Source organism: Mus caroli, unplaced genomic scaffold, assembly GCF_978045245.1.
Source record: "Mus caroli unplaced genomic scaffold, Mus_caroli_1 scaffold_16, whole genome shotgun sequence".
In the NCBI taxonomy this organism is placed as follows: domain Eukaryota; kingdom Metazoa; phylum Chordata; class Mammalia; order Rodentia; family Muridae; genus Mus; species Mus caroli.
In genome coordinates, this window is record NW_028227271.1 from 59,567,773 (window position 1) to 59,848,705 (window position 280,933).

General features: G+C 39.4%; 2 protein-coding genes and 1 pseudogene across 17 annotated transcripts; 1 reads left to right on the top strand and 2 right to left on the bottom strand.

The window, feature by feature from the left end:
• Positions 1-3,695: 3,695 nt before the first annotated feature.
• On the bottom strand, positions 3,696-135,956 carry LOC110310532 (nonsense-mediated mRNA decay factor SMG5 pseudogene; annotated as a pseudogene). 7 transcript variants are annotated; one of them, XR_003834980.2, is made up of 5 exons: positions 135,796-135,956; positions 48,866-48,908; positions 36,275-36,423; positions 23,952-24,078; positions 3,696-7,093 (listed from the first exon to the last, which is right to left on the bottom strand). The product of XR_003834980.2 is annotated as a nonsense-mediated mRNA decay factor SMG5 pseudogene, transcript variant X3 (transcript). The 7 variants fall into 7 exon arrangements; XR_003834979.2 differs by having other exon boundaries at positions 36,275-36,427; XR_003834981.2 differs by lacking the exon at positions 48,866-48,908 and having other exon boundaries at positions 36,275-36,427; positions 135,808-135,956.
• Positions 102,116-225,150, top strand: Sybu (syntabulin). Of its 5 annotated transcripts, none has more exons than XM_085831789.1 (8): positions 102,116-102,575; positions 139,755-139,850; positions 141,715-141,928; positions 170,263-170,460; positions 213,748-213,850; positions 219,282-219,485; positions 221,482-221,631; positions 223,363-225,150. In XM_085831789.1, exons 1-8 carry the CDS (start codon positions 102,258-102,260, stop codon positions 224,462-224,464), a joined length of 2,385 nt encoding a protein of 794 aa, XP_085687915.1. In that variant the 5' UTR covers positions 102,116-102,257; the 3' UTR covers positions 224,465-225,150. The 5 variants fall into 5 exon arrangements, with proteins under 5 accessions (XP_085687915.1, XP_021039227.1, XP_021039228.1 ...); XM_021183568.3 differs by having other exon boundaries at positions 102,117-102,575; positions 141,712-141,928; XM_021183569.2 differs by lacking the exon at positions 102,116-102,575 and adding an exon at positions 135,951-136,076 and having other exon boundaries at positions 141,712-141,928.
• Positions 225,151-239,836: 14,686 nt separating this feature from the next.
• On the bottom strand, positions 239,837-265,590 carry Ebag9 (estrogen receptor binding site associated antigen 9). 5 transcript variants are annotated; one of them, XM_085831792.1, is made up of 7 exons: positions 265,380-265,590; positions 260,315-260,412; positions 257,333-257,414; positions 256,446-256,604; positions 254,769-254,876; positions 246,306-246,397; positions 239,837-242,875 (listed from the first exon to the last, which is right to left on the bottom strand). In XM_085831792.1, the coding sequence occupies exons 2-7, from the start codon at positions 260,395-260,397 to the stop codon at positions 242,755-242,757; spliced, it is 645 nt and encodes a 214-aa protein (XP_085687918.1). In that variant the 5' UTR covers positions 260,398-260,412; positions 265,380-265,590; the 3' UTR covers positions 239,837-242,754. The 5 variants fall into 5 exon arrangements, with proteins under 5 accessions (XP_085687918.1, XP_021038999.1, XP_085687919.1 ...); XM_021183340.3 differs by having other exon boundaries at positions 257,336-257,414; positions 265,380-265,471; XM_085831793.1 differs by lacking the exon at positions 265,380-265,590 and adding an exon at positions 264,842-265,359.
• Between the last annotated feature and the right edge of the window lie 15,343 nt (positions 265,591-280,933).

A 280,933-nucleotide genomic window follows, 5' to 3' on the forward strand; every position in this document is an offset into this window, starting at 1 on the left:
TTGTAGAAGTTGAAAAAATGTCTAAGAAGACAGTGGAGCAAGTAGGTGTGGTTTACTGGATTAACATTTGTTTGAGAGACAGTGATGTTAAGAAAGATACAAGTCTAAGAAGGGGCACAAAACACCCATGGAAGGAGTTACAGAGACAAAGTTTGGAGCTGTGACGAAAGGATGGACCATCTAGAGACTGCAATATCCGGGGATCCATCCCATAATCAGCTTCCAAACGCTGACATCATTGCATACACTAGCAAGATTTTGCTGAAAGGACCCAGATATAGCTGTCTCTTGTGAGACTGTGCCGGGGCCTAGCAAACACAGAAGTGGATGCTCACAGTCAGCTATTGGATGGATCACAGGGCCCCCAATGGAGGAGCTAGAGAAAGTACCCAAGGAGCTAAAGGGATCTGCAACCCTATAGGTGGAACAACATTATGAACTAACCAATACCCCGGAGTTCTTGACTCTAGCTGCATATGTATCAAAAGATGGCCTGGTCGGCCATCACTGGAAAGAGAGGCCCATTGGACTTGCAAACTTTATATCCCCAGTACAGGGGAACGCCAGGGCCAAAAAGTGGAAGTGGGTGGGTAGGGGAGTGGGGGGGGAGGGTATGGGGGACTTTTGGGATAGCATTGGAAATGTAAATGAGGAAAATACCTAATTAAAAAAAAGAAAAAGAAAAAAGAAAGAAAAATAAACCTAGAACACTCTTTAAAAAAAAAAAGGTACAAGTGCAATGAAAAGGTGTGTATGGGTGTTTGAAATGTTAAAAACTCACTAAGATACCACAGGCTTGAGCATAATAGTAGTTTAGAAAGCCGTTTTTCTTGATATCTAAAAGCAATCATAACATGTAAAATAGGACAGAAAAAAAATAAAGTACAGACATCTATAGTTCATATTGTGAAGAAAGGAAAGAAAATATAACTTACCAAAAGGAGAGATGCCTGTAATCCCAGCCCTTTGGAGGCTGAGACAGAAGGATTAGAAGTTTGAGGTCAGCCTGGCTTATGTTGTGGGGATTAGAGGAAGCCCTGAGTGAATGTGTATTGTTGGCATGGGAACATCCAAGTTGATGATGCAATGTGTAGATCCTATGAAAGTGCCAAGGATTTGGTCAGGATCAAAATGAAGAAGTCTTTGTTTGGTCCAAGTATAAGTATGTACAAATGATTAAGCACTTTGTGAGGGGTGAAAAACAAAACAAAACAAAACAAAACAAAACGAAACAAACAAAAAAAACTAGCAACTGCAGCTTCCTCTTCCTGGATGTTTACAGCCAAAGAGTGCTCACAAGAACATCCTATGATGACCTGCTAGTCCCTCCCACTGTACCTGAGGTTCCCAGGTGCAGAGGTAGTTAATCTTTCCGTCAAAGTGCACACAGCCCACCCAATCCCAGCTTCTCTATGTATGTGTCTTCATTCCCTTACCACTCCTAGTCATGTCAAGGTGCAAAGCTTTGCATGACACAGCATTATGGAGAAGCCCAGCGTAAACTACAGAGAAAGTGGCTGTATCAACAAAAGTCATATTCAAGGTCATTGTTGTGTGTGTGTGAAATTTATCTGCTTTGTTATTCTAAAGTCTTCTAGTGCCTTGAAGAAGGATGCTATGCTCAGGGCAAACTGGAGAGACAACAGATACAAAATGAACAAATAACTTTCTAATCAGTGTTCACTGATCCATTCATTGAAAAAAAAATGGATATATTCTTCTAGCTGGGCTGTTTTGTCCAGACTCAATGAGAGAGGAAGCGCCTAGACTCACAGAAATTTGAAGTGCCAAGGTGGGGAAACACCCAGGGAGGCCAACCACTCAGAGGAGAAGGGGATGGAGAATGGTAGAAGGATTTCAGGAGGGAGTGACCTAGAGGGGGGTAGTGAGATAGATGTAAAGTGAATAAGTAAAAAAATTAAATTAAAAAAAGAAAGGAAAAGGAAAAGAAAAAGGGTAAATGTGTTAGAAACTGTCCACAAATATAATAGACTTGTTGGAATTACATAGATAGCATATGCTGAAGGAGATGCTTTCAAAACTGGATCTAAGAATTTGAAGTTTGTTGGCTTGGAAGAAAAACTTCTTTCCTCAATATGTGGAGCCCTATATGTTCAATTCCCCTTGCCTGCAATACTATCTCTGAAAATTTATTCTAATGATCAAAAAATATGCATAAATTGTTTATATTACTTATAATGGGACAAAAATTTTTAAAAACAAATGTCAGAAATAGGAGAAATTATGTAAGTATTACATTCCTATAAGGAGGTCATTTTTAATATAAGTAGGAAAATTTTTACAATATCTTGGTAAAATATGTACTATATAATATTTATATAATATATAAAATGTTTTCTCTTTGAAGGTAAACAATTTCTAGACGACACTTAAGATCTTGATACATGTATATGTAAATTATTTTTAAAATTTTTTTGTCTTATTTTGAGGCAAGATCTTGGTATGTACCTCAGACTCTTCTCCAACACCCAATTCCCTGGCTTCTGCCTCCCAAGTGCTGGTACTAAAAGCATACACTATACTTAGCATATGTGTATATTTACTTACTAAAAAATATCTGCCCATTTATCATGAAAATAATTCAACATGTAACAAAAATCTTTATCATATGATTAATAATTTAATACCAAAAAGTTGGAAAAGAAAAACTACTTAAACACTGTTCAAAAACAAATATTCAAGGATAAAAATAATATAAGAATACAAAAGATAACTTGAAGTAGACTGAAAAGATTTTAATATGAGGTTGGAGAGATATTTTGATGGATAAAGTGCTTGATGTGCAATGATGAGGACCAAATATTGGATACCCAGAACCCATTTAATGTTACACACAGCAGTACATGAGATGGAAGGCAGAAACAGGAGAATTTCTGGAAGCTCACAGGCCAGCTAGCCTGGAGTATGCTATGACAAATAACAAAAGACCCTGACTTAAGGTCAAAGGTAAAGACTAACACCAGAGGTTATCCCCTGACACATGTGTATAGGATTTCATACTCTCATACATATGAATATGTACAAACATATAAAAGATTTCCATCCAATATCAATTATATGTATAAAAAAATATGTATTCAGAGGAAGCATAAGAAAATAAAATCAGAAGTGATAAGATTAGGGTGAGACATTTGAGTTTTCTTTTAATTTGCTAAAATTTCCCAATGAATATAGTAAAATACCAAGGCAGTTTAAATCTTCAGATAAGGGTAAAACTGAAAATTTGGTTGAGACACTGAATTACAGAGAAATAATAGGGACCTAGAAGTGAGGAAGAAGGTAAGTGTGGGTTTTCTCTACATATGAGGGAAGCAACTTGGCTGAGGCTGAATTTATGAGGAGGCCCATAGGAAAAAAAGGGCATGAATACCTACATAATGCCTGATGCTGAAAGAATATCCCAGTTGTTTCCTGGATTCCAGGTGGCGCAGATGGAGAACAGCTCCCAAAAAAATACCATGGAGTCAGTACAAAGCAAGGAACAATTCTACAACAATGAAAGCTGAAAATTTTTCTGCAAATGTAGGTTAAAAGGCTAGTAGTATTGTACCATGTGGTGTGTATTCCCAAGTTAACCAAAGCAGGATGGAACCTGTCAATCCTGGGAGCTATTAAAATCACCCTTAAGTAGACACGACCAGAAATATCAATAAAACTCATCACCTGCATCATGAAATTTTAGCTTTATATTTATTGAGTTTAATAGATGGAAGAGGAGTGACATCAATAATAGACATGGCCCCACCATAATAAAACAATATACATAAAAGTTGCATGTCACAAAACAGACTTGATTAAATCACAGAACATTCATGAAGCTGTATTTGGACACAGAAGTGATGTGTGAATTTGGTGCTTTGCCATAAGATCACTAAACAATGAGTTAATGTTGATTTTTTTTTTCCAGAGGAAGCATAATACAGAGCTACGATAAATAAACAGGAAGGCCTCAGAAAGCTCTTACACAACGACTGTACCTATTGGTAGACATAAATACTCATGTACACAATGCCTACCTCAGCATTAGGTGCTCACAAGAGAAAAGCACATTGAACTTGAATGATAAGCACTGGAAAGACAAGGAACAGGAATGTGTGAGCATGTCAACTGATCACCTTCCATTCTTTGTGGAAACTCAGGATGTTCTTGATTTCCACACCTGCTTCAGTTGCCATCCCCAGAACCAGTTGCAACGGGTATGAGAAATTTCTAGGATGTTCCAAACAGATGCCAGTAATGATTGTCACCATGCTGCTGGGATCCAGGGTCCCTGGTCTGGATGAGTCCAGCAGACTTTTGCAGAACTCAAGAATATTGTAGAGATCCCAGGCATCAGAGTCTGGTTTAGTCATCCTGGGCCTCACCAACCTCTTAGACACAAAGGACTGGCAGAGAATGTACTGATTCCTTCTCTTTAACTCATCCTCTAGGAAAGTGATGGCTGCCAAGGCCCTGCGGTCTTCCCATTTTAGGATGTACAGTGTGTCAACCACAATCTTGGGTATGATAAGAAAAAACTTAGCACTAGTGGCTAGTTTCTGTATGACTGAAAGATGCTCACAGAGGGCCCTGGGGTCAGGGAACAGGTAAGGGGTCAACACTGACCGAGTCTGGGGACCTCGAAAAGTCTTTTCTAGCAATGCCACTTCACGTTGTAGCCAGAGCTGGACTATGTCTTTGGAAAGCCTGAATCTTGGAGTTGTTCTTGGAAGCTGGTGAGGTGCACTTTCTGACCTTTCAAGGGTACTACTCACAAAGATACCCATCTTAGAGTCAAATCTCAAGAACTGTCCTGGGAGTCTTGTTGCAAAATGACCAAAGCTTCTGAAGAAACAAATACGCACTATAACTTCCTCCTGGTTGGTGAGTTGAGGTGGATCCTGCCCTAAGTCTGCCCTATCCTGGGACACTTGAGGAGGAGACTGTTGAAACAGGGCAATGTCCTCAGGGAGCTGAAGGTACTTGGGAGTATTTGGCCATTGACAGCTCTGCAGCAAGTCCTGGAGATGGTGAGACAGGCAAAGATCTGGATGCTGAAGGTCTCCCACTGAGGGCAACAGGTTCAGCAACACACAGAGGTGGTCCCACAAGCTACATACACTCCTCCAATGTGACAAGAGGAAGCTGTGATTGCTGCGGAGCCAGCTCAGGATCACCTTGATGGTAGGCAACAGTCCCTCTGCAGAAAGAATGTCCAGTTTCGATTGAGTGGTCTGGAGATTGTTTTGAGTGATTAAGGACCTCTGCTCCCAAGAGGAACCCATGTGGAATTCTGTCTCAGGAAAGCTGCTCATCTCACCTTCAGTGCCCAAGGAAGTGCTGACAGCTGGGCTTGGATCAGTTGGAGGTGTTAGGACATTATAACTGAAGACAGGAGCCAAAGGCGAGGCATGTTTTCCTTGGAGTTTTTGACTCAAAGGAGCTGGCAGGCTAGAAGAAATAGTTGTTTTCAAGAGATCAAGGAGACTGTCAGAAGGTATGTATGCCTTCAGTTTGCTTCTGGAACGAGCACACTTAGGTTTGGATGGACCTCCACTCTTCTGAATTTCGTCTGAATCCAAGGGCCCACTCCCTTCTTCATCCGTTGTATCAGAGTGTGATGTCTCACTGCTTGTGTCTGATTGTGCCTGGGAACTTAAGGATGAGTTTTCATCTTCGTCTGTCTCATCTGATTCACAACAGGAATGAAAACTGGCCTCAGTCTCTCTACAAATGCCAGACCAGTTGTGGCTTTTCAGAGAGTAGCTGTTTTGGAGCCCAGGAGATAGAAAATCTTGATGTTCCTTTCCAAGCTCTTTGTCCCAGCATCCATCTCTTGGAGTAGCCTCTTCTGAAGTCAGCTTCCTTTTCTGCAGCTCAGCCTGGATTCGTGTGTTCACATGTTGGACTAGATAAGAAAAAAGAGTCAGGGTGAAAATGACAGCTGGTTTTTGTTGTTTTGAGCCTGATTTCCTCAGGCTGTGCACATTCATGAGACAAAGAACCACCATGTGGAAGATGAGGAAGTCCGGAAGAAACATATAGCCTTTAGGAGGCTTATCTTCTATGGAAGCCTGGCACAGGCCAGATTGATATGGCCGGTAGGAAAGACAGAGACGGAAGTCATCAAGAACCAGTTGGCACAGGGCTATAAGCCTTGCGGCTTTGAATTTTCTCTTAGGCTGCAGGAGGCTCTGAAGGTAGAGGAAGCTAACCAGAAGCCTTTTGTTGTCCCAACACTGCCTTTGGCTATGAGTCAGTTTCCTTCCCTGGAACCTCTTCAGACAGCTGTACCTCTTTCCGGCATGATCATAGAGCCGTTTGAGGTTCCAAGCTGCTCCTTTAAAAGGCACTTCAGCGTAGAGGCAGCGCTGATAGTAGTATGTGGCTTCTAGATCATAATACTTACTCCCCATGAGAGCACCCAGTTGGTTGAAGGGCATTCCCATATTTGGGGCCACTGACAAGGCTCTGTAGTAACATCTTTCTGCCAAGTTCTTGGTGGCAAGGTCTAGGAACTCATGCTGATACCGGAACAAGTCTCCTAGGTATAGTAGGCAGCGATGACAGGCCATCCGGGCCCAGGAAGCCTCTTCTGCTGACGTGGGTCCCACTTTCTTACAGCCAATCAAGTGGATGGCACTGTGAGGCCAATCGATGTAGCTCTGTAACCTCAGTTCATAGTGGCCTTGAATGAATAGGAAGAGATGCTCATAGAACTTGAGGCCAGCCTTCAGGTGAGCCTGAAGGGGCTCTCCCCAGTGTTGGAAAGTGTCCATTTGTTTCTTGTTGGTCTTCATCAGCAGCATGATAATATCAGAGTATATTTTCCTCCATAAGAGCTCTTCAGCCTTCCTACCATAAACTACGGGATGGAGGAACATGAGTTTAATGCAGGATTGCTGAACCATCTCTCTGAGAGCCAGGACATGTGGCTTAAAAACCTCTTTGTGGGCATTTTCTTTTTGGAGGAAGAGATCCAGTCTCTGAGCTGCCAAGCAGACCTCCTGGTAGAGAAGTGTAGCCCTCGGGACTTCTTCCTGATTTCTCTCCATGAGGCTGATTATTTTTTGAGCAATGCTTACAGTGCTTCCTGGGAAAAGATTAAAACTACCTATTAGTGTTCACCCACAAAGACTGAAAATACTACCAACCAGAACAATGAAGTTGGAGGTATCGGATATGTTTATTCTCTCACTTATAAAAGCATTTAGTATCATGTTATTTACCTACAACCCCTTTTGTAAGTATATTTCCTTGGATGTCATTCCTATCAAAAAACAAACCTAAGGGGTCCCTTCTAAATGTATTTCTAATAAAAGAAAGTCAGAAGTATATGCACTGACATTAGCCTAAACAATCTAAGATGAATGGACTCCTTATGTGCATGTATAGGAGGGGAAAATGGTTTAGAAAATTATAATTATATAGACCTAGATAAATAAGAATTACTTGGAAAATGTGAAATACAAAGTAATATAACTATAGCTTTCAAATCTAAAATATTGATAAGATCCCCCTCCCATAGGAACTGAAACTCCTTAATTTATGTAATTTAAAAAATATAACCTTTGAATGATTGGTATAGAGAAAAAATGGTAATTAAACACATGTTCTAAATCTCAAGTTATGAAAGCTGGGGTGGTGATACATACCTGTGATTTCAGCATCCCTGGAGCCTGGGATATAGGGATAACAATATCAAGGTCAGCTTGGCTACCTTAGCAAGGCCCTGACTCAAAATAACAAGAAACAAAGAGAACTAGGTATATAACTCAGCTCTTACTGTATGCAAGGAACTATGTCCAATCCCTAAAATTAAAAAGAAAAAAGGTAACTAGACAACATTTTAACTGAGTAACTAAATAACCTTGGGTCCCAAGTAAAGCAGACTGATTGAATGCATAATGCATGCACTATACTATCCACACAGAAGGATAGAGCCAAGATAGCACACAAAAGGTCTTTGTGTCTACGACTAAAATGGGAAAAGCTGAGAGGAAGACTTGGACAGAATAATAGGAAACGATTTTGTAGAAAAGCAATAAATAGGCCGGAAATACAACAAGCAGCACCACAGCCTGGCAAACACCCAGAACAACTCAAAAGCTTTCACCAGGTAGAGAAACAAGGGCTAATCAGCTTTGTTCCCATTCTGAGCTGACTAGGGAAGGGGGACAAACCTACAGTATAAATATCTAGAGAAGACAAACCTACAACCTAGAATAGATTGGTATCTCTCCCTCCCCCTACACACACTCTCTCTCCCTTCCCAATTTCTCTACCTTCCTCCTTCTCTCCCCTGACACACAATTAATCTAAAAAAAATTGTGATATCAAACTATAAGAAAAAGAGTTCTAAGACATCTTCAAGATTTTACCTAAATAACTTTCTCAGTTAGAAAAAAGTAAAGAAGCCATAGATAAAATACCAACTCACAAAACAAAAGAAAGATTTCTAAACATAATGGTGCCTTATGTCATTTAGGAAAATTTTACTTCAATATGTCCAGACATGGTAGAAAACTCATCATCTTTAGCCTAATTTTTCAGTTTTAAGAAAGTTGAAATAAGCCCTTCTAGCCTGTGCCTTCTGCTGGGGGAAACTGCCAGCTAGTTTGCTCCCCTGAAGACACCACAGCTTGAAGCATCCCAGGAGTTCCTCTGCACACAAGGCAACTAGGTAACTGACACCACCATCTAAAGATCTCATAGGGGATCCAAGACATGCAGGGCAACTGAATCAACAGTCTGAAAGCCTCCCTGGAGTTCCACTACACATAGGAAAACAGAAACCAAGTCTGTAGACCTCCCCTGGAGAACAGCTTCACACAGGACAATAGCTTGACAGCTCCTCTGAAGACCCAACATTCTGAAGGCCTCTCAGGAGAAACCCTGCCTCGAAAAACCAAAAAAAAAAAAAAAAGGAGATCTACTTCAGACAGGGCAGGAGATCAGCAGCTTCTCTGCTGCTCTGAAGAACCCACAATCAGAAGGCCCCAGAGGAGATCTGCTACAACCAATGCCACAGGCCTACCAGGAGTCCTGAAGCAACCCAGTGACAAAAGAGGCAGGCTCCAGACACAGACACCTAGACCAGCAAACACTAGGGATAACCAGATGTCAAGAGGCAAGCACAAGAAAATAAAAAACAAAAGCCAATATATGGGGGCACCATCAGAACTAAGTTCTCCTACCACAGCAAGCACTGAACACACCAACACAACTAAAAATCAGGAAGCCAACCTAAAATCCTATCTCATAAAGATAATAGAGCCCTTTAAGGAGGATATAAATAACTCACTGAAGGAAATACAGGAAAACACGGGTAAACAGGTAGAAACCCTTAAAGAGGAAACACATAAATCCCTTAAACAAATGGAGGAAAACACAATCAAACAGGCGAAGGACTTGAATAAAGAGGTCCAAGATCTAAAAGTGGATGTAGAAACAGTAAAGAAAACACAAATGGAGGCAACCCTGGAAAAGGAAAACCTAGAAAAGAGTTCAGGAATTACAGATGTAAACATCACTAACAAGAGATAGAAGAGAGAATCTCTGGTGTAGACGATACTATAGAAGAGACTGACACAACTGTCAAAGAAAATTCAAAACATAAAAAACTCCTAACCCAAAATATCCAGAAATCCAGGACACAATGAAAAAAACAAATCTAAGAATAATTGGAATAGAGGAGAATGAAGATTCCCAGCTCAAAGAACCTAAAATTGTCTTCAACAAAATCATTGAAAAAAACTTCCCCAACCTAAAGAAAGAGATGGCCATAAAGGTACAAGAAGCCCATAGAAGACCAAATAAATGAGACCAGAAAAGAAAATCCTCTCATTACATAATAATCAAAACACTAAATGCACAGAACAAAAAATCCAGGATAGCAAAAACTATTCTAAACAATAAAAGAACTTCTGGGAGAGTCGCCTTCCCTAACTTCAAGCTGTACTACAGAGCAATTGTGATTAAAAACTGAATGGTATTGGTAAAGTGACAGGTAGGTAGATTAATGGAATAGAATTGAAGACCCATAAATGAACCCACACACCTATGATCACTTGATCTTTGACAAAGGAGCTAAAACCATTTCAGTGAAAACAAGACAGCATTTCCAGCAAATGATGCTGGTTCAACAGGTGGTCAACAGGTAGAAGAATGCAAATTGATCCATTATAATCTCCCAGTACAAAACTCAAGTCCAAATGGATCAAGGACCTCCACATAAAACCAGATACACTGAATATAATATAAGAGAAAGTGGGGGGAAACACAAACACATGGGGACAAGGGAAATGTTCCTGAACACAACACCAATGGCTTATGCTCTGAGATTAAGAATCAAGAAATGGGACCTCAAAAAATTGCAAAGCTTCTGTAAAGCAAAAGGACACAGTTTATAGGATAAAACAGCAACCAACAGAAGGGGAAAAGGCCTTTACCAATCCTGCATTCAATAGATGACTAATATCCAAAGAACTCAAGAAGATAGACTCCAGAGAATCAAATAACCCTATTAAAAATGGGGTACAGAGCTAAACAAAGAATTCTCAACTGAGTAAGATCAAATGGCAGAGAAGCACTTAAAGAAATGTTCAACATCCTTAGTTATCAGGGAAATGCAAATCAAAACAACCCCTAAGACTCCACCTCACACCAGTCAGAACAGCAGATGTTGTTGAGGATGTGGAGACAGAGAAACACGCCTCCCTTGCTGGTGTGATTGCAAGCTGGTACAACCACTCTGGAAATCAGTCTGGTGGTTCCTCAGAAAATTGGGTATAGCACTACCTGAGCACCCAGCTATACTATTCCTGGGCATATACCCAGAAGATGCTCCAACATGCAATAAGTACACATGCTACACTATGTTTATAACAGCCATATTTATAATAGCCAGAATCTAGAAACAACCCAGATGTCCCTCACAGAGGAATGGATACAGAAAATGTGATACATTTACACAATGGAATACTCAGCCATTAAAAACAATGAGTTCCTGAAAATTGCAAGCAAATGGATAGAACTTGAAAATATCATCCTGAGTTAGGTAACTCAGTCACAAAAGAACACACACATTACGCACTCACTGATAAGTGAATATTATCCTTTCCATATACAGTCACCAAACCTGGACACTATTGTGGATGCTGGGACGTGCTCGCTGACAGGAGCTTGGTGTGGCTGTCTTCTGAGAGGCTCTGCTAGAGCCTGACAAATACAGAGGTGAATGCTCGCAGCCAACCATTGAACTAAGCATGGGGTCCCAGATGAATGAGTTGTAGAAGGCTTTGAAGGAGCTGAGAGGCTTTGCATCCCCATGGGATGAGCAACATTATCAACCAGCCAGGCCCCCCAGAGCTCCTAGGGACCTGACCACCAAGGAAAGAGTACACATGCAGGAACCCATGACTCAGGCCGAATATGTGGCAGAGGATGGCCTTGTTGTACATCAGTAGGAGGAGTGGCCCTTGAGCTTGAGGGTATTTGATGCCCCAGTATAGGTGAATGCCAGGTAGGAAGCTGGGAGTTGGAGGGTGGGTGGAGGAGCACCCTCATAGAGGCAGGGGGAGGAGAATGGGATAGGGGGTTTCTGAAGGGGAGACCTGGAAAAGGGAAAATATTTGAAATGTAAATAAAGAAAATCCGATAAAAAATAAATTAAAAGGAAAAAATAGAAAGTTGAAATAATACTTACAAATACTGCTTTGTCTGCTAAGTTCTGCAAAGAACAGGGAAATGCATTGACTGTGGATCACAGCAACCATTGATTTCCTTTTATTATGCACAAAAAATGCTGCAGCACTCTACGCATTTAGGCATGAATCCATGAAGCTAAACTATAATTTCTCACAAATATTTCCAAGCCCAGTAATTACCAAGGATTGCTCATTTTACCTGAGTGGATGTGAATCAGACCTGGCTCCTGCACCACGTTAGGCACTGTCACACTAAAGGTTACATCTGATTCTTCTGTGCAAAACCTCTATCCTCCTTTGCAAACTTTAGGAAAAGTTTCCCAGCAGGCTTACTAACAGGAGGCGATGGGACAGCGCTGTTCCTACTGAAGTCATAGGCAATGAAAATTCCCCAAACCTGATGTTTCCTGATCTAACGCTCATGAAATCTCAGGGTCTTCATTATAAAATGGATAAAATTAAACCCCTACAATGACATGAGTCTAAATGAGACTCTCATAACCCACCTTTGAACTCACCTGTAAGCTGAACTCCTAAAGTGTATATCTGCTCATTCTTCTGGGTTCCTAGACCTGAATTTCATATAAGGTTACCAATGCCTTCTAAATACAGTACTTAACCTAGGCCCCCATATCAGAACTACAGAAGTGGCATAGGCTGGGTTCACAGGAGGTCTGACTCAGGATGCTTACTTTGGTAGGTAAGGCAGAATCAGAAATGACTCAGATAACAGAAAGCAAAGCAGACTAAAGTTAAGTTAGAAAAGTGTCACAGAGCCAAGCATGGTGGTGCACACCCAGGACTAAGGAAGCTGAGGCAAGAAAACTTAAAGACTGAAGCCAGCCATATCTATATAATGACTTCAAGGCTAACCTGGGCTACATGGTGAGAACTTGTTTGAGAAATTCAATCATACTTCCATAAACTTACAATGAAAAATACAAAAATGAAGGAAGTAAAATGTTCTATTTATACCCAGGATTCTAACTCACATCTGTATTCCTAGTACTTGGAAATAGGTAGGAATATCAGGAGTTTAATGCTAGCTGCAGCTACATCCCTAGTCCAAGGACAACCTGTGTGACCCTGAGAGACTCTGTGTCAAAAGAAACAAAGAAAAAGGAAAGAAAACTAGCCAAATACATCAATTTATAATAAATTATAAAGAAATGAAACAATTATAAAAGAATTAACAAAAATAAATACAAATTTATACCTTAAAAGTTATAAAACTTTGTTGAAATGAATTAAATAATTGAATGGGAAGAAACTCATAATTACAAATCATAAAATTATGAGACAGCAATATTCTCCAGATTATAGAGATTCTATATAAAGAATATAGATTCCATATAATCCTATTAAAATCCTTGCTAATATTCCTTTAAGAATTCTAAACCATATACTATTTTCAATATAAAATGGTATCTATACAAGGTTAGCGATATAGCTCACTCCTAGAGCTTGCCTGGCGTGGTAAAAGCCAGAATTTGATCTCTAGCATCTACTCCCCCCACCTCTGAAGACAATTAAGGGGAGAAGAGAAACTAAGAAATTAGTGGACTTATAATTACTATTTTCAAAGTTGCAACAAAGCTCTAATAATTAATAGAAAAAGAAAAGTGAAGAAATAAAAGCTTATATTTAAAATCCATTTATTTCATCAAGAATGTCAGATAAATCAATGAGGAAATAATCATCGTCTTTTCAACAAATGCTTCTGAAATAACTGGATATCCACTTTCACGAGAATACAGCTGGACCCCATTTCTTAGAACTGACAGGAAACTAATCAGAATGTATCACAGACTATAAGAGATGAAACTTTAAAACTGTGTGAATAAAGTTGAGGAGAAAAGATCTTGTTATATTTAGGCAGAATTTTCTTAGACATGACACCAAGAGATGAGACCATACCCAGCTCTCCCAAGGATACTCCCATTAAACTAAAAAGTAGCTTCACTTTCTGCCCTACAAGAAGAGGATTTATTGTCACCTTAATAGAAAGATTAAGATCAATCATTGTCAGGTGTTCTGAATTTCACGATGGCTGCATGAAGTATGTACCTGACTTAGTGAAATTTAAATGTTCTGAAAACTTCATGGAAGCTATTCTGGTGATATCAAAATACCATTCTCTAGCACTATGGAAAATACTTGGTGCTATAAAATAAGAAAATGTTTTATTTGTTTTTGGGCATTTAAGATAACACAAAAAACAACCTGGAACCAGGCCAGAGAGCTCACTCAGCAGGTGCTTGATACACAAGCTTGAAAGCCCAACTTTGATCCACAGAATGCACTGAAGGTGGATGGAGGGAATGGATGCCACAGAGTTGTCTTCTGATGTGCACATATACGTGGTGCCACATGTGCGCGCGTGCGCGCACACACACACACACACACACACACACACACACTCACATCATACACATACACACAATGAAAATAAATAAAATAAAATTTAAAAGAATACATTTTTTAAACATCTGGAAACCTCATAAATACAATTTATAATACATTGTCATTTCTGTATAGTTTTAAACACTATACAGCAAAGTTTCTTCCACAAATGCCAAGTATTTTGCTTTTTAAAAAGTGAATATGGTAGGGGGATACACTCCCCTTCTCAGAGGACAAGAGGAGGGGGTAGGGGATGAGGGGCTATGTGAGAGAAAACTGGGAGGAGAAGAGGGGGCTGCAATTTGGTATAAAGTGAATAAATAAATTATTTTTAAGTGAATATTTTGATTTAATATTTAGTATTTAAATTTTCTATATATTATACATTTGACATTCCAAACCATTTATAATTGAAGGCAAAGCCTTTTCAAAAGTATTTTAAAAAAAGAAGATATTTTATGCCTTTAGAGTGAAGAAGACATTTTAAATAGTATCAAGTATTCAAATGTGTTGACTGGAAGCAAAAGTTAATGTATTTTATTACACTAAAATCAAGAACCCATTTTACAAAACTATTAAGTAAGAATTCTGTTATTAAAAGACATTTGTAATATTTTAACAATAAACCCCAACATCAAGAATATTAATTAAGGACGAACTAGCGAGATTTCTCAGTGGTGTGAGCACTGGCTGCTCTTAAGAGGACCTGGGTTCAATTCTCAGCATTAAACCATCTTGGAAATGCAGTTCCAGGGGGTGTGATGCCCTCTACTGTCCTTCTTGACCCCTGCATATATGCACACTTGCACAGTGACATACATGCATACAAAACTCCTATATACAAAAAATAAAAATAAATAAATCTGAAAAAATTAAGTCTGAAGCCAGAGGTGGCGATGCACGTCTGTAATACCAGTAGTCGGTGTGTAGAGGCAAAAGAATCAGGTGTTCAAGGTTGGCTTCCAGCTTGAGGCAAGCCTGGGCTACTTAAGACCCTGTCTCAAAAAGAGCAGGAGGAGGAATGGACAGTTGTCAGCAAATAATTGGAAATGTTCACTCTTTAAAAACCAGATTTACAAATTAAAGACACTGTGAAATACAGAACATATCCAGCTATAAAACATGAAACAACTAACAAAACCAACTTTTGCTTTGATAGAGAGTGAGGAGAGCATTTGTGTGCTGTGGATATAATCAGTTTCAAGATGGTTGGGCTTGACTCACTACTACTGAAGACTCACAGACCTTACTAAGCAGCACCTTCAGCTTTGGACTGGCACAGAAGCCTCTTGCATCTGCACACCATTTGACAATAGAAAAAATAGCCCTAGCAACATTGTCTGTAATAGACGAAAGCAAAACAAACAAAAAGTCCAAAAACTAGAAATAATGTAATTGTGTATCAACAATGAATTGAATAAACTATAATATACCCACACATTACATTGTAAACATACATAAGCCAGTAGCACCCACCCATATGGATATATCACCCAGAGATAATGTTTCGCAAACACCATCATCCATAGAACATTAGAAAACACAAGTCTGAACCTAAGGCCCTAATTGGCAAAACTGAAAAATGTATTCCTAATGGATACATACTTGACAAAAGCAAAAACGTAGGGAGCTATAGTATCCACTGTAGGAAATATGAAAGGAAAGTGTATATGTTTGTACATTTTGAGTGTAAATCTGATCACTTAAAATCCAAAGTTTATAGAAAAAGGCCAAATGCCAACTATTTGACGTGTGTGTGCATGTGTGTGTGTGTGTGCGTGTGAGTGTGTGTGCACTCATGCATCCTGACATTCTGCCCTACAAGTAGCACTAAGATTGCAAGCACTTACTCTATAGGTCCAGCTTTACATCAGTAGTGGGAATTTAAATTCAACTCATCCTGCATATTCAACAATCATTTTTACTCACTGAGCCATCTCTGTAGCCCTATGGCTCCTTACACTTGTAACTTCAGAGGATTGCCACACTGACTCTAGATAACTTGAATAATAAATACAATTAATACTAAGTAATTGTTTTCAATTAAAAAGAGAAAATGTTTACTAAAAATGATCAAAATTATCAAAACATTTTTCTATATAGAAATAGAACTAGACGGAATAAAAAATTTAAAGTTGGGTAAGATTTCAAATAATCTTTAGAATTACAGATGCAGTCAAACAGCTGTATATAAAGGAGCTATAACAAACATCAGGCTAAATGCTGCCTTTTGTTCTATGTACAATATATTGAAAATATTTTTCTAATTTATTTTTCTCTCAATTTCATTCATAACATTCATGATTCAATCATGAATTCACTCTTGTGTGAATAAGATTCTGTCTACTTTTACAAACTATATTCCTATAGAAGACACATAACTTATAACAAAATCTAATAAAATTACCAGTTTAAATGTAACTCTTATAAATGATGGCACAATATTTCAGCAAATGACCTCTAAAATAAGACTTTTAAAATAGATGTGTCTAATTTTATCACAGAGACACCTGATACAATCGTATACTTTGACTCCCAAAGAAGCAAAAAAATTAGGTATGAAATCAAGAAAAGATAAAAACAGGTTTTCTTCTTAGACATAGCCTTGTGTATAGGCAATCATGGTTCTTCTGCCTCCTGCATGCAGGAATTACAGATCCAGTAAAATATTTTATTATAAGTCTATAAGAATAAATGAGATCTCTGGCGAAATAAAGACCTTCCAGCTATGGAAGTTCAAACAGAAATTATTCTCCATTGCACATCATAAATGAATGTTGCTTGTGGATGGGAGACTGACTTAAATGAATGCTAATATCCTTTCTGTCATTTGATTGTTTTTATTCATAGAGATTGTTTTTTAATTGTTTTATTTACTTACATTTTAAATGTTGCCCCCTTCCCTGTGCCCCTCCAAGAGTTCTTCACCTAATTCTCTTCCCTTTGCCTCCCAACCCCCACCCACTTCCCCCACACTCATCTCCCACTCCCCTCATCCACCCACCAGGACATAAAGTCTCTACACAAATAGGTGTATCCTTTCCCACTCAGACCAGACAAGGCAGTCCTCTGCTACATATGTGCTGGGGGCCTGGAGCAGTTCATGTATGTTCTCTGGTTGGTGGCTTAGACTCTGGGAGCTCACAGGGGTCCAAGTTGGTTGACATTATTGGTCTTCCTATGGGGTTGCAATCCCCTTCAGCTGCTTTGTTCCTTCCCCTGACTCTTCCATAAGAGTCCCCTACCTCAGTCCAAGGTTTGGCTATGACCATCTGCATCTGTCTCAGTTAGATGCTGGTAGAGCCTTGCAGAGGACAGCCATGCTAGGCTCCTGTTTATAAGAACCCAGTCTTACATAACCATGAGTTCCCGTGAGACAGTGCTCTTTAAGATTCTTGTTTCTACAACTTTTATTTGTTCCTAAATTTATCACTTGGCAGAGTAAACAGTTGGGAAGCACAACTGGACTTAAAGCAGAGAGAGAAAGGAAAATCTGAAACCATACCATATGCAAAGACACGCAGGAACAGATATGCAAACTGTAACACACTTCTTCCACTTCCTCCAGTGTGGTGGATGCCTGACCTATAGGGAAAAGCTGGTATCCTTCAACAGCCAGTGTCTTCCCATTTGAAATGTAAATAAAGAAAATATCCAAGAAAAAAGAAAGAAAAATGTTTTTAAAAAAATCAAACCTTTCCTTCCTCCCATGATGACTCATTAACCTATTCTCAGATGTTCCTTACCAAATTGCTATCAGTGTATCTAAAACTAAAATTGCCTCATCTGTACAGTCATTTTGGTCAGATAATAAGGCAAATGTTTTCCCTTTCTTGCATCGTGTCTGTTGCACTGGATGATAAAACAATTGCTGTCAATCCTGGACAGGATGGATCTGAAGCACCTGTGCCATCTGAATAAAATCTGTCATTGTGTAAGACAGCCTGGATGAAGCAAAGAAATTGCCAGTTCAATCCAAAGCAGGAATGGCACCATCAAGCATCAGCATGTTGACGGAGGACCATATATAATCATCGTCTGAGGGCTAAGCTTCAGTCACAGAAAGCTGCAAGGACAGACTTCTTCTGTGCAGCATGAGACGAGTCTGAACTTTCCTGTCAGTGACAAGGTTAGAACAGCACACCTCCCACACACAAAATGAATCAGACACAAGGAGCCTGGTTCTCCCAGAACTTAAAGCACTTCCAGAAACCACTTTAACTCTTTCAAGTACTGAGGGAAATGTTAAAAGGAAGAAGACTGAGGAAGTAGTAGCTAATAATATATTCACAGCAGTTTAACAAATGAACAAACGATGTACTTAATAATGCTATTGGTAATGTTGGAACAATGTCAAGAGCTTCAAATGTCTAAGAGGAGGGAAAATTTGAGTTCTTTATAGTTTATGTCAGAAATATTGACATATTCTGCAACTGTTATGCCTGGCATGAATCAAAATTTCCAACTGTAAGATGTGCTGACAGGTATGAAGCAAATATAACAAACTGAAAAACCGAAGTGAGCATTGATAACAAACACTGAAACTGAAAACTCTTTTAGGGGCAGGGCATGATGCCAGACTCCTGGGAGATGCTAGCAAGTGCCCGTGCACCTGACATCATCCTCACAAGGCAAAGAATAGCTGCTTCATAGAATGAAACTGTCAAAGCTCAGAGGAAACAGTTGATTAGGGCCAAGCCAAGTAAGTGTAGAAGAATACATGATCTGGGAGAACTTTATTTTTATTATAGCTCACCTGCTTCTAAATTACAACCCACATTTACCAACTTTGGAAAGTATATGGACTGGTCAGGGTCACTGAGTTAACCTTTGACTTCAGGGTATGATCTGAGTAAGGGCAAACCCAGCAACCAATAGAAGGCACCAAAAACAATAGGTGCAGGTAAGTGGGATGCACACTGATTACTTTCTCACCTTTGCTCACATTGTAAAACTCAGCAGCTCTCCATCATCATCATCATCAACCTCATCACATCAATTAATCTACAACAGCAGTGGCAGGAGCAAGCACAGCAGCAGCTGCAGGAGGTTATAAATATTTTTCTCCTCTCAAAATTAATGTATCAAGAACTTGAACAGGTGTGAAGTAGTTGTCCAACCCTCTGCACTTTACCAAGCAGAGTGCACACGCACACATACACACACACACACACACACACACACACGATAAATATAACTTTAAATTTGTTTTAGTTAGAAAGGAGTGCAAAAACTAAGCGTGGAGTGAATGAGATCTGTATAATATCATTTCTACAAATGAAAACCAATGATTAATGAAACAGTACTGCATCTTCCCAAGATGTTTGTGTGCCTATACCTTGGTGAGCATAACTTAAATAATAATAACAAATGGAGCTAGGGAAGTGAGTATAGCAGAAGATACAAAAATAAAGGCCTAGCAGAGAACTTTGATGTGCTCTGCTGTGAAAGCAAGCATCATAAACTCAATTCTCTGCCTCAGAGGGCCAAAATCAAGTTTTGGAAAAATTCTATTTAAAAGAACTGCAAAGAAGGAACTATACAAAATAATATTAACTGTGTTTGTGCCAGATCCATTTTGGTATGTTTTTCCACAATTTTAGAATTTGCTGTAAATTTTTATTTATAACACTCAAGTAAGAATAAATGCCAAGGCATTCATTTTTTACTCAAGTGTTATATAAATACAAATTTAATATCATTCAGTCAGTCTAGCTTAAACAGCAAGGTCCAGGATCACTGAGGGAATCTGTCTCCAAAAGACAAAAAGGCTGAGAATCATAGAGAAAGACATATAATGTCACAACATGAACTGTGGCCTGCATACGCATATTTAAAGACACGGGCTCCCTAAGTATACATATGCATAATGCAACATGCACAGATTTAAAAGTATAATAAAATAAAATAATAAAAAATGAATGCCTCACACCTGAAAGCAGTGAACATACTGATATAACCTGACATTAATCCTTTCTTCATTTACAGTATTAGACAGATTTTTCCTAGCTATGAGTTAGATAAAAGGCAGTACATTTGACATGGTGCCAGTTGAAGTCATTAATCCTGAAGATAACAATACAGGCCTGCCAGTCAGCAAGCGTCATCAAGAAAAAAAGAAAAAAGGTTGTCTTCATTGAAATTATCTACATGTCTAGACTTTGATATGTCCATTGATGAATTAACTTATGAGCAATACCTAAAAAAATTCCCTTTGTTGTTTCAGTTGGGTTAATGATGACTTGTTTTGATTGCTGAATCAAGTTCCCTGCTATTTCTTACTACACATGCATGAAAATTAGAATAGCCCCGATCTGTATGTTTGATAAATGCAAAACTGTTAGATATTATATTAAATTTAGAATTATCACATCAATATTTTGTGACTAGAGACAAAAATCACTTAAAAATAAATTACCTTCATGCAAAGTATGTTTGGATAGCAGTTAGTAATTCAAATAAGTCCACAAACGTCATCTTCAAAGAGATCTCCTTCCCATTAAAAAACATACCCTGAGTCCCTCTCCTCAGCTCCTAGCAATTGCTAAGCTTTTTTCTGTCTCCATAGATTTGCATACTCAGTATATTTCAAAATATACAGTCATATAATACATTTTCTTTGCCTTTTTTTCCTTTATCCTTCCAAGGAAAGCCATTTTAATTGAATGAGTTGTTAACTGCTGATTGGAACAAGCTCAATAATTCCAACCCAAGTTGCCTTTGGAATAATTGTCATTGTCCCTATCAGTAAATCACCACTTGATGTGATGAACGATGTTGAGCGCTGGGGTAAATCCAAGCCAAATCCAGCCTTATCCACTCATTGCCTTCCCTAATCTTGCTGCTCTCTATCTTGGGTGCTTGGCAATAGCTTGAATAAAATGCATACATCCACCTACTCATCTTTTTCTGTCCTTATATATACTCATCCCTAGAAGGCATTTTTACTTTTTGATCACCCTAATGTAATCTGGTTTTGGTTCCACATGCCTGCAATTCCAGCCTTTGAGAGCCACAGGCAGGAGGATTGCAAAACCAGCCTGGATTATATAAGACCCTGTCTTGAAATTCAAAATATAAGAAAGAAAACAAGTTAAAACATCACCCTGCATTTAAAAGCTCCCATATGAAACTTCCTCTGGCATGCTTTCTATGCACACACTCTTTCTCCACCTGGTACCTCTGCTGTTGGACTTACTATGGACGACACTATTAAATGTTTATGAATAAGTACTCCAGTAGATATTGGAAATTCTTATCTCTAATGTTCATCCCAATGCCTATTACTAAGAAACCAATAAATTGTTGAATACATAAAAATTGGAAAATGGACAAAATGCCCACAAATAGTCTGTGGAGCACATTTAGATAAATTTGGACAACAGTGGAGCCCAAAGCAGTATTAGCACCAGCCTAGGCAACCTCAACACTCGATCAAAATGTGAGTTCTTAGCCTCAACTCAAAACCTACTGAGTCATATATAGAGAGGGGGTCCCAGCAATCCATTGTTAACAAGACCCCCTGGCTACTGATATGCACAGTTTATACACATTCCTGAAAACAGAGAAGACAGGAACAACTGTCTTAACACAGTCTCTTGAAAACCACGCATGGGTACCTGAGAGGTTCAAAAGGTAAAACCACTCACCACCAAGACCCACAACCTGAATTGAATGCCTGAGACTCACAGAATAGAAGGCAGAACAGGCTCCTGAACATTGTCTTCTAACCTGCAATTAGATGCTGTGGCATACATCACCACCCCCACCTATACATACTACTGTAATAAAATTAAGTTCAAAGGCCAATGCTTTTTCCAGAAGCCATGCTTTCCAGTTTTCTGTGTTCAGAGGTTGCTCATTGGTAGCAGTCTGAAAGACTCCTTTTTCTGCTTCTCCACCTTCCATGCTGAAGTCTCTGGGATCATGCTTCTAGTTGCAAACCTCTATTCATTCTTGCCATGAATATTGTTTGTATAATAGCAACCATTTATTTCTCCAGTACCAACCTATCTAAACGCACCTTGTGTGAATGTGCCTTCTCAGTGCCCCTACTTAAATCCTTATTATAATAGCACTTATCTTTACCACTCAAATCACAACTTTGTATTTTCACTGTCTGGATCACTTACTTAACATTATCCTCAAATTCAGTAGTTTTAAGTTGCATGCATTTATTATCTCACACCTTTGTGGACCAGACAGGCATCTGATATAAGCAGGACTCAACTGGGAAAGAATTAACTCCAAAACTCATTGAGGTATCCATACTTTGTCTTCACAGCTGTTGGGTTGAGGGTCTAAGTTCATTACTGTGTGAACCTATCGCCATTGACTGATATTGTCACTAAAACCAGCAAGAGACTCACAGGTCTGGCATCTCCTCACTTTTCCCATAAACTAAACATTGGAAGTGAACCCCTTAGGGGATGTCACAGTAAAGAAGAAAGTTGATTACACAAGCTTCTGGATTCAAGAAATTGGAATCACAGAACACATTTCACAACCCTACCTCCTACTTTCTTACGCATGTTTCATGTGGGTAAACACAGGGCTATGAAAGAATTATTTTTCTAACTTTAAGACAAGCCTGCTAGAAATGGTGAAGCTTATAAGTTTTGTCAAATTCACCTAACTAGTCAGAGACTCATTAGGATTTGAACTTACTGGCTCCACACTATTCTTCCTGTGATCTTTGCATCTCTATGGTTGGATTCTTGTGTTGAATATATAATTCATCCCCTTAATCTTCACTTTTTCTTGTTAATGCTTACCCTTTTGTGACTAAACCCATCCTGTGTTATCATCTTTAAATGTCTAATAACATCAATGATTTCAGAAGCAATGGACCTAGATATTTGCAAACTATGGTTACTCAGTTTTCACACAGCAGTATCTCAATGTTAATTACTGTCACTGTTTATGTGGTAAAATGATACTGGAGTAAATTAACAAACATCTGCTTTTGTCCCAGATCCTAGCTCCTCTGGGTCTCATTGTGTTCATCTGTTAAATAAGATCATTGAAGTAGAGCCTTTATAAGGCTCTTCAGTTTATATAGCACAGCGAGATGCTGAGAGTGTGAAACACACAGCAAGTTCCACTAAGTCCCCTTGCACCTCACACTCCTTCTTCTGGTGAGTTAGCCTGCACACTGAGACACTTCCACCCCCAGGATTTCTGAAATTATTTACTGAATCAACAGAATTTCAGGCAGATGGTTTCTATATCCTTATGTCCTTAAAAAAAATTCTGGCATGTGAACTGAACAGGGAGATTAAAATCTAGCTCTTCCTTGTATTGTTTCCAGTTTTCCCTTTCATCTCTTCTCTCTGCCTTTCCATTTACCAGTGCTGTGAACTGAGAGAGCATCAGAACTCCGACCTGTCTTTATCACCACTGTGAAGTATTCTCTGAAATACATATAAGTCAGTAGAATGAATTATGATATGAAAGAATTTCTATGGCATATATCCCTTAATAGTTGTTCTATTTAAACTTTTAGATTATTTTCTCACAATCCTTACATGTTAATCAACCCAAGGTGGCCATTTGTAATTAAAATAAAGATCGGTTTTAATAGACTGAACTCAGCCTCACTTAACGGATATGAGTTTCTGATTTGCCAAGCTGATTTACGGCTTTTTTGAATTTTATCAACTATTAAACAGCTCATTTTTGGAAAGATTTATTAATGAAACATATACTTAGGTAACCAGAATATTGCAATATAAATCAATATAAATCTGAAAGTGATATTCACACAAGACTGTTCCATTCATCTCAACATTATGCAACATCACACAAACAGAGGCTTCTTATGCTTGAGTTGTTACCCACCCAGGCAGTCCAGGAGAAAAAATATCAAAGCACTGTCTAACTAGGGCTGTGTGAACATCCAAATGAAGTCCAAGGCCAATAATTACAGGTTTCTTCATATAGCAGGTACTCAATGATCACTGAATATCTGAAAAACAAAAGATGAGAAAAACCAAACATCAAGGAATTTAGGATCTAGAGAACTGAGTCTATTCTGTTGTATTTCTCGATGTTTTTCTAGAGTGGCTTCACAGCTAGATATGAGAAACAAAGGGACTGAGGCTTTTCATTGAAGGATATTAGCTATATGCTGTGCCATGTGAAATGCAATAGAAGTTTGTAACAGAGATCATTCCTTGTGAACTCATATGCCACTGGATCTTGGTGTTAGAAGTAAGGGGCAGTGAGTAAAGGTAGTTCCTACAAACCAAAAGACTTGAGCTAAATCATCAGGACTTCTGAAAGATTTCTTCTGATCTCCCCTGTAGTACACACACACACACACACACACACACACAAATATAAAATAAATAATTAAAATTATGGTAAGCTGAAAAAGGGAAACAGAATCTACAAACACGGAATCTTAGTGGCAAAGTCACAGGGTAGTGATTGACTATAAACAAGGTAAAGGAATAAGCAAGTGAGACATAAGAAACCCAAATAAACATGATATAAGGGATAAAAGTCTTTACTAAAGTCCATCTACATGTTTGCAGTGGCTTTTCCCCTACCTGTGGGATGTACAAAATGTTCCCTTGAATAAAAAACAATCAAGGAACGGTCTCCATTCTGGGCAATTCTGACAAAAAAATACAAACACTAGTGTTCTGGGTAATATTTGCTTTCCAGGGCTGCAATAATAAAGAGTCTCAGACTCATGACTTTCTCAACAGAAACATATTTCCCTCCCTTCTATTGGATGGAGATCTAAAAATAGAAGGGCTGGTTTCTTTTCTCTTCCTGGTGCCCCCTGGACCATGTCCTCCCTGCATCTTCACATACTCTTCCTTCAAGAAGTCCTAACCTCTTTTTATACCTGACACCTGTGATTCTGGACTAAGCCTATAATAATTTTTCTCAATATTGTAAAAGAGTCTGTCCTAAAATGTAATCATTTTCTGAGACAACACAGGTCAGAACGTCAGCATGTGAATTGGGGAGGAAAAGACAATGTAGAACACACAGATATGCTCACATGGAGTTAAGAGCAGAACAATGTAATTATACAACAAGAGGGTGGGCAAAGGGCCACAGGAAAGACTTACAGATGCCACATAATTTCACAAATATAATAACAGAAAAATTTTAAAGGAAAAAAAGGACCTTGTAAAGAAAACCCTGAGATGCAAAATGTAGTGTTAGAAAATATATTCCTGATTTCTCTGTGTTCTTCGCTCAGGTAACTATAAATTCTCATACACTACACTTGGGGTCTGTTATACATACTTACACAATGGTATATCCCCTACTATAGGGAGGAGAAGAGCTCATAAGGCCTGGGAATCTCACAAAACTTAGAAAATTAGGGGAGCTCAGAAAATTGTGAGAGTCATGAGGCCTTTCTTCCAACCCCAGGTTATAAAAACATTAAACAATCTTTGGCGGGAGGCGGGGTGGGTGGAGAGACCCTCTTCAGTGCAGCTGCCTGCAAATTGTGCAATGATATTCTAGGATGCAACTTCTGGTCGTCCATGGGGAGATGAGGTTAGGTGATGTAGCTACCCAAGGGACACCTAGGCTTCCATAAGGAGCCTGAGTCAACTCACCGACTCACCAAGCTAGATGTGAGTAGTTTTTTGATTTTTTGGTTTTTTTCTATCATAACTGCCCTATCTGAGATGGATAGATATGGGCTTATATTTTCTCAGGAAAAGTCACAGATGGAAACCTTAGACACCCCGTATTTCACTAGGGAAAGCAAGTGTCTTCTCCAAGGACAACTTTGATAATTGGTGACAAAACCTGATTCACACTCAATGTTCTTTCCACCACTACATAGTGCCTGAAAAAAATAAAAAAAGCAACACCATTCCAGTGATCATGGATTTTTTTTGTTGGTTTATTGGTTGGTTGGTTGTTGTTTTTTTTTTTTTAAGGATAAAAACTAATTTTTGCAAAGGACTTTGAAATCTGTATTGCCTTGATATACAGGTGAAATGTGACTGTACTATCAAGGTCTGTGCTGAAAGATATAGGATCTACTAGCCACATATCCCTAAATAAATTGAAGCCACTAAGTTTTTTTTTAATTTTTAATATTTTTTATTACGTATTTTCCTCAATTACATTTCCAATGCTATCCCAAAGGTCCCCCATACCTCCCCCCACTTCTCTACCCACCCATTCCCAGTTTTTTGGCCCTGGCTTTCCCCTGTACTGGGGCATATAAAGATTGTGTGTCCAATGGGCCTCTCTTTCCAGAGATGGCCGACTAGGCCATCTTTTGATACATATGCAGCTAGAGTCAAGAGCTCTAGTTAGTTTGTAATGTTGTTCCACCTATAGGGTTGCAGATCCCTTTAGCTCCTTGGGTACTTTCTCTAGCTCCTCCATTGGGGGCCCTGTGATCCATCCAATAGCTGACTGTGAGCATCCACTTCTGTGTTTGCTAGGCCCCGGCATAGTCTCACAAGAGACAGCTATATCTGGGTCCTTTCAGCAAAATCTTGCTAGTGTATGCAATGGTGTCAGCGTTTGGAAGCTGATTATGGGGTGGATCCCTGGATATGGCAGTCTCTAGATGGTCCATCCTTCCATCACAGCTCCAAACTTTGTCTCTGTAACTCCTTCCATGGGTGTTTTGTTCCCAATTCTAAGGAGGGGCACAGTGTCCACACTTTGGTATTCATTCTTCTTGAGTTTCATGCGTTTAGCAAATTGTATCTTATATCTTGGGTATCCTAAGTTTTGGGCTAATATCCACTTATCAGTGAGTACATATTGTGTGAGTTCCTTTGTGATTGTGTTACCTCACTCAGGATGATGCCCTCCAGGTCCATCCATTTGGCTAGGAATTTCATAAATTCATTCTTTTTAATAGCTGAGTAGTACTCCATTGTGTAAATGTACCACATTTTCTGTATCCAGTCCTCTGTTGAGGGGCATCTGGGTTCTTTCCAGCTTCTGGCTATTATAAATAAGGCTGCTATGAACATAGTGGAGCATGTGTCCTTCTTACCAGTTGGGACATCTTCTGGATATATGCCCAGGAGAGGTATTGCTGGATCCTCCGGTAGTACTATGTTCAATTTTCTAAGGAACCACCAGACTGACTTCCAGAGTGGTTGTACAAGATTGCAATCCCACCAACAATGGAGGAGTGTTCCTCTTTCTCCACATCCTCGCCAGTATCTGCTGTCACCTGAATTTTTGATCTTAGTCATTCTGACTGATGTGAGGTGGAATCTCAGGGTTGTTTTGATTTGCATTTCCCTGATGATTAAGGATGTTGAACATTTTCTCAGGTGCTTCTCTGCCTTTCAGTATTCCTCAGGTGAGAATTCTTTGTTCAGTTCTGAGCCCCATTTTTAATGGGGTTATTTGATTTTCTGGAGTCCACCTTTTTGAGTTCTTTATATATATTGGATATTAGTCCCCTATCTGATTTAGGATAGGTAAAGATCCCTTCCCAATCTGTTGGTGGTCTTTTTGTCTTATTGATGGTGTCTTTTGACTGGCAGAAGCTTTGCAGTTTCATGAGGTCCCATTTGTCAATTCTCGATCTTACCATGCAAGCCATTGCTGTTCTATTCAGGATTTTTTCCCCTGGAAGCCACTAAGTTTTAACAAACTCAAAGTCTAGTTCTGTTTTCCTGGCTATATTCCAAGTACTTGCGTGCCTATATGTGTTTGGAAACTACCATAGCAGACAGCACAGATATACAGAAGATTTTAATTCAGCAAGTACCCCTGGGACATACCAGTCCAGCATATTAGAGACAGCATGGACACATTTTTTTCCAGAAAGTCTTATGACGCTTAACGGTGAAATACATGTGTTCACAGCACAAAGAAGTCTCTCACAAAAACCTCTCTTGTAAATTTCAACTTCACATTGGCATTTATTTAAACAAAGCTCAACTTTTCTGGAAGTCTACAGATATAAAGATACATTGCTGATACTCCCTAATATAAATTATGTTGGATAATCTCAAATCACCAAATATAAATCAAGATTATTCCAAAAACTCTCCCTTCCTGAAGAAAGCCTGGATTTTTGTTTCACATATAAATTGCTATGGATATGCCTGAATGATATTTTATTACAATCTTTAAACACTAGTGAAGAATTCCTCTGCCCATATGTAAATTTTAAGAATTTATAACTAAAGCTTTTCTTAAGTTCACAAAAATGCATTATAATAAAAAACTACAAAAATACAACCTTTATATTTCAACAATGACAAATTTTGTGAGGTTATAGTTGTAGAGATGTGAATGAATATTCTGAGAAGTATGAGTGACATAGCAGAAGACATCTGAGTGGAATTTGCCTTAAGGACAGGCTCAAAATCCCAGATAGAGTACATCTCAAAGGATAGTACTTCTCAGCGGTACCCCCACAAGCCACAGAAAAGATTTTTCTAAACTACAAGAGCTCATAACTTCTCCACAAACCTACTAAGTTGGAATCTCTGCTGGCAGAATATTGGCCTTCCCATCTTTATAAGCTCCTTGGATAATTCTTCTTCTACTAAAATTTAAGGCAAACATGAATTATGAAATAAAATGGAAAACCCATATGCTTGATATATGATTCTGTAGGGAGGGATTATTAGTCATCCTGGCTATAACAGTTCCATACAAGGTGGAGAAGAACATCATTTATAAAGCAGATAGCATTAAATGTTTTGTGGCTGTTTTCTTATTCTGAAACCGGAATACTGACAGTATTTTCAATTATAATTAGAAAGGCAGAAAATGCCTCACTCCTCCAAACAGTTACCTAACCTGCATACACAATTATATGGTCTTCCTGAACATGTAGGAGAGAGAAAAACAACTTCTGACAGTCATTTTTAAGTTTTCTGATTTTAGAGCCTTTCTTTTATTAGCTTGCAATTTTTTCACTGTAAAAATCAGATGTGCCCTAAATGTATGTCTAATCAACTGAAGCTGCACGTGAAATACTAACAATTAGTAAAAGACACCAGAATGTGAAAGCATTAGTCAATTCTTTTAAAAAGGAAAACAAGGCAGACGTTGTGGCTCGCTCCAATTATCCCAGCATTTAGGAAGACGAGACAGGAAGATTACCATGAATTCAAGGCCCTCTTGGGATATATAGTAATTTCCAGGCGAGCCTATGCTACATAGCGAAACTCTACATAAAAGGAAAAATAGTAACACCATAATAATAATCATTTTAAAGATTTACATTTTAAAAATAGAAAGGAAAACCATACCAAGATGTACCACTTGAGTTAACACCCAATGATCCAAATCAAATCAATCCGTTGATTTTATTTAATATTTTGACAAAGAGTAGAAAGGAAAAGAACAATTTATTTAATTAATAAAATTGATCTTGCCTGATGACTGTAATGTACATAATGCCTGGGAATTTAGTGGGAAATTATATATATAAAGACACACACACACACAAAGAGAGAGAGAGTCTATCCCTGAACAGTTTATACTGAATGCTATTAAGTACAGCCCTACAGAAAACCATGTGGATGACCAGAAAAAATATATATCACCATGAGGGAGAAAATAATATCTTCTCCAAGAGAGAAATTCCATATATCTTCAAGAGTTGAGAGAACAATAGATGAACTTAAAGGGATATGAATGAATACAAGCAGGACTTTCCATAAGGCTAACTGAACAGCTACTGTGTACTTAGCACTCATCCGTGCTCGTTTTACGCATTTCAGCACTTCATAAACCTAGTCATGGCAAACCTGAGCTTCCATAGTACCAATGAGTCAACTCAAAAGAAAACCCCAGAGAGTCTCTTTCACATCCTGAGATATTGCTGGTATCTGAGTCACCGTCAGGGAGGGATGCAAAGTGTACTGATAAATTACTTCCCAACCTGCTAGATCATTTTGCTTGGCAAGTGTCCACAGTGTTGCTGACACAACCTGGAGACTTGTGTGTGCTAAAGCAGCATGTTTTGTTCCTCCTTTTTAGGAAGCAGGAGCACTCTTCATCAGCCTATTACTGTCTAAATAAAGTGAGATGGTGACAGGTGTAGGCTATGGGACTCAATCCACTCTTTTTTTATCCTGGCAAGAGGATCTATCACCCATCCGAAAAGACATTCAGTCCCTGAAAACACGATTTTAACGCTTCATCAAAGCTCGAGGAAGCCTGAAGATGTTTTGGAAGTTAGCCAATTAGGTGTATCTGCAGGGCATCTGCTCTCTCTTTCACTCAGCTAGCCTTCACTCTCTGGGTTCTTTCATCCTTTGCTAAACAGGAGCAGATGAGCCCCAGGCAGCAAATAGGATCTAAAAAGAATAGGCTTTGCATCCTCTGAAAGGCAAGTGCTTTACAGAGATGGCACATCAGAGAGTCTATCCCACGCCGGACAGTTTATACTGAATGCTATTAAGCACAGCGCTACAAAAAAACAATGTGGATGACCAGAAAAAATATATATCACCATGAGGGAGAAAATAATATCTTCTCCAAGTGAGAAATTCCATATCTCTTTCCTTGAAAATAGGTTATTTTATCAAACCATATATCCTGACGACGGATATAATTTAAAAGGATACAAATGAATACAAGCAGGACTTTCCATAAGGCTAACTGAACACCTACTGTGTACTTAGCACTCATCTGTGCTCGTTTTACGCATTTCAGCACTTCATAAACCTAGTTATTGTAAACCTGAGCTTCCATAGTACCAATGAGTCAATTCAAAAGAAAACCTCAGAGAGTCTCTTTTACACCCACTCTTCTCTATTTCTCCTAGTTTCTTCTCACCCCCCTTCCCATCCAGATCCACTCCCTTTCTATGTCTCATTAGAAAGCAAACCAGCTTCTAATAAATAACAAAATACCATAAGATTAAAACAATACCCATCTCATTGTAGTTGGACAAGAAAATGAGAAGAGCCCAAAAGAAGACATAAGAACCAGAGGCCCATTTGTTCACACACTTAGGAATACCATAAAAACACTGCACTAAGACATACCATATATACACAATGGACCTGGTGCAGACCTGTGCGGCCCTGTGAATGATGACTCCATCTCTGTGAGTTCATCTGAACCTTGCTTATGTTGATTTGGAGGGCCTTATTTTCTCAGTGTCCTCCTTCCCCTCTTGTTCTTACATTCTTTCACGGCTCTCTGAGCCCTGAGCAGAGGGATTTATATGTTCTCTATTCAATAAGTGCACTAACCATTGAGTTATTCTTTCTGTCTCCCCTATTAGACCATGAGCCCTTAGAGGGTTCATGTGCACTTACTCATCTCTCAACCTTGGTAGATATCTAGCCTAGCACATGGTAAACGTTTATAAATTTCAATGCATAAATTAGAGGGAATCAATGCTCTGCACATTTTCTTCATATCCTCATTTGGGTTCACTTTGTTTGATTTTAATAATGTCAGCGTCCCTTCCTGTTTATATTGCAGAAACCATCCTTTATTAATATGTCCAGAGTTGTCTCTCTTCAGTACCATTGCCTGGCTCTTGTAGTATTATATTCTCTCTTTAATCCCCTGCAAAGAAAATCATTGCATACATAACTTCTCACTCACTGGCAAATGAATTCATCCGTGAATTAATTCATCTATCCAACTCAAACTTTGGTCTGACCCTCCTGTCTGTTTTTAAGCAGTGAAGCATTCTAAGTACATAAACAGACTCTGGATCACTCAGTCCACAAATGTGCTGCTATATCTACCCTTCCTTATTTTCCTTTCCTACTCTCTGCCTACTTTCTCTTCATTGAAGTACTGGCTCAAGAATCAGCCACTCATAAATCTCTCCACTCATAAACCAGACTGCATTTGTAACTTCTTCACAGTGTTTGTGCCATACGCTGCTAAACCGAATCACTGAGAATTACTGCCTAAAGCAAAATGGAAAAAGACTGGGTCGATCTCTCTAGCACCCTTAAGTAAATGTCCATGAGGGGTTTGAACAGGAATGACCCATATTGCTTGTATAGTTGAGTGTTTAGTCACCAGTGAGTGGAACAATTTGAAAAGATTATTAAGATTAGGTAGGCATGGCTTTGTCGCGGAGATGGTGTGGCTTTGTTGGAGGAAATGTGTCACTGGGATTTGCTTTGAAGTTTCCTATAGCTCACTCTCTTCCTGTTGCCTAGGAATCAAGATGTAGAACTCTGCTTCTCCAGTACCATTCCTTCTATACCTGCTGCCATGCTTCCTGCCATGATGCTAATGAACTAAACCTTTAAAACTATAAGCAAGGTCCCAGTTAAATGCTTTCTTTTATAAGACTTGCTTTCTCCATGGTGACTTTTCACCACAATAGAACAGTGACTAAGATAATGTCCTACTATGACATCATACACACACACAAACACACACACACACACACACACACACACACTTACCCCAACTGTTTTAGATGAATGAATAAATACATAAAAAGAATTTTACAGAAAAATGTGGTACATTTATACAATAGAGTACTACACAGGTATTTAAGAAATGAAGTTATGAAATTCTTAGACAAATGGATGGATCTGGAGGATATCATCTTGAGTGAAGTAACCCAATAACAAAAGAACACACATGATATGTACTCACTGATAAGTGGATATTAGCTCAGAAGCTCAGAATCTTTTTTAGAAGGGGGAGCAAAATACCCATAGAAGGAGTTATAGAGACAAAATTTGGAGCAGAGTAGACAAAATTTGGAACGACCATCCAGAGACTGCCGCACTTGGGGATCCATTCCATAAACAACCACCAAACCCAGACACTAGGCAGATGTCAACAAGAGCCTGCTGACAGGAGCCTGATATAGCTGTCTCCTGTGAGGCTCTGCCAGTGCCTGACAAATACAGAAGTGGATGCTCACAGTCATCCAGTGGACAGAGCACAAGGTCCCCAATGAAGGAGCTAGAGAAAGTACCCAGGGAGCTGAAGGGGTCCGAAGCCCCATAGGAGGAACATCAATATGAACTAACCAGTACCCCCAGAGCTCCTTGGAACTATACCACCAATCAAAGAAAACACATGCTGGAACTTGTGACTCTAGCTGTATGTATATGTAGCAGAGGATGGCCTAGTTGGTCATCAATGGGAGGAGTGACACTTAGTTCTGTGAAGGCTTTATACCCCAGTATAGGAGAATGCCAGGACCAGGAATGGAAGTGGGTGGTTTAGGGAGCAAGGGGAGGGGGGAGGGGATCGTGGATTTTCAGAGGGGAAAGTAGGAAATGGAATGACATTTCAAATGTAAATAAAGAAAATATCTAATAAAAAAATAATTTTTCAGAAGTTGAAAATACTACACTACCTACCTTTCCTGTCATCCAACAGTGGATGCTATACAGATATTGATTTTTAAACATAGGTTAAAACTGAAAGGAAGAAATAAATACTGAGATTGAGGAATGAATACTAAGACTCAAAACTGAAGAAAATTATACTTATATTCTCAATCAAAAAATACAATTTTAAGATGACTGCTGACTGGTAAGGACTTTTTTTTTTTTTACTTCTTCAATAGTTTTTATTGTAGGTAACTAGACACAAGAAACAATTCTAAGTTCTAGTTTCAGTCAAGTCACATTTTTCCCTTGACATACTACACTAAACAATTAGATGTAAAATATAATAATGTTTTGTAATTATTTGTTTTTACTTATTATAGTTTTTACTTTTATAACATATAAAAGCATACAATTGTTGAAAGGATTTTTTTTTAATTTCCTATATTAGTAAAATTCTCAGCTATTTGGACAGTTCTTTACTAAAAGAAAAATTTGGGGGCTAAACATCGTGACACACACCTTTAATCCCAGCACTTGGGAGGTAGTGTCAGAGGGATTTCTGGGAGTTCAAGGGCAGCCTGCCTACTCGGGCAGTTCCAGGATAGTCAGATCTACATAATTGAGAGCTTTGCCTCAAAAAGGAAAGGAAAGGGAAGGGAAGGGAAGGGAAGGGAAGGGAAGGGAAGGGAAGGGAAGGGAAGGGAAGGGAAGGGAAGGGAAGGGAAGGGAAGGGAAGGGAAGGGAAGGGAAGGGAAGGGAAGGGAAGGGAAGGGAAGGGAAGGGAAGGGAAGGGAAGGGAAGGGAAGGGAAGGGAAGGGAAGGGAAGGGAAGGGAAGGAGAAGGGAAAGTCTTTTGAAATAACTGTTTTTGCTTTAAGAACAGATCCATGTGGGATAATGTGGATTTGCATCAGACTACTATTAAAAAAATCAGTTAAAGTATTCAAGATCACAAGGTCTAAAACCTACACAAAGAAATACAAGCAACTGAGGAATTCTGAGAGTGGGAGAATTAGTCTTTCCCAAGGAAGAGTACTTCAATTGGTTATCCAATGCTGAATGATCAGCCCTAAAAACATACGTATAGGTAATACATTGATATGTATATACACATACATACAAACCTGTAACAATAATCAACGAAAAAAGAGTCCATGAATTGGAAAGAGAGCAAGGAGGAAGTGGTGTAATTATATTACAGTCTCAAAAGTAAATGAAATCACTTTTAAAAATAAAAAACAAAAACCATTTAGCCCTTCATTTTGAATGGCAGAAGCAAAAAAAGATGCTAGGCATACATATCAGAGAAGCCTCTGAGTGAAGAACTAAAGCAAGTATGATCTTAAGCAAAACAGCAGAGCCTTGTTCAGAATCTGTACACAGTGCTCTAGAGAGTGCATTGACCCCACTGTGGTCAATATTCTTAGAGAAGTCCAATGTGCTATCCACTGTGCCACAGAGCCGAGTCAGTATTCTTCTTAGATCCACCTGCTTCTACTCATTTTAATTGCCCAGATAATAGTGTCTGTGTTGAGCACAAAAGTTTGCTGCAAATTAACATTCTTAGAAACTTCCAAATGAAACTGTCTTCATTAGTAGAATATGATAATAGTCACTAATGCTATCTTATTGTACAGAGTCTACACTGAGTCTCACTATAACTAAAGCTTCTTTCTCAGCTCATCACCCTATGTGTCTGTGTATTTTTCTCTGGTTTCATTTCCTGCTGAATATTTGCTATAGAAAAGGTCTTGTGAGAGAACTTTCATGTGTTCAAGTTGGTAGAAAATTGGAGTGGTTTTCATGCTGGAAATCAGCTGTGAACCAATAAAAATGGAAATCTACAAGAAATAGATAAAATGGTAACCCCAAAGACAAGGGATAGAAGGGAAGTTCCCCAAATATTTTACATCTGAATAGACTATATTAGTTTTCATGGTTTTCAAGACTGAATACCAAATGTAAAATTACAATGTCAGAAATAAAGCCTTTATAATCTGCTTAGCAAGTAAGAGAATTTCTAATATTGACTCACTCAAAATAGTAAATTTTTTTTTTTTTTTTTTTGGTTTTTTGAGACAGGGTTTCTCTGTATAGCCCTGCCTGTCCTGGAACTCACTTTGTAGAACAGGCTGGCCTCTAACTCAGAAATCCACCTGCCTCTGTCTCCCAAGTCCTGGGATTAAAGGCATGCGCCACCACCACCCGGCTCATAATAAATATTATTAAAGGTGAATATAAGATAGATCATATACAAATGAAAAAATAAGTATATCATATTTTTTTAAACTTTTACTTATAGACTTCCTAAAGAGTGAAGTGCAATAAAGGTATGTCTTAAGAATAATTAAGAATTGTATCCTGCAGTTACCCTCCTTGTCAGTAGTAGCAACAGTTACTATTAAGAGAAAATAAGGACAGAAACAACTTGGCTTGACAACAATGTGTAGCTTTTATGGATCTTTGTGACTATTTTAAAATCTCTGCATATATGGATCAATTTGTAAACTATTAACAGTGCTAGCAAGAATTTTTAGAGATTTAATACTGACCTTCTAGATTTTCAAAAGGCTCTAAGAGATGCTCTTCTATGTAAATAATTAAGCAAATATTTGTTTAAAACCAACCATGTGTAGGCATCAGGCTAACATGCAGTTTCCAATTCCAAAGCACTTACACTCACATGTAATAATTACAAGGTGATGAGACAGCACCTGCTCAGGTGTGTGCTTCATCACTCTGGGAATACCTGGGCTTCAGCACTTGGCCAAAGCATTGAAATTTCACTTCTCCAGAGAGACTTGAAACAAAATCTTTTTTTCTTACTGTGTGTAAAAGCTGAGAAAGCCACCTACATCCCTGTCTATTGAGTTTCTTCACTGAGACACACAGAAATAAGGATGCTTACCTTGTTAGGGTTGTTTGAATGAGGTGTGTTTTCCAGATAAAGTAATTGTGCTGTGATTGTCGCTGTTGATGGCAGAAGCAGAGCCAGCACTGCTGTAGGCTACAGTCTAGGAAGGAGCAGGGCACTCTACAGCCTGTATGGGATTCTACCTAGCTAAGGAGAGAAGGGAAACTATGTTAGGTAAGAACAGCAAGTAAAAAGAGCTGTGTAAAGAAACTTATTTTAAAAATATATGGCCTGAATTTTTAATGAGATAATAATTTCATGAGATAATAATTTCATGAGATACTAATACAGGAGCCAGGTGGGAAGGAAAAAAAATAAACGGAGTTTTAGAAATTTAAAGTAGCACACTCTGTCTGCTCAGTGCCAACTGGGACTCCTGTTTGTCAGAGTTAGGAAACATTGTTGCCTGGAAACATTTCCACACTCACACACAGATTAGAGACTTTACTGACATGAGGAAAGCCTGTTACCAAGTATGTTGCTTTAGAGTTGAATAACCTGCTGGCAATGGAAAGTATGTCTTTTGAAATAATAAAAATCTGTTCAGTGTCAATATTAACTTTTTTTTCTTTTTTCTTAGAAATGCTATTTACACAATGGAATATTACTAGCTATTAAAAAGAATAATATTTTGAAATTTACAGGCACCTGGATGGAACTAGGAAAGATCATCCTGAGTAAGGTAATACAGACCCAGAAAAACAAACATAATATCTACTCATTTATAAGTGGATATTAGCCATAAAGTACACGATAACCAGGCTACCATCCACAGACCCAAAAAAGCTAAGTAATAAGGAGGGCCCAAGGGAGAACCCTTGAATCTCACTGAGAAAGGGAAATAAAATAGACATCAGGTGTGGGTGAAGGGAGGAATCTGAGTAGGAGAGGGGGTAGGGAAGGTACAAGGAGGGCTCAAGTGTGGGGAGGATGAGGACAACTACAGGGAAAGAGAACTGGAATCAGTGATCGGGGGCATCTCTGGCATGAGCTAGAAACCTAGCACAATGGAGACTCCCAGGAATTTATGAATGTGGGCCTAGTTAAGACTCCTAGCAATAGATATGGAACCTGAAATGTCTACCTCCTATAACCAGGCAAAGCTAGGGATGGGAGCACCAACACAGCCACAAAAACTTTGACCAGCATTTTTGGTTTTTTTGCCTGCCTACAAGATGTGCAGGGATAAAGAGGGAACTGAAAAAAGGTACTAGCCAACCAATGACTGGCCCAACTTGAGACCCATGCCGAGAGAGAGAGAGAGAGAGAGAGAGAGAGAGAGAGAGAGAGAGAGAGAGAGAGAGAGAGAGAGAGAGAGAGCCCACCCTTGACACGATTAATGATATTCTGCTATGCTTCCAGAAAGGAACCTAGCATAACTGTCATCTGAAAGGCCTCACTCAGCTGCGGAGACCCATGTCCAAACATTAGTTGGAGCTCTGGGAATCTTGTGGAAGATGGGAAGGATGAATTGAAGGAGCCAGAGAGGTGAAGGATACCACAAGAAAACATATACAATCAACTACCTGGGTTCACAGGGGCTCACTGAGAATGAACCACCAATCAGAGAGCATGCACAGGATGGATCTAGGTCCCCTACACAACAGATGTGCAGCTTGGTCTTCATGTAGGACACCTAATAGCAGGAACAAGGGTTGTCTCTGACTCTCATGTCTGACTTTGGATCCCTTTTCCCTAACTTGTCTAATCTTAATAGAAGATGCGCCTAGACCTACTGCAGCTTGATACGGCAAGGTAGGTTGCTATCTATGACAGGCTTCCCCTTCTGTGAGGACAAAGGGAACATGGATGGGGACAAGGGAGGAAAAGGGGAAATCTGATAGGAGAGGAGGGAGGGGAAGCTGAGATCAGGATGTAAAGTAAAACAATAAATTAATAGTAATAAAAAGCAATGCTATCATTGCTGAGAAGAGGTAAAAACATAAACAAGCTCAATTCTGCATGATTGGTGGAGCTGTGCAGACGGATTTGTGCATATTCATTTGTACAATTAATTTCTCAAATAAATCTATAGTTCATTTTAAAAGCACAACTCTGTGTCAATGATCTGAAAAGTGCTAGGGTCAAAATAGACATGGTGAAGCTACCCATTTTCAAAATTGATTTGTCACAATTTAAAGAGGCCAATCATCACAAGGACAAAAGGGTTAAATATATTCAAGATATGAGGACTCTTACCCATGATGAACAAGAAAAGCAAAAGCAAACCAAAACCCCTCTCAGGTGTGAGTTTATCATGGAAGAAAGGAACAGTCCCTTGGAATCTTCACTTAACATCTGACTGAACCTGAACCGGACACACTTCATGTACAGACAATCAGATTACGCTCAACTTCTGGCTGTTTTAAGTGAGTTAAGATAAAGCATCCCAGCTCCTTGGCATTTGTTTCTCTTAAGATTACTTACAACAGAACCATTTATAATGCTCTCCCTCCGGTTTACTGAGCTAAACATCTATAGAGCAGCTACCTTACATGTGAGTTTTATCAACATGTCTTTCAAAATTTACATGAATGGGAAATTTGGAAACCAAAATTTTAAAATCTCATTTTCCTAAAAATTAACTGCTTCAAATTCAAATGGTGAAGGAATCCTTAATGTTATTTTATTGTTTGGTATATGAGAGAAGTGTAGGATATGAGACATAATTCTTGTCCTCAATAAGCATATAGAAGATGAAAACCTGGGAGACAAGATGAGATACAGTATTGATTTCCTGGTATGAACAAGAATGTGCTGAGTTCTTTTGATGTGAACCACGATTGGGAAACATCACAATACCCTTGTAAAATGGATATTTTGAGTTGAGTTTGGTTGAATTAATGGAGGTAAAAATAATTCATTAAGACAGGAGAATTCTGAGAGGTAAGTGATGGACATGGTCTGGGATCAGTTCGCTCACACTCTCCACAGAAGTAATTGTGAGAAGCATGCATTCCCAGGACTCTCACTCTCTGGGGAAGGAGAGAATGCATCACAGCATGTAGAATGTTATTGCAATTTCACGGAAAAGGAAAGAATTTTTGAGAACTCGTACAAGGAAACAGCACCAAAAACAGTAGAAAAATGAACCCAACCAAATTTTCTTTGCATGGAGGGTGGGTATTTCAGCTTACAATACACAAGTTACACTACATTGATAATGGGAGTCAGCTTAGAAACTCAAGGCAGAAACTGAAGCAGAGGCCACAGAAGGATGCTGCTTACTGGCTTGCTCTTTATGGCTTGTTCAGCTGGTTTTCTTATACCATTCAGGACCTCTTGCCCTGGGTTGGTACCTCTCACAGTTGGCTGGGCTTTCCTACATCAATCATTGATTATGAAAGTGCTCTAAAGACTACAAGCCAATCTTATGACAGCATTTTCTCAACTGAGTTTCTCTTTCCAAATGACTTGAGCTTGTGTGCAGACGACATAAAACTAACCAACACAGTTTCCTTTAAAAAGAATTTTTTTTTCTCAACAAACATGCCTTTACTTTGTCAAGTAAAGACAAAAAATTCCAGCGGTTTTATTATGATGCATTTAGAAGCAAGTGTATGTATGTTCGTTTTTGTTATTATTCTTTCAGTAGATTTTCATTTTTTTTAATTTCTTTTTTATTAGGTATTTTCCTCGTTTACATTTTCAATGCTATCCCAAAAGTCCCCCATAACAACCCCCACTTCCCTACCCACCCACTCCCCCTTTTTGGCCCTGGGGTTCCCCTGTACTGGGGCATATAAAGTTTGCAAGTCCAATGGGCCTCTCTTTGCAGTGATGGCCTACTAGGCCATCTTTTGATACATATGCAGCTAGAGTCAAGAGCTCCAGGGTGCTGGTTAGTTCATATTGTTGTTCCACCTATAGGATTGCAGTTCCCTTTAGCTCCTTGGTTAATTTCTCTAGCTCCTCCATTGGGGGCCCTGTGATCCATCCAATAGCTGACTGTGAGCATCCACTTATGTGTTTGCTAGGCCCCGACATAGTCTCACAAGAGACAGCTATATCTGGGTCCTTTCAGCAAAATCTTGCTAGTGTATGCAATGGTGTCAGCGTTTGGAAGCTGATTATGGGATAGATCCCTGCATATGGCAATCACTAGATGGTCCATCCTTTCGTCACAGCTCCAAATTTTGTCTCTGTAAATCCTTCCATGGGTGTTTTGTTCCCATTTCTAAGAAGGGGCAAAGTGTCCACACTTTGGTCTTCGTTCTTCTTGAATTTCACACGTTTAGCAAATTGTATCTTATATCGTGGGTATACTAAGTTTCTGGGCTAATATCCACTTATCAGTGAGTACATATTGTGCAGTTCCTTTGTGATTGGGTTACCTCACTCAGGATGATGCCCTCCAGGTCCATTCATTTGCCTAGGAATTTCATAAATTCATTTTTTTAGTTGCTGAGTAGTACTCCATTGTGTAAATGTACCACATTTTCTGTATCCATTCCTCTGTTGAGGGGCATCTGGGTTCTTTCCAGCTTCTGGCTATTATAAATAAGGCTGCTATGAACATAGTGGAGCATGTGTCCTTCTTACCGGTTGGAACATCTTCTGGATATATGCCCAGGAGAGGTATTGCTGGATTCTCCGGTAGTACTATGTCCAATTTTCTGAGGAACTGCCAGACTGATTTCCAGAGTGGTTGTACAAGCTTATAATCCCATCAGCAATGGAGGAGTGTTCCTCTTTCTCCACATCCTCGCCAGCATCTGCTGTCACCTGAATATTTGATCTTAGCCATTCTGACTGGAGTGAAGTGGAATCTCAGGGTTGTTTTGATTTGCATTTCCCTGATGATTAAGGATGTTGAACATTTTCTCAGGTGCTTCTCAGCCATTCGGTATTCCTCAGGTAAGAATTCTTTGTTCAGCTCTGAGCCCCATTTTTAATGGGGTTATTTCATTTTCTGGAGTCCACCTTCTTGAGTTCTTTATATATATTGGATATTAGTCCGCTATCTGATTTGGGATAGGTAAAGATACTTTCCCAATAAGTTGGTGGCCTTTTTGTCTTATTGATGGTGTCTTTTGCCTTGCAGAAGCTTTGCAATTTTATGAGGTCCCATTTATCGATTCTAGATCTTACAGCACAAGCCATTGCTGTTCTATTCAGGAATTTTTCCCCTGTACCCATATCTTCGAGGCTTTTTCCTACTTTCTCCTCTATAAGTTTCAGTGTCTCTGGCTTTATGTGGAGTTCCTTAATCCACTTAGATTTGACCTTATTACAAGGAGATAGAAATGGATAGATTCGCATATTTCTACATGATAACCACCAGTTGTGCCAGCACCATTTGTTGAAAATGCTGTCTTTCTTCCACTGGATGGTTTTAGCTCCCTTATCAAAGATCAAGTGACCATAGGTGTGTGGCTTCATCTCTAGGTCTTCAATTCTGTTCCATTGGTCTACTTGTCTGTCACTATACCAATACCATGCAGTTTTTATCACAATTGCTCTGTAGTACAGCTTTAGGTCCAGCATGGTGATTCCACCAGAGGTGCTTTTATCCTTGAGAAGAGTTTTTGCTATCCTAGGTTTTTTGGTATTCCAGATGAATCTGCTGATTGCCCTTTCTAATTCATTGAAGAATTGAGTTGGAATTTTGATGGGGATTGTATTGAATCTGTAGATTGCTTTTGGCAAGATAGCCATTTTTACAATGTTGATCCTGCCAATCCCTGAGCATGGGAGATCTTTCCATCTTCTGAGATCTTCTTTAATTTCTTTCTTCAGAGACTTCAAGTTCTTGTCATACAGATCTTTCACTTCCTTAGTTAGAGTCACGCCAAGGTATTTTATATTATTGTGACTATTGAGAAGGGTGTTGTTTCCCTAATTTCTTTCTCAGCCTGTTTATCCTTTGTGTAGAGAAAGGCCATTGACTTGAGTTAATTTTATATCCAGCTAATTCACTGAAGCTGTTTACCAGGCTTAGTTTAGGAGTTCTCTGGTGGAATTTTTAGGGTCACTTATATATACTATCATATCATCTGCAAAAAGGGATATTTTGACTTCTTCCTTTCCAATTTGTATCCCCTTGATCTCCTTTTGTTGTCTAATTGCTCTGACTAGGACTTCAAGTACAATGTTGAATAGGTAGGGCGAGAGTGGACAGCCTTGTCTAGTCCCTGATTTTACAGGGATTGCTTCCAGCTTCTCACCATTTACTTTGATGTTGGCTACTGGTTTGCTGTAGATTGCTTTTATCATGTTTAGGTATGGGCCTTGAATTCCTGATCTTTCCAAGACTTTTATCATGAATGAGTGTTTGATTTTGTCAAATGCTTTCTCAGCATCTAACAAGATGATCTTGTGCAACCATCCTTGCATCCCTGGGATGAAACCTACTTGGTCAGGATGGATGATTGTTTTGATGTGTTCTTGGATTCAGTTAGCGAGAACTTTATTGAGGATTTTTTGCATCGATATTCATAAGGGAAATTGGTCTGAAGTTCTCTATCTTTGTTGGGTCTTTTTGTGGTTTAGGTATCTGAGTAATTGTGGCTTCATAGAATGAGTTGGGTTGAGTACCTTCCGTTTTTTTTTTTTTTTTTTTTTTTTTGTGGAATAGTTTGTGAAGAACTGGAATTAGATCTTCTTTGAAGGTCTGATAGAACTCTGCACTAAACCCATCTGGTCCTGGGCTTTTTTTGGTTGGGAGACTATTAATGACTGCTTCTATTACTTTAGGGGATATAGGACTGTTTAGATCATTAACCTGATCTTGATTTAGCTTTGGTACCTGGTACCTGTCTAGAAACTTGTCCATTTCATCCAGGTTCTCCAGTTATGTTGAGTATAGCCTTTTGTAGAAGGATCTGATGGTGTTTTGGATTTCCTCAGATTCTGTTGTTATGTCTCCCTTTTCATTTCTGATTTTGTTAATTAGGATGCTTTCCCTGTGCCCTCTAGTGAGTCTGGCTAAGGGTTTATCTATCTTGTTGATTTTCTCAAAGAACCAGCTCCTTGATTGGTTGATTTTTTTTTAATCGTTCTTCTTGTTTCCACTTGGTTGATTTCACCCCTGAGTTTGATTATTTCCTGCCTTCTACTCTTATTGGGTGAATTTGCTTTCTTTTGTTCTAGAGCTTTTAGGTGTGTTGTCAAGCTGCTAATGTGTGCTCTCTCTAGATTCTTTTTGGAGGCACTCAGAGCTATGAGTTTTCCTCTTAGGAATGCTTTCATTGTGTCCCATAAGTTTGGGTATGTTGTGGCTTCATTTTCATTAAACTCCAAAAAGTCCTTAATTTCTTTCTTTATTCCTTCCTTGACCAAGTTATCATTGAGAAGAGTGTTGTTCAGTTTCCACTTGAATGTTGGCTTTCTATTATTTATTTTGTTATTGAAGATCAGCCTTAGTCCATGGTGATCTGATAGGATGCATGGGACAATTTCAATATTTTTGTATATGTTGAGGCTTGTTTTGTGACCAATTATGTGGTCAATTTTGGAGAAGGTACCATGGGGTGCTGAGAAGAAGGTATATCCTTTTGTTTTAGGATAAAATGTTCTGTAGATATCTGTTAAGTCCATTTGTTTCATAACTTATGTTAGTTTCACTGTGTCCCTGTTTAGTTTCTGTTTCCATGATCTGTCCATTGGTGAAAGTGGTGTGTTGAAGTCTCCCACTATTATTGTGTGAGGTGCAATGTGTGATTTGAGCTTTACTAAAGTTTCTTTAATTAATGTGGCTGCCCTTGTATTTGGAGCATATATATTCAGAATTGATAGTTCCTCTTGGAGGATTTTACCTTTGATGAGTATGAAGTGCCCCTCCTTGTCTTTTTTGATTATTTTGTGTTGGAAGTCGATTTTGTTAGGTATTATAATGGCTACTCCAGCTTGTTTCTTCATACCATTTGCTTGGAAAATTGTTTTCCAGCCTTTCATTCTGAGGTAGTGTCTGTCTTTTTCCCTGAGATGGGTTTCCTGTAAGCAGCAGAATGTTGGGTCCTCTTTGTGTAGCCAGTCTGTTAGTCTATGTCTTTTTATTGGGGAATTGAGTCCATTGATATTAAGAGATATTAAGGAAAAGTAATTGTTGCTTCCTGTTATTTTTGTTGTTAAAGTTGGCATTCTGTTCTTGTGGCTGTCCTCTTTTAGGTTTGTTGAGGGATTACCTTCTTGTTTTTTCTAGGGCATGGTTCCCGTCCTTGTATTGGTATTTTTCTGTTATTATCCTTTGAAGGGCTGGATTCATGGAAAGATAATGGGTGAATTTGGTTTTGCCGTGGAATACTTTGGTTTCTCCATCTATGGTAATTGAGAGTTTGGTTGGATATAGTAGCCTGGGCTAGAATTTGTGTTCTCTTAGTGTCTGTATAACATCTGTCCAGGCCCTTCTGGCTTTCATAGTCTCTGGTGAAAAATCTGGTGTAATTCTGAAAGGCTTGCCTTTATATGTTACTTGGCCTTTTTCCCTTACTGCTTTTAGTATCCTATCTTTATTTAGTGTATTTGTTGTTCTGATTATTATGTGTCGGGAGGAATTTCTTTTCTGGTCCAGTCTATTTGGTGTTCTGTAGGCTTCTTGTATGTTCATTGGCATCTCTTTCTTTAGATTTGGGAAGTTTTCTTCAATAATTTTTTTGAAGATGTTTGCTGGTCCTTTGAGTTGAAAATCTTCATTCTCATCCACTCCTATTATCCATAGGTTTGGTCTTCTCATTGTGTCCTGGATTTCCTGGATGTTTTGAGTTAGGATCTTTTTGCATTTTCCATTTTTTTTGATTGTTGTGCCGATGTTCTCTATGGAATCTTCTGCACCTGAGATTCTCTCTTCCATCTCTTGTATTCTGTTGCTGAGGCTCGTATCTATGGTTCCAGATTTCTTTCCTAGGGTTTCTATCTCCAGCGTTGCCTCACTTTGGGTTTTCTTTACTGTGTCTACTTCCCTTTTTAGGTCTTGGATGGTTTTATTCAATTCAATCACCTGTTTGGTCTGGTTTTCCTGCAATTCTTTAAGGGATTTTTGTGTTTCCTCTTTAATGTTTTCTACCTGTTTGGTTATGTTTTCCTGCAATTCTTTAAGGGATTTTTGTGTTTCCTCTTTAATGTCTTCTACTTGTTTAGCAGTGTTCTCCTGTGTTTCTTTAAGTGAGTTATTAAGGTCCTTCTTGATGTCCTCTACTATCATCATGAGATATGCTTTTAAATCCAGGTCTAGCTTTTCAGGTGTGTTGGGGTGCCCTGGACTGGGCGAAGTCGGAGTGCTGGGTTCTGATGATGGTGAGTGGTCCTGGTTTCTGTTAGTAAGATTCTTATGTTTACCTTTCGCCATCTGGTAATCTCTGGAGTTAGTTGTTATAGTTGTCTCTGTTTAGAGATTGTTCCTCTGGTGATTTTGTTACCCTCTATGAGCAGACCTGGGAGACTAGCTCTCTCCTCTGAGTTTCAGTGGTCAGGGCAGTCTCTGCAGGCAAGGTCTCCTCTTTCAGGAAGGTGCACTGTTATCTGGTGTTTGGACCTCCTCCTGGCAGAAGATGAAGGCCCAAAACAGGATCTTTCCCAGAAGCTGTGTTGCTTTGGCCTGTCACAGAAGCCGTTGTTTCAGTAGTCCACACTCTCACCTGTGTAGACTACTTTCCGTGGAGTCCCAGAAACAAGGTGGCTCCCGAGGAACCTGAGGCAGAAGCCTCTCAGGCCTGGCGGACACCTGTGCTCTGACCAGGAAGGTGGCTTGTTGTCTGGAGCCGAAAATGGTGCCACCTCAGAGGCTCTGTGGCTCTCACCTGTCCCAGAGACTGCTGGCCTCTGTATTCCACACTCTCAACTGTGCAGACTGCCCTCCGCAGAGTCCCGTAACCAAGCTGGCTCCCGTGGAACCTGAGGCAGAAGCCTCTCAGGCAGGGCGGACACCTGTGCTCTGACCAGGAAAGTGGCCGGTTGTCTGGAGCCGAAAATGGCCTAAAAGGAAATTTTTATGTGCATGTATGTCTCTACACACCTGTGTCCTCCAGTCTTCAATTTCTTATATAATTTGCTATGGATTTGGGGGTTTTATTATTTTAATATTTTGACTTTTCTTAATGATGCTAGTCTTTTCTTTTTTAAGCTTTAATATCTGACAAGAACTTAAAGTCCCTGAAGAAAGAAATTAAAGAGGATATCAGAAGATGAAAAGATCTCCCATGCTCATGGATAATTAGGATTAACACAATGAAAATGACCACCTTACCAAAAGCAATCTACAGATTCAAAGCACCCCTTATCAAAATTTCAACAGAACTTCTTATAGACCTTAAAAGAGCAATTCTCAACTCCATATGGAAAAACAAAAAGCCCAGGATAGCCAAAACTATCCTGAACAATAAAAGAGCTTCTGGGGGAATCACCATACCTGACATCAAGCTGTACTACAGAGCAATAGTGACAAAAACTGTCTGGCATTTATAGAAAGACAGACAGGCTGATCAATAGAATCTAATCGAAGACTCAGAAATAAACCCACATACCTATGAACATTTGATTTTTGACAAAGAAGGCAAAACTATAAATGGAAAAAAAAAGAAAGCATGTTTAACAAAATGGTGCTGGTCTAACTGGCAGTCTGCATGCAGAAGAATCCACATAGATCCATATTTATCATCCTGCATAAAACTCAAGTCCAAGTGGATCAAGGACCTTAACATAAAACCAAATACAACAAATCTCATACAAGAGAATGTGGGAAATAGCCTTGGGCATATTGGTACAGTAGACAATATTCTTGAGCAGAACACCAATGGCTCAGGTTCTAAGATCAATAATTGGTAAATGGGACCTAATGAAACTGAAAATTTTCTGTAAGGCAAAGGACACTGTCAATTGGAAAAACAGCAGCCCACAGATTGAGAAAGGATCTTCACCTACCCTAAATCTGACAGAGAGCTAATATACAACTAATTTTTCTAATTTAACCCCCAAATTAGATAAGAGTTCTATGGTCTGTTACCCATTTGAAGAGGCTTGTGGATCTCTCATCTCCACAAAAGGCAAGTGATGGACCCTTCTGTTGTGGGGTATTCACCAAAGCAAACTGCTCAGACGTGGGTTTATGCCAAGAGGAAGTTTTTATTAGCCATTCGGCAACTTCACTGGGTGTTCTGAATCCCAGTATAGCTCAGACCCTTTCTCAGGGTGAGCTTTAAGCACAAAATCTATGTCTTCAGTTGACATACTTCAGTTAACAAGAACTGTTAGCCAGAAAAGAACTGCAGAAGCCAAAATGCACAGTTAGTACATTGAGAAGCTTTCCCATAATTATGTTCTTTGATAGGTCTTTGTATAGGCTTTGTCTTCATCCTTGCCTTGGCAGGTGGCTTTATAGCTTGCATGGCACTGTCATCATGGAGTCAGCTGTGCTAAGGTCTGGGAACCTACTAGGATCTGGGGCCCAATAAACCTGTTAAACTGGCTATTGACATGAGCTACTAGTCATTACTCTTACCTGTACTGTAGTTCCTGAGTATTCCACAAAAGCTCTCCCACTGCACCAAAACCTTCTTTAAAAAAATAACATGTGTGTATGTGTATGGGGTTGGGAGGGCAGGGGAGGGAATTTATGGTGTTCAAACATCCAACATACTTCAACTCTCTGCCTTCGTGAAAACACAGCCAAGAAAGTTTTTAGAGGCCAAAATCAGGTCTTGCCTTTTCTCTGCTCAAAAAACATCAAATGCCTTTTATTGTATTCAAGTTTAGGTAAAAATCATTGAGATGGCACACAAGGTCCTCATAATCTGTTCACTTATAAATCTTGGTCCCACAATGATACCTTTTCAGCTTGCCATTGCTGTCTCTTCTGCCATGAGTCACCTAGCTACCTTAACATGAGAAGCAAGAGCCTAAGTCAGGCCTTTGCAGCAGCCTTTCATGCTGCACTGCTGAGTGATACTCTATCTGGATCTGAATGTGGTTCACTCTCTCCATTCCTTCGTCTCATGAGGACAGTTCTTCTTTATCCACATCACATAAAAATCACAGCCTGTCCCATCACTGCCTCCTCTCTCATTATGTCCTTCCATAGCAAATTACTGTCTGGCCACCTCCATTTGCACATCTGCAATCTTAGTCTGTCCATGAAAACCAACCTAAGGAATGGCATCTCCTGAGACTCTTTCATTTCTGAAATCCTCCAAATTGACTATGCACCACCTCACTTACATTTGGTAGTGATGCTCACTTTCTGTTAAGTTTAAGCAACAGTGTTTTTAGCTGCTATATTTTTACTTTCCTTTTTGTTGTTTTGTTTCCTTGACAATAAATCTATATACTCCCTGTAGCAAAAATTGCTTTTTATTGGTTTTTTTGGTTGGTTGATTTTTAAGCAGGGACTCGCTTTCTAGTAATGGTTCGCCTAAAATTGTCTCTGTTGACCAGGCTAGTCTTGAAGTCACAGAGAACTAGCAGCTTCTGCCTAGGATTAAAGATATGCCAAACACATTTGGCCCAAAACAATAGTTCTTTTGTATAGTCTTTTATAATTCCAAAGACAAATGTATTTTTATTTCAATAAATAGTATAAGGGGTGAACAGTAATAGTAATTACCACTAGATGTGTAATTAGCAAGGAGCCTGTGGATAGCATAATATCGTCACCTTGTGCAGATGAGATTCAGGTAGCCCACACACGTCCTGAAGCCTGTCTGGGATGGAGAATAAGAATCAAAGCCTTTTAAAGTCCACAGTTCACAATCTATTCCTCTAACACTGTCCCAAATTAATTATTTCCATTTGTTAAGCATCTACTATGGGTCTGGGTATGCCTGGCACTTCACAGGTTAGTTCACACTCAGAAAAACACAGTTGGCAAATAGTATCAGTTTTGCTTTATGAATGAGAAAACCATAGCTCAGGGGGTTCTACCACCTGACTAAGGAAGAACTCTCCAGGAACGGAAGCCATGGATGCTCAACTCAACTGCACAATTGCACTCACTGTGTATGTGCTGCCTGGCAGCTCAAAGACCTGTTTAAATAACATGCTATGCACTGAGGTTGCTGAGCTTTGTCAGAGTTCACAGAGTCCTTCTTCTGTGAGATTATAATCACAAAAGCTGCTTCACCTGGAGGCAGCCCCTCCCTTTAGCCTTCTTTCATGGACTGGTGTTAAACTTCAATATCAAGAGAAAAGAATTGACAGGTGACAAGGAAAGGGGTTTCCCCAACCCCTTTGGTTCTGGCAGGGTTTAGGTTATCTTAGCATGTCTTTTCTTCTCTCATTTGCCTATATTTCTGTGAAAGAAACCAAGATTATGAAAAAGATGGAGAAAGCTAAAGAGGTGACCATTCCTCTATGCCTTAATTACCTATAGATTTAAAAAAAAATGGCAGCCCTTTGCTCCCAGTGTGTCCCTCAGCAGTGTGACTGACCTAACAGAAGCTTTCTAAAGACTGATTTTTTAAAAAATCATTAAGCATTCATTTTAAAATGTCATAATAAATAATAATAATGTTTACATATGTATACATGTATGTTTAATCCTTGAAATTGTCATACATATATATGTATGAATATGATAAAATTCACTTCTCACTCTCACTCCAAATCCCACCAGTACTCCACAACATATTTCCCTCCCAGCTTCAAGTCCTCTTTTTATAATTTTTATTATTTATTTATATTTTCTTGCTGTGTCCAGTCGTTGCTGCCCATATGTGCAAGGGTTTGGGATCCTGCATTGGGGCCACACTCCAAAAGAAAAGTAACCATCTTCACAGATGAGCACTCTCAGCCAATTATTTTCAGCACGTTGAATGATGATACATCTCTGCATTAACCACACCCACTGCCGTAAGAAGTTTCTCTGATCAAGGATGATCAATCACAAATCAATGGGTATAAACATATATATTTATAAGGCAATATGATTATAAGACCACTTAGAAAAAACACCAATAGTTTCTCCCCTAGAGCCTTTAAATCCCCTAGCCAGGGATTTGACAATCTTTAAAGTATATGAATTTCTGTCTATGGAACAGGTCTCAAATTAATTCAAATAAGTAGTTGGTTACTCCTATATGCAGTCTTGCCACTATTGCAGTGGATACATAATGACTGGCAGGTTAGTATTATAACATACAGGGTGCATACCTGGGTGGGACCATTTATGTCTTTTATCCTTTAGCAGCCTGCACAGCAGCCTCCAACCTTTGTATGATAAGAGTAAGGAGAGTTTTCCTGTCAGTTTAAGACTGGTTTCTTTGTGTGCCGTAACTAAAGCATGTGGTGTCTTCAGCAATAGGTGTTATCATTTAGTTATGGTGCACAATCAAGAGCAATGGTAATAAATAGCCTGACATGATCTGGGTGACTCTTGTGCATTTCTAACTCACAGGGAGTTAACATTTACCAGACACTGAGATTTTCATATAATAGACCGTCATGTCTGAAACCAGATTTCTTATTTGTTCACATATATATATATATATATTTCAAACCCCATATGTGTGTGTGTATATATATACATACATATATATATAGAGAGAGAGATAATGATATACATATTATATATATACTATGCATATATATCTATTTCTTTAAATTGGCTTTCATCTAGTAAGGTTTCATAAGGCCTCTCCATAAAGTCTTTTTTTTTTTTTTTTTTTTTTTTTGCGGGGCGGGGGGGAGAGTGGGTTTTTCGAGACAGGGTTTCTCTGTATAGCCCTGGCTGTCCTGGAACTTATGCTTTTGTGTGCCTGTGGCATCCGGGAACAAAATTCAAATTCTACACTTAAGAATCCAGAGTCCAGTCTTCAGAAGAAGACTTTGAAAATAGATAAAATAAACTAATAATAAACGAGGAGGATTTGCTGAGGAGAATAATGACTCCGGGAAGAATCGGGAGCCCGAGCCAAGCTCCCCAGCACAATCCTGAATTGCATGGCTGTCAGTCAAGCCCTTGATTCCCCTGTGCAATAGATCAGCAAAGCCAGCAGCTCCATCTCCAGCATCTGTACTTACACCCTGCTGGGCTTTGCTTGTGCGGTTGCTTTGTTTGCTGGGTCTTTGGGTGGGTGAGTTTGCTCTGCTTTGCTTTATTTCAAAGAAAAACTTCAGTTCTGAACTTTGATCCTTATGCAGCCAATGCTTTGATAATATCAGAGGCCAAATATGTCTTATCAGTGTAGACAAAGCCCTAAGGTTTCTAGCATGTTCTGTCTGCTCCTTCCCACCACCACTCCGCCCAGCCTGCATGTTAAAGACCTGAACTGAGAGCCTAAGTCTTTCTGAGCTTTTCTGTCTTCTGAAGCTTGATCCCCACCTCCAGCACCAAGGAGTTATGAAAAACGTCTTTAATTCAAGAAAATACTTTGTGCAATTTTAGTATCTGCATTATGACTTCTTGTGACCGATTTTCACAGAAAGAAGTAGGGCTTCTCAAAATTACATCTGTAAACACAGGGACAGTGGGGGGTATGGAGGGGAAGACTGAGAAAATGAGCCTATAATAAGTGGAGAAGGGAGGGGCAAGGAGGGAAGGAATAAAACCTGGGGTTTTCTGGTTGTTTTTGTTTCCTGCAGCTGGATGACGGTATATTTTTGTTGTTTACTTCTGCCATCTAGTGGTTACTATAGAGTAATGCCTAAATCAGAGTGGTCTAAATTGAACACCTTTTTCATTATTTTTATTTAAAATTTTTCAGACACGTACACATGTATTTTATCATGTTCAGCCCTCTCTTCCCTCTCTGATATTCCTTGGATCCTCCATTCATGCCATTCTTAACAAAAACCGCTTCTAATTTTATTTTTGTAACGTTTTTAAAACTGATTAAGTCCAACTGGTATTATCCAGTATTTATCTTTGCAACAAGTCCTGCGCCTTGTGAAACTATGCCGGGGCCAAACAAACACAGAAGTGGATGCTCACTGTCAGCTATTGGATGGATCACAGGGCTCCCAATGGAGAAGCTATAGAAAGTACCCAAGGAGCTAAAGGGATCTGCAACCCTATAGTTGGAACAACATGATGAACTAACCAGTACCCCGGAGCTCTTGTCTCTAGCTGCATATGTATCGAAAGATGGCCTAGTCGGCCATCACTGGAAAGAGAGGCCCATTGGACTTGCAAACTTTATATGCCCCAATACAGGGGAATGCCAGGGCCAAAAGAATGGGAATGGGTGGGTAGGGAAGTGGGGGGGGGGTGGTATGGGGGACTTTTGGGATAGCATTGGAAATGTAATTGAGGAAAATACGTAATAAAAAAAAAGAGAGAGAGAAAAAAAAAAAAAAAACAAGTCCTGCGCCATTCTGTCTGTGACTGATCCATGTTTGTCATTGTCAACAGGAAGCCATATCTTGACAACAAAGACGAATTTGGAGAAGTCACAGATTTCTCTCAGCCAGCATCATTCACTGGGTAAAGTATCTCGTATTTAAAATTCTACTGGGTCAACCAATTGCTTTTTCTAAATATTGAATATGCATTTTAACTGCTAATTGTATCCTCAAAGCAAAACAATTGAACAAAGCAATAAAATAGAACTATAGTTTCTGAGTATTTTAGCTAAAAATCAAAAATACATGTACTGCCCTTTTTTAAAAGTTATATATAACATCACACATATGTTATATAGTCATTTGTATCAATTTTTTAAGTTTCACTTTAAATAACTTATTTTAAAATTGAGAAAAAATAAAATAGGAAATATTTTTAGAGAAGGTTACACTTGACACATGGTTGACAATGCAGTAAAGGACAATAGTACACAGGTAGAAGAATTTGTTGACTCAAAGATCTCCAGGCAGACTCAAAAAGTCCTGCTATGTAGCTCAGTCTTGCTAGGAACTTGCAGTTTTCCTGCCTATAGTCCTCTCTGTTTGGGATTGCAGGCATGCACTGCAATGCCTATGTAATTTCAAAACCTTTCCCTGGGGGCGAGGAGGGGGGAATCTCCCCATGATCACCATCTGGTTCTGCTGAAAACTCAGCAATGTAGAGCAGGGTGCAGTGTTTCACAGTGCTGTGCAGCAGGGTGCAGTGTTTCACAGTGCTGTGCAGCAGGGTGCAGTGTTTCACAGTGCTGTGCAGCAGGGTGCTGTGTTTCACAGTGCTGTGCAGCGGGGTGCAGTGTTTCACAGTGCTGTGCAGCAGGGTGCAGTGTTTCACAGTGCTGTGCAGCGGGGTGCAGTGTTTCACAGTGCTGTGCAGCAGGGTGCAGTGTTTCACAGTGCTGTGCAGCAGGGTGCAGTGTTTCACAGTGCTGTGCAGCAGGGTGCAGTGTTTCCACAGTGCTGTGCAGCAGGGTGCAGTGTTTCACAGTGCTGTGCAGCAGGGTGCAGTGTTTCACAGTGCTGTGCAGCGGGGTGCAGTGTTTCACAGTGCTGTGCAGCAGGGTGCAGTGTTTCACAGTGCTGTGAAGCAGGGTGCAGTGTTTCACAGTGCTGTGCAGCGGGGTGCAGTGTTTCCACAGTGCTGTGCAGCAGGGTGCAGTGTTTCACAGTGCTGTGCAGCGGGGTGCAGTGTTTCACAGTGCTGTGCAGCGGGGTGCAGTGTTTCACAGTGCTGTGCAGCAGGGTGCAGTGTTTCACAGTGCTATGCAGCAGGGTGCAGTGTTTCACAGTGCTGTGCAGCAGGGTGCAGTGTTTCACAGTGCTGTGCAGCAGGGTGCAGTGTTTCACAGTGCTGTGCAGCAGGGTGCAGTGTTTCACAGTGCTGTGCAGCAGGGTGCAGTGTTTCACAGTGCTGTGAAGCAGAGTGCAGTGTTTCACAGTGCTGTGAAGCAGGGTGCAGTGTTGCAAGTTGCTGGGTTTCAGAATGCAAGTGCAGGGTGAGTGTTAAAGGGTGAAGTGTTGCAGGATGCAGTGTTACAGGAATCTGTGTTGCAGGGTGCTGTGTTGGAGGATACAGAGTTTCAGGGTGCTGTGCTTCAGGGTGCAGAGTTGCAGGGTGCTGTGTTATAGAGTGCAGTGTTGCAGGACGCTGTGTTTCAGTGTGCAATGTAGCAGCATGCTGTGCTGCAGGGCAATGTGTTCCAGAGTGCTATGTTGCAGGGCACATTATGGCAAGGTAGTGTCTCAGGGTGCTGTTTCAGAGGCCAAGTTTCAGGGTGCTGTGTTGTGAGGTCCAGTCTTGAAAAGTGCTGTGTTCCATGGTGATGTGTTCCATGGTGATGTGTTCCATGGTGATGTGTTGCAGGATGCAGTGTTGCAGGGTGCAGTGTTGCAGGGTGCAGTGTTACAGAGTATTGTGTTATAGGGTGTAGATTTTCAAGGTCCTGTGTTGCAGGATGTTGTGTTCCATGGAACTGTGTTGCAGGGTAATGTGTTGTAGGATGCTGTGTTGCAGAGTGCTGTGTTGCAGGGTGCAGGGTTGTAGGGTGGTGTGTTACAAGGTAATGTGTTACAAGGTGCAGAGTTTCAGGGTGCTGTGTTTCAGGGTGCAGAATGCAGGATGTGGTGTTGTAGGGTGCAGTGTTGCAGGAAGGCATGTTACAGGGTGCCAAGTTACAGGGTGTTTGTTGCAGGGCGTTTAGAGCTGCAAGGTGATGTGTTGTGGGTTATGTGCTTCAGGATGCTGTTTTACAGAGTGCTCTCTTGCAGCATCAAGTGTGTAGGATACAGTGCTGTAGGGTGCTGTGTTGCAAAGGGTCGGGTCACATAGTGTAAGTATTGTAGGTTACAGTAATGCAAAATGCTGTCTTGAAGAGTGCTGTCTTGCAGTGTGCAAGGTTCAGGGTTGCAGCATGTGGTGTTACAGCATGCAGTGTTGCAGTATTTCAGCATGCAGTGTTGAAGTGTGCAGTTTTTCAATGCGCCATGTTGTGGGGTGCAGTGTTCTAGGATGGTGTGTTGAAGGGTGCTATGTTACAGGGTGATGTGTTGCAATGTGCAGAGTTGCAGGGTGCTACATTGCAGGGAGATGTGAAGCAGGGTGTTGTGTTCAAGGTTCATAATGCAGGGTGTGATATTTTAGAGTGCAGTTTTGCAAGGAGGTATGTTACAGGGGCCATGTTACAGGATGCCATGTTACAAGATGCCATGTTACAGGGTGAAGTGCTGTAGTCTGTTTTGTTTCAGGGTGCAGAGGTGCAAGGAGATGTGCTGCAGTGTGATGTGTTGCAGGATGCTGTGTCACTGAGTGCTGCCTTGCAGAGTCCTGTCTGAAAGCATGCAGTGTGCAAGGTGTAGTGTTACAGGGTGCAGTGTTGTAGGGTACTTTCTTGCAAAGAGTCATGTCATATGATGCAATATTGTAGGTTACAGTGTTGCAAAATGCTGTCTTACAGAGTGCTGTCTTGCAGCATGCAACGTGCAGGGTACAGGGTTGCAGCATGTGGTGTTACAGCATGCAGTGTTACAGCAAGCAGTGTTGCAGTGTGCAGTTTTGCTGGGTGCCATGCAGCAGAGTGCAGTTTCACAGAGTGCTGCCTTGAAGGGTGCTGTGTTGCAGGGTGCAGTGTTGGCAGGTTGCTGTGTTGCTGTTTCCAACTTACTGTGAATACCACAGTGCACTGCAGAAGTTGGTAAAGGATCAGGAACAGATCTAACTGTGGATAAGAATTGCACACCTACCTGCAGTGAGAAGTCTGCACTTTAAAATCAGAAATAATGCTTCTTTGTGTTAAAGGAGAAAAGAAAATACAAGGAAAGCTCTGTGTAAGAAGTAATAAGCTACACACATGGCTGGCTTTCTGGAAGAGAAATTTGCAATAGTAATAAAATAGACCCAGGTTTAGACATACAGATGACAAGCCCAAAGTTGAGAAGTGGCAAGCAAAAGCAGAAAAGTTCGGATATGTTTTGAAAAATAGAAAAGTAAGCAGACAAGCGTTGACCTGGATCTTCAAAAATCCCAAGGAAACCTTTTTAATGTAACTCACACATATAGATATATCTGTATTTTCTAGTATAAAAGAAACAGTTATTGACTTCCTGGAGTCCCCAGATAGGTAAGATGGGAAAAGTAGGCTTGTGTAACAAGGTCCTCTGTTCATATTTTCACCACCAACCAGATTTCTCCAAGGACTGCTTCCCAATTCTATGCTGGGCATCATGTCATTTGTCCTTTTCTGCCTTTCTTCCATCCAGTTCCAACTCTCTGAGCTACCTGTGTTCAACCACTACTGCTCCCTCTATACTATTTGTTTTTCCCAAGGACCTTGCAGCCAGCAACTTTTCTACCTGCATACTATTACCCTTTGTTTCATCTCTTTTCAGTTAGCAGTATGAGAGTTACACTAGTCCAAGTTTAATGTGAACCTGAAATGAGAACATTATTCAAGCTCTGTGCTTTTAAACTTGTAGCAATGGAGAGAAGAAAATGTCTACTTATTGCCAGGAATTCCTCACTTCAGTTTCAATGAGCCACATGCACTTAAAACCTATGAACCTTCAGCTGATTGCCCTTTGGTCCAACAGGACCTGGCATATGTTGTTATGCTAGTCACCCTGCAACTGGATGACTTTTCCATGTCCTGGATCCCTGACTGCACGACGACTGCAGGCAAATTTCATTTTAAATGTCTTTACTAGTTTTGTTTTATTGGGCTCGTCCATGGCCATCATCCTTTGAACAGCAGTCATGGTCTCCTGCCATTTCCAAATCTAACGTCATACCTCTCACCCAACATTCTACTTTTGTTCCATCAAATAAAGTATTTTTATAAAGATGATTACACAATTATTTTTGCATGTCTGTTTGTTTATTATCCATGTTCTTTTCCTAGAAGAAAACTAAGGCATAACATTATGTGCTCTGAAAGCATGTTTATTGCCAAAATTAATCAGAGCCACCACCATCCCCAACAGGAAGCACATGAGTAATTATCTGAAGGAAGTTTAATAAGGAATTATTGGTAGAATATGACTATCACTTAGTCTCTGCCTAGTGAGGGATAGTACCAGGAAGTACTCTTTTCAATCTGAGACCTGAAGGTTGGGAAGAAAACACAACTAGAAACGAGAGAGCAGGGGACCTAAGTGAAGAGGCCCCAGGTAACAAGAGCAGGGACCTGCAGTAGAGGTGCGCTAGCCTTTGGACACTTTGTGTGAAAATCATTGCTTCCACTTCTCTCTCTCTTCCATAAACAAAATTCCCTAACTGAGGCTGCCTGAGGCCAAACCCCCAAAGAAAGCAAACAGATCAGCCTCCCGGCCACAGAGCATGGTAACAAGTAGATCTGCAAGAATGATGAGAACACATCCAGAAGGTGATCATACCCAGTACTGCGAGAGGGTCTGACCTGGAACAGATCCTAGCAATGCATGTGTCGTCTACAAATAGTATCTTGCCTGGGAATGCAAACATGAACAAATCTCCTGTTTAAAAGCTGGAGGCTAGACTCAGCCTCTGTTAAGAGCACTTAGTGCTCTTATAGAGGACCCAGATTTTTCAGTACCACGCATGGTGGCTTACAATCATCTGTAACTCCAGTTCCGGGTGATCTGGCACCCTCTTCTGGCCTTTTCTTTACACTGCATGCGTGTACATACAGGTAAACCAATTTGATTTCCCTGTAGACCAATTTTCACCCAGCAGGAGACTAAAGATACCTGCTTCCAGAATGGCACAAATGAGCAAGACTCACGGCTGTGAAGGACAAGTGTCTGGTTGTGCAGTGTATTAAAAACACAATTATAACCTTACAGAGAGCTAAGACTAGGACTGAAATTAGAAGGGAGGGTTTGTACACTAGAGCGCAGTATCGGCCGTTCATCTTTGTTTGAAAGCCTTTGTAGAAACGTTTGAGGAGCATCCTATATACCCTGGAATTCAAGTCTCAGCATCTCACAGCACATAGTAAAGAATTCCTCACTTCCTCAGGCAAATTCATTTGGGCCAAAACACGTGTTTTATTCAAGGTCATAAAGCTTTCAGGACTGGACACATTCAGTTATGGAGAAATGAAAAAGAAGCCTGCAAGGAAAAGGGAATCCATTAAAAATTAATGCACTGAGCAGTGAGGATTGGGGCTAAGTTGATCATGATGCTTTGGGAGTGGCTATTCTGCTATGACAGCCTTCGACTTTCATGGAAGTCTTTGAACTATCTGAATTAGTGAGGTAAATAAAAATGAAATAAACACAGACGCCATGAAAAAGGGAATGTCAAAATCTATGTAATCCGTCTGAATAATTCAAAACCTAAGAAGATGACACCTAAATAATAATAATAATAATAATGCCTTCAAAATGATCGCTTTCCTTCCTGCACCTAAATCATGGCCCTGGAATTCGAAGTAAGATACAAAAATATGCATTTCCATGTGACAACAATCCTTATGAAATACTGAGAAGTAGGCTTTTATGACTCAAATATTAAATCTGTCCAGATAGTAGAGGTCTGAACTCTCAGGGGCAAACCATGAAACAAGAAAGGGATCTTTAACTCTTTGTATTCAATCATGCACACTAACCTGCAATCAATTTAATCTGTCTCCATAACATGGACCCTAACATTAGAATGCCACAGTAACGTTTGTTGTAGAGCCTAAGATATTCTTTGTTCCACCCTTCCTACTTCTCCATAGATGTGTTAGACCCTGGACACAGGCTGCTCTGGAAAATCTCAATGAGACACGAACAAAGATGCAACTGCAGGACTGAGATGACTTAGCCTGTAAAGGGACCAAGCCTGATGGCATAAGTTCAAACCTGGTCTACGTGGTAGAGAGAACTGACCCTACTGAACTGTGTTCTTACCCCTACACACACGTGTCCTGGCACACATCCACGCACACACATAAATAAATAAATAAATAAATAAATAAATAAATAAATAAATAAATAAATAAATAAGGAAAGAGAGAGAAGGAAAGAGAGAAGAGGAAAGAAAGGAAAGAAGGAAGGAAGGAGGGAAGGAGGAAAGGAAGGAAGGAAGGAAGGAAGGAGGGAGGGAGGGAGGGAGGGAGGGAGGGAGGGAGGGAGGGAAGGAAGGAAGGAAGGAAGGAAGGAAGGAAGGAAGGAAGGAAGGAAGGAAAAAAGGAAAAAGAGAGAGAAAAAGAGAAAAGAAACTTTACTGAAGTTTTGTTGCTCCTGGAGATACGTCAAAAACTAGCTAACATTGATCTGTGTCCTCTGCCACAGTTTAAACATGCTCTTCAGAGAAGCCACAATCATCCCAGACATGATGCATTAGCATCCATAGCTACATTCAAATTAGCACACCAGGCATGACTGCCTAAGACTCTTGAAGACTGCCCACCAATAAAAACCCTTCATGTGAATAATATGTAATAAATAGATACTTATAGAATAAAACAAACATCATCTTTTAAAAACATCTAGATGTATATATCCTCAAGATCTATACATGGATAAGAGTCCTCTCGGGTGACATAGACACTGATTTGCATTACCCAACAAACTTGACTGCCATTAATCTAAAATCCTCGCTCCTTTCCTTTCTATTTAAGCTGAACAGCATGGAACAAAACAACTGGAAAATGAGCCTTCCTGCTTGATTATTCACAAGCTGTGTTCCACAGCTGCCACTCATAGACAAGTTTGTTCTGAGACCACAGGCAATTAAGTGGACAGAAAGTTAATTCTACAGTCTCTGCAACAGAAGTAAATATTCGGAAAGTTCATATTATAGCTGATTATGTCTTTTAGAATACAGGTTGAACCTTTTGTTGCTCAGTTATCCTGTTTACAGAAAGAAAGTTATTACAGTATTCAATAGTAGGACTCCCTGGAATTAGCAGGAGTCAGATATATTGACACATGCTTTTTGAAAATGGACACTAAAAATGAATAAATAAACAGATTAAATACTCTTATAGGGTGACTCAATTATCTGTTTGGGTGCTGTAAAAATGGAGTTTGTATTTAAGTTAGATTGGGGTGTAGCTTTAAAGACTACTCATTGTTCCCTGACTTCAGTTTCTTCATCTGTGAAGGAGAATAGCTGTACATAGTTGTGTGGATGGCTAAATGACAGAAAGAGGGACTATGTGTAGCCTGCATGATTCCCAGCCCCTTGGGACATGAAAGCCACATGTATCTCCCATCCCATTTGAGTCAGAAGCAAAGCTCTCTTCTCCTAAGCTGGACTTCTCCAGCACACAGCGAGCATGCCCAGAATTCTCCTTACACAGCTTGGCCCCTTTCCTCTGTACTCTGATCCCTTTGCCCCAAATCATCTCTCATATCCTATTACCGCCTCAGGGCTGGGGGTGCCAGGGTGACCTTCACATCTGCGGAGCTCACCTTCTGATACCCCAGCATCCTCTGAAGCTCTGCAGAGATGAAGGAGGAGGCAAGTAAAAATCCAATAACCTGAGGTGAGGACAGGGAAGAAATCTGAGCTCTATCACAGAAACATAGAAATCACCAAGCCTGATAGAGTGACAGGCTGTTTATTTCCTGCAGCATCCCTTGACTGTCCTTCAAACACCTAGCATTGCTTTGTCCCTTCGACTGTGTCGACTGGACATGAGTGTTCCTTTTAATTTATTTTTGTCCTTCCACTGTCATTAAATCATAAATATTTGGTAAGCTGATATACAGTATGACTCCCTGAAAAAAAAACTACAACAATTAATATTTCTGTTATGATCTGCCAAATGAACCCTCACACCCACCTTAGACGACTCACCACCTTTTCTATTTATTGCATGCTTCTCCCACAGTTTCCAGTCACCTGCTCCTAGCACAGCTAAACTTTACCATTCCTTAGGTAACTCTGACTGTACCTTCTCTCTCTCCTTTATCTACAACTAAGTCATACCAGCCACTTGAAAATCTGATTCCTTGGACTGATCTCTCTCTCTCTCTCTCTCTCTCTCTCTCTCTCTCTCTCTCTCTCTCTCTCTCTCTCTCTCTCTCTCTCTCTCCTTCCCTCCCTCCCTCTCTCCCTCTCTCCCTCTCTCCCTCTCTTCATCCCTCCCTCCATCTTTTCCCCCTCCCCTCTCCTCTCTCTCCCGCTCCATTTCCTTTCTTCCCCAACACATGAAAGTTTAGGAGATGACACCACAGAGAATAAATCGATTGCAAATTAAAAGTGGGACTTGGAGCTCCCCAGATTCATCTGCCATTCCCAGTTTCCACAGAGGATTCCCAGCAGGCCCTGTTCCTGTGATCTCTCTCACAACACCACTTCACTACTACCTACTTCTTTATGTATGTGCTTCCCACTTCCTAGTTTACATTCAGGATATTAGTGTAGCTGTCATTCACCTATCTCAAGTGTCTTCATAGGCACAGAATTATTTACTTCTGATCAAAACACTGTCTACTTATTTGCACATTTAACTATTTAGATACCCAACAGGACAACCTAAATTTCAGGATATGTCAATTATCCAGCCTCGCTGTCTGGGTGGTATTTTCCCTCCTTCCCTACTTTAGTTTTAAGTTTTCTACTTGCCTCCAAAACCCACCTACACACATTCTCTTACTGAGGACACAGTCAATGATCCTTAGAGAATACATGTCTGGCCACAGGAACTGCCTGTATTCCAGACAGAATGAATCTGGTTTGTACATGTATACAGAACTGACCACTTAAGATTGAACATGCTATGTAGAAACAAGTCCCCAGATACAACTGTTCCCCCTCTCTCAAAAACCACTGGGCATCTGTAACTCTTTATCTAGGGGTGAGGTGATATGGAATTTCCCGGTCCATGTTAAATGAATATACAATGCTTATGTTTGATTCCCCACCCCTCCCTGCACCCAAAAGAAAAGGCATCTTTTTTGTTTGTTTGTTTGTTTGTTTTCCATTTCCTAAACTATATAGATAGAGACTGGTGTTCATTTTATAATTTTTCTGTAAATTATACAAGCACTTTTCTTTTTTATTTAAAAAATTTTTATACAATATCTTTTGATCATGGTTGCCCTTCCCCAGATCCTCCTGACCGACCTACCCACCCACTTGATCTCTCTCTCTCTCTCTCTCTCTCTCTCTCTCTCTCTCTCTCTCTCAAAAAGGCACAAAAGAAGAGGTAGAGAGATTGTAAGAGCCAGAGGTAGTGGATGGTTCCATTAACAAAAAGCGGGATACATATTTGACCTCACATAAGCTATGGTGATCTATAAAGACTTGACAGATTCAAGCTAGACAAAATCCCAGCACTGACAAGAGGAAGTAGACACAAAGTCTCATCACAAACCAAGCAGCAATTTTCAGTTGCTACCTGCTAGGAAAGGAAAAGTCCGATTTCTCCAAGGGAATGTCATTGTGTATGCCAGCCACACATCAGGGCAGGCCAACACAAATGAATGCCATGGGGGTTTGCTTGCTTGCTTGCTTGCTTGCTTGCTTGCTTGCTTGCTTGCTCTTTAGTGGGCTCTATGCTTTGTTTTGACTTTTTTTTTTTGTCTCATTGTTTTGGTTTTTTTAAAACAAGTTTAACATTCTTCAATGCTCTTTTTATTCTAATTTATGTTTTCTAAGGTTTTTTTGTTTCTTACAAGCAAAAATACATTTTATTTGATTATGTGATTTTGTAAGCTAAAAACTGCCAAAATAATGACTTTGCATTAATAAACACAACTAATATTTCAAAGCATGATGCTGCCAATGAAGAAAATACATGTGAGGTTGTTATAAAATGTCTTTTTATTTAATCTTTTATTAAATGAATATTTTATTGGAATGTAGCATATGTACAGAACATCAGAATATCATACTTTCTGAGCCATGATTTCACTTTTGCTTTTAAAAGACAGTCTGGATGGATCTTTCCTAAAGTTTTGAAAGGCTGTGTAGCACAATCATCAAAATCCAACTGAGATGTTACTCAGACCTCCACAACCTGATGAGACAGCAATGGAACAGGGAAATCCATTCATCTTCATGAGCTCTCTCACCTACTAGCTACTTAGGTTATTATTTAGGCTAACGCATGCATGCACATAAAGCCTAGGTCAGGAAAAAACTGTATCTGCTATGATTATTGCCTGGACTTTCTTGAAATACTCTGCTTACATCTTCACCTCATCTTAGGCTACTTCCCTTCATTTCACCCTATGTCACAGCCAGATCTCTAGGTGCAAGGCTTACAGGGTACATGACCTGGTGCCTAGCCCATTCCCTCTGAAAGTCTGACCCACTTCAGTTCACTCCATTTCTGTTCTCAGTTTCCAAATTCCATCTTAAGACAAGACATAGCAGACCCTCTAAGCCCAGAACACACAGCACTCATTGTGAACACGCGTATTTGCACTACATAGCTTACTTTCTGTGTTTTTCTTTGTTGTACCATTCTGTAAACCCGTTGGAAGCAGGGAGCTTCTCTCCTTCAGGTCCCTACTTGCAGTATCAGGCACAGTGCTAATATTTGATACATCACAAATGCCTCTTCAGTAAATATCAAAAGCCAAGAAAGTAGGCAAAACCAAGACACATTTTGCCATTCACACACCTTTTTAATACTGAACATAAATGCTTATAAAATTCTAGTCTACCCCTTGTTGCTTTAAGTGGTAGCACCTCAAAGTGGGTCTGTAAGACCTTCTTTAGCCCCGATCATACAGCAAGCTTGATGACAAGAATGCAAACAGAAGTAAGTCATTGCAGATGAGCAGGTCCTCTGCTCTTTCTCAACCTGTGCTATATACCGACCTGGCTGAGCCAGCCCTTTTGGCTGTCAGACAGGGAAAAGAATTATGGGTGTTTGTTTGCTTGTTTGTTTTTGTGAATGTCACATCATGTAGATATTTATGTACTTCTATGACAGTGATAAAGAGACCACTGAAGACTATCAAAACTGTCCTCTCGGATGTGTTCCTCTCTTCTACCCACTTCCTTACCAAGTGCTACCGAGACCATCTCCTTAACATCCAGTAAGCCTACTTTCTTTTCTGCATCACCTTAAATGTATTCAAATCTATCTCCATTCAGTACTAGACAGTCTACGTGTAGCCACAATCTCAACAATGCGCCTTTACAGTCCATTTCTTAAAGCAGTGGCTCTCAGCCTTCCTAATGGTGTAAGCATATAATACAGTTCCTCCCGTTACAGTGACCTCCAATCATAAAAAAAGTTTTCGTTGCTATTTCAAGACTATAATTGTGTTCTTGTGACTTGTAGAATAGATATCTGTGTTTTCTGATGGTCTTAGACAGCCCTTGTGAAAGGGTTGTTCAAACCCTTCAAAGGGGTTGCAACCACAGATTGGAAACCACTCCCTTAAAGTGTATAGCAAGACACACACACACACACACACACACCAAGTGAAGCCATTTACTAATCCTTGAGTGCCCTAAAGGAAAAGGAAATAACCATCCCCCTATTCAAAAGAACTTTCTACCTTCTTCTCACCAGCCACACCTCATGTTACCCCCACACTCCTACATTAGCCTGTCTTTAAAAGCCCTCCCATTTCAACTGCTCCTTATAATTCTTTGTATATTTGTCTTCAACTTTTAGCTCTCATATGAGTGACTAAGAAAACCTTATTCAGATTTTTCATATAAAGATGAATTTCCCAAGGATAATCCCTACATTCTGATACTTTATAAGAAAGAAAACAACTACCTTTCCCATCAAATAATATTAATTTCCTCCTTAAGTACCATGAGCTCTCTGGTTCATCAGGATAAGCTTAGTCCTTGCAGTAAAAAAGGTTTTCAGCAGTATTCATTGCCTTTGAAAACAAAACAAGTCTTGATGTCATCGTCCCTCTACTATTGAGAAAATAGAACACAGTTCTTACCATGACTCTCCACGAATCTTCCCAAACAAAATCCAAGTTGTTCTTCTGATATTAACTAACTCACATTGATAAGTATAGATAATAGCAAGATTACATTTTATAATTAGTCTAAAAAGATCTAGGTTTCCTCTGCTTCCTAACACATGACAGAATTGCCTAATCCGGAAGACAGAGTGTGTTGTGTAGTATCCACAAACTGGACAATTTTGTGTAAGTGGTCAGTTGGCCTGAGCATTGGTGAAGCCATGAAGCTAGTCTAGTGAGGCAGTAAAGCTCGTGTAATGGAACCAGGCTATGCAGGTCAGGCTCTGGGGCATCCTCTTATGTCTATGTGATCAAATCAAGCTTCTCTGGCCCTCCACTTCATGTCTGTCAATGTAATTATAAATGGGGATCCTTCACAAGGTTGTAGAAAGGAGGTGAAGGGTAAACCTATGCAGAGCACTGCAAATGATTTGTGATCAACCCTGCAGCCATGCATGTGCAGGGGTACTCAGCCAGGCTGTTGTTGTTGTTGTTGTTGTTGTTGTTGTTGTTTCAGCTCGAAGGCATTAAGGCTGAATCTTCTTCTTAGTCCTTTTTGAGGTGACCATCTCATGTGATTTTTAAGCGGATTATAGGACCCTTACAATAGCTCATGTGATTTTTTTTCCACTATCTCTAGTTTGCAGATGAAAAGACTGGCACTTGAGTGACTTCCCTAAGACCACACACAGAACCAAGCCCTAAGCCCACAGATTTTGGCTACAAATCAGACCTGTGGACTCAAGTCTCTCTGCCATCACACCTAAGAAGTCTGCTTCCCTATGCTCGCACTATTTCTCAAAGGGCTTCCTGCATCTCATCCTGTTTAGTGCTGGCCACAGTTCTTGAAGAGACTCATAAAAAAAGAGGTCTCTCATGAAGTTGGATGACCAAAGAAAGAGTGAGCTGGGCATTTATAGGTTCTATATGGGTTTATTGGCTCTTTTCTCATGAAAACCAGTTAAATACCCTAGTCTAGTTATCTGTATTTGGAACATAATTAAACTAGGAGATCTATATTGGTTTTCTGGGTCTACCAGAGAGAAGAGGGAGAGAGGAAGGAAGGGAGGAAGAAGATGAAGATGATGATGAAGAAGAAGAAGAGGAGGAGGAGGAGGAGGAAGAGGAAGAGGAAGAGGAAGAGGAAGAGGAAGAGGAAGAAGAAGAAGAAGAAGAAGAAGAAGAAGAAGAAGAAGAAGAAGAAGAAGAGGAAATAGGAGGAGGGGAGAAGGAGGAGGAGGAGGAGGAGGAGGAAGAAGAAGAAGAAGAAGAAGAAGAAGAAGAAGAAGAAGAAGAAGAAGAAGAAGAAGAAGAAGAAGAAGAAGAAGAAGAAGAAACAGGAGAAGGTGAGAAGGAGGAGGAGGAGGAGAAGGAAGGGGGAGGAGGAGGAGAAGAAGAAAGGGCGAGGAGGAGGAGAAGAAGCCCTCATTCTCAAATACATCCTTTCACTCTTTTAAAGTATTTAACTCCATCTGCTCTCCACCCAAAAACAGTGTATTCTTAAAGTAAAACCACAAATCCCTTAATACACTATACAAAAGTTTACCTCATGTTACATGGACCTATTCTAAGATTAATTTACAGTTAATATTTTAGTTTATACATCCAAATCATACCTGAATTTTTTTTCAATACCAGCATTTGAAAACAAAGTGCCAATAACAACAGCATTATACTAGTCTCACAACATCTAAAATGCATAAAGTCATCCCACTTTGGATACACACACACACACAAAAAAAAAAAACAACAACAAAAAAAAAACCCACACACAATTTGTTAATGTATAGTAAGATACCAAGAAAGAAAATACAAAATGAATCCTTGGAAAAGATCTGTCCTGAAATTCTAAACTTAACCACAAGAGGGCAGGCTTGACTCAGTTCTGGAGTTCATAGCTTTCAAAGTGCTTGGAGGAATACACAGATGCATGACAGATGGGAGTATAAATTAGTAAAAAAAAAAAAGAAAAGAAAAAATAGGATAGGTTCGTTTACAGAAATAATAAGAATGCTCACCACACTTTGACTTGTTTTCAACCAAATAAAATGCTTTGTAAAGCATGAGCCTTAAACTCATAAAAGATGCACAAGAAATAGTCCTACAACACTTGAAAATACCTTATAAAAGTGAGAATAACCAAAAATTTTAAATAAGTAAATTGACTATACAGCAATCAGGATAGTTTGGTAGCAGTTAACTTAAACATGACATAGTAAACAGAAAATGAAAAGGATGTGATATTTGATTTATTCTGGATTGAAAGCATGAACAAATCGAATCCAGAAAGAAGTATACAAAATGAAAACAGGCTTTTAGGAAGGTAGAATTTTCAATGATTTCTTATTTTCAGTATCATTATAGAGCCTTATTTACACCATGTATTTTAATCTCTTTGTCTAGAATAAAATGTGCATTAAATATTATATATACATGACCTTCATCAGTAAACTTGGCTGCATCTTTAATGCTATAAACCAATCTGAGCATAACCCACACAGGCTGCTTAGCACTGGGCAAAAGCACAGAAGCCAAGGGCATGCACTCTCTGATCAGCTCACAGAGAGGGTGAGGATGTCATGAATACAGCAGGTTGCAGGGACTGAGATTCAAATACAGGTAAAACCCAGAGCTTGTCTCTGGACAGTTTATGGTCCACCAGCACCACTGCCATAGGAAAATGTGACACAGCCATATAATTTACTTCTTTGATTCAGGAATTTCAAAAGGACCTTTGTGTTTACCAACTTTCCTTTATTATAACAAATAAATAGCTGGGCTGAATCACTTACATAGAGTAGGGGTGTTGGGAATAAAATTTTTCTCTTATATAGAATGAGATGGTTTGGGAACAAAATTTAGGAAAGTTGATTCTACCCATTGGTTTAATCTTGCTGCAAAGCACCATGATGGCAGGAGTATTCGGCAGAACAAATCCCATCTACATCATAGGTAGGAGGAGGAGGAGGACAGACTAGAAAGGACATACAGTCCCCTTTAATGGCATGTCCCCTATGACTAAAGACTTCCAATTAGGCTATATTAATCCTTCCTAGATTTTGGCCCCTCCTCCCACTGCCCAGAATTTGACTATGATATTTTATGTGTGTTGTGGAATGAACGTGATGTTTTCCCCCACAGGATTATAGGTTTAAATACTTAATCTCTGATTGGTGAACTGTGTGGGAATCTCATGGGCACATTAGGAGATGCAGCCTAACAAGAATGTAAATAAACTTGGGGAGTAGGACTGGAGATGATGCCCATCTCTGGTTTCCATCCTGGATCTCAGCCCCATAAAGCTTCGAGGCTTGAATATGTCCAGTTTACACTCCCAGCATGCCATGCTTTCCTTGACATAATAGGCTATGGCCTCTGAATTGTGAGCCAAGTAAGTCCTTCCTCCACTAAGTGTTTCTGCTAGGTATTTGGTCAAAGCCCTTAGAAAGGTAACTCAGTGTGCTCGCCTGATCTCTGAACTCACAAGACTGAGTTATTCTTTGTGCTTTTCTGCCAGCCTTCCGGAAGAGCTTGTGGAGTGAGGAGAGGAGCCTCAAGAAGACTGGGGACGAGTCTTTGACTTAGTATGGGAAGAAAAGTCATGAAGCTAATTGTATTCAAAGCACTGAGATTCTTATTCAGTTTTTAGTTCAGTACACATTAGTTGATATCTACTGAAGGCCATAAATGAAATGAAGGCGATACAGGAAATGAAAGACAGCTCTTGTTCTGTGGAGAGCAAAGGCTTGTGCTTGCTACAGTCAAGTGACTATCCAGGGGGAACATGCAAGAGTAACAAGGAAGCTTTTAGATTAAACATTTGAGAATGACCAGCAATGCAGATCCTGTATTATTCTGGGAAAGAAGAAGAATGAATTTTTTTTAATGAGCCATGTGAAAAACTTTGGATACTTAACTATATCTAAGAACAAGTAATAGCAGAGACAAATTTGACAGTAGAAACCAAGGTCAATAAAATACTATGACAATTTGCCTAGATGGTCCTAAATGTCCTCATGATGATCAAATGACATTGATACATGTCAAGTATGGAAATAATGTAATCAAAGTGCTCTTCTAAAGTGACTGCTCAAATCTTATTTTGAAGAATGGATTGAAATTGTATTCCATTGCATTAACATTTACACTGAGATACATGGTATCTCATGGTAACCTGCAGGATGCATAAGAAAGACTTTCATTGCATGAGCCTGAGATAATATGTATGAAGAGAATAAACTAACATATTGCAGGTAGGAAGGCAGCCATGCAATAACAGTAGGAGTATATAAACCTTATTTTATGTCATCAGTATATCAATTATGCAGAGTATTTACTGGAACTGTCTTATAGAAGAAAAATGAGAGTATGAAAGTTACGTAATTTATTAAAGACTCATAGCTAGCAAGTAACAGAATCTAAAATCAGAGTTAAATTGCTCTGAATTTTAAATCAGGGAACCCTGAACTCCTACTCTATGTAGCCCTTTGTCTCTGGGCTATTTATTTGGTATCTGAGTTCCTACTTAGCAAAGATGCAGACAAAATACAGAGACGTGAATACAAGTACCATCTAAACGTTCAATTCTCTAACTCCACAGCTTTTCAGTCATTGGGCAGCATATAGGACCAGAGTTAATCCAGCAGGACTGACAGCAGGAGGCAAAAGAAGTCATGTGGCCCTGCAGGTCTCTGAGATTACTTGATTTCCATTCCTATTAACTGGCAGTCTGAGCCACATTATTTGGAATAATTAACTATATGTCTCTAAGGAATATGTCCATTCCTCCTCTCTTGCCTTTCTGATAGAAGAATGAGTCTAGGAGAAAGGACAAAATATCTCCATGGAAATGAACCTTCTGTCTCATTTCCAACAATGAGGCCATCTTTAATTTTTCCTGCTCATCCTCCTCCACCTTGATAATGTCATCGTTTTTATACCATTTCTGAGGATAAGCAGCTCTGAGGCACCTGTATTAAGCAATTATCCTAGGGATCAGCAAGCACAAGCCCGTGATATTTACTTAAAATTCTCAATTTGGTGGATATGTCAAGGTCTTTATAAACAATACTGACTTTTTCCACGTTAGCAAATTAGTACCGTGTCCAGAATAATCATTCCCACAAGGAGAATGACATGTCCTTATATCCTATCTTCTTCATGGGTGACAAGTGCCATTTCAAGCAATTTGTGAAATAAATTTTTAAGATTGCATGGGAATAATGCCTAAGTTGCGAAACAGAAAAAATGATTGAGTGAAGCTAAAAGAGAAAACGGGGTCTATCCTGAGGGTAGGCAGTACAAAGCTATCTTAGTCTTTGACAGATTTTTGACTTACAAAAAGCATTTTACAAGACAGTAACATGCAAAAAGCACTTTTGAAAGCTTCGTGATCACACAGACGGCTCATGTGGAGTCCTATCAAATAAGATGCAGACAATAAAATCAAGGAACCAAGAATTTGAGTATGCATATTATAAGAGTTTTTCTTAATAAACAAAAGATAACAATGTAACATTTTAATCTAATAGAAAGAGGACTTTCCCAGAAATTCCATTCTTAGTTTTATTTTGTTTTATATCCAGAATAGTTAAAAGCAGCAATTTAAACAGCAATATTAAACCAATATTTACAATAACATTATTCACAATAGCTACAATAGTAAAAGCAACCGACTACCTATCTCTAGATAAAAACATAGAAATATCCTATAAAATGCAATGGCTTAGCACACAGACATAAAAAGGAAAACAACTTTCTTTCACATACAACAATATACATAAACCTTGAAAATAGTATAACACTGAAATAAATCAAACACAGAGCAAATGCTGTGTGTTTCCACTAGAAGAGGCAAGTCCACAGAGAGACAGTAGAGCAGATGCTAAGCTGGGGCAGGAGAAAGAATCACTAGTTATTGGGTTCGGAATTTTTACTGGGGATGATGAAAATTTGACATATAGATAATAATGGTGCTTACACACAGTTCTGGTTGTATCTAAAACCACTCAAGTGTACAGTTTCAAGTGGTTACAACATACTTTATCATAGTATCCTCTAGAAAGAAGTCTATCTATTCTTAAACTAAAAATGCTTAGAGTCTGTGGTGACAGAGAGTCCAGGACTCTGAACCACAATAAAACATCATTTTCAAACTTCTTCTAATGAGTGGTATCCTGATGAATTTTCAAGAAATGATGAACCTCTTTCTGGTGAAAGCACTATGAAGAAAACATAAAAACACTGTTGTGGGAAATTTGGGAGCAAATTTTATGATATCCAGAAGCCCCTCACTGAGTTTGATTTGGAGATCAGCCATGTTGCAAAGACACCAGATGTGAGGAGTTCTAGTCATCTGCTCCTGCCGCTGAGAATTTCCCCACCAGAATAGGCACACACCATCCCAAACCAGGAGCCAAAATAAAGCTGCTGCCTTTGTGTTATTCCTATTAGATGCTTTATCACAGAGGCAAGAAAAGTAACAATAGAGCAACAGCCAAAGGAAGAGGATTCTCACTGACATGCGATGTTTGAGTGTATCTGATGTCCTCAAGAAACAAACAAACAAACAAACAAACAAAAAATAAAATCACAGAAGAAAGGGACACCCCTCCCAAAGTGCATGCATGAGGTCTGAGCTTTGCTATGCTGAGTCTTGCAGCCCACATCAGGCATGGGGAAGGATAATAAAGTCAGTGTAAATGATAAGGCATCAAACACTGTGGCTCATCTCATTGCAATACAGTCTGTTTAATAAGCTATTGCATTCATTTTTAGGGCTATTTTGAGACTTCCCTGCACACAGCTGTCTTCTCCCTGCCCCCCAAGGAAAACTTAATGATATGCTTTCTGTGTGAAAAGAGGTTGTTGTTTTTTTTTTTTTAAAATCCGGTTATAATTTGAAAAGGAACAACTAAAATTACACATGTTGAAATAATAAAGGAAACGCACTCCCCTTTATTACTGGTTACAAAGTTCTATTTTTATACTACTATCTAGTGTATAGTATTTTCTGTGGGTTTCTAAGATTGGTAGCATTTTTACAGTTTGTACAAATTGGTGCTTGTTAACCCTGGTTTTAAAAATTCATTAAATTTGTAATATTTTAAATAATAACTTCTTCTTCTCTAGCTTCCAACATATAAGAATATCCAGCGTACATGTTAGTGTGTTCTTAGCAAATCAAATAGTGAAGACATTCAAACACACACTATGTCTACTGCACCTCTACTAAGTATACTAATAGCGAATACAAATGTTTACAACAGAGGCTATTAGGAAGTATTTTGAACTGTATATTTGAACTTTTCCAATAAAGGTCCTCTTAAGAGTTTTCTAACTCTAAGTACCACAAAGCCAAGTGGCATATACATGTAAGTCCAGTCTGGCAGCCGCACTTGAGCATTCCCAACCGTTAATATGGTCTTGTGTTTTATTCTGAGTTCATGTACATTCTACCCCATAATCTATCACATCTAGCCTGATAGTAGAATTTTCCATGACAACATCTGCCTCTGAGGGGCAACATTCCACTTCCACTGCTCTGCTGATGCCATTGTCATTTCTGTGTTTGATGTTTCCCTTTCTGAGTTAAGACAAACACTGCAGGGCTGATGGCTAAGGAGCACGTTTATCTGTTTATAAACATTATAATGCAACCACTGCAGAACTAACCTGATCCTCTGGCACAGTATTAAGACTGACACGATTCATTCAAACTAAATGTAACACCAAAAGACATATCCAATCTTTCAAAAAAATTTACCCTTCCATAATTACAATTATATAATGGCCTGGAAATATTTGCCAGAACTTCTCTCTGTAACTTGGATTTTCAATGATGCAATCAACAGTGCATGTGGGTGGTATTGTAAGAGCACCAATATGCCAGTGTTGCTATGCAAGATGATGTTAAAAAATGTTGGGTGCAGACAGATTGTTATAGCATTTTTTTTTATTTTGATGGGTTTCTCATATCTATTGCAAGTCACACTGAGTTTCCATTTAATGCAGAAATACAAATGTTCTTTTAAAAGCAGTATTATTTAAGTTAATAATCATCTATATGTTAGTGAATGTTATTAAGAAAAGAAAATATATTTAGTTTGCTATAACAAACATTAGGAAAATAATGTAAAGAAAAGTATATACTCTATGACTTTCTAATGAAAGAATAAGTGACTGTATTTGAATCTAGAAAGATAAGCAAGAATTTCTAAGAAGACAAGGAAAACAGAAATTCATCCCAGACAGATAGCCAGGATGAGCACTCTGAAATTAACACAAAATATTAGAGAGTACTAGACAGCTGAATAAGAGAAAACAAGGAACCAGATCACAAACAACTTTACTAAGCTAAAATCATATCAATAATGAAAGAGCATGAGAAGCTATCAGAATGTTACAAGCCAGAATCAACAGGGCTGACTGAGAAGGGGGACAGGGGGAGTGGCGGGGAGGCACTTGAGAAAGGGCAAGGAGACTGTAAGGTTAATTATGAAGATGTAAAAGGAAAGACCAGGAGGTGTTACCTCATTTAAATAAAAAATTGAATTGTTAAAAAATAACACCATGAAGCAGCTTTAATTTAATACATATATTTAAGTGAATTATGTTTATGGTGATTCATGAGAATGATGGGTAGTTCATATCTTAAGTGGCTAAGAACACAAAAATATTTTTTCATGACATAGCACAATTTGCTGATGTTCAGAAAGTGGTACATTAAAACAATAAGGTATAGCCATTTGAGCCTTAGACTGTTGAAAGTAGGTGATAAAACAGTATGAATAAAGTTTCTCTATGACGACAGTGAGAGAAACACATCATCTTATTGATGATGTGAAGAACATGTGGTCATTAGGGAAAAACTGCTACCAGTGAGGGTGGAGTTTGTCTTTGAACTTGAACTAATACATTTCAACATATTTTACTGACAAACAGTTTATAAGGAAATGGGAAACAGAGCTATGTGTTCAGTGGTTAACTCTGCTTAATGAAACATATCTGTCAAATAAGTCACTCATTTCCCTGTTCTTTCAACTTCCATCCTCTATAAACCAGTAACTCAACTGACACCCTGAGTAAACACAAGTGGCTATAAAAAACAGAGGAGCAAGCTGATATATGTGTGCATCATTAAGTACCTATACATATTTATTAAATATATTTATCTAATAATATGTGTACATATACATCCTATGATACAATCGGTACAGGATAAAATACAGTCACTTTTTGAAATTTCCCAAGAGTGTGTAGCATGAATAAAAAAGACCCACCAAGGAAAAGCTTTCGGAACACCAACATGTTAATTTGAAAAAGGAGGGAGAACCCACACCAAGGAGGACCTCCTGGACCACATCTAGACTTAGACAAAGAGCACTGTCCTTCCCTCATCCAGCTGGTCTGGGAACCCACATGTGGTACTATCACAGCTGGGGCCAGGTGAGAGTCTTTCTTAGTCTGTGCTAACATGACACTCACCATTACTGGACAAAAGTGTGAGTGTAGGTGAGCCAACACATCTTCTTTGTCTGTATCAGAAAGGGTACCCTCATTTACAAAGAGGCACCACACATACAAAAAAAAAAAAAAAAAAAAAAAAAAAGTAAGTCTTAGTGGCCATATGGGTTCTAAGCCCAGAAATCTTGCTCTCCAGATCCAAGCAAAGAAATTATCAGGAGGCCTCGTCTCTTTTCTCATGTATTATTGAAGAGCCTACACCATTCTGCATACACACAAAAATAATCATATTAGTCCAATTGGATTAGTTCAATGCATATCATTTGTAAAGCCCTTGGGGGGAAATGGCGAATACTTTCCTTTGTTTTGAGAAAATCTGATTGAAGCAGATCATACATATGTTTGCAAAGGATAAAGAACCAGATTAATTTAAATAGGGAAAGCTACAGGGAGCATTAGTCATAGGCATTATTTTGCTAACAAAGGCTACCAGAAAAAAAATTTAAATAAAAATCACTGATGGGTAGCTATGATGCATTAAAATATAACCTAATTGACAGTTCTTACATAATAAATCCTAAAGTAAATTTATTTACAAAATCAGATTCTATTCTAACATTTACTAATACTGAATCCCATGGTAAATTTGGTTATAAAATGAAGCTCTAATGTGAGAAAAATATAAAGCAGAATAAAATATAGGATAAAATTAGTACAATGAATTATACAAAATATGCAGACTATTCTGACATGTCTTTTGTTTGCAATTTTTTAAATTAAATCTTAAATTGTGTATTTGTTGTTAAGTTAACCTCTAAAAATAAAATATTGTTATCAGAGCTGTGCAAGAACTATAGAATATTCATTTGCTGAGTCATGGTCCAAGCCTGACCACTCATACTACATAGAAATGTTTGTTATAGTGCTTTTATTATAATTGCATTCACACACACTTCAAATCTTCATGAAAAAAAAAGTATTCTTTATTAAAGTTCCATGTCCCATTTTAAGTCATTTTCCCAGGAACACAGATAAAGAATATTTTTCACCCTATTTAACCAGGAAACAAAATATTGCTCAGTCTCAAGATGGGAAGACAATGGATTTCCATCTATACTGAATGACATTTTTAAAATCTCTGTTCCCTATGCCTTCCAAATAAACATTGCTCACCACATGAAAGAAAGGGATCAGAAAGAAATAAAGGATTGAAGGGAGAAATTTGAGGCAGGATGACAGGCTCATTAAAATGTGCAGAAAGCATCTCCAACTCCCTGGAGAATGCTGCCATCATGAAATAATCGCAGATGAATGTGGAAACAGTGGACTCTGGCAGGCGCCTTATATTGCACCCAAGAAGTTGGTGATTATATCCTGGAAATGTGACCCTATGAAAGGCCAGCTTCTTTGTTGCTTAATAGAGTTCACAGAAAATGCTTGTCTCTAAAATGAGATTTCTCCCATATTCACTGTGCAGCATGGACGTCTTGACAGGATGAGTAGGGGGCTGTTTCTCCTAATCAAGGGGGGCACATGAACCCCTGGGGGTGGAAGATTGCAAGCAATCAAGATCAACAGTTACAGCAAAAGCCATTGCCTTCTGCTCCATTGTCAAGTGGGCATAAAGCAAGGGTGAGAGAGGCTGCTGGAACTTGGTAGAATGAGGGATAATGGATCAGATGGAGCCATTTGTCTTGGTAATCATCCCATTTCAGTCACCAAGGGTCTGGGAAGTATTCCCTCGCTGCCTGGGTAGCCTATTTATGTAGCATGTTTATCCCTTAATTAAAATCCCCATTTGCTCATCCAGTTAGTTCAAAAATATGAATATTTTATTATGAAAACACAAGGATACCTAAATTGTATGGAATACGGTGTCTTGCCTCTTGGTGCAGCTGAAAAACAGCAAAGGCAGTGCAGGTGAAACTAGCCAGGTCAAGGCTGTACCGTAAGAGGTCTTTGGAAAAATGTCTCTCATTCAGTTTCCAAGATGGAGATATATTCCCAAGCCTCATGGTCTCTGATTTAAATATTGTTTGCTTATATTTTTAAATAAAACTAAAATAGTAGGAAATCAGACTTTGTAATTTCTTTAATTTTTGGTAAATTACATATTTAAATGTGTATGTATAAGCACACACACACACTCCAAATAACAAAGTATTATTATTGCATTTATGAGGCCCTAAGTTAATTCCAAGCGTGTGTGTGGGGTGTGTGTGTGTGTGTGTTTAATACATGCATATGTGTATTCACTTATTACTATCTTTAAATTTTATACACACACACATATATATGTGTATGTATGTATATATATATATATATATATATATATATATAATACAATGATTAGAAAAGTAGTTCAGTATTAATACTGGCTACATTTATAACAGGGTCAGTAAGTGTAGAATTAGGAACACTTCTAAATAATCAAGTATTTATCTTGCATTTATGAAGCCCTAAGTTCAATTCCAAGTATGTAGTGTGGTATATATGTGTGTGAATAATACATACATATGTGCATTCACTTAGTATTCAGATAAGCTAATCATTAAAATATGTTTTAACCACCGGGCAGGTGGCACACGCCTTTAATCCCAGCACTCGGGAGGCAGAGGCAGTCGGATTTCTGAGTTTGAGGCTAGCCTGGTCTACAAAGTGAGTTCTAGGACAGCCAGGGCTATACAGAGAAACCCTGTCTCGAAAAACCAAAATATATATATATATATATATATATATATATATATATATATATATATGTTTTAACCATGGTTATTCTGAAGCTGGACTTGCCTACAGCTGTAGAATACAGCTAAATCTCAAATAAGGTAACTAAAGAGGAATTGCAAAAATGAAGCTTTACCAGTGACGGTTCTACCATATCCAAAGGTTCTCTGAAGCTAGGTTTAGAATGCTGAAAGACTGGGATGGAGAGACATCCCTATGTTGTAGTTTGCATGTGAAAGTTCATGTGATAAAGGCTCAGTCTCTAGCTTGGCAGCAGTATCTGAGAAGTGATGGAAATCTTTAAGAAGTGAAGCCCAGGTGCCCCTCTCTTTCTCAAGGATCACGCATCTTTCTTTCTTTTGATGTGGCTTACTTTCTTTCAATAACTTTTTTCTTCTAGTCTTCACACTGAAGCCTATATTAAAATAAATTTACTAATATTTCCAGTATATCTTCACCAAAAAAGAGAAGTCCTCTCCTGTGGGAGATCTTAGCTCATTAGTACATGACCTCAAAAATAATTACGTGATGAGGACCCTGTTCATCCTCCTTTCCTATGTTTCCCAGCCACAATAAAGTGAGCCTTATCCTGGCCTCCTGCTGTGATGTGCCACTTTATCAGAGGTACAAGGCAGTAGGACCAGCTTGACAAGAACTTAAGTTTCCAAACCATAAGCTAAAACAACCCTTTTTGTTATCGCTCAGGTGTTTCATTACAGTAATACAAAACAGACTAGCACACTTTTGTCTCACGAAGTATTTCTTAGGCTAAATTTAAAAGTAGTCTCCAAGTGGTCCTTAACTCTGTTTATAATATGCCAGTCTTATCAAGCTGTGGAAATCAGGACCCAATCTTGTCATAATGATATGTCCATAATCAGTGTGGTTTCTCTCAAAAAGATCCCCTATTTATAAGATTTAAGGGGAAAATGCTATGTTTCTTAAAGTAAACTTTCCACAATCATAGCTACTAAGATATAATGCTAGAGAGCTCAGAATGTAAGAACTGAGGCATAATTCACTTCCCAATCACCATATTAGCTACTTCTATGTATAGAAACCCCTGACAAAAAGCAATTTAGAGGCAAAGGGATTCATTTGACTTAAGAGTTTCAGACAGGACGTAGGGCCACAAGCGGCTTCCTGTCAGAAAAGCACCTGGGTGGCTAGGGCGCAGGGTCGGCTGTCACTCGCCAGCTACCCACAACACCCGCCACAGGATCTTAAGACTTCTGGTGAGTGGAACACAGCTTCTGCTCCAATCCAATTGCGCGCGGGACCTGAGACTGCATTAGTTAGGGAAGCAGAAACCGGCCTGAGTAGGGCCACAGGCCTCATCCGGCCGGAACAGCACCGGGGTAGCTAGAGCGCAGGGTCGGCTGACACCCGCCAGCTACCCACGACCCCCGCCACAGGATTTTGAGACTGCTGGTGAGTGGAACACAGCTTCTGCTCCAGTCCAATCACGCGGGACCTTAGACTGCTTTGGTTGGGGAGGCAGAAATCCAGCCTACATAGGGCCACAAGCAGCTTCTGGTCAGAAAAGCACCAGGTAGCTAGGGCGAAAGGTCGGCTGACACTCGCCAGCTACCCACAACACCAGCCACAGGATCTTAAGATTTCTGGTGAGTGGAACACAGCTTCTGCTCCAAACCAATTGCACGCATGAACTGAGACTGCATTAGTTAGGGAAGCAGAAAACCGGCCTGAGTAGGACCACAGGCCTCTTCCAGCATACCGCCAGCTACCCACGACCCCCGCCACAGGATTTTGAGACTGCTGGTGAGTGGAACACAGCTTCTGCTCCAATCTTTAAACAGTGACAACGACAACAACTAACCCCAGAGATTACCAGATGGCAAAAGGTAAACGTAATAATCTTACTAACAGAAACCAAGACCACTCACCATCATCAGAACCCAGCACTCCCACTTCGCCCAGTCCAGGGCACCCCAACACACCGGAAAAGCTAGACACGGATCTAAAAGCATATCTCCTGATGATGGTAGAGGACTTCAAGAAGGACTTTAATAACACACTTAAAGAAATACAAAGGAACACTGGTAAACAGGTAGAAGACAGTAAAGAGGAAGCACAAAAATCCCTTAAAGAATTGCAGGAGAACACTGCTAAAGAGTTACAAATCCTTAAAGAAAAACAGGATAACCTAATCAAACAGGTAGAAGTCCTTAATGAAAAACAGGAAAACACATCCAAACAGATGATGGAAATGAACAAAACCATACTAGACCTAAAAAGGGAAGTAGACACAACAAAGAAAACCCAAAATGAGGCAACACTGGATATAGAAACCCTAGGAAAGAAATCTGGAACCATAGATACCAGCATCAGCAACAGAATACAAGAGATGGAAGAGAGAATCTCAGGTGAAGAAGATTCCATAGAGAACATCGGCACAACAATCAAGGAAAATGTAAAATGCAAAAAGATCCTAACTCAAAACATCCAAGAAATACAGGACACAATGAGAAGACCAAACCTACGGATAATAGGAGTGGATGAGAATGAAGATTTTCAACTCAAAGGACCAGCAAACATCTTCAACAAAATTATAGAAGAAAACTTCCCAAATCTAAAGAAAGAGATGCCCATGAACATAGAAGAAGCCTACAGAACTCCAAATAGACTGGACCAGAAAAGAAATACCTCCCGACACATAATAATCAGAACAACAAATGCTCTAAATAAAGATAGAATACTAAAAGCAGTAAGAGAAAAAGGCCAACTAACATATAAAGGCAAGCCTATCAGAATTACACCAGATTTTTCAACAGAGACTATGAAAGCCAGAAGATCCTGGACGGATGTTATACAGACACTAAAAGAACACAAATTCCAGCCCAGGCTACTATACCCAGCCAAACTCTCAATTAACATAGATGGAGAAACCAAAGTATTCCACAACAAAACCAAATTCACACATTATCTCTCCACGAATCCAGCCCTTCAAAGGATAATAACAGAAAAAAACCAATACAAGGACAGGAACCACGCCCTAGAAACAACAAGAAGGTAATCCCTCAACAAACCTAAAAGAAGACAGCCACAAGAACAGAATGCCAACTTTAACAACAAAAATAACAGGAAACAACAATTACTTTTCCTTAATATCTCTTAATATCAATGGACTCAACTCCCCGATAAAAAGACATAGACTAACAAACTGGCTACACAAACAAGACCCAACATTTTGCTGCTTACAGGAAACTCATCTCAGAGAAAAAGATAGACACTACCTCAGAATGAAAGGCTGGAAAACAATTTTCCAAGCAAATGGCATGAAGAAACAAGCTGGAGTAGCCATTCTAATATCTGATAAGATTGACTTCCAACCCAAAGTCATTAAAAAAGACAGGGAGGGACACTTCATACTCATCAAAGGTAAAATCCTCCAAGAGGAACTATCAATCCTGAATATCTATGCTCCAAATACAAAGGCAGCCACATTCATTAAAGAAACTTTAGTAAATCTCAAAGCACACATTGCACCTCATACAATAATAGTGGGAGACTTCAACACACCACTTTCACCAATGGACAGATCATGGAAACAGAAACTAAACAGGGACACAGAGAAACTAAGAGAAATTATGAATCAAATGGATCTGGCAGATATCTACAGAACATTCTATCCTAAAACAAAAGGATATACCTTCTTCTCAGCACCTCATGGTACCTTCTCCAAAATTGACCACATAATTGGTCACAAAACAGGCCTCAACAGATACAAAAATATTGAAATTGTCCCATGCATCCTATCAGATCACCATGGACTAAAGCTGATCTTCAATAACAAAATAAATAATAGAAAGCCAACATTCACGTGGAAACTGAACAACACTCTTCTCAATGATACCTTGGTCAAGGAAGGAATAAAGAAAGAAATTAAGGACTTTTTAGAGTTCAATGAAAATGAAGCCACAACATACCCAAACTTATGGGACGCAATGAAAGCATTTCTAAGAGGAAAACTCATAGCTCTGAGTGCCTCCAAAAGGAAACTAGAGAGAGCACACATTAGCAGCTTGACAACATACCTAAAAGCACTAGAACAAAAGGAAGCAAATTCACCCAAGAGAAGTAGACGGCACGAAATAATCAAACTCAGGGGCGAAATCAACCAAGTGGAAACAAGAAAAACTATTCAAAGAATCAACCAATCAAGGAGCTGGTTCTTTGAGAAAATAAACAAGATAGATAAACCCTTAGCCAGACTCACGAGAGGGCACAGGGAAAGCATCCTAATTAACAAAATCAGAAATGAAAAAGGAAACATAACAACAGATCCTGAAGACATCCAAAACACCATCAGATCCTTCTATCAAAGGCTATACTCAACAAAACTGGAGAACCTGGATGAAATGGAGAAGTTCCTAGACAGATACCAGGTACCAAAGTTGAATCAAGATCAGGTTAATGATCTAAACAGCCCTATATCCCCCAGAGAAATAGAAGCAGTCATTAATAGTCTCCCAACTAAAAAAGCCCAGGACCAGATGGGTTTAGTGCAGAGTTCTATCAGACCTTCAAAGAAGATCTAATCCCAGTTCTTCACAAACTATTCCACAAAATAGAAACAGAAGGTACTCTACCCAACTCATTCTATGAAGCCACAATTACTCTGATACCTAAACCACAAAAAGACCCAACAAAGATAGAAAACTTCAGACCAATATCACTTATGAATATTGATGCAAAAATACTCAATAAAGTTCTTGCTAACCGAATTAAAGAACACATCAAAACAATCATCCATCCTGACCAAGTAGGTTTCATCCCAGGGATGCAGGAATGGTTCAATATATGGAAATCCATCAACGTTATCCAGTATATAAACAAACTCAAAGACAAAAACCACATGGTCATCTCGTTAAATGCGGAAAAAGCATTTGACAAGATCCAACACCCATTCATGATAAAAGTCTTGGAAAGATCAGGAATTCAAGGCCCATACCTAAACATGATAAAAGCAATCTACAGCAAACCAGTAGCCAACATCAAAGTAAATGGTGAGAAGCTTGAAGCAATCCCTCTAAAATCAGGGACTAGACAAGGCTGTCCACTTTCTCCATACCTATTCGACATTGTACTTGAAGTCCTAGCCAGAGCAATTCGACAACAAAAGGAGATCAAAGGGATACAAATTGGAAAAGATGAAGTCAAAATATCACTTTTTGCAGATGATATGATAGTATATATAAGTGACCCTAAAAATTCCACCAGAGAACTCCTAAGCCTGATAAACAGCTTCGGTGAAGTAGCTGGATATAAAATTAACTCAAACAAATCAATGGCCTTTCTCTACACAAAGAATAAACAGGCTGAGAAAGAAATTAGGGAAACAACACCCTTCTCAATAGTCACAAATAATATAAAATATCTTGGCGTGACTCTAACTAAGGAAGTGAAAGATCTGTATAATAAAAACTTCAAGTCTCTGAAGAAAGAAATTATAGAAGATCTCAGAAGATGGAAAGATCTCCCATGCTCATGGATTGGCAGGATCAACATTGTAAAAATGGCTATCTTGCCAAAAGCAATCTACAGATTCAATGCAATCCCCATCAAAATTCCAACTCAATTCTTCAACGAATTAGAAAGTGCAATTTGCAAATTCATCTGGAATAACAAAAAACCTAGGATAGAAAAAACTCTTCTCAAGGATAAAAGAACCTCTGGTGGAATCACCATGCCGGACCTAAAGCTCTACTACAGAGTAATTGTGATAAAAACTGCATGGTACTGGTATAGTGACAGACAAATAGACCAATGGAATAGAATTGAAGACCCAGAAATGAACCCACACACCTACGGTCACTTGATCTTCGACAAGGGAGCTAAAACCATCCAGTGGAAGAAAGACAGCATTTTCAACAAATGGTGCTGGCACAACTGGTTGTTAACATGTAGAAGAATGCGAATCGATCCATTCCTATCTCCTTGTACTAAGGTCAAGTCTAAGTGGATCAAGGAACTTCACATAAAACCAGAGACACTGAAACTTATAGAGGAGAAAGTGGGGAAAAGCCTTGAAGATATGGGCACAGGGGAAAAATTCCTGAATAGAACAGTAATGGCTTGTGCTGTAAGATCGAGAATTGACAAGTGGGACCTCATGAAACTGCAAAGCTTCTGCAAGGCTAAAGACACCATCAATAAGACAAAAAAACCACCAACAGATTGGTAAAGGACCTTCACCTATCCTAAATCAGATAAGGGACTAATATCCAATATATATAAAGAACTCAAGAAGGTGGACTCCAGAAAGTCAAATAACCCCATTAAAAAATGGGGCTCAGAACTGAACAAAGAATTCTCACCTGAGGAATACCGAATGGCAGAGAAGCACCTGAAAAAATGTTCAACATCCTTAATCATCAGGGAATTGCAAATGAAAACAACCCTGAGATTCCACCTCACACCAGTCAGAATGGCTAAGATCAAAAATTCAGGTGACAGCAGATGCTGGCGAGGATGTGGAGAAAGAGGAATACTCCTCCATTGTTGGTGGGATTGCAAGTATGTACAACCACTCTGGAAATCAGTCTGGCGGTTCCTCAGAAAATTGGACATAGTACTACCGGAGGATCCAGCAATACCTCTCCTGGGCATATATCCAGAAGATGTCCCAACCGGTAAAAAGGACACATGCTCCACTATGTTCATAGCAGCCCTATTTATAATAGCCAGAAGCTGGAAAGAACCCAGATGTCCCTCAACAGAGGAATGGATACAGAAATTATGGTACATTTACACAATGGAGTACTACTCAGCTATTAAAAAGAATGAATTTATGAAATTCCTAGCCAAATGGATGGACCTGGAGGGCATCATCTTGAGTGAAGTAACACAATCACAAAAGAACTCACACAATATGTATTCACTGGTAAGTGGATATAGCCCAAAACTTAGGATACCCAAGATATAAGATACAATTTGCTAAACGCATGAAACTCAAGAAGAATGAAGACCAAAGTGTGGACACTGTGCCCCTTCTTAGAATTGGGAACAAAACACCCAGGGAAGGAGTTACAGAGACAAAGTTCGTAGCTGTGATGAAAGGATGGACCATTTAGAGACTGCCGTATCCAGGGATCCATCCCATAATCAGCTTCTAAACGCTGACACCATTGCATACACTAGCAAGATTTTGCTTAAAGGACCCAAATTTAGCTGTCTCTTGTGAGACGATGCCGGGGCCTAGCAAACACAGGAGTGGATGTTCAAAGTCAGCTATTGGATGTATCACAGGGCTCCCAATGGAGAAGCTAGAGAAAGTACCCAAGGAGCTAAAGGGATCTGCAACCCTATTGTTGGAACAACATGATGTACTAACCAGAACCCCGGAGCTCTTGTCTCTAGCTGCATATGTATCGAAAGATGGCCTAGTCAGCCATCACTGGAAAGAGAGGCCCATTGGACTTGCAAACTTTATATGCCCCAATATAGGGGAATGCCAGGGCCAAAAGAATGGGAATGGGTGGGTAGGGAAGTGGGGGGCGCTATGGGGGACTTTTGGGTTAGCATTGGAAATGTAATTGAGGAAAATATGTAATAAAAATATTAAAAATTTAAAAAAAAAAAGAAAAAAAAGATATATGTGAAAAAAAAAAAAAGAGTTTCAGACAGGATACAGTTCCTCCTGGTTAGCAGGCACACAAGGATGGCCTATCAGCCAGGAAGCTCGCTGATCATATTTTATTGGCACACAAGAGGCAGAAAATGAAGAGAAAGTAGAGCCAATGTTTCCCACCTCCTAAAGGTTCAGTTAATTATCCAAATAGCACTTTCAATTTGAGACCAAACTTCAAATACGTAACCCCTTAAAGAACAATCCTCATTCCAATTATAATATTAATGTAAGACTAAGGCATTCCCAGCAAAACTCATACAACACTTGCAGAAAACGCTAAGACACTAAGCAGAACTATTCTTGATTATGGTTTTGTTTTGGTTATTGTTGTTTGTTTGTTTTTCCATCTGACAATAATTCTGGACTTCATGAATCATCAGGTCAGTAATTTTCTGCAGGAAGCAGTCATTGGCTAAAGGTAGGGCTTCCCTACTTATCTCGGGTATTTCTCTTATTTCTCAACTTATTCCTTGGGTATTAGCCCTTAAGTCAAGAATACTGTGAGTAGTGAATGGGTCAGAAAGTATTATAAACTAAAGCCAGCTATCCAGGCATTGATATTGTATAAACTAAAGCCAGGAATCATGGCATTGATACTGTATCAACTAGAGCCAGGTATCCAGGCATTGATACTGTATAAACTAAAGCCAGGTATCCAGGCATTGATACTGTATAAACTAAAGCCAGGTATCCAGGCATTGATATTGTCCTCTCTCTAATTTCAAGAATCAAGTTGGTCCAAATCACCATATACTGCTTCTAAAGAAGGCTAAATTGCCCCAAATGTCTAAAAAAAAATCCTTTTAAGGGAATCCATTATACTAATATCTGACAATTAGGAACTGAGTCTCATTTAACATGCTTGATGCCCTCACTTAAAGGCAATAATTACTAAAAGGAGTGAGTTGTATAAACCTGTGTCCCAGCATCTAGGTTGATACGACACCCCACTGGTTCTAATGCAACCATCAGGCAGAGCTTTTTATATTTAATGTTGAACAAATTATCCTTTGTAAAAGGCAGATTGAGGACTCCGGCTGTCAATCTTCTTTCCCAAACTGCTATATTTCCATTTCCTAGGACATCCTGAAAATCCATGCTGAAGGAGGCAAGGATCCCTAAAATCATACAGCAAGAATAAATCCAAATAGAAAGGGAAGCTCCACACTGAGCCAGTGGCAGGAAAGTGTCCTGTAAGTCAATGTTCCCTTAAAGATTGACATCCAAATCCCAAAGGAGGAACTGTCTGTGCCCAGGGCAAGAATCTCAAGAGAATTAAGGTTAGGAGGGTTTCACACAAACAAGGAGAGAACGGTGCCTGCAATATATGAAATGTTTTACCTTGCAAGGCAGAATGGAATTAAAGGTAGGAGATAGTTCAAGAGGTTATATCTGGTGACCCCCACCATGGAAATTTCCATCCAGATGGAAATTCCAGCTCCATGTGATTATCTTTAATATTGGGCCAGGCAGCCTTCTGAAGCAGGGCTTATGTTTGTCAGCTCTCTCCCCATATCTTCCCAATAATGAACTACAACCTAGAGTCTTTTAATTTCACCAAATTTGACCCTCAGGGCAATATATTCCAATTGATTGTGAACCATAAACTTGCTTCATGAAAACATAGAATTTCATAATCTGCTTTACAATGTTACAATCACTTTAGGAAGAATAACAAAGTAATAATCTCTTCATTTTACATGAAACTAGTATTAAACATTCTATCGGAAAGTAGGTTTCTTTAAATATTTTTCGCTTATTTTATTTTTTATTTTCTATTTTCTTAAGAGACATAATCTCATATAAGCTGCATTAAACATGATATGTATCTGAGGATGCCCTGGAACATCTGACTCTCTTGCTGTCTCCTCCCAAGGGTGGGGAATCACATGCTATACCACTGAGCTTAGTTTATGCAGAGATGGGGTCAACCCCTGAGCTTTTTGCATTAAACACTCAACTGAGCTAAACATTTGGCCTCCAAATAAGGTTTACTCTAATTAAAAATATACAGCAAATCTATAGAAGGCTTTTAAAGATTTTTTTTATGTCTGTGACTACTCTAGCTGCATGTACAACTGCATGCCAGAAGAAGGCATTAGATCACATTATAGATGATTGTGAGCCTCCATGAGGTTGCTGGAAATAAAACTCAGAACCACTGGAAGAGCAGCCAGTGCCCTTATCTGCTGAGCCATCTTTTCAAACCCCTGAAAACAAGTGTTTATTTCTCCCCACTTATTAGTTTTTACTAATGTTTTTGGTCATGCAATAAAATGCTTTATATTTACATTTTATATAATTTTGTGAAAAAACGAGTTTTGAAAAATAAAAAAATCTGTTCCAAAATTAAAAAAATAGACTTACAAGACACTGAGGATAAAAATAAATAACATCTATAGTGAGTTTCCACCTCCAGTTCAGCTAATTAGAAGTGAAATTCTAGCATGGGATTCTATCATACACCAGACCTGTACCACTAGTAACAGGCCCATGTGGTTTAACCTTCAGACTTCTCTGGTTAAAACTGCTGACAAAGACAAATTTTATACTGCCTCTACCTGACAAAGGGCCTGTATCAGAACATATGTAGAACTGCTACAGAATACAGACACAGACATACACATATTCAGCATAAACTGTCAACAGGAACTCCACAAGAACACATAACCAAATAGTAAAATAGGTCCTCACTATTATTAGTCATGACATGAATGCAAGCAACAGTATTCTATTATTTCACAACACAGGCCATAGAATGTCCAAAATGAAACCAAATGTCTCCAATAAAGATGAGCTGAACTTTAGGCTGCTGCAAATGGGGGTGCAGCTATGAATGTTGCAGAAGACTGATGGCAGTATCTGCTAACCTTATGTATTTGAGCTTTTCTGGAACCCCAATTCCTAGGCATTGGTGCATATAATCTCCAAATGACAGGTGAAAATTATCTATTGTACTACTATTAATGCCCACAGATTAAAATAAATAAGCCTTAATGTTCCTCTAGAGTAGAAAGGGTAAATTATAGTATATTTGTATGAAGGAATCCTACTAGCAATATCTATGGATAAATAACAGCTACATCCTTTCACATGAATTGATTCTACATGTTTCATATGGCAGTAGTGAGCTACAAAGAATGAACCTTTGACAGTTCCATTTCATGAAATGGAGAAACAAATGTCCAAAGTTATAATTTGAGACAGTATTTAATTTTGAAGAAAACTTACAGGGAAAAGGCAAACAGAAAGCTCTGGCTGCTGGTAAGAATTTTACTTGGGAGTTGGCTGTATGAGTTCTACATCTTATAAATCTTAAGCTTTTCTAAATGCAGTTGTACTTCAAAAATAGCCAACACCCATCATAATAAAATAACCCCTTTCACCAGAATGGGTTTTTATAATTAAAAGCTGTTTTCATATATGTTACCCTGTCACTGTTGTGTGAGTCACCAGCTTGGCTACTCATTAGTCAGAGATTAAAGTGTCTCATCTATATAAGGGACTATCCCAGATACTGTAAGACACAAAGACCAAAATACCTAAACACTAAGTAGCCACACAGCTGTGGCCACAACACCAGTTCATTCTCTGTTGTGTAGCAAGCATGGTAGCTTACCACACTATCATACTCTTACATCAAGAGAAGAAGGATCCTCATATCATGCTTATTCTCCTCTTAGCACATTATTATATAAAGGAAAATATAATGACATGTGTGGAGGGGAAAAATACATTTCTGTTCCTAATTCTGAACATGACAGGGAAGATTGTGAAGGAAGTATAACAACCTAATTCCCAGTGATGTCCTTGGCTACTTCAAGAATTAGATAAATTGACAAGTGAAAAAAGATAAACATGCCAATTCTAAACCAAATTGTATTTTGATTTCATTATTTCATATACTAATACCTAATAGGAACTATGTGATTATCTAAAATTATTCCTAAAGCTCAAGAAATTTTAACTTTTAAAATAAGGTATCAGTCTGAGAAACTCTGGAAGAATCTATACAATAACTATGAAGGTTAAATTATGTGTTTCTGAAAAAAAAAGTTATACTTCCATTTATTAAAATATTGGTTTTATAAATGTATTATTTTCCTTTGAGCTAATGCCTTCTAATATATGTGACCATTTACATTAGTGGTTCAGCCTTTAATATAAGTGACATTTTCAAAAGCTTATGAATATATTTTGTAAGACTACTTCCTCTATAGCCCACAGGATTTTTGCTGATAACAAATGCAGTAATTTTTGTTTGACATTTAGGTTTTTCTTTCGAGTCGTCCTATGGTGACCTTGCATTGATTTTTCCAGGCTGGTCCTATTCTTACCATATATGAATCTTCTACTGTCCACTTCAGAGGAACACTCTTCCGGCTCCTGAGGGAAACACACACACTGAGCTTTACAATTTGCAAGATGGCTCAGTGGGTAAGAGCACTTACTGCTCTTCTGAAGGTCCCGAGTTCAAATCCCAGCAACCACATGGTGCCTCACAATGACCTGTAATGAGATCAGACATCCTCTTCTGGTGTCTCTGAGGACAGCTACTGTGTATTTATTTCAAATAATAAATCTTTGGGCCTGAGTGAGCAAAGTTGATGGGGGCCTTTGACCAGAGCAAGCAGGCTGAGTGAGGTTGACCGTCAAGCTGGTGGTGAAATCAAAGAAGTGTAAAGGCAGGATTCTTTAATACTTGTCCCCTCCTCCCCACAGACTGCCAGCTCTCAGGATCTGGAACATCTCAGAAGCAGCTGCAGCCTGTGCTCACTTGCCACTGTCTGCACTCTCATAAAATCTGAGTTCCAGGGCACAGGGACCCATGAGCACACATTCTTTCAGATGGTAAACTCACAGTCACAGACACTTGATCCAAGCTTATCTATGGATCCATGTCTTGCATGAGTCTTCTTCAGTTGATAGAGTCTGGGAAGAAGACATAGTGTGGTCCACCAATGAACTTCAAATGGTAATGCAAAGACTACATGCCATTGTTTCAGCTTGCTGCCTGGGGTGGTTTGAATAAGAATACCCCCCTTCCCCAATAGGCTCATACATTTGAATGCTTAGTCCCAAAGGAGTTATACTATTTGAAAGTAGGATTAGGAGGTGTGGCCTTATTGGAAGACGTATTCCAATGTTGGAGATAGTGTGTCACTAGGGTTGAGCTTTGAGCTTTCAAAAGCCCAAGCCAGGTCCAGTGTCCCCACTCCACATTCTCCTCTCTTCCATACCCCTAGCCTGGGAACCAAGATAATGGGATGAAGCTATCAGCTAAGGTTCGAGTGACATGCGCACTGCCGTGCTTCCTGACATGATAAAGGAATAGGCCTCTGAAACTGTAAGTGAGCCCCACACCCAACTAAATACTTTCTTTCATTTGTGTCTCTTCACAGCAATAGAATAGTGACCAAGACATTGACTCACAAAAATGATGGAAAAATTAGAATGATGGTAGAGAAGGGAGGGGAAAGATGGAGGGAGGGAGGGAGGGAGGGAGGGAGGACGGGAGGGAGAGGGAGAGGGAGAGGGAGAGAGAGAGAGAGAGAGAGAGAACTGGAATGGCAGCTGGAAGACAATTTTAAGAGTTATTTTATATTGTCACAAGGAAAATTCACTTTATCTTTTAGGCAATAATGAAACTGTAAGAACCCTCAATTGGGACTGGGGTAATTAGATGATTAGACTGTATTAACTCTGTTCATAAAATTATATGTTGATAGTTACAATACATTGTGTGTTTTGATATATGAGTATTGGGATATTGATGTGTCCTACTTGAGTATAAAAATGATTTAGATTTAAATTCCTATTGGGCAATGATCTATCACTATGAGTTGGCAATTTGACCTCTTTCTAATTAAATGGCATTTATTCTCTGTATGCAGAGTATACAGCTGGCATTGACTCGAAGGTTAATTAAGTAAGAATCTAAATGTAAAGAACTTACCATTTGGTACACAGATAGCAATGGCTAGTATTATTTTTAGTGCGATTCATTGTTGTTATAATACACAATATTTTAGATAATCACTGGATTAACAGTGCTCAATTGCAGCCCAAGCTTTATTTCAAGAAGCATCAATTTTTTTTAAATACATATACTAAGATACCATCTAAATATTCTAATTCAGTGTCTCTGCAGCAAGTCTCTGTATTTACTTCAGGTTCCAGGATAACTTGGACACATAGTCACAATCAAGAGTACTTTATTAAATGCTACTGTTAGATTCATTCAGATAAACCTTGCTTAAAAATCAGCTGAACTGGATTTGGTCATTTCTTCACTTCAGTTTTTACCATCCTAAGGGAGTAGGAATAGTGTCCTTGTGTAAAAGAAATGATTATACAAGGCCTGGCTCACAATCAAAGAGAATAATATGCAAAGCAAATTCGGATGAAGGGAAACCAGATGAAGAGATCAAAAGTAACTATATTACATAGCTCACATTTCAACCACACAAAGGAGTCAAAGGTCATGATGTTGCCATCAGTTAAAGACCAAGACACAAGGAAAAAAATATATCAGTGACTATGTGGGCGATCAGAGCAAACAGCTGGTGGATGAGAAGGAAGGCAGAGATGAACTGGAGGCTCCCAGAGCTGGAAGGCAAGGCAGGTGGTCAAAAGCTGAGGCAGGGCAGCAGGAGCCAGGTGATCTGTAAGTAAGATGAGCAGAACAGGTACCAGGTACCAGCATAAGGGAGAGCTTGATTCCAAGGCAATCTTCAGTCCCTGACAGGAAGCTTCTTACAGACTTCCCGCGGTAGCAGGAACCAGTCTAGGCCTGTAGGTGGAAGCAAGAAAATGCATGAAAATGGAGAAGGCAAGGCTAATGTAATGAGAGCAGGAATAGTATAAGATCTCTGTCAAAATGTAGGCACCCACACCAAGACTCAAAGTCACAATGAAATCCTAGTTATTACTGAAACAAGCAAGAAATTATGACACATGCCTAAAGTATGTTACCATAATGTACACTTTAGAAGAAACGTGGAATCGTAATTCCACAAATTCATCTGCTCATTCTGATGAAATGGAAATGACTGAATTCTTTTGATAGTCAAGCCCCAGGCAGAGTCCTTAATGACAACCATATTTTCTAGTAGAGGCAACAAGGATAAGATTCATCCCAATATGATGCAGGACTCTTAAGATATAGTTGATACTAGGTTACCAGGGAGACTCTCTCTGAAAGTAAAACATTCAATAGCTCACCATAGATAACAAGGACATAATATGATCCACTTTGGATAAATAGCATGCATAAAGACACAATGGTGGGGTCAGAATAGAATGTTTGTGGAGAAACCATTAAGTAGTGCTTCCATATGTGTTGCATAGTAGATAAGAATGGAAAGTTCAGACTATAGACAAAAAGAACATACATGGCAGGCCTTGATAAAATTCACAGTAATAAAGAAAAAGAAGGGACATGAAGTCAGATAGAAAAGTGGCAGGAAGGAGCCTGGAGTGAGTAAGCAGGAGAAGGGGGTGATTATGATCAAAATCCAGTGTATACAATATATTAAATTGTCAAGGAATAAATAAATTTCTACAATGAGAAGTAAAGAATTAAATATATATGGATTCTAAATAGCACATATAAATTCAAACATACACATAGCATGCAAAGTGGAGTGACATTTGTGGTTAAAAACAAACTGGTTTAAGCACTTAACAGCATAAAATATAGACAATGAGTTTCTGAGTAGAGCCTATTTCTGAGTGAAATCTATTTCACAGGCAATAGGCCCAAGATTGACAAATGGAATTACATTAAATTATAAAGCTTAAGAGCAGTAAAAGACAGAAAGCATCAACAGAATAAAAAGAATGAGAGAAATATTTGTCTGCTATATTTCAGGCAGGAGGTTAACATTTACACTTTACAAAGAACAGCAAAAATGAAACACCAAACAAAACTTCCAATCAATAAAAGGGCCATTTTCAGAACAGATAGTTCTCAAAAGACAAACTACAAATAGCAAGTAAGCACTTTCAAAGGTGTCTAACAATGCTAACCATGAAACAAATGCAAATTAAAACTATTTTAAGATTTTATCACATCCCCGCCAAAATGGCCACCACCAAGAAAATAGCAGCAAAGGATGTTGAGGATACAGGAAGCAAAGAACTCACCCATAATCACTGTGGGTGGATGTGTAAACTTTGCAGCCATGGTGCAACTCAAAGTGGAGGGTTCTCTAAAATCTAATAACAGAACTACCGAATGATAGAGCATTATCACTCCTGGGCATACACCCCAAGGGCACTATGTCCTACCACAGAGATACTTGTATAAGCATGTTTGTTGCTATTCTTTCAAAGTAGCAAGGAAATAAAATCAGTCTAGATGCCTACCAAAGAAAAAGTTAATGAAACTGTGGTACATAAATACAATGGAATTTATTTAACCATAAAGAAAAAAGAAATTTTGATGAAAGTAAATACAACTGGAAAATATTGTATTGATTAATGTAACCAGGGCCCAGAAAGACAATTATTGTATTTTCCCATTGTATTAATTAATATAGCCAGAGCCCAGAAAGATAAATATCGTATTTTCCCGCATATATATGGACCATAGCCCCATACTGTTAAATGTGTATATCCAGGTGAATACAGACATGGGCAAGGGCTGGGAATGTATAAAGGGACCCAAGTGACTGATGACAAATGAAGCTTCAACGAAGGAAGAGGAGATGGCAACCTAATAAGGCAAAAGGAGGACACTGGGGTAAAAGAACACAATGAGAAAAGAAAGGCTAGGAAATAAAGGGGAGCTGGGGAGGGATTAAGCAAAATGAAATACACATGGAAACCCATTACTTTGTAAGCTAATTTAAAAATAAGAATACTCAAGGAAGTTAGTCGCCACATGCTGCTTGATGCTTATTCTAGTGAACAAGTCTAGTCTTGGTTAACCCCTCCTATGATGAGTCTAGTCTTGGCTAACCCCTCCCATTATTGCATTTGTTAAATTTTAGTGGAGGCAGTCTGTCCTGGGAAAAAGATTTCTACTTAGTCTTAGTGTGTTATTTGCTAATCTGAAATAAGTATTTTTGGTAGTGCATGAATGAGTTCTAGTTACAATTTCTCTTATCTAAAAATAAACCAAGTCTCTTAAATGTAAATAATAATAATAATAAGTTGGTTTAGACCAGTGTTGAAAATACAAGGGAGTCCTTTTCTGTCATTACTTACACCACAGCCTGCTCTGAGTCCAATTCGTCACCATCACATCTGCTACCTTCATCACCTCTGTCTCACCCCACCTGAGGACCAGCACCACTCCCAGCATGTTTGAAATCTCCACCATCACTTCTTTACTTCCTCCACCAATGTTGACACCACCATTACATGTAGTGGAGGAATTGGAGTCAGTCCAAGGCAAAATGACAACCTAAGGTATAGTGATCGTCAGGATGAATGTGATGGCTCTGGTGGCAATAGCAACAATGAAAGGACTCGTTTTAAATATAGGACACGTGATCAGGTTTACCTACTAAGGAGAGAGATAAGAAAGATAAAAAAGGATAACTCTATGGGTCCTAGATTATAATGGACAAGAATATTAGAATATCAGTAGAAGAATAAACAGGCATACTGCTTTCTACAACTATAATTTCCATACCATGCCTATCTGCAGTTCCCTACATGTATTGTGTAGTTCTGTGCTTGCCTCTGTGCTTTTATTTAGCAATACACTCCCAGTCAACAGGACCTTCTCTCTCTCTAATCCCAAACGTATGACCTCTCACTTTTCTGTAAAACAGGCCTCAGAATCTGCTTCTTCCTGGAAACCTTTTCTAGCCCCTTCTTCTTCTAAGAGAACCATGATATTCTCTGGTTCTAGAATCACTGCCCGTGACCCATCCCAGCACTTTTTCTATAGTCTATTTTAGTTATTTCATCTTCAAAAATAGCCAGAGTTCCCAGACTGCATAATGCTTTCACTTATGCACTCAAAAATAATAATAAAAAACAACTAAAATATCACTACTACTACTAACATTTTTTTAAACTACCAAAGCTAGGTTTATAATCCTAGTTTGAATACAACCAAGTAAGAAGATTATGAGTTCCAGATTAATCTGAGCCACACAGGGAAACTATGTCTCAAAATCAACAAAACCAAAAATATTTTATTGAACATTTTCATGTCAACAAAGGTTTAACCTACTGTTATGTTTGGTAAATGGAAATGTTTCGAACACAGGCACATGTAATTGCTTTCATATTACCTATTGCATCTATCACATTTCAATCAAAACCTTAGCATCTGTGGCAGAAACTGATTGGCCCACAGGTCCTAAAATGTCTGTTTATCCCACCTCTTTACAGAAAAGATTTGCAAATCCCAACTTTACCCAACAGATGCAGAAATGGTGATTCAATCCTACCCAACAGGGCTCTGCTTCAGTAGGATATAGTAATAGTTAAAGCACACAAATTCTCAAGGTGAGATTTTTAAACCCTGTGAGAGCAGGTAGAAGTACTTGATGAAAACTTTGAGACTTTAGGGGTTTCTGGATGTCGCACCCATCACTCTCTAGGATATTTATGGTTGTTCTACATATGAGCCATCTTGTTGAGAAGGCAGAATTCATCTAGTACATGAAAGACTTGAGGGAAATTCTGATGCATATGTTTGGGCCACCATTCCAAAGCACTAGAGAGATCTCCGTCTGTAGGATCTAAATTAAGATTCCACCTAGTTAGAATGGCCAGTTTATTGTAAAGTTAATATGTCCAAATAGCGCAGGCTATTATCCAGTTCTAAGATATACGATTCCAAGTTGGAACTCTCTATAATAAAGTAGCAACTCTGAGACTGGGGATTGACCAGAGAGGCTAGCTTTTAGCATTGCCTACAACTGGGAAGTCTATATAATACACATTTCTCTTTGAAGTCTTTTCAGAATTTATTGTCAATTTTAATAACAAAGCCAGGCCTAAAAATATGATGTTAATAACTCCCTTGGTTTTTCTTTTATCTCATATACATAGATACATACATATCGACACACATAGCAACACATGGGGACACACAACCTGAAAACAAATACATGTGCCCATATAAATACATAGCCTACATATGCATATGTCTTTGATAAATATGTAATTAAATCTAATGCATGTATGCTTACAAATTTGTCATTATTGAAGATGGCCAGTAGGATCTCCTAAAGTGTTGATTCAGTTCGTCAGAGGGACTGCCCATGAACTCAGTCAAGGAAGCAAGAACATGAGGCCATCTTTGAGCTCATAAAGAATAGCATTAATAGTTTCTTGCTTCTCTGGCAGTATCTTATTTGGATAGAGGGGATGGAGTTAATATATTTGCTATTCTGCCCTCATAAGCTCCTTATGCTGACAGATTTTTAAGTATACTCAAAATCCCATAGGTAATGGGGTAGTGATTGGCTCTCCCAAGAACTGAAGCACACATCTGCAAATGAAAAATGAGTTTTCTCCAAGGGAGTCTCACTGGAGAAACAAACCACTCTGAAGGGTAGGCTCCTTGCCCAGCAATAGATGAACAACACAAAATGAACTCCATCATGAGGTTCTTTGTCTCATAACGCTGAGCCAGGGCATTTTTCTTTTCTCACCTTGCAGGTCCTCTGTGTTTCATATCATGGCTTTTAGTTTTTGTGTTTTTAAGAAATTCCTGTGTGTAAATATATGTGTCTCTGCATCTATATGTGTCTCTTGTACCTTTTCCTGTTTGTTTTGGTAGTCTGATTTTTTTTCTTTTAGCTTATTGTATTTTATTATTATTGCTTAGGTGCTGGTTTGTTTTCCAAGGAGAAAAAAAAAGGGTATGAATTCAGAAGCTAGGGGATACAGGGAGGAACTTGGAGAGGGAGGGAAAATCATGAGAATATATTGTATCAAAAAATCTATTTTCTATAATAAAAATCCATTATTCTATGTCTAGATTTTATATTTAAAAAAAAACTATTTTTCTATAATAAAAACAACTAAGATAGATAGAAAAGTTCTTGATGCAGACGAACTGGATGGAAAACAGAAGAGTAATATCTTAAATCTGCAAAGCCCTGAAGTGATTTCAGTCTTCATGGGTTTCATCTTCCCGACATCCATAACTCCCTTTAAGTCTCAGCTACTCTACCCTGGTCATGTATAATTTTCCAGAAATTACCACTCTTCTAGCTTCAGGAACAGGTACCTTCCCAGGAATTTCAGGCAGTCCTCTGCTCTTAGATAACATATCACATTTTAAGACACATTGAGGGAATGAGTTTTCATTAAGTATCTATTGTTTTCAAGAGAAAAATAACAAGAGTATATTAGGATTGTCTGAATAACATGATATAATTGGAAAAACATAATGCAAGGATTTACTGCATTAAAGTGTCAGATAGATAATGTGACACAAACAGCCATTACTTTCTGTCCCAGGCACTGTGCAAAGTAGCAGAGACAGACACAAATAAGAAGAAATGCCTAGTGGTAAGAACTCCCAAATATTTTTTTAAGTTTCTCAATTCTTATTCTCTCTAGAAATTGCACATCTAAATTGTTCCAAGAGAAGTGTGTTAAATTTCTAAATATGCTATCAGGCAGTGGGCCACTGGAGAGGCTGAGGCAGGTGGATCTCTGTCAGTTCAAGGACAGGATGACAACCAGGACTACACACAGAGAAACCCAGTCTCAAGGAACTTAAAAAAAATTGGATATTTTATTTATCTAGATTTCAAATGTTATCCCCTCTGGAATCCCCTATCTCCTCCTCCCTCTCCCTGCTTATGTGAGGGTACTACACACACACACACACACACACACACACCGCCTCCCATCCTGGCAATTTTAAACGTTAAATTTGCATACTTTGAAGCCATGGCACTAGCTGAGCCTTGTTTACCACAGTTTACTTTGAGAATCTCAAGACACAGGTCCTTGCCTGGGTCTCACTCATTTTTTGGCGTCTGTATCACCTGTAGTGGCTTTTACATCTACGCCTCCATAATAGTCACGATGAAAAAGGTTCTAGTTGTCTAGCAACATGCAGCCCTTTCTGAACAACTTTTATAACTCTGGCTAACCTGCACTTGAGCATGACTCAGCATTGCAGCATCACCATGGCCATCACCCTCATCTCTTGTGTCTACAATGCAGAAACTTGCCACTGTGCTGTTTTCTCCCTCATCGGTCACCTCAGTACATTATTAGCTTGCCACACCCCACATAAAATTATTAAAGACATTAATTCCAACTTGAAGAGTCTGTTTCTCCTTTACATGAACCTCCTGCACTGTCTGCACACATCTTTTTGCCCAAAACGTCCTAGGATGGCCAAATATGATAACAGGAAACTGTTACAATTACACAGCAGAATCAACAGTCAATAACACAGTTCTCAAGTATTGATTCCCAATCTGGCTCAGTCTCCTCTGAGCTCCAGATTCAAGCTCTAAATTCCTTTGTCTGGCTTGATTATTATTTGAAATGTTGTATAAACAAAGAAAACCTAGTCATTTCTCCTAACCCTATCCCAACCATAGCTACAATCCTGTCTCATCTAAGGAAGCTGTCTACTTAATTGTTCAGTCATTCAAGCCAAATAGTCTGGCATTCTTGACTCTTTCTCATGCAAACCACTGGTAACTCCTGTCAACCTGACATCTAGCCAGTCTGAAATATTCTCATGCCTTATCCCTGTTAGCCTTGGAGCTCCTAACTACATCTCCAATTCTAAGAACTTTAAGATAATTACTGGCTAAGATGACTGTTTGCTCTTTCCATTAGGGTTTCAGATTTTAGAAGTCAGGAATCATAATTGTTTTGTGCTTTGCTGCATTTCTGGCAATGAGCTGCCATATAATAGCTACTCAACAAACACTGACTCTGCCACTTTCCATGGAACAACCTTTCTGACAGATTTTTTGATATTATAATTTAATTACAATATATCTCTCTTCCTTACTCTTCCTCCAAACCCTCCCAAATATCTCTTTCCAGTCTTTCTTCAAATCTGTGGCCACCTTTTTCATTGGAGGAACCACCTTTTTTGTTATAAAAATTTCAACAGTATTCTTAGGTGTGGGAACATCACTGAAGACTATTTATGGATATTTGCTTCTTCACATACAAAATGAGACAAATTAAATAGTGTATAAATTCCCAATTCATGCAAAAAATCTATAACTGCGAGTACATGTGGATCTGACTAAAACTATAGAACATTCCTTTTCTACTCATTCCACTCTTTGAGGTCCCCTTGGCTTCCCTTTACTGTTATGTCTGATGATATGCATGCTGTGTAGTTCACTTTTGTTTCTGTTGCCTCCTTTGGCATTGACTCGAAACTGCCAGGACATCATATCATTTCTACCTCATGGGTGAAGGTCTACAGACTCCGAAGTTATGAGATTGTTTTCAAATTCTTACATATATCTCATTTCAGTTAACAAATCTACTATGTATAACGCACATTACCTAGTACTTGAAGTTTTTATAATCATGATGTGCACCAGAAACTGTTCAAAATGTTATTTAACTCATACTAATTGCTACATATGTGGCGCTAACCCAATACACCTTTACGAGAGTAAGTGCTGTGATGGCTAACTTTCAGGGTGAATTTGAATGGACTTAGAACCATCTAGGAAACAGACACGTGCCCATGTCCCTGAGGGAGTTTCCAGAGACATTTAACTAAGGGGAACTCACCCTGAATATGAACAGCACCTTTTCATGGGCTGGGATTCAAAGACAAATAAAAAGGAGAAAGCAATCTGATAACAATTGCTCATGTCTCTGCTTGCTAGCTGCAGTCACAGTGTCACCAGCCACCTCATGTGCCTACCAATGTGTACTCTCTGTTATGCTGGTATCTTCTCAAAATGTGGGCCAGAATATATCTTCTCTCCTCCGAGCTTTCTTCTTGGGTATTTTATCATAGCAATGAGTCCTGAATAAACCCACAAGACCAAAACTACCCCCTTTTCACTACAAGAGCACTGACTACCTATCCTACTTGTATATTAGCTTGAATAAATGATTACCTCCAGAAAGCTGCAAGAAAGGAGTAGAGAATAATTTTAAAGGTGTAACTACCTGTTAGCATCCCCATACAGACAGGGGGAATTCCACATATTTCCACTTCTAGGTAGAATGCTACAGGAATTCAATGGCTGCTGAGAGAAAATCAGTTTTCCCCACAGATGACCTCCCACATAGATTCTCCAATCTCAGACCTAGACATATATATGCATAAAAAAAAACAAATTGACTTAGTAGGGTATATGTATATATATACATATATATATGTGTGTACATATATACATGTGTGTATATGTGCATATATGTACACATACATATATATCAACAATAACATCATCATCATCATAATGAGATCATGAATTTGGGAGAGAGAGAAAGGACAGGAGAGGTCAGCTACTGTACTCATATATGAAATGCTCAAAACTTAAAGTTAAATAAAGATTTAGCTTCGGGGGCTAGAGAGATGGCTCAGCGATTCAGAGCACTGATTGCTCTTCAAGAGGTTCTGAGTTGGATTCCCAGCAATCACATGGTGACTCAGAACCATCTGTATTGAGATCTGATGCCCTCTTCTGGTGTGTGTGAAGACAGCTACAGTGTACTTATATATAATAAATAAATCTTTAAAAAAATGATTTAGCTTCAAGTCAGGCAACAGGTATGTTATATCCTCAATTTCAAAAGACCTTTTAATATCTATGTACTATGCTGCCAAGGAATGATAAACGAAACTCCTGTTGGGAAGCAATCCATCCTGGTTCTACAGTGTGATCAGTCCTGTGCCCACTTTGCTGAAAAGCATTCCGTCCACAATTTCCCTTCTCATCCTTCCATATTTAATCTAGATGGTCTGGTCTGGAGCTACTCATGAGCACATGCACACCTTCCCACTCCTTGCCCCTGCCACTTGCATTCAAACTCTCACACCCAATGTACCACACTCAGTGTTCTTAATGCCCAGTGTACCTGTTTCAGTCTTCTGTATAAGAATATAGTGATGTTCCCTTCCAAACAGGTAGAACCTATGTTGTAAGGGCCAAACTGGTTCATTTGAAACTAATCATCTGAATTTCTATTGTACTTTTCTTCTAGCTCCACAGTGATCTTTGAAGGACTCACATGGAGTTCAAAGGACACAAGCTCTGACACAGATGCTCTGGAAGCCTGGGATGTAGAAAGAGGAAACCAAATCCCAAGGGCACAGTACAAAGAGAACCTAAACCAAGCTAATGAAGAATATACAGGAAAACCAGCAATATTAACCAAAAGCCACACTGGGAGTTTGCACCTATCTGTTAAAATTTGAAGGTTAAATTCAAAGGTCGGTACCTGGACAGAAGTGGAGGGGGTGGGGCAAAGTGCATCTATTAATGTCAAGATGTAAAGGGAAAGAGAGATGGAGGCAGGACAGGGCAAGGAAGTGGGAGGGGGTTACTTAAAACTATCTGTGAGCAAAACAATAGGGAAAATGGTGTTATCCAGAGAGTTGGGGAGATGAGATAGAACAAGAACAGCCTTTCTTGCAGAATATGTCCTGCAGGGACACAAACACAGAGTACATGTAAAATCAGAAAGAAATTCACTTGCAAGTATTTAGCCAACTATGCCCTTGCACCCCTTAGCTTATGGGAGGAGGAGCAATCACACTCATTCTGAATAGTTCTAGAGGACCTGAATTTTCTGATGAACTACCTGGAACTGCATTTTTGATGAAAGCAAACATCCTCCTACTGGTTTCTTCAGAATCTTACCTTTCCAGAAGAGCAGATAGAGAAGTTAATGCTTAGTTTTGTAGTTGTGCTAACAAATTAAAACACGATTTCTCTCCAGCCTCTTGAGGCTTTTCAGCTTCTTCTAAAACCAGCACAAATACTCTCTCCATTTCACTAGCTGTTCAAGAATTTGTTATTGTTGTCAATCCTATTATCTTCTAATAGCTAGAAAGTAAATGGCCGTGTATGTCTTCAGATCAGAAATCAGAACAGTTAGATAACTTGTTTGGAGGAGGTGGGAAAGGTAATTGGTGAACTTGGGAAAAGGGCTTACAGATGCATAAATGTTTTTCCCTAGTTGGGAATGTTGTCTCCTTTTGTGAACCCAAGCAGCCTTTGATGACGGAATTTTTCCAAAGTCAGGATGTTTCAAAGGCCCCCTTAGGTTCCTGCTGCGGTTTCCTGGGTTTTAGATCTCCTGCTCAGAGATCAGAATACCCCTGCCTCAGGCCCACAACCGCCCCCAGGGCTTCCGAGTAGCCCTGCAATACAGACAAACCATCTCCCGCCCTAGATGGGGCTCCCCCAACTGGCGGGAAACGGAGGCACTGCAGTGCGACATCCTGCCGGGAGCTGAATCTGAAGCCCGAGCTTGTGAGCCACACAGGCCCTGGTGACAGCGGTCTGACCTTGGGTTTGTGAGCCCCAGAGCAGGACCCTAGGGGTATCGGTCCTCTGGTCGCTAGCGTCTATGCGCCCCCACCTACCCGTACAGAGTCTCCGGCCTCCGGCGACTGTCCCCACGTGTTCTGAAGCTCCAGGTGCCACCGCGCTGGCTCCAGAAGCCAAGAGGCCGAGGGAACCGGAGCGCGCTGGCGGCTGCCGGACCACGTGTGCTAACCGGGCTGGTGGCGCGAGCGGAGCGGGCCGGGGCTGGCTCCTCCAGCCCCAGCGCAAACCCGTTGCCACGCGCTGTGTCGCCGGCCGGCGGTCCAGTCCAGCACAAGTCTCTAGGGCATTTGGGGACACTGTCTGGACAGCGCAATGGACACGGTCTGCAAAGGAAACGGTAAGATGCACGCTTTGGTGTCAATGTCTGAGAGCACCGCAACCAATGCCTTGGGTTCAGTGAAGGCAGAGTGGACTGCTGACTCCAGAACTTTCCCTTCCATTGAAGAAGGCACCCAGGGGACTCTGGACAAACTCAAGGAGGTCATGGGAAATTGGGCACAGAGGGACACCAAGGCGAAAGTGTCCCTGTCTGATTGGTTATTGAAAGGATATAACTGGACTCTGCAACAATCAGGTTGGCTAGACCAGCATCTAGACCAGGTTGGCAATCAGTGTTGCATGTCCCTTGCTTAGTGTTTCTCAGAAGCCAGGCTTGGAAATGGCGCCTTTAGAAAGCGAGGTGTCTCCAAAAGGCCTCTGGGGGATGGATGGTTCTCAAGTCTGCAGTCTTCATGTTTGTGTTTCCTAGGCGATTTTTCATAAAGATTATCCGAGGTGAAAAGATTAATCTGGATTTCATTACTATGTGATTGAAGAGGTTGAACATCTCATAATGGGTGGTGTCAACAGCTTACAGTATATAGTGGGAGTGAGCTGTAGAACCAACCAAACGAAGGAATATGGAAACTTAAATTGGTGTGAGGGGAGACACCTACGCCTTCAAATGGGGGAACACCTTTTTCCCTGATGTTTTTATCTTCTCCAGTGCAGTGGAACCAAGTGAGAGACTTTTCTGCTGATTCTCGGGGTCCTTTCTAGGTGTCTTGCTTCATGATCACAAAGCATGGCAATTCAACTCCTGAATGTCTTTTTCCAGAAAAGAGCCAAACTTGAACCCACCACAGTTCAGAATCTGCATTTTAGTCTCTGCTGTAGCAATGCCAGCTCGGTGTTTCATGAGGTATATTTGGGAGATGGTGTCTTTTCTATCCTCAAAGGAAACCCTTGGAGCAAAAGAAACCAAGCAGGCTTTCTGTGCCAAAATTTCTCCATGTAGCATTTGAGGGAATAGTCCATTTGTTACTTTGAAAGCAGCATATTACTATAATGCATATTTCAGTTGCACTGTTTAAGTGAAAATCCATGGAAAGCACACTGTTCAATCTATTTTAAGTTATATTTCATTAACTTAATGTGGGCTTTATAGCCACACTACTTACTCCTATGTTTCAACTGGTCTTGCAAACAGCCTGGTTGTAACTAGAGGAGTTCTGTTCTAGCAATAGAAAAAAGTCAGGATCTTTCTACTAAAATTAGCTAAGAATTCTCACAATCACAGTATATCTCCTGCACCCAGTAAGAAATTCTCAGTAATAATCTCGTGTGAATCTTTCCAGATGCCTTGCTGAAGTACACACTTCCCACATGTCCCAAGATGACAGTCTATGGACCAGCTTCATTTCCCAAATGTGTTTACTTCACTTAAAAATCTTTAAAAATCAAAGAGAATTTGCTCTGAGAAATCCAAATTTCTAGCTTCATCAGGCCTGGCAAATCCTAGTGAGGGCACAGACTTTTCTAAAGAGGGTGTCCACTGTTTTTCTGTTGATGGTACACTACCGGCTCATGTATAATGACTGCCTTTAAAAAGTGTCTAAGCTTTGTGACTTGTGCTCTAAACCACCTTCCAAATATGCTAGTCCCATTCCATCTATAGATATATGAGTAAAAATAAAGTGAGTTACTTATGGCTCAGACATTCCATTAAACAAAAGCTGATCTCTAAGCACCAATGTTTTCTTCACTAAGTGTTCAGAATGCACTGCTTAAATTGTCAGATGAAATATTAAATGTTTAGAATATTTAAATACCACAGATAAATATTTAAATTAAAATGTAAATAAGATTAAATATGTAAAATAATTGAATATTACAATTATAAACAAATGTAAGTCTCTACAGTTTTAGAGGCTCTTCCTTCTATAGTATTTGAAACAGAAAAATTAGATGTTTCCTTTCTACATCTGATTTTGTGAGGGTGCAGGGGGTGTCTTTTCTCTTCTCCAGGGTTCTGTAGATGTTCACAGTAGTGCCATGATTCTGTTCTATTGGTAAAAGTTGCCACTATAAAGCCTGACCACACTATTTGGCTGTCAAATGAACCAAGTGCTTTCATGTAGCACCCAATCTAAGGGTTACTTCCCATTTGTAAGCACTGTTCTGCAGTTTTTACTCTTGAAATTATTTTTGTTTCCTTCAAATATAATTAAAACGAACAGGTTTTTTTTGTTTGTTTCTTAATATTTCTGCAAGATGTAGTCAGAATTCATTTCTAATCTTCTTGACACTCTTAAATTAAGTGTCATTGTATCACATGTTTCTGAAATTAAAATTCCAGATTTTTTTGACTATTCACAGTTATATTAGTAGTTATAACTTTCATTATCATAATGTTGAGCTAAAATATTTAACCAGCTAAACATTGTTATTTGAGTGAAATAGATAATGTAAAATAATAACATCTTGAATGGTCCTCTATACTGAAACAGGGAAAGAAAAAACAATAATAAGTAATCTATTTCTCAAAAAATATAAATATATAAAATATAAATTCAATATCAAAAGAGAACATTCTATCTTATTTCCCTAAGAAAATGATGAACCTTTGATGACCCAGCCAAAGACAATTTCTTGAGTTAAAACCATAAAAATCATGTTAGGTTCAATCTACTAACAGTGCATTTTCTTTCCCTGGGGCAGAGTGACATAATTCTGTAGTGTGAATGAAGAGTCGGATAGAGGGTAACATTAACCAGTCATCTCCCTACTTTCTTGGTTAGACTTGTGCCCAGGGAAACCCAATTTGTAATTTCATCAATTTCACACCATTAATACACATTAAACTAACTTTAAAAGATACAGAATAATGGTCTGAGTGAGTAGGTGCTATTAAATCTAATGACACTTTAATGTATTTATTAAAATGATGCATGCCTTTGAAAGGACCATTATGTTTCCATAAGATAGCAAGGGGTAGACTTGTAAACTTTATATCATCTAGATGAACATCCTTCCATATTCATTTGGTTCTTGGCATGATAAAAAGAAAGGTGACTACTCTAAGGTTATTTCTTTTTTGTAATTATTTCTATAATATATTTTGAGATTACAATATAATTACATCATTTATCTTTCCCCTTCCTCTCCCCCCCCAAGCAATCCTGTGTGCCCCTTCTTGTTGTCTTTCAAATTCATGGCCTCAATTCTCACTAGTTGTTACATACATATATGTATATACATATATACTCTTAAATACATAAATACAACCTGCTCAGTCTGTATAATTTTACTTGTATGTATGTTTCAAGACTGATTATTCATTATTGGATAATAAAATAGTGTGATCTTCCGTGGGAAGAGCTTTCTGTTTTCCTTAGTTGCTTATAGTTCTTCATGTTAGTTTGAATACTAGCATGCTTATTGATGTTGTCCTATTCAGCTCAAGACTGGGCAGTCATGTTGATGAGACTTTACATGTGTAGCTTCTAACATTCCTAAGAGGCAAACTCACACCAAACTCTGATTCTCTGACTCAAATAATCTTTCCACCCCCTCCTCTGCAATGGTACTTGAAATTCTCTCATCTGGGAAAACAATGCTCCTTCAAAAAGCCAAAGACCACTAACAAAAACCACATTACCAGTCATGAGAAGCTCTCTTTTGAATTGTTGGTAAGGTTTGTTCAAGAAAGCTTTAAAAACATTGTAAGCTATTGTTAATTCCCTTGGTTTCCTCACCCTTTTGGGGCAGGGAATATAAGTTTCTATTGATGAAGACACCATGTACTTCAGATATAGAACCCAGAGGCCCTTGAGCTAAAACTGAACTTCATGCCCCTACCTGAGGAATAGTTTTCATGGTGCCAGAGAGCATCAGGTAAGTTTCCAAAGTGGAGAATCAACCAACTGTTCTGCACAACTATGATGCTTATGAACCACAGCAACCACATCATGGTATGATAACCTGAAAAAAGTGCACAGTAGTGACACACGTATCCTGGAAGTAACCAACAGCTCTCTAATTGGATTCAGCACTCACTCAACAAGAAGAAAACCACTCCTTGTCCTGGAAAACCTAGCAAGGCTAATAAAGTCCTGGATCTTTATGGAGTACCCACAAATGCCACTTTACTAAACCAACACAATCATTAACTATATTCTAAACATTTGTTCTTATATCCACAAATAACTGTAGTATCCAACTAACATTAAAAAGATTACTTTTTGCAATAAACACAGACTATTAGAGAAGGCCATAACCAATCAAAATGCAGAGTTGTGGAATCCAGCCCAAACTGATATATCTACAAAATAGCTCACACCTAGGACTATTTCTGTTCTTATTACTGAAAATATTTTGATTGCACAATATATTCTTATCATGGCTTCTTCCCACTGCTCATCCCAAATCATCCCTACCTCCTCCCCTATCCAAGTCCTTTGTGTTTAATGGGTTTTGTTTTGTGTTTGTGTGGGGTTTATGTGTGTATGTGCTTTTATTGTTGTTGTTTATCTGTTTGTCACTCTGGTTTCTTTCTTTGTTTTTATTTGGCTATTTGTTTTCTAAGTTTATTTCTTACATCTAACCCAAGGAAATGGTTCTTAGTAGCTCTTGTATTGTCTTGAGTGATCTATCCATGGTGCTGAATTACTTTCTTTGATTGAGACGCCTCCCACCCTGACTACAAAAGTAAACAATGAAGAAGGGAAGACTGATGTTTCTCTTGCTCAACAATTTAAAAATAATAATAATATAAGGCTGGAAAATGGTGCTGTGTACCTTTAATTCCAGCACTCAGGAGGCAGAGGCAGGCTGAACTCTGAGTTTGAAGACAACCTAGTCTACAGAGTGTGTTTCAGTACCACCAGACCTACACACACACACACACACACACACACACACACACCTGTCTAGAGTAAAACAAGAGCTATAATTGAAATTTAGAAATTCACATATTGTACAATTTTGTACTTAGCATAGAAGATATGAAAACATTATTGATTCGTGTATTTGAGGAATTTGAAGGGGGAACAGAAAGCATTCGTTTGTAGCCTAATGTTCCAACTAGGCATTTCCACCTTCTCACTCTTACTATTCCTTTATTTACAAAACTGCAATGTGATAGTCATAGTCTCTGACTTGTGCTCATTTACCAGAAACTTCAGTTTATGTTTTGAGAGGCCAATACTTTGAGCATTCTTCATGTAATTTCAGGCAAGGCAAAGTCATACCGTTTCTAATAGTGAACCATAATTTGCAATCCTCTTTATATACTTACATAATACCTATGATCAGTTTCAGATTAATTTGGTGAGAAATATAGCCCTGAAGATTACAAATGATTTTAACACATGGTGCTTGCCACAGGAAGCCAAAAGTTAATAACGATTGCACATATATTGAAAATAAAATGATACCATAAACCAATACATATCATTAAAACAACATCAGGGAGGAACTGAGTCAGTTTGGTATTTTCACTATCTTATTATTGCTATTTCCTAACTCAGTTATTAACACATAGTAAGTACGACCTATTACTTGTATGAATTAAAATCTGAATGTAAGAATACATACGGAAGTAAAAGAGATGCTAACACTGATCACATGGCACAAGCTCACAGGTATCAATTAGCAAGTTAGACACTTGGTATCAGTTATTCCCAATGCATTAAAATATTTAGAGCAAAGTAAGTGTGTCTGCTTTAGTGTATATTAAATGATACATATGTGGTGTGCTTTCTCTATACTATTCCTTTAATATTTACATAATTAATTGTCTTTTTTTATTCAAATATGGGAAGTTAAGTGACTTGCTTAAAACCAAGCAACTAAATAAGAATTAAATGTTTTTATATGCCTAATTTTGAGTTTTTAAAAAACTTTAACATTTAAGTGCCTTCTTAATTTTCATATGACCATCTAAATTAAAGCTCTTCAAAAATCTATTTCTTGAAATCACCATGCCTGACATTAAACTGTACTACAGAGCAATTGTGATAAAAATGCATGGTAGTGGTACAGTGACCGACAGGTAGATCAATGAAATAGAGTTGAAGACCCAGAAATGAATCCACACACCTATGGTAACTTGATCTTTGACAAGGGAATTAAAACCATCCAGTAGAAAAAAAGACAGCATTTTCAACAAATAGTGCTGGCCCACCTGGCTGTTATCATGTAGAAGAATGCTAATTGATCCATTCTTATCTCCTTGTACAAAGCTCAAGTCTAAGTGGAACAAAGAACTCCACATAAAACCAGAGACACTGAAACTTATAGAGGAGAAAGTGGGGAGAAGCCTCGAAGATATGGGCACAGGGGGAAAATTCCTAAACAGAACAGCAATGGCTTGTGCTGTAAGATCAAGAATTGACAAATGGGACCTCATAAAATTGCAAAGCTTCTTTAAGGCAAAAGACACTGTCAAAAAGACAAAAAGGCCACCAACAGATTGGGAAAGGATTTTTACCAAGCCTAAATCTGATAGGGGACTAATATCCAACATATACAAAGAGCTCAAGAAGCTGGACTCCAGAAATTCAAATAACCCCATTAAAAAAATGGAGTACAGAGGTAAACAAAGAATTCTCAACTGAGGAATACCGAATGGCTGAGAAGCACCTGAAAAAATGTTCAACATCCTTAATCATCAGGGAAATGCAAATCAAAACAACCCTGAGATTCCACCTCACACCAGTCAGAATGGCTAAGATCAAAAATTCAGGTGACAGCAGATGCTGGTAAGGATGTGGAGAAAGAGGAACACTCCTCCATTGCTGGTGGGATTACAAGCTTGTACAACCACTCTGGAAGTCAGTCTGGAGGTTGCTCAGAAAATTGGACATAATACTACCAGAAGATCCAGCAATACCTCTCCTGGGCATATATCCAGAAGAAGTTCCAACTGGTAATAAGAACACATGCTCCACTATGTTTATCACAGCCTTATTTATAATAGCCAGAAGCTGGAAAGAACCCAGATGTCCCTCAACAGAAGAATGAATACAGAAAATGTGGTACATTTACACAATGGAGTACTACTCAGCTATTAAAAACAATGAATTTATGAAATTCTTGGACAAATGGATGTATCTGGAGGATATCATCCTTAGTGAGGTAACCCAATCACAAAAGAAGTCATTAGATTTGCACTCACTGATAAGTGGATATTAGCCCACAAACATAGAACATCCAAGATACAATTTGCAAAACACAAGACAATCAAGAAGAGGGAAGACCAACAGGTGGATACTTCATTCCTTCTTAGAATAGGGAACAAAATACCCATGAAAGGAGTTACAGAGACAAAGTTTGGAGCTAAGATGAAAGGATGGACTATCCAGAGACTACCCCACCCAGGGATCCATCCCATAATCAGCCACCAAATCCCGACACTATTGCATGTGCCAGCAAGATTTTGCTAAAGGGACCCTGGTATAGTTGTCTTGTATGAGGCTATGCCAGTGCCTGGCAAATACAGAAGTGGATGCTCACAGTCATCTATAAGGTGGAACACAGGGCCCCCAATGGAGAAACTAGAGAAAGCACCCAAGGAGCTGAAGGGGACTGCAACACTATAGGTAGAACAACAATATGAACTAACCAGTACCCCCAGAGCTCGTATCTCTAGCTGCATATGTAGCAGAAGATGGCCTAGTCAGCCATCATTGGGAAGAGAGGCCCCTTGGTCTTGCAAACTTTATATGCCCCAGTACAGGGGAATGCCAGGACCAAGAAGTTGGAGTGGGGGGGGAGGGGAGTGGGGGGGGGGGAGGTATGGGGGACTTTGGGGATAGCATTTGAAATGTATATAAAGAAAATATCTAATTAAAAAAAAAAGAGCCGGGTGGTGGTAGAGCATGCCTTTAATCCCAGCACTTGGGAGGCAGAGGCAGGTGGATTTCTGAGTTTGAGGCCAGCCTGGTCTACAAAGTGAGTTCCAGGACAGTCAGGGCTATACAGAGAAACCCTGTCTCAAAAACAAAAACAAACAAACAAATACAAAAAACAGAAAACAAAACAAAAAACAAACAAAAAAAGTTATAACCTTAAAAAAATCTATTTCTTGTGATTAGTTTATGACAAGTTTCTTTTGCCTAGATACATTTCCTTTCCCAGATATCTGGAGTTACCTGGAAAATGGAGAAAAAAATGGAATTATGGGAAATGAATAATACTCAGTGCTTTCAGTTAATAATGTTTACTGACACTCCACTCGAGGAATAATTCTCCAATCATGTAGTCTCTCCTATAGTAAACTAGGCATGGCGTGATGTCCAGTCACAGATTTGAGGAAAGGGTTCTGCAATGGAAATATTTCCTACTTTCCAACAAGTCCTATGTCAAACAACTGAACATGTTAACCAATTCTGACTTACATATTAAACTCATTTATAGAAGTATTATTTAAAAATTCTACAATTTTTTTTATTTTTTAATGTGACTGATACTTTATCTTTATGTTACATTTTTTGAGACAAAAATTTATAAATCTAGCAGAGATTGAGTTTGCTGTTAATCATCACTAAAATGTGTCCAGAAAACTCACCAATCATCTTAAACTAAAGAAAATAACAATTTTTTCATAAAAGAGCACTGGGAGAAAGGAATCTATAAAGAAGTTACATGCTTACCATTCATAAATTAGTCCTCTGACATCCAGCTAAGGAACTCAAAACTGAAAAAAATTCACTAAAGTAAATGCTGATAAAAAAACACTATATACACTAGAAATACCTCATTTTTCTCACTACAAAAGGCAAACAACAATCTTGTTTACTTTGGTGAAATGAGGTTGGACTTCTGTATTAGATGAAGTGGCTGATATGTTATGTATGTACACAGTCATCCTGTATGTGAATAAATATCCATGGAGATTTATAATAGATAGATAGATGACAGACGGACAGACAGACAAATAGAGATAAACAGATACATAAACGATAGAGATGGATGTTGATGATGATAGCTCCATCACTTGCTCTAAAAGGCGTTGTATATTTTGTTGTCTAATTATCACATATAAGAAGAGGAAAATGAACATTAGTCAATGAACACTAAGAAAGGGAAACTACGAAAAGTAATTCAAACCTAAAAATCTGAAATAAGATAACTTGCTTAATGTTTCATGCTAACATATAACTAATGTGGCTAGCTGTTTTGGTTTGGTTACTTTTTTATTATTTCATGGTGTTAACTTTTTCATAGCATTTTTCATCATGTTGTGCTTTCATCTATATTTCACTGTTCTTAGAAACTGATTTCCACACAGCTCTTATACATGTCACTGACAAATTTTGCACACTAGGGAGAAGAAAATGGTTAAGAAAAATTTTCAAAAACCTCTCCTTGGATTTCTTAAGGCACATTTAAAGTAAGCAATAATACAATGTTTATAACATATGCCTCATATAAATAAGACCAATAGCAACATGATAACAAATTTCTAACTGGATTTACACCCATTGTGTGACTGGTTTTGCTGGAGTGCAAGAGAGGACCCAGTCCCTTGGCCTTACTCACCCTATCAGAGTACTTCGGTTGGCAGCTTTGTCAGAGAGCATCATTGTGCCCTGAGCACACAGAAACGCAAACTGCTAATTTAGCATTCGTATTCTACTTGAACAAAGGGGTACCAGAAGGCACCATAAATCAATACAGATTTCTCTGGTTTCCAGTTAGAGAGGAGACAGAGCAACCCAGCTCTTGAATTCTTTAAAGCAAGTCTTCAAACCTTGCCTCAGAACTAAAATTTTTATTCATTTATTTATTTATTTATTTTGACACAGGATCTCACTATGTAGTCTCACCTAGCCTGGAACTTTACTATGTAAAATCTGCTAGACTTGAACTCACATAGATCCACCTGCCCCAGCTTCTCAAGTACTAAAATTAAAGTCATTTGCTACCACTCCTGGCAGATGAAATAGTAATTTTTCTATACAACTTCTCTTTCTTAATAGGTAAGCTTTCTTGTGGTCATGAGTAAGAAACACTTGTTTTAATAGGGGCTATTATCTATCAAAGATTTGTCTGTCATAATGTCATAAGAAGTTTAAAGAAAATAGGTTAACTGGGCATAGTTTTGTGAAATGCTGCTGGCTTTTCAAAGTTTAGTTTTGAAGTTAGGGGTCTGTAGAAAACTTAAATTTTCAAGAGAGCAATTAAACTATGAACAACTTACACTGCCTGACCTTTCTCAAAAGAAAAATTAAAAATGATGGAACTTACAATTTATTTCAAAATTTCATTTGGGTAGAAAGCAGCTTTGTTTCCATCAAACCACACAGAACCACCTTCTGTCATCTTCACTATGACTGTCTTTGAGCTGACTGACAGGAAAGAGCTGCATGTAGTTAGTTCTACACACAGCAGATTGAAAGCAGCTGGTGACTGCGTTCCAGTTAGTGTCTATTCTGAGTTTATTTCAGGTCATATGGTTTTATTTTGCAAGCACTGTTGTAGAAAGTAACTGAGAACTAATTATCAGTTTAAAATCATTTCTCATAAATAAAAATTTTTGTGATAAGTTAGCTGTCTTAAAGTTGAACAAACTGGCTGTTTCTGCAGAATTTAAGAATTTATACATGCTTTCCTAGTTTGGAATCAGCATAGTTTAGAATTCATTTCTGCTCCTAACTGGGACTTCTGTAGCATATTTTATTTTTACTTAATTATCTCTTATTTATATTTTGAAACATACTTAATGTGATTATAATGGTATACTTTAGACCCTATTAGAGACTCCTGAAAACAAAACTGGATTTAAAATGTTTATAGATTCCAGTGCTACTTAGCATCAGGGAGACCCAATGTTAAACTTCAACAAAGGGGAAAAACTTTTGACCAATGAATGACCTCAGGCTACTTTGTAGTAAGGCTTATGTTTTTCAAGACACTCAGAAATCGATTCTAAAGTGATGGAGGTTACTGTTACTAAATTATGACATCACTGACAACAGAGAGTCACTGAATCACTCTGTGTTTCATTCCTCATAACCATCTGGTACCCCGAACTTCATGAGTCACATGTTTGAGTCACAAGAACGTAGTAACAAACAATTGCAGAAAAGTGTTTCTACTGTGAGAAACAACTAAGAGCTGTGTGTGAGAATCAATTAGTCACATAGTACACCCAAGTTATTCTAGTCTTAACCTGGCATAAGCCACTGCCTATGAAAGAACCATCTTTTCCCATAATCTTCAATTCCTTTGGAACTTCTCTTTTTCCTGTACCTAAATCAGGTACAGATAATATAGGTACATGTATATGGCAAAACAGTAAATGGCATTTCAAGACTAATAATTCAAGATGCCATTCTTGCTATATAGTAATGGCGAATAAAATACGTAGGAGTATAAATATATTTGTTTTCCAAAATGTGACACAAAATGCCCTAAGTGTTAATGTATTTGGAGTCAGGTCTTAAAAAGCAAATTTTTTCTTTTCTTTTTTTAAAGGTTTAAGTAGTGTTAAATTGCATTTCTCCAGATCTAAATATTCTGTAGCTAAATATAACAAAAGCATTCAAGTTTTCATATATCTCCTGTCTCTGAGATCCATCTCAGTCCGTAGTTTGGAAGTCATCATATTGAAGACAGTTTCAACACACAGGGGGGAAAATGAGGTTGGACCGTGGCTTCAAGGTTACAAAAAGGATCCAAAAGATGATGCCCATTCAAATTTCTAAAGGTGCCTGACACACAGTGGTTACTCATTTCAAGATGGTCTTAACAGTTTTTCTTTATCTTACCAATTTTAACATTAAAACATCTTCTACCTTTAACAAAGAATATAAAAAATGTTTATGTCCTGTAATTATAATGATTATTTGCTTATCTGTGTTTTCATGTGTGTGATAATGCTTTTGTGGAACTCACAGGACCTATGGGCACTGGCTCCCTTTCTAATGTGTGAGTCCAGGGGTAGAACTGGGTTTGTCAGGCTTGGCAGCAGGAGCCTTTACCTGCTGAGCCATCTCACCAACCCTATTTGTTGTTTTTAAAATGCAGATTCACTCAAACCTTTGCTGGAATATAATGTGTATTTCTTTGTAACAGTTTTCAAAATAATGAATGAATTTGAAGTTACGAAGATAATGCAGGAAATGCAAATGCTTTTTCTACAACATATACTATAAGGCTTAAATGATTTTAGCAGATGACCAATTCCAATATTATCTTCTAAATGCCAGGCTTACATGTTTCTAATTTCATAAGAAATCCATTCCCTCTCAAGTGCTATGACCGGTGTTCAGCTCAATAAAGTGGCTAAAAATAGATTAAGTAAATAAATAAATAAAAATAAAATGGCTAAGTAGTTTTTAATCATCATGCACCTTTTACACATCAGTGGAATGGTGAGTCTCAGCACAGAAAAAAGTCCTTGATGATGTGTTCTCAAATTGGAGTTACACAGATAGTCTTAATACTGGGGCCCAAGATTCCCAGTTGTCCAACCACAGTTTATTAAATGCACAATAGAGTTAAAATTATTCTATTTTATACAATCTTTTCCAACAATGACAGTCTACATGATAAGCACTGGATAACTCTGGAAAGAGTTTTCTTAAGTTGATAAATATGAGTCTAAAACACATGTAGAAGATGGGAGGAGGAGGTCCCTTCAACATTCCACTTTATCTGCTTCATTGCTAAGGTTTGTTTGTTTGTTTGTTTGTTTGTTTGTTTATTCTAGTGTCAGTTCTGGGTGAACCAGGGTGGCCTCTTCCTGTGTTGTGCAACAGTTCTGCCTGATCCTGTTCTGATGGTGTCTCTCACATGTGCAGTGTCTGTGGGAGGAGCTTTAACACATCCCCCCCCACCCCTTTCACAAATTGATCCCACCAGATAGACCAGGCTGGCCTTGAATTCAGAGGGAGATCCAAACATCTCTGCCTCCTGAGTGCTGAGATTAAAGGTGTGCTCCACCATGCCCAGCTCCCACTTCTTGATTCCTTGTTTGTTGTCTCCTCAAGCATTTTCTCAGAGTTAGTCCCAGAGAAAGTGTTTCTGCTTCAAGTGACTACATTCAGGACGAATGTCTATACTGTTCTTTTTTTTTTTTTAAGATTTATTTATTTATTTTATGTAAATGAACACACTGATGCTCTCTTCAACCACACCAGAAGAGGGCATTGGATCCCATTACAGATGGTTGTGAGCCACCATGTAGTTGCTGGAATTGAACTCAGAACCTCTGGAAGAACAATCAGTATTCTTAGCCACTGAGCCATTTCTCCAGTCCATTACTAAGGTCTTACTCATTATCCAAATTGTACACATCATAGAAGCTGGGCAGTGGTGGCACACACCTTTAATCCCAGCACTTTGGAGGCAGAGGCAGGCAGATTTCTGAGTTGAAGGCCAGCCTGGTCTACAGAGTGAGTTCTAGGACAGCCAGGGCTATAGAGAGAAACCTTGTCTTGAAAAAAACAAACAAACAACAACAACAACAACAACAAAAACAAAAACAGCATAATTTAATGAAAGGATATTTGCAACCTTATTCTTAAATTACATGCTGTGCTTTTACACCCACATTATTGGTTTTCTTACAAATGTTATGCAAAAGGAGCTATAGCAATAGTCACTTTTTGTATTTGTAGAGGAGTAAGCTACACTCTTCATTTTTATAAGTGAATAGTGATAAAGTAACCACGAACTTTTCTGTGCGCATCCACTATGTTAAAACCCCAAATCAGCTATACGTTCTTGTAAGAATCATAAATCCCTTTTCACTCAAAATAAAAAAATAAATAAATAAGTGCTGTAAGCCCTCCAGAAACTGACTAGTTTTCAATTTTACTTCCTATTTTTACCCTTTAAAAGTTTATGAGACAGAGGCCCCTTGGGCTAGCAAACCTTATATGCCCCAGTACAGGGGAATGCCAGAGCCAAGAAGTGGGAGTGAGTGGGTAGGGGAGCAAGGCAGGGGGAAGGTAAAGGGGACTTTTGGGATAACATTTGAAATGTAAATGAAGAAAATATCTAATAAAAAATTGTGGGCTACAGATTCAATGCAATCCCCATCAAAATTCCAACTCAATTCTTCAACGAATTAGAAAGAGCAATCTGCAAATTCATCTGGAATAACAAAAAACCTAGGATAGCAAAAACTTTTCTCAAGGATAAAAGAACCTCTGGTGGAATCACCATGCCTGACCTAAAGCTGTAACTACAGAACAATTGTGATAAAAACTGCATGGTACTGGTATAGCGACAGACAAGTAGACCAATGGAATAGGATTGAAGACCCAGAAATGAACCCACACACCTATAGTCACCTGATATTTGACAAGGGAGCTAAAACCATCCAGTGGAAAAAAGACAGCATTTTCAACAAATGGTGCTGGCACAACAGGCAGTTATTATGCAGAAGAATTCGAACTGATCCATTCCTATCTCCTTGTACTAAGGTCAAATCTAAGTGGATCAAGGAACTTCACATAAAACCAGAGACACTGAAACTTATAGAGGAGAAAGAGGGGAAAAGCATCGAAGATATGAGCACAGGGGGAAAATTCCTGAATAGAACAGCAATGGCTTGTGCTGTAAGATCGACAAATGGGACATCATAAAATTGCAAAGCTTCTGTAAGGCAAAAGACACTGTCAATAAGACAAAAAGGCCATCAACAGATTGGGAAAGGATCTTTACCTATCCTAAATCAGATAGGGGAATAATATACAATATATATAAAGAACTCAAGAAGGTGGACTCCAGAAAATCAAATAACCCCATTAAAAAATGGGGCTCAGAGCTAAACAAAGAATTCTCACCTGAGGAATACTGAATAGCTGAGAAGCACCTGAAAAAATGTTCAGCATCCTTAATCATCAGGGAAATGCAAATCAAAACAACCCTGAGATTCCACCTCACACCAGGCAGAATGGCTAAGATCAAAAATTCAGGTGACAGCAGATGCTGGCGAGGATGTGGAGAAAGAGGAACACTCCTCCATTGCTGGTGGGATTGCAAGCTTGTACAACCACTCTGGAAGTCAGTCTGGTGGTTCCTCAGAAAATTGGACATAGTACTACCGGAGGATCCAGCAATACCTCTCCTGGGCATATATCCAGAAGATGTTCCAACTGGTAAGTAGGATACATGCTCCACTATGTTCATAGCAGCCTTATTTATAATAACCAGAAGCTGGAAAGAACCCAGATGCCCCTCAACAGAGGAATGGATACAGAAAATGTGGTACATTTACAAAGTGGAGTACTACTCAGCTATTAAAAAGAATGAATTTATGAAATTCCTAGGCAAATGGATGGATCTGTAGGGCATCATCCTGAGTGAGGTTACCCAATAACAAAAGAACTCACATGATATGTACTCACTGATAAGTGGATATTAGCCCAGAAACTTAGAATACCCAAGATACAAGATGCAATCTGCAAAACACAGGAAACTCAAGAAGAATGAAGACCAAAATGTGGACACTTTGCCCCTTCTTAGAATTGGGAACAAAACACCCATGGAAAGAGTTACAGAGACAAAGTTTGGAACTGAGACAAAAGGATGGACCATCTAGAGACTGTCATACCAGGGGATCCATCCCATAATCAGCCTCCAAACGCTGACAATGTTACATACACTAGCAAGATTTTGCTGAAAGGACCCTGATATAGATGTCTCTTGTGAGGCTATGCCGGGGCCTAGCAAACACAGAAGTGGATGCTCACAGTCAGCTAGTGGATGGATCACAGGGCCCCCAATGGAGGAGCTAGAGAAAATACCCAAGGAGCTACAGGGATCTGCAATCCTATAGGTGGAACAACAATATGAACTAACCAGTACCCCCCGGAGCTCTTGTCTCTAGCTGCATATGTATCAGAAGATGGCCTAGTCAGCCATCACTGGAAAGAGAGGCCCATTGGTCTTGCAAACTTTATATGCCTCAGTACAGGGGAACGCCAGCGCCAAGAAGTGGGAGTGGGTGGGTAGGGGAGTGGTGGTGGGGGAGGTATGGGGGACTTTTGAGATAGCGTTGGAAATGTAAATGAAGAAAATACCTAATAAAAATTAATAATAAAAAAATTGTGGGGAAAAAAAAGTTTATGAGACACATAGAGCAAACTTAGTTTGAAACTTCTCAAAGACAACTATCACTCAAATTATTTTAGGGGGAAGTGCTGTTGGCCTAATGCACAGGATGGGAACTTAAACTCTAGTGGATCTTAGGACCCTCTGGAGCACTACTGCAAGACCTTACCAAGGGAGGCCATCTGCTATCCTCAGTAAGCAACATTTCACCTCATTGAAAAAGCACCTCTAAAGTGGAGGCTGCATATACTGCTCAGACCATGTGTCTCAACGAGTGCCCATGTGCATACATTCCTTCTGTTTCTAATGGCATGCATGAATAATGAATAAGAAGCCTATGAAATATGCACTCAGATAGCCTTCCTCTGATTTTATACTTTAGTTCTCCCATAAGAAAGAAACAAATGTTGCTAAAATATCAGTCTCAGATTTCATATGATTTACATAAAGTATAGTTTACTCCATACAAGTTTAGTCTACTCTGCCAAAAAAGAATTAATCTGAAGACAGAAAACCAGGATCACACATTGAAGTGAGATTTTCATACTTCCTTGCTCTACTGGGAAGAGCAAATAATTTTCACTAGAAAATAGTCTGAGAGATGGTGCTAATCTTTTATAAAGAATATGCCAATTTTTGCACTTGAAACACAAGGAAGAGAAATTATATGCTAAAGTTCCCATCTTATCTTTTCTGTTTTTCTTCTCTTTTTCCCTCCCTGTCCTTTCAAATTATATATCACACACAGAAAGAACAGAGAGTAGAGGTGGGAATGGAGAAAGAGAGAACAAGAGTAACAGAAGGGAATGAATAAGGATATTGGTGAAAACATATTCTGGAATGTTGAAACATGTTCAGTCTCTACTGAAACACCTTATACTTAAATGATGAAGGAAGTTCTGTGATGGAAGTGAAATATCCTTTAGATTTCAATCAGCAGTATTCACAAGATCAAAAAGTAATTTTACAGAATCCTTATACAGTATTAAATATTTTGAGGAAAGCATCATCCTAAGAGGTGAGATAGTATGCATAGGATATTTAAACAAAGGTAATATTAAAGATGTAGTTTTGTGGGATTTAAAAAGAATAAATACTGTAGTCTCATTTTCAAATTTTTTTCTTCAGGTAGAACTTAACCTGTTTGACACACAGTTTTGATGCTGTTACTCATATGTTCTTATACACAAGTGTCAGCCATAGCTTATAACAGAATGATAAAAGAAAAGGCTAGTCTCTACATAAAAAGTGAATTATTTGTGTTCTGCTCATACTTTTATTGCTATTGCTAATCTTTTCTTTGTTTTACCTTCAAATTTAAAATAATCACAATGGTGATGGTGTGTCCATTATTTATTAAGGGTTAAAGCTCATATTGCACACCCACAAATGGGTTTCACAGTTCAAATTCCTAGCTAGGAAAAGGGTCACTCAATACTACTTGCACAAAGACAATGACAAAGATTTGTTTTAGCTAACAAATAAATGTCTAAATAGAAATTCTGAGGTCAATTAATGTATTCTTGCATGCTTAAATAATACCTGCTGGCTGCCTAGCATTTTCCTTGAACAAATAGGAGAAAAAAGCTCTAGAGAGGAGAAAGCCGATAAAAATAATGCATACTATGATGTATGTCTACATTTCTCAACTACAGCCCAGATATTAAAACATACAGCGTTTATGTAAAACTGACATAATATTAAATCAGAAATAATGAGGTGTTTTCCTGTTGTAACCCTATGCTTTGGTAGACATGACACCCTATAAATGCAATCTAGTCAATCAGATTTTTTAGTTTTTTTAATGCCAATGCCAATAAATATTTCCAATATTACAGATCAGTTGTTTTATAGAACTAAACACATCAGGGAAGCGAGTCTGAATTCCCACCCCTAGTGACATTCATGTTCTGTCTCTCATTCTTCTTCATTTGTATACACATAGTGTCAAAGTGTGGATATATTTTAATCCATCTGTACTTAATATTTAATATAGTTGAATTAAATATATAGTTATTATTATTTGCAAAATATCATAACAAAAGTTAAGAGAAATTTCAAACAAAAAGTTTCTAATATTGGGTTACAAGCCCAAATGTTTTTTTTTTTTTCACTATTGATCTTCTGTTGGACTCTAGGTTTGGAAATAAAATATTTACCATTCAGCATGACCTTGCCTCAGTCTGAACTGCATTCATCTTGCAGTCTTATAAAACATATTCATATTTGGCAGGAATGGCCTGAAAGAGAAGGACACTAGTTTGCTATTTTTAAATTATGCCATGAAAATTAGGGGTTTTGCTTTTACTTTTCTTGTTGTAAAATTATAGGTTGACACTCTCCTCAAAACCAACTTTACCCTCTATTTTCCTAGCATGTTTACATACAGGCAAATTGATCGAGTTACATTATTCTGGGTTTAGGTTTTAGATAAATCATGAAAGGACAGTGAAAATATAGTTAAAATATCTTATAAAATTCCTTAAATGGCCCATTAAGTTCACCATAGTCATTTTTCTTTTAAAATTAGAAAAGATAACTTTTCTTTAAATTCTAGATAATATTGGTATAAATTCCTAGAGCCCTAATATTCAAGTCAGGTCTCTAAAGGTTTGAAACACATGGTTACATGGGGTGGGTCAGGACACAACATATACATAATTCCTTACCAGCTTAATCTGGAAAGCCTCCCCTACAAAAACCTCTGGCTTTCTGCTTCTGTTTCCAACTCCACTCCCTCTCCACCACTCTCCACACCTTCTTCCAACTCAAACAACTGTTTAATGTCCTCCTCCTCTTTCTCCTCCTCCTCCTCCTCCTCTCTTCCTCCTCCATCACCACCACCACCAGCAGTCTTTTACTTCTTCCTCATCCTGGTCCTTCTCCTTCAACTTTCTTTCTCTTGGTGAAATTCTGCTGCCTTGCCAAAACAAAAAACAAAAAACCCATTAAGCCTCCATGAAACCAAAGGCCTGTGGAATCAGGGCAGGTCTCACTCAGAGTCGTCTGGAATCTGGAAACCTCCCAGAATGAACTTGAATTTTGGCATTTAAATTGTATAAAGAGAAGTTTCTTTTTACCGGAGTAATCATTTTCTACAAGCAACTTTAACACATGGAGTCTCCTTTTCCTTATCAGATGTGGGTTGTAACCTCACCTCAAGCAACCCTTAAGTGTTAGATGGGTGAGCATTTGTTTAACCTAGCATAGTGTTTATCAACAAATGACAGCTTTAATATCAGCACTCAGAATAATGGCTCTTTAAGGCTTTTGTTAAAGCAAATAACCAAAGTTGAGGAAGTTTACATGAACTGTACACCTTCGAAATACATCTAAGAGAGTTTAAGCAGCATGCTACATCCTCTCAGCCTCTATGATATGAAATAATTAATTTTATACTAAAGATGACATCCTCATACCTATACCAAGTACAGGAAAAAAATCTACTCTAGCCTCTGCTATGTACATTTCCTTTATCAACTTATTTTGCCATTAAAAAATATATACAAGCAAAATTACTAAAATCCACACTATTCCTTATTAATACTATCATTTTTTAACTAACCAAATGTTTCATATAACAGGAAATAGATGTGCTAAAATTCTTTGTCTAGGCTCACTTTAATGGAACAAAGAAAGAATCACAAAGATTGTTTTGTGATTTTGTTCATTCACCATAGTTTATGGAGGTGGAGAGGTTTATAGTATTAAGATGTGAATTCTCAAATTTTCTTCTAGTGCTTCCATGCTTATGGTAGTGGCATAATCTTTGTACTTTATTTGGGGAATGTGGGTCATTATAAATCAATTTCAGTAAACTTGAATATATATCTAAGAGAGTTCAAGGAACTCTCCTTTGTCTTTGATGTATGTGACAATTGATTTACTATGAAAGTTGAGATTCCCGTACATAGACCAATTCCAGATAAAATAAGGTATTTAACATTAAGTTGGAAGACAAAGTAAAAGGTAAAACCCACTGAGATTGAGAAGGCATAGCAGGAGATAAAGAACAACATGTGATCTATTGCATTTCCCAAAGGCTGTAATCAAATTAGTTAACTTGGCCCTGGTATTAAAGAAAATACTATATTTTAAATATCTAATTTTTAGACTTTGAGTAAAGCTTTGGCCCTCAATTGAGATGAGTCTTGTTTCCAGGGGGACATTTAGGGATTTGGAAGTATGTTTAACCTGTCACTCTTTAACTGAGTTGTGTGTGTGGGGGGGGGGGGTGCACTAATGCAGGAAAGCTGGAAATTCTAAATATTCTCCAAAGTGGAGAACAGCCTCACAAACAGGTATTATTCATCTCAATAAGTTTATCCAGCTGAGATTCAGAACCCAGGAATGAAGCCATGGTGTTTCAAAGAACGTGTTGTGTTGCTGGGTTTTCCCACTCCTGATCCCGCTCTGTCCCTGTTGTTGGCACAGTGTGCTGCACTCACAACTATCTTTTATCTTAGAGCAGTTGCTCATGGATCCTATTTACATGGTGTGCTATAGTTACTCGGTTTCTAGTAGGAATTTAACATGTTTTGGAATGTTAGCAAGAAACATGCAAGCTCTCCGTGAGGAGGATTTGTGGAAAAGAAAAGTTGAACAGCAGGCGTCTTATTTCTCCCCCAATTCCAAATGCCTTTAATGAATCCTAAATTAGAAGTGTGAATAAAACTCGTTTGTCTTTTAAATAGATGGATTTGAGGAGAATTGGTTCAGAGCCTTCAGCACATGAAATCTTCACTGCCTCATAGTCGCTTATTTGGAAATGTGATGAAGTGTGAAGAGACTGCACCAGCAGGAGGAATCACTTAGAAATTTTAAAACATGAAAAATAGTTCCACAGACATGTGCGTGGTTACAAGTCAACTGACACAGGCTGAAGACGTTAGCTACTCATCACAAAGCTACTGACTTTTCTTCCCATCTCAGAAGCATCAACAGAGAACTTTCCATTAATTTGTTTGCATTAATTAGATTATTTGGAAGAAAAAATGGAGCTTGTCGCCTTTAACCTAATATGTCTCTTTACCTACTACCTACTACAGTTATTGTTTTGTAATACAGTACCTCTCTCTTTCTAGGCATGATACAAGACTGAATGCCAAGCAATAGAGTTTGGGAAGTAGTATAAGGTGTCATCAAACATCTCTTTTCTTATGGTTAGAGCCATTGTACAAACACTCCATTGACTAAAATTTCAAATTTTTCATTATTGTTGATAGGTACACAATGTGCAGAGGCCAGAAAACACCATCAGCAGCACTGTGCAAAATGATGGATTGCCTAGCTGAATTAGCCTAAGTGCTCATACTACATTTTCATTAGTCTTATTCATAGTTAATATCTAATTGATGATAATAGTGATACTATTTGGATATATGCCACATCTGAATCATTTGGGTTTGATATTATCTAATCCTTTTTTTTTCAATTATGTGTGTGTAAATGTGCTTACACTTGTGTGCTCATGTGTGTGAAGTTCAGAGGAAAACCTTAGGTATCATGCACATCATGTCTAAAATAGCATCTCCCTGTGAAACTATGCCAGGGCCAAACAAACACAGAAGTGGATGCTCACTGTCAGCTATTGGATGGATCACAGGGCTCCCAATGGAGAAGCTAGAGAAAGTACCCAAGGAGCTAAAGGGATCTGCAACCCTATAGTTGGAACAACATGATGAACTAACCAGTACCCCGGAGCTCTTGTCTCTAGCTGCATATGTATCGAAAGATGGCCTAGTCGGCCATCACTGGAAAGAGAGGCCCATTGGACTTGCAAACTTTATATGCCCCAATACAGGGGAATGCCAGGGCCAAAATAATGGGAATGGGTGGGTAGGGAAGTGGGGGGGGGGGGGGGTATGGGGGACTTTTGGGATAGCATTGGAAATGTAATTGAGGAAAATACGTAATAAAAAAAAATAGCATCTCCCATTGGCCCAGAGCTCACCAATTATCTTTGCTTAACTGCCTAGTGAGCCCAAGGAAACATATTCTCATTTGAGACAGAAAATAAACATTGATAGACATTGAAAATGGCTACTGTGAATATTAAGATATTAGATAACAGCTATGGACCTTAATTAGATTACTTGAGATAAGACAATAGTAACACATTTAACTACACAGTTCAGAATCTTTGCTACATACTTAATCTTCTGATATAGATAATCAAGGAAACAAATGCTACCCTGCTTGCCACCTCTCAGCATAGCACTCATACAAACTATTTACTAAAGGTAAAAACGTTTTTTCCAAAATGTCTGTAAAGAATGTCTATTGTAGGTTATTTGGTGGGATGCTTACCTGGCCTACACTAAACTACACTGCATAAACCAGGTTGGACTGAGCATACCTGTGATCCTAGCAGTTGGTAGATAGAGAAGCGGAAGTTCAAGGTCATTCTCAACTACTTATCAAGTTCTTAGACAGCCTGGAGTATTTGAGACACTCTCTGAGAATGTACATCTAACACAATTGTCTTCCAAACCTAACCAAAATGCCTCCTTACTTTCTAACATACAAATAAAAAGTATTAGTTCTGGTTTATTTTGACTTTAGAACCAACCAATGTAGGAAAATAACTATACTTTTTTAATTAAAATAAGCCAATTCAAGTGGGTAATGTCCAAATGTGTCTTGGAATTAGGTATGTATTGCGGTCATTTCAGTGCTATCTGGTTAATTGGCTATTTGATTTAAAACATTAGGATTTCTATAAGCCCCTCTTTGGCCTTCTTTAAGCAACATTTATATTTGTACATGGTGAATATAGTTAGGATTTTTATCACTAGCCATTTTAAAAAACAGATTTGAGAGATCATTTTAAAGATTTAAAATGTGTTTTAAATCAAATTAATAATTGTAAATATGCATTCGTAGCTTTTGCATGCTCACAATCCAACAGATTGCTCCTATTAACAATACAAAAGAGCAATAAGATTTGGAAAGGGAAAAAAGAAAACTTAAGTGAAAACCACAAGTAGAAGAGCTGAATGGCTGCTAGTATGTAGAGAGTTAGAGCAGCAAGCAGGACTAAAGAGCTCCTGCGGATCTGGTGGTTGGCTTGTGATGGGCAGAAGAAGAATGCAAATTGGACCAGTGTGAGATACAGAGCTTCCTTTGCCAAAGCATCCTGGACTCCTTGCTGGAAAAGAACAAAATAAATAAGCACAGGCAGTGAAAAGCAACAAAAGCTGCAAGCTATGAAAAACCCTTGCTCACATGGAGAACATGAACTGCCTAATGTCAAAAAGAATTCTCACAGATACTTATACAATCAAGGGTAGCAGGTTGTCAAGATGTTTGCCATTGCCTACATGGCTAACAGGGAAAATAGCATTTTTTTTTCTGTTGTCAAACTTCAAGCCTATCATAGAGCAGATTTAAGGGGCACTACATTTCAGAAAGTAAACATAGGTTCATTTGCACCATTGAAAGAATCAGATCTAATGGTCACTATTGAGTGAAGCGCATTTCTTTTCCATTTACTAGAAACATAAGACTATAAAACACAAGTGCTTTTGGTTTGACTCTGAGGTTACTAAAATGCTCTGTGTCAGAGAGGTTGCTTTACCAAATGTTAAAGTATTAGGTTGAAAAGAGACCAAGTGGATGAGTGAAAAAGATTATGCTGGGAATTGAACCTAAAGCCTTGAGTATTGAGCCTTACAAATGCAAGGTAAGTGGTTTACCACTGGACTATAACTTGACCACTGTGGTTCTTAAGAAAGTACCCTATATATGCAGTCACATAAGCCTAATCCCCAGCTACATACAAGGTGACACAGGAAGACCAGGACTTCAGGCCCAGGCAACATCATAAGATTTTTTGCATCATATTTAAAGCATAAAATAAGTATACACTATAGTGTATACAAGTAAATACACTGTTTTAATGTGTAATGACATCATTCTTTTGTAATGATTTATTATTTATGTTTATTTTATTTTCATTTGTGTTTTGTCTGTGTGAAGGTGTTGGATCCCATGGAACTAGAGTTATAGAGCGCACCATGTGGGCTCTGGGAATTGAACCCAGAGGGAAGAGCCTCAGCACTGATTCTAATTTTCAATCATTTGTTGTAGTTATTAAAAGAGTTGCTACTTATGAATACATGTGTTTGTTTGTTTGTTTGTTTGTTTGTTCATTTGTTTTTCTGAACTGGGCCCTCATATAACCCAGGCAGGCCTGGAAATCTAAACAGGTGATGTATGCATTTCCTGGTGTAGTGCTTTAACTTAAAAGTAAGATGAAATAAGTCCTTTCCTACCCAAGTTGGTTTCCATCACAATGTTTACCACAATATAAAGCAAGGTAACACTGAACTTGGTGACCAGAGTAGAGGGCTACTCTAGGCTGGTGACAAACGTGACCATGTTGTTTAGGGGGGAGCGTAGTAGAAGGGTTTGGAACTTTTGGGCTGAAAGATAAGGCTGCTTGAGGACATTGTTTCACACAGTCCGCTCATCGTGGAGACATTAGATCTACTCTGCAAACAGCACTAAAGGATAGTGTGATAGGCTACGATCATTTTTGAAAAGTGCTACACTACCTTTAAGAGGGATGAGGAATGGACCTTACATGAAATACCTAGTGAATGAAGAATGAACACTAAGGCAGTTTCTTCCAGTAGTATTAGCCTAAATGGAGGGAAATCCTTGTGATAAAGAAAGAAAGGAAGAAAGAAAGAAAGAAAGAAAGAAAGAAAGAAAGAAAGAAAGAAAGAAAGAAAGAAAGAAAGAAAGAAAGAAAGAAAGAAAGGAAGGGGGAAAAAGGGGAAGACTCCTCATTTAAACTAATACTATTCAAAATTCTTTGCATCACATTTGAGAATCCACATAAAGAAGACACATTGTAGGGTTTAAAATTATTGAGCATAAAATTTTATCAACAAATAAACAAGCCTTAGAAAGATGCAAAGAACTGGAAATGTTTATTAATCTCTTTGAAGGGCTGCTGCAATTCAATCATGTGGATGCCTCCCAGCTGGCAAGAAAACAGGATTGCTCAAAGGTTTCAGATTGAAAAGCCTCACACAGCTCTCTAGGCAAGAAGTTTGGCGGTGGTGCTGGAAAACCACAAAGACAAATTCCCCAATATTTATCATATGATTTGTATTCTGCAGCCATTTCCAGTCTCAGCGATAACAGTAGAAAGGCTGCAGTCAGAGTGCAGGAAGAGAATGCTTGAGCAAGAAGTTCCATACTGAGCACACCACAAAAGATCTGCTGGCAGCCTTTCTTACGAATCATTAAAACAGACAATTTACTTCTGGGCAAAAACACAACCAGAAAACCTTGGTTTTAAAGGATAACCATAATCTTACTGAATTTTTAAAAAATGGCATTTCTGCTTAAAGCTCCTGTGAACTGTTTCCCTTCAATATATGTTTATTTATGGAGAACGGTGTGGTCTGCAGCAAAGAGTACTACTAGAGCCAGTAGCAAAGGAAAGGATGGAGCCTGTTTCCTAATGCTAGTTTTAATATTTATAGAAACAGCAATGCCCTGTGGAAAAGGGACTGAAAAGATTCAGCTAAGAACTTTCTTTAAAGATGTAATTTTCATAGGATTATAACTTTTAACTTGAATCAGTAAACACATTTCAGGTTAATAAATTTTATTTATGTCATATTTTTATGTAAACTCATTCTGGGTCTATCTTAAAATATAGTTTATAGCTGGAAATGGGTCCCTATACTAATATCAAATGGTCATGTGTTCATCCTGTGTTAAAATAATTATAATTTAGTATTCAATTTAAAATCATCAAAAAAAAAAACCCCCCAAAAAACAGAAAATGAGCTACGCACCCCACAGCATGGCTTAGAATTTGAGTAACAGTCACTGTTCCCTCTGCTTTCCATGGCCACAGAGCAATTCAAACATTGCCTGGGTCTCATGCAAGGGAGTCAAATAAAATTAAGAAATTACATTTATTTTCTATTATCATGGCAAATTGACTAAGTTTCTCCCAATATTTACTAGAATTCTTGATAAATAACAAAGACTCAATTCATATTTGTGGAATAAATAAAAATAACATTTACTAAAAGTCCTGGATTCAAGGCATAAGATTTGTATTTAGTAACAGTATCACTGTTAGCCAATTCCTAGATATACTTAGTGATCATTATCGGCTTCATCTTTATTGTATTTTAAAATTGCTTGTTTTTGGACTATATTTTTCAAATGTCCAATTCTGCATAAAAGGCAACAAGCAAACAAACAAAAAACCCAGAAGACCTTTAATTCTGTTTATTTCCTATTTCTTTCATTTCACAATCTGTTTCTGTAAAGGAATTTCTGAAAACAGAGGTTTGCAGATAAGACTGCTAACATGAGAGTAGGCAGAAATAGAAATAGTATTTTAGATGCAAACCTTCCAGGTGTTTACGAAGGGAACCACAAGCACACTGATTTTAGAAAATCCATGAATCTGTATTTAGTATCCCAAGAACTGAGAAGCTGACAGCTCTCAAAGAATATTTACAGTAGACTCATAGCATGAAATTGACTAATAGTCCCTGTCTTAGTAACTAGCTCTTATTTTTCCAAGTTTCAAAGTAGGTCTACTGAAATCATACATATATATATGCACATATATGAAAATACTGCATTTGGCTGAGTTTATTATAACAAAAATGTAGCAATAAGAATATGTGAATATTTAAAAATGTAAATGCTGGAGTTTTAAAAAATAAACTCTTGTCTAGAACTGTTTTCTATTTTAATACTAAAATTCTAATAAGTGATAGAAGAAAAGAGGAGGAAAACCATAACAAGGAATCAGGGGAATAGTTTTTCAAAGCATATTCTTTGAATTCTCACCCGAGAGAATTGAACCCATTAAAAATGAAGCTAAGATTAATATTTTATAATCCATAAGATAAAATATATGTATTTTCTGAGGCAGAAGCTTTTCAAGTTTGCCAATTTGGAAATCATTATTTTCACTTGCTTACTTAAAAATTCTTTTGAATTGCTATTCAAACTCATGTGAGAAGCCCTGAAGCTAGCCTAGCTTCTGATTATCATATCTTGCATGTGGCTTTAGCTTTCTTCTCGGAGTATGCAGAAATAGAGACAGAATTTTTAAACCAAGAAATCATTCTCTCCTATCTTCCTCTCAGGACAAAGACAAGCACCCTGACTGGAGCAAGTGTGACTGTCTAATGACAAGAGAAACTGGATAAGGACTACAGGGGGAGACAGTGGGTCATAAAGACAGTTTGGGGAGAGGGACTTTGTGCTTTCACAAAGGTATGGTGCCAGGGCTAGACCAGGAGGGCATATGCATATACCTTTATCTCCAAGTCACTGGAAAGCACTGAAAGGATTTGGTTAGGCCTATGGAGTCACACAGTGTATTGGAGACTGGGGGTGATCAGATGTGCACCTTAAAGAAACTTTTTGGGTCACTAAGAATCTATTCTAGTGGACAAATCTGGGAGGTCAGGTGAAGATTGGGGAAGAAATAGATGCCGAGAAATGTAGAAATTCAAAGATAACTAGGAAGTAAGAAAGATAGGATAATTCTTTGTAGACGTGTAGAAGACAAAATAGTTAATACAGTCATCAAGATCCCTGGGTTTGCATGGTGAAACCGTTTATTATCTTAGAGAATGCAGCAGTAAGATCCACCTGCAGAGGAAGTGATGGTATACATTCTATTAAAACTGGAGGGCATGTGTGGGCATTTGGGACATATAAGCTGAGATATCCATGTGGATTGCCAAAAATATAATAGATATATGTATTTATAGAATTTATAGATGATCTACCTTCAAATGGTCATTGAAGCAATTGAAAAGAAAAGCATTACCCAGGAAGGAAACGCAAGAGAAACAAATGAAACAGCCATGCCAATGTTTGAAGGATGGGCTAAGCACATGCTGAAAGGTAGGAGAGAATCAGAAGGGGAAGGGTAGATTTGAAAAAAGGAGTAGTGCTTACTCCAAAGGCTGATCATAAGTCAAGATTCTGGTCAAAACTAGCCACTAAAGTAAGGGCACAGAAAAAGTCATTTGGGATTTAGGGCAAGAGCTGCCAGCTAAAAATGGTTAGTACTTGTGGAGGGTCATAGGGCAGGGACAGCCCTGGATAGTATACCCAGCTAATCATTCACCCAAAGCATGCTGATAAGGGAAGGGGAGAAAGCCAGTAGCGCTCAAAATCAGAAAAACAGAGACATATGTTGATGTAACTTTTAAGACAATAATAGCTAATAACATACTTCAGCTCTTTGTTATATTGGCTCTAATGATGCTCATAGAAGCCTGGGCATAATTATTCTACTTTATAGACAACAAAATACAATTCTAGAGAGTTAGAGGGGCTGATTGGATAATTTCCTTTACAAGAAAGACATGAAAGGACGGAAATCGATTTTCATGTATAGGAATGTGCCTTGTAAAGGGGGAACAAAACTAACAGGATGGGGAAACAAAGGTATGGGGAGGAGACTGGCAAAGTTATAGGATTGGAAGTAAGAGATGTCTGTCTATCAAGGAGTAAGAGCATCAGCCTCAGTATGAGGCAGCAATAGTAGGGTGGTATGGTTGAAGTATGGGCAAGGTTTCAATAGGCACTGAGGTGAACAGAAAATAACACTCTAACACTGACTACAGACCACAAAATGATGGCCATATATTCCTCCAGCAGCTGGAGATCAAGAACAAACAGTACTATTCATCAGTGGAACTACAGGGGTCCTTCTGTGCAGATGCAGGTCAGCGCAAAAGTGGCCACATTAAGTCTATCTGAGATAGCTCTGGAAGCTGGGATGTTGACTACATATTAGAGACACAGAAGACGTTGGAACCATCTAAACAGAAGAGAGGATGGGAAGCAGGGAAGATCCATTGTGTTCACACCTATTTTCACCTATTTTCTTCAAAAATAGAGTATGATTCTAGCTAATCAATTAAGCAAATAGGAAATGAATTGCATTCAAACTATTAAAAGAAAAAGATGGCGCTTATTGTGGGTGTTGATGGCTACTTTCTGCACTTCCTACTTAATCTTTCTATGTATGAAACTAAAACAGCTTTATGAAGCATCAGCTTAAAAACATCAAGCCTATTAATTTTATAGAAATAGTAGGCACATGAGAATAGGTAAAATAGGAGCTGTCTTAAGATTGTTTGCCATTATTACTGTAGAAGGAATGAGCTGGCTGATTAGCTAAAGCTGTACCACATAGCTTATCTTCCCCAGGGTTATTATTAATTGGAAAAGCGGAAAAGAAAAGGAGGAAAACAACGGGCCCTTAATTGAATTCCCAACCTGTATATGTTTTTGTGTGTGAAAGAGAATTCAGTCTTTGGGGAAATAAACTTATGAAGGACCACATATGCACTTTACAAATAAAACTACAGACTTAGGAATGCTAACTTGTCTGATACAGCTCAGCAGAGAGCAGAAGACAACAACACCTAATGAGAAAGAACATGTCTTCAGTCTCCTTCAGGATATCTCATTGACTGGCACACAGTTATGTAGCCTTACATTTGAAAGTTGCCTGAAATAATGCCAAGAAGGTTTGAATACACTATGAAGATTTCTTCACAAACCTAGATGTCAAAGTAAAAAATTCATTAATGGATCAATAGGTGGAATTATAGCATGAACCTCTTAAAGTTTTGCTTTTTGTTGTTGTGGTTGTTGTTGTTGGTTTGGTTTGGTTTGGTTTTTCGAGACAGTATTTCTCTGTATAGCCCTGGCTGTCCTGGAACTCACTTTGTAGACCAGGCTGGCCATGAACTCAGAAATCTGCTTGCCTCTGCCTCCCGAGTGCTGGCCTCTTAAAATTTTTAAATGATATTAACAAAAGCTGATTGAGGTGCTACATATTGTACATATTGTACTTGGTGCTGTTTGTACGAAATCAAAACTCTGAGACAAACCCCTTTTTCCCATAAGATTACAGGCAGTGAGTAGTGAGTGCTTCAAGGGCAACCCAAAGCTTCAGTCTGCATCAATCCATTTGAGTAGCAGATGTTTTACAAGTAGGCAAAAACAAGAAGAGAACAAAGGTCAAAAGAGAAGGAATGGAAAGAGGGGTAGAGGGACAGAAGGTGACAGAAAAGAGAGAGAGAAAAGATGGGAGATGAGAAGTAGAGAGAAAAAGGAAGGAGGAGGAGAGCGAGAGAGGTAGGGGAGGAGGAAGAGGAAAATAAGAAAGCAAAGGGAACTCTCAAGAAGCCAGAATCATAATTGAACCTGTTTATTTTCCAAAACTCCCTTCAAAACCTATCCCCAGTTGCCTCAGATCTCAGTCTAACTTAAAATTCTGGCAAGCCCCTTTGGCATCTCTCAAACACAATGCCAACTTCCAGAATGATATGTCACAGCTATGCCCATGCTTCTGTAAGACCCTAAAGAACAGGAGACACTAGCTCAGAGTAGGAAAGTCAATGCCACCGATAAGTGAGAGAATAGGAGGATGATAGGTGCCTGGCCTTTCCTCGTCCCTTCTGTTTAACCAGTTTTAACCTGTCTTTGGTAGGAATGGCTTGTCAACTACTTTTCCAATGTAAATTTCTGTTCCCTTCTTTTTGTGTAGCAATCCATGCAGGCAAAACATTTTCCCCTTTGATAAAAACGAAGGTCTTTAAGATGAGGCAAATGTAAAACAAGCAGACAGGAGACAGCAATGGTAGTTAGAACAGTTGTATCTGAGCAAGAAAAAGATATCTAGGAAACTCTAGCCATATGCCAGGCATAAATACTAGACTTGTCTAATCCTTCTAACAGTATTACGAGCTAATTACTATTATTAAGTCTATTTTATAGGTGTGAAAATGAAGCAGAGAGAACTCAAGTTTTCTCAAAAACATTAACTGGTACAACTGGGTCTTCCTTTTTTCAACCAACCTGCACTTATAGCTGAGTCCTGGGGTGGGGGGTGGGGTCCTTAAACAACTCCAGTGGGTGGCACAGTCAGAATGAGGCAAACAACTCACTTCAGTTCAGGGCTGTGAGATTCAGGCCCTTGTATCTCTCATTTCCTATTCACCACACACCTCTGTGGAGACTAGGAAACTCATTTCTCTCCCCCCATGTCTCTAGAGGAAGCATCACCAGGAGGCCAGCCAGTAGCTGAGCTTAATAGAACAGCAGACACAGGTGTTTTCCTCCCAGCCCCTAATTCAAGGTCATTTTCCCAGTCTTAGTTTCACTTACACTCCACCAGGCACCTCATTCTAAAATTTGATCTACTATAGCTGTCACCAGGGTGGGATGGGTGTGTGTGAGGAGGGAGTCGAGATGGAGCTTTCGGGCTTCTTAGAAGTAGCCCCAGTAGTTTGTCTGCTGTGGTAAAGAGGCTTGGGAGCCCTGTCTCAGATCAAGGCCCAATCAGAGGACAAGAGGAGGTGACTTCTTGGGGAAACAAATGGCATTCCAGTCCATGGTCCATCAAAACAGCCAGGTATAGTGGTACCCACAGATCCTCAAATGCCATAGGTTACTTAGAATTTCATTATCATTTTTGTGCTGTTTTGATGTACAGTAAATAAACCTGAAATACAAGAGAAACAAAGCTAACAGAAAGACCAGGGGGATCATAGCCATCAGGACAATGAAAAATTTTACTCTTTCACTTGCCAAATTTGTTGATGATGTCATCTCAGTATATGTAAAACTAATATGAAAGTTATCTCTTTCAAAGGCAATTTTTCTTTGATTAAATGTCTTTCTAGAAGCAACTAATGAAGACACATGGAGAGATGAGACAACATAGTCTAGACTCCCAGATTCTAGGTTTATTTTCTTACTGATTTTTCTGCAGTCGCCTGTGGGAGGAGATAGGTCACAGCAAAGCTGTGTGTTTACTCACTAGGTCACAAGATGACAGCATTGAAGTAAACTGGTTGATAACAATGGCACAGCAGGCTTCGGAGAATAAAAGCAGCAATCAGGATTGCCCTCAGCTCTACCTCCGTAGAGGTGTTCTTGGCTCTCTGTTCTCTCCGGAAAGCACCTCCGAGCTCCCACCTCCTTCCGTATTCCCCTAGGCCTGCAAACAGCTCCCTAACTCCCCCGGCTCCTGCAACAGCTGTCATTGAAGTTCGCCACTAGGGGCGCTCCGTTCTGTTTTGCCAGAACGCTCTGGTCTTTTGAGTAGAAAATTCAAAATCAGCCCTTCCCCCATCTTCTAACAGAGAAAAAAAAAAGACAGAATTATTTTTAAAGGGGTGTTTACTAGAAAGTGAATGGTGGGAAAAGTACAAAGTCATATACATAAATTATATTATGAAAAACAAATCCGTAATGTAAATCAGATCTAGCTATACATCTGCTTCCTGAAAAGATATTATAAATGCCTTTTCTAAGCCTGGACTAATGTGGGTGCTAAACCAATCCTCAGGGCCCCTAGACGAAGTACCTGACAGATGTGAGAAGTGTCTTGGCCCTCACCCCTCATCTCCTTTCTAGGAAGCTTTGTTGCTGGGTCAGGGGACTCTCCACTGCCCTTCTCAGTGCTTCCCCCTCAGGCCCAGAATTCAACATCTGGATTAAGGCCTTCCGGTGCCTACCTCACAGACGACTTCCTGTGCCCTTTGAGTGCATCTTTGAGGCCCACGGATTGTCTAGTCATCGGAGGCAGTTCATTAGGGAAATGGCCAGACTCGGCCTTCTCCCACCTGGATGCACAGCTTTCCACTCAGCCGTCCCAGGCATCTAATTTTCAGTCATTATAATCCATGTTCCCAATCAGTGTACAGCTGTTTGTCCCACCCTCTGTTGCCACTTTGTTTAATACAGTCACCGTTCCTGTTTTGGCTAGTTTCTTACCCTGTTCTTACAAATGGACAAAAGGCCACAGACGTCAGATACCATGATATGAGAAACTACCTCACATCTGATTCCCCATTAGATAGGCAGAAAAATACATCCTTCACACCTCAAAGTCCCCGGGCCCAAACCTCTGCCCCTGCATCTGGACTTCACTTAATTTCTCTCCCTCAGTTAGAAGCATCTCTAGCTGAAAACTCATTTGCAGATCCAAGATAATTGGCACATTCCAAATCCAATGAATGTTCATGCCACACTGCCTCAGGTTACCCACTCCCCTCTGCCCCAACTACTCTCTGGGCCCCCTCCTCAGGGAGTGATCTTGCGTAATCCTAGCCATCACAGTTTACAGCATCTAAATACCTTAACCATAGCTTAACAATAACACACATACAATAAGAGGAGGGTGGATCACTCACACAAGCTCTTACAGGAAAACAGGCAGCTCTCTCCCTGGTAAGAAAAATATGGGTCTCCACCCCACCACACAAAAAAATCCCAGGATGCCCCAGAATGCAGTTTCTTTTCTTCATGACGTGTTGTAAAGCACGTCAGCTGCTCCTTGTTGCTGTGCAGATCACCCAACATCGGGTCACTGAGAGACGGCAGCGCTTGCTCGCACAGCTGATAGGATTAGGAGCCCGACCCGTGCTTTGTCAGCCCTGACTGAGTCCAAGACAGCCCCGGCAGGCACACGCAGGTGAGACCTGAGGGAAAGGGCATGTGTAGAACTATGATTGTATGCTGCGAATGCTTCTCTTTGACAGTGGATCTGTATTGTCTTTTCTATGAAGTTTCAGTCTGGCGGAGGTGGGGGTCTCTGTCAATAAAACCTGTCCTTTATCATTCATCTGACTTCAGCAGTTGGCCACTTACATATGGCAAAATGTTTTTTGTGGAACTTGTATAAGATTATTATGTGAAAAGGCTCTGGCAATGTAAAGTTCTCTGCATATTAAAAGTATAGATTATTTCATTACAAATTTCACACAAAGACTACCTAGATTTGAGAAGTACCCAGACTTTGCTTTTCTTCCAATCCATTACACCGAATCTCCTATATTTCTTGCCAGGATTAGAGAGCTATATTATTTAAAATCTCTAAGGGTTCAAGCCTTCCAAAGCAATTTATGTTTTCTAAAAATCCAGGAAACATTCTTTTTTTTTTTTTGTCAAGAAAATGCCACAAAATTACAAATCAAGACAATACAAATACTTAAGTATAAAATGAAAGTGCTGCATAATAATAGACAGATGAAAGATGAATCTCTTAAACTATTAGATTATGTCTTTTGGATGCTATAATCCAAGTGTTACATTTCTCCTAATGACACGAGCAACACTTGAATGAATTAAAGACAACATAGATAATGATTATTTGTAAAAACTCGACTTTTAGAACAGCAGGAAAACAGGCTTGGCTTCCAAAAGTACAGAGCTCAGAGGCATCTAAACAGTAAACCATCAGCCTTTCCCTCGGTAAGGTTGCTATGGTGACAGCGAGGCTACCGCGCAGCATCTCAGTGCCTGCCCTTCTGCAGTAAAAAAGCTTTCCCTGAACACATGTTGGATTTTTTGAGACACACATCCCATCATTAAATACAAGGACAGCTTTATCTGAATCATTTGCTAAACAGGACTTGTATCTATGTTTTCATCCTGTACCAGTGGGCCCTATATGGGGTTGTGGAATTCATTTAGCAGTTATGCATTGATGCTACTGTATGGAAAGAATTGTGCCAGGCCATATTTACAATGTACAATGAAGACAAGTGAGGGGGGAGTTATGAAGTAGGATCATAACAGTTTTCCTAGGGCAAGCACAGGTGTCCTGCAGGGATCTGGGAGGTTTCCTGAAAGAAGATGTCTAAAATTAAACTTACTCTCTTTCAGAGTGGAGGAGGATGGGTGGGTAGAGTGTGAGAAATGTAAACAGGGTATCAGCACTGTGCAAAAGTCTAGAGGGAAAAGGGGCAAAGAACATGAGATCTCCAGAGAACTAAAGACTACAATTTGAATAACAGCCATGTGTGGATGGAGAGAGAACAGCGGGCTGAGGGGATGTGGGAAGGGCAGGGGACACCTGTAGGAGCAAACGCACCAGTCAAATCTTGAAAAGGCTAGGTGTCATCTTGAGAGGTTTCAGTACTGCCTGCAGGGAAACAGGGAGTTATTAAGGAGTTTAGTGGAGAAGCATAGTTCCACTTAGCTTTGCTTAACAGAGGTCTGAAGATCACCTCAGTGGTCAAACACTTTCTTGGCAGAGTACTTACTTAACAAGCACAAGACTCCCCCCTCCCCCTTCAATCTCCTGCACTACCACAAACAAAATGACACCAAAACAATATAGGAAAAAAAAAAAACAATCAAACCAAGCAAAATCAGGTGAAACTGTGAGCAATTTGTTTTCTATAAAAAGCTTTTTTGAAAACAAAGCAAACCCCGCCCCCCCCCCCCAAAAAAACTTAATTGGTTAGAAAAGAAGATGGTAAGCCTGGAAACAGAACAACTTCCTTGGCTTGCTTTGGAAATATCTCAGAGCAATCAGACTCCAAATGAAGATACCAAATGAGAACGAGGGCGGACGTGGGACAAGAGGGGTTGTATTTAAGTCCTGTTACCGGGGTAGAATGGAATAAGGTTTGAGTCACTATGAATGGTGCTGTTAGAAAGCAAAAGACTGGTTTGGAGGACAAGACAGAAACTGCCTCTGATCTTAGCAACTCTGTAGACAGTTTCTGCCTCTAAGGTCTCTACCACCAGTTTTCAGTTCTCAGGGAATTCAGAAGGCCACAGGTCATTCCTGTCTTGTAATTTACAACACCGGGCACATAGTTTTAGAAATAGTAAATTGTATCAATCCTCTTAGGCCTACCTTGGTGAGGTCCACAGTTAAGAGAGTTATGGGTTTAGAAAGGTTGAACTAGTCACTTCTGCTCCGGAGAATCTCAAGATTATGTCTCTGTTAAGTAGATCGAAAGGGGATAAGGATTTGTGGAATATAATCTTTTGGGGTTTTAGGAAGCAAACAAGTGGATTCCACTGATCTTTTAACTTTAGGATCTCTCTGAACTCAGTGCATTCCTGGTTTTCGGAGTTGGTATTCAAAGGAAAGCAAGCAGGACAGTGGAATGTGAGCTACATTACCTATAATCACAATCCCCAAACATAAGACCCCGGGTGTCAGAATGAGACTGGTCCCTGCTCACACGGCTACATAGAATACTCTCTACCTGAGTGAAGGCTGTGTAAGACATAAATGTTGAAAGCCAATCACCAAATAGGATTTGAGCATAGCACAGTAAGACTGTCAATCATTCTGTTCTCAGAGACATTTTGAGCGTATTAAACATGAGCTTTTTAAAGCATCACAAATGCCTTTTTCTGCCTGTCCTGTAAAAAAATATCTGCAGATACTGGACCAGCTGGATCTGACCTAGCTGCTCATTGGAAGGTTTTGCTTTGTCAATAGGATAGAGTTGTTTTCTTGTCTTCACTTATCCCTCCCAGCTGTCCTTCAGGTGGGTATTATTACCCCTCCTGTTCACAAGGGCCAAGTTGAAGAAGAGTCGCAGCTTGAAAGAACCTGTGTGTTGTTTCCTCTGCACACAGGAATTCCAGGGTCTCCTTTACTTGTAGTCAGGCAGCAGTTAAGAGAACTGGGAATGAGTCTGCCTGCTGTGTCTCAGGCTCCTGCCTCCTGGTGTCAGCTGTGTTTCCCTGCCACATTAGGCCTTCTAATGCAAACCCCTCCAAGGAGAACCGCAGTCTTGAAGGTCCTGCAACCTAAGTGCTGTATCAAACCGGTAGCATAGGCTTAGCTGGGTTTCAGGAGGACCAGGAGACCCCACCACACAACCACCCTCCGGCGAAGTCATTGTAGAGAATCATATGTTTACTTAAAACCTACAGGTTACAGGGGGACAGCGAGTGGGGAGGGTGACTTTCCCTCTTTCTCCATCTTAGCCGTCTGATGTCGCAGCTTTCTCAGCCTCTCCATTGGATTTTCACCCCCTGCCAATCCTGGACCAGTGGACACCTCTGGGCTGGCAGTGCTGCAAATAAGCCTCCGCCTGCCCGCAGTGGGTCAGGCTAGGCTTGGAAGGGAGGGGCGCTGAAAGTGGGACGTGGCGAGTGACCTGGTGGGTGCTGCGCTCCGAGGTGCTAGGCAGCTGTTCCGGGCCGCAGGTGAAGGCGGCGACCGGGAGGCGCCTCCGGAGCGGCCACGGGAGGTGGCACCACGTGCCCAGCGGGGCGGGGCGGCGGGCGCGCCCTCGGAGCGGAGCGCGACCGCTGGCGGGGACGCGGCGAGCCCGTTGCTGCTGCCGCACGCAGCCTCGGACTCAGTGCTGTCTCCTCCCTTGCTCGGTGCTCACAGGTGCCTCCTCCTGGACGGCGGCGGCGGCGGCAGCGGCAGCGGCGGCGCGGGGAGCCGGCAGGCAGCAGCGAAATGGGGCCCCTCCGAGAGAGCAAGGTAAGGGGACAAGCTCCGTGACAGGGTCAGAGGGTGCTTCAGTAAAAGGCAGGGTGGGCACAGCTTGCCTAGGAGAGGGCCAGGTGAGAGGTGGACGCTGGCGTTCAGGGTCCAAGCAATGAGTGGTGCTAAGTACAGCAGAGAAGCTAGAGGGTATTTCGATGGTGATGGGATGTAGCAGATAGGGAGGTGGCACTACAGGAAGAGATTTGGGGGATTAATATGATTTAAAAGATTGACTTTAGAGGGTTAATCCTAGCTCCTGAAGCTGTGGCTTGAGGTGAAGCTTTTAGCTGGTGTCATGTGTTTGCTTGAGTGTGTAATATGTAAAAGGCATTTGGTGTATTTGTGACTGAGAAATAAAGACTGCAGCGTGACAGTGACCCAGCTCATGAGTCTGCAGTGTGCCAAGCAGAGTGACTGGCGTGAGATACTTGCTGGGTGACTGATGGGCTAGACAGATCCAGAGGCTGGGTGTGGCTTACACCGAGAGGATGGCACAGATGCCTGAGCCAAATTCCAGGCTGCAAAGGGTTTTCCCTGTGGAGGCTTCTCAGAGGTGTTCATTTTGGCCTTGACCCTTCCTGGTAAGCGTAGGAAATAAGTAGGAGGTCATGTTGGGAAATGACATTTGCTATTTTAGCCAAAGCCCTCTTTCAGTTACAGAGGTCGGGAAGGAACTGTGGAATTTTTGCAAAATATAAAAAATAAAAAATAAAAATAAAAAAGCTCTTCTTGGGAATCTGGCTTAACACTGCCAAGTAGTGGTGACCCCAAAAATGCTCTGTCTGAGATTCTCTCTTCTAGATGATGTTTAGCCTTCACGTCTTTGAACCCCAGTTTCTTCATCTGTACAGAAGTACTTCAATAAGTGTTTATTGCAGAATGGGGTGTAAAGATCCATTATATGAGCTAATGGTGGAGACAAAACTTGTTTTTTATAATTGTTATTTACTTGTGTGGGGATGGGTATTGTGGGTGCCATGGCATGTGTGGATGTCAGAGAAAAACTTACAGGAGTCCTCTTCTTCTACCTTGTGTGTCCCAGGGATTGAACTCAGGTGGGCTGGCTCGGCTAGAAGCACCTTTACCTACTGAGCCATTTTTGATGTCAAGGAAAGGGACTTTTACATTGAAAACATTGTCAAAATATGGTTCTTAGGCATTTTTTAAAAACCAAAGTGTGGCAGGGTCTTAAAAATGGATTTCTAAAACGAGAAACTTTTCTTCTCCTGGTTGTCCTTTTGGAAAAGAAAAACCTAGATGTGATGTAAAAGGTGGAGCCATTTTCCTGGGGATTAGATGTGTTTGCTTTTCTGTTGGCAGCAAGTCTTGTGTACCAGGATATTAATGAATAATTAAGAGGCTGTCCGGAAGAGGAGAGATTTTAAAAATAAGTGTGTGTGATCCATTAGAAAAGAATTGTTCTCAGCATACATGTCTAGTGTGTGAGGAGACAGAAAAACAGAGGTGAAATTGTCAGCTAATTCGGGAATAACACACAAGAGTCTAAAGGAAAAGATAAACCAATAAGCATAGGTGCACTGTGAGAGCCTTGGAGCTTGAGCTACAATGCGATAGAAAGATAGAGTGAGGAGGTGAGCCAGGAATGGCTTGGAGATGTGGGATGGCATTTATGGTGATGGGTGGTGTGTGTGTGTGTGTGTGTGTGTGTGTGTGTGTCCTGTAGACTTGCACTGGTGATATTTACAGGCTCAAAAGGGAGCTTAGTTCAAACATAGTCACAGACTGCTGGACTGTTCAGAGAGGGCTCAGTGCTCAGAGATATGACCTCTCAGAAATTGAGGCTTACAAGGGCAGAGAGAAAATGATTGTTTTCTTTTGGCTTTCCAATTTGGAGAAGGAGCAGAGAGTGCAGCATCAGGAGAAGGAGATTTCCAGGAGCCGGATTCCCCGGTTGATTCTGCGGCCCCATCGGCCTCAGCAGCAGCAACAGCAGCAGAACAAGGTTTCCCCAGCCTCCGAGTCTCCCTTTTCGGAGGAAGAAAGTAGAGAGTTCAACCCCAGCAGCTCTGGACGCTCAGCAAGGACGATTAGCAGCAACAGCTTCTGCTCAGGTACACTAAGGCTATGAGCCCCTAGGGCGGGAAAGATGTGGCCTCTCAGCTAGAATTAGGCTTCTCCTATCCCCAAGACACTTGCACTGACCCTTTCTGGCTGTTGTAAGCTACCAATATAGCAGTTTTCTATGGTTCAGCCCAGTTAAATTTCTTACCATTTAGAATGTAAAATTCAACTTCTTTCTATCGTTTTAAAGTTTATTTTACTAAATCTAAAAACTACATTAGTTTTGGTTTTATACTAGCAATATCTATAATTCTAGGTATTCTTGGTTATGAAATACCCTAAATAAACTAACTTCTAACAAATGGAATAAAGATCAAGGACAATTCTACTACAGGTTTGGCCCTGTGGGGAAAAACCAAGGCTTATTACCAGCCAGACCTGATTCTCAGGATGAGCCGGAATCCCAGACCTACACTTAGATTGTATGTGATCTTGATCAGCTTGCTTAATTCTGGTGAACCTCAGTTGTTATAGCCATTAAATGGGACAATAAATACTGGTTGAGGATTCTGTATCTGAAATGCTTGGGAACCAAAATGTTTGCAGTTTTAGTTTTCAAATTTTGAAGTAGCATTGTATATGCATGTGTGTATGTGTATGTATATGTATATATGTATATATATGTGTGTGTCTATATACACCTATGAATATATATGCATACATATACATGAATGTACACATATTCACACACACATACACACACATATATATATATATATGTACACACATATTTTGTGATAAGAGTAAAATCTAAAGAATTCATTAACGTTTCATCTATATACTTCTTAACATATATCCCAAGGTATTTTTTAATTTGCCTATTTTTTGTATGTAATCTGTTACATGGCTTTTGGTGTCATTTTCTTCTACTCATCGACCTTGGGTTTATGTTAGTGCTCAAAGAGTTCCACATATACAGCATTTGGGATTTGGGTTACTAGTATTATGGATGCTTAACTATGCCTCTTTTGTAGAGTTTCTGAAAGATTCATTAGTATCATTTACCTAAGTGTTCCCCTACTACAGAGGTGCAATTTGGAGGTCTTTAAGATCTGATGGTTCTTCTTGTCATGAACTATGGTTGTCTCTTCAGCACATGACTAAGAATTTTCTTTAAGGTCAGAAGCATCGTTTAAGAACACAGATCTCTTCATAGTTCCTCAAATCTTACTGCTACCAATGGGCACCTCTGGTACTGAAGCACAACTTTAAAAAAATGTGGGTTTTTTGTTTGTTTTAAGAAATTTTAGGAATTTTGGTAAAATTTAAAGGACTGACTGACTTATGTTATAAAGGATGTTTTAGAATGTACAAAGTTTTCAAACTGATTAAAAGAACATGTGTGAGATGGGTGAGGGAATGCTGTGACCAATGTTCTAACTTAGCAGTGCACCAAAGTCTACTCCATTCAGAGCAGAAACAAGTGTTTAAAACAAGTGTCATGGTAAATATCGCTTCACACTTACAGCATGCATTCACAACAGTTATATTTTAGATATGTAGGTGCCTACTGTTTAAATGTTTCTCCTCCATGAAGCCTCAAAACTCCAATACATTCTAAAAACAGGTATCACAGTGTTACACTCTGAACTGAATTCCATTCCATTAGAATGAACAAATCTAGTTAAAACTCAATCATAGCTACTTAGCACTCTCCTGAGATGAAGAGCATGACTGGAAGCTAGTGGATGTGTGGCTGTCTACTTTAACACCATTTAACTCCATTGAAGAGTTCTGGGTTCACCCTGAATGAGTGTGCATAGGGCATGACTCCAGTTCTGTGTGTACAACTGGATTCCACACTTATTCCTGATAGCCTTTTCACATACTAACACTCCCTGTGACTGATTTCAAGGTGAGTATTTGTCAGAAGGAGTTCCTTAATAATAATAATAATATATATATATAGCTTTTATATATAGTCAAAACAAGTATATATACAGTTTTATATATAACTGTATACATAGTTGTTTTATATATAAACTTATTTATAGTATATATACAGTACTGCATATATAAATATATGTAAATATATAAATATATAAGTATTTATATGTATATACATATAAATTTATATGTATATGCTTATATACTATGTATATTTATATGTATATGGTTATATATAGTATATATGTATATAAACATATATACACATTTATATACATGTATATTTTATATACATATATACACATTTGTATATGTATATGTTTATATATATATAACTATATATAAATATACATAGTATGTAAACATATACATATATAACATATAACTATATATATAAAACTTTATGTGTGCAGTTATATATTTATATGGTTATATATATAAATATATAGTTATTAATAGCTTTATATAGTTTTATACATAGTTGTTTTGACTATATATAGTTATATATAACTATGTATATAGCACATATATATTATAAAATATAAAGACAAACAAGTAAAACTGTAAATTTTGATTGAGTCAGTCTCTCCTAGACCCATTTCCAGAATCACCCCTTCTTCCCTGAAGACCTGTCTCTCATGAAGACCATAATAGTAGACATGAAAATCGAAAGGGGATATTGATTCTTCTGCCATTAACTAGCTGAGAATTGAGTGGTAGACACATATAATTATGGGTGTCTACAAACCAGCCTTTCAATCCTCGGCCTTGTGCCTCGTCTCCAGACAGGGGTTCCTACCACTCCCTCTTCTCTCTCTAGCTTGCTGTGCTGGCAATTCCCCAAGGTTTGGGTCTGATGCCTTCCTTCCCCATCTTCCTTTCCTTTCCTGCAGAGCACTGATGAGTTCTACGAAGCTGCTGAGTGCTGCTCTGACTAAAATTGACAGCAGCAAGGCCTTTGGGGGATGTTAATGATGCTTTAGGAGGTCAGTCGGCTGGTGGAAAATAAATGGGTTTGGTTCTGTGGGGAACACTAATGCTGCAGGCAGTGAGGTAGAGAATGTAAAACATGTCCAGCCAGCAGGGGGAATCTCTGGTTTTAACTTAGACACTGGAATACTGAGGCCATGTTCTGGCCTCCATAGTCAGAGCTGTTAAACCAGACAACAAAAGACAAATGTTGACATGAGTTTAAAACTGCCATTATCTGTCAAAATGAAACCACCGGAACACATAACAGTGGCTAGTCACCAAAGCTTTCAGCCTGGAATGAACCTCTCTACATTAGTATTTGTTTGTTCAGAGTTCTTATATTCAGTACTGCAAAGGGACCATGGGGAGATAAAAGAAATTCTAATATTAAGAACTGAAAATTTAGAGGAAGGCATTACTTAAAACATCCTTCCTTAGGTTTAATTTGGGAATTATATTTTTCCCTAAATTTGGTATCAAAAAACATTAATTGCAAACATTATTTGTTATAAAATATTCATCTTTTGAAAGATAATTCATGTATAAGGTAATAAATTTATATATTGCTAAAGTTACCTAATATAAAAAGCTACCCCTTATGTTGATAAACTGGCATTCTATTGTTTCTGTAAAACCAAATATTTTCATAATAGATGGTCCCTATTTTCTGATGAAACTATGAGAGTTTTCTTACTGCTTCCTGTACTCCAATTATGTGTTCCTCTGCTAATTTTGTTGATCAGTGAAATTAAAAGTCTTACACCATTTCCAAAGTGACCTGCTCACTTTTACCCAGGGCCTCTTTTTCACCCCTGACTCCAACACATCCCTTCTTTCCTCCCAGGGGAACCTTGGAAAAGGAGCATTTAATGACTGGATAAGATATGATAAGACTGGATATGTTAATCTGTATGTTGTGTATATATCTAATTTTGGAGGGAAAGAGTTACGTATGACATTTCGCCAATCATTTGGGGCGTGTCACCAAAGAGGTTTTCTCTGAGTGGCTGCACCTCTGAGTGGGTGGAGTCTTGGAAGGTGAGCCTGTGCTTCGCATTTCATCAGTATGGGAGTGTTTTCAGACATGAGCATCATCTCAGCTAACCTAGAGTAGACCCTCAAGAACAGTTCTTGGATTTTTAGCTTTATGTAAATAGTGCACAGGAAGGAAGTACAGTTAATATTGTAGTATTAGTATTACAATACCTGCTTTCATGTACCTCTATTCTACCCAGTGTTTGTTTCATTTAGTAGAACATAGTTTTGACAGGGCATCATCATATCTCTGCCCAGGCCATCTTCCTTGTTTCTTTTATTTTAAATTAAGTATTTATTTCATTTACATTTCCAATGCTATCCCAAAAGTCCCTCCCACCCTCCCATACCCACTCCCCCACCCACCCACTCCTATGTCTTGGCCCTGGCATTCCCCTGTACTGAGGCATATAAGGTCTGCACGATGGCCACTGATGGCCAACCAGGCCATCTTCTGATACATATGCAGCTAGAGACACGAGCTCTTGGGGCTACTGGTTAATTCATATTGTTGTTCCACCTATAGGGTTGCAGATCCCCCCAGCTCCCTGGGTTCTTTCTCTAGCTCCTCCAATGGGGCCCTATGATCCCATCTTCCTTGTTTCTAATGTACCTATAAGAAGTGGTAAAGCCCACATTGGCAATTTGTGTTTTGGGTATGCCGTATGCCTACGGAATCTAGGCTTCTATTTATTTTTCTCCTTTTGAGGGTGGTAATGTGTACTTTATTTATTTTAATTCTTTCTTTAAATTCTTTTCTTTTTATTTTTTGTGATTATAACATATGTCACCATTTACCCTTTCCTTTCCTCCCTATAAACCCTCCCATATACCATTCCTTGCTCTTTTTCAAATTTATGACCTCTTTTTTGGGGGGGGAGGGGGTTGGAGGGAGATGAGGCGGTATAGCTGTGGGGTTTTGTTTGATTGGGTTTTGCTGTTGTTATTTTTGGTTATTAATGCCCTGTTTATTATTTTGTTATCACCCTTGTCACCATTAGGAAAGACTGAGGTAAATGTAACAGCTATCAGTCACCTGCTATAGTTAGCAGCCTGCTGTGCATTCCTCCTTGCTTAGTTGAGGCAATAATTACCCCCTTAGAATTGGAAGCAGATGGGCTGTTGAGGTTTAAGCTAGTTCTCCATGGGGTGCCTTGTAAACATGACAGGTGGAACAGATATTGCATATAGGACACTGGTTGTTTCAGGAGAGACTAGTAATTTCTCAGAATTATCTCTGATGTGTACGTGGAGATGAGATGCGTGAGCAAGTTTATGAGTTCTGTTAAAGAAAAAATATACCAAAGAGTCAAAAATCACACAATGCTTACCCTCTAACCTCAAGTGAGGGATTTGCAGAAAGTATTTGAATTTTTACAGTGGCTTGGATGAAATCGTTGACTGGCGCTGACCTCAAGGTAATCATTGTTGCTGTTTGTGGCAGAACAATTAAAGCAAATCATAGCCTGACTAACCCTGCTGAGGTATGACGAAACCTTCAGAAATTTGCCAGGCCTTGCCAAGCAAAAATATTTCTGCTTTGCTTTCATCTGGCTCGAGGAAACTTAGCATCTGGATAGAGTGAACCTTTGAACATGATGATTAGAGCTGAAGTGGACTGCTTCAAGTGACATGAACCACAATACCAAATTATACTAGCATTGAATGACTGCCAACCTGCTGTAAACTGAAAAACAAACACCCTAAGAATTGAAGATCAGTCGAATGGTTCTGAGGCCTAGACATTATAGCATAATATACATTTCAAGGACATACACCACATAAGTATATACCTAGTGGAATAGGTTATAAGTGTTGGGTCTATAAGCAGTATATCTTTGGACATGTTGTTACAGATAGCGAAGGATAAACTTTTTCCACTCAATTTTTTTAAAAACGTTAACAATGGGAACTGATGAATGTAACCATACTGAAGGAGATGAGCCACATCTAAGAGTAAGAGTGTCCCCAACCTGAAGAACCTGTACTTTTTTTTTTTTTTTTTTTTTTTTTGGTCTTTTTGAGACAGGGTTTCTCTGTATAGTGCTGGCTGTCCTGGAACTCACTTTGTAGACCAGGCTGGCCTCGAACTCAGAAATCCACCTGCCTCTGCCTCCCAAGTGCTGGGATTAAAGGCGTGAGCCACCACGCCCGGCTGAACCTGTACATTCTAAAGCTCTCACTGGTATGTTGTTTATCTGCTTTAAAGTCCCCAGTAAAACTTTACTTGTTTAAAATTTAGAGATTTGAGATCCCTCCTAAACCTGTCATCCTGGACTTTGAGAGCCTGAGAATTTTACAGGATTACTGGATTATTCTCTTGTGTGCCAAAGTCTCAGCCTCAAAAATTTATAGTCTGTGTCATGTGGGTAGAATTAGGCACAGGGTGGATGGAGATGCACAAAATCACACTATAAAATACACTAATATCAAAGACTGTCTTTGCCTCAGTATCTCCATTAACTATAGTTTCTGAGTCTGTGTAGACAACCTTCACACCCACAGTCTTATCAATAATACTTATATAATGGATTTAACCTGTGCCAGGTGGTAGAAAAATAATGGCGAGGAGAAAGGATTTTCTTAATTTTTTTTTCTCTGAAAATCTCTGGCTTTACTATCTGTCCCTAAACTTTTTACTCTCTTGTTTTCTTTCTTCAAGATGCGAATGACTTGTAGCAGGCTGAGTGTATGCAACACTCCTAGAACAAAGCCTGGAAACTCCATGGCTACAGTGAAAGAAGTCAAGGCAGAGAAACAGATGGGCTGTGAGTACTAGGAAACCCATCGTTTTACATGTTTCTGGCAACTCAGACTTATCCAGTAGGCATTTATTAGATGCTTGCTACAGAGGAGGAGGTGTGCTAAGACAACAAGAATGAATGGGGCACAACAGGGTTTAGAAAGACCATTCATTTTATTGCCTTAACTAGGATGCCTAAACAATAGGATAACAAACCTTTGGATGGGATCCCACACTGCTCCTTTACTTGCCCATTTAATGTCCCTGTCCCTTTTACCCATATCCGTACACCCTGCTGGCCTGAATTTGAGCTTGTTCCCTCACTTATTGTCAACATTGGCCTCTAACATTGCCTAAGTCTAACGTTTCAAAGAAGTATCATTGGTTAGCATGGTGTACTGGATAAACATAAACTTTGGCATCAGCAGAACTCACTAAAAGCATGAGATGAGATAGGAAGCAGTTTCGACTAGATTGGGAATAGCTTGCGTGCCATGCAAAAGTTTGATGTGTGAGATTAATTGTTCATACAAGAGCCAGATCAACGAATGACATAAACGGACAAAAGATACTGAAGGAGACTTTAAAACTAGATGATATGTGTGATACATCTTGGAAAAGATATACGTAGGCTGGAGTAGGAAGTCATGAAATGCAATGCAGAGCCTAGGTTATTTGTCAGTGTTCCACTTCTATATTATTGGGTGACTCCCTAGCATCCTCTATGCAGAAGCTGAATAGACCTCTATACTGTGCCCAATCCATAAGCAGTTTATCATCTGAGAACAGGAGGAGGGAAGAATTACCACCAAGTTGAGAAGATCTGTTGAGAAGAGGATACAATTGTAGTCATCCTTGAAGTAACACTCAGTGTCCACACTAATGCTTTGCCAACTTAAGCCACCATTCCTGTATTGGGGAGTGTAGTGTCTCCAAACACTAATGGAAATAAACTCCATAAAGAAGTCACACTCACTGCTCTGGGTAGCTGGTAGAGAGAGAAATTCAGAAAATACTTCTCTCAAAAGTTGGCATGTAAAGGCTTAGATGCTATTTAAGAGTTTGAGAAGCAGATAGTGGCATGACAAAAAGGGAAATCAGTGTATGTAAATGCCCTTACATGTATGTATGTATGTATGTATGTATGTAGAAGTCTTTAAAGTGCTCAACATATGGAGGGAACTGTGAAGAAGAGTAATTTCCCTAATCCTTCCTGCTCAGTCTGCACAACCCTGTGCAAAGCCAGCCAGCAGCTCAGAGTACAAGCCTGAAGTTGTTCAGCTGAGTTGTATTTCTCAGGCTGATTTGACATCCACTACCTCCATACTTTACCTTCAGGTGCTTTTATTCTGAGAAATTCCATCTCCAAGCTGCCAAATTGGAGACATGGGGAAGATCAAGTAAACAGAGCTACTAGGCATGCTTCTGTGTATGCTGACTTTCCTGACTTTCAAGCAAACTAGTTGCTTCAAAGCTCCTTTGCTATTCTACTTACCTGTGTCCTATTTTGAAGGTTCAACCCAGCCTTCCCTACATGAGAAAAAAGCCTCTGACTGAGTAGTGCAAAAGCACTGATAGATCAGCAACCTGGCTTGGGAGTCTCTTTGGGGTGGTTGCCTTGGCTCCTAGAGGAGGCCAGTGGTTTATCTTTGCAGAGAATCCAAACCACTTGGCAGTGTATGCCTGAACTCAATCTGCGACCCGGGCTGTATTCACCCCATCCCGGCAGGGCCTACCTTCTTCCCTTTGGCCTGATCCTGTGGATTTCTCTGGGCTCTTTTTCTTCAATAACTGACTGAGTTATCATCCTTCTGTCTTCTTTGTGGTTGCCTGTGTGGCTGGGATTCCCATGAAACACTAGCCTGACTCTCAGAATTCTAGAAGGCCTGTGATTCTTCAAGATTTAGGGGGAGAGATTCTAAAGTTCATTTTAAAAAGTATTCTAATTTAATTGAAAATTGATGAAAAACATTCCTTATTAAATGTGGAAGGGCATCTATCAGAGTAGATATGGTTTCATTTCTACAATTGATTTTGTTTTGCTTCTTGCGAGGCTGTGCTCATTTGTTGGGTAACTATGTACAGAGCATGTGCTATAGGAGAGGCACTGTTCTAATTGCTGAGCTGGAGCAATAACAATGCTAGTGGGGCCCTGACAGGTGCATGCTACCCAACACACGCATCTGCCATTCCTTGTCAACATGGAGAAATCCCTTTGCACAATACTCTAAGGACCATCTTTTATTGAAATCTTTCTTCTGTAGACACACATTTTGTATATGAATGTAACTTCCAAAATTTTAAGTTTTGCTTTATGACTGTCAGGAATTAGACTACTTAGGACCATGTTTCTTCCCTCATTCTCCTTTATCTTTTTCCTCTTTTTAAAAAATGTGAGCTTGTTGTGTTGTTGTTGTTCAGATTCTTCAGTACTAGAGAATCTGAGCAAAGCCTACCTTTTATCCCCAATCTCTAGCAATGGTTAAGAGCACTCGCTGCTCTTCTGGAGGCTCCAACGTGGATTCCCAGCAATCACATCTATAACTCTAGCTCCAGCCCACATGCAGACACATACACGTAATTAAAAATAAAATAATCTTTAACAAAAGTAAATATGATATACATATATCATATTACCTAAAACCATTACTTTTCCCAAATATTTGAAGTCTCAATGTTTCAAATGATGACCTACACAAAGAACAGTCCAGTGTTCCTTCTTTTCTGCTGTTTTATACCTTGCATTATTTTGACCACCACTGTCTTCGGATCTTTGGTATGAGAAGAACTAGAGAGCAGAGGGAAGGCCAGTATGTTGTTACAGCATGGTTTACTGTGATGCAGGCAGCCCCAGAAAGGTTTAGAGCTTCTTAAATATTGAGTTCTAGAGACTGAGAACTGGCTTCCTGGTCTGTCTCTGTCTCTCTTCTCTTCCTATTCATATATGTATTATGTGTATAGATATACACATAATACATATATATCTATACACATAATACATATATGAGTGTGAGTATAGATATATACACACACACACATATATATACACATGTATATGTATATACGTGTATATATATATATGTTTATATATACATATATACATGCATATATATGCATATCTATTTCTTAAGGAAAAAAAAAACCCTGAGACTTGAACAAGCCATGAGCCAGAAACAGTAAATAAAATGACATTGTTACAGAGAAATTCAGAGAGATCTGTTACTACCTAAAGCAATGGTTCTCTACCTTTCACAGGATTCTCCTAAGACTACTGGAAAACATAGAGATATACATCACAATTCACAACAGTGATTTTATGGCTGGAGGGGAGTGGGGTCATCACAAAATGAGGAGCTGCATTAAAGGGTTGAGAATTCGAAAGGTTGAGAAACCCTGTCCCTAAAGCCTCAGGGACAGCTGGACTCAGCATTTCTCCTACCAAGCTTACCTGTATCTCCAGTTTTGTAATTCAAACCCCCTCTCTCCCAGAACAGCTAGGCAAAAGTGTTCCCCTTATTAGTTTTGCCTTGATATTTTCCCTCCAGACTCCTTTCCCAGGGACAAGTTAAGCAACTTGAGTCTTGTGAGGGAAACCAAGTCACAGGCCTATGTTTCATACAATGGCCCCAGTCCTCCAGCTGAGAAAATGAACAGACTTTTTTCCATTCAGGTCCCTGTCCTGCCCCGTACTTCACCCATGGACTTTTAAGGGAGCACTCAGGGCTCCAAACTAGACCAGAAATCCTGGGAATGTTCATTTGTGAGATGATTATTTTTGTCTCCAAGAAACAGGGGAAGCATCCATTAAATAATTATTCCAATCTCCACTTGTTCTGGGAAACTCTGGTTCCATGACTGAGGGTGAGGTGCTCATCTGAGTAACTCAGACAAGCCATGTCTATCACCATTCAGAGAAAACAGTCTCTCTAGCCCCATTTTCCTGCAGCTATTATCCATTTGCTCTGTGTTTCTTCACAGCAATGTATCACCAGAACTTTTATCTCAACAATTTGCATCAACTAGTGTGTGTGTGGCCATGCTGGCAAGTCTTATTTCTCTGGTCTGCCACGTTTCCCTTGGCCTCCCAGCAATGCTCCACAGGTTGTCTTTCTCCTGTACTTTTGTGCCCCTCCCTCCCCAGTGGACATCCTGCCTGTTAGGTTATTCCATAGGCACTCTATCTCTACCTGACGTACATACCCCAGGGAATTTATGTAGTCTGTCTTTATGTTCCTGTCCTGTGAAGTGTGGTCATATTGAGTCCTTTCTTGCACTTCTTGCTCAATCTCACATGTATCTGTTCCACATCTCAAAGCCATGTTGAATCCATTCCTCAATGTTGCCACAGCAAAATCAAAATTTTTGTTTCACTGTTGACATACTCAGAAACTTGTTTTTCTTCATCCAGTAATGAACTGCCATATTACAACTTCAGGGAAAAATATGGAATATAACTTTGTTTCTTTGACATAAGTAAGTGTTTTCCATTCTTTTTCTAAATGTATCTTGAATACATTTACTTTTCTCATTTTTTCTAAACATTACCATCCCAATGAAGACATTGTTGTTCCTCGTTTATACAGCAGTCATGGCCTTTAGATGGGTATTTGCCTCTGACCTTTCATTCCTAAAGCAGGCCTGCAGCATACTGTTAGAGGAGACTCTGGCCTTGCCTATCCGGATTTAGACCACAGCTTTACCCACTCACTAATTACAAGCTTGGGACGGTGCCTCTATTGTACATGCCCAGGAATCCTGCTGATAATAGTGACTCTCTGAGGGGGACATTGGATTAAATTAGTAAAGATCTGTGTTAAGTGCTTAAAACAGTATTTAATGCTTACTATCAAGATGTGTTATCACCAACTAAGCCTGTTCCTCATTAGCACCAACCAGATTTTTGTCACTCCATGCCTAATGTGTTGAGATACTTGAGATGAGCTTAACTACTACAGCCTTGCACATGCCTTGGCTTCAACCTTCCTTCAATCACAGCAGCATTCATTGTCCCCATCACCTTCCTGTCACTGTCCTTAAGGGGCCATTTTATCATCTCAGAAGGGGTTTTAATACTCTTGTTTGCTTTTCTTGGAGGTATTTTACCTATTTTTCTCTAATAAGTTTTATTTTGTTCCTACCTCTTCCTCCATCCATCCTTCCTTCCTTCCTTCCTTCCTTCCTTCCTTCCTTCCTTTCTCTTCCCCGCCCCCACCCCACCCTGACCTCAATTCAAATGATCTCTTTAGGATCTTTCCATGACAAGCTATCTAATGAGGCTCATCCCCATTAGATAATGCCATGCAATGTGGTTCATTAATAGTACATTACACTCCTAAGTACCCTCTTTACATATTTTCCCACTTGCTTGTGTAATGTCTCTCCTCACTACCACAGTGTGAACTCTGTAAGGGAAAGCTCTGAGTGCTGGTTCTCATGGTGGCTTATAGAATACCTGGCACACTAGGAAATCAGAGGTTGTTATCAGAGAGGATGGATGGATAGATAGCATTATTATTTCTCAACACTGAACACAAGATAATAATTGTGCTTTGTGTTATTCTGAAGCAAAATTGGTATAGAGTATTCTATATGTGTGAGTTCTTACTATGAAAAGATGCTAATGTTGGGAGAATTAATAAAAGGTCTAGTAAAACATAGACTGCCAAAGTACGCTTTCTGCATAAATCACTTCATGGGTGGAGGAAGGAACCCTGCATTCACAAAAATATGGAAGCATTGCTTGCCTCAAATTTTCATGGTCTGTTTATTATGGGATGACTGCCTTCTGATAGATTTCTCTGTCTGTTTTTAATATGAACATTCTGAGAACTGCTGATGTTTCCTCTAAGGAAAGGAAAGGAAGTATTTTATTTTATTATTATTATTTTTCTGATTGACTCCTCCGGCTTTTCTTTTTTCTTTTTTTTTTCTCCTTTTCTTTTTTTTTTTTAATTGTTAATATTTTTTATTACATATTTTCCTCAATTACATTTCCAATGCTATCCCAAAAGTCCCCCATAGCGCCCCCCACTTCCCTACCCACCCATTCCCATTCTTTTGGCCCTGGCATTCCCCTATATTGGGGCATATAAAGTTTGCAAGTCCAATGGGCCTCTCTTTCCAGTGATAGCACCCAAGATATAAGATACAATTTGCTAAACGCATGAAACTCAAGAAGAATGAAGACCAAAGTGTGGACACTGTGCCCCTTCTTAGAATTGGGAACAAAACACCCAGGGAAGGAGTTACAGAGACAAAGCTCGTAGCTGTGATGAAAGGATGGACCATTTAGAGACTGCTGTATCCAGGGATCCGTCCCATAATCAGCTTCTAAACGCTGACACCATTGCATACACTAGCAAGATTTTACTGAAAGGACCCAAATATAGCTGTCTCTTGTGAGACGATGCCGGGGCCTAGCAAACACAGGAGTGGATGTTCACAGTCAGCTATTGGATGTATCACAGGGCTCCCAATGGAGAAGCTAGAGAAAGTACCCAAGGAGCTAAAGGGATCTGCAACCCTATTGTTGGAACAACATGATGTACTAACCAGAACCCTGGAGCTCTTGTCTCTAGCTGCATATGTATCGAAAGATGGCCTAGTCGGCCATCACTGGAAAGAGAGGCCCATTGGACTTGCAAACTTTATATGCCCCAATATAGGGGAATGCCAGGGCCAAAAGAATGGGAATGGGTGGGTAGGGAAGTGGGGGGCGCTATGGGGGACTTTTGGGATAGTATTGGAAATGTAATTGAGGAAAATATGTAATAAAAATATTAAAAAAAGAAAAGAAAAGCTCTTGTGCCCTCTCATCTGGGCATCTTAACTTCATGGTTGCATCCTGGCTAACTCTGTTCAGTCTCTTCTCCCATTATCATCATGGTATCCATCAGCATGAAGAGATGCCCAGACCAGCCCTTCACTCCAAAGCTTTGAGAAGTCCCCTTTGTAGGTGGACTTTGCATCGTGCCTCCATCTCATGTGCCCCAAGACAGTGTGTACTCAGAAATTCCACTAGCTGTCTTCTCTACAGGTTTTAAGCTACACTTATTTCTAGGAATATCCCACATGAACAAACAAATATTTCTTTGTTCTTACAAATATACAAATACTACCACACACATGGCACACATACATATTCACATGCACACATGTATCTTGATATGGCTAGCTTCTGTTCATTAAGACTCAGTTCAGGCTCCTCAACACAAAATTGCCCACTAATTCTGTCCATGCTCATCATCTGTGTATCATGTGCACCTCCAACAAAAGTCCCATCATAGAGATAACTATGGTTATGGCTATGGGAATAGAAACAAGCATGAGTGTAAATGTAGGTAATCGCTTTATGACTTTATTGGCTACCCTGAACTGTTTTTGCCTCTGACTTATTTTCCAGTTCATGAGTTCCTATAAGACCAAATTATCTCATATCCATCTGACTTCTACTTGCATGGAATTTGAAACAAAGAATATGACTGATTTTTATTAAGTGATTATTCTGTCTATGTGTGCTGGTTCAGATATGCTTGGCCCAGGGGGTAGCACTATTAGAAGATATGGCCTTGTTGGAGTAGGTGTGGCCTTATTGGAAAAAGAATGTCACTGTGGGCATGGACTTTAAGACCCTCATCCTAGCTACCTGAAAGTCAGTCTTCTCCTGCTCACCTTTGGAACAAGATGTTGAACTCTCAGCTCCTCCTGCACCATATCTGCTTGGATGTCATCATGCTCCCACCTTGATGATAATAAACTGAGTCTCTGAATCTGTAAGCCAGCTCCAATTAAATGTTGTCCTTATAAGAAAAAAAAAAAAAAAAAGAAAGTGGACAGCCTTGTCTAGTCCCTGATTTTAGAGGGATTGCTTCAAGCTTCTCACCATTTACTTTGATGTTGGCTACTGGTTTGCTGTAGATTGCTTTTATCATGTTTAGGTATGGGCCTTGAATTCCTGATCTTTCCAAGACTTTTATCATGAATGGGTGTTGGATCTTGTCAAATGCTTTTTCCGCATCTAACGAGATGATCATGTGGTTTTTGTCTTTGAGTTTGTTTATATACTGGATTATGTTGATGGATTTCCATATATTGAACCATCCCTGCATCCCTGGGATGAAACCTACTTGGTCAGGATGGATGATTGTTTTGATGTGTTCTTGGATTCGGTTAGCAAGAACTTTATTGAGGATTTTTGCATCAATATTCATAAGGGATATTGGTCTGAAGTTTTCTATCTTTGTTGGGTCTTTTTGTGGTTTAGGTATCTGAGTAATTGTGGCTTCATAGAATGAGTTGGGTAGAGTACCTTCTGTTTCAATTTTGTGGAATAGTTTGTGAAGAACTGGGATTAGATCTTCTTTGAAGGTCTGATAGAACTCTGCACTAAACCCATCTGGTCCTGGGCTTTTTTTGGTTGGGAGACTATTAATGACTGCTTCTATTTCTTTGGGGGATATAGGGCTGTTTAGATCATTAACCTGATCTTGGTTCAACTTTGGTACCTGGTACCTGTCTAGGAACTTCTCCATTTCATCCAGGTTCTCCAGTTTTGTTGAGTATAGCCTTTGGAAGAAGGATCTGATGGTGTTTTGGATGTCTTCAGGATCTGTTGTTATGTCTCCTTTTTCATTTCTGATTTTGTTAATTAGAATGCTTTCCCTATGCCCTCTAGTGAGTCTGGCTAAGGGTTTATCTATCTTGTTGATTTTCTCAAAGAACCAGCTCCTTGATTGGTTGATTCTTTGAATATTTCTTCTTGTTTCCACTTGATTGATTTCGCCCCTGAGTTTGATTATTTCCTGCTGTCTACTCCTTTTGGGTGAATTTGCTTCCTTTTGTTCTAGTGCTTTTAGGTGTGTTGTCAAGCTGCTAATGTGTGCTCTTTCTAGTTTCTTTTTGGAGGCAGTCAGAGCTATGAGTTTTCCTCTTAGAAATGCTTTCATTGCGTCCCATAAATTTGGGTATGTTGTGGCTTCATTTTCATTGAACTCTAAAAAGTCCTTAATTTCTTTCTTTATTCCTTCCTTGACCAAGGTATCATTGAGAAGAGTGTTGTTCAGTTTCCACGTGAAGGTTGGCTTTCTATTATTTATTTTGTTATTGAAGATCAGCCTTAGTCCATGGTGATCTGATAGGATGCATGGGACAATTTCAATATTTTTGTATCTGTTGAGGCCTGTTTTGTGCCCAATTACGTGGTCAATTTTGGAGAAGGTACCATGAGGTGCTGAGAAGAAGGTATATCCTTTTGTTTTAGGGTAAAATGTTCTGTAGATATCTGCCAGATCCATTTGATCCATAACTTCTGTTAGTTTCACTGTGTCCCTGTTTAGTTTCTGTTTCCATGAACTGTCCATTGGTGAAAGTGGTGTGTTGAAGTCTCCCACTATTATTGTATGAGGTGCAATGTGTGCTTTGAGATTTACTAAAGTGTCTTTAATGAATGAGGCTGCCTTTGTATTTGGAGCATAGATATTCAGGATTGATAGTTCCTCTTGGAGGATTTTACCTTTGATGAGTATGAAGTGCCCCTCCCTGTCTTTTTTGATGACTTTGGGTTGGAAGTCAATCTTATCAGATATTAGAATGGCTACTCCAGCTTGTTTCTTCATACCATTTGCTTGGAAAATTGTTTTCCAGCCTTTCATTCTGAGGTAGTGTCTATCTTTTTCTCTGAGATGAGTTTCCTGTAAGCAGCAAAATGTTGGGTCTTGTTTGTGTAGCCAGTTTGTTAGTCTATGTCTTTTTATCGGGGAGTTGAGACCATTGATATTAAGAGATATTAAGGAAAAGTAATTGTTGTTTCCTGTTATTTTTGTTGTTAAAGTTGGCATTCTGTTCTTGTGGCTGTCTTCTTTTAGGTTTGTTGAGGGATTACCTTCTTATTGTTTCTAGGGCGTGGTTCCCGTCCTTGTATTGGTTTTTTCCTGTTATTATCCTTTGAAGGGCTGGATTCGTGGAGAGATAATGTGTGAATTTGGTTTTGTCGTGGAATACTTTGGTTTCTCCATCTATGTTAATTGAGAGTTTGGCTGGGTATAGTAGCCTGGGCTGGAATTTGTGTTCTTTTAGTGTCTGTATAACATCCGTCCAGGATCTTCTGGCTTTCATAGTCTCTGGTGAAAAATCTGGTGTAATTCTGATAGGCTTGCCTTTATATGTTACTTGGCCTTTTTCTCTTACTGCTTTTAGTATTCTATCTTTATTTAGTGCATTTGTTGTTCTGATTATTATGTGTCGGGAGGTATTCCTTTTCTGGTCCAGCCTATTTGGAGTTCTGTAGGCTTCTTGTATGTTCATGGGCATCTCTTTCTTTAGATTTGGGAAATTTTCTTCTATAATTTTGTTGAAGATGTTTACTGGTCCTTTGAGTTGAAAATCTTCATTCTCATCCACTCCTATTATCCGTAGGTTTGGTCTTCTCATTGTGTCCTGTATTTCCTGGATGTTTTGAGTTAGGATCTTTTTGCATTTTCCATTTTCCTTGATTGTTGTGACGATGTTCTCTATGCAATCTTCTGCACCTGAGATTCTCTCTTCCATCTCTTGTATTCTGTTGCTGGTGCTCGCATCTATGGTCCCAGATTTCTTTCCTAGGGTTTCTATCTCCAGTGTTGCCTCATTTTGGGTTTTCTTTATTGTGTCTACTTCCCTTTTTAGGTCTAGTATGGTTTTGTTCATTTCCATCATCTGATTGGATGTGTTTTCCTGTTTCTCTTTAAGGACTTCTACCAGTTTGGTTGTGTTTTCCTGTTTTTCTTTAAGGACTTGTAACTCTTTAGCCATGTTCTCCTGTAGTTCTTTAAAGTCCTTCTTGATGTCCTCTATCATCATCATGAGATATGCTTTTAAATCCAGGTCTAGCTTTTCAGGTGTGTTGGGGTGCCCTGGACTGGGCGAAGTGGGAGTGCTGGGTCCTGATGATGGTGAGTGGTCTTGGTTTCTGTTAGTAAGATTCTTACATTTACCTCTCGCCATCTGGTAATCTCTGGAGTTGTTATATTTGTCTCTGTTCAGAGGTTGTTCTTCTGGTGATTCTGAGTATCGTCTGTCAGCAGACCTGGGAGACAGGCTCTCTCCTCTGAGTTTCAGTGGTTAGAGCACTCCCTGCTGACAAGCTTTCCTCTTAAAGGGAAGGTGTACAGATATCTGGCGTTTGGACCTTCTCCTGGCCGAAGAAGAAGGCCGAAAACAGGACCTTTCCCAGATGCTGTGTTGCTTTGGCAGGTCACAGAAGCTGTCAGCTTCTGTGGTGCACACTCTCAGCTGTGCAGACTAAGTTCCTAAGTTCAGAGGAGTCCTGGATCCAAGATGTGCTCCCTGCTCCTGAGGCAGAGGGCTCCTGTGCAGGGCAGAATACAGTCTTCCAGCTGGGAGGGTGCCGGATGTCTGCAGCCCCAAAAGGGTGCTGCCTCAGCGGCTCTGTGGCTCCCGCCTGTCCCAGAAGCTGTCTGCCTCTGTGGTCCTTACTCTCACCTCTGCAGACTAAGTTCGGCGGAGCCCCGGAGCCAAGATGGCGCTCCCTGCAGGGCGGATCACTGTCCTCCGGCTGGGAGGGTGCTGGGTGTCTGCAGCCCCAAAAGGGTGCTGCCTCAGAGACTCTGTGGCTCCCGCCTGTCCCAGAAGCTGTCTGCCTCTGTGGTCCTCACTCTCACCTCTGCAGACTAAGTTCGGCGGAGTCCCGGAGCCAAGATGGCGCTCCCTGCAGGGTGGATCACTGTCCTCCCACTGGGAGGGTGCTGGATGTCTGCAGCCCCAAAAGGGTGCTGCCTCAGCGACTCTGTGGCTCCCGCCTGTCCCAGAAGCTGTCTGCCTCTGTGGTCCTCACTCTCACCTCTGCAGACTAAGTTCGGCGGAGTCCCGGAGCCAAGATGGTGCTCCCTGCAGGAGCCAAGATGGTGCTCCCTGCAGGGCAAGATGGTGCACTGTCCTCCGGCTGGGAGGGTGCGGCTGAAAAGAAGTATTTTAAAGATACATGTTTTTCATATAACTCTAAATCAACTACTTCATCTCTGTAACTAGGAAATTCTCTTCTCAGAGCACCGAGTCCTATACATAATAATTATATCCTATAACTGTTAGAATTATATGGCAGACATGAGCATGCTACTTTATTTCCTCGCCTATGTCCTTCAGTGTATGCTGTGAGGTTAGATTCCACAGGGTTCATATTAACCATGAATTTAAGCTTTGATAATTTATATGCATTTATCAAACTATCTTCAAAAATACACTATTTGGAGCAATTGTATTAACAGCATCTGGTACATAGTAGGTATTCAATAACTGTTTGCTGAAGGAATGTCAATCGATGACTCTTTGTGAGAATAAAGCAAACTCCATATTACTCCAAGTAATGCTTCCTTATAATGGCAGTGATTCTCCTTTAATGTATGCGACTGAAGTCTGAGCAACATTCAAGCATAACTGAATGTCTCAAGACATTTGGATACAAAAACCGTATTTTCTACTGACTGATGTTAATAAATTTAAATGTGTCTTCTGGAATTATTTAGTTCAACATTTTGCAAAGCAAATGAGCTCTGAGATCATCTATATTCAAACAAAGGCCAGGAGGCTTAGAGATATACTTCTTATACTTTGACATATCATTTTATTTATAATGTCTGAGAGTTGGTAGAGGGGTGCAATTGTTGGTTTGGATTGATTTATTTTTGATTTGGTTTGCTTTGTTTTCTTTGAGACAGGTTTTCCCTGTGTAGCACTGGCTGCCCTGGAACTTAATTTGTAGACCAGGCTGGCCTCAAATTTAGAGATTCACTTGCTTCTGCCTCTCAATTGCTGGAATAAAAGGCCTGTGCTACCATACCCACCTCTGAGAGCTGGTGTTTTAATGTTGTAAAATTCTAACAATTCTATGTAATTGGTACTAGGACATTTAAGTAAGGGTTGGCTATCATAGCTGCTATCAAGTGTGTTTGGTGACACTGGTTGCTAGGTATACTTGTTAAATATCAGGAAATTTTATATTACACATCTACACACACATGTAAACATTTTGGTGATATTAAGATTTTAAAAGTATAAATTACCTTGCCAAACTATTTAGTTCTTTCAAATTTCTATGTAAAAGCACTGGAAACCTAATAAAATGACTAATTTCCTAAAAATATAATAAAATAATAGTTACAATCTAACCTTGACAATGAACTTTGTAAAGAATTCCAGATATATTTAATAAAAATGAAAAATGAAACTATAGTAATCTTGGAAATAATGTGGCTCTTTATCTAGTTGATCTTTAAATAGAAAATATTTGAAGCATGTATAAAGATTATTGAAAGATGCTGATAATGGTGGTGCACGCCTTTAATCCCAGCACTTGGGAGGCAGAGGCAGGTGGATCTCTGTAAGTTTGAGGCCAGCCTGGTCTACAAACCAAGTCTGAGAAAGCCAGGGCTCTGTTACACAGGGAAACATGTTCTCAAAAATTATTGAAAGAAAATAAACATTTGTAGAGACTTGGCAAAATATGAAATATTTGAATGTTCAAAAGATTATGAGGGTAAAAGTTAAAATACTGAGTTAATGCAATATATATTAAATGCTGTGTGTGTATTATATATACATACATATATATATATTTTAAGAAACTCTGAATGCGCAAATAGAAAAGACATGAACAAGTCATGTTCTATGTACAGAAGGCAACAATCCAATATATGAAATACATGAAGTTTAATGACAAAAACATGTAAATTACAACATCAAAGCATCATATGTAATTATTAATGTGAGAAATTACAAGCAAAAGAATATTGTCAGGAATTCAGCAAGATATTAGAGAACAGAAATATAAATTATCTCAATGTTTATGGAGACTGTAGTAATTCTATTAGACATACATTCTACATGCTAATCAGACTTGGCTGAAAATATATCTGTAAGATGTAAAAGCAATTTTAACAATAGTGACAAAAATGAAACCTTAAAATAAGCTATAAAATGAAAATGGTCTTTAAAATTCCATATCTTGCCTAATTTGAATAGACTTAAAGATAATAAACTTAATAAAATAGAGCTATAAAATAAAAATAATAAAATGTAATAATACTTTTAAAAATTAAATAGATATGCCTGGTAGCATTTTTTTTTCTTCCCAGCACTAAGGAAGCAGAGGTAGACAGATCTCTGTGAGTTCAAAGCCAGACTAGTCAACATGGAGAGTGTTTGGCCAAGCCGGACTAAGTAGTAAGAACCTGTTCCCCCCAAAATAAAACAAGAAATGAATTACATCAAAACTTTTAAAAGCATACTTAAAATTAGATTAGTATAGCATAATAAGTTCATTGTCAATTTCATCCAGATTAAAATGTGGATGCTAATTTTGTTGTGTCTATTCTGTTACTCATTTTGAAGCAAATCTCTAGAGATTTACTACAAGTCTCTACCTGCCTCAATACCATTTCTGAATGCATGTAAACATTTTATGATGTAAGCACAGAACTATTTAAATCACTAGTAGAATTAACATAATGGTATAGAACATGGAAATATCCCCAATTGTTTCAGAAGAATCTGTGTACTTCCTCATGGTATCAAATTTTGTGAAAAACCAATTAGTGAATATTTTTAACTTTGCTGGGCAGACAGCCTTTGCTGCCGCCCTGCTGTTGTTCCTAGTAAGCCACCCCACTCCATGCAGATGAGCAGGGTGAAAGTGTTTCAATAATACTTTATTTTTATAAGCACTCAGAACTAGATTTGGCCTGCAGGCTGAAGTTGCCACTGATTTAACTGTGTATTGTGGAAGATAAACATTAGCTTTAAAATGTTGATTAGCTGTAGGGACAGGGTTTTTTTTTTTTTTGGGGGGGGTTGCTTTTTTATGTGTGGTAAGAATACTTCATAGGGAGTCCTTTCCTTTGGCTTTGGTTGCAGTGTGGGGGACCCTGTACTTGGCAGACAAGTTACATCCCCAGCCTCCTTGCATCTCGCAGGTCCTCAGAAGATGCATACTGATTGTCAGCACAGTATTGGTGATTCCAAGTGGATACATTTGGGGAATGCCTGTTCTTACTATAAATCTTAGCTCTTTGTCTATGACTTCATTCCTTCATCTTACTGCCTAACTCAATTCTTTCATTACAACTTACATAAAAGTAATTTTCTAGTGTTCTGCCTACTTTCCTTAGCCAAAAGGCTTTTATAAGAAGAAAAAGGACTTTGCAAAGGACTTTCAGATCAGATCCACTGAATGAAATACAGCATATATTGCTTGCTTTTTGCAGTCAATGTATCCGATGATTCTTTTAATGGACAATTTTTGTTTGAGTCAGTATCCATGTAGACCAAGCTGGGCTCAGACTTGCTGTGTAAGCACATATGACCTTAACTTTCTGATCCTCCTGCCCCCAACTTCTGAATGCTAGTATCACAGACTTTCCCCACCAGAGCTGGATGATTGCTGTGCTGTAGATCAAACCCAGAGCTAGATAACCCCTGAGCTGCATCCTAGATCTTAGTGGACAGTTTCCTACAGCATCCCTTCCAGTTATTTCTAGAGCATTCTGCAGAATGAAGAGGGCCTTTCTCTGCTTGTTTTCATTTTGTCTGTGTGAAAATTAACTCACAGATTTTTCTATATGATCGCTATCACTCATTTCCAGTCTTTACTCTTTTCACTGCTCAAGCCTCTCATCCTTGGCCAAAGGAGCCGTATTTTGGTCTTGTTAATATTCCGCAGCTTCTGTCTTGCTAAGCTGTCAGGCTCCAGGTGGAAATGCCCCCTAGCTTTAATATTTAATCTATTAATATTTATTAAAACATTTATAAACAGCAAGCAAGTAAAGCATATTTGTTGTTATGGTTTTTAATCTAATGAATCAAATAGGCCAAATTGTTCTCTTTTTTTCCCTAGGTAACAATTACAATTTTTTTTATTATTTATTTACTTATTTATATGTACTAGTACTAATTTTAAAATTGTTAAGTTCAATTAAAGTTTTTAATATAAATAGAAGATTTTTTTAAATTTCTTTACTTTTATAAATTCCCACAGCAAATTTAAAATAAGATTAAAATTACTTTATAGAATACATAAACATACTTTTTTTTATACTTGTAGGCAGCCATATAACTTTAACTATACTGAATGGTCTCAGAAAACAAAATGGCTCCCCCTACCCAAATAAGCTTTTTAACATCCAGGCAATAGAACTACAATAGCTCTCAGTCTCCCCCAGCTATCTTTACAGACCTTAAGGACTTTTCTCTCAATCAGCTGTGTGGAAACTAGTCTGTGGGTGTGTTTCTTTATTTGTTATCATGCTTTACATAGACAGCAACTTCCAAGGGTTCATGAGACTCTCAGTATTTTTCCCCTGCTCTTAATTCCATATGGACAGATGCTAAACAACTGAACAATCACATTACCACCACCACCACCACCACCACCACCACCACCACCACCACCACCAGCAGCAGCAGCAGCAACAACAACAACAGAAATACCTCTTGTAATCCTCCTGTCTTAGCCTTCTTTTGTTGGGTTTTTGATTGTTTGTTTGTTTGTTTTAGCTTAGTTTGGGCTTTGTTTTTTTAAAAACAAGGTCTCTATAGCTTTGGCTATCCTGGAACTCATTATGTAAACCAGGCTGGCCTTGAATTCAGATATCCACCTGCCTCTACCTCTACTTCCACCATGCCTGGCCCCCAACTTAGCCTCCTAAGTGCCCTAATTTTAGGTATGTGAAACCAAAATTGGAAGACCCATTTCTTAATATATAAATTAAACAAAATTTAAATTATTCAACTTCGTTGTAGGTGGTGATCACTTAGGTATAGTCTTAAGCCAGATTGCTTTTACCTAACTTCTAAAAGTAGCCATCCTGATCCTATCTAGTGGGAATTCAAATTATAGACCCCAGAAGGAAATTACCCCATATTTTAAAATAAATCTCATTGTGTAAAGTAGTCCTGGTTCTTTAAAATATAGGAGCTATGCTTGTTAGTTTTTATTGCCAACGTGACACAACCTAGAGTCATGTGAGAAGAGTGAACCTAAACTGAAGGCTGCCTGCATCACATTGGCCTAGGGATATTTTCTTGATTGGTAATCCATGTAGGAAAACACAGCCAACTATACCATCCCTAAGCAGGCAGTGCCAGGTTCTATAAGACAGCCAGCTGAACATGAGCCATTGAGTGAATCAGGAAGAAGTCTTCTATATCTTCTGCTTGATTTCCTGTGCTGACTTCCTTCAATGACCCACTGACTTGGAAGGGTAAGCTATAGTCAACCCTTCACTCCCCTAAGTTGATTTTGCCTGTGGTTTTTATCAAGTGCTCTAGAACAGGCATACCTACTATAAATGAAAGAAATGTAAACATTCAGTTGCATAATAGTATGTGTGTGTGTGTGTGTGTGTGTGTGTTTTCAATTCCTCTCCCTCCAGTAGACCAACAGTTGTCCACAGCTTCTTCCCAAAGCCTCATCTTGACCTACCAGCAACCTGAATCTGTAAGGATTTCTTCTATTTCCTGCCCAGAAATAGTTCCCTCATTTTTATTATTTAGAAGTGTTTGTCATTAATAATTTCTTCATATTAAAATAAGCAATAAATGTTCCATTTGTAAACACATGATTGTCAATTTATAGATTATACAGACAAGTTTAGAAGTCAGTAACAATGGGAAAAAGAAGGCTCATTCCATTTAATAAGATTTATTTATACATACAGATGTTTTGTGTACATAAATATAGTATATACACATATGTATTGTGTGTGTGCCTGGTATCCACAGAGATTAGAAGAAGGCATCTGGCATCCTCTGGGCCTAGAGTTACAGACTATTGTGAATTGTCATGTGGGTGCTAGGAATAGAACCTGGGTCCTCTCCAAGAGCAGCAAATGCTCTTAACCACTGAACTACCTCTACAGCCCCCAATAACTACATCTCTTTAATGTATACTTAATCATAATGTCAGTTCACAATGGTAGGATTGAATATAAACCCAAAGATCAATAGCTTGACTTTGCTGTTCTTAGAATGTGACTGTAAATGACAACTGAGAGCATTTTATACAGAATTTCGAAAGTGAGTATTATCTTCACCCAAACTGGTGAGAGCAGACAAATAGCCCCAGGAGGACTTGAAAGGATAACCTTTCCTTCAGGGCTACACAGAGGAAATCCCTCAGGTACTATGGGTGACCAGGTGATTCTCTGGCACATGAAGTTCACAGTCTATCCTGATCATAGCAAAAATGATAGATCTGTTCTCTCACAGTTACATTCCTTTGTTAGTGTTGGTTCCAATAGAAAAATCAGGCAGATAGCACCAGCCACTGTGAGCACCTATTGATCTTTTGCATGTTTGCTTGCATTTACTTCTCAGTTGAGACAAAATGTGCAAATGTGGTGATATACACAAGTTCTCTCTGGCTTCTTTGTAAGTTGAATCAGGTTGCAGAGTGGACCCAATAACTGTGAGCCCCTTCAGTGCCAAAATTTGGCACGTATTTGTTAAGAAAACTCTTCCTATGGCTATTGTTTCCCCAACCACAGTATGGTATGACAAATATGACAGATCTTGTTGGGTGCCAGATGCTGCCTGTGCCCTGGACTATTCACTGCCTGACCCTACTACCTGCCCTTGGAGGTTGGAGGTGAGGTGGCTCCAGGTGAGAAATACTGCAGCAAGCTCATCTGAATGCTGCTGCAAGCTCCTTTAATACCCTCCATCCCTGTAGGTTCCAGGAAAACATCTCTTCTAAACAACAGTTCCTGATTGACGGACATTGTCTGCCTTAATCCTTGCTTTGTCAGACAGTCTTCAATTAGGTCCTCCTCTAGGAGATGTCTTTGTAGCTATGCAGCCTCTGGTGTTTCTCCTATACATAGTGATAAAGTGCTTTTAGGAGGTACCCAGAGTCCAAGGTTGATTTATGTATTTATCTTCTCAATTCTTCTCCTGGATATAAGGCTGTAAATACTGATGGCAAGTGGACCACGGACTCCAGGTGAACAATTGCTACTGCCTCTCCCATAGTGACCCAAGTGTCACATCCTAAATTTTACCTAAACTGTATATAGCACTTAATTCCAGCAGCTGGTGAAGTCACTACTGGAAAAAAAAAGATGCTCTGTTATGCATTTTTTACTCTAGAAGAAAGTCACAGAACCAAGCAAAATATGTTTGATTCCTATTTATTTAAAACATAATTTCAAAAGCTTTTCTAGACACTCATTTCCCAACTAGAAATCACTTAATTTTATCCCTCTGATTCTTTGTACTTTCAAGAAGAAAGAAAGACATTCTAAACCATAAATGTTTATTTATCTGAATACAGTATCTTTTTAAAAATAATTGGTGGGTCTGATTCACAAATAAATCATTGCAAAGGCAGTAGGCAATTTTGAGTGCTCTGACCACATTCACTTTGAATTCATCTCCTTTAGAATGGGAAAAGTTTCTCTTAGGCAGTATACAGGCATATGTATTAATTGCTAGAATCTGACCTAGTAAGCAAATTTGCACCCTGAGAGAGGAGCTCTGATTTTTATTTTCACTGAAACAAAGGCATGCAAATGGAGGGGAAGGCACAGATAGCATGTGATGGGATAGCTGGACAGTCTCAGCCAATAGAGGGGCCCACCTCTGGGTCACAGGGCCAAAAGTTACTGGTAACTAAGGAAGGATATAGCACATTTGCAGACACAGTGTGCTAACTACCATTCATTTCTAGAAACAAATTGTGGATGTTCCCATGCAAAGTAATATGTCCAAAAGTTAAAAAAAAAGCAATAAATAATACATTGTCTTGACATGCCAAGTTCATTTTGTTCCAGGAACTGGGATATTTCATAATTATAATCAAGTAGAAGCCAGAAATGAGGCAATGGTGATGCCTTTTTAGAGAAAGCCTAGGCATGACTCATGAAGTCCTTAGATTTCATTCAGCCCCACTTCTATGCCATTCTTATTCCAGCTGTGGAGACCCGGGATAGCCTGTGTACATGGCACATCACTCTTGGTATTCTAACACTCATAAAAACTCAATAATTCTAAGATTATTAGTGGTATGTATCATCTTACAAACTTTCATTAAATTGGTAAAATAATTCTGAAATTGAAATCAAAATAATTTTCTTTTGTAACAAGGAGTCGAGTAATAAAAATTTAAAATTTTACTGAGTATGTGTATGTTAAAGTAGCATTAATTTGGTCCTAAATTCTCATGTAATTCTCACTAGAGTTTAAATTAACGAATCTGCCATCCTAAATACTTTAATAATAAGGAAAGCATTTATAAGAGACAACAATGTGAGTTTTCTGTTTCTTTCTTTTTTTTGGGGGGGGGGGGTTCGAGACAGGGTTTCTCTGTGTAGCCCTGGCTGTCCTGGAACTCACTTTGTAGACCAGGCTGGCCTTGAACTCAGAAATCCGCCTGCCTTTGCCTCCCGAGTGCTGGGATTAAAGGCATGCGCCACCACGCCCAGCTGAGTTTTCTGTTTCTTAATAGGCACCTGTACTGGTCACCCTATAATGTATCCATTAGCTTAATACAATGAATGACCTGAGTTATATTTAGCTATAATGAAACAGTATTTATTTTTCCCATTTACTACAAGTAGGAGTAGATCTGTTTGGACTATTTTTGGTTGGATATATGTGCTTATAATATAATGACTTTCTGCTTCTTTGAACTTTTAAACTCAGAGGCTCACAGGAAATTCTACTAACCAGCTGATGAGCCATCTGATCAAAAAGCTTAAGCAATGTCAGTAATATTCAAGTCATTTTATTTTCCTAACAAAAACAATTCTGAGAAGTGCATGCTAATTACCTTGAGTTTTTCTTCTGAATTTTAAATTACTTACCCAATCCAAGCACCTGTGGTCAACAAGGCCTGATGGCACACACTTCCCAGTGCTTGGGAGGAAGGGAAAGATGGATTTCTGTGAGTTCCAGGCCAGCCAGGGACTTAGTGAGACTTTGTCTCAACAACAAAAACAAAAAACAAAAACAAACAAGCAAAGCCCAAAACTAAAATCTGTGGACAAATATGAACCAAAATTATACTATATAAAATATTCAAGTAGACACATGCTTTGAGTAAGAAATGTATATTTCAGAAGTCTTTATGATGAAAAGGCTTATAAGGTATGACTGGCTGGTTTTTGTGTCAACTTGATACAAGCTAGTGTCATCAGAGAGGAAAAAGCCTCTGTAGAGAAAATGCTTCCATGAGATCCAGCTGTGAAGCATTTTCTCAGTGATGACCTGCGGAGAGTCCACCCCATTGTGGGTGGCTGATAGTCCTGAGTTCTATAGGAAAGCAGGCTGCCATGGCTCCTGCATCAGCTCCTACCACCAGGATCCTGTTTGAGCTCTTGTCCGGATGTCCTTTCATAATGAAAAGCAATATGGAAGTGTTAGCCAACTAAACCCTTTTGTCCCCAACTTGCTCTTTGGCCATGGTGTTTTGTCACAGCAATAGAAACTCTAACTAAGATAGTATATCTTTAAGTATTTCCTTAAAATAGTATTTTCGTTGCCAATGTGAGCGGCCAAAGTATGGAAAAAACAAAAGAAGGATCCTAATAGCCATGCCCAGTTTACTTGGGCCCTACAAGCCACTCATTCATGCGCATGTGCAGACTGCATAGCTGGCTTCCCTGTGCCATGACTCAAAACTCATGGATTTCTGTCTCCTAGATGACACAGGTTGTCCCAGCAGCCAGTCGGTATCGCCTGTGAAGACTCCCTCAGACACGGGGCACAGTCCCATTGGCTTATGCCCTGGAAGTGATGAAGACTTTACCAGGAAGAAATGCAGGATTGGAATGGTTGGTGAGGGAAGTATTCAGTCAGCTCGTCATAAAAAAGAACCCAAGGGAGGCATCATAAAGCCAGGTAAGTACCCTTACCATTCATATTTAAAAATCTATTTCTTTTTTTTTTTTAGATTAATGTAATTATATGAGATTATATATGTATATTTATATAATTAAATTGTATATATTTTATATATAATTAAGTTACATTATTATATAATTAAATATGAGATTATAATATAATTAAATTCCCACTTCCCTTTCCTTGTCCTAAACCCTCTCATATATCTCTTTGCTCCTTTTCAAACTAATGGCCTCTTTTTATTACATTAATTGTTTTTACATACATATATGTATCTATGTACATATATCTAAATACATCTGCCTGGTCTGTATTATATTATATGTGTGTATGTTTTCAGGGATGACCATTTGGCATTAGATAATGAATTGGTGTGTGCTTCCTTTAAGGAGATATAGTACAGTAAGAGATTTCCATCCAAAACCTGTCTATCAAGTCAGAAATGATTCATGTACACAGGACCCAGAAACCTTTTTAAAGGATGTAGCATGTAGAATATTTAATGCAATAGTTGCTAGTAATTAAGTATAGCGTGTAACCATCATAGACATGTTTGTGTGTGTGTGTGTGTGTGTGTTTGTGCCTTAGGATCTGATTTATTAAGATGTATGAATACTGATTTAATGACTCTTAGCCAAAAGTATCCCTGGAGACAAACCTTCTGATTTCATTGCTCATAGGCACGAATACCATCTAAGAAAATCTTTTGTTGATCTTTTCACTTGTATTTTCTCAGTCAACTACTGTTTCAAACATTGTCATTGTGAGAATCCCCACTGCTTTTGAATGGAGCCCAATTCTGTACAGCAACTTCCTTGTATGGGAAAAGTTGCCTACACTGTCTCTGAACTTTGGGCTGAGTAAACCTGTCCCTCTCATAAATATAAAGAGAGGAAATCCAGGAACCAAGGCCCTCAGATGACTCTTACAATTAATAAAATGCAGAGACATAGGCTGTTAAAGTTCAGGAACATCCTGCTCTTGGGTTAAAATAAAGTCTTCTGTTACCCACAGCCCCACCATACCCTTAGCCAAATCTGACCTTCAGTTCTAGATGTATGTTCTACTTTTTTTTTAAAGGCAACTCATTAAAACCAATACCAGTTTATTAAAATAGCAAGCAATTAGTGGCTATCACTTTGGGGATCAGGGACTCTTTATTTTAGGTCCATTGCTCTAGATTTTGGAACAGTGCTGTCCCTACGTCAGCAAGTAGTTCCTGAAATGCCCCTGAGGTCAGTAGCATAAAGAACAAATAATGGCCACTGGGATTGTGACGTAATCCAGTAGAGAAACCTGCCAGGGAATGCAGGAAGGGCTTGGAAAGGTGAATAACAAGCAAGCAAGCAAGCCTGCTCTTTGCCAACAGAGCCCTGTGGTGCCCTGGGCAGGAAAAGCCTTCCTGTCAAGCAGAAACTCCTACTAGAAACTTCTGAGAGGCCATCTGTCATGTGGGCTTCTGTTGTTTCCTAACTATGCAGATTTAATTAAAAGTTGCATCAAAGAGTGAAGCAAAGCATTGCTACAGTACTGTTGGATGGAGAATCTGCTTTCCTGCTTTGCTTTTCCCCCCACTTTTGCAAAACATGGAAGGATGCATCTGTGTTTGTCATGAGCTAAGTGTCCAGTCGAAACTTCAGTGGGAAATGGACTGTGTTCTTTGTACAATGAGTTCAATCGGAGGGCAGTGTGAAGGTGAGGATCACGTGTGACCCCATTTTGAGGGAGTTTGTAATTCAAGGCCGTGCACAGTATGATAAATCTGAGTGATAGCACAGATCAAAAGGAAAAGAGTGGACGTCTTCTTCCCTGGTGGCTTTCTGAAGAATCAGGTGTTTACACCCACCACCATCACTCACCCCCTCACACATACACTATACCTGTTTGTGGTTGCTCTCAGGATTGAACACTATTTTACCCAGAAGTTTCAACCATAACTGGTTTGCTGCAAGTCCATTAAAATATTCCAGTCACTTGTTGTTGCTGATTCACTACTTGGGGAATATCTTAACCGTGGGAAGAAAATAATTCACTGACACTATTTTACAAATTAAAGTATTAAAACCTTTGTCCACAGATTGGCTAGAAAAGTGGGGAGCAGGCAAAAATACACAACTTAAACAAATAGGGATAATACGAAGAAAAAAACCACTAGAGGCAGTTGAAGGGATTAGAGTAGTAAGCTCCAAGAAATCTACCCAGAAGCTGAAATGTTAAAATCTGCATTTGAAAGATGCCGTGGTATCTCCTTAGCTTAGGCATCAGATATCACCAGCTACTGAAATTAGAGACCTGGTTGGCTGAACTATAATAACCTCAAAACAATGGCCCAGGATTGGTTACGTCTAGAAAAAAAAAAATCCCCACATCCAAGAGGCATTTGCTAGAAAACCCAGAAGGTATCAACTACTCTAGTGATTAGTCAGCCCTGGTTCCCTTAATAGAGAGCCCTTTTACATGGTGAAGCCCAGATGTGTTCCTGATCCTTTCTACTTTGGGATTAGTTTAGTGAAGTGAAACAACTACTTGGCCACTTACCTGAATCCATTCTTACAACTTCTGCTGCCAGAACACCAGTGCAGGCCTGAACGTTAGCATACCAGGTACAGCTCCAGGTGTAGCTCCAGGTACAGTTCCAGGTGTACCTCCAAGTTGTAGCTCCAGGTACAGCTCCAGGTACAGCTCCGGGTACAGCTCCGGGTGTAGCTCCAGGTGCAGCTCCAGGTGTAGCTCCAGGTGCAGCTCTTCCAGTTGTCTCTTTGGAATTTGAATTCCTTTTCAGTATGCAGGTGGGTCTTGACTCACAGCAATCCTTTTGCCTTAGCCTCCCAAGTGCTGAGATTCCAAGCATTACCCAACACATTATAACTGCCATTTGGTTTTGTTGTTTTTGTTTGTTTGTTTTGAAAGCGGGATGATTATATAGTTTTCTCTCCCCCAATGCCTCCCAGATCTTCTTCACCTGCTCCTGCATTCAAATCCACACTCTTTCTTTCTCTCTCTCATTAAAAAACAAACAGGCATCAAAAAAACAATAATAAAATAAATAAAAACAAACAAACCAGAATAGTACAAAATGAACAAACAAAACAGAAGAAAACCAGTTAAAGAAAGTGCACAAGGAAGAAATATAGATGCAGAGACACACACATTTGCACACACAGAAATCCCATAAAAAGCCAAACCAACTAAACACCAAAATATATACACAAGAGATCCTTCAAAATTCTACTGAGTTGTTTTTGTGTTGACCATCAACTGCTGGACATGGAGCCTGACATTAAGAGTAGTTTGTATCCCCAGTGACTGTTGTAGAAAACTAATTTTTCCTTTGTGAGATTATCAATTATAGATAACTTCTGGGTTAAGTATTGGGGCATGTATCTAGTTCCCTTCTCAGTACTGAGAGCTCATTTGGCTTAGACCTGTGCAGGCTCTTGCTGCCACAGTCTCTGAACGTTTACATGTGTTTGTGGCCTGTGGTCTGTAGAAGTGTTTGTTTCCTTGGTGTCTTCCATCCCTTCAGGGTCTGAGTGGAGTGGGCGGGGTTTGATGAAAATACTGTTAAGTGTTACAGATCTGAGGGGAAGCAAACATTCCATTTAGGACTGAGTATTACAAAGTCTTTCACTCTCTACACATCGTTCTATTGTAGGTCTTTGTATTTATTCCATCTAGTGCAGGCAGGAGCTTTTCTGATGATGGCTGAGAGAGAAAATGGTCTATGAATATAGCAGAATGTTATTAGGAATCATTTCACTGCCACATTCATTCTTTATCAGAATAGAAGTATTAGGTTTTTTCCTAAGGAGTGTGGGGGATGGCTTCCATCTCATGGAGTGGGCCTTAAACCCAATCAGATGGTGGTTGGTTACTCCCACAGTGTGGTGCCACCATTGCACCAGCTTATTTGCTGACAGGTCACCATTGTAGATTGAAAGGTTTGTATCTGGGTTGCTGTTTACCTTTCTCCTCAGTGGTCTGCAGAATGCCTTCCAGTACCACAAACACTAGTCATCATGGATGAAGGCTCTACATAGACACTTGCTTGACTTTCTATTCTTTGTGTTCTTTGACATGGAGTTAAATTCTTCACATCTTGGCAGCCATGAGCAAAAGACTGCAGCAGCAAAGTATAGCCTCAAGCATAGACTAAGATCTGTTTCTGACATTAAAATAGATAAGTGGAAATATTTGAAATTAAATTTACTTTGAGGATTGGCTAGCATTCTGAAATATGCCTGATTACCAGTAATACCAACAGGAAGAAAAGCTGAGAGTTTTACTAAGTACTCACTGTCCTTGGCAAAATTCCAAGCTCTTAACTCAATTAATTTTAACATCTGTACAAAAAAGTTGATGTCATTATTCTATATTTTTCAGTTCTGAACAATAAAATACAAAGATGTTTAGTAACTCTTCCCAGATCACATTAGAGCTTATAAATCAATTCTAAATAGGGCAACTACACTCCTTACTTTTAACCATTATAGAAGTTGTAAGATCTGCCTCGAAAAATGTAATTTTAAATAGACTGGAGCACTGTGACAATCTAAAAAGATGTACTGGTATAAGTAATAAATATATATGTATATACATACATTTAAACACATATATTATTTATAAATATCTAAAATTTCTTATTATTTTACATTATCCAATATAGCCGTGGGTACATGGCGATAACTATAGCTGATGACAATGTAATATCAGTTACTTTCAGAAGGCTGAACATAAGCTGTTTTGAAGCAAACCAGTAAAATAAATCATGAAGACAAGATGTAAACATTAAAGGAATGTCACGGTCCTTCGTTACTTTCATTTAATCATAAGTGAAGCCACTCTCTACAAAGTTTGTAGAGTACCAGTAATACCAATAGAAAGAAATCTTAGAGTTTTACTGAATACCCACTGTTTTACTTTCATTTAATCATAAGTGAAGCCACTCTCTACAAAGTTTGTAGAGTACCAGTAATACCAATAGAAAGAAATCTGAGAGTTTTACTGAATACCCACTGTCCTTGGCAAAAATCCAAGCTCTTAACTCACTTAATTTTAACACTACACACACACACACAAGTATAGAGAAACAGAAACACACAGAATATAAAGACCACTATCTGTTTTTACACACACACATACACACACAGAGCAAGGGGAGGGAGAGTGAGAGGGACAGAATGTATATGAATATGAGAATGTTTGGTGATAGAATTCAGTCTACCATTTTCTTGATGTCCTGGTTGGTTTATACTGCCAACTTAACATGACCTAAAGTCACCTGGGAAAAAGGTAGCTTCTGTGAGTTTACCTTTATTCATGACTGATATGGGAGGGAGGACTTAGCCCACTCTGGGCAATGATATCCATAGGCTGGTGGAACTGGGATACATAAGAAAGCTGGCTCAGCATGAGCTAGAGAGCAAGCCAGTAAGCAGCAGTCCTTTGTGGCTTCTGCTCCAGGGTCCTGACATGACTTCCCTGAATGCTGGACTGGTACCTAGCATTAAAAGCACAGCAAACCTTTCTTTCCCCTTAAGTTGCTTTTTGGTCAAACATTTTATCACAGCAAAAGAAAAAAGTTGGAACATTAGTTAAGAACTCCATCTAACTTCTTAGATTCTTTTTTTTTTTTTTTTTTTTTTTTTTTTTTTTTTTTTTTTTTTTTTGGTTTTTCGAGACAGGGTTTCTCTGTGTAGTCCTGGCTGTCCTGGAACTCACTTTGTAGACCAGGCTGGCCTCGAACTCAGAAATCCGCCTGCCTCTGCCTCCCGAGTGCTGGGATTAAAGGCATGCGCCACCACGCCCGGCACTTCTTAGATTCTTAAAGGAAGATCATTACTTTGGCTAAAAGAGCATTTCAAGTTATTGTAAAATGGGACTCTGAAGTTCTCTTGCTGAGAGAAAATATTCACAAGGAGTACATCAGATAATGTTTTGTAGTAGACCATTTCATACTATCCCAGCAGGACCAAAACAGCAGGATCAAACACGGATGTAATGAGCGTACTTCAGTGTTTATCTCTATGGTTGGTTTACATATTTACTCTCATGCCTTTCTCCCATCTGTGCCTTTGATGACGTACTCAATCAAAATAATGGTGCCAAATGGACCTTAGTGGGCTTCCCCTAAGAATTAGTGAATCATAATCCTCTCGATGGCAACTGCTGTCCAAATCCCAGTCTCCTAGGATTTATTGTTTGGCCAGTGTTTGCAGCCACTGAGTTGGGGGACTGCCAGATGCTCACTGCTTACTCTAATGTATTAAGGAAGCCACACAGGTCTCTCATACTGAGGAAGATACAGCCGACTACTCTTACCAGTGAACTTCTTTATCAGTCCTCAGTGTGACAGACAAAAAACCTGGAAACATCTTTTATATGCAAACTTGTAAACCAAGAGCTATAAATCCTGCATATATGTGTTTTAGGTTGGACTTTTTATTTCCTCCATATCAGAGAAACACTTATTAAAGAGTGTCTGCAAAAGAATGGGAATACTTGAGGAGTTCCAGTACTTACCTGCTTGGTAAAAATACATGGTTATAATAGCTTGCAGCCAGTCCCACATCCTGTGGTAACAAGAGACTGTGATATCATTCAGGGTTCTCTAAAGGAACACCCTGATACAATGAACTGATTTACAACTATATGTGTGTATATATGTGTGTTCATATGTAGGTTTATATATGTTCATATATATGTATATTTTAGAATGGTTTTATAGGCTGTGACCTGAGTAGTTGAGCAATAGCTGTCTCCTGATGAAAAAAGCCAATGATCTGGTAGTTGTTCTGTCCACAAGACTAGATGTCTCAGTAATCCTAGTCTGGTGCTGAAATACCAAGGAACTCCTAGAGAGTTGCCAGTTTAGGAGTCACAGAGACAAAGTTCAGAGCTGAGACAGAAGAAAGGACCAACCAGAGACTGCCCCACCTGGGGATCCATCCCATATACAACCACCAAACCCAGACACTATTGCATATGCCAGAAAGATTTTGCCAACAGGATCCTGATATATCTATCTCTTGTGAGGCTATGCCAGTGCCTGGCAATACAGAAGGGGATGCTCACAGTCATCTATTGGATAGAACACAGGGCCCCTAAAGAAGGAGCTAGAGAAAGCACCCAAGGAGCTAAAGGGGTCTGCAACCCTATAGGAGGATCAACAATATGAATTAACCAGTACCCCCCAAAGCTTGTGTCTCTAGTTGCAAATGTAGCAGAGGATTTCCTACTCAGCCATCAATGGGAGGAGAGGCCCCTTGGTCTTGTGCAGATCACATGCCCCAGTACAGGGGAATGCCAGGGCCAGGAAGAGGGAGTGGGTGGTTTGGGGAGCAGGGCGGGGGAGGATATAGGGGACTTTTGGGATAGCATTTGAAATGTAAATGAAGAAAATATCTAATAAAAAATGAAATTAAAAAAAAGAGAGAAGTAGGTTTTAATACAAGCAAAGGAATGCTTCAGGATTGATGAACTTGTCAGTGAGAGTGAGGCCAAGTAGGCAAGAGGCAAAGGCTTTCTTCTGTTGTTATGGTGGCCCAGAATGGATCTCACCAATAATGATCCAGGTTGAAGATAGGTGTTCCACCTCACAGGTGTGCCCAGGTACTTGGGTTTCAGTTAATTCCAGATGTAGTCAAGTTGGCAGCTGAGACTAGCTATCACTGGTCATGTTTTCCAAAATCCAGAGAGGAAGGTTGGAGGTTCCTTGTGAAGATATTGTAGACTTAGATAGAGGTACCAGTGACCTGAGTTTATTGTTTCCTCCACAACTGCATTTGTAGTATAGCATTTGATTGTTCTTGTACAGTGGTTTTCCTTGGGTAAATCAGGTAGTAAAATTCTTCTACCACATAGCCTGGATCAGGGCATCGCTAATAGGCATCCATAAATAGGCTCTATGGCCCCAACCAGAGGTTAGCTTCGAAACATGGTTATAATATATTTGACAGGATACTTGTAGCATTGCATAATGGTGATTACCCTGCATGAGAGTTTAAAGGAAGGGGACCCTCAGTTCATCATGTAATTAAGAGGTTTCTGCTAGACCTAGGTTTGCCTCCTGGGTATGCATTCACTGCCTTATCTGTTTACTTATCTATGAACTATTTTCAAGATACTGACAGCATTCTCATTAAGTGAATAGAGAAGAGGAGAGCATGATGTGGTGTCTACACTCATGTCACCCAGTTTAAATGTGAGGATGTAACTGGAACATAGGGGCATACTGAGATAAGTTTCAGTTGTGAGAATAAAGCAAGGTCGTAGGCTAGTTGCCAGGAAAGGCAGGAGATGTCTTGAGATGAAGAACTGAGGCTATCTTTTCCAGCTTGGGACTTAGGTGGGTAACTAACAGGATGGTGAATGAAGAAGGGAAAGATGAAGTCTCTGTTGTCAGAGTGATGGGAGGCCATGTCAGGGCTTCAAGAGAGGAGATACAGTTCAGTCTATGTGTTTGAGATTTCTCATGTAACTCGTAGAGCTTGAATTCCCTAGTGCAACTGAACAGGGTATAAAATCTAGATGGCTAAGTGCAGGATGGAGATAGAGGAAGCAGACAAGCACAGCATAGATGACTTAGCACAAAGTTCCCATTCTCTTAATAGCATTGGATTTGCCAACTCTGGGGAGTTTGGGATATATGAAGTCAGAAGTTATAGTGATTCTGAATGTATTTCTTTTAATTAAAAGTATTGATGCTGTCTTATTCATTTAAACATAGGACTTTATATAGTGTGTGTGTGTGTTTGTGTGTGTGTGTGTGTGTGTGTGTTAGACAGGGTTTTACTATGTAGCGCTGGCTGACCTGGGACTTTGTATATAGACTAGGCTAGTCTTGGTCTCACAAAGGTCAGCTTACCTCTGACTCACAGGTCCTTATAAGTGTGCCCCACCACTCCAACTACTTATACTTTATTCAAAAGTTTTCCTCAGTCATTTTCATCTCTCAAGCTACTTTTTTACTTTTTCGGATCAAACCATCTTTGTTTTGGCCTACTTGCTTTTAAGTTAAAGCAGTGTCAAGTCCATGTCTTATACTCACTCCCATAGGTTGTATATATAAGCCTACATTTATCACGAGGGTATAGGTTTTTATTAACCCCAAATACACTGATTAAACTTATATTTCTTTGTCCCTTGTAGAATATCACTTAAGTATTTGGGTGGTTCAAGCTGAAAGGGCAGTTAAACTGCTGCAAAAGTTATCTCCTCCTTGAGTGGCCATAATGCATGTCGTGTACCAGGTAGAGGGGAGGGGCAAGGGGAGCATGAGAAGCATTTGGTCATCTTTAGGATAGAATGAAGGGGACCCCATGCTATTTCTAATTATAACCCAGGACAACCTAGTCACATGGACACCTGTTATCATAGAAGGATGGACTGTAGAAATAGGCATTAGTAAATAACTAAGTTGTCATAGTGGTCCCTGCATAGCAGAAGGATAGCTGGCTATTCTCTGATCCAGTTTGTATCTGAGTGTTCCTTCACTACTAAGAGCTATCCAGTCCCTGAGATCACATATCAAGAGGTGTAGGGTTTCATGATCTCTACAACCAGTCACTTGCTGCATTGCTTATAAGGGATCCTTAAAATGTGCAGGATATTATTCCTTAGGAATAATTAGAAAATGAGTTTCTTGCCTAAGCATGAGCTGAGCAAGGACAGCAGTAGCACGCCAAAGTGAAAGGAGAAAGACCACAAAGCGTCAACCCTGCACAAGGAAATATAGGCAACTCAGGAATGCTAGAGAAAGGGGGGGGGGGCGGGGAGGGAAGGAAGGAAGGAGAGATACATAATCTTCCCCAGGGAAGTGCACACAAACTGGTCATCTAAATCGTCATCTCAAAAAAAAATACAAAGAAGTAATATTAAACAGACCAAGCAGGTTGTATTTAGAAATATATGTGAACACACACACACACATGCATGCATGCACCACCACACCACCACCATCAACAGCAATGAATGGAAAATATGCCACGGATTTGAAAGAGAGCAAAGAGGGGTGTATGGGAGGATTTGGAAAGAGGAAAGGAAGAGAGAAATGATGTGATTACATTATAACCTCAACAATGAAACAAAAGAAAGGTTTTAAAATATTTAACATCTATGATTCTCATTTTATTTTAAAAAAAAAATCCCATCAGATGAGCTCTGAGAATGGCCAGAGCCATCACAGACATGGGCCACTTCAGACTGACCTGTGGTTTTCAAATGGCACTTTCTGTTCAAAGAAGGTAATTATGAGAACTCTACAATAAGCAGCTTGGGGAAGGCTCAGTATACAAAGATTCCTGCTTCTTTGAGAGGTAATTGTGGAAGGAGGTACTATACTCTACTTATATTTAGACATGAAAGTAGGGTGATCTAGCTCAGACTGGAGCAGGTCAGGGAGAGCTAGCAGAAGGGAGAATATGTCAAGAGATGTTCTCTCTTGTTCTCAGTTGAATATAGAAATAATGAATACTTAGCTTTTCCTCCATGCTATGGGGGTCATAAATGATGTGAGGCATGTAGCAAAGCACACACAGGAACCTAAGTTCCACATGGCACTAGCAGGCAAATATACATAGCCTTCATCTTTGCAATGGTCAATGTCAGCATTGGACAGAATGCCGTGTTACAGTGGAAACCCTTTGCCTGACAAACAGTATTTACTCAACGGATGATCACCTTCATTGTAATCTAAAAAATGTGGGAGGAGTTTACAAATTATACAACTTCCAAGCATTTGAATACTCCCTCCCCTTGGGCTTCTATTGTCTGTAGTGCCTTGGTAAGAATCATCCTGATGTCCGGAAGTACTCTGTTGGAAGTGTCTATTTCTAGAAAGCTCCTGTTTGGAAAGCATTCCTACAGTTGTCCCAGAGAGCCCCAGATTCCATTTTCTCCTTCTCAGAACACCAGAGCTCCCCTGCTCTTCTCTGCCTGGCAGCGTGGTGAAGTGACCTGCATACTTAAATAGCTGTAATTCATGCAGTGCCCAAGCTTGTCCCTCAAAATGTCACATGCTTGCCATTGGATTTAGAGCACTGTCAGTGTTTGGTGTCATTTCTGGCTTATTCACTTGGGCATTATAATCAAAATGTGGAATACGGCTGCATGCTCTGTACTAGTATTGCCAAAGGATTAGCTATGACTGGTGTGCAAGTGTTTGCTTCCATTTGACAATTTGGTATTTCTGCAAATGCTTTGTGTCCATTCACAAGGGCAATGCTTTCATTTGAAATGCTTCAGTCACCAGGGAAAAGGCTCAGTGCTCTTCCCTGATAGGCCAGCTCTCCCTCTGCCTCCTGTTGCTATGGTGCCCAGCAGAGTAACTTCCTTGCCCTACACATGTAGGAGGCTCCGTCTCCATGGATACCCCACTCTGAGATTGTACTCTACTGAGAGATGAGCTGCACACACTGTATTTCTGCAAAAGGCATACCCCAGCCTGTGGTGGGAGGCTGCTTTCAAAGGCAGTGTTTGCCATGAAAGTCTATGGAGCTTACTCTCTTAGTAAGTACTGTTAGTCACAGTAAGTAAATGGTTATATGGGATCACAGTGGATATGCTCTGTGTGTGTGTGTGTGTGTGTGTGTGCACGCGTGCGTGTGAGTATGTATATGTGTATGTGTAAAGATAATTGTAATAGGCTGCAAATATATAATAAAAACAAATTTTAATTCTGCCATTTAGGTATTCTGAATCCAGGGTCAATAACTAAAGTTTTTTTTTTCTTTAATGCCTACATATGTTGTTTCAATTTCTTCATCTTCTGTGAGTTTTTGTATGTGGATTAATACCAAAAGTTAAGTTTAAAATGACTCTGGATGATTATGTTTTAACATGTTCTCTTTACTCTGAGCATTGCATAGAGCATTTGTAAATAGTGAATGTGGCATTCTGAGAGTCTGAGCTAGGGGAATAGACAAGCACGGCCACAATTAACGCTAATTGGCACCTCCCACAGTTTGCAGTGGGCCTCTGTGTAGGCTGAGATGTGATGTGTTTATTATCAAGAGAGAGCGTCAGCTTCTGTGATTAGTGAAAGATGCCCATGTCTGCTGTTTAACTATGAAAAATATTCAGGGCACGTCTGTCTGACCTACTTTAATTTACTTTTCTTCCATGGCATCCAGTAGAAATTTGGAAATTCTTCATGTCTATGGGTTGCAATATGGAAGTTTTTTTTTATTTGTGTGCTCTGAGTTGTTGGAATATTTTCTCTTTACTGTACATTCCAACAGTGTAAAGGTTGAATTATCACTGTTGTAAACACAAGAGTCATCTTAAAGTGCCTTTCATCTGCAAGGCAAATGATTAATGTTTGTGCTGTTAAAATTATTAGCTGAAACATTTGAATGGCTATGCATATGTTACTCTGACTCTAGTTAAACAGTCTTAAAACTGTAACATTAAGGTTTTTAGAATGTCTTCAATAGATGTGCAGCATATACAAATGACTGCAAATACAAAAGAAAAATGAGCCATGAAGTATATGATGCTGATATTTAGTGGGGGGCATGGGGAGAGTGACAGAGAGCACAGAGCATTGTGCTAGATTGTAAAGTTATTTTGCTTTCCATAATTCATGGCCATTCAAGCAGAGGACAAACAATTTGGTATCATGTTTTCCAACAGTTACTCATAAAGTGTGGTTGGCCCAAATGGCAGAAGGTTCCACCCCCGAGAGCATGAATGTACCGATGACTGTTATGTTTCCAACTTGTCACATGGGTCAAGTTTTAGGTCAGTAGTTGGATACTTTATTTTATAACCATCATTTCTATGAGTTGATACAGCAATGTGCAAATATGTATATCTGTATGATGATATAGATTTCTCTTTCTTGTTTGTCTTTGAAAGTAAGGTGTGTGTGTGTGTGTGTTGTGTTTTGTGTGTGAGGGTGTGTATGGTATGTATATGGTGTATATATGAGTTTGTGTATGGTGTATGTGTGTGTGTATTGTGTGTACAGTGTGTAGTTTATGTGTATGTGTGTGTTTGATTTGACTTAAAAATGTCTTTGTCTTTTACCTAAAATATGCAGAAAAAAACATTGCCAGTCAACTAAGGTTCTTCTGACAATTTGATGTCATATGGCATCCTGTAAATATTAGGTGGTATTATAGTAAGATTACTATAAGTGTAGTCATCATAGTGATACCACAGAGCAGTGAAGGGAAGTTTCAGATAACAGCTTGAGCAGTCTTTTTCAGCCTATTAATTGTACTAGGAATCTACATGCACTTGACATTTTGAAGGGAGTTGTGAGTTTTAGTGTACAAGAGAATGTAACTATCCCAAAGTACAACATTTTGACTTTTTGTCCACTTCAGATAGGTTGCTTTGTGTTTTGTAAAATAGTTACACGTGCATAACAGAATGCTTTCCAATTAACTGTGTTGCTGGTAAAAGTGGCTATTGAAGCTTTTACAGTGTGGAAGCCTGGTGGAGGAAGCTAAGTCATAGCACAATTCTAGTTCAGATTTAGGCAATGAATTGAATATGTAACAATTAAAACCTAGGCTTGAGGTTTTTAATCTCACTTCCTGAAAATATTTGCATTCATGGTTACTGGAGTGGATAAAGTATTTTAAAGAAAGAGTAATTGCATTAAGTTGAAAGAACAGGGAATAGTGGGGGAGGAATTGATGGGAAATGACTGATTAGTATGTATAGAAACAGGCCCCATGCTGGGAGTTTTCCTTTTGCACTAATTCTGTATGACATTAAATCAAAATTAAATAAATAAATACATAAATGGAATGAAAAATAGAAATCGGTGGTGCCATATGCACAGAGCCTGCTGGTGCTTATTTTAAAGCACAAGAAGAGTTGACCTAGATTATACTTCGCAACTTTATTTTCATTTTGTCATTTTGTTTCTGCTTTTCTCTCTAGCATATTCTATTTCTTCCATCTGTTTGCCCTGGGAAGAATATGGTGTGTGTAAAATGGACTATATTACTAACCCACATGAATAAAAAAAATGGGTTGGGGTGGGGGCTCTAGAGATTAAGAGCTCAGAGGCTTTGTAGATACACACACCCTACCTTTTGCTGAGCAAACTTTCACATGTACATCACTCAGATGATCTAGTAAGCCTCTTTACTACTGTTCCAAGACAATTAAATCTTTAATGTCATCCCTACTAACAAAGTAGCTTTCAGTTTTATGTACTGCTCTTAAAAAAAGAAAGAAAAGAAAGAAGAAAAAGCCCTTATTTTTCCAATTGATGTTAGTCATGCATGTATATGCTTGGGCAGCTTGTCACAGTTTGTATGTTAAGTGTTTGGGTTGCTGTCATATCATTTGTTGACCCCTGGAAGCATTATGCAGTGTTGGTTAACCATGGAGCTTGTGTCTGTTCACGTGGAGGGGTGTTCCCTTGGCTGATGCAGTGGTGACATTGTTCATGGAAACCAGATAGTCCTGAGTCTGGTTTCTCGTGCTCACTTCAGCTACTGAGATAAGCAGCTCCACAGGTCTCTTCCAGGAAGATCTGATTTCTGCCAAAGACGAGGAGCAGGCCTGACTGTTCTTGAGCCATGGGTGCTATGCCAAAACCTGATACTGGTTTACAGCCTGACATCCAATGCTTTTCTTCCTGAGCAGCAGGAGCAGTGAGAGATCCCAGCCATAAGTTTAGAAGAGAGTTAGTTTATAAAGAGAGGTGGTTTGGGATCTACAGAGTACATGTACCACTGTTTTCATGCTGCCAAGCCCAAGGCTGCAGCCCTTACAGGGGTTTTGCTTGTACCTTGAGAGTTGGCTAGGGCTCTGCAGCATAACATTCCTACCATCAGTCTCTGCCACCATTCAACAGAGCTGAGTCCTGCTTCACACTAATGTTGCCCACTAAAATATGATTTTATTATGGTATCTGGGTTAGGTTTAATTGGTATTTCTAAATCATTCTTTATTGAGATATAAACTTCTCTAGAACAGGAACTATTTTTTCTTCTTCATCCTGCCTTCCACCTGGCCACCTTCTTTCTCTGTGTTACTCTGTCAATCATTTCCATGTATTTTGCTCTTTTTCTTAGTCACTTCATTATATTTTGTTTTGTTAGACTTTGCCACTTCCCTTCTTCCTTAAGCATTGCACATGATGTGTACCTTGAGAAGAGCATTTGTGATGGGTGTGAACTAAAGAGCATAACAGCGACCTGTTTCCATTTGAAGAACTGCTGTCATGAAAACCTGCCTTCTCTTCCCATATTCTACCCTCTGTTTCACAGCAGTACTGACCATTATACCATGGTGTGTGTGTGTGTGTGTGTGTGTGTGTGTGTGTGTGTTTATTTCCTTACACTTAAAGATGTTGCCACCTTAAACACATATTCTTGAAAAATATGATGAAATTCAAAGGCACATGTCTTTTAAAACCCTAAAGCAATGTTTTCTCTACCTTTCCATTCTCCTTCTTTGCCCAATACCTTGTACTTGGTAGGTGTTCAGGGGATGCTTGTGAACAGGCACGATTGAGCCTAGTAGGTGTTGTACCTCTAGATGGCAAGGTAGTATTGACTGATTCCAGTTAGCTTGGTCCTTTAGACCCTTGTTTTATCTCTTCAGGTGCTTGTAAATGTAAGGCACATGAATGTCACATCAGATCTGATTGCTTCGGGGCATTTTCCTACTGGCATTTCCAGACCCTGCTTACTTTGTTTTTGCAATCCTTGCCAACATTGTTCAGTGACCATAAAGAAAGTAGCTTTCATTGTTCATAAGTCTCTGCTTTGCTGTTCTCTTTTTTTTTTTTCTTCATAAAACACCATGCATGGGGTGGAGAAGGAAGGAGCAGAGAGAGCAGAGAACATTGAGTACACTTGAATTTAAGTTAGCTTGTATAGGGGGTGGGACAGATTAGCTAGGCAGGCAAAGGCCTGGCCTGAGAATGTGTGCTCTGTGCCAGCTGTCACTGAGAGTGAGGTCCTGGGGAAGGTTTCATTAAAACAGTCCATATACATGCAGAGCTAATCTTTGGGCAGAGCCTCATCTAATTGTGAGTACCCTTCATTATCTTTAAAAGCTATACATATCATTAGAATAAGCAAAAAGCCCTTTCAGAGGAAAGGAACGGGCAAAGGGAGTGCCCAGATGCTTGAGACTTGTAGGAGCTTGAGAGTAGGAATGGTGTGCAGTTGATAGACAGTGATGAGGGGGTACAGGACTAGAGCCCACTGCTGGAGATAGACTGCCTTCCCTTCTTTGCCTGCACCCAAACTTCAGAAGGGGAGCAGGAGTAAACCACAGTATCACAGTCCCTGAAGAACTGCAGTTTCTTCTCTGGTTCTCCTGGAGGCAGAAAGAAGAAAGGAAACAGAACATTTGAATTGCTGACCAAGGAGGCTCTGAGCATATCATGGCTCAAAACATTATTTCCATTATTCATTGTGCCTGATATCACCCTCACCCACCCAGACACAGTGTAATCTTTAGCACTGCAACAGTACCATACTGTAACCAGGTGTCACAGAGTGGGAGAGAGGGCCCACTCCACCTGCCCTGTACCTGTTTTCCTTTGAGCCCTGTGCATAATCTAAAAGCTCTCTGATGGTGGCCAGGCCCTCCCCTTGAAATATTTCTACATGACTTCTTTATCCAACCTCTCCTCTTCTCCATTTAAAGTTCCTTAAACAGGTGTCACAATTAAAGCAACCACTCTGTGAACTTGCATTTCTTCATCTGTATTTGTTCCCATACTTGTTATTTGTTTTATTTTTATTGGAGTGTACAGGGATAAATCCAGCATTGATCTTTGACTATCTCAAGCCATTCAGATTGTATTATTCCGTTTTTTGTCTTTTAGTACTTCCTCAGGCTGTATGCCACATAGATTTTTCATTTGCTGACTGAAATAATTTCCATTTTGTTTTTGATTGAGTGGGTATATATATATATATATATATATATATATATATATCCTTCTGGCTGTTCCTTTATGTAGGCTGCAGTGCAGGCAGGTGTGCAGTACAAAACAAAATTATTATTAACATTTAACTTTTCCTGTTAAATCCTTTTGTTCGCCTAGAATTTTACATGACTTTTGCACTAGGAAGTTAATTTTGTAAACTTACAAGCTCTAAGAGAAAAGGTGCTATACACTCATCTCCTTCTCCTTTATCATGCTCTCTAACTTCTACCTGTAACCATTGCCCTTATTTCTGCCCAGCCCCCAGCCCCCACCCCAAACCATGTTGTCATGGTCTGGATAAGGCATAACTTGGTTCATATCATGACCTCATTCACAGATGACCTTCAGTATGACCTGCAGCCCTCTTTCCAAAGCATGGCTTTCCTAGTTTTCATGTCTCGATATAATACTCCCTTTTGTTTGTTTGTTTTTGTTTTTATTTTTTTGAGACAGGGTTTCTCTGTATAGCCCTGGCTGTCCTGGAACTCACTTTGTAGACCAGGCTGACCTCGAACTCAGAAATCTGCCTGCCTCTGCCTCCCGAGTGCTAGGATTAAAGGCGTGCGCCACCATGCCCGGCCAATACTCTCATTTTGACTGCAGTTTTTTTTTTTCATCTGATTACTGTATTCCACTCAAATAAAGGATTTAATGGCCTGCACACCTGACCTGCTTCCTTTCTTCCACAGTTCAGTTTGCTCTGTTCCTGTTCCTTGAACTCAGGTTCCTTCCCTTATTGCTTTCTGCTTCATGCTCCATGCTCATCTCAGGTAGCACTTGTCCCTACTGCAGAGCCTGCTACTGCACTGATGCCCTCCTTCTCACCAAGGATGTCTTCCTCTCCTGTGTACTTTGCGCTATGTGCGTGCGTGCGTGTGTGTGTGTGTGTGTGTGTGTGTGTGTGTGTGTATGTATGTGTGTGTGTGTGTGTGTGTGTGTGTCTTAGTCAGAGTTTCTATTGGCTGTGATGAAACACCATGACCAAAAAGCAAGTTGGGGAGCTTTGGCTTACATTTCCACATCACTGTTCATCACCAAAGTCAGAACAGGAACTCAACCAAGTCAGGAACCTGGAAGCAGGAGCTGATGTAGAAGCCATGAAGGGGTATGGCTTACTGGCTAGCTTCCCATGGCTTGCCCGGTCTGACTACCATTCTAGGGATGACACCACCCACCAACAGTAGGCTGCCCCCTCCCCACTGATCAATAATTGAGAAAATACCTTACTGCTGAATCTCATGGAAGAATTTCCTCAACTGGGCTCCTTCCTCTTTGATGACACCAGCTTGTGTCAAGCTGACCCACAAAACCAGTCAGTACAGTGTGCTATGTTCATCATGCAGCCTAGCTGCTTGACTGTAAGCTCTGCCAATTCTCTGAAATGCTGAGTGCTGGAACTAAGTTCTTCATGTTGCTGCCACACACAGAGCCCTAGAGTATACAAGTCACAGCATGTACTTGAAATAAGCTGAGTTAAATATCATCACCCTGGAATCCAGCTGTTAGATCTTTGTGTCTTGTAATGATCAGCTCCCAAACTGGGAGGAATTCAGACTCAGTAGAGTTGGCACAGACATGAGGACGCTCGTCATCTCTCAGAAGTTTAGGTCTCTCATCCTTTCTCTTTCTAGGAATAGAAGGATGTAAGGGAACAGCAGAGATGAGGTTCTTGAGCAAGAAGGCTCTGAGGACATACAGGATTGTTATCCAACACTGGCATGTGTTGTTGCTTATCCCTTCCAGGCCTGTGGAGCTATAGTCTGCTGTCAGTACTGTGCCTTCCACTTTTCTGTTCATGTCATCAATTAAGTACATGAAATGGGATAAGGACAAGGATAGAGCAGGGTGACATGCTGTCAGAGATTTCCCCAGAGGTTGTTGGACAGTTCATTAGTCAGGCCTCTCTGGGTACTGAAGCACGCTATCACCCAGTGCACGTGGTAGCTTTGTTTGTCAGAGTATCTTAAATGTTTATATCAAATGTCTACTAAATTCCAGACATGTGCTTTATATCACAATCTTAACCCTGTCAAAAAAGAGGAGTGTTTTTCATATGTGGCTCTCAGGAAATGGAGAACTACTGCTGGCTCCTTTTTGCATTGATATGGACTTTTTCTATAATTCTACAATTGGTGATCAATACCAATGTCAAGAGGGGTTAATTTTTTTTCACAATTTGTCCCTTCATCTGAAACTTACATACTTCTCCCCTCCCCATTTCCAACCTGCCACCACTGGAAGTATTGCTGAATGAACCATTTCTTGAGTCTACTGCAATCCAGGCACCACCCTTGCCTCTGGGAAAGCAGTAAAGAATAAGACATGGGCCTTCCCAGCCACAGGCTAGTACTCTTAACTGAATTTTAAGAGAGTTGGGTAAGATGGATGGAGGTAAAATGAAGGGAGTATTGATTTATTATAAATAACATCAGTCTATCAACTCAACGCAAGGGAACATGGGAAAAGGAAGTAGCTTGGTCACAACTCCTTCCAGGAGACATCACTAAATTCTAACAGTGAAGGAATTTTTAGTGCTGTGAAAATTGTCAGGGTAACTGCACTTCCTGGAACCTTGTTCTCTTGGAAGTGATGGTGAGTAGGCTCACGGACAAGTGTGTTTAAAGCATGTCTACACTAACCAGGCCATGTGATGAAAGCTTGTTAGCTTAAGACTATAAAGGAGGGCCATCCACTCTCTTTTAGAAGCAGATAAAGGTCAAAGGTCAACTGGGACCTGAAGAACAGGTAGTAGTTAGACAAGCCTGGAGGGAAAGAAAATAATTCTAGCAGAAGGAACAGCATTTGTGACAACGTGGCATCATAGACATCATAGGACACTCTAAGGATACGTAGCCTCACCTGAGTGAACTTTGTCTCACTTGTGTCTTCCATGACACAGTGACCGGGAAGAGCTTAAGGAGGGAATTATCTAAGAAGATTTATGCTCTGCAATAGTATGCAGGACAAAGTATCTGAGGCCACATCCAATGGTTGGGCTTAGCCTGGAAATTGCAAGTAAAAAGTGGTGGTTTCAATCAAACAGTAGTCAGGCTTGAGAAATCCTGCTGTAGAGCAGGGAGGAAGGATTTTAGGAGCCAGAGGGTCATGAACACCACAAGAAAACCCACACAATCAGCAAACCTGGACCCACTGGGCTTACTGAAACTGAACTGAAAATCAAGGATCTGGCTTAGGCCTTCTGCATATATGTTGCGTTAGTGTAGCTTGGTTTACTTGTGGGACTCCTAACAGAAGCAGCAAGGCTTTTTCTGACACTTTTGCCTGCTTTTGGGATGCTTCTCCGGCTGGATTAACTGGTACAGTCTTTTTTTTTTTTTTTAATATTTTTTATTAGGTATTTTCCTCATTTACATTTCCAATGCTATCCCAACAGTCCCCCACTCCCCTACCCACCCAATCCCACTTTCTGGCCCTGGCTTTCCCCTGTACTGAGGCATATAAAGTTTGCACGACCAATGGGCCTCTCTTTCCACTGATGGCCGACTAGGCCATTTTTAATACATATGAAGCTAGAGACAAAAGCTCTGGGGTACTGGTTAGTTCATATTGTTGTTCCACCTATAGGGGTGTAGATCCCTTTAGCTCCTTGGGTACTTTCTCTAGCTTCTCCATTGGGAGCCCTGTGATCCATCCACTAGCTGACTGTGAGCATCCACTTATGTGTTTGCTAGGCCCCAGCATAGTCTCGCAAGAGACATCGATATCAGGGTCCTTTCAGCAAAATCTTGCTAGTGTATGCAACGGTGTCAGCGTTTGGAGGCTGATTATGGGATGGATCCCTGGATATGGCAGTCTCTAGATGGTCCATCCATTTGTCTCAGCTCCAAATTTTGTCTCTGGAACTCCTTCCATGGGTGTTGTGTTCCCAATTCTAAGAAGGGGCAAAATGTCCACACTTTGGTCTTCGTTCTTCTTGAGTTTCATGTGTTTCGTAATTGTATCTTGTATCTTGGGTATTCTAAGGTTCTGGGCTAATATCCACTTATCAATGAGTATGTATCATGTGAGTCCTTTTGTGATTGGGTTACCTCACTCAGGATGATGCCCTCCAGGTCCATCCATTTGCCTAGTAATTTCATAAATTCATTCTTTTTAATAGCTGAGTAGTACTCCCTTGTGTATATGTAACACATTTTTAGTATCCATTCCTCTGTTGAGGAGGCATATGGGTTCTTTCCAGCTTCTGGCTATTATAAGTAAGGCTGCTATGAACGTAGTGGAGCATGTGTCTTTCTTACTAGTTGGAACATCTTCTGGATATATGCCCAGGAGAGGTATTGAGGGATCCTCTGGTAGTACTATGTCCAATTTTCTGAGGAACCGCCAGACTGATTTCCAGAGTAGTTGTACAAGCTTGCAATCCCACCAACAATGGAGGAGTGTTCCTCTTTCTCCATATCCTCACCAGCATCTGCTGCCACCTGAATTTTTCATCTTAGCCATTCTGACAGGTGTGAGGTAGAATCTCGGAGTTGTTTTGATTTGTATTTCTCTGATGATTAAGGATGTTGAACATTTTTTTCAGGTGCTCATCAGCCATTTATTATTCCTCAGCTGAGACTTCTTTGTTTAGCTCTGAGCTCCATTTTGTTAATGGGGTTATTTGATTTTCTGGAGTCCACCTTCTTAAGTTCTTTATATATATTGGATATTAGTCCCCAATCTGATTTAGGATAGGTAAAGATCCTTTCCCAATCTGTTGGTGGCCTTTTGGTCTAATTGACAGTGTCTTTTGCCTAACAGAAGCTTTGCAATTTTATGAGGTCCCAATTGTCAATTCTTGATCTTACAGCACAAGCCATTGCTGTTCTATTCAGGATTTTTCCCCTGTGCCCATATCTTCGAGGCTTTACCCCATTTTCTCCTCTATAAGTTTCACTGTCTCTGGTGTTATGTGGAGTTCCTTGATCCACTTAGATTTGACCTTAGTACAAGGAGATAGGAATGGATCAATTCATATTCTTCTCCAAGATAACCACCAGTTGTGCCAACACCATTTGTTGAAAATGCTGTCTTTTTTCCACTGGATGATTTTAGCTCCCTTGTCAAAGATCAAGTGACCATAGGTGTGTGGGTTCGTTTCTGGGTCTTCAATTCTATTCCATTGGTCTACTTGTCTGTCGCTATACCAGTACCATGCAGTTTTTATCACACTTGCCCTGTAGTACAGATTTAGGTACAGATTTAGATTCCTGCAGAGGTTCTTTTATCCTTGAGAAGAGTTTTTGCTATCCTAGGTTTTTTGTTGTTCCAGATGAATTTGCAGATTGCTCTTTCAAATTCATTGAAGAATTGAGTTGGAATTTTGATGGGGATTGCATTGAATCTGTAGATTGCTTTTGGTAAGATAGCCATTTTTACTATATTGACCCTGCCAATCCATGAGCATGGGAGATCTTTCCATCTTCTGAGATTTTCTTTAATTTCTTTCTTCAGAGACTTGAAGTTCTTATCATACAGATCTTTCACTTCCCTAGTTAGAGTCACGCCAAGGTATTTTATATTATTTGTGACTATTGAGAAGGGTGTTGTTTCCCTAATTTCTTTCTCAGCCTGTTTATCCTTTGTGTAGAGAAAGGCCATTGACTTGTTTGAATTAATTTCATATCCAGGTACTTCATTGAAGCTGTTTATTAGGTTTAGGAGTTCTCTGGTGGAACTATATGTATATATACTATCCTATCATCTGCAAAAAGTGATATTTTGACTTCTTCCTTTCCAATTTGTATCCCCTTGATCTCTTTTTGTTGTCCAATTGCTCTGGCTAGGACTTCAAGTACAATGTTGAATAGGTAGGGAGAAACTGGGCAGTAGGGAGAAAGTGGGCAGCCTTGTCTAGTCCCTGTTTTTAGTGGGATTGCTTCCAGCTTCTCACCATTTACTTTAATATTGGCTACTGGTTTGCTGTAGATTGCTTTTATCATGTTTAGGTATGGGCCTTAAATTCCTGATCTTTCCAAGACTTTTATCATGAATGGGTGTTGGATTTTGTCCAATGCTTTCTCCGCATCTAAGGAGATGTTCATATGGTTTTTGTCTATGATTTTGTTTATATACTGGATTACAATGATGGATTTCCATATATTAAACCATCCTTGCATCCCTGGAATAAAACCTACTTGGTCAGGATGGATAATTGCTTTAATGTGTTCTTGGATTCAGTTAGCGAGAATTTTATTGAGGATTTTTGCATCTATATTCATAAGGGAAATTGGTCTGAAGTTCTCTATCTTTGTTGGATCTTTCTGTGGTTTAGGTATCAGAGTAATTGTGACTACATAGAATGAGTTGGTTAGAGTACCTTCTACTTCTATTTTGTGGAACAGTTTGTGCAGAACTGGAATTAGATCTTCTGTGAAGGTCAGATAGAACTCTGCACTAAACCCATCTATGCGTTTCCCTCTTAGAAATACTGCTCCTGAGCTTTTTTTCGCTGGGAGACTATTAATGACTGATTCTATTTCTTTAGGGGATATGGGACTGTTTAGATTGTTAACTTGATCCTGATTTAACTTTGGTAACTGGCATCTGTCTAGAAACTTGTCCATTTCATCCAGGTTCTCCAGTTTTGTCGAGCATAGCCTTTTGTAGAAGGATCTGATGATGTTTTGGATTTCTTCAGGGTCTGTTGTTATGTCTCCCTTTTCATTTCTGATTTTGTTAATTAGAATACTTTCCCTATGCCCTCTACTGAGTCTGGCTAAGGGTTTATCTATCTTGTTGATTTTCTCAAAGAACCAGCTCCTCATTTGGTTGATTCTTTGAATAGTTCTTCTTGTTTCCACTTGGTTGATTTCACCCCTGAGTTTGATTATTTCCTGCTGTCTACTTCTCTTCGGTGGATTTGCTTCCTTTTTTTCTAGAGCTTTTAGGTGTGTTGTCAAGCTGCTGGTGTGTGCTCTCTCTAGTTTCTTTTTGGAGGCACTCAGAGCTATGCGTTTCCCTCTTAGAAATACTTTCATTGCGTCCCATAAGTTTGGGTATGTTGTGGCTTCATTTTCATTAAACTCTAAAACTCTTTAATTTCTTTCTTTATTCCTTCCTTGACCAAGGTATCATTGAGAAGAGTGTTGTTCAGTTTCCACGTGAATGTTGGCTTTCCATTATTTATGATGTTATTGAAGATCAGCCTTAGTCCATGGTGGTCTGATAGGATCCATGGGACAATTTCAATATTTCTGTATCTTTTGAGGCCTGTTTTTTGACAAATTATATGGTAAATTTTGTTAAGGTACCATGAGATCCTGAGAAGAAGGTATATCCTTTTGTTTTAGGATAAAATGTTCTGTAGATATCTGTTCAGTCCATTTGTTTCATAGCTTCTGTTAGTTTCACTGTGTCCCTGTTTAGTTTCTGTTTCCACGATCTGTCTATTGTTAAAAGTGGTGTGTTGAAGTCTCCCACTATTATTGTATGAGGTGCAATGTGTGCTTTGAGCTTTACTAAAATTTCTTTAACGAATGTGGCTGCCCTTGCATTTGGAGCATAGATACTCAGAATTGAGAGTTCCTCTTGGAGGATTTTACCTTTGATGAGTATGAAGTGTCCCTCCTTGTCTTTTTTGATCACTTTGGGTTGGAAGTCGATTTTTTTCGATATTAGAATGGCTACTCCAGTGTCTTAGTCAGGGTTTCTATTCCTGCACAAACATCATGACCAAGAAGCAAGTTGGGGAGGAAAGGGTTTATTCGGCTTACACTTCCATACTGCTGTTCATCACCAAAGGAAGTCAGGACTGGAACTCAAGCAGGTCAGAAAGCAGGAGCTGGTGCAGAGGCCATGGAGGGATGTTCTTTACTGGCTTGCCTCTCCTGGCTTGCTCAGCCTACTCTCTTATAGAACCCAAGACTACCAGCCCAGGGATGGTCCCACCCACAAGGGGCCTTTCCCCCTTGATCACTAATTGAGAAAATGCCTTACAGTTGGATCTCATGGAGGCATTTCCTCAACTGAAGCTCCTTTCTCTGTGATAACTCCAGCTGTGTCAAGTTGACACAAAAATAGCCAGTACAATTGACCCCTTGTCAACTTGACACACAAACACATCACTAGTAAGCCTCAACCCTTACATTCTTATTCATCCCCAAGATCTAAATAACTTTAAAAGTCCCACAGTCTTTACATATTCTTAAAATTTCAATCTCTTTAAAATATCGATCTCTTTTAAAATCCAAAGTCTTTTTACAATTAAAAGTCTCTTAACTGTGGGCTCCACTAAAACAGTTTCTTCCTTCAAGAGGGAAAATATCGGGGCACAGTCACAATCAAAGCAAAAATCAATCTCCAACTGTCCAACGTCTGGGATCCAACTCACGATCTTCTGGGCTCCTCCAAGGGCTTGGGTCACTTCTCCAGCCATGCCCTTTGTAGCACACACGTCGTCCTCTGGGCTCCAGATGCCTGTACTCCACTGCTGCTGCTGCTCTTGGTGGTCATCTCATGGTACTGGCATCTCCAAAACACTGCATGACCCCTTCAGTCCTGGGCCCCCAACTGCAACTGAGGCTGCACCTTCACCAATGGCCTTCCATGGCCTCTCACAGTGCTTAGCCTCAGCTGCTCTGCATGACCCCTTCATGCCTTCAAAACCAGTACCACCTGGGTGACCCTTACACATTACCAAGTCCCGCTGCAGAAGGAGTACAACCTTGCTTATCTCTGGAACACAGCCTCTTTGTGCTTTCAGAAAACACTTCCCAGAAGATGTTACCTTAACGATGCTGGTCTCTTCTTAATCACCGCTAATTTTTTAGCTCCAGCTAACCAGCATCAATAGTCCCAGTAATGCAAAGTTTTTGCTTTAGTAGTTCTGGTATCTTGTTAATCACAGCTGATTCTTCAGCCCCAGCTAACCAGAACTACAAAATCTTCACAATAAAAACAGCAATGGCCCTGAAGAGAGTCTTTAATTTTCCCCCTGAAATTTCACAAACCAGGCCTCCATCTTCTGCACTGTTCTCAGCATTATCTTCCAAGCTCCTACACAACATCTGACAGATCTCTTAACAACGAATGGATCTTCAAGCCCAAAGTTCCAAAGTCCTTCCACAGTCCTCCCCAAAACATGGTCAGGTTGTCACAGGAATACCCCACTTCTGGTACCAATTTGTCTTAGTCAGGGTTTCTATTCCTGCACAAACATCATGACCAAGAAGCAAGTTGGGGAGGAAAGGGTTTATTCGGCTTACACTTCCATACTGCTGTTCATCACCAAAGGAAGTCAGGACTGGAACTCAAGCAGGTCAGAAAGCAGGAGCTGGTGCAGAGGCCATGGAGGGATGTTCTTTACTGGCTTGCCTCTCCTGGCTTGCTCAGCCTACTCTCTTATAGAACCCAAGACTACCAGCCCAGGGATGGTCCCACCCACAAGGGGCCTTTCCCCCTTGATCACTAATTGAGAAAATGCCTTACAGTTGGATCTCATGGAGGCATTTCCTCAACTGAAGCTCCTTTCTCTGTGATAACTCCAGCTGTGTCAAGTTGACACAAAAATAGCCAGTACATCCAGCTTGTTTCTTCATACCATTTGCTTGGAAAATTGTTTTCCAGCCTTTCACTCTGAGGTAGTGTCTGTCTTTTTCCCTGAGATGGGTTTCCTACAAGCAGCAAAATGTTGGGTCCTGTTTGTGTAGCCAATCTGTTAGTCTATGTCTTTTTATTGGGGAATTGAGTCCATTGATATTAAGAGATATTAAGGTAAATAATTGTTGCTTCCTATTATTTTTGTTGTTAGAGTTGGCATTCTGTACTTGTGGCTGTCTTCTTTTTGTTTATTGAAGGATTACCTTCTTGCTTTTTCTAGGGCATGGTTTTCGTCCTTGTATTGGTTTTTTTTTCTGTTATTATCCTTTGAAGGGCTGGATTCGTGGAAATATAATGTGGAATTTTGTTTTGTTGTGGAATACTTTGGTTTCTCCATCTATGGCAATTGAAAGTTTGGCTGGGTATAGTAGCCTGGGCTGGCATTTGTGTTCTTTTAGTGTCTGTATAACATCTGTCCAGGATCTTCTGGCTTTCATAGTCTCTGGTGAAAAGTCTGGTGGAATTCTGATAGGCCTGCCTTTATATGTTACTTGACCTTTTTCCCTTACTGCTTTTAATAATCTCTCTTTATTTAGTGCATTTGTTGTTCTGATTATTATGTGTCAGGAGGAATTTCTTTTCTGGTCCAGTCTATTTGGAGTTCTGTAGGCTTCTTGTATGTTCATGGGCATGTCTTTCTTTAGGTTAATGAAGTTTTCTTCTATAATTTTATTGAAGATATTTGCTGGCCCTTTAAGTTGAAAATCTTCATTCTCATCTACTCCTATTATCCGTAGGTTTGGTCTTCTCATTGTGTCCTGGATTTCCTGGATGTTTTGAGTTAGGATCTTTTTGCATTTTGTATTTTCTTTGATTGTTGTGTTGATCTTCTCTATGGAATCTTCTGCACCTGAGATTCTCTCTTCCATCTCTTGTATTCTGTTGCTGATGCTTGCATCTATGCGATTCCAGATTTCTTTCCTAGGGTTGCTATCTCCAGTGTTGCCTCACTTTGGGTTTTCTTTATTGTGTCTAATTCCCTTTTTAGGTCTTGGATGGTTTTATTCAATTCCATCACCTGTTTGGTCATGTTTTCCTGCAACTCTTTAAGGGATTTTTGTGCTTCCTCTTTAAGGTCTTCTACCTGTTTAGCAGTGTTCTTCTGTATTTCTTTAAGTGAGTTATTAAAGTCCTTCTTGATGTCCTCTACCATCATCATGAGATATGCTTTTAAATCCAGGTCTATCTTTTCGGGTATTTTGGGGTGACCAGGACTGGGTGGGGTCGGAGTGCTGGATTCTGATGATGGTGAGTGGTCTTGATTTCTGTTAGTCGGATTCTTACATTTGCCTTTTGCCATCTGGTAATCTCTGGAGTTAGTTGTTATAGTTGTCTCTGGTTAGAGCTTGTTCCTCAGGTGATTCTGTTAGCCTCTATCAGTAGACCTGGGAGACTAGCTCTCTCCTGAGTTTCAGTGGTCAGAGTACTCTCTGCAGGCAATCTCTCCTCTTGCAGAGAAGGTGACCAGATATCTGGCGTTCGAACCTGCCTCCTGGCAGAAGTTGTGTTCCACTCACCGGAGGTCCTATGATCCCATGGAGAGTCCTGTGGGGACCTTGGGGGTGTCCTCAGACTCCATGCCCAAGGTGCCCTGGTGCCTGTGCCAACTGGAAGGGACTTGTGACCCTGGTCAGGCTGAGTTTTCTGCTTCCCTAATTAATGCAGTCTCAGGTCCCACATGATTGGATTGGAGTAGAAGTTGTGTTCCACTCATCAGAGGTCCTAAGATCCTGTGGGGAGTCCTTTGGGGACCTTGGGCGTGTCTGTAGACTCCACGCCCAAGGTGCCTGGTGCTGGTGCCGACCAGAAGGGCTGGTCCAATCTTAATTTGAGGGGAGGTGCCTAGTCTTATTACAACATGATTTGCAATGTTTGGTTAATATTCCTGGTCTGCCCTTTTCTGAAGGGAAATGCAGGAAGAGTAGATAGGAAAGGGAGGCATTGGGGGTGGGAGGAACTGTGGTCGCGATGTGATATATGAGAGAATAAGTATATAAAAGAAAAAAAAATGGAAGTTCAGGTAAAGCACACAGGATGAGAAGTAGAAGGCAGATCAGCATCCAGGGTTGAGTAGCTGACGACACAGTATGTAGTGACACATTGAAAACAAGATCCTATCAGGGTCCTGTCAGCAAAATCTTGCTGGTATATGCAGTAGTGTTTGGGTTTGGTGGCTGACAGGACCCTGATATAGCTGTCTCTTATGAGGCTATGCCAGTGCCTGGCAAATACAGAGGTGGATGCTCACAGTCATCTATTGGATGGAATACATGGCCCCCAATGGAGGAGCTAGAGAAAGTACCCAAGGAGCTGAAGGGGTCTGCAACCCTATAGGAAAACAACAATATGAACTAACCAGCACCCCCAGAGCTCATGTCTCTAGCTGCATATGTAGAAGAAGATGGCCTAGTCAGCCATCATTGGGAGGAGAGGCCCTTGGTCTTTCAAAGATTAGATGCCCCAGTACAGGGGAATGCCAGGGCCAGAAAGCAGGAGTGGATGGGTTGGAGAGCAAGCTGGGGGGATGGTATACGGACTTTTGGAATAGCATTAGAAATATAAATGAAGAAAATAATAAAAAATGTTTTTGGAAAAATAAAATAAAGAAAACAAGACTCTGGTTTTTGTATCAGCTCACCATAAGCAGTCACCCAGGCCACTTGTAAAAGAAGAAAAAAAAGTGGATGATGTCATGATGGCATCTTCAGAGGGAAATTTTCATCAGCAGATGAGGAGGATGAGAACTTCAGATCAAAGATGGAAATGCTACAGTTGACACTGTTTCAGGGGCTCTTCTTGCCACACTAGTAAAAACTCTTATCTAATCAGTATTCTGGTACTGATAATTCATTTAAAAACATATTTATAATATGTTATCCTGCCTAATAATGCAGATTCACTCCTGTTATGCAAGAATTCCTAGGGAAGCTCTTTTTTTGTTGTTGGATATTTTTTTTATTTACATTTCAAATGTTATCCCCTTTCCCAGCCCCCCCAAGACCCCATTATATCCCCCCTCCCTCTGCTTCAGTGAGAATCTTCACCCACCCACCCACTCCTGCCTCCCTGCCCTGGCATTCTGCTATACTGGGGCATTGAGCCTTCACAGAACCAAGGGCCTCTCCTCCCATTAATGTCTGACAAGGCCGTCCTCTACAACATATGCAGCTGGAGCCATGGGTCCCTCCATGAGTACTCTTTGGTCGATAGCTTAGTCCCTGGAAGCTCTGGGGTGGTCTGGTTGGTTGATATTTTTGTTCTTCCTATGGGGTTGCAAACTCCTTCAGCTCCTTCTGTCCTTTCTCTAACTCCTTCATTGTGGAACCACTGTTCAGTCCAATGGTTGGCTGCAAGCATCCACCTCTCTATTTGTCAATCTCTGGCAGAGCCTCTCAGCAGACAACTATACCAGGCTCCTATCAGCAAGCACTTCTTGGCATTCACAATTGTGTCTGGATTTGGTGACTATATATGGGATGGAACCCCAGGTGGGTGTGGTCTCTGGATGGCCTTTATTTTAGTCTCTGTTCCATACTTTCTCTCCCTATTTCCTCCCATTAGCATTTTGTTCCCCCTTCTAAGAAGGACTGAAGCATCCACACTTTGATCTTCCTTCTCCTTCAGCTTCGCGTGGTCTGTGAATTGTATCTAGGGAAGCTCTTCAGCAGCAGACATATTAAGCATGGCTGCACGTGGATCAACAGCCTGATGATAATGATAAAGAATTCTTATTGTGCAATTAAGGAAAACATCATGATGTTTAATGCCCACATTATTACCAAGCAAAAGGAATTCTTTAATTACTTCATTGGAATACTTCATTGAGGTTTAGTGAGGTTAAGCAATTGCCTGAGGTGACACTGTCCTTAAATGGGAGAATAGAAAGGTGACTCCCGAACCTACTGGCTAGAACTCACTCAAGCAGAGTGGGTTGACAGTTGCATGGAACACAGGCAGTATGAGTCACTACTCTGCCAAGTAAAATTAATTAAAATTTCACATTTTGGATGTAAAATGTGTAAAAAAACAACTCCTAAAATATATACTATAGTGTATAACTATATTTGAAATAACAGTCAAACCTTCTGTCCCATTCTGTCAGAGGCAGCCTCTGAGAAAACTGCCTCGTGAGTCATCTCAGGCAAGGAGTGCCTGAGAGCAGTGTCTCTGGGGTTTCTGTACCTGGAGGGCTCAGTAGTACAGAGCCCTGTCCCACCTATGAGTTACTTAAGTTCTAAATTCATAAAGACCATTCTCAGTGAGTCAGAAACATGCTTCCAAGTGATGTCAATGCATCCTCCAAGAACCACACAGTAATTAGAAGGATGATCACAGGTGACTTTTAGGACAAAGACTAGTCTAAAATAGGTCCTATCACTGCCTGACCTGCTCTGCAAGTAGTTATGTAACTCCCAAAAGGCATGTTGGCACAGCATCAGCTTTAGCTTAGGGATGCTTACATGACAATATCTTAACTTTGCTTTTAACTACTCCAAACCAGGTTGAGTGTTTTCTAATAGAGACCTTTAAATGGTGGCTTTCTCTTCTCAAAACATAAAACCAAAGAAACAAAGCCTTCATTTAAAATTCAGACACTTCCTTCACTTTTAGCTCAAAGCTAGTGCATGGTCTGAAAAGGAGAGTCAAGCTCTGAGCTGTCATGGTCAGTGTCACACACACACACACACACACACACACACACACACCCGTTTCCTCTGTTCACCTCCCTGTGACCAGGGTTGTCACCTTCAGAGAGATTGTGTGCAAAATCCAGTAACTTAGTTACCTTTTCTCATCTACTGACTTGTCTCCTTGTCAAAGCAAGAGGCAGAGTTGTAGAAACACTGAAAAGGCCACCAGGGCATGAAGAACCTCTTGATGTTTCCGGAGCAAGCTGAGGAGGAAGCATCATAAAGGGCAGCGTGACCACAGCCACGTTGGACCTGAAAATTGGGGTGGAATAGAACATAGCTTCTACATGGTGGTGGTGTTCTGCTTTGTTTTGTTTTGTTTTCTGAACTCTTTGGCCTCTGTAATGAGTTGGAAGTGAGTAAAAACCAGGTGCTTGTAGAACATTTCTTTTCACCTATGAATCTGGCATATGTATGGATTTGTTCTAGACTATTTTGGGAAGGAGTTGCATTCCTGGAGATGAAATAAATATCGGATTGAAAAATCTAGGAGTTGGGGTGTATCTAAATTGATAGAATGCTTACTCAGCATGAATAGAGCACTAGGTTTACTCCTCAGAACCACATAAAGCAGGGCATGGTGGAGCACACCTATAATCATCCTCCATTACATACTGAGTTTAAGGTCAACCTGAGCTACATGAGACTCTGTCTCAAAAAACAAAACAAAACAATAAACACTAGATAATAAATCCATTTCATTTTCTCATCAATAAGAGACTGAAGTAATAATGATTTATATGGATTGTATAATAAAATACTACATAGGAATAAAATGAATCCAGTAAAATTATTTGGAGAATTTTTATATTGTCCCCAAAGATTATGTTTAAACCAATCTGTGTCTCTGTGATTCATAATAAAGAAATTAAGAAATAGGTTTTAGGATACAGACAGAATAATAAAATGTTACTCTTCTATAGAGAAATGACATGTTTGTTGTACACACAGCAGTGTGACCTAATCCTTTGCCTCTCTATTTCCCATCTTGCCTGTCAGTTGTTTGCTTTATGCACAATGACCACTAAGGTAGTATATCAGAAGACTATTAGAGGCTATAATATAGGGAAATCAGAGCCATCTTTTGTTTGGTATCCATCCATCTGACAACAGTGTTCACATGTTTCCTCTGAGAAGAGACTAAGAGGGAACTATGTCAAGTAAGAGCAACTTCTGATGTTATCAGTCACAGACTTGGGGTCCCACAACTCAGGAGGATTTTTAAGCTCACCTGTCTCCGAGTAACCTTTGTGGCTTTGTGAATATCATCTCTTCTTCTTCTCATGTCATTTCCATTCTTGGCTCCTTTTCCTCATGACTGCTCCTCTGCTCTAGGCACTATGTTCTCCAGTAGTCATGATAGTTTCAAAGGCTGGCTAGTTCTGTGTTCCTCCTGTCTGATGCCCTTGTCCTTTAGCCAGAAGTAGACTGTATAGCTCTCTTTGGGAAAAGTATGTCCTTACTGTGATCTTTGACTTTTCCTGAAATGAAGACCACGCATCCACCTGGTATTTGTTAGGCAGGAAAAGAACTGTAGGGCATAAAAATGTGAACTAATAATGTCTCTGCGTTCTTGAACTCTTGGTTTCCAGCAGGTGCTCATGGACCACAGACTCCTCCAGAAGGCTTTGCTAAGTGAGTCTGCATTGTTTAGTTTCTCACAGCAGTGACAAGTTATTTCTCAGGCTAAAGGCAAAAGGAGGGGTCACTACTGTTCATTGCCAGATTGTCTACTGTTTATTTCTTTGTATGTCTGTTCTGAATTCTCCTTTTCCACTCATATACCCATGACTGCTTCACCCCTCCTGAGTTCCTGCTCCACATCCTTCCCCCACTTCTGCTTCCATTCAGATTGGGATCCAAATGTGATTCAGAGAGGGTGAATCTAAGAAGAGAATTAAGATACTAGCAATCCTGTAACATAGACACTATTTTGTTTACTTACACAGCTTACATAGCCCCTAGAACTCAGCATGACACATCCTATGGTAATCTTCTCTTCAGGGATGAATGCAAGGCATACAGAAGTTATGAACTTTTCTCAAAGCCACATAGCTAGTGCATGTGGCTATTCATAAAAAGCAAAAAACAGCTTCACAAGGATGAACATACAAGTGATTAAAACCAAAAAGTAATTCATGAGCCAGGATGAAAGAACATGAGGAGGTGGGAACCGTAGCCTGGCTGAATGCAGTGTTCTAACACCGGTATGTTCAATAGTATGAGGGTAGAAAGTGATGCTCTAGGGATGTGAAGGGTATAAGCCAGAGTGAAACTCCCCATTTGATGGGCTATTGAGTGGAATGCGCTCATTTCTCCTGTGAAGGATGAGTAGAAGGCTGACTGTGCCGAGTAGACCGAGTTGCACCCTGAACGTTAATGACCAGTAGAGACAAAGACGAGGGGAGAGACATTTAAGGCTGTTAGATTTCAGAGTTGGTTTGTAAATGAACTTAAGTATGGAAATGAGAAGCTATTTCAGAATCCTGGTGGATGCTTTGGTAGTGGGTTGTAAATTTTATGCTGTCTTATTTCCAGCAAGTGGGAGTTTTTCATTCATTGAGATTTGGCAATAAAAACTGATAATACTACTGTCTTCACAAGAAAAGAGTGGATGAAGAGGTTGAAAAGAGGAAAAAATATGTCCTTTTTTTTTTCCTTTTTTTCTTTTCTTTTTTTTTTTGGTCTTGTATTCTGGACTTAAAGTCACAGCCCTGCCCTGAATTTCACTATTGCCAGCATCTCATCCACATTCTGCTCCCCCACTCCTTCCTCACCTTCCTCCATTCCTGCCCCCAACCAGGCATTCTGCTTCCACTCATCACTGCCACCTTTGTGTTTCTCTTCCCCGATTTAGATTTTCGTGCCAGACGTGCAGAGCAGCCATCTCATTTTGGTAAACACTAGATGAACACTTCTTAAATAGAAGCAACATCCTTTCCAGCTAGCTTTGTTAAAGGGGCAGAGACCATTCAGCCCATCAAACTGATGGATTAAAAAAAAAATAATAATAATAATAAGTAACATGTGAGTTAGAAAAATACTTCAGGAAAGATGTGCCATCATTATCAGTTCCTCAAGATAATAATTAGAATGAAACTCACTATTGACCACTAAGTGTGGAACTCTTCCAAAAGCAGCAGGTGAGGGGGACGCAACTCCTGGAGCCCACCTGCCATCAAGCCTGTTCCCAATGCTGAACCTACACAAGAGGCAATAGAACCCTATTTGAGGGTCCTGACTTTTCTGTTCAGTATCTGCCATAGATGGGCTACATCAAAGGAAAGATTGGCTAACAAACCAGTCCAAATCTATGACCCTTCTTTTAAAATGGATCATGAGGGCCTTAAACCATGGGTCAACTGCAAAGTGTCATAATAACTTTGCTTCCCAAGTTTCTTTATGAATTTGCCTGGAACTGGCACACCTTTGAAGAACTTGTGTGTGTGTGTGTTTTCTCTGTGGAATCTTGAACATCTACCCCTTTTCTACCTTAGTTTACCTATCAAATGAGGTTGAATACATGAATACAATTATTAAATTGTGGAAATTCATGTGAAATTTACTAAGAAATGACAACAATACTGTGTATACAGCAAACACTCAATAAATTTTAATATTTCAGTAAAACCACAATTACTGTATAAGGATCGAAAGACATTACAGACAATATCATGCCTGCCCCTGAGAAAGATTCGCAATAAGTACTGTACTAAACGCATACATTTTTTTATAATCACTTGATAGCAAAGGTAGTTTCCCCTGGAAAAGTTCAATTACAAACTCCTAAAACAAAGCAAAACTGTGTAGTATGTATATGTGTTCATACAGTTTCTAAAGACGGAAAATTCTAAAGCAGAGTGCCCACAGACTGCTGCTCCAAGAAGCTGTAGAACTGCCATTAGGTCTAAGTCTTGCTTTCAGAAAAATCCATGGAAAGTGTTAGCAGAGAACAATCCAGGGGAAGTTACTGTAGCATTCAGAAACCTGGCCAGGTGGCTTTCAAGGTCTGCGAATGTGAGGGAGGAGGTATCCAAAAGTAGTCTCTAAAAGAGCCACAGGTCATGGGCAGCTCCACCCAGTTGATCCCCTTATCTTTACTGGCTCAGCTACATGTCCTTGGCAGATATTCAGGCAGTGCACCTGTTGAACAAGAGTGAATGAGAGAACTTTAAACAAGGCAAAAAGAAAGCTTAGCAACAGAGGGGAAAGTGAGTACTTTCTAACCAAAGGCACTGCCTCTAACTAGATTTTTTAGTTTGGGTTAAAAAATTTAAATCTCTCTTAAGCTTTAGGTGGATGTTCTCTCTCTCTCTCTCTCTCTCTCTCTCTCTCTCTCTCTCTCTCTCTCTCTCTCTCTCTCTCTCTCACTCTCTCTCTCTCAGAGGTTAATATATTATTTACTTAGCAAATGTTTGTTGACCATTTATCCTGCCACAAGTCAGGATCTGCTATAGGAAAGAAGATAACAAGATAACAATTCCAACCTTGTATGACTGTTGTAAAGAGAACATGAGTTTGTACATAGAACATGCTTGATACAATCATTAGTACCCATACCATCGGCTACAATCATTGAGACAATCATTATTACCATCGGCTAGTTAATGATTATTATACTTTAGCCTGCATGACTCTCACCATAGAGCTTAACAATTATGGATTTTCCTGGAGTAACACCCATAGATATTCCAGTTCTGAAGGTATAAAAGAAAGTGACATAGGAATAACTGACTGTGTGGTCCATGAAATGGAACTTCAAGAGAAGTGGACTTTTTCTTCATGTTCTTCCCAATTTCCAAATGAAGATTCAGAGCCTGGATTCAAAGGTCTCTTGACTCCAATGGCCTCTCAATGCTACATTTAATGTCTCGATTATTTATAAAGTAAACCTTTACATATGTCACCACACTTATATTTTTGTGATAAGAACAATGTGCATATGACCAGGAATGATAGTAAGGTAAAAATGTGTTTGTATTTGCCCATTCCCAAGTTACTTTATGATACCTAAAGGAGGCCATGATTGACAGATCATTATTATCCCTTGAGTAAATGTTCTAGCATAGAATAAATTGCATGTGACTTTAAGATTTGCTTACACAAAAGCAGATACCCTACATCTATAATCCTGTATCTTGTTTTATTCTAATAACAGTCTTCAAGTGCTTCTCAATTCAACTCACCTATGTTACTCTTCCCCTGATTGCAGTGTTCCTGATGGCTGTTATCTTTCCTGATTTAGTCACTTCCTCTTAATAGACACTAAGATTATCTTTCAGATGCTCCTGAGAGACAAAAAAAAAAAAAATTGAAGAGTCCAACTTTCTTTTTGTATATGTAGTATCAACACATACTCTTACTCTGTTTGTTTTCACACACTAATAGAACACATACTATCAGACATTTTTCCAGTTAGATAAATGCAAATTGTCTTGTTTTTACCTATACTCTCAATGTTTTGAGTGAAAGTGTGTAGTTTGCCATGTATATTGCCATGTTATTATTTTCCTGTCATATCTTCTTATGTCATTTACTCATTTCTTTTATTGGTTTGTTTTCTTTTCCTAATTTATATAAGTTTTCAGTGATATAAGGAAATTAGCCTCTCATCCTATTCTCTCTATTTTTTCTCAGCTTGATATTTATCTTTGACTTTTATTTTTGCCCACTAGAAGTTTTATTTTAATTCATATTACAACTAAACACTTTAAATTTGGACTTTTTTTTTCTTGCTTCTGAGTGCTATTATTTATATATTTAAGTATATGGGTGCTCCAACTCTGGAGTGTCAATCAAAATAGAAGGAAATCAGTTTTGAACTAATAATAATAAAAATGAAAATTATATTTCTAGCTTTTAAAGAACATTACTGTTTCAAAATATAAGTAAGCCTTTGCCTTCGACGGATTTATCACAAGTTCCTTTTCTGAACAGCACTTGTAGCTTGTAGCAGCCTTAGATGGCTAAAGAGTCAGAAGATTCTGTTTGACTGTTGAATGTTTACTTCTCAGATGCTCTCTGTGGCTGAGCCCCAAAGTCATCCCAGCTAAGAGTCAGCCTTGCCCAATGAGCACTAGGGCCTTCTATAGTGTCTGGAGTAACTGTGTGTGCACTGTTCCAGCTGTTGCATGATGCTGGGCTTGACTGCAGTGAAAGCGACTCATCTATCCTACCTAGAGTCAGTTAAAGAGAATACCTGTGTATTTGTGGGGGTGAAGGAGATGAGAATGGGAGCAGAAATCAGCCTTGATTTGAACTGAGGATATAGAAAACTAACCTGAGTTAATTAGATAATTGTAATGACAAAGGATAGCAGAAGACGTGCAGATACTGGCATGGGTGGTTTAGAAGGACTTATCAATGCTTACTAGATGGTAGGATTGCCATGTGCTCAAATGTTTAAGAACCCTACAATGTCCCAAAAGGAGGCCTAAAAGTAGTGTCCTCAAGACTCAAACACAAGCATTGATTTAAAAGTAAGTTTAGTTTTCAGCTTGGTCTGAAATTTGTTTCTTTTTCTCTTCTTTAGTCCATGGCCTTGAAACCTCTGCACCAAGTGCTTTTAACTCTAGCAGCACAAGGAAGAACAAAACTTCTCTATAGAACATAGCAATGGTACCAAATGAAGAGGCATACAAAATACTCACCAGAACTTTTGGATATAGATTTTTGTTGCCTGAAAATTGGTTTGCATTCCTGGCTCTTAGTCTCCAGGAATTTGTGGTCATAAAGGTCACCACAGCCATCCCCCTTGTTGTTGCCCATGGCCACCAATGCAGGTAGCCAATAATGAGTCTAGTCAGGGACAAAAGGTCTGCAGATGGGAGTGACACAAGTCTCTTAGTTCCCATCACCCTTCCAGTCCCAACTTTCAATAAGCAAATCCTTTCTAGTGCTTTGTCAGAGTATCTCCAGTGACTTTCCAAGTGGGTGTATACACACAACAGATGACGAGGCAAATATTCTCTTGGGCACAAAACTGCTACAGGCCAGTGGCATTTCCAAATCCCTATGGAAATGGAGTAGGTGTTAAGTCTTCCAGTTAAATATGTCCTTTGTCTCAAAATTCTTCTAGGAATTTAATGAGATCAGCCAGTGAAACAAGTATATCAATTCCTATGATAAAGTGTATTCATTGAATATTACCTATATTTCTGAGCAGGATCACTAGGATCAGATGACCTTGAGCCTTGGCTTCAGTCTTGACATTAGTTGTGTCAACCTATGTACCTCAAGCAACTTCATGGTACCTGTCTCTACTTCATAGGGTCTGTGTTATTATGATAAATAAAGTATTGCATAAAGGTGTGTGGAATAGACCCTGGTACAGAACATTTGCTTCTAATAATAGAAAACACGTGTAAGTAGAATATTATTTATTCATTTTATTAAGATATGCTATATTTCTGGATCACAGGGCCCCCCAATGGAGGAGCTAGAGAAAGTACCCAAGGAGCTGGGGGGATCTGCAACCCTATAGTTGGAACAACATTATGAACTAACCAGTACACCCCGGAGCTCGTGTCTCTAGCTGCATATGTATCAGAAGATGGCCTAGTCGGTCATCAGTGGAAAGAGAGGCCCATTGGTCGTGCAAACTTTATATGCCTCAGTACAGGGGAACTCCAGGGCCAAGAAGTGGGAGTGGGTGGGTGGGGGAGTGGGTGGGGGAGCATGTGGGGGACTTTTGGGATAGCATTGGAAATGTAAATGAAATAAATACCTAATTAAAAAAATAAATAAATATATTTCAAAGATTTTTACTATATACAGAGAAAACAGTAGTCTACATGATAGTGTGTTAAGTGTGAATGCTGAAGAGTATATTGCAAAATGTTATATTTCAGAAGGAATTTTAATCCTAACAGAATGAAAAGTGTTTGATACTTATTTAGAGTTTATGCTATGTTTGCCAAGCATATTTCTTTTTTTTATGTTTATAACATCTTTATTCATAGTAGCCAGAAACTGGAAACAACATTGCTATCCCTTGAATAAAGATTGGATAAAGAAGATATCGTACATTTACACAATGGAATATGGCTGTCCTTGGCTACTTTCTGGGTTCTTCTTTCTTTCACCTTCCTCCACTTTCTTCTTCTACCTTTCCAACCCCCTCCTACTATATAAGAAAACAAAAAGTATAGAGAAGAATAAAAAGAAATTCCTGAATAAAGGCAGGGTTTGAAAGGGAGCAACATCATTAGACTACTTTCTGCTGACTGGCAGCTTCAAGTTCTTTGAGGCAAGTTTGATATTTCACATCAGGATATCTAATTTCCTTGGTTTCTTGCTTCTTCTTTGCATATGATTACTTAACAAACCATAACCAACAACAACTACCAACCACCAGGAGCAACCAACATCCCATCCTGTCTCTCAGGACCCTAGCATTTATATGCCCTCTGAAAAATTCCCAGAGTTCTAAATATCACACAATTGCAAAAACTATCTATAGCTGGCAAAACCATGTCTCTACTAGAGCACTAGGTAAATCATAGTCACCTGCTGTGGACAATCTGAACTAGCCCCAAGTCCCACACCTTGGATTAAAATGAAAACATGTTATAATATTTCTAAGTTTTGTTTTGTTTTATTTTTGAGAGGAAAGAGTTTATTTTGTCTTATATCTTACAGTACATTATGAATGGTAGTCAGGACAGGTAATCAAATGTACTTGGAGGCAGGCACTGAAGAAGAGATCATGAAGGAATAGAATTACTACTATCTTCTGCAGACTGATTTCTTATTCCAGCTGTTCAGGGATGGCACTTGCTACAATAAATCATTGGTCAAGAAAATACTCGCTGATCTTTTGCCTACTAGACAATATGATGGAGACATTTTCTCAACTGAAGTTTCCTTTTTTAGATTGACTCCTGTTAGACTATACTTGATACAAGCTGCCAACCTAGATTGGACAAATTTTTTTATATTATTCTATTCCTTCTATGATAGTCACAGCTACCTGTGGCTATTTAAAGCCATGTGGGTCAGGTTTGTCCTCTCCTTCTTCCATCTTCTCTGTCCTCCTGTGTCTCTCTGTTCCTATCTGTCCAAGTGGCCAAGCATATTTCTAAGCGTCGTGTTAGGTATATATTGATGGCTTCCAGTAAGCCTGTGATGCTACTGTGAGGAAACTGAGGCATGGAGGGGGAAGTAATTCTCCTAAGGTTCCCATGGAGACTGCAGAGGCAGCCTGTGTCGTGGCATTTCCGTTCTGTGGTTCAGATGAGCTACTCTGTGGAAACACCAGGCAGCTGCCATGAACTACTGCATCTGCAGCAATGCCCAGTGGCACATGCCAAAGAAGACAGTTGGGTGCTTCTTCATCAGAATTTTGCTGCCAACTAACAAGTGAATGGCAAGTCAAGCTCTCTAGTCTTCTCTTTATTATTTTGTTTATAGAATTAGCTTACTCAGCTGGGCACAGTAGCCCAAGTCTGTAGTCCCAGGATGCACTGAGATGGGAGAATCAACAGAGTTCAGGAGTTCAAGGCTACTCTAGACAACACAGTAAGACCCATTCTAAAATTAAACTAAAACCTCAATAAAAGTTCATTGATCTTATAGCATGTTCACTAAATTGTAATTTTTGTAAATGTAGTGTGTGTGTTGTATTATGTGTGTGTGTACATGTATGGCTGTCAGAGGACAACTGTGTAGAGTTGATTCCCTCCACTTCTACTTGGGATCAAGGATTCAAGCACAGGTTACCAGTCTTGTAGACCAAGTACCTTTATCCATTGAGCTATCCGTGAGGCCCTAAATTATAAGTATTAAAAAAAAAATCATTAGCTGAGGTATGGGGGAAGTAGCATATGCATAATTTCACTAATTTTTTTGAGTACAGCTGCAGCTCTGGGCCACCCTGAAAGTGGCTTCTAATCTTTTGCAGATGTGCAGAAGACAAGACAGAATGTACTAGAACAGAGACCGTAGACTCTGAAACTATGTAAGAGTCAATATATTGAGTTCCAGTAGCAATAAAATGTTAAACCAAGGTAACCCTTTAGCTTGAAGACCTAACAACAAGGGATCAAAGACATCCTAGATATTTAGTAAAAATTCTGGATTTTTAGTAATGGTCTGTTTCTGTTCAAGAATTTCTGTTTTTATGCAGGCAGTTATTAAATCGCATGACTTTTTGCATGTCTTTGACAAAATGAAAACCGGGTGTTTCCAAGTAATAACTTCACTATGAAAATAATACCTTAGCCTGGAGACTATAACCACATGATATATTTCTGAAAATTGCCCATCTTTGTCGCTTAGTAACCAACCTGATGATCTGCTAGCAAACAAAGCTGGGGAAACAGGATGTCAGGAATAGTGTGTTGCCAGGTCACACAACCAATCACTCGTCTTTGAGCTTGCCACATGCTAAGGGTATTAAGCAGAAACAACAATTAAGTTGTTAAGAGTTAAGAGTTAAGTTGTTAAGAGTTTCTAGCATGCATAAGGAATTGCTGTCTGGGTCTCAGTAAAATGTTACTCTAATCTGTCAGGAACTGGGAAGGAAAGTTATTGCTCTACTAGCAGGTCATTCATGACTCTTTCCAAAGAAAGCTGGCACCTTAAGGGGCTCTGGAAGCTTGAGAAGAATTTTTTCTCTGTCCTGGTATGATCCACTATTCCACTGATGGAACTAAGCAAACCTAACAAAATCTACACAGCTGGGACCCAACTCTGGCTGCTCCTTGTACCAGGCTTTTCTTGTGGATTTCTAGTTGATACCGGAATGTCTGTTGATCCCCTTGCTTCCTTCTTTGCTCTCCCAGGAATGAAGTGCAGTATCACAGGTGTGTTTTGAAGACTTGATCCTACCCTTGATCAACCTCCCATGAGCCTAGAGCCAATCTACTTCCATTTCTTCCATAATGCAACAATGAAATTAATGTCTGTCTTACCTTATAAATTGCCAAGATTGAATGACAAAAAGTACCTCATAGCTAGCTGATGACTAGTCATTGTGGTGATAATAATTGTTCACTCACTGATTGTGGGAAATGAAAGGATTTAGATCATTCTTAGTTCTCTCAGTTAAGAAATGAAGCTGGCTCTGGATTCTAGGCCAATATGACATACAAATTATGTTAAAAGAACGGAGTAAGAAAGTCAAACAGAATGTACATAGACTCAGTTTCTAAAGCCATGCTCAATTTCATATGTTTTGAAACATCCTATTTTATTGCTTCTATTGCTCTCTGTTGCCTCTGCCCCTCCCCTTCACTTCCCTAGAAAACCAATGGAAATAATTCCATTGTTGATAAGAGACAACTATGCCCTTTTTTATTAGAATGGGTTTACATGATTCCAACTCTTAGAATGCTATTCCAGTCTCACACCCAACTGTCACTTCTTCCCACAGAGTCATTTACCTTGTAAACTAACAATCCTACCTCAAAGTTCAAGTCCCAAGTTTCTGTCTCATATGTCACATTATTGTCACGCTCCTTGGAAACCTGAATTTTCTGTTTTGGTTCAGATTTGGTCCCTAAATAAATACACATACATTTAAACTGCTGTCATAGAAAGTCATGTCTGTAATCAGACAGTGTTGCTTCAAGCTACTCTTGAAGCCAGTTCCTCTCTTGACTGCTTCTGACTGGCTGACTCCAAGCCAAGGGTGCCAAGTTCAACTATCAGGAGCTGACTGCAACAGCTCCAAGATAAATTCTGAGAAACTACTTTTGCCCCCTCAGTACTCTTTCATTTACTTACACTTTGGGTGCTGTGAGCCTGTTGGTGAGAGCCACCCAGGGGACTTGGAATCTCTTCCCCTGCTTGGGCCACTGTTTATAGTCTGCCGGAGATTGGCTCTTTGAGTAACCATCTGCCTGTCCTTCTGTTGTAGTGTGTTTATGAAATGGTGTCTTGTGCTTGTGCTTTCTCTTCTCTGCCCGAGGAAAGCACAAAGCTTTTGGAAGCTCTGGAATCTTGGCACTTGCAGAGTTAGCGCATGCAGCTCGGGGAGCTGGGACCTGGGAGGCAGGGCGCTGGCCGCCTGCTCTTGGCTCTCCTTCCCTTCATGCTTCTCTCTCTCTCTCCCTCTCTCCTGTTGTTTTTCAGGCAGTGAAGCAGATTTTAGCTCCTCGAGCAGCACAGGCAGCATCTCGGCTCCTGAGGTCCACATGTCCACGACAGGAAACAAGAGAGCCTCTTTCTCACGCAAGTAGGCACTGACTCCTGCTCTGTAATTACGAAGCTATGCAGGTGACTTTCTGTCCATAAGATTCTGTGGAACCACCTGGATTCTGAGTTTGTTATTAGGAGTGAGGTTTATTGTTAAGTATTCCACAGTGATTTGCAACTGGCCATTTCCTTACTTCACCCCACCCCCAACAACCCTGAAACCCCTGTCCTCCTATGCCTGAGCCTGCTCTTCCTGCTGCTGATTATCTGTCGTCCAGACCTCAGCTCTGAGCCCTCTTCCCTCCATTCCATGCTCCATCCCTTACTCACCTGTGTCTGCTCTGGGAATTTAAGCTTTGCACCGAGCCTGCCCCTTATGACCCTATCATTTTCTAGCCATCGGCAAAGCCGCTAAAGTCCTTTCTATAAAGCAAACATTTACTTGGGAAGAAATGATTAAAAAAAAATTTGTAAAGTTCATAGATGTGGGCACCCCAGTGCTGAAGGCAACACAGAACAGCTGGATGTGTGATTTCTGAAGTCAGGCTATCTTGGCCTTACACTGGCAAGGCCCTCCAGAGGCTGCATGACCCCGAACAAAGGGCGTCATTTCTCTATATGTCCACCGCTCATCTGCAAAATAGAGTTATCATGATACCTACCTTAGAGGGTTTCTGGCTAGGGCAGTGCTTGTAGTAAGCATTATAAACTGTTCACTATTAATATTAGTTGAATTGGGGGCAGAGAATTATGGGAAAATCCATGCCAATATTCACACTTACTGGTGGAATTCCAAGCTCAGGATTTTCTAACCATTAATAGTGCCATTATTCTTCAATATGTAGCCACTATGTAGTCACTGAGCATCAACTGCAAGAATTCACTGAAAAAGCCATAATCATTCCAGTAATGCACAAAAATAATTCAAGGGTAAATTTTATATATATATAAATGTTTTATGTATATATATATATATATATATATATATATATATATATACACACACACATATATGTGTGTGTGTGTGTGTTGTGTGTGTGTGTAAATCACTGTGGAATACTTAATATGTATATATTATATATATGCACACACGAGGCATGGGGGCCATAGAGAGAGTGCAATGGGGCATGGCGGCTCTGTTGGGCTAGTTCCCAAACACCTCAGTGATGATGTGAGCTCCATCAGAGACTGAAGAGGCATGGTAGAGATATCTCGTCACCAACTAGAGAACATCTTCTGACTCTACTAAGTCATATTATTATCCTGGGTCATTGCATGCAAAACTTATCTTGAGGATTAATAGTATATGTTTTTCAAGATCCTTCCAATTTCCACAAGGTTAAAGCTCTGGAATAGTGTGCAAATATTTCCAATTTTCCTGGTGCCTGTTGTTTATAAAGGGAACTAAGTTAGCTCCAGTGCACAGTTTCATGTTAGAAGTAAATCATCTAGACAAAGCTGTGAGAACAGAGTGGGGTCCACAGTAAATAAGCACAATTGCTTTATCAGTCCCTCTATGCTTTGGGTGTAAGTGTCTCCTGCACCACAGGGGAGGGTCATAAACATTCTTAGTAGACATGAGTCTTCCCCCAAGAAGTAAGCATAGCCTCATGGTGAAAGGTGCCAAGAAAAATGAGCCTCACAGGTAATTTTATTAAGCAATTCAAAAGGACTTGGGTTTGCAATTAGATGTCAAGATGTCAGTAACAAAGAGAAAACATTCTAGGCTGAAAATCAGCATATTTTTTGAAGAGTAATCAAAAATTGATGTAGTAAACATAAAATAATTTGTGCAAGTCAGATATTGAAGAATTGTTTTTATTGTTTAATTTCTATGTATATATTTGTGCTCAATGATTCATGTACACCATGTGGGTGCTGCAGGTGCCCATGCCCTAAACCTCAAGTGACCAGCAATTGAGTCACTTCATATGGGTGCTGTAAGCTGAACCCAGGCCATCTGCAAGAGCAGGAATATTCAATGAAAGGGGTGCAATTTGAGGGAAGGGTGGATTTGTTGAAAAGATTTTTGACAGGTGGTTTTCTTAAAAAATAAACAAAAACCCCAAAGTTGTAGAGACTAACTAACTCAAATTAACTAACTCATTATCCAGTTCTGATGTATCTGAAGAAGTCTCTCTCTTTTTAACTACTAAAGCATTAATCAGTCTAGAAAATATAGAAGAAAGAATGGGGTGTGGGTTTTTTGGAATTGGCATCAAATATAACCATTGTTTATGAGGTAAACACTCTACATCTAGTTCCTATTCAGGAAAACAGAAATAGAGGTAATATCACTAAGTTTAAGTCAGCTGATATTGGTAACTATATCACAAGTGTCCAGAATTTGGTTGAAAAACAGGAGAGGTGTATTTTTAAAGAAAACAGATATGCTGCTTCTACTACTGAACTGCAGTGCAATGAGCCCCAGTGCGGCTGGCCTGAACAACAGACAACAACTCACTTGCTATTTTAGGGGCTTTCAGATCAAAGTTTGGTAGGATCGATGTCATTTGAGACTCACTGCTTGGCTTCAAGATGTCTGGCCTCCCTGTATCCTTACATCATCATCTCTCTGTACACATCTGTGTCCAAATTTTACCCCTTATTATAATATCGGGCTGAATAAGGCCCCAGCATAATACTCTAATTTAATCTTAATTACCTCCTTAAAGGTCTTGTCTCCAGATTTAGTCATATCTGAAGTCTGGAGGATTAAGGCCTCGACATGAAATTGGAATAGTGACAGTGACACAATCAAATTCAAAACAATGACAGCAATGGAAGATGGAGGAGGAGGAGAAGGAGGAAGAGGAGGATTGGGGGAGGAAGAAGAGGAAGAGGAAGAAACAGCAGTGAATGGTGGTGGGGACACTAGCTAAAGTCAAGAGCCAGTGGCTAGGGATTATAGATTCCTTGGACTCTGGTTTAGATTTGTTCTTTTATATTACTCTGTTCAGGGGTTTAGAGGTGCGGGATGAGCAGAATTTTCTCTTTTCTATGAACTACATTATTCTTCCTGCTAGACCAAAGAATTTAGGGTGTATAAACAAGCAAGCATTGGGCTTGCTTCTCTGTGATCATGACAAACATGGAAATTTAGCTTCTCCTTTGAAAATGATGACATTTATTAACATTTAAAATAGGGTAAATAAAAGGAGAAACAGTAACAATTTAAACATGAAAATATTTTAATTAGGATTTTTTTTGTTGTTGTTGTTGTTTGTTTTTTTGTTTTTTTGTTTGTTTGTTTGTTTTTGTTTTTCAAGACAGGGTTTCTCTGTGTAGCCCTGGCTGTCCTGGAACAAACTCTGTAGACAAGGCTGGCCTCAAACTCAGAAATTCGCCTGCCTCTGCCTCCCAAGTGCTGGGATTAAAGGCGTGCACCACCATGCCCAGCTTTTTTAAATTAGTTTTTAAGGTACTATGATATTCATGTCCTGAAACACACATGAAGACTTGATTTTGTGTTTTACAAGACAAGCAATGTTTTATAGCTTGAGGAGTCTTTGCTCTCTCCCATCTATCAGATAAGGTCTCAGGAAATCACCTAATTTAATGCTTGTCATGATCACGTACCTCAGCACTTTGTTGCAAGGTAGATGGGGGAAATGCCCAGGTGGATTGTCCAGAGAACAACTATATCCAAAGGACAACCTGAAAAACTTGTTTACAGGACCAAAGTAATTTATATCCCATTTCTATAAAGCGGGAAACGTCGCTGTTAAGAAGTTTTAAACGTCCATGACCTTACATTCCAGCTCAGCTACACATTCTTGTATTTCTCTTCCCCAAGCCTCAGTGATCCATGGGTAAATGGGAAGCAGTGCTCGCACCATTCTGACAGGTCAAAGCCAAGTGCTCACAAAGTGTCTGGAACAGTACCAGTACCACAGAAGCCAGAAAGGATGGTTAACAGAATAAAATTTCCCAGGTCAAAGTTATGGATAGTTCTCTATAGTCTCTCATCTCTTGCAAGGGTTAACCATCCACATTTTCTTGTAGTCACATTGGGAAATACAATTGTCAGTGCCAGGCTTGGAAGTGAAGCATAGAAAAGAAAATCCAAGCCAGAGTACATGTTCCTTTGAGCTACGCATGAAGTTCTTCCCACCCTTGGGGCTGCTGAAGTTGGTTTGTCACCAAGCCATCAGCCCATCTGTTCCATATAAAATGTCTCCTTCCCTGTGAAAGGGGGACTAAGTCTATTTGAATGATTTCAAGAGGAAAGAACTTGTAAGTTTAGAATTTGATGGGCTTGTTAGTGTGCAGTGCCCTTGGTTGACAGCAGTAGAGATTGCATTTGAATTTAAATTAGTGATTGCAGGCACTGAGCCCACAGGCTGGAGCACTCACACACATTTCTCATCGACCTGCATCAGAGAGCAGAGGTGCTCAGACAGCCATGCTGCTGCATGGGAATCTTCATTTTAACTTCCTTGTAATAGCCAGCCATACTCCTGACAGAACATGCTAGCCCGCTTAAGTAGTTTCAACATTCTCTGGATGTTTTTCAACTCTACTGGATATCAAATCCCTGGAACCAGATTAACAGGGAAAACCTAAACAAGCTGATCCTGTAACACCAGTCTAGAGCACACAGAAGTTGCACAAAGTTTCTGGAATAAACCTGTATACTTTTCCAATTTAATCTTTTTAAAACAAACAAACTAAAAACCAAAGACAAGTCTCATGCAATGCAGATTGGCCCTTCAACTTGTTATATAGTCAAAGATGAGTCTAAACTACCTTCTTCCCCCCCCAAGTTCTAGTGCTACATTTAGGAATGTACCACATCAGGCTAGTTTTCCAACCAACTCTGCAAGGAAGGCAGGAAGTTTGTATTCATGGTGTGAGTGTGATGTATGGTATGTGTCTATGTGAGAGAAAATATGTCTGGTGTATGTATGGTGTGTGTGTGTGCATAAAGTGGCCTTCCTAAATCTCTAGTAAATGGCAGTGTCAAGACACACACCCTGTTAACTCATTTCAGCAGTCATGCTAGACAACAAAAATTATAAGCTCAAAAGTCTAAAGATGAAAGCAAGTACACATCCCCCAGGAAGCTAAATCATTTGGAATATTGGTGTATTTAGGAAGATAGGTCGAGAGAAATGATGAATTGGACCTGTGCAGCAGCATCTTAAGGAGTTTAGCCTTTTTTCAGGAGACAGTGGGAAACCCTTGATGGTCTTGGAGGAAGACAATAGTATTCCAACTCCTCACTAGAAAGGCATCAGCATCCTGCAGGAGGGAGCAACACCAAAGGGAAACTGTTTGAAACAACAGCAGAGGGAGTGGTCTCTTGTGCTCATGATACAAGGAGAGCAAATATCAGTGGCCATATGCCCCAGTCAAGTCTAGAAGTCTGATTTTCTTAGCAATAACCAGCTTTAGGAAGAAGCAAAGGAACAATACCTTGGCATCTCCAGTCACAAGGACTCTAATTAGCACCTGTAATACTCTTTCAGCCGAGGCCCTCATGGGCGAAACAATGGAGCATCATCCCACAAGTCTGGCAGCAGCCCACCATCCCCAAGGGAAAAAGACCTTGTGTCTATGCTGTGCAGGAATCCACTGAGCCCCAGTAACATCCACCCTAGTTACGCCCCTTCTTCTCCAAGTAGCAGCAACTCCGGCTCCTACAAAGGAAGTGATTGTAGTCCAGTCATGAGGTAAGTCCCCATTTGCCTCCTAATTGCATGCTTCTTAATTTGTCCAGTTTGGGACTTTTCTCTAAAGGTGGGAAAAACTATTTAGCTCTTGATTCTCTATCTTAATCTTTAATAAGATACTTCTCTTCTTTGTCGCAGTTAGCTAATTCTTTAAGGGTTGGTGCAGAAAGAACACAGACCACCACAAGCTAACACAATACCTGACAGTCCAAACAGTTACTGGATGGGGAGGGGAAATGCCACAGTGGCAAGGGCTGTTCTCATTTCTTAGGCACAGGGAGGAATTGTGTGTGCAGTGTTCATTTGTTCATTAAATGCTTATTCAGTAATAGGGTCTGTGTGCCATACTGAGAATAGTGTGGTGAACAGAAATGGTCCTCAGGCTCACTGCCAAAGAAGGATTCTATCAAATAACAAATCTAGATTATTCTGCAACTATCTGTTGCTATATGAATATGAACATGTAAAATATGGGGCAGGGGTCCAGTTCATGATGGAGTGGTCAGAGTGGCCACACTAACAAAATAAAACTGAAGTGATATCCAAAAGGTGAGTAGGGAGTTAATAGTAGGTTGAGGCAGGGTGGGAAGGGATGAGATATCCAGAGGAGGGCTTGGAGGGTTGGGAACTGAACAAGGACCATACTGAGCACAGCATAGGCATGGGGGTCAAGCAGCATGGGGGCTAGAATTGAGTCCAAAGTTAGAGGAAAACCTGGCAGCCCTCCACAGCCTATTCTCATTAGTCAGCGCTCTGGATGCCCAGGCTTAGGCAGGCCTGAGAAGGGCCAAGATTCCAGCTGAGCTGTGTTTGTAGAATATTGAGTGCTTCTCCACAAAACACACTGGGAAGAGTGGAGTGGCCTTGTTCCCTCTGAACAAGGAACTTTCCATTCCCATCCAGTCAGCACAGGAATACTGACATTGACTGCAGAACAGTTTAAATTCAACTGATAATAAGCAAGATTTTTAGGCAGGGGCAAATTGTGAGGAAAATTAGGTCACTTTGCTCTCTCCATCCCTCCTGATCTCCCTTCCCTACCACACACTGTTCTTTAATATAACAGCTGCATGTTTATCTGAGCTGATAACCCACACCTAACAGACAACCATGAACTACCTCATATAAAACAGTTCCTAAGCCTTAGAATGCAGAAACATCCTTCCACAAACACACATATACCTCAGTCTTCCATGTAACAAACAGCCCTAAGATTGGTCAGTCCATCGTCTGACACATCGTCTCATCTGTTCTGAGACTGCAGTGCCAGCACACTGCTGTCATTCTTCTCTAGTTGTCAGTTGTGTGTCTATTTGGACTGCTAGAGCAGAGCAGCTTAGACTGGGTGACAAACACTAGTGAGGCGTCTATTCACTTCTGAAGAATGAGCCTGGAACAGAGTCAACACGGTCAAGTTCTGGGGAGGACTCGCGTATGTGTTGGAGATTCCTCTTTAGTGAATCTTTACAAAGAAGAAAGTGATCTAGAGAACTCTCTAGAGCTCTTTATAACATTTGTATTGGCATATATTAATGGTATAAAATAATGTTTCCATTGAGACTTTATACATGTATATAATACACTCAGATCATATTTACTCTTCATTTCCTTCATCTTCCGGCAGTTATGATCTCTGATAAGAACATTAATCCCATCAGAAAAGCTCAATGCTCATTATGTCTTAATTACCTAAGGGGTGTGTACACAGACTTCTAGTATATTATCATCCTTTTATTTCCATAGAAAAGGAAACTGGCAGAGCTGGAGACATGGCTCAGTGGTTAAGAGCACTGTTTTCTCTTCCAGAGGGCTTAGGGTTCAATTCCCAGCACCCACATGGCAGCTCACAAATGTTTGTAGCTCCAATTCCAGGGGATCTGACACCCTCATACAGATATACATGCAAACAAAACACGCCAGTGCACATAAAGTAAATATTTTTAAAAAGAAAAGGAAACAGGCAAAAAGTAACATGTCATTGCTTGAATTATCTCAGAAGGTCTGGAAGATACATGTCTTGTGGCGAAAATCATGGTGTCAAACCCCCAAATCCAGAACAGTATTTGACTCCTCTGCAGCAGAAGGAGGTCACAGTGAGGCACCTGAGGACCAAGCTGAAGGAGTCTGAGCGCCGACTCCATGAGAGGTAAATCTGGTTTCCCCACACCAGGAGGCTTAGCATAGTTTCTTCTTCACAGAAAGTGACACAGGAACCAAGACTATACTGAAGAATAAAAAGCAAAACTATTTTTATTAAACTTTTAAGTCTTCACATTCATTTCATAATTGTTTTTGCCTTTGCTGTTGCAAGAGCTCATGGGAGCTAGTAGGATAGAGGAGATCCTTTCTCCTGGGTGTGGTCAGTTTTGCCATACGGAATTGGGTGTGTACATGACTATTTTTAAATGGCAGAAACACTTATAGGAACAATCTACTTCCAGCAGAGCAGGTCACAGTGGCCTAGTCAAGCCAGCCCCGATAATCTCTGGAGAGAACGGATAGCTTTCTGACTCCTGCCAGCTATATCTATACTGAAGGAAGAGCTTTGTTATTCTTGGACTATTGGTAAGATGTAAGGGAAAAACTAAACTAAGCAATAAAACAGTGTCATCTAGATGTTATCACAGATAAAATGCAAAAGAAGAAAAAAAAGAAAAACAAAAAAGCCCCAAACTTTTGATATGTTAAGAGCAAGCCAGATCTTTTGCTTCATGGTTTTCTCTTGGGACAGTACTGTTAGACATACTAGCTGTAATGACAGAGCTGCACTCTTAGTGGGTCCATGCAGTACTTGCATTCTCTAGGAAGTGACAGTCTCCATCCTGTGTTGCCACAGACGGGATACTGTGAAGAATCCGTTACCTTGACTGGTAAATCTGGACAGACAGTACAGGCAGGGAGTTTTCTTCTTCCTATTTAATTCGACTTACACCTGACTGAAAGAGACATGAACTTTGTGGACTACGGTGATTTATGAAAAGTCCCGGGGAAGTTTTGAGCCCTTGCAAGAGGAGGCATAAGAAAGCAGGAAAACTTGATAAAACTGGCAAACCTAAACTTAAAGAAGCAACACTATGTGCTCTTAGATGCATGAAGATGTGGATTGATTGATCATTATATTCACAAGTAACCGGAGAATATATATTTACACTGACTTTGAAGAAATTATATATAAGAATTTCTTGGTAAAGTTTTTATAATAGGTTATTGTGAATACTAAGACATCTCATAGTCATCTCAGCATATTGCAGGTTGATTATTCTCTTCTCTGAGATGAGAAAGAATAAGAAACTTTTTACAAAGCTCTTCTTGAACATATAACATTTCACTGTTTAAAAAGGATCACTGGAATGTAATGACTATATACAAGACTATACAAGGCTATAACTGATTCTTTTTAGCTTCTCTTTAATCAGTAATTAAAAGTAAAATGAGCTTTCTTTCACAACTGTTCACACATATATTATATATATACATTATATATGCATATATGTATATATGGAGTAAACTACAGAGTTAGAAGTAGGCTAAGAAATCAATAGTAAAATACAAAATAAGTTTGGCGTAGAGGATAATGCTAATGAAGTACTTGGAACATGCCCTGCTCTACAGTGAGTATTCAAAAAGGAAACAATGGCAGCTATTTTGATTCTGGTTCTGGTTACTATTATTAACTTAGCTGTTTTGCAGAGGGGGAAGTTCCCTGGCTAATACTTGCCAAAAAAAGAAAAAAAAAAAAAAAAAAAAAAAAGAACACACACACACACACACAACACATCTGAAACTGAGACTTAGAAGACCCTGTGCTGTGGCTGCTGTCGACTCTTAGCTATTTCAAAGTTGACCTTGCTTGTAACTGTGCCTACCTTCTCTACAGGGAATCTGAAATCATGGAGCTCAAGTCTCAGCTGGCTCGAATGAGGGAGGACTGGATTGAGGAAGAGTGCCACAGAGTGGAGGCTCAGTTGGCACTCAAAGAAGCCAGAAAAGAGATTAAACAGCTCAAACAGGTCATCGAGACTATGAGGAGCAGCTTGGCTGATAAAGATAAAGGCATTCAGAAGTACTTTGTGGACATAAACATCCAAAACAAGAAACTGGAGTCTCTGCTTCAAAGCATGGAGATGGCACACAATAGTTCCCTGAGGGATGAACTGTGTCTTGACTTTTCCTTTGATTCCCCAGAGAAAAGTTTACCCCTGAGCAGCACATTTGACAAGTTGGCAGATGGGTTATCTCTGGAAGAACAGATAACAGAGGAAGGTGCTGACAGTGAGCTTCTGGTGGGAGACAGCATGGCTGAGGGCCCAGATCTGTTAGATGAGATGGTGACTGCCACCACCACAGAATCCAGTGACCTGGAGTTTGTTCATTCCACTCCAGGGCCACAAGCCCTCAAGGCTCTCCCCTTGGTGAGCCAGGAAGAGGGCATTGCGGTGATGGAGCAAGCCGTGCAGACCGACGTGGTGCCGTTCAGCCCTGCCATCTCAGAGCTCATTCAGAGTGCGCTAAAGCTGCAGGACTACTGTCCCACAAGCTCAGCATCTCCAGATGAATCTGGAGCTGACTCGATGGAAAGCTTCTCAGAATCTATCTCTGCCTTAATGCTTGATTTAACTCCAAGAAGTCCCAACTCGGCCATCCTTCTGTCTCCTGTGGAGATCCCATTCAGCAAGGCGGCTATGGAAGCCCATGCAAATCGCCTCATGAGAGAGCTAGATTTTGCAGCCTACACAGAAGAAAGATTGGACAGCGTTCTCTCGCTGTCCCAGGGCAGTGTTGTGAGGCAGTACTGGAGCAGCAGTTTCTTGGTGGATCTACTGGCTGTGGCTGCCCCTGTCGTACCCACTGTTCTGTGGGCATTCAGTACTCAGAGAGGGGGTACAGATCCTGTCTACAACATCGGAGCTTTGCTCCGAGGTTGCTGTGTGGTGGCCCTACACTCACTACGCCGCACTGCTTTCCACATGAAAACCTAATTAGTTGTTACTGTGTGCCAATGTATCTGTGTGGCCTGATGCCAGGTAGAGCAACAGCAGGTGATCAGTGGAAGTCTCTATTCTGTCAGTTTTGCTTCTCGCTATTTGATTTGCACTATAGTCAGTTGAAGCCTGTTCACTGTTTAAACCAGAGGTATTTTCCAAGGCATGGAAACCTGGTTCCGGTAGCTGTCCCACCAGAGTGGTGTAGAAAGCATGCTTATGCCCCTGCCGTGTTGTCTGAGGTGCCCGTTCTTACACTAATGGTTCAGGAAGAGAAAATGCAGTTTGCACTTTCACCACAGCCTTTCTAAGGCTGGCATGTTATCTCCTTGCTTTGCTTTGTGCCGTTTGAAAATGTGTAATTGTTCCAGCATTCCAATGCTCTTGTGCATAGCAGGGGACTGTAACCAAAAATAAAAATGTACTTGTGTAATTGGTTCAAAGATTTGAATAGCTCTTTATCGTCTTGAGGTTGATAAAGTTTGAGTGTTTGGATTTTTTTTAACTTAATGTAGCTCCAAAGTCTTAAAAGACTCATTTGCTCTTAAACCTGTCAGTTGGTGAAACTATGTAAATTTACAATGTACTAACTTATTTTTTGCTTATTATATATAGTGTTTTTTGGAAATTGTTTGTACCCACATACTTCAGCATGAAAATAAAGGTTAGTGGTTCCATTTAAATGTTTGTCTCCTATAATTGTGAATTTACTACTATATAAGTCAAATAAATAGATCATTCTTTATCAAAAAGATTCTATAAAAATGAAGCTAAGCAGAAACGAGAAAAAAAAATTACTAAAACCAAAATGAAGGCCTGGAGCGATGCTCTGTGGTTAAGAGCAGAAGTTAACTACTCTGGTGGAGAGCCTGAATTCTACTACCAGCACCCATGTGGCTCACAACACCTTCTGACCAAATACTGTGGCATATACTCACAAAGACCCTCTCCCTTCCCTCCCCTCCCCTCCCCTTTCTTCCCCTCTCTTTCTCTTCCTTCCCCTCCCTTTCCTTCCTTTCTCCCTTCCCTTCCTCTCTCCCTCTGTCTCACACACACTTAAAAATAAAAATTCTATAAAAAGGTAAATACGCCTGACCTTGAAGAGTATTATATAGAAAATAAGGGTAGCCCTGTTTATTTAAATAAGGCATGCAGCTGCTTGCACACACAATCAGCATGTTTGAACTCATTCCAGGAAAGGTGGGCGGCTTATTAAGCTTGCTAGATTCTCAGGAGAGGGAAATTCCAAGAGTAGCATCTATTCTCCATCCTCCTTCTCTCTCAATGAAAGGATTGGGGCGGATGGAGGAGGGAATCTGTAGTAATTATCGATTCTTAGTAGCCTTGAGAAGTAGGTGTTCTACTTTATAAACAGGGAGCTGAAAAGCCACAGACAGCAAAACTGCTCAAGATCTCTAAGTTCATTTTCAGAGCCAAGAGTTAATGTATGAGCAATGAAAATGCCTCTTCTACCTTACTGTAGAAATGCAGGTGATCTGGAAAGTAGCTTCGCCTCTCAAACCTTTTCCTCATTAGCACTTTAAGTATGTGCTGACATTGTTGATTTGTACCTTGAATATCTTATTACCCATATTTCCTATTGATATGCTAGCTCTGTGAACAGGGCAAGGATATGTGTTCTGTCTTATGCGTGCATGTCAAGAACTTAAAAGAACCTGCCACATAGATCTGAAAATCAGTGTAGAATTCATCCAACAGCCACTAGCTGAGATCTCACAAGCCAGTTAGCTACTTTACTGGGTTGGTCACTAATAGGTAGGGAGGGTGCTTCCATGCTTTGTCTGCCAAGAGTCCAGTGCTTTCTAAAATAATTTTAGGCTGAGGTATGTACTTTGACCCAAGAGAGACAAAGAGCTAAAGCTAAGGAGAATACCTCTGAGTAACATCAATAGTGAATCATAAGAAACAGTAAAATGTTATACAGAGAGAGAGAGAGAGAGAGAGAGAGAGAGAGAGAGAGAGAGAGAGAGAGAGAGAGAGAGAGAGAGAGAGAACAAATGTTAAGAGCCACAAGGTAAAAAAAAAAAGATTTCAACCTATATATTTTAGCATGGTGGAGTAGACAGGAAGCTGGCTGGTTCATATGGGGACATGTAGATAAAGTTGTTAAGTTGAATAGATCAAGATAGAAATAATAGGTGAGAGGGAAGGAAGCCTGAAAGAAAAAGGGCTACATTAAGTATAACTCAAAGGTTTTCATCTTGAGCAACTACATCAATGAGTATCATTTGCTGAAAATGAAAAGCTCAAGAGAATCAAATTTGGCTGAAAAAAAAAAAACTAAAACCCTGTGATATCTACTAAAATAGCTATGTGAAGATGCCAAGCAAATGACTGCATATGTACATATGGAGAGCCCAGGAACTGCCAAGCCTAGCTATAAATTTGGGGCTCCTTCATTCTGCATAGTATTTAAAACACAGAACAGATGGAATCATCCAAGAAATGAGAAAGAAGGCCAAATACTAAGTCCTGTCTTACTCCCACATTTAGACACAAGCGAGGAATGAACAAAGTCAGAGAAGAAGCTGCCCCAAAGATAAGGAAAACTGACAGAATTGGGTAAAGAGGAGAAACAGTGACTGAAGTGGAGCATTAAAACTCTGTGAAGAAGATGCATAATGTGAAAGACAGTGTGCTCACTGGCTTTGACAACAGTGAGTGTCAGTTCAAGGGATGAGCCAGACTAGACCAGCTTAAAGAGTGAATGGAAGCCCAGAACTTAGCCTATTCATGTCAAGACCACACTTCCAGGCTAATACCAGATGTACACCTAGTCCACTCACCTTGCCTCCAAAATTCCCCCAAACCTCCTCCACTTGTACCAATCCCACAGTCTCAGGTATGCTTTCAATCACTCGGCCCCCTCACTGTCCTTGTTTAATGAGTTCCCCCACATTTCCTGTCCTAGATCTAGTCACACAGCTCCTGCAGCAGAGACAGGCTAGACTCTCACATGAGACATACAACCAATGAAAGTAGTGCATAAGCACCAGGTCACATCACAAAAACACAAAGTAAAAAGTCAAACAGGCTCCCCAAACCCACTATAGGAATATAGAAGTGTTTGCCAATGAGAATTATATAGATTATTTAGACAGATAATTTAAAAGAATAGTCACAAACATGAAAGAATTTGTGATGTTAAGATATAAACAAATATCTCCATGAACTAAAAAAGGGATAAGAATAAATTCCTGAATGATGTTCATGAAAACACAAACATACAGCTGACTGAAATGATGAACATAATTCAAGATTTAAAAACTGAATGCATTAAAAATATATGAGTAGTGAAAAGAACTCTTTGAAGTTGGAATGAAAAAAAAAACCTTCAATAATGCGATTAGAAAACAAGGCATACAAGAAGACTTGACACATATGTACAAAGGGCTTGATGTCCTCCTCCAGAGTCACTGCTGCTCTATTCATAACAGCTAGAAAATAGAAGCAACCTAAATGCTCTTCAACTGAGAAATAATAAAGGAGTGGGACACAGACAAAATCTATTCAGTTGTAGAGATTACATCATGTTACTTTCAGGCAAATGAATGAAACTAGAATATATTCTTAATGAGGTAGCCAACACCCCTGTTTTCTCTTATTTATGGATCCTAGCTCTGCATCTTCAGAGATGACAACTACAGAAGACAAAACAGTAAAAAAGGTCCATGAGGTGGTAATGAGGACTTCTAGAGGGGGGCTACTAGGACACAGGTGCTATGAAAGGGAAATGGGGAAAATGAGGAGGGACTGTTACTAGGGAGGTAGAAGGAATAATACCACTCTTTGAAAAAAGCCATAGGGAACCATGTTTATATGCGTGTGTGTGTTTGTATCATTACATACACATGTATGTAATCATTACATGTGTTTACATACATATGTACAGTTTAAATGGAGTTATGTCACATGGGGTAAAAATGTTCTCCTAAGAGAACTATAGATTACCTAACAAAAATCTCAGTGCCAGGCTTGGAAACCTCTCTTCAACTTGTTAGGATGCATGTGCATGTGCACACACACACACACGCACACACACATATATCCTACTGGCATATGTGTGTGGGTGTACATGTAATAAATAAGAGCTCATGAATTTGATGAGTAGTGGAAGTCAGAAGACATGGAGAGGGAGAGGGGTGGAAATTATGTAACTGCAGCTCCTCATGTAAGAAATTCTCAACAACAACAAAAAAGGTGAATGAAAGGAAGTGGAAGGCAGAGTGTGTGGCCAATTTGCTGTTGTTTGCTTTAAGTTTTACTTTGAAGGAAGGACAATGTGCAATGGCAACGAGGAGATACCAGGTCCTGAGTTTGATTATGAGTGAATCACTGAATGGAAAGACACTGATGACAGACAAAGAAAAGGTTAATTGAAGAAACGAAGTCTAGGGAGGATCTTGTCAGGATACACGGTGAAGAGGGTTCTCTCTGAGAAACCTGTCTACTGAAATGTACAGTTGGGAGGCACGCATATATGTTCTTACCCAGCAACTTATCTTACAGTTCTAGTCAGCAGTACAGGGATTTGGCTGAAATGGAAGGGAAAGCTATTCAGGGATATGACTATTCAGGGATATGAATATTCGGAAGTGTTCCAAAATAATGAGCCATACTAACTCAGGTCCTTTCCTGTGGTCCAGCACTGACTAAGAACCTGGAACTGGCTGCTTCCTTGAAGCCCCTCCTTTTGTTTATTTTTAGTCATTGCTAAATTAAGGCATTTTAACTTTAAGAAATTATAAACCTGTTTGTGCTATCTGCTCCGTGTTGTCCTCAGAGACTAGAATTCTACCTTGCTATCAATTCCAGATGGATCTAGAACAAGAACCACCATGAGAAAAGATCTTCACATACCACACAGTCGTTAGCAAATTGGAGGCAGATGATCACCAGCAGCAAATTGCTTCCTTGCATCTTTCCCAGAATTTAAAAGCTTCAATTATAGTTTATTTGTGACCCTAACTGCTGCATATCCTATGCATAATAAAACTGTCAGAAAGGTGAACAGGGATCCTGCCACACCTATTTATTTTCCTTCTTTGCCTCTTCCCCATCCTCCTCCCTCTGCTTTAGAATGTTGCCATGTATAATCTGTGGAAAATTACTGCTATGATTCAGACCAGTCTCTCAAATGACTTCCTTCAAACAAACAACAACCAAAAAAAAAAAAAAATGTATGGAGTATGCTCAGTTTTTGGAAGCCCAAGGCATTGCCTGGTTTTCTGAACAAGAGGATCTGATCTGGCAGACAGAAGTGCCTCTGAGTTGCTTTCAGTAATCTGGGTGCCTGTGGTGTACAAAACAGACAGGAAAACAGAAACAAAAAGAACAATCCCACACTCTATTGCACAAATGGCTACCACATCAAAGCAAATGTTAAACATTTCCTAAGGTTAGGTGAGCAAACATTTCAATTTATAAGAAAAGATTTCTCCCAAAGGGCTATGCTGACCTTTTGGAGTGGGGATGGGGCGTATGCACAATGCACTTGGATGCCAAGCGTGCTGACATTTGTGGTAGAAGGAAGCCTGCAATCTGCATTTGTCATAGGCCCCACCCATGCAGTTGGCTCTGCGTTTCTCCCTTGACGATTTTTCTTTTTAAAAGGTTTGGAATATTTTCTTTACTTCCTTTTTGGGTCAGTGAGTCCTTACAAAATGCCTGTATTCCTAATCCTGCCAGGTGAAATATGTAGCAATTTAGGAAAAAAACATTTATAGCAAACAAATCTTAAGATGATGTTCACAAACTCATGACTTCAAAATGAAAAAAAAGGATAGTAAGTCCAAATAAAATGAAATCAGGTTTCTATCAGTTCATTATTTTTAAACCAAACAACATGGGGGCACACACTTTTAATCTCAGTAATTGGGAGGCAGAGGCAGGCAGATCTCCTAGTTCCAGGCCAGCCTGGCCCACAGAGTGAGTTCCAGGGCAGTCAGCAATACACAAAGAAACCTTGTCTTAATAAAAACCAGTAATAATAATAATAACAATAATAATATCATCATTTTTAAACTACTAAAAATGTACTCTATTACAACCACCAACTTTGCCTGTCATGACTTTAACAATGACACGAACAAAAATTCCAAGTAATTTTGAAATCCAAATAATATTCAGAATTTTGTTTTAAGACTGAAGTATTTCCATGTAATCCAAGTTTGTTAAAGGCACATCCATTAAAAAGCATTTTGAACAGGAAAATCCAATTTATAAAACATATTCACAAGCACAAAGTTTTTGCAATGACAGTAAGCCTGGGACCTTCCTTGGCATCCATCCACCTCCATCCATCTCCTACCACAATGAGGGCATAGCATCTGGAATAGTTTGAAAACCACTTTACTGTGTACCATGTTCTTTGAAAACTGTCAGCTTATGAAAGACTTCATATGGAACCTCTCAGTTAACTGGAATAGTACTCCTGTTAGTACTATTCCTACAAATGTGTTTGCCAGTGTCATGTTAGTTCAACTGTGAAGAGGACTCATTGCCTCCCACTCAGAGAACAGAGGCCATGGAAGGGAGCAGCTGTGGCCACAGTGACATAGACTGATGTAAAAGTCAATATACAGCTGTAACCTGCAGATATTAGAGTAGGCACCACAGCTTCTTTAGGATGTCCATCCATCCTTTGACTCAAAATAGCTCAGTGTTTGAAATGCTTTGCCACTTTCTCTTCCTACACTAGACAATAAGTCTTCACAACCTTCAACTGATCTTTCCTTTTTCTATGCCAGCACAACATTCCAGGCTTATGTGTTGTGTAGAGAAAATGAAAACAGTTTTAACAGTTTTCCTATGCCCCACCCCAGAAAGCAGTATATGAGGTATATGGGTATGGGAGTGGAGCTTTCAAAATATCAGCCATTATTGCTTTGATCCATAAGGGCTCTATCCAATCAGGACGGATTAGGCAATTATCAGATTCAGGCAAATAACAGAGCTTTATAAAATAAAGAACTTGTATTCCTATGTGTGTTAAACTTAAATATGGCAGATTAAATATGCCTATATGTGCACCACACTTAGCACTACAATAAAACGCTGATTCAAAATAAAGGCAATAGTCATTTTTTGTATACTGAGACATGGTCTCTCTCTGTAGTTCAAGCTGGCCTTGAATGTGTGGTCTTCTCACCTTACACTCCCCTAAGTGTTGAGACCATAAGCATTCACTACCCAAATCAGCTTCAATCATGTTTTGAAACATGCATTTTTCAATTTCCAAACATGGTGACACATGCCTTTAATCTTGGCACTTGGGAGGTGAAGTTCAAGACCACCTGATATATAATGTCGAATTCTATACCAATGAGACCCTATCACAAAAGAGAAAATAGATGACTTATTTACCTACCTGTGTTTTATTCTGTTACAAAATAAGCACAGTTTCATTCAACAAAAATCAACAAGTTTAGAAACAGCAACTGTTGAGTTAAGAATTCAAGCTATAGAACAGGTAAGAGCCCCACCTACCCTCAGAACCCTCCTATGCCTTCCTTTCAGATCGCAAAGACCTGCCCTCTTGACATCCCTTCTCACCCCATCACCCAAGCCTGTTGCTCTGCCCCCTGCTGCTTTGCCCTTGCTCCTATATGGGCTGATATCCCCTGCTCAAATGCAGGCGATACCAGCCAGAACAGGTGTAGGCCATGCCAGTCATGGCCCTGTTGGACAAAAGGCCATGCTAGCTGCTACAAGTCCAGCACCCAATTCTGTCAAAGACTCCCTGCTGGACCAGAAGTCACACCAGGCCCCATAAATCCAGACCACAAAGACCAGAAGAATAAAGGAAAAACAGAAACCAAGGAAAAAACACTATCCAACAGAAACTCAGCACCTAGACCTATATTCATTCCAAACCCAGGTGCTTAGAAAGAAGGGTAGGAATACAATCAACAACAGCCAAGGCAAGCTGGCACCACCAGACCCCAGCTATCTACTACAGAAACCCATCAATATTCCAGTGTGGGGCTGCTGGGTATAGGGGAAGAGGGAGGAGGGAGAGAGCCCACGTCCCACCAGAGTTCCTGTGCTCTGGGTAGGCAGATGTGGGAGGACTGCTGGACGCTTTCCACTCAGCCCTGGGTGTGCATTTGGCTGTGTGAAACCACTGGACCCCACTTGATGGGGGTGGGGTCGGGTGGACAAGGGACAGCCCCTGATACCAGGGGCCCGGGGGCAACACTCTTGGCCCTGGAGATACGGGAGAGAGGGCAGAGGAAGAGAGGTTCCTAGGAAGACAAGAGTCGTTAGTCCAGTACATGGCTGGAGTGTAGGAAGGCCTTCTGATGGTAGATTAGGCACAGCTCATTAGGAGAAACATCCCATCATCAAGGCACAGTGGGCCTTGATGAACAGAGACAGACTATGGTTTTAGAGCTTTATTGTAGAAAGGCAGGGAGAAAGGAGAGAAGGTGGAAAGAGAGAGAGAGAGACCAGCCATGGCCAAGAGGAGGAAAAGGGGAAAGAGAGAGAAAGAGAAAAGGCTAGAGAGTAAAAGATTAGAAAGAGAGCGAGGAGAGAGCGAGGTGAGGCCAAGCAGCCACTCTTATTATCTTGTTGTTGCTAGGTAACTGGGAGGAGTTTAGCCTGAAAGTCAGAAGCTTGGGACATTGTCTACGTGACTAATAGCCATGCTTCTGCTGTGGGGAGTGTGGGGGTGGTAACTTCGACAGGAGCCAGGGGTCCAGGAGACATGAGGGAACACCTTCCTCCCATGTAGATGAATTATCACCACCATTGGGTTTCACAGGGGTTTACAACCTCAGCTCAACTGGAGACTAGGCCATCTGTACATAGCCCATTGCCCCACATTCCACAGAAAACAACATAAAACCAACTTTATGAAGATGGTAGAGGTCCTTAAAAGAAAATAAATAAATCTTTCAAAGAAATCCAGGAAAACACAAACATGAATCCATCAAAGAAAGCTAAGAAAACACAAACAAACAATGGGAGAAAATGAATAAATCCTTAAAGAAAGATTCCTAAACAGGTGAAGGAAATGAATAAAATGTTCAAGACCTAAAAATGGATATAGAAGCAATAAAGAAAATACAAATTGAAGGAATCATGAAGATGGAAAATCTAGGTAAGCCAACAAGAATTAAAGATGCAAATGTCAGCAGAATACAAGAGATGGAAGAGAGATTCTCAGGCATTGAAAATGCTAGCCACATATGTGGCAGAGGATGGCCTTGTTGGATATCAGTGGGAGGAGATGCCCTTGGGCCTGTGGGTGTTGGATGCCCCAGTGTAGGGAAATGCCAGGGCAGGAGAACAGGAGTAGGTGGGTGGGGGAGCACCCTCATAGAAGTAGGGGATAGGGGATGGAATGGGGGTTTCTGAAGGAGAGACCTGGAAAGGGGAAAACATTTGAAATGTAAATAAAGAAAATATCCAATCAAAAAGAAAAAAAATTTAAAAAAGAAAGAAATAGATAAATGTATTAGTCACAGAAAATAATAAATCTAAAAATTTCCTGACACAAAACATCCAAGAAATCAATGACACTATGAAAAGACCAAACCTAAGAATAATAGGAACAGAATTCCAGCTCAAATGCCCAGAAAATATTTTTCATTAATTTATTTATTCACTTTATATCCCAATCAAAGACTGAAGACACCTCCTTCCTCTCCTCCCAGTTCCACCCTCATGCCTTTCTCCCCTTACTCCCCTCCCTTTTTCATCAGAGAAGGATAGGGTCTTCAATCAGTATCAATCTTCCCTGGCACAAGTCACAGTAGGAGTAGGCACATCCACTCCCACTGAGGCCAGACAAGGGAGCCCAGTTAAGAGAAAGGGATCCAAGGCAAGTAACAGAGTCAGAAACAGCCCCTGCTCCAATTGGTAGGAGACCCACATGAAGATCTAGCTGCACATCTGCACTATGGATTGGGGGCCTAGGTCTAGACCATGCATGTTCTTTGGTTGGTGGTTTAGTCCCTGCAACCCCTATCACCCACCTGTGAGCCCAGGTTAGTTGACTCTGTAGGTCTTCTGTAGGACTCTGTGGGTTTCTTTCAACTGCTGAATGAATCCCCCCAGAAGTCAGTTATGCTAGGTTCCTATCTTCAAGCATAGTGTCATTAATAGTATCCAGGGTTGGCTTTCTCAAATAAGATGGGTCTCAAGTTGGGCCAGTCATTGGTGGGCCATTCCCTCAATCTCTGCTTCATCTTTATCCCTGCACATCTCCTTGGCAGACAAAAGCAAACAATGAAAAAATGAAGCCATCTTCAACAAATGATACTGGTCTAACTGTATGTTTACATGTAGAAGAAAGCAAATCGATGAATATTTATCACCCATACAAAATTCAAGTCCAAGTGGATCAAAAGCCTCAAGATAAACCTAGATATACTAAATCTGATAGATGAGAAAGTGAAAAATAGCATTGAATGCATCGGTACAGGAGGAAATCTCCTGAACATAACACAAACAGCTTGGGCACCAGGCACTAAGAGCAAAAAGTAATAAATGGGACTTCATGGAACTGAAAAGATTCTCTAAAACAAAGGACACTGTCACTAAGGACAAAATGGCAGCCTACCGAATAGGAGATCTTCATCAACCCTACATCTAACAGAGGGTTAATATCCAAAATATATAAAGAACTTAAGAAATTAAACATCAGCAAATCAAATAACCCAATTAAAAATTGGGGTGCAGAGCTCAACAGAGGAATTTTCAACAGAGGAATTTCTAATGCCTAAGAAGAACTTAAAGAAGTGGGAGTGAGTGGGTAGGGGAGCAGGGTGGGGGGAGGGTATAGGGGAAACCCAAACTACACAAAAATTTAATAGAGACATTTCAGACCAACTTCCCTCATAAATATTGATCCAAAAATACTCAAAAATCAAATCCAAGAGCACATCAAAAAGATCATCCATGATTATCAAGTAGGCGCCATCCCAGAGATGCAAGGATGTTCAACCTATGAAATCTGTCAATATAATTTATCATATAAACACATTTAAAAGAAGAAGAAGAAAAAAAAAACCATGATCACCTGATGCTGGGAAAGACTGACAAAATCCAACACCCCTGCTATGGTTTATATATGCTCAGCCCAGGGAGTGGCATTATTAGAAGGTGTGGCCCTGTTGGAGTAGTTGTGTCACTGTCAGTGTGGGCTTTAAGACCCTCATCCTAGCTGCCTGGAAGCCAGTATTCTGCTAGCAACCTTCAGATGAAGATGTAGAACTCTCAGCTCCTCCTGCACCAGGCCTGCCTGGACACTGCCATGCTCCTGCCTTGATGATAATGGACTGAACCTGTGAACCTGTAAGCCAGTCCCAATTAAATGTTTTTATAAGACTTGCCTTGGTCCTGGTGTCTGTTCACAGCAGTAAAACCCTAACTAAGACAACCACTTCATAATAAACATCTTTGAGCAATAAGGGGTACAAGAGACATGCCTAAACATAATAAAGGCAAATTACACTAAACCTGTCACCAACATTAAATCAAATGGAGAGAAACTCAAAACAATTCTCCTAAAATCATAAGCAAGACAAGGATATCCACACTGTCTTGTATCTATTCAATATAGTACTTGAACTTTTAGCTAGAGCCTTAAGATAATTAAAGGAGATCTAGGAAATACACATTGGAAATTATGAAGTCAAAGAATCTATTCACAGATGATATGACAGTGTATATAAATGGCTGTAAAACTTCTAGCAGGGGATTCCTACAGCTGACACCTTCAGTAACGGTATCAGATTAGTACAAAAACAAAAACAAAACAAACTAATAGGCCTCCTATAGTTACAAAACAAATGGGCTGAGAAAGAAATCAGAGAAACAATATCCTTCACAATAGCTACAAATAATATAAAATATCTTGCAGTAACTCTAACAAGGCAAGTGCAAGTCCTTTATGACAATAACTTCTCCCACGCTCATGGATTGGTAAGATTAACATAATAAAAATGGCCATCTGTAGAGCAATCTACAAATCCATCACAATTCCCATCAAAATCCCAACATGATTCTTTACAGACCTTGAAAAAACAATATTTCACTTCATATAAAAAGATTTTTAAAAAAGAATAGCTAAAACAATCCTATACATTAAGAGAAATTCTAAAGGTATCACCATCCCTGACTTCAAGCTGTACTGAAGAGATGTAGTAGTAAAAACTACATGGTACTGGCATCAAAATAGACAGGCAGATCAACAGAATTGAATGAAAGACCCAGATTTAAATCCACATATGTATATACATCTGAATTTTGACAAAGAAGACAGAATTATACAATGAAAAATAAAAAAAAAAAAAGGACAGCATCTTCAACAAATGGTGCTGTTGAAATTGAATGTCTGCTTGTAAAAAATGCAAATAGATCCATATTTATTTCCTTGCACAAAACTCAAGCCCAAGAGGATCAAAGACCTCAACATGGAAGCTCATGGAAGGGGAGCTCAGGGAATCCTGCAGAAGATAGGGAGGGAGGATTGTAGGATCCAGAGGGGTCAAAGACACCACAAGAAAAGGGCTCATCAACTAATCTGGGCTCATAAGGGCTCACAGAATAAACAATCAGGGATCCTATACAGGTCTGACCTAGGCTCTCTGCATATGAAATGGTTGTGTAGCTTGGTGTGAATGTAGAACTCCTAAAATTGAATGCAGGGCTATCTAATTCTTTTTAGCCTGCATTTTTTGGTTCCTTTTCTTCTTCCTGGAATATGAGGGGATGTGTTTAGTCTTACTGCAATTTGATATCCCTGGGAGGCCTGCTCTTTCCTGAAGGAGAATAGAGGAGTGGATCTGCAGGAGAGAGGAGATGAGTGGGGGAGACTAGAGAAGAGGGAGGAGAAAAACTCTGGTTGAGATGTAATATATGGGAGAGAAGAATAAATTTAAAATTAAAACTAAAATAAAGAATCCAAGCGCCGGGCGTGGTGGCGCAGACCTTTAATCCCAGCACTGGGGAGGCAGAGGCAGGTGGATTTCTGAGTCCAAGGCCAGCCTGGTCTATAAAGTGAGTTCCAGGACAGCCAGGGCTACACAGAGAAACCCTGTCTCGAAAAAAAAAAAAAAAAAAAAGAATCCAAGCTATAGTTTAAATATTTTAACCAATTAAACTACAGGGTGATAGTTAATAATTTATAAGGAGCCAAACTGACAGAAAAAATATATATATAACATTGACCAACTGTATCCTTTTAAATTTTCTATATGAAAAGCTGAATTGCTTTCTCTTGTCATTCTGCCTCTCAACCAAATCCTAAAGATGATTTGTATGGTCTACAGCACCAAGGTCTCTAAGAATGAGACCTTGTACATGTATGAGGCCTGTCATCTAGGCCTTACAAGAATTATGACCCCAACAAATGAGCTACTGGACCTTACTTTACAAATGTGAAATCATGTTAATTCATTCTACATTGTCCATATCAGAACCAAATAAACTCTGACCATCTGATGACATAACATTGTCACTCAGTTACAGTCATTCATCAATTACCAAAATTACAACTAATTTTATTAAATGATTTGATTCATTAGATAGGTGTCTCATCCCATACCCCTAGGTTTTACTATGTAGACCTGACAGGCTTGGAACTCACCATGTAGACACAGCTATCTTTGAGCTCAGAGTTCCACCTGCCCCTGCCTCTTGAGTGCTGGGATTAAAGACATGTTGTAACATGCCCATTTTAAAGTAAGCTTTTAGAAAACACAAACAGGCATTATTTACTATCACTTATTAATACCATCTTTATTGAGTTAGAACTGGGGAAAACTATCTAAGCCCTGTATTTTGGGCAGTTCATAGTTCATCCAGTTTGAATTTTATATTAGTCATAATCTACTAGGAATTCTGACTAATCACTTAAATACCATGCTCTGAAGCTACCATTTATGTCTTACTGACTGAACAATGCAGTTGACTTCCTAAGGTTTATCCTCTGTGTGTGAAACGATGATAGCATTTACTTACAGGAATACCAGGCTGCTTGCATAGAGTTGTTCAGACACAGTGCTTTAAGTTTCCATTGCTGTGACAAAATATCGAGACAAACGAATGGAGGAAAATTTACTTTGGCTTGCAGTTTCAGAGGTTTTAATCCATGGTGTCCTGGTCCCATTGGTTTTAGGACTGTGTACATCATGGAAAATACAGTGGAGGAAATGGTCTCACCTGTAGAAACTGAAAAGTGAAAGACAGAAAAAAAGGAGTGGACCATGTTCCCAACATGCCTTTCAATAGTACACACCTGTGACCACAGACTGGCAACCAAGCCTTCACATAGCAGCCAGCGGGGATGGAAGATTGTGCTCTACATCACAACGTAACTGTTGACTTGGGAAATCTGGGCTTCAGTGGACAAACTATTACCAAGTCTAACTAGCCAGCTTCCCCTAACTTCTGCAGTGCCCAACAATGGCGCTGTAGAGACATGCCAGAAATTTATCTGAAGGACCTCATAAAGAAACGTATGCAGGGCCCAATGCCCATTTCCTTTTCATGTTTTAGAAGAGGCCTGGGTTATGTAGCCCAAACTGGCCATTAATTTGAGGCAATTCTCCCACAACCTTCTAAGTCTTGAAATTATGAACCTGCCTAGCTTAAAAATTCCTATTCGATTTTGCATCCATCGTCACCACTTAATAATCTCATTTAATCCCTAAAAAATCATTGCCATTAAAAACAAGGAAGTAAAAAAAAAAAAGCAAAAACCCTTACAAACTCAAGACAAATGGCTTAATTTGGTACCATCTCTTTCACGCCATCAAGTTTTCAAAACTGCTGTGACCAGATCAATGGGTAAAGAAAACAGCTGCAGAATAGCCATGGAAATCTGAAAGAGAAGGCTCGGGTTAATTGGGGTTGACAACATTTGCAGTTTCTCTGCAAAAGTCACTGCTTAGAATTGACATTGGAAGCAGGTATGTAAGGACAGAAACAACTCTTCAACATGAGGCTGGGAAGGATTTAGGATGTTCCTAAAAAGCAGTGTCTCTTTATAGTCCTACAAGACTGAACAGAACCTCTGGTAAAACTTGCCTCAACACCTCTCAAAACCTCCCCAGCTACTAAACACACCCAACAGCTATAACTAAGGGACACTGAAGAGTAAAAGGTAGGGAAAAAGTAATCTGAGCTCTAGGCAGAGGATGACAAGTTAGAATTCCAGTTAGCCTGGACCACAAAGTTCCAGACCTTGGGGGGCGGGGGGGGGAGGGTGGGGAGAAAGGGGAAAAACCAAGAAGAGATGCAGTAGGAAAAAATGGGAATCCTTGGTTGTAGTTGCTCCTGTGACCTTGGAACAAACTGTGAATATTCTAAGAAAAAAAGGAACACACACACACATAATCACACAGGGTTTTTTTGACCATATAGCAACTCAAAAACAAAGAGCTAAGTCAGAGGTAGCAGCATCAAGTTGAAGTTACCAATGAATCAAATGTGCTCTTCATGGATCTGCCATCCTTCCCAACCCTCTAATTTCCTTCTGCAAAGGCATACCCACCTTTCCTAAGACAACCAAGTTCACGCCTCATTCTGCACTTGGCTTCCACTAGAACCATTCACCTTGCACATTTAAAAAAGAATTTTCTTTGAACAAAGGAATGGTGTGAGTAACCGCAATTAGTAGATTACAGCAAATATAAATATAATATCATACAGATACTATCGATAAGATAAACATATCAGTTGTATCTGACTCAACCCTTCCTTTCACACCGGTCATCATCATCGTCTTAGGGTTTTGAACCTTGGTTATGGTTAGGTTTATAACTGGTGACAGACTGGTCCTCTTAGTGTCAACAACCAATCTTCTTCCCAAATCCGTCACTGTTGTGGCCAGAAGTTAGTACACACCAAAACTGAGGAAGCCACATGAAAATGTTTTCAAATCATCAGTTTAAAATATCTAGTCAAATATCACAAAGGGCCAAGAAAGATATTTTAGCTAAACTTACTAAGAAATGGTTGGAAGTTAAACATTTCTATTAAACATGTGAATTAAGCTTTACATTGTCTTTGTTTACCTCAAACATAGGATCAGAATATGCGTAAAACTTCACAAACTCTTTAGATGTACCATGGTTCCTCTGTTTTAGTAATAAGCATCTAAAACACATTATGCCATGCCAGAAGGCAAGCAGATCTCTGAGTCTGAGGCCAGGCTGGTCTACAGAGTGTGTTTCAGAACAGTCAGGGCTCTATATAGAAACCCTATCTTGAAAAAACAAATATAAAACCAATTAATAATGCCTTATAAAATTATAAGAACTAAAAAAGAACTTCTCAAACTAAATTTAGAAGCTAAAGAGAAGCTTGCTACCATGAAGTATTATATGTATTTGACTCCATGAATTTTGTGAGCTCACATATCACCAATTTAACATAGAAATGTAGGTAAAAGTATTTCAAAGTTGTTAAAGAAAAAAATCTATTTCTTCCTAATCTTATACGCTATAATTTCTAATTGGTTTTTATTTCTCAAAAGCTAAAAAGACAAACATAAAAAATACCTCTCATACTCAAAAAGCATGACGAAAGCAGCCCTCAGTACTTAACCTATTGCAAGCAGTAAACTGACCTCACTGAAGAAAACGACTCTTTATGAATCCTACAGCCATACACATCATATAATATCCTCATAATAAGTAAAATAAGTAATTGGGAGAGAATAATTATTAAAACTCTAAAGAATTCCACTCAATTTAGAGTAGTGAAGATATAATGAACACGGTAACTGAGGCCGAAGGAAAGACTTGGAGATTAAGAGCACTGGCTGCTCTTCTAGAAGTCCTGAGTTCAATTTGCAGCACCCACATGATGGCTATAATGAGATCCTGTACCCTTTTCTGGCCTGAAGGTGTACATGCAGGGAAAACATTGTATACATAATAAACAAATAATAAATACAGTAACTGACAATGTGGTCTGGAACTCAAAAACTCCAACCACAGTTAAATTCAACTTAGTGTGAAAGCAGAAGCTAAATTTTTAAAAGTATCAATGCAAAGTTATTGATTTTGCTATGAAGTATTGCCTTAATTCAAATATATTATATATGGCCTATACACTGTCTATGGCATTTTAAAGCCTCACAAAATGTTAATCCTAGGCAATAACTGTGAAGAAAATAAAAAATATTCAAAAATTCCAAAGCCACAGAAAATCAGTTATATTTCAATGGTGGAAAAAATTTAATGTATTTTAAACTGTGAGATGTGCTTTGTTTTCTATAAAACACAATACGCAATTATTTCTTTAAATCAACCAATATCACAAACAAAAATATTTATGTCTTGGTTTGTAATGAAATCAGTAATGTTATCTAGCTGAAAGAATAGGTACCCTGCATTATATTATGTAAGATTAAAAACAAAACAAACCCAAAACAAAATAGAGAACTCTTCAAGAATCAGTTAAAAAAAAAAAAATCAATGAAAACTGAAGGCTTTCCACATCTGAAAATGGCTTTTAAGGATGGACACTGTTAATATCCTGACATCTGTAATGAAAGAGAAAAGCTACTAATCCTAGTTCTTGTCACACGAAGTTGTCATTGCAGCTGATTTCCAACATTTATACATGCAATATATAAATTACAGCTCTGTATAACATTATAATACTGTTTAAAAGAAAATAAGGATATACAAAATATTTGATAAATAAAATTATTGCATTTAATGTTATTTTCTTAAAAACCCAAATTATCATATTCCTTAATGTTGTACCAAACAATGCCAGTTCAAATTATAGAAAATGTATGTCAACAGTACCTGAAAACAAAATTAAGAAGGGTATAAAGCCCTACCTACAGTTTGCCTAATTTACATCAAGTGATCATGGAAACAAAAGATTATTAAAATTATTTTATAATTATGCACGATGAACAAAAGCATAATAGATAGCAGAGTAGTTTCCCACCATACAATTATTTACAGCCATTCATTCAGCTAGAAACACTAGCTTGAGAGGTACTTGTCAGGTATATTCCTCCTGAAATAACTTCTCTACAGCAAACAATTGTCTTATATTTGGAACACATTGAAGAAAATAATTGTCTCATTATTTTTGTGTTTTGAGTCTTGATTACTAATAGTTCAAGGTATTATGGGAGAATCCTGGTGTCCTGAATAGCTCAATAAACACATTAAGATCAAGCAGAGTATTTGTATTCTGAAAATACTGTCCAGTCCATACAAATGCTTGTGTGTAGGCTGTGGGCCCAGACTTCTCCTACTGGCACGGTCACAGCAAAGCCTGTGTTAGGAAAGCTTCACACCGATTTTGTTTTGCTCCTTCTTCATCAGGCGTTGCGCTTCCTTCTCCATTTTCTTCCTTTGTTGTTCTGCTGCTCTCTTCTCTCTGTCTGCAATTTTCTGCTGCCTAAAAAGAAAGATATTTATATCTTTACTTTTATAAAATACTACAGATAAATTATAGGAAAGGTGCCTTCTTAAAATTCAAGGAATAAATGTTTAATGTCTTAATTTTCTCATTTCCCTAAAAACTTCAAGGATTTCTCAAAAGGAGTATTTCTTTGTATCCTTAGAAGATAGATGACTTTATAAAGCAGAAATATTATCTTTATTGTACAAATGGGCAAAATGAGGAATGAAGCTAAGAGATTTGTCTGGCTATAGTATTAATATGGACAGGAAGTAGGAATACACATCTTTTCTTCACACAAAACTCTCTACTTCAACCTCAGCATTTGTGTATGTAAGGGGGAAATTATCCAAAAAGTTTGATATTAGAATTAATTACCTCGTTATTATAATAGATTTTTTTTTAATCAGCTAAAGGATATTAAGAACCTACTCCAAATAAATGGAATTTCAGACATATCTTCTACTCAGAGCCAAGAAATTTAAAGAGTAACATTTGAGCAGCTCCTTAAGGCATACTAGTAGGTATTTATCAATTTCACACTATAACCGTGCCTGGTTCTTAGCCTAACATAACTCCACAGACTAGAAATAAGAAAAGCACTCTATACTAACCAATTGGCTTGCTAGGGAGACTGGGCCTAGGATGATGACAGGAGAGAGGAGAGAGTACCAAATTAAGGGTGAAAAAGTAACTCAAAGAAATAGGTTAGGTTAAGGGGAAGCATGGTTAGCACTGAGCATGCAACAGACAACATCTACATCTATACAGAACAAGCCAGGCTGGGGCACCGAAATGAGCATATGTTCAACTTAAAGTTCATGAAAGTGATAAGTTAATGCATATTATATACACAAATATGCATATACATGTATATACAACTGGTTTTCAGTAATAGTTACGAATGCAAGGACATAGAGTTGCAAATGACCAAAATCCCACAAAGGAGAAGTTTCTTTGTGGCAACACTCCAACTTTCACCATTAATTAACCAAATTTAAAAAATGAAAGAAAACTTACTTTATACTAGGTATGCTCAAAGTATAAGAAGATCTGAAAATTTTTACTAAAAATGAAACCTGAGACATTTAAATTGTAGGAAAAAATAATTATAAAGTAATGAATAGCTTATAAAAAGATAAACTTTGACCTGGTTCCTATCTGAAATGAAAATAGCAGCAATGAATGTTCCAGGCATAAGAAACAATTTGGAGATTATTGAAGACAAAAAAATGTATTTTTCAGCCAGGCAGTGGTGGCGCATGCCTTTAATCCCAGCACTTGAGAGGCAGAGACAGATGGATTTCTGAGTTTGAGCCCAGCCTGGTCTACAGAGTGAGTTCCAAGACAGCCAGGGGTATACAGAGAAACCCTGTCTTGAAAAACCAAAAACCAAAAACCAAAAACCAAAAACCAAAAAAAACCAAAAACCAAAAAACAAAGTATTTTTCCCATTCAGATCCAAGTCTGGAATTGCTTCAGTACTAGAATCATACTCTTCTGACTGATCACAAAACTAGAGTATAGAAAAACTTCTAGACTTGGAGAATTTGGAACACAGATGCACTTTTCCAGTGCTCAGTGTCTTCCTAGAGACACCATGACACAAGCCTCCATGTCCCATTGACTATGCTTGTGCAGTACACAGCATGAAGCTTGTCTATTATTAACTAATAATCTCATTTAATTAAGCTGTCATAAAGCACTGCTTTTATTTTTGTTTTATTGAGATAGGATGGAAAAAGGAAGGCTTTAGAGTAGCATTAAGATGCTCTGCTCATAGCTAAAAATTCCATAATACTATCATTAAGATTATTAGATTCCAATGAACAGCTCTTTCCTTTACCCTTGTGCTTCATAAAATTAATAATTACAATCCTCCAAATTTTCTAAAACAGTCTAATTGTTGGACCAATTATTTATTTTTAAAAATCAGAATAAAAATGTCATTTTCTGGTGATCCTTGGAACTGTGTTATTTAGTTCACAGTTTTAAAAGTATCCTTTATTAAAGACACAGTTACATTGACTAAAGGGAAGCTAAATATGAAAACATCTTACAACTTCATTTTAAAACTGTGATCCCCTCCTGTTAAAAAGAAAAAAAAAAAGATGCTAAAAAACAAAATCTAAAAGAAAAAGACAAAAGTTCTATGTATTTAACTGCACCCTCTGCTGGTTTTTCAAGGTTACTATAAATTTGCCATCAAAGACAAGAAAAATAAAAATAAAAATCAGTTCAATTGTTAAGATAGCTAAGAAAAGGTAATTCATTTTCTATCCATAGGGCAAAACCAGTAACAATATCAAATCAAATTTCTATCACTGTATTTTGCTAGTTTTTTACATTTTATTTTATGTATGTGCGCCTCCATATGCATTATGTGTATCATGTGTGTACAAGTACCCACAGGGATCAGAAGAGGACACTGGATCCCCTGAAGCTGATATGGCTCCTGGGAACAGAACCAGGGTCTTCTAGAAGGGAACTGCTCTTACCCACCAGGCCACCTCCCAGCCCCTTGCTATATGACCTAGATGTCTAAAGAGGCTAGACAGATTTACATATGAGCTTGCATAAGAGCTAAGTCCCACTTCTGCTTGCTATTCATTCTTCCTTTCCTTTTTTGACCAAACATAGAAGTGCAAGAACTAAGTTTTCTACTCATATAAACATAGAATGAACATCCAACAAACATGAACTTTAAAACTACAGAATAATATTTACTTTTCTGTATAATGGGTGATTATTTCTGTTTTATGGGACTTTCATAGACACTAAAATTAAGATACATGTAGAGATTAAGGGTGTTTTATTAGCTACTTTCATTCAGATGTGAAGTTCTGACACTATTTTAAATTGTGAAACAATAAAAACAAAATTACAACTTCTAATCTAGAATAGGATATGATAATGGCTCACATTTCACAATAGGATATTATGATACCATGTGGCATGTGTATGCAAAGAAGTTTTGCCATTAAGATTAATAACCTTGGGCTGGAGAGATGGCTCAGCAGTTAAGGGCACTGACTATTCTTCCAGAGATTCTGAGGTCAATTCCCAGCAACCATATGGTGGCTCACAACCACCTGTAATGGGATACCATCAATACCATCTTCTGGTGTGTCTGAAGAGAGTGACAATGTACTCATATACATAAATAAATAAACAAACAAACAAATCTTTTTTAAAAAGATTATTATCCTTTGATTCAAACAATACTTTAAATTCATAGTATTTATAACAAGATATAAAATCTGAAATTCCGAGCAAGTTTAATAAGAAAAGAGTTTAATAAGGTCAGTATGGGTATATAGAGACAGACAGAACATTTGGCAGAGTAGATTTTCTTGACCTTAAATAAAACAAGGAAGAAATCTAAGTTTTCTACACAAGGTGTAATATGATAAAGTCATTCAAGTACCTCAGAACTTCTTCTGCTTGCCAGGCTGCATCTTCTTCCTCTTCCCACGCATTGGTATTTTCTTGCCATGTATCTAAGTCACCTAATTCTGACTATATTGAAAAACAAAGAAAAATTAAGATAGTAAAGAGCCATCATTTCTCTAAATAGCAGTTCAAACCCAAAACGAACCAAAAAACAAGGAACTTTAAATAGCTAACTCGGAAATACCTGTTCCTCTCCTCTAGTCCCTAACTTCCATACTGATCCCTACATATGCCACAAAGGCTCTAGCCTCTTGTTTGCCTAGAACTGCAAGTTTCAACAATGCTATGATGTGTGACTTTCCCAAGGGATAAAAATGTTCTGTGTAACGTGCAATAGTGGCATGCCTTATGTGCTAACCAACTGCTGACTGGACTTGAGGTTGACTTCACAACAGGAAATGCATGCCTGGTACAGTAAACCTGATCAAATGTCCATGGCTAAGGAGGTCATAGTCACTAGTAGGGAACAGTTACTGCTGCTGTTCTCCTAAATAGACATGCTCTGTTCATTAAATTGCCTTTTAAAGATTTATGGTTATGCCTATAATTTGGAGCTGCTGTCAGCTTTGGTCAGAGAAGCTGTTTTCCAACTGGCTGTGGTTATTGTAGACTTCTAAGTGGTCAAAATGACCAGAATCGATGACTGCTGAACTGATTCTGCCTAACACTAAGATGATATCCTTTTCAGTACTTCCTGCCTCCACCACTAAGGCTCAGAAAACACCTTGGATGGAACAAAAACTGAGGGAAGGACCAAGTATTATGGAATGCAGTCTTCCCAGAGTGGCACAACAACTGCCCTCAAGAACTCACAGCTGCTATGATTCGCTGCACAGGCATGATTTGCACATGAATAATAGTACCCCCAACATTGAAAGTCGCTTATGTGGCCTCTTCAACCCTTATGGACCTACAGGCAGTTAATGATAGCCAGGTGGGAGTGGGGCAGAAAGACATTTTTTTCAATGCTGCAGGCACTGGGCAAATTACCCATGCTCCTATAAGCAATCCCAACTAAAATTCATTAACACACACACACAACCACAAACAGACACGGGGTGGGAGGAAGAGAAGAGAGGGAGAGGAAGAAGAAATGGGAGAGGGGAAAAAAGAGGGAGAGGGGAGAGAGAGAAAGAATCAGACAGACCAAGACAGAGAGACAGAGAGAGGTGGGAAGGAAGAAAGAGAGAGAGACTGTATGTGTTGAGGAAGACCACCTTTCTTCACATCATATGTTTTACAGAATGCTGTTTCCTATTTAATTTTGGGTTTCACTTACTTAGTTGGTCCTAAACAAGAATAAATCCTTTCTTATTTGTTTGTCTCTGTCTCTTTTCAGTATGATGAATAGGAGCAGAAAGAGGAGGGACTGATCCCAGATTTAATGTCAACATCTGACTGGAGTAGTCTATGCTGGACTAAGTTGAAAAGTAGCACAGCACACTCCAGTTAAGCACATGAAATTTGAGTGTATTCTCGATAGCACTTTCTGTTTTCATCCTACACAGATATAATAAACCAAACTCATGAAAATGGTACTGTATTTTTAACTGAATTTGTAAAAAAGAAAAAAAAATACACTAGATATTGTTAGGCTCTATGTTTCTTGTTAGTAATCTTCAACTGATAATACTTGCCCAATTCCCTACTAAAGTTTGACATAAGACATTAGAAATTTAAGATTATATATACAGGTGTGTGTGTGTGTGTGTGTGGCCTGACAGAGATTACATATACATGTATACATTTTTTCACAATACAAATACACAAACACACACACACCATTAAATACAGTAATTTCTTTAGTAAAAAATGGCCTTCTAAGGATAAAAGAACAACAAACCAAAAATAAGATAGGTAGGCATGCATACATTAAAAACTAACTACATCTGCAACTGGGGAAGTAGCTTCAGTAGGTAAAGTGCTTGCTGTGCCTGAGTTAGGAACTTCAATGTCCAAGTACAATACTGGGCATGGCAGCACAGGCCTGTAATCCCAATGGCTACCAAGTGAGACAGGAACATAGATGGGAGCACTGGTCAGCCAGTCTAACCAACTGTTGAGTTCTAGGTTCAGAGATAGACTCATTCTCAAAAATAAAGTGGAAAGTCACAGAGAAAATGCTCAGCATTGATTTCATCTCTACATACATGCATTTATATCACACATGTGTGCGAGCATACACACATGTGCGTGCGCATACACACACACACACACACACCCTAAATACATCAAAAACATCCAAACCAAGCCAACAACAAAGTGAAAAAGTATAAAAGATGACACACACACAAAAAATAAAATCTGTAGTATAAAGAATTTTCACAATACAAATAATGAACTTCAGGATAAAAGTAGAATATTCAATTTGAAAAACAATCTACTTTGAAAACCTATAGGCAGAGGTTAACAGTTACTGGGGGAGAGTGTAGCAGGCTGATTCAGACCTATGCTGCACTGTGAATGAGGCTGGGGTATGGGGTGGAGTCTTCCGTTCTATTGCTCTGTCACCTACACTGCTCTGCTCTTCTCCAAAACGCTGCTACTCTCTGAGAAGCTGAACCTGTCTTCCTGAGATATTCCTGGGAGAGCTGACAACCTGTGGAATTGGCGACCTAATGCTAACACCTCTAGCAGACTAAGTGCTAACAACTTGGCAACAAAGCATCAAGAAGCCTGGCATGGCAGGGGATGGGCCTCCCCTCTTTATAAGCATAGACTCTTAGTAAACATTGGGCCTTGATAGGAATCTGTCTTGATCTCATTTCTTCTCTCACCGTTTCCTCCCTTACAGCTCCAGCCTCCCACTCAGGAACACAGTTCGTGTAGCCACTCATGGCTACAGGTGGTGTCCGGACAGGGACCTGAGTACAGGATGACAAACTGAGAGAACACTGTCTTGGTAGAGCTCTACGAGAAGATTAAGAAGATGTATCCAGCACAGTAAGCAACATTTTGTATTCATGCTTGGGCTGGCTTTATTCATCTTTTCAAAATTGTTGCTGTAGGTGCAAAAGAATACAGGCTAGATTGGTCAGCGTTGGCCCAGCGCTGATATCAGCTAGGGGTTGACAGTGAAAAATGGGAGTAAAAAAGAAAAATTTTAAACAGGCATTTTTCCGCAGTAAAGAACTGTATCAGGCAAAAGGAGTAAAGCTTAAAATAATAAAATAAAATAAAATAAAATAAAAAGAGTTTAAAAAAAAAAGTAGGGAGATATACAAATGACATGAGAGAGAGATCAAGAGAGAAGGAAAATGGATTTCGGAACTCTCCCAGGGACAGAGGGAAATCCGGAGACGTCCGGTCTTTTCTCTGCCCCTACAGGAGACACTCTTAGTTCTGGTTACATCAAGTTCTCTACGTTCTCTTTATTGTCTATGTTTGGTACACAAATATGTCCATGTGTCAATTCATGTCTGGTTTTGTTTCACTGACTGTTGTTCTATGTTTCATGTTGAAAAGAAAAAAAAAAATGGTTAAAACTTTATCTGCTGGCTATCCATCTCTTGAATCAGTCTTAGTTTACACAGCGGAGGCTGATTTAATTTGTCCTGCAGCTTAGCCAGGAGTAACGTGCAGCAGGATAGCTCCTGCTGAAAAAAAAAGAAGTCTGCAATTTCTTAGTTCTAAGGCAAGAAAGCTGATAGATGTTTTTTCCTAGAAAATTCTCTGCAACTGTGATTACTGGGTTCAGCAAATGGCAAAGTGCTTTTTATCTTAAAATTATAGCTAGAAAAGGTAAAATTCTTTGATTGGTCTAAATTTATAAGATTTGTGTAGCCACTTCATTTGGTTTTTGATTGGTCTTAAAGGCATAAATACAAAGCAAAGGCAGACTTATCTAGATATATTCGTCTTTGTGCAGAAATTTGCTCTCATACAATCAATTTGGCTATGGTTGCTGCCTTGCAGGGGATTAAGGTGCAAGCAACTTTTTCACAATACTAGGAATATAAGGAATGTTTTAAGTATAATCATCTTAAGAAAGACTGTCCAAAATTGGAGTAATAGACATACAGTCAAATTGTTCCTCATTACAGGGCCAGGACTCTGGCAGTATGCTCAGATTAAGAAATATTCACATTTGAGTTAAGGCAAAGCACTGAGCAGCCTCAGAGCAGCAAAGGCTTGTGTGGCCTTTTTGTGTTTGTTTCTTTTGTTTTGTAAACCTTGACTAGGGAAGTTCTTGGGACCTCACCTCTCCCTGCCTTCAGGGGAATTTCTTTTTAGCTAAAAGAACATTGTTGCAGATCTATCCAGATGTTGTTCTAAATAAAGTTTAAATTTAAGATATATGAAAGGTCAATGAGGCTGTAGAACTTATAGAGGCATTACAATCTGGCTGGCCTGCTTACTCCATATAAAATTGTTATAGATTTGGAAGTTTGTTTTTTCATTTGCATCCTGATAATTGTAAAGGATTCCCTTCTAGTGGGTTTGTGAGCATTAAAAGGTTTTGCCCCTAGGTATGGGGCAAACATTATGTAAGAAACATTTTCATTGTCTCTGCTTCAGTACAAGAAGCTAAAAGATTGAATCTTTCAGTGTATATTGTTTCTTAAATGAAAGTATTTTATTAGCTAATGCCTCTAAAGGAAAGTTTACTTCAAATCTTTGCTCTCACACAATGAGCTTTAAAGTTCTGGACAGTAGCTGTTGCTCCAGAAAAGATTCATATCTTTTTAATATTTATGGTTTTAGTTATACTAGAAAATTGTGGTACAGAAAATTTAAGAAAGAAGAATTGATTTGCTTCAAATTATTTTCAAAAGCTTCCAGGAGATGTTAATTGGCTAAGACCACACCTTAAAGTCTTAAGGTGACTTAAACCTTTTTTGGATGTTATCATGAGAGATAAAAATTAACTGGTAAAGAACAAAAGGCTTTGCAAAAAATAAAGAAAGCTTTTTTAATTGTTATCAATTATAATAATGGTAATTAAATATTAGCTGCTTATTTTAGTTATGGTTATTAAATGTGCCCACAACAATTCTTTGGCAAAAGAGAACATTAATGTAAAATCATCTTTCTTTATCTCTAAGTAAAGTTTTAACATCCTACTATAAGACTGCTGTGGTGCTAATACAGAATTGTAAGATAAATTCATGTATTTTAGAAAAACTATAACAAAAAATGTGTCTTAAAAACCTGATGAAAGCCGGGCATGGTGGTGCACGCCTTTAATCCCAGCACTTGGAGGCAAAGGCAGGCGAATTTCTGAGTTCGAGGCCAGCCTGGTCTACAGAGTAAGTTCCAGGACAGCCAGGACTACATAGCCTGTCTCAAAAAACTAAAAAAAAAAAAAAAAAAAGAGAGAGAGAGAAAACAAAAAAACAAAAACCCGATGAAGCGTCTGTTCCTTGTTCCAAACAGCAATTAAATTGATTATTGCAGAATATTGATATTTGTCCTATTGCATACCATCATTTTAGATAAAATTGATAATCATTATCCTAAAGATAAGTTTTTAAAAATTGCTTTTATGCATGCTTTTGTATTTTCTATAAATTCATACATGCATGCATCCCATTTGCTGTATTTAAAAAAACAGTCCTTCTATGGGAGAAAAGTATATGTGATTGGATCACGTGTTTATTCTTTTAAGTTTCCTCCTGCTTCAGCACAGATAAATTGTGTGCTGTAGACAATGTTTTAAAATGTTGAATAAACAAGCTTTAATTTGTATGTTAATAGTCAATATATATATGTGTGTGTGTATATATATATATATAGCTCAGAGCTTATAATTGCTTAAAATTGTTCATCTCTTAGATACTATGAATTCTCAAATTTGCAATTGTTTATGCATATACAACTCATAAGAAAAAATGTTCTTTTAACCGCAGGGCGTAGTGGCGCACACCTTTAATCCCAGCGCTCAGGAGGCAGAGGCAGGCGGATTTCTGAGTTCGAGGCCAGCCTGGTCTACAAAGTGAGTTCCAGGACAGCCAGGGCTATACAGAGAAACTCTGTCTTGAAAAACCAAAAAAACAAAAAACAAAAATGTTCTTTTAAGAAGACTGTCTTTGGACATTTAAGAATTTGTTCTAGATTGCCTGAACAAGAACTCTTAAGGCAATGCCACGCTAGATTTATATCTCAGGCAGATTACAGGCCTAAAACAAGAATAATTAGGCATATAATCTCATTATTTACATCATCAAAATAGTAATGGCTTAAGATAACATTTTGGTATTTTTAGAGAATGTGCATGTCAAATTATAAAGAATTGTTCTCAGTTTCTGCCTGTTCCACATAATGATGTTAATTCTTGAGGACTTATACTTAATCAATTATTGCAAATGGATACTCATTTCTGATTAAAAATAAATAAATAAAATATGCACATGTGACTATTGATACCTTTTCAGGCTTTTTAGTTACAAATGCTCTACAAGAGAAACAACTAAAAGTACAATTAGTCATTGCCTATGTTAAATTTTTTTATACTTGGTGTTCCAAATCAGATTAAAACAGATACTGGAACTGGCTATTATAGTCAAGTATTTGAGATGTTTTGTCAACAATTTAATGTTATCCATGTTACTGAGATTTTTTTATAATTCTCAAAGACAAGGTATTGTAAAACTTTAAAAACTATATCTTCTTAAAAAACAAAGGAGGGAAGGAATTATTGGGAATTGGGTCTGATTGGGAATAAGGTGTGCTATGGGGACCGCCAGTTAGTCAAAGATGGGCCACTGAGATTTCTGGATTATTTCAAAATCTAAGACAGAGGTATGTGCCAAGAGGCCATGGTTTATTCATAATAACACCATAGAGCTGTGTTTGTGCAAAATAAACACAAGCAAGCTGCACATTCTTCCATGACGGATAAGAATAGTTCATAGAAAATCTAAGTCCCAAGCCAGACATGGCCGCCAGCCACCATAATTCCCAGGCAGGACCATGGAGCATAAATAAATTTTATGCCCCAGTCCAGCTAATTTTAGGGAGGAATTGTAGCCTCCCCCAGCCTTGAGCAGGCTGATTCAGAGCTATGCTGCCACTGTGAATGAGACCACTTGGGGTATGGGGTGGAGTCTTCTGTCTATTGCTCTGTCACCTACACTGCTCTGCTCTTCTCCAAGATGCTGCTACTCTCTGAGAAGCTTAACCTGTCTTCCTGAGATATTCCTGGGAGAGCTGACAACCTGTGGAATTGGCGACCTAATGCTAACACCTCTAGCAGACTAAGTGCTAACAACTTGGCAACAAAGCATCAAGAAGCCTGGCATGGCAGGGGATGGGCCTCCCCTCTTTATAAGCACAGACTCTTAGTAAAAATGATGCCTTGATCAGAAATCTGTCTTGGCCTCATTTCTTCTTGGTCTTGTTTCCTCCCTTACAGCTCCAGCCTCCCACTCAGGAACCCAGTTCGTGTGGCCGTTGGCGGCTACAGGAGAGACATTTTCTTCAGTAGTATAGCCACTGGTAATTGCCACTATAAATAATCCCTCAGCCAAGCCCTCCATGGAACCTAATAAAATGTACCAGGTCATTTAAAAAAAAAGATATGAAAGTAGAATTTCTATAATGTTATATTTTCATAGCACCATATAAGTGTTATTGTTTCTAATTGTGTTGTAAACATTTAATGCTGCCTAAGCACTATCATCAATCCCTTCCTCTTCCCATACCCTGGGACTGCCACAAGGAAATCCAACCAGCCCGATCGATACATGAGTGCACATTTAAGAAATAAAGATGTCCTGTAAACCTTTCCAGGTGAGCACACCAGTTCTACTGAACCATCAAGTCTGCAGCTGACTAGTCTCTATGTAGCAACTGTTTTCTATAAACTCACTAGAAACCCTGACATAGAATGGTCAACTTCAATCACCCTTGGAGTGTTAGACACAGAAATTCTGTGAGATAGTAAATGTTCATTGCTATCTCAATCAATTTTATTTAGGGTTTATAACTGTTAGCTGGAGTAATCAATTACTCAAAGCACACAGAGGCCTGTGGAGGTATCTGGATAATTGTGGGAATTTTGTTTTCATTTTTGGTTGACCAAGTTTCCTGGCTCATTCTGATATACTCCATCGGTGTTGGGAACCCTAACTTTCTATTCACCACTTTTGCCTTTATAGTTTCACCTAAATCTAACTCATCTTAAATTACATCACACTTTAAATGTAAACCTACTCTTTGATGAAAACAATTCATAAGTCAAAACTTACCTTAATAATTTTGGGGGTAAATCCTCAAAATTCTAATTTCTAAATGTCATCAACTTTTTGTCTCTACTTTGTCTGTGTATAGTGGTACCCTGACTATAAGTATCCAACATAGTTTTTAACCTTAAGATGTTAGGTTGGTAAAGCTATAGATCAACTTCTCATGAAATTTTAAATCTGTTCCTTTATTTTTTTCTTCTTAAAAAAAGGAAAAGATTAAATCTTTCTCTAGATCTCATTAACACACTTACAGATTGATGAATAAAAGGCATGTCTTGTGTAGCTGCCAATCTACTGGAAAAACCCGTGCTACCATCTGGGACACCAAAATTCAATGGTTCTCTCTTCTTAATGACAATCTGAAAGATAAATTACAATAGGATTATAAGGATATTTGACTCAAAACTATATGAAAATAATTGATTGGGGTATCTGGTAATGGCTTAAATTGTGCTTTCTGCCTTAAAATGTAGAATGTAGTTAAGAATTCACCAAAATTCCCATGCAATTATAACATACATCCTCCAAATTCTAATTTCTAAATATCATCATCTCTCTGACTCTGTCTTTTCTGTGTAAAATAGTACATACAAAAAAAAATTTTTTCTTCTTCTGATCTTATAAGGATTCCTAAAATATAATTAGGCACTTTCAGTTATTAAACAAAATAATATAGCATGGATAATATGTCCTATCAGAAGTATATCTTTAGTATAGAAGCATCTTTAACTTATGGGATTTCTCTATAAATGCATAAGTCTTTCTGGCTAATAGTATTAAAATACATTTACTTGATATATTGTAAATTTGGCAAAAAATCATCAATCTAAATTAATGCAATAAGGCACCATATTAAATTCTAGAAATATATTTTCATAATACAACAACTGAGAAACATGAGTTTCCTTCCTTTCCAGTACTGATGTATTTGAACAGCACAGTTTTTAAAAGAATGAAAGTATATATGTAGATGAAACTAAGAAAAAGGTGTCAAGGAAATACATTAGGCATGTGGAATAACATCTCATGTTATATAAAATATGTGTATCTATATAGACATGTATATACAAACATGCATAGAATGTTTTCTGTGTTTGAATAACTAATGTAATGCTCAGTAAAATTTTCAAAAGTAGGAGAGTTAAACAGAATAACATCGCAGTATTAGAAGGATATGAAGCAGAACTAACTCTTCATTTATTATAGTATAATGTGAATGAACATTATATATAAGTGGTATCAAAAAACAGCAATATGTAATATACAAACAAGCCAAAAAAGTCCAAGCAGAAAGTTACGAAATGGCTGCTTCTGGGAAGCAAAATTAGCTAGTGAATGATAAGACATAGTCAGTCATATTTCATTATAAGCCCTTCAATACTCTTTTATCTTAAATACATACGTTATCTTGATAAAAAGACAGAAAAGTAGTCATTGTGCTCTTTCCAATATCTCTAAGTGATCTCATTGTCAACGAAAAGGTAGTGCAGTACAAATGACTAACACACTCACAACAATACTAAAACTCAGAACAGCTTTCCAGTATTTTACCATGGACTGGTTGCACTAGCTGTACATGGTAATATAATGGTAAATTATCCATTTATAGATATCATCAAACTTGGAACATGTTAAACTGTTACTTTATTGGCTTAAGTTTCCCATAGCAGAAACTAACTCTTACTATCTGAAATCCAACAGAATTTTTGCAAATGCTTTATTACATTAGAAAACTTGGGAATATGCCAAGGTATATACTCAGATCTAGGTCTGAATCATATGAATACATAAAATTCTTGTTTAATATGACAGAAAGCAGAAATAATCATAACTAGGCTTTCTAGCAAATACAAATTATACTGCCTAGTTTTAACTACTGGAATCTGAAAAAGTATTTTAATCTCCAAAAGCATAAATCTTCAACCTACTTTCTGAGTTTTCCGTATAGTTGGTGTCATGTCCTTGAAGTAGTCAGGTTCCAATTGTTCCAAAGAGTTCTGCTGAGGAGCCACATTCCCATTCCCTCCTTCGATCTTCACACTGGTGGGTGCATCTTCATCCCACGAAGTCCACTCCTCCACATCTGTCTACATATGATGAGCAAATTGTCAGCCACAAAATGACAACCTAATGCTCACTGCAGTGTTCATTAGAAAAGCAGGCTTTCAAACTTTCAAACTTTTAAACTACAGGCATATATGTGATTTAACTATATACCAAAACATTGCCAAGGAAATGCTTTTAAAAACTAAACTACCATTATATGTACAGCCTACACAGCGTGGACTGGAACTTTCCACTTATACTTAACCAAACTGATTACCTGACTGAAAAAAAAAAAAATGAAAAAAAGAAAAGAAAAAGAAAAAATATCAAAGTTTTCTACAAGACTGAAATAAAAGTCTCAAAACATAATATCTAAATGTCCAAAATACAAGCCAGAATTTTCAATGTATAAGGAATCCATGAATATCAAGTCGTAAGGAAAGTTAATTACAAAATGCTAACCCCAAGATGATATAAATGTAGGACAGAGCTAAAAATTTAAAATATCAAATGTTCCACAAAAGTAATAGCACCCATGAAACCACTGGGGGAAAAATTAGATATTAACAAAGAAATAAAGCAAAATATATTATATTATATTTTATATTATATTATATAGGATCAAAGTACATATATATACATGAATATGATCAAGTAAAAGGTATAGAACAAACAGTAAGAAAAATCAATGAGAATCCTGGCCACCAAATTATTATGATGCAGTCTAGTTTGAAAAGTCATGTTCTGGAGCACATGTTCCATTACAAACTACCTGCTTAGGGACAGACGAATAATCAACTGTAGTGGGCAAAGTTATTTGATCTCCACTTAACTTCCTTCCTCTGCCAGATCTGAAAGAAACAGGATATATTTCAAGAACCACCAAAAACAAGCAAGAGTAAAAAGCATTTAGACAGTTATTTACTCAGAAGATGGAACTTTCTACTTTTATAATTATTGGTTTAAATAATAACTGCTCAGAAAGCTATGATGATAAAGCAGAGCCCAGCAATCTTGTCAAAGTTTCCAAAATCTTGTGCAATGTAGCTGTTTTTTGGTTAGGACTCAGAACAGAACTATAGGACTCAGAACAAACTAAAAGCCGAACACAAAGCAAGCTTATTAGAAGCCCTGTGCTTCACATGTACGTTGGGTTCTGTAGGTAAAGCTTGACATTACTTTAACAAGGACGGGGTGGGGGTTATGTTTTAAGGGTTCCCTGCTAAAATTAACTATTCAACTATTTAAAAGTTTGAAAGTCAATTAGTCAAACTAACTGATTTCAAGGATGTGTAGGGAAATACTAATCAGGGTGTAATATACCTCAGTTGTTAACATGGATTGTGCAATCTATATAACTCTGGTTTTCAAAGTTACTTTACTGAGTCTAGTTAGAATTATCCAGTTCCTTATCTGTACACTGGATATTAACACTTACATTTCTAAGGTTCTCTAAGGATTTAAATAAGAGACATACTTAAAAGAAACAACATTGGCTGCATAGCAAGACATTAAAACTCAGTAGCTGTTAAACCAGCAATCAGAAACTCATTCCCTTAGAGTTGTTTCACGACAAATTTGTAAGTTGTATTTTATTCAGTTAGAGGATAAAGAAAAAAGCATTTGACCTATTACAAAAGTATAGAATTTTACAACACATAATCCAGGTTAGTTTTGACACCTAAGACAAGTTTACCCTAATAAACTTGTTTTCTTTACACGTGTATGTACAGTCTGTCCTAAACAAATTGATACTGTCAACAGAACTCACAGTGACAACAAAGTCCTTCATATGAAATCAAATACCATTCTGTATTCTAAAACACTGACCAGAATTTGAGAAGCTACAAACACATGAAGACACCATACTTCATGAGTGTTAACAATGTCATTCACCACTCTCTGATATTACTACTCACCCTCATTCTACTTTCCCTAGTAAATGTCTCATTTCTTCTTCATTCTAACTTGAGCATTTTTCATCAGTTTTTCTACTCCACTATCCTATCAAGGGTAATTTCAACAGTCAACGACTCTATTTTTCCATGTCTCTTGACTTCTCTACCAGTGATCACTTCTACCCTACTTCACTTCATCAGCATGCTAAGCTCTAGCATATGTAACTTCTAAAGTGACCCACTGAAAGCATAGCTGATTACCATGTACACCCTCATCTTACATCTTACACCTTATCTTAAATGCATCACCAAGTTTTTCTGGGAATATTTAGGTCAAATGAAATACCTAACTTAACAGTCTAATAGTTTCCACTGATTAATAGAAGACTTTCTTTTTTCCTTTTTTCTTTTTGGAGACAGGGTCTCTATATAGTTCTGGATAGATATTTCCCAGAAATTCACCTGCCTTTGTCTTCCAAATGTTCAAATTACAGACATGCACCACTACGGTTTGCTTCACGTCCAATGATCAAGTCGTTAGGCCCAAACAAGTTAGTGGTTATGCATGCATAGGCTGAGTTCTTAGTAGCTAACTGAAAAGCTGAATACACATGTATCTTTTCCCCCTCTAATTTCATTCAGAAAGCTGAGGAAGGAAAACTGCAACTTTGAGGGCAGCCTACACTACACAGGAATACAGAGGTCAGCCTGAGAACCATAGCAATATCGAGTTTCAAAACAGGAAAAAAAAAAAAAAAGCAAAACAACAAATTCAGAAGGCAGAAATTTGGAGTGAAATACAGCTGAAGTATGTGTGCCTTTTGGACACTCCGCAGCTTCTCAACTCTTGAAATCAGACTCAACACCACCACTGTCACTTTCTCTTCAGCATTAATTTTTGTGACATAATTACTTTAAATTATATCCTAAGAACCTAGCTTTGCAAAGATATGCTATTAAAAAAAAAAAAAAAAAAAAAGCTGTAAACCCTACTGCTGCAAATATGAACTCCCTGAAGTAGGATTCCATCAGTGCTCAACAGCTGCTGGCCACTGCAGCTCTGCTGCAAATGGTTACAAGACCATACTTCTCAACACCTCAGCAGGTAAGAAGCCATGTGGTATGGCCATGTGGTAAGACAGAAGGAGTTGCAATCTAAGGATAACCAAATGAAGCTAAATAATTTATTCTGGTCAATGAGCACACACACAAAAGTTAATTTTCCTTACAGTTTCTCTGTTGAAAGTGTTTTAAATACATTTTTATTGTCTGTGTCTGTGTACTTGCCCATGTATGCCCATGCACCATGTGCACACCTGCTACCCCCAGAGGCCAGAAGAGGGAAGTGGATCTCCTGGCAGTGGCAGTTAAAGGGCTATGAGCTGCCATGTGATGCAAGGTGCAGAGCCCAGAGCCCACAATAGCAGCAAGTGCTTTGCAGCACTGAGGTCGCTCCAGCTCCCTCTGTTGGAAGGTTTAGAAATAGCTATAAAAGTACCATTCATATGAAAATATACATAGGATCACCTAGGTTTTGCCTAACCACTTTAAAACATTACAAAAAAGAAAGAATATATAATATCTGTGGTGGTGATAATATTTAACATTAATCTGCTTCTTTCTGAAATCTCATAGGACTAATCATTTAATATATTTAAATGGAAAGTGTAAAAATCTGAAATATTAAAATCACTGACTTCATTTCTAGTTCTGAGAAACTGTTTTCAAACAGCAGAGAGAATATTGAACATTATAAACAGGACAACTAGTTTAAAAAGTTTTCATGTCTTTTGAAGTTAAGAGTCTCAAACCAATGAGACAAATAGGTCAACTAGAACACAGAAATTATTTACCTGCATATTAATCTCTTTAAGAACGAGAACACTGTTGCTAGGCAGGTACAAACTTTAAATAACCGAAACTGAGTGATGGCCATGGTGAAAATGAGAACCTGTGGGAAGAAAGGCACAGGCACACAGAAACAATATGTTAGACACAGTCCTGACACAGTCCTTATGTACTAAGAGAAATATGGCATTTGTACTGCTCTCTAAAACTGTAAGACTAAATTCTAATGCAATGTAAGTCACATGAACTACTTAAAGTAGGTTTTCAAAGTATTTTTAATAGTTGTAAGGAGGAATTTTCTTCATTCTGAGTCTCAGAAAAATGTTTTGTATAAATTAGTACAAATTTAGTTACAATTAAAAAACTCAAAAAGCATAAAGTAGCATGTATTAATCCTTTCTATACTTTTTACTCTTTGATTCACTTCAATATAGCACAACTGAAAATATTTTCTTTATATACTGTATCTATTCCCATTATGTCTGTTTTACACAATTGAAAATATTTTCTTTATATACTGTATATACTTCCATTATGTCTGTTTTACACAACTGAAAATATTTTCTTTATATACTGTATATATTCCCATTATGTCTGTTTTACACAATTGAAAATATTTTCTTTATATACTGTATCTATTCCCATTATGTCTGTTTTACAGACGAAGAAAGTCAACTAAGGAAAATGAGCATGTTCAAAGCATAGCTAGTAAGTTCAAAGAAGTCAGAAACCACATCTCGTTCACATTTGCAAATCTGCTGATCTGCTCAAAGAAATACTGATGCCTGGGCCTACACTGAAGAAGAAGGACAAACTGCCGGCAACAGCAATTTCCCAGTTTTTAAAAACAGGTCATAATGCAGTATTCTCAACTAAATGAAGTAGTTGAAAATTAAACAGTAAAAAGTAGTAATAACCTGTAATGATGGGAGAGGAAGTATAAACACATTAGGAATCCGAGATCTAGTCCTCATCCGAAGTGGTAACAATACTATTTGCTTTGTTTATATATATATATATATATATATATATATATATATATATAGTTTATATATTATATAAAGGTTCAACACACTACCAAGCAGCAAAGAAAAGAGAGATAAGAAAACAAGAAAGTAAAAAACAAAACAAACAAACAAACAACCCCACACTAACTGTCATGGTCCCTGCCCTTGATCATTCTGTAGTCACTAACTGGCAGTTTCTTGTGAAGAAAAGCACACTAGTACTTTCTGTTTCTAGGGTTAATAGTGGAACACAGACTATAAAATTACAATGGCACGCTCCACAAGGTTCCTTAGCAATACTCTTGTATTTTTGTACACATCAAGACTATCTTTCTTTTTTTATTATCTTACTTATTCACTATACATCCGGCTCACTGCCTGTTTCCAGTCAACACTTCCAGAATGCTTCCTCCATCCCCCTCCCTTCTCTGAGCAGGTGGGAGCCTCCCTGGGTATTCCCCCACCCTGGCATGTCAAGCCTCTTCCAGGCTACGCTCATCCTCTCCCACTGAGGCCAGACAAGGCAGCCCAGCTAGAAGAACATATCCACATACAAACAACAGCTTTGGGGTTACACTGCCCTCCAGTTTTTCAGGACCACACAAAGATCAAACTGCATATCTGCTGCTACATATGTGTGAGGCAGAGACTCAACCCAAACCAAACTGAATGATTTACTCAATGTCTAAGGCAGAGGGGGCTCTGAGAAGGTACAAAAAAAAAAAAAAAAAAAAAAGAATCAAAAGCATATTAACAATTTCCTTCTTCAAGTAATATAAATATTTCTGACAAATACATCCCCAAGGTGATTTACTTGATTTCAAAAATGCAACAAAGCTGACTCTCTCAAAGCATGGTAGAGATGCCACATTTCCCAATGTTGCCCAAATTGTTTCCCACTGCCAATGGTGTTGGCAAGGTATGTTATTATTTCTTCTTAAAGGAACAGTTTCTTAATTCCACTGTTTTTCTACTGAGAAGGTTAACATTTTCTATTTTATACTACAGTAATATCTATATACTGTACTTTCCCTAAACAATACTTCTCTAGAGGATTTTTAACCCAGTATGTTCAGTTACCATTTGCAAAGTAAAACTTGAAAGAAATGACTGATTCCTCACTAGAAGTAGAATGAACTGAACAAGTAAAATGATAACTTAAGGCTTCATTTAAAGCTCATTTGTCAACAAAACAAAAAACAGTTTTCCTAAGGAGAGTGTAAATATAGCATCCACGCTTGCTCTCCATGGGAAAATGGATGGAACTGAAGACCACTGTGTTGGACAAAATAAGCTAGAGTCAGAAAGGTAAAGACAGTATTTTTTCCTCATTTGTAAAAGCTAGATTTCTAATACAATACATGAAAATAGGGTACTGTTTGACAAGAAGAAAAGGACCAGAAGGAGAACAAGAAACATTAATGGGAGGAAGGAGGTGAGCTAATTACATTATCTGGGGAAATGAAATATAATGAAAACCAATATTTTGTACAGTATACACAAATATATACTAATAAAAATTCAGCACAAACTGTTAAAAATATAATTAATTTTCAGAAACAAAATATAAAAGGTAGCTAACAGACACATGGCATATAGCACTGGAAAAGAAAATACAGCCAAAGAGATAGTCCAGCAAGATTTTTCGACAAAAAACAAACACATTTAATATTTTGGTACTGTGCAGAGGGTTTAGAGTTAGGCTGAGAATGAAATTTCACACAGAGCCTTGGCGGCTACTGCCATTCCCTTCTCGACTATCCTTCAGTGTCATTACTCAGTCAGTACCTACCACCTTGAATGGCTCCAACAAAAAGGAGAAATAAAATTTCAAGTTTAAGTGGAAAACCAGAAAGCCAGATTATTACTGATAACAGAACAGAATGCCACCATAGATATTAACAATATCTGAATTCTGTGATAAATCTGTTTCTGTAATGAGTGAAACCTAAAATTCCCTGGCCATCTATTATGAACCAAGCACTATCTGAACAGTAGCTAACTGCATCCACAGATATTAACGCCATCCATTCACGTAACAGCAGCAGCGCAAGCACAAGTTCTCAAGCTCCTACAACTGCTTGCATCCAAACCTACATCCATTTCATCTGAGAGCCAAGAATACCTAGTCAGGAACATTCTTAGGAATCAAGGAAGATTTAAATTCTAAGCAGTTTCACTAAATGGGGGAAATCTAAGCAAACTACCAAAGCAGCACTTTGTCTATGACAGGGATTTGTAGACACGTGTAATTCAAGACTTGTGCATATACTACAGCGCAGTAGAAGGAACACAGATTAGCACCATCTATGTAACACGTGTGCACTGACACCAGGAAACACTTCCTGCACTGGGGCACCCACTGATGTTCAACCACTATCTGGAGTTTCTTTCTACATTTGCTTTTATTCAAAGGAAAAAGAGCCTAGAAGGGCAGGACCCCACCAGTGTGGCTTAGGTTGTTTTCTCTATATCTTAGCCAATGACAGCATTTAGGTGGTCCAATATTTCTTGAATTAAAGATTAAAAACTTAACATTCCTTGGGCCCTTAACATGTTCAGAATTTAGCTCAATAGTTTCACCATTCCTATGTAACAGATAAGGCCTATAAATGGTCTGAGTAATTTAAACAGGTTAAATCAGCAGTGGCTAGAGGAAGGGAATCCTAAGGCACTGATTCTGTTTCAAACGATTTCAATTTTATACATATCACTAGTCTGATTTCTAAAATACCTATAGATTCTCAATTAGGAAAACACTTACTTGGGGCTACTTTGCAATTTGGGTATTTTAAAATGCTTTCTAGAGCTGGACAATATTGAAATAACCTACCAAAATACTCAAATTTTAAAAAGTAAAATTCCTTAAAATGACTAGGAAAATGCAGAAACTTTATGCCAGAGAAATAATTTTGAAGAAATGACATCTCCATTTAAGCAATAGGAAGAAGAGCTCTGTTGTGACAACTAAGAAAGATTTCCCTATAAGTGGGAGGAAGGGATAAAGAAAAATAATCCTGCATGGTGTGGTCAATCTGTCCTAGTGCTCAATTTCTTCAGATCCTGGAGTATACATCAATTAAACTATAATTCATTAAGCCAAGCCAGGTGATACTCATTAAAGGAGTCATCAAATGCTGTCCTAATCCTGCATTTCTAAGTCTATACAATTACTTGAAAGTCCCACGACCTACGAAAGCACAGAATATACTCAAATTAGGTCTGTGACTCGCTAAAGTTAAATATCATAAAGCTCCCAAAGAAAAATCTACCTGAACTCAAACATGACAAGGAAGGGTCAACACCAGAGGCATGTAAGCAAAAACAGAAGTGCAGTTTTGGAAAGCTGGTGGTAAAAACCGAACCTTCTGTACCATCAGGCCTTCAAATTTGACACCCCGGGGACTGTTAGTTACCAAGGTGGGTTAAGATCTTCTGAATGACTCAACGGTGAGTCTCATAACTAAAATAATTTTCACTTTCAGATTACCCACCTAGAACTTGCTGGCGGAAAAAAAATCATACCCACTGCACAGATGAGCAAAACAACACACACGCGAGCTTTCTGGTTACGCAATCCCACGCCCGGTGGCGGGCGGCATGTGAGGCGCTCTAAACTGCTGAAGGTGGGAGCCGGGTGGGATGGGGTTTGGATGTTGGGCAGATCGGCCCCGAGAGGTGCGAGGCCCGTAGAGGAGGGCAGGAAGGCGGCACATTGCCCTTGGGAAAGACTGAACGTGGGGCTTTTCCGGGTCGGCAGCTCCCAGGCGGGTCGCCCGTGCGGGACCGCAGCATAGCGAGGGGACAGGGACGAGCCGGTTCCAAGCCACGCTCGGCTCTCCCCACAGGTCACCCTGACCCGGAAACAGTACCCCAGAGTGGTGGCTCGGCGAGTGGGAGGTCGAGGTAGAGGGCCGAAGAGAAAGGCGGGAGGGCAGGAAGTACGGGGCGACCCAGAGGGTGACCGGGAAGCGCGGCCACCAGCCGCAGGCCGGACCGGGTCAGGAGGCGGGTGGGTAGAGAAAAAGCCCCTCGCGGGCGCGCGCAGGCCGCACACACTCACCTGCCCCTCCCCCTCCCCGCCCGCCCGGCGGAGGCTCCGAGCTGCCGCGGGCCACGCGCGCTCACGAGGCGCGCGCGCGCACAGCCGCTGTCTGCCTCGAGCTCGCGCTCAGCCAGCTCAGTCCCAGCTCCGCTCATTCAAAGCCGGGCGCGCGCTCCGTCGCAGCCGCCGTTGCCGCCGCGCAGCCGCCATGGCCGCCCCTTCTCCAAAAACCCGCCCGGACCCCGCCTTAGCTCCGCCCTGACCCCGCCCGTTTCCCCGCCCAGACCCTGTCTCCAGGCTCTGGCTTCCGCACTCTGCCTCTCGTACTTCTGGCCCAATAGAGGCTAGATACGTCATTGACGTGCAAGGCGCAAGCCAATGAGTGCATAGGGGCGTGGTTAGTCGGGACGGTGCAACTGCTTTGGCCTTTTGTTAATAATAGTGTGTTGTTGGTTTTTTGTCCTGGATCCACTGGGCTCCTGCCAAGTTGTTTTCCTTTCCTCCTTTGTAGATGAGTGTCTCGACTGTGACCAAGCCTCCTGTTCCATCCTTAAACCTGTCTGCTAGATGGGGCCAAGGCGAAACTGCATCTGGATTGTGAAACATTGGAGAAGCAAGCCCCTCTGTCTCAGAATGATTTGGGTGTGACTAGGACAGACCCCAATTACTGCTGGACCTGAGACGTTTACACGTCTCTTCCAGAATTTATCTGGCTCTGTTTAAATCTTAGTCCAGTTTTTAACTGAAAGTAAGGCGGGTGTTTCCTCTACGTCCCTCCTTATATCCTGCATTAGGGGCTAGCGTTTTTAACCAGCTCTTGTCTTTTTTGTGGTTCTCTCTTGCAATCGGATATTTTTCTCCTGTTGGATTGACTTTTTGTTTTTACTTTTTTTGTTGTACATGTTACTTTGTTCCATAAAAATACATTCATTTAAGGATACATTGTAACGTGAACAGATGCTTCCTCCTACCCCCCTTTTTTCCTCCCACCTCTGATAGATTCTTGTTCTTCTAGACAGTTTCACTTCTACGTTTATACATACGTATGTATGTATGTATGTATGTATGTACACAAGCATATTCTTTTCATGTTTTTTTTTTCCTATCTTGTGTGCTTGTAAAAATCCGAGTTTATTGTTCTGTTGGACTAAAAATTCTTAAGAAGCTACTATTAGGAAGTGGCTGGCAAGGAAGTGTGTGTGCGTACATATATTTGTGTTTACGATATATCGAAAAGCTGAAAGCAGTTTTTTCAAATTCTTGCTCAACTAGCCTTTCCTTCCTATACCTTTTTAAAGATTCGGCTGCCTTTGTTCTCTCACCACGATTCGTCTATCCATTTAACCTGAAATATTCTACCCCCCACCCTCTTCACTGTAATCTGCTTCATATTTTTATTACTATTTATTGTGCTTTATTTTCTTTGAGAAAGGTTCTTGCAATCCTGAAACTTAAGCCCCTCCTGCCTCAGCTTCTACAGCATTCTGAGATTACTGGTGTGTACCTCTAATCCAAGACAGCAGTTTAGTATGCTTACCCTAACAATGAGGAAAAAGTAAATTTAGGATTATTTCTCTGGTTCTAGGTAAACATGAATCATTTAATCTGGTCTCCTCTTAAGTGAATTTAATACTTGCAATGCTTTCAGTGCAGTCAGGCACATATCAAGCAATCATAGATAATAGCCATTCAACTATCATAAAGCTGCAACATTTTTAGTAACTACACCGCCACACATCAAATAAATAAATGAATAAATAAATCACCTGTAGTCCCCGAAACAGGTATTCTATCTATAATCCAATCTAGTATTATCCAAATTCCAATAATTATAATTTCTGCCATTTTTGATTTCCCAAAATCCTAATATGAGCATTTTTTAATGTGATGACTTACCTCTTTGTTTTAAATTACTTATTATGCCCCATGATAATCTTCATTTTTATGATTATTTTTTTTTTATATAATTCACCATTTCCAAATTGAAAAACCAAAGGAGGCACATGTTTCTACAGAAATCCTGGTGGCTGTGGACTTGTTTCACAACAGAGAACAAAAGGAAAGCAACCATACTGGCTAGTTTTATATCAAAATGTTACAGGCTAGAGTCATCAGAAAAGAAGCCTCAATTTCATTGAGAAAAATGCCCCTATAAGAGAGGGCTGTAGGCAAGCTTGTGAGGCATTCTGTTAGTGACTGATGTGGGAAGGCTCATCCACTTGTGGGTGGGGCTACTTCTGGGCTGGTGGTTCTAGCTTCTATGGAAGCAGGCTGAGCAAGCCACTTGAAGTTTGCCAGTAAGCAGCATTTCTACATGGCCTCTGCATCAGCTCCTGCCTCTAGGTTCCTTCCCGGACTGAGTTCCTCTCCTGACTTCCTTCAGTGATGGACGATGGATATAAAAGCAGAAGCCAGATAAACCCTCTCCTCCTGAACATGCTTTGGTCATATTTCATCACAGCAATGAGAATCCTAAAATGACAACAAAATTGCATATTGCAATCCAAATTCACTTGTAAAATACCTGTAAGAGGAGACTTTAAATCTTGTTGGTGATCTTACATGCCAACACTTCAGGACCCCTCATTGGAGACTGCTTATTGAAATGTGTAACTTTATGTCTTGCCCATTACCCAAATCTTGTGTGGGGGCTGAGGGGAATGACCAAATGTAAAGTAGGAAGAACAAAAAGATCTTAAAATTCACAGTCCATTAAAATTACCATCAGAAAACACTCATAGACAATTATCATTACTGCCAGTAAATGACTTTTTCTGGATTGCCTTTCTCCATGGGGTCTAGCTCATTCTGCCTGTTCTGTGCATAAAATGTTTGCATTTTAAACATAAAAACATTTTAAAGTTTCTGATCTGCCTCCTTTTGATTTTACTCAGGCTCCCTTTAGGACAGTCTTCATTGTTTAAGTTCTTCAGCTGTGGTTGAGCCTGGTGCACTGACCTTGTTCAGAGGTTGGAAGAGTCCTGTACTTCTATATTACCCCACACCAATATCTGAATTTTCACCAAAGGGTGCTTTTATTTTTTATTTTATTTTTTTGTCACACTGATAAAACTTGGACATTAATAGATTTTTATTAATGAGCGGCTGTTCGTGGTTGAATACAGATTATGAATTCACATTTATTTCCTGATGAAGTGAGAGTCTGAGCAGGCATATTTGAAATCACAGATTTTTTTTTTTTGATAATTTTAGTAGATTGTCTTATTGGTCTGTCTACTAGAGAATTTTATTTGATTTTAAAATAATAAATGTCAATATTCTGGAAATTTAAACATTTTTGACCACTGATAATAACTTTAAAATGAGCCAGTTTAAGCCAGATACATATATATGTGTGTATATATATATATATATATATATATATATATATATGCACAGGTTTGTTGGGAAGCTGCTCTTGGAAGAGTGAGTTCATTGCCCTCAAGGAAGAAGAAAGATCAGGGAAGTCCCTATGGAAACGGAGGGAAAAGAGGAAGAGAGAAAACATGTGCACAGAGAGAAGAAAGGGAGTGGGGGAGAGAAAAGGAGAAACTTTTCTTGATTGTATAGCAAAGAGCCTCTGTAGGAAGAACAGCCCAACTAATGACCTGAAAAGTTCAGAGTTGGGGACACGGTATGTCACGTAGGGACTGAGGAATGCTGGGAGAACCTGAAGGGCAGTTCTGTTTTGATATGTAAAATATGCCATTTAGCTCTTTGTTCTGGGATCTAAAACCTAACAACTAATGTTTAGGGTTAATAGTTTAATAAACAAACTGAACAGTTTAAAGCATCTTTTTTAAAGATTTATTTGTTTATTTTATGTGTATGAGTACACTGTAGCTGTACAGTTGTTTGTGAGCCACCATGTGGTTGCTGGGATTTGAACTCAAGACCTTTGGAAGAGCAATCAGTGCTCTTAACCGCTGAGCCATCTCTCCAGCCCTGTTTAAAGAATCTTAAAACAAAACAAAACAAAACAAAACAAAACAAAACAAAACAAAACTTCTTGTGTATGTTCTTTGGTTGGTGGTTCAGAATCTAGGCCTTCCCACTCATACGTAGCTTGGCCTCTATGTGCATCCTGAACAATTGGAACTAGGACTGTCACAAAAGCTTTTATCTGTATTTGGGATATGTTCTATTAGCTGGGCTGCCTTGTCTTGCCTCGGTGGGAAAGGCCACACCTGACCTTACTGAGACTGGAAGTGCCAGAGTTGAGGGCATACCTAGGGGGTCCCTCACCTGCTCAGAGGAGAAGGGGATGATGGGGGATGGGGGATGATTGTTGGAGGGGGGTGTGGCCAGGAGAGAGGCAGTGAGTGGGATGTAAAGTGAATAAGTAAAAAGTTAAATTAAATTAAAAACTTCTGTGTTGTTAAGTGAAAATTAACTTTCTGTGGAGCATTGTATTGTCTCCCCCACTGTATGAGAGAAGCTGCAACAGTAACCGGTTGCCTAATACGGGAAGACATGAGAGCTAAGAGCAACTGCTACAGTCAGCCTGGATAGAAATTTAGAAAAATAACACATTTTGTTCATTTTTTGTTTTTTTCTACTAAAAATAGACTAAAGTGAAAAAAGGATAAGTTCTCACTCTGTGACTAGAATTATGGTTAGGTCCTATAATACCACTTATCCCATCCCACATTTATCTTCTACTTCATGGTTCAATTAACTTTTATCTGTGTATAATATGGAGATCTATGGACTTTTATCATCCCCGAGTGCACATATGTTGATTGCCATACAACAATATAGAATACTAATAAGATCTGTCTTCCATGTGGTTTGCAAACTTGACAATAGTGTGAGCTTACAGTGAAAGACTTCAGCTATATACAGCAAGCTGGGCATGGCAGCTCTGACCGTCAACAATGTTAAGCCTCAGGTTTTTTGGGTTTTTGTTTGTTTTGTTTGTTTGTTTGTTTGTTTGTTTTGGTTTTTCGAAACAGGGTTTCTCTGTGTAGCCCTGGCTGTCCTGGCACTCACTTTGTAGACCAGGCTGGCCTCAAACTCAGAAATCCGCCTGCCTCTGCCTCCCGAGTGCTGGGATTAAAGGTGTGCGCCACCACGCCCGACATTAAGCCTCAGTTTTTATATCTACAATATTATATCAATGAATTTTTCCTCATAGATTTATTTGTAAACTAAGTGTCATGATGTGAGCAGAAATGTGTTGGAACCACATGGTAAAAGTCAGTGAAAGTCTCCAGTCATACAAACTTACCACTGTCACTCTAGTAAAACCTTGATCTCACTACTGGAAATGCTGGTTCCAAGGAAAACAGAGGTGGATTTTTTTTTCTATCATTATCAATGGCCATATTTGCTGGTAGCATATTATTTAAAAAGGAAAAGGAGCAGGATTATGAGGGGTTGAAGCTGTAGCCTGAAATTAACTCTGGCCAGTATCCTCTGCCTTTGGTCTTAAAGACAGAGAAAGTGCAGAGTTCAGAACTGTAACACTGCAGCTCTCCTCTTGTCTCCTCAGACTTAGTTATTACTCATAACATTCTCCATGCCAAAGACAATCCATTCTGCCTGCAGACCATCATTTCCGCACAAGTAAGCATCCTGGGATGTGGTTTTGAGTTTTGTTTGCACCCTGTAAGTCAGCTTCGTACTTTGCTGTATGCTTATTTTAATATGTTTTAGGTGCAGCTTTCTTCATGATTTAAACACTTTTAAAACACATAGATCCAGTTAGCACTGTCAGTTCAAATCTATTTGGGAAGTTTTCTCTTAATAGTTGCTATTTAAAGTCTGAATTATTTCTGACTGTTGTTTTGAACCTCCTCCTGGCCACCTACTTCTGGCCCTTGCAAATATTGTGTTAGCACTCTTGTCAAAGATGTGTGTCTAGGTATTCTATATATTTAATATGGTAGAGCTACTCATCTCACATAATGAATATTATAATTGAAATTAAACCTCTTATCAGTAAGGTTTAAGTTCAAATTGTTATCATACGAGAAATACTAAAAATTTCTGACATATATTTTCTTTTTTCAGGAAGAATTTACATACACAAAGGATCCTAAATATATCAATTGCTCTAAAATACAGTGAAAATGCTCTAGTCATGTAGTCAGATATACTCATAAATATCTTGCTCAAAAGGAATTATTTTCTCAGCTCATAGGCACAGATCTCATTGCCATAGCAACCATAACTAGTTGCTAAGTGAGAATTTTATACAGTGTTATTTGAAACATTAGGACTGTAAATCAAGATGAAGTACAAATTCTGTAATATTTGGAAAGTATGTTTTATCTAAAAAAAAATACAGTTTAGGAAAGTTTTTGTTATTCTGTCTATTAGTGAATTTACTTAGAAAGTTTCTTTTATACTTAAGGATATACTATGTGCCAAATCCTCATGTAACCCTCAACCTGGAGGAACTCCTCTACTAAATTAAGCATTCATAGGCAAATAACATTTGTGGGGGTACTTTACTATAAGGATTCAATCATTGATTCATATGTATATTCAAGAACTTCTTAACATATTAAGTTCCGTGGATGGAACAACAGGCATCCAGGCACTTACTGTATGTCTTCCAGTGGGCTATTTTGCTATTACATAATTTATGTAATAAATGTCTGGAGAGAAATCAGAATAAATAAATGCTAGTGCAACTTTCCCTGGTTAATGGGTATTTGTGGTATATAGAGCATTTACGTGAGTAAGCTGAAAATGCCCACTGATGAGTGTAGACTGTAGATAAGAGTCCCCTGATCAACCACAGACTGGGTCAAATCAACGTATAGTATAGAAGAGGCCAAGCTCAGGGCTTTTGGAAAATTCTACCAAGACCCCAGAGCAAAAAGATCCCTCCCTTCCTGGAAAAGAGGCCTATGGTAGGCACCCCTCCCTTTCTGGATTACATTCCTCAGGAAAACCGCAGGACAGACCAACCATTGGCCACCCACAGACAAGGGAAGACCTTGCCACCTTATTCCCTAAGGACCAATCAGTTTAAAAGTCACACTGTTCTGCCAATCACTTTGTGCCTACTTGCTGATGCTCTCTATTCCACCCCTGGAAACTGTATAAAAACTCACTGAACAGGCTGCCTAGGTTCACCATCTCTCCTTCGGGTGCAGGATGATGACCCCAGCATACTGGAACAATAAACTACTGTTGCTTTTGCATCAATCCCCAGCTCCTTGTTGTTCACTCTTGGGGGTGGGGGCTGTTCCCTGTAAGCTAAAGCTCGTCAGAGTCTTACAGTGGTTTGGATTATATGGATAATGACTTAGTTTGGGTTACTATTGCTATGATGAAGCAACATGACAAAGCAGCACCATAAGCAAGTTGGTGGAGGAAAGGGTTTACTTGACTTATGCTTCTACATCCGTAGTTCATCATTGAAGGAAGTCAGGAGAAGAACTCAGACAGGGCAGGAACCTAGAGGCAGGAGCTGATGCAGAGGCCATGAAGGGATGCTGCTTACTATCTTACTCCCCATGGCTTGCTCAGCCTGCTTTGTAATAGAAACCAAGACCACTAGCCCAGGTGTGGCCCTACTCACAATGGTTGGGATCTTTCACATCACTCACTAATTAAAAAATGCTCCCCTGACATGCCTTGAATTGGAACCTCTGGCTGCTGTGCTGAGGTAAGTGACAAGGAGATTGTCATAATTTTCAAGGGCTGTGGAGGTTAAAAGTAAAGTCAGGAGACATCCAGAGACCAGTGGACCCATACCTCAGGGCATGAGTCAGAAAAGAAACCTAGAGTTCTGCCCTTTGCCACACGGCAAGCTAGACTATAGACATACAGAACTCTGACTGCCACCATGGTGAGAAGCTCGGGAGGAGGAAGACATAAGAGACCTGCCCAACGCCACACTATGCTGAGCTGGTAGGGACAGACATTCAAACACCCAGAGACTTGCCTGCTGTCACATGGCTCTGGTAGGCTGTAGACACACAGAGGCCTGCAATACTGGCAGAAGAGGTCACCCAGAGGCTCACCAGTGCCATGGCACACCTGGAGCCACTTCAATGTGCAGGGGTGGTGGACAGAGGGGAGAGAAAGTGAAGCAATACAGTTTGAGTCCTGTGAAGGGAGATGAAACTGGGTACTCTAGGGAGGAGAGAAATACCCTGTTTTGAGTAGCCAGTCCTTCTGCCTGAGGTCATGGTGAAGTCCCCATGCTGTCAAGTGGTCTGTGCTGATGTGCATGACTCAGATTACCACTAGAGACCGTGGGGATATCTCTGGGTCTGAGCAACACTTGGAGAACATGGATGTCCAGGAACTGTGCAGGATGGGCCCCCCCCCCCCCCACCTTGGTGCCATGGTCTGGAGAGCTGGCCCTACCTCTCACTGTCTGCAGCACTCAGGAAAGCAGGCCCTGTTGGCAGGGAGTACAGGTAAGGGGACCCAAGGACATAAGCATGGGAGAGCTGAACCTGCCACTTATCTGCCATGCAGTGGCCCCTCACTGGCTGCAGCATTTGGCAGAGCAGTCATGCTGGCTCTGGTGGAGTGAGTGTAGGTGAGCCAGCTGGAAAGCAGGAGAGCAGGAGAGATGCCCCTGCCTTCTGCTGATGGCAGAGCAGTGCTGGGAAGCTTGCTTTGGTGATACAAATAAGCCATAGGTCCCCAATACAGCAAAGCCCATCTCTCTCTTAGTTGCCCATCATAACCAAAAGGTAGAATCCTTTTTTTTTTTTTTTTTTTGAGACAGTGTTTCTCTGTGTAGCCCTGGCTGTCCTGGAACTCACTTTGTAGTCCAGGCTGGCCTCGAACTCAGAAATCTGCCTGCCTCTGCCTCTGCCTCCCAAGTGCTGGGATGAAAGGCATGCACCACCACGCCCAGCCCAGGATCCTATTTTTAAAAACGTCATACACTTTGGTTGTTGAACATCTTGAAACCAATTTTGAACTGACTAGGAAACTTTCTTCCTGTGTCTAAGTCTCGTAGTCCTAGAAGATGCTGATCACAACACCAGAGAAGAAAAGATATCAATACCCATCTTTGGACTCTACAGGCTGTAACACTGACCTGCCATACAGGATGTGTCCACTAAGCAGTAGAATGTCTGGTATTGTGTAAACAATTATACTCTGATTGCTTTCCAGGCCTTCTCCACAAGAGGAAATTCAACCCTGGTATTATAAACCTGCTCAAAATCTCACACCTTAACAGGTTGTAGACTCTAGAAAGGAACCTACTGTTGTTATATTTGAGAAATGGTATGTTCTTTTGCTGCCTCTTAAATATTTATGGTCATACCCCCAGATGTGTGCTGCTCTCAACTTTGTTCCGCAGTGGTCATACCTGCACAGACTCATACCTGATCAAAGTACTGAAAACTAGTAACTTAAAGAGCTCTGCCCTAAAGGAATCGTGGATAACATTCCCCACACCCATCCCCAAAGTGCAGGAAACATCATAGAGGAGGTAACATAAAAAAAAAAAAAAGAAAAGAAAAGAAAAAAGAAAGAAACAAAGAATTGGGAAGAGAGCTCTGAAATACTGTCTCCTGGAGATATTGACTTTAGGAATTCATAGTGTCTGTGGTTATCTACACAAAACCTGTATAAAATAAGCCACTCAAAATCTCAGCATAAATGGAAGGGAGTATGCTATGGCTGGAAGCGTTCATGAACCCCAAAATACCACCAAGGAGCTGTTTCCAATGCAATCGCATTAGGGTCTCTTTATTACATGCTCGGCTTGGGCTCTCCTCCAACCCAACTCTGACAGAACAGGGCAGGAAGGTGGAGCTGCCTTGAACCCTCAGAATTTATAGGAAGAATTTATAGGAAATGGGAGCAAGTGAGGGGGGTAGCCAACTGGGCAATCATCTAATAGAATAACTATTGTAAGAGGACAGGTGGGTATTTTAAAGCAAGACCATGAACATTCACAAATGGTCTGAAAGTACATCTGAAACAATCAAATTAATCTTTGATTAACTGTGGTTAGAAAGAAGCTAGGGAGTAAGTCTGGGATATGGGCCAAGGACAAGCCATGGGGTCCTTCCTGGTACTTGAGTGCATCTTGGGTTCTGCAGGTTAAGTTCTCAGGCTTTTTTTTTTTTTTTTTTTTTTTTTAAGATGGAGGCTGGTTCCAAGATAAAGTAGGTTTGGCCTCTCAGGTTTCAGCTCAAGCTTAGGTGCTGTTCATAGTTGATGGCTACTAAAGGAGAGTGTCTTCCTTGTTTTTGCTGTTTGGATTGTGGCCACTGGAATGTTGGCTGTATTCCAGTGGATGGCTACATAACTCTGTGCCTATTGGTAGCATTAATTGGAGCCAGTCGGGTATAGACAAAGAAGAGGAGGAGGAGGAGGAAAGGAAGGAAGGAAGGAAGGTGGAAAAGAGAATGAAGAGGAGTAGAAGAGGAAAAAGAAGGAAAGAACAAGAAGAACATGAAGAACAAGAACAAGAAGAAGAGGAGGAGAAAAAGAATAAGTTTAGATCTCCCTGCTCTCATGGGTCATTGCCCAGTACAGTCCATGAGGGCAGTGGAAGCAGAGATGATGCATGGGGGTTTGGAAGCCCTGTGAGTACTGATGGTGAATGACCACACTGGTATCAACTATCAGGAGGCAGATCAACTTTACTTAGGGTGATCCAAGGCTTATAAAGTTTTGGGTGATTGAGAGTAGGAACATCTAGGATGGGCTAAGGTCACTGGCTGAGGGCTTAAAGCACCAAATGCCTCATTAGCATGGGAAGCATTTCAGGAATCTCAGGTTCTGGTTGAACAGGTTTTATCAGGAGAAAGAAAATTGATCCTGTCATCTACTTGAGGTTATGTGACACTCCTCAGGTAGAGGCAGGTGTGGGGACTTAGAATTCCTCACACAAGGTCAGAGGAGAAGCCCTACCATTACCTGTCAAGCCCCAAAAGGCTATCCATTTAGTGATAGACATCAAACTTAATTATCAGAGTTTTCTCACAAAGAAGAAAAAAAGAGCAGGAGGAAAGGAGGAAGAAGGGAAAGAGGAAGAAAGAAAACAATATGTGGGACATATTGAGGGAGTTTGGATATTTTGAAGAAAAGAACTGTGCATGACCCAAATGCATTGTATCCATGTATGAAATTCTCAAAGTATAAATAAGAAAAAACATTTTAGAGAATGTAGTATTCACAATATAAAGCAATCAATCATACTCCTATGATTTGGGTTTTCTGTGATAACTGGCCTTTGTCCTACTTATTTAAAATGTATCTGGCACCGTTCATTAGCAAAAATAGAGCAGGATGAAGGGTGATGAGATGCATAGAAGTTATGTCTGACGGGGAGTTCTTGGAATAAATCACAAGGTTATTTCTGTTTCTATACTTTATTACAAAGGACTTAGAAAGTCTTTACTATGGAGAAAGATGCGGACGAGTGTTGGCTCCGCCCCACACTAACTTGACTGCCTGACTTGCTATGAAAAGGGCTGCCCTCTCCTCACTCTCTTAATTCTCTTGCTCTCTAGCTCTTACCCTCTCCCTCCTCTGTCTCTTCTCTCCCAATTTCCGTCTCTCCCCACCACCACGTGTTCATGACTGGCCTCTACTCCTCTTCTCTCTCTCCATCTTTCCCTGTCCACTCTCTCTGTCTCTCTCTATCTCTGTCTCTCTCTCACTCCCCCCACACCCTATGTCTGTCTCTCTCTGTCTCTACTACTACCTCAACTCCCTTCCTCATGCCCTGAATAAACTGTATGCTATACTATACTCATCATGTGGCTGGTCCCTCAGGGGGAAGGGATGCCTCAGCATGGCTTCCAAATATGAGGGACTATACCTGGAACTGTGAGAAGACAAACAAACTCTTTCCTTCCTTAAGCTGCTTTTGTCAGGATATTTTATTCCACCACTTGGAATGGCGATGAAGACAAGATGAGCCAAGTACACATCATTACAGCGACCAGATGAAGAAACATTTTAGCAAGATCAGACACAATATCACAAAATGTATTTTACTTGATATAGAAAACAGAGGCAGATACTTTCACTTCCTATTCCCTGACCATTGTGTAGACCATGAGGAGAGTGATATCATTACCATTTTTTTTTCAGATCTTAGATAGAACAGTGCTTAGTATGAAACAACAAATTGAGACTCCACTTCTCTTACATGTGCTTACAACACAGATCACTTTCTACACTCTATGTGTGGAGTTTTGGTTTCTCCAAACACTAAGTAAGCAATCAGTTCAGTATCAAACACCAGGCCTAGGCTCAGAACTTAACTCACTTCTGACACTCTCTGCCTGGGGATAGTATCATGTCCCAGGGTTAAGACTCCATCCCCAACATCTTTTTAGCTGTGGGAGGTACACACCAGCCTTCAGGATGTCTTACCTATGTTTCTGTTTAACTGACTATGTGCCAGGATCATCACAACCGCTTTCTTGGTTTGACTGTAGCTCACAGAATTTAGGGATATGTACATATATGCCTTTATTATAAGGGGTATTACAAAAGACATAAATGGAGAGCTGAGGTATGAGAATGCACGGAGAGTTTCTATCTTCTCTTTAGGCCTGTATCATCCAGGGACTTCTGTAAGTTTAACTACCCAAAAGCTCTTTGAACCCTGTTTAAGTTTTTTTGGTTGGTTGGTTGTTGTGTTTTCTGTTTGTTTTTTGTTTTGTTTTGTTGTTGCTGTTTTTTGGCAATTTCATCTTGTATCTAATATCAACAGACTACCTAGAAAAACCAGTTTGGCCTGCCTGTATAGACTGTTATTTCCTTGCAGTATTGCTTCCTCCTAACTATTGGGCAGGACGATCTTTGAAATGGAGGTGGGGATAGAATCTTAACTCTCAAACAAGTTAGTCCAAATGATGCTGGGGAAGATCAGAATTACTGTGACCTGCCTTGGAAACAGGAACTGTATTCTTTGGCTGCTCTTTTAAGTATAAGTCATAAACCAGGAATGGAAAACATGTGACACTCATGGATGCATGGGTGTGTATTCACACACACACACACACACACACACACACACACACACACACACACAGTACCCTCCCACATCCCAACCATAAGCATATACTCTCCCACACAGAATGATTTTTCTTTTCAGCAACTGAATAAAATAGCCCATTCTAATATGTAAAATTATTTTAATAATTAAAATATTAGTTTCTTTCTTTCTTTCTTTCTTTTTTTTTTTTTTTTTTTTTTGGTTTTTCGAGACAGGGTTTTTCTGTGTAGCCCTGGCTGTCCTGGAACTCACTTTGTAGACCAGGCTGGCCTCGAACTCAGAAATCTGCCTGCCTCTGCCTCCCGAGTGCTGGGATTAAAGGCGTGCGCCACCACGTCCGGCTAAAATATTAGTTTCTAAAGCAAAAAAAAAAAAAAAAGTCAGAAAAATATTTAAAAGCAAGGAATTTAAAAGAAAGGGGGACTACTATATGAATGAAGCTGTATAACGCCGTACTGCCAATGGATTCCTTAAAACTGGGGAAATATAAAAAAAGTAGTTATTAATTTGTGATTTTTCTATTATAATCTACTATGGGATTGTAGTATGACAATTCTAGAAAGTTCTTAAAAAACTAACATTCGAAAACCTACAACTGCTAAATCAGTAGCTTTTAAACAAGTCTTTGGCAAAAAGGACAGGTTTTAGAAATCTTCCTTACTGCCACATTATAAAACTTCTGCAAATAGCCGGGCGTGGTGGCGCACGCCTTTAATCCCAGCACTCGGGAGGCAGAGGCAGGCAGATTTCTGAGTTCAAGGTCAGCCTGGTCTACAAAGTGAGTTCCAGGACAGCCAGGGCTATACAGAGAAACCGTCTCGAAACAAACAAACAAACAAAAAACAAACAAACAAACAAACAAAACAAAACAAAACAAAACAAAACAAAAAACAAAAAAACTTCTGCAAATGCCTGCTGAAAAATACTGTCCGAAAATTTCCAGTGGGTGAGATTAAAACTTAGGTGGAAACAGATATACATATGGTACCAATTTTATGACTTTTATTTATTTATTGTTTTTCGTGGAGATGGTAAATTACAAATCTAGAGATTTAATTTTCTAACAGAAAGGAAGTATTATACTATAAAATGGAAAGTAAATTGGACTTGCCTTAGAAAGCCCGACCTGAAGTCTCAGCACGGAATACCAGCGGTTTGGCCTCCTCAGCCTCATCTTATTCAGATGTTTGTCAGGCTGTCAGGGAAGTGGCTGAAGGGCTACAAAAGTGCTCAGTTACCCAGTGATGTAAGACCAAGTATCAGCCACACTCTTTGACACAGCAGGTGTTTGTCACAGGGCTTTCATGTGTCTTCTCTAAACTTTCTTGTCAGGGACTCCCTTACCTACAGTTCCCATAAAGGTATGAGTAGTTCTACTCCAGCTGTTGGCTTGAGCTTTTCTGTATTGCTTCTAGTCATCCACTGGCCCCTCCCTGCTTCCCATTCTGGTCACCTTCCCTTTTAGGCAGCCTTCCTAGACAATGTTTCTCATTGTTGGATTCCTCCTCACCAGCCTCTCTTAGTGTGTGTGTGTGTGTGTGTGTGTGTGTGTGTGTGTGAGAGAGAGAGAGAGAGAGAGAGAGAGAGACAGACAGACAGACAGACAGACAGAGGTTCATGCTCATCCTGTGCATCTAGAAGATGTTGTAATGTTGTGCTGAGTAAGTTCTGCTGTTCACTACCAAAGCCTGCTACAACCTTCATTTTTGGTCCACGCCCTCTTTCAATGTATACACTGATCTTCAGGAACATATATTAAGTTTTCCATGTGCCAAATGAAAAGTCCTTTTCTCCGGGCTTGGAATTAGAAGCTGATCTCCTTACCCTTTCTGTTTTGGAATGTGGCTTCTAAACCCAGCCATCTCAAAAGATCTGGCCTTGAAGAAAAATTCTTCCTTTAATCTTTATGCTTTTAGGCTACTTGCTTTGAAATATGTTACATATTTTGGTGGTGATCTCCCTTTGAACTTACTTTGTCTTAGTCAAATTTTGTGCTTCTAAACTGGTACATCACCGTGGCTAACAGAACAAAAAACTTTAACTCAATTGCGCTAACAGAAAGATGCCTCTTTCCCCAGCCTTTTCTCTCTTTTCTTCACTTCCAAGGATGTCTAACAGTGATCAGAGGGTGAATACACTGGGAGATTCTTTGGAGGAGATGGTACACAGGAGACAAATGCTTGGGTTTTATACAATTTTATCAATGGTCCCAAATAGGAACTTTCCATTTGGGAAACCTTCATGTGGACCTGCCAGAAATATGGCTACTGTGCCATTAGGGAACATTATACCAAGTTAATGATTCCCTTTAACACTTCCTGAGTAAATGTTGCATTTTAAAAGTATGAGAGTTTTTTGGGTAACTTTATTAATCTGTGGCTTTCTGCATCCTCTAATTTATCACCTTGGAAAATAAGGTTTTGTTGTTGTTGTGATTGTTCAGTTCATCTCTAGAGTTAGAGCACACACTCAGTAGAAACCTTTTTGAATGGGAATGAGCGCTAAGCTAAAACTAAATTTAGATATTTTCGAATAGCGCATTTTAGGAACTCCAAGAAAACTCACTTTCCTTCTGGACTTCCTCGAATACCTGCAGATTTGAAAGGCAGGCACTCAGCCT

Bases quoted from the DNA above. Each gene is read 5' to 3' on its own strand.
- Sybu (XM_021183568.3), top strand. From the start codon at position 102,258: ATGCGCCCCCACCTACCCGTACAGAGTCTCCGGCCTCCGGCGACTGTC. The intron at 170,461-213,747 runs GTAAGTACCCTT...GTTGTTTTTCAG, and splicing joins GGGAGGCATCATAAAGCCAG to GCAGTGAAGCAGATTTTAGC. The intron at 221,632-223,362 runs GTAAATCTGGTT...CCTTCTCTACAG, and splicing joins GAGCGCCGACTCCATGAGAG to GGAATCTGAAATCATGGAGC.
- Ebag9 (XM_085831792.1), bottom strand. From the start codon at position 260,397: ATGGCCATCACTCAGTTTCGGTTATTTAAAGTTTGTACCTGCCTAGCA. The intron at 256,605-257,332 runs GTTTGTAATGGA...CATCATATGTAG, and splicing joins CGTCTGTCCCTAAGCAGGTA to ACAGATGTGGAGGAGTGGAC. The intron at 254,877-256,445 runs GTAGGTTGAAGA...TTTATCTTTCAG, and splicing joins CTATACGGAAAACTCAGAAA to ATTGTCATTAAGAAGAGAGA.